This window comes from Malaya genurostris, chromosome 2, assembly GCF_030247185.1.
Source record: "Malaya genurostris strain Urasoe2022 chromosome 2, Malgen_1.1, whole genome shotgun sequence".
Classification (NCBI taxonomy): Eukaryota; Metazoa; Arthropoda; class Insecta; order Diptera; family Culicidae; genus Malaya; species Malaya genurostris.
Window position 1 is genome coordinate 309499579 of NC_080571.1, and position 288358 is coordinate 309787936.

The 288358-nt window shown below is 37.4% G+C and overlaps 10 protein-coding genes and 1 long non-coding RNA gene across 26 annotated transcripts; 5 read left to right on the forward strand and 6 right to left on the reverse strand.

Annotated features, from left to right (window-relative positions):
• Positions 1-6535: 6535 nt before the first annotated feature.
• LOC131431063 (uncharacterized) lies at positions 6536-13541 on the reverse strand. The gene is made up of 2 exons (XM_058596524.1): positions 12712-13541; positions 6536-9417 (listed from the first exon to the last, which is right to left on the reverse strand). Exon 2 carries the CDS (start codon positions 9413-9415, stop codon positions 7844-7846), a length of 1572 nt encoding a protein of 523 aa, XP_058452507.1. The 5' UTR covers positions 9416-9417; positions 12712-13541; the 3' UTR covers positions 6536-7843.
• A 5902-nt stretch (positions 13542-19443) lies between these two features.
• Positions 19444-28131, forward strand: LOC131431064 (uncharacterized). Its single transcript, XR_009229635.1, has 3 exons — positions 19444-19552; positions 19611-19781; positions 26761-28131. It is a non-coding gene; the product is annotated as an uncharacterized LOC131431064 (long non-coding RNA).
• A 7765-nt stretch (positions 28132-35896) lies between these two features.
• Positions 35897-37160, forward strand: LOC131431066 (F-box/LRR-repeat protein 15). The gene is made up of 2 exons (XM_058596527.1): positions 35897-36739; positions 36797-37160. The coding sequence occupies exons 1-2, from the start codon at positions 36063-36065 to the stop codon at positions 36972-36974; spliced, it is 855 nt and encodes a 284-aa protein (XP_058452510.1). The 5' UTR covers positions 35897-36062; the 3' UTR covers positions 36975-37160.
• On the reverse strand, positions 36982-38062 carry LOC131431067 (uncharacterized). Of its 2 annotated transcripts, none has more exons than XM_058596528.1 (2): positions 37972-38062; positions 36982-37825 (listed from the first exon to the last, which is right to left on the reverse strand). In XM_058596528.1, exon 2 carries the CDS (start codon positions 37787-37789, stop codon positions 37064-37066), a length of 726 nt encoding a protein of 241 aa, XP_058452511.1. In that variant the 5' UTR covers positions 37790-37825; positions 37972-38062; the 3' UTR covers positions 36982-37063. The 2 variants fall into 2 exon arrangements, with proteins under 2 accessions (XP_058452511.1, XP_058452512.1); XM_058596529.1 differs by having other exon boundaries at positions 37976-38000.
• Positions 38063-41977: 3915 nt separating this feature from the next.
• On the forward strand, positions 41978-43864 carry LOC131431069 (U3 small nucleolar RNA-associated protein 6 homolog). Its single transcript, XM_058596532.1, has one exon. It carries the CDS (start codon positions 42047-42049, stop codon positions 43808-43810), a length of 1764 nt encoding a protein of 587 aa, XP_058452515.1. The 5' UTR covers positions 41978-42046; the 3' UTR covers positions 43811-43864.
• On the reverse strand, positions 43848-46425 carry LOC131431068 (SWI/SNF-related matrix-associated actin-dependent regulator of chromatin subfamily A-like protein 1). The gene is made up of 5 exons (XM_058596530.1): positions 45837-46425; positions 44756-45782; positions 44533-44683; positions 44300-44431; positions 43848-44234 (listed from the first exon to the last, which is right to left on the reverse strand). Exons 1-5 carry the CDS (start codon positions 46309-46311, stop codon positions 43875-43877), a joined length of 2145 nt encoding a protein of 714 aa, XP_058452513.1. The 5' UTR covers positions 46312-46425; the 3' UTR covers positions 43848-43874.
• Positions 46426-59106: 12681 nt separating this feature from the next.
• Positions 59107-61513, forward strand: LOC131431070 (vacuolar protein sorting-associated protein 52 homolog). The gene is made up of 5 exons (XM_058596533.1): positions 59107-59598; positions 59654-60380; positions 60451-60569; positions 60627-60747; positions 60814-61513. Exons 1-5 carry the CDS (start codon positions 59213-59215, stop codon positions 61441-61443), a joined length of 1983 nt encoding a protein of 660 aa, XP_058452516.1. The 5' UTR covers positions 59107-59212; the 3' UTR covers positions 61444-61513.
• Positions 61514-61619: 106 nt separating this feature from the next.
• Positions 61620-62520, reverse strand: LOC131431071 (thioredoxin domain-containing protein 17). The gene is made up of 3 exons (XM_058596534.1): positions 62184-62520; positions 61950-62028; positions 61620-61891 (listed from the first exon to the last, which is right to left on the reverse strand). The coding sequence occupies exons 1-3, from the start codon at positions 62350-62352 to the stop codon at positions 61738-61740; spliced, it is 402 nt and encodes a 133-aa protein (XP_058452517.1). The 5' UTR covers positions 62353-62520; the 3' UTR covers positions 61620-61737.
• Positions 62521-64554: 2034 nt separating this feature from the next.
• On the forward strand, positions 64555-67680 carry LOC131431074 (elongation factor G, mitochondrial). The gene is made up of 3 exons (XM_058596550.1): positions 64555-64771; positions 64849-65264; positions 65320-67680. The coding sequence occupies exons 1-3, from the start codon at positions 64709-64711 to the stop codon at positions 67079-67081; spliced, it is 2241 nt and encodes a 746-aa protein (XP_058452533.1). The 5' UTR covers positions 64555-64708; the 3' UTR covers positions 67082-67680.
• Positions 67681-70245: 2565 nt separating this feature from the next.
• On the reverse strand, positions 70246-188877 carry LOC131431072 (electroneutral sodium bicarbonate exchanger 1). Of its 15 annotated transcripts, XM_058596537.1 has the most exons (18): positions 188324-188877; positions 171974-172547; positions 157310-157357; positions 107739-107833; positions 98477-98620; positions 98104-98157; positions 97188-97664; positions 92891-93040; positions 85560-85679; positions 82005-82245; positions 81257-81934; positions 80911-81196; positions 80349-80854; positions 79981-80293; positions 79659-79904; positions 73500-73741; positions 71661-71787; positions 70246-70759 (listed from the first exon to the last, which is right to left on the reverse strand). In XM_058596537.1, the coding sequence occupies exons 4-18, from the start codon at positions 107821-107823 to the stop codon at positions 70646-70648; spliced, it is 3783 nt and encodes a 1260-aa protein (XP_058452520.1). In that variant the 5' UTR covers positions 107824-107833; positions 157310-157357; positions 171974-172547; positions 188324-188877; the 3' UTR covers positions 70246-70645. The 15 variants fall into 15 exon arrangements, 14 of the variants coding, with proteins under 14 accessions (XP_058452520.1, XP_058452519.1, XP_058452518.1 ...); XM_058596536.1 differs by lacking the exon at positions 157310-157357 and having other exon boundaries at positions 188324-188876; XR_009229636.1 differs by lacking the exons at positions 157310-157357; positions 171974-172547; positions 188324-188877 and adding an exon at positions 143883-144787 and having other exon boundaries at positions 71476-71787.
• Positions 188878-198111: 9234 nt separating this feature from the next.
• Positions 198112-222411, reverse strand: LOC131431076 (protein Wnt-4). The gene is made up of 5 exons (XM_058596552.1): positions 221477-222411; positions 199481-199730; positions 199143-199400; positions 198872-199084; positions 198112-198796 (listed from the first exon to the last, which is right to left on the reverse strand). Exons 1-5 carry the CDS (start codon positions 221572-221574, stop codon positions 198560-198562), a joined length of 1056 nt encoding a protein of 351 aa, XP_058452535.1. The 5' UTR covers positions 221575-222411; the 3' UTR covers positions 198112-198559.
• Positions 222412-288358: the final 65947 nt, after the last annotated feature.

Below are 288358 nucleotides of genomic sequence, written 5' to 3' on the forward strand. Positions count from 1 at the left end.
ATGTGGGCGCCTTTTTCAATTCTCCTACCGTGAGACTGCGTCCTTGAATCATTTCCAAAGCGCCCTTCCAAATTATTCATACAAGATGTTATTTAGTTAGATTGAAAATAAATAATGCTGCGCCCTCTTAGAAAGATATTTTAATATAATCAAGATTACTTTCATCCTGCGCCCTGGAACAATTTATGTGGGCGCCTTTTTCAATTCTCCTAACATGAGTCTGCGCCCTGGAATCATTTCCAAGGCGCCCTTCCAAATCATCCATACAAGATGTTATTTATTTAGATTGAAAATAAATAATGATTTGCGCTCTCAAAAGGATATTTTACTTTAATCAAGATTACTTTCATCCTGCGCCCTGAGAGCAATTATGTGGGCGCCTTTTTCAATTCTCCTACCATGAGTCTGCGCCCTGGAATCATTTCCAAGGCGCCCTTCCAAATTATCTATACAAGATGTTATTTATTTAGATTGGAAATAAATAATGATTTGCGCCCTCAGAAGGATATTTTTCTTTAATCAAGATTACTTTCATCCTGCGCCCTGAGAGCAATTATGTGGGCGCCTTTTTCAATTCTCCTACCATGAGTCTGAGCCCTGGAATCATTTCCAAGGCGCCCATCCAAATTATCTATACAAGATGTTATTTATTTAGATTGGAAATAAATAATGATTTGCGCCCTCAGAAGGATATTTTACTTTAATCAAGATTACTTTCATCCTGCGCCCTGAGAGCAATTATGTGGGCGCCTTTTTTAATTCTCCTACCATGAGTCTGCGCCCTGGAATCATTTCCAAGGCGCCCTTCCAAATTATCTATACAAGATGTTATTTATTTAGATTGGAAATAAATAGTGATGCGCCGCCTTAGAAGGATATTTACTTTAATCAAGATTACTTTCATCCTGCGCCCTGAGAGAAATTATGTGGGCGCCTTTTTCAAATCTCCTACCGTGAGTCTGCGCCCTGGATTTATTTCCAAAGCGCCCATCCAAATTATCCATATAAGATGTTATTTAGTTAGATTGAAAATAAATAATGATGCGCCCCCTTAGAAAGATATTTTAATATAATCAAGATTACTTTCATCCTGCGTCCTGGAACAATTTATGTGGGCGCCTTTTTCAATTCTCCTACCATGAGTCTGCGCCCTGGAATCATTTCCAAGGCGCCCTTCCAAATTATCCATACAAGATGTTATTTATTTAGATTGAAAATAAATAATGATTTGCGCCCTCAGAAGGATATTTCATTATAATCAAGATTACTTTCACGCGGCACCTTTTTCAATTGAATTATTTTTTTTTTGCACCCTTCATGTTAATTGAATCAGTCATTATCAAAATTTCAAAAAAAAAAAAGTACAGGTGTGTAATGTCCGATACATAACTGGATGTCGTGAATACGAATAAAACTGATACTCTTTATACTTTAGAATATAAATTAATTGATCAATAGTGTGAATTGTGCAAGTTTTGCCCTTTTACACTACTAGAATTTAAAACGATACACCTAAACTACAGTAGAGGTTAGTTACATTAAACATTCTGACACACAAATATTACGAAATAACCAGTATAGTTCTTTATGATAAAATAATGGTGGTTCTGAAAAGAACCAAATTCAAATTCCGATGGATACCATCGACTTCCAATGGATAACGCCGACTTCCGTCTTCTATTTTCAGGATGACCTGTTGTCCGTGAATGATATGTGTTCTGTTGGAGTCTCCTGCTTCTTCCGCCTACGGTAACAAGCTTTGTATTTCGCTTGGAGATTCCTCGATCGCACCATAATGCTATGCATTTCATATAGCAAATCAGCAGAAAGTTTACTACAAACTACAACTGGTTGAAAAATGGGCGAATTTAGAACCGTGAAAATTGCAAAAAACAGATCAAATTATCTTAGATTTGCACTACACTGATAATTTTAATTTTCGATTTACAAAGAAGCAATCTTCATAGTTCTTTAGGTAATATTTAGAGCCATTAGAAGGGCTGATTTTGCATAATGTTCCACATTGTTGTCCATTTTCCGTTGTATTTTGCACCAATGCAAACGACCACCAACAGGATGATGTAATCGATCTTCTTCGAAGGGAAACTGGTTCTGCGACCTGACGACTGCTTCACCTGACGACCGATGTCCAAATGAAAGCATTGACGACTTCTACTCCCGACGATTGAAGTCCAAATGAAAGCACGGCCTAAGCGTTTGAGGCTTCATACCACGCAAAAGGTTTGCTTTCATTGTCAACTGCTCCACTGGACGACTGAAGTCCAAATGAGAAATGCGACCGAGCGTTTGAGGTTTTTAACCACGCAGAAGATGCACTTTACGAAGCTGCTGGTTGATTAAATCATTCCCACGACGTCCGCTTCCATCCAACGCACAAGAAGAAATGATCGATTTTCATTTTGTTTTTTTTGCATAAATATCTGTTTATTAATCTTATTTTTGTGTATTACATCAACATTTTACAGTACAAGTGTTTTGACCCTTTGGCCTTTCATCTTTGTTGTTCATACGATTCGTTATTGATATTAGGTGTTTTAGTTACTCTTGTTTTACATACTAATGTTTAATCATAATATTTATTTTAATTATTTATAAAATGTCTACCTACTTATAACTATCCTTAACCTAATACGTACAAATTTTGAATTATTTGTATTTCAGAGATTGAGCACCTCTCTTCAAATTTCGTGCAGTATTGTTCGAATTTTTGTTCTAGTATATCCAGTGAGGCCATCTCATGTACTTCACTAGTTCTTGTCCAAGGGGGTAGATTTAGAATCATCTTTAAGATCTTACTTTGAATGCGCTGAAGCCTAAGTTTGTGTGTTCGTGCACAGCCCCGCCAAACAGGGACTGCGTATTCAATTGCGGGGTAGATGATTTGTTTATAGACAGCCATCTGATTCTTCAGGCATAGTTTAGATGTTCTACAAATCAGCGGATACAGAGACCTAATGAGTATGCTGCATTTTTGAACGATTTTGTCAACATGTGACCTGAATATCAGATGTCTGTCAAAGGTGAGTCCTAGATAGATAACTTCATCGGACCATTGAATGATCTCATCACCGAATCGTATTCTGCATTCGTCGGATGGAACAAGTTTTGGAGATCTTGAATGTGGAAACAAGATGACCTGAGTTTTTGCTGCATTGATCACAATTTTCCAGCTTGTAAAATATTCCGTTAAAGCGTCCAGACCTGTCTGTAGTTTATTCTTCAGAGCATTAATGACACGACCTTTGTAAAGAATGGCAGTATCATCAGCAAATTGTGACAGAACACCACCACCTGGAAGAGGAAGGATGTCTGATGTAAAAATGTTGTATAGAATGGGACCTAGGATACTTCCCTGGGGTACACCAGCAGGAATAGTAAATCTTTCTGAAAGTGCATTATTCAGAGAAACCTGGAATGCTCTATCTGCAAGATAATTTTTGATAATTTTAATAAGATACATGGGAAAATTATACCGATGCAGTTTGAACACCAGTCCATCGTGCCACACATTATCGAATGCCTTTTCAATATCCAATATTGCCATGGCAGTCGTTTTGGATACTGATTTGTTTTGCTGGATGACGTTGTTAACCCTTGTGAGTTGGTGGATGGTGGATCTTCCTTTCCGGAACCCAAACTGTTCTTCCAGAAATATATCCTGTTCATCTGCGAAAGCAAGAATTCGCCTTTGTATTGACTTTTCAAACAGCTTGGATAGGGCAGAAAGTAAGCTGATGGGCCGATAGCTCTTGGAAAAGGAAGGATCTTTCCCCGGTTTCAAAACTGGGATAACTTTAGCTAACTTCCACATTGAAGGGAAGTAACCAAACTCCCAGCACCTGTTAAAAATTTTAGCCAAGAAGACAAATGAGCGAATACTCAAATGTTTCAGCTCAATGTTGAATGTGTTGTCGAAACCGGGGGCCTTCATATTTTTGGATTTTTTCACAAAAGCCATCAGCTCATTCGCAGTGACTCTACTTTCCTCAGGAACCAAGCTGTCTGATTGGTCAACCTCAGCTACGCTATCAGCAACGGCTCTTTCATGTGGACTAACAATGTTGAGTCCTAAATTGTGAGAACACACAAACTGCTGGCCTAGCGCATTTGCCTTCTCTACTGGTGTGATTAAAGGTATTCCTTCAGCTGCGTCCTGGGGTGATATCAGAGGAGGAATAGGCTTCGGTTTTTTCTTAAGCACCTTCGTTAAGGACCAGAAGGGCTTTGAATGTGGGAGAATTTCTCGAAGCTTTTGCTGGAAGTTCCTGTTGCGAAGCTCAGATATCCTTTCCTGGATTATCCTAGTTAAGTTGTTATAAGTAGTCTTCCTATCTAGAATGCCAGTTCGTTGATACTGCCTCCGGTAGATATTCCGAAGTCGGATGAGTTTCTTGGTGACACTGTCGATTTGAAGAGAGGAACTCGGCATATGTTGTACTGGAACCGTCCTATCACGAGCGACTGTGATTGAATGCTGGAAGGAAGATAGGGCTGCATCGATTTCCATCGGGGAATCAAGTGGCAAATCGATATTAATAAGTTGGTCGGCGATTTGTTGAAATTGGACCCAATCGGTGCGATAATAGTTCCTCCGTGGTTGAAAAGGCACTGTTTCTGGTGAAGATCCCAACGTCAATATTACTGGAAAGTGGTCGGAAGAGAGCTCGTTGAAGACAACCGGAGAGCTGTCTATTGCGATGTTGCTGATGAATATATCCAAAATGGAATGAACTCCCGATCTGGAAAGTCGCGTTGGTTGATCCGGAGCGAAGATGTTGTATTGTCCAGCTTCGTAATCTTCGGCAAGTACGAATCCGTTTCGATTCTTTCTTCTGTTTCCCCACAGCTCATGCCGTGCGTTCAGGTCCCCAGCAATGATGAATTTGTTCTGTCGTCGAGTGAGCATAGCCAGATCTCGCTTCAATGATGCACACGTACCATCTCGAAGATTGGTTTGTTTGGGGCAGTACGCTGCAATGATGAAGTCCCAACGTCGTTGTAATCTCAATTCCGATGGCTTCTATTAGTTGCAATTTAAAGGCTGACAGAAGCCTGTGCTGAATGAATCGTTTAATGACAGAGGCAACTCCTCCTCCTCTGGTAGTTGTCCTGTCGAGCCTGTGAATCCTGTAATTGGAAATAAAAATAGAAATTTCAGGTTTAAGATGAGTTTCAGTTAAAATAGCAATATCGGCATTCTTCTCTTGAAGAAAGTCGGACAATTCAGCAGTTTTGCTCCTGAGTGAGCAAGCATTCCAATTTACTATAACCAACTCATTATATTGCATATTCGATGATGAATTTGCCTAAGGCGTTGATTTGATCTAACCGCGTTCTGCAGTTTCGTAGTTTTGTTGTCATTGTTTCAAAAATGACGATCAGTTGTTCAGCAGAGAATAAATCACCAGAGTCATCGTTTGCTTGTGGTTGATTATTGCCCCATCCAGGAGGGATTCTTGAGGAAGATTCTTTTTGAGATCCAGCGGCTGAAGTCTTTGGATTGCTGCGAGGAAGTGGCGGCAAATTCGGAATATCCCTCTTCGGTGGGAGCCGTGGGAAATTAACTTCATCCTTCTGTGGAACATTCTTGCGCGTTGATTGTTTACGGGACACCTGTTGTCGAATTTTTGTGAACTCAGCACGTTTGGGACACGATTTGCTAGTAGATGGATGGTCGCCATCACAGTTCACACATTTTACAGCGATGTCATCTAGTAGGCAATCGTTGGTATTGTGTGGTTCGGCACATTTCCCGCACCGACTTTTCATGTGGCAATTCCTCGCTCCATGGCCGTAGTTCAAACAGTTCGTGCACTGTGTGACATCCCGATGTACCGGTTTATACTTTTGCCATTCGATGATTATGTGAAATAACGATTTAATCGTTTTCAGTTGACTCATGGTGATGGAGCCCTTCTCCAGATGAATCAGGTACAGTTGATCTCTGAACTTTTTGTCCGTATTATGTCGCTTCATTTTAAATACCATCAAAGGCTTTAGTCCCGCCTCCGACAGTGCCTGCTTTAGTTCGGCTTCCATCATGTCGGGTAGTCCTCGAAGTACAACCTTCATAGGTTTGTTGGCGGCAATATCGTGTGTGAAGTATTCCGCTTTTGTCTGCTTCAGATAGCATTCCACTCCTTTGTAGTGGTTCAAAGCCGGAACAGTTATTTTGTAGCCTTCAGTACATAAACGGATTGTTGCCTGTAGTCCTTTGCTGATCAGTGTGTTGAAATCCGAGCGTAGAGTTGGTGGGAAGCCCTTCAGGTAGAAAGGCGGCATTTTTTCCTTCTTCTGCAGTTCCTCTTCGACATCTACTGGCAGATCAGCATATTGGTTTTTACTCAGCAAACGGTCGTTTACCTGTACATCACTTGGCTTCAGACGCTTAGCATCCTTTGGATCCTTCTCGGATCTATGGCGGTTTTTACCCATAGCTTGGGTAGGTAGACAACTGCGAATAAAAAATAAAACAAAATCGAAATTAGTCGTAGTAGGTTATTCGTCTTGTCAGCCGTCAGAGCGACTGACTGTTCCCTGTCGCAAATTCTTTTTAATTTGCCTTAAGACTTTACGATTAAAGTTTTCGGATATCCGGGGAGAAGCAAGTAGGGCATAAGAGCGGAAGTACGCTTTTATGCTGGCTACGGTTCTCCAGCGGACTGTACCTGCGAAGGGAAAGGAAGAAATATTTGTTGAAGTAAATTATACTTATACAATTCTCTTCTTAGAGAGAATTACTTCCTGGGCGATGATGCTTCCTTCTAGGGGAGGATGACTTCTTCTGGTGGGGGCTCGTCCGGGAATTTTCTTTCTAGTGATGAATGCGAACGACCGTTTTCTCTGGTAACTGATGACTGATTTATTTTTACATTACTTAAACTATATATACATGAATCTTAACTAAAGTGTTGCACTACATGCAGTGCAACATTTATTGTTATCTCCCTTTCTCCTCAAGTGCTGACATTACTATTCGTCAGCACGGGTAAAACAAATTCCTGGTGCCTCACTACTACATAAAGATTTGATTAGATGGTTGCACTTGCATTTCGTGCTATCCCACTCTATTCCCTAACGGCTGCAAGGGCCCTCCTAGAAGGTTCAAGTTCAAGTTCAAATCTTGCTTAGCCGTCCTATCTAAACATATGCGGCACCTTATCTGTATGCTTGAAGAGCATGTTAATTATTTCACCAGATGTTTCCATGACGGTTACTAGATCGTCGATTTATTGCATCCTTCGTTAGAGATGCATTTATGACTTTATTACCACAACCCTCCGAGAGCAAGTTCTAACCGATATTTGTTATCGTTCCCTTTTGGAGTTTGTTTATGTTTTGTTCCTTCGCATTTCGTCATGGTCCTTGCTAGTTAATTTACATTGCCATCAGCACCAGCTTATCTGGTGTCTCGACCCGAACTTAGGCTTCCGCCGCTATATGAATCAGTGCAATATTAATGCATACGGGATGCGAGATTTGATGGGTAAATAACAGCTCTCATGACTGCGCTGGGAACGAACTATCGGGACAATTACTTCCCATGATAAGTGCTCCTTTAAGCACGTATTTTTTTTTTTTATATTTTCGTTTCTTTTGGTTGACAAATAAAGTCTATTAATGCCATCATCTGATTAATGCGATTGTAGCAAACACTACGCTCGACATTTCTGGCCCCGTAAATCTTCCTGAAGAATTACCTTTATTGATAATCGAGCGACTGTCGTGGAATATTGGTGTTTACTCTTAAATTTTCAAATTGTGTTCGTCCTCTCTGTTAAGTTTATTATTCCTATAAATAATTGCAAAGACCTTATTTTTTTTATAACGAGCTTTCAGCTGTATTTCGCGGAAGTGGAAACAAACACTCCGCCGGTCTTCTGGAATTTCGTGTTGTATTACATTTTTTAACTCGTAGATAAATATATACTACCACATACATAATACCTAACAATCCTACACCCACTAATACATATTCAATAATGGGTTCACCTATATCTTGTTCCTTATAATCATCCGTTGTTATAGTGAAAATTTTGTTGTCAAATGGATTCGCAGGCTTATTTAATTCTGCTAATGCCGTTTCATTCTTCTCTAAATTGAAATTAATCTGAATTCTTTCTTTAAAGAATAAGTTTGTCCGCCTTTCTTCCCTATTCACGAATCCATATATAACACTCTTATTATTTTGGATTTTACAATCGAAATCTAATTTAACTACAGCCACCTTGTATGGTGGCGCTATAATAGAATTCTTGCAGTGAATTATAATACTAGTTGTGTCGCTGGCGAAGTAAAGCACCTGGTTCTCATCCGTGAGTGAAATCATCTCGGCGTATGGTGGCGACAGGTGCGTAATATTGCAGCGGCTTTTCGAAAGTTTGTGTGCCACTAGTCCAGATACGCAGTCAAGCTCCTTATGAACCGTGCTAGGTTCCACGATAAAATGAGTTTGGTTCATCCGTACTGGTTCCGTAGTTGGGTAGAAATATTCCCCGTTATGGTCAATCAGTATGCGTGGTTTTCCTATATCAATGATGGCATGATTTTCCATATGAGGTACAGGAATAATTCGAAACATTTCGTACACTGTTTTGCTGACAACTACAGTGTACATTGCGATTACGATAGTCCCATTGATCTGCTGCGTTTCATATTTTACCAATGAGGATTGTCGAAGAACTGTTAGTCCTGCTGGCAATGTTGACGAGATGTTGTCGAACGTTGCGGTAAGTTCTTCCGTCGAAAGTGGATATGATCTCATCCTTTTGTACTTGTGAAGCACTGCGTCAATAGTCTCTCGAGAAAGCATGATTATCTCGATCAAACGACTTTCCAAGTACTCCGTTTCACCTAGGGCGTACTTTTGCTTCAGGTGGTTTGTTTCCTTCATCAGACCGTAGAATTGATCGTTTAAGGTATTTCCCATCTCAGTGGTCTTTCCATTTAATTGAACTAACGACTCAGATAACTGATGTATTTTTTCATTGTCGTGCATTCTCATTGCTTTTAGTTCAGTTTCGATGTCATTTTCACCGAATAGGAAGCTCCACAAGAATCCAAATATCCCTTTTGAGCGTCGAGATCTTGTTCGCTCATAATCAATTTCGGAAATTGCATCCGAGCATAATTTGTCGAAGACGCTCAAAATTCTATTCATATTTTCATTTTTTATGTCCTTGGTCATGCGCTTCCTTGTTGCTGACATATTACATCTTATGCCTTCGATCAATTCCCGGTCTTCATTCGGCGATATCGACGTATTTATATTCGTCCGCCATATGCCCCGTTTCATAAAAGTAGTTCCTATGTGGTCGAGAAATACCCCATCTTGCTCGACCGGTGTTACTAATAAGGAATTCGCCGTGCTGAGAACTGCTGCTGTAGTTAACATAGCTGCAAGTACAGAACGAGGAGAAAAACGAATAACTGGTCTTTTCTTTTTGCCCGATTGAGAAATATTGTTAATTTCTCGTTTCATTTCAATCCGGTGATCTTCAAACTTAGGATCAGCGGATTCAGTTTCAGATACGTGCATTATTACATGCTCTGATTCTTGTTTACTTTGCGTCGGCTCAGGAGTTAAATCCTTCCTCTCGACGTCCAATATCGCGAGTTTAGCAACTGCGCGCCTAAAAGTACCTTTTCCGGTGATAACTTCAGCTTGTCTAGCTACGCCATCATCAGAAATGATTAATTTGACAACACGTCCTTTCAACCACCGTCCAGGTGGTTCTTCATTATCTACCATTAAGACTATATCATCAGTCTTAATTGGTTTGACATCTCCAGTCCATTTCTCTCTGGTGATAAGTGTTGGAAGATACTCTTTCTTCCATTTATCCCAAAATACCTTCATGGCGTGTTGAATCCTTGCCTGCGAGTTCTTATCGTAAGGTTTTGGATCAATCTCGAAGGGTGGTGCATATTGTCCCGGCCTTCCTAAAATCGCATGGAAGGGGGTTAATAGCTCATCATTCACATCCTTTAAAGCTCTATGTATCAAAGGACGTGAATTAACGAACCACTCCGCTTGAATAAAGGCTGATCGCAGCACTTCACTCGTAGGTGTCCTTTTAGACATATCGTCTATCATGACACTAAGCGCCTTCTTTATTATTCCTATTAACCTCTCCCATACGCCTCCAAAATGTGGAGCCGCTGGAGGGTTAAACACCCATGAAATTTCTAACTTTGCTGCTTCTCCTTGTCTCATTCTTGTGTCGAGTTCTTGTAGGAGGCGTTTCAACTCTCTTTCGGCTCCAACGAAATTAGTTCCGTTGTCGCTGTAAAGCTGAGTTACTTTACCTCTGCGACACTGAAAATTCCTAAAGCATACGAAAAAGGCATCGGTACTCAAATTTTCTGCCATTTCGAAGTGTATTCCACGTGTAACTGAACAAGTGAAAATAACTCCCCTTTTTGACATTTATATCTTTTAAACATAGAAAGGTCCAAAATAATTCATTCCATTATACTAAAATGGAAACGCGTTTACAACAGTCCCTACACGTGAGAGAAGAGCTATCATGACTCTAATCTTGGTGTCAACAAAGGGATATAATTTATCCTTCTTTCTTCTAAATAATGAATGTCTTACCTTAACATGATTTTTATTTCCTTTTAAAATTATTCTATTTCAGCAATTTTGAACATTAACCTTTTTTTTTTTGTCTTTCATCGTCCAAGCAGGATCCAAGTTATGTTTGGAAGTAATAAAATTGATATTTTCCATTCAAAATATTAGTCTCTGCATACTTTTCTCCAAACAGAGAATGCCCTGACATCTATAAATTTGATGTTTGAATACTTTGTGCCGTTTTTTTTTTTTTTTGAAAATATCTTCCAATTCAGTCCAATCATTAACGAGCGAATTCTTCAATCGAACATTTTTCCACAGTCGGAGGTGGTTCGCTACCTGGTTCCTCATTCGACACACAAAGGTAGCTTGGGAACCAGTCCTTATTTCTCTTGATTCAGGAGGGGTTTGCGAATTCGAGCGCAATGAAGGAGTTGTACCTGATCGACTTACGGATGCACATACCAACGACACACATGGCGGTGAACTTGTTTCTTTGAGCAGTTTACCCAAATTGTTGCCTGGTAGTGGTTCTGGTATAGGTAAGGAGTTCAGAGAACGTCGAGGCGTTAATCCATATGATTTGGCACTTCGTATAATTTTTTCATCTGATGATCCACCCACGGAATCTTTCTTAAACGTAAAATTATCCGACGTTAACCCCCCGTGTAGTGGCATGATGATATAATTATTTGTATCTTTACTATTGCCATCCAACTTGGCATAATAAACCAATTCCCTTTTCCATTCATATTCAAAGGGTACACTGAAGGCTTCATCGAGAGCATTGACAGGAGCGGTGACTTTTCTCTTAGTCACCATCGTAGACATAGCTAATACTTTAGCGTTGTTGTCAAATGCATTCCCAGGTGCTGGTGCCATACCAACAACAGATTTCATTTTGTTCTGTTCGTCGGAAGATCCTAATGTGACACTTCTCACCGAGGCAACCACATTTTCCCCATATGCTTCCGTAGACGACCAAAGATTTGCTTCCAGTTCTTGGACTTTTTCAGAATTTGTGAAATCGGAAATCGAACTTGAGGATCTTGGAGAACTTAACATTCCGTTCTCTCTACCAGCGACGTCCTCATCGAATCCGACAAAATCATTTTCATTACTATCACACTCTAACTCTTCAGAATCGCTTGTGTTCTTTTCTGAGCCAGTGGTTATTGTAATTCCAGTTGTTCCACCAGTCGTACTTGGCTGCAGCATATCATATCGGTGCAGCTTTGGTTGCTGCTCCATTCCTCTGGCATTACCGATAATCTTAGGCAAGGTTTCATAATAACTTTTCCATTCAATCGAGTTTCCTGAATTTACTGACATTGCGTCTTCTTTCATGCTCGTATTCTGAATGGAAGTCACGAGGGATAACATGGTCCTCTCGTGTATTCTCATCAGCTCAATAATTGCCCTGCTGCTGCCATTTTTTGCTTGGAGTGCCATATTTGTCACTTCCAAGTCCTTCGTCATTGCAGCGTATTCTTTTTTACGCTGCTGGCATTTCATACAGTACCAGTCCTCTGGTCTTGGTGGCCGTTTATCAAGATTCACACAAGATAAATGGAACCACCTATCGCACTCATCGCAAGTTATCATTTCGACCATTGCACGATCTTTCTTCGTGCAAAGGCGACAATGTCCATTTGGATTAGCCACAAACTCCATTTTAGTACAGAGAATTGCTATGTTAATCTATTTAGAAGTTCCCGCAACTCAAATTATCTACTGCTAATGGCAATGATAATAATATTTTTTTTTTTTCAACAAATATTCTCCAAAATAGTTTAAAGCAACTATTCCAGAGTCTTTTGATAAAGCTTAAGCAAGTTAAAAGAATTTGCGATACGCTCCTCTCTGGAGCCACCAAAATGTCAGCCGTCAGAGCGACTGACTGTTCCCTGTCGCAAATTCTTTTTAATTTGCCTTAAGACTTTACGATTAAAGTTTTCGGATATCCGGGGAGAAGCAAGTAGGGCATAAGAGCGGAAGTACGCTTTTATGCTGGCTACGGTTCTCCAGCGGACTGTACCTGCGAAGGGAAAGGAAGAAATATTTGTTGAAGTAAATTATACTTATACAATTCTCTTCTTAGAGAGAATTACTTCCTGGGCGATGATGCTTCCTTCTAGGGGAGGATGACTTCTTCTGGTGGGGGCTCGTCCGGGAATTTTCTTTCTAGTGATGAATGCGAACGACCGTTTTCTCTGGTAACTGATGACTGATTTATTTTTACATTACTTAAACTATATATACATGAATCTTAACTAAAGTGTTGCACTACATGCAGTGCAACATTTATTGTTATCTCCCTTTCTCCTCAAGTGCTGACATTACTATTCGTCAGCACGGGTAAAACAAATTCCTGGTGCCTCACTACTACATAAAGATTTGATTAGATGGTTGCACTTGCATTTCGTGCTATCCCACTCTATTCCCTAACGGCTGCAAGGGCCCTCCTAGAAGGTTCAAGTTCAAGTTCAAATCTTGCTTAGCCGTCCTATCTAAACATATGCGGCACCTCATCTGTATGCTTGAAGAGCATGTTAATTATTTCACCAGATGTTTCCATGACGGTTACTAGATCGTCGATTTATTGCATCCTTCGTTAGAGATGCATTTATGACTTTATTACCACAACCCTCCGAGAGCAAGTTCTAACCGATATTTGTTATCGTTCCCTTTTGGAGTTTGTTTATGTTTTGTTCCTTCGCATTTCGTCATGGTCCTTGCTAGTTAATTTACATTGCCATCAGCACCAGCTTATCTGGTGTCTCGACCCGAACTTAGGCTTCCGCCGCTATATGAATCAGTGCAATATTAATGCATACGGGATGCGAGATTTGATGGGTAAATAACAGCTCTCATGACTGCGCTGGGAACGAACTATCGGGACAATTACTTCCCATGATAAGTGCTCCTTTAAGCACGTATTTTTTTTTTTATATTTTCGTTTCTTTTGGTTGACAAATAAAGTCTATTAATGCCATCATCTGATTAATGCGATTGTAGCAAACACTACGCTCGACACGTCTATCCACATCGAGTGTTAGATGACGAATTGATCGATTTTCGAACACGGTTCCCCTTTTATACGCAGTCAGTTGAAGATATGTGCCTGACTACCTCAAAATCGTCGTCCTTGTGCGAAAAACCCAAGCGAACGTAGAGTTTTCCGCGTTGTTTTCAAATTTTGAGAAAACTTAATTTTTAAGTTGTTTGTGGTTATCTCACACTGTTCAAAATATTATCCTAAATTCCTGATACAAGTCGAAATATTCACGATTGAGTTCTGCCCATTCTTTCATATGGCTAATTTTGAAAAGGCACTCCATAGTAAAGTAAGTCGTATTCACGACAAAATTTTTTCGGTTGCAGTTTCAAGAGCTGGTTAGTCACTGACTAACTGTGACTAACCGCAACTACAGCACTGCGTGCAATTAATTCTACTTGAAAAACACTTGTATAAACTGCTACGCACTGATGAGTCAAGGACGAAATGTAAAATTAGTCCAAATGGGTATGTGCACCTAGCATAAATTTGGGGGTCAATAAAAATGTTTCCTTTCCCTTCGAATTACCACAATCTGTGCGGCTAGCAAGCCGAAATTTGTTTTGTCTGAGACGTCAATGTTTTGCAAGTAGCATTAACTTTACGTCTGCCTAGCGGTTTATTTTGAGCCATCAGGTCCTGGTAGCAGCAAGAATAAACTCAAGATGAAATGGTAGGCGATTTCCTGTACCATCATAATACGACCCCTCGATGGCTTCGGTTCACTGTCAAAGCTTTATGTTGAACCAAATACAAATAATAATACCCCTAGGTCCCGTACAAACGAATCGTCAATGTTTGGTTCATCGATTGAACAAGTTGGCCTAGCCCATGCCTTTGTTTCGATGCGACAGTTTGGAAACGTGGAAGGAGATCGTTTCTGGCAACGCTTTATGCTAGTTGCTACGGTGCAAAACAAGTTTGTTTGTTTACGAGGTCTGTTCAAAAAGTTACCGGAATTTTTTAATTGCGTGCGTCTGGAGAGTCCGGTGGTCAAAATTTTTTTTTATTGTGTTGGTACATATGTCCCTAATGTATAGTGAAATTTTCAGCTGTATTCATTGTTTACATTCTGTCTTGTAGCGGCTGGTGTAGACGTTTTTTTTTGAGCTCGGCGATTTTTGTTAGTTTAAACAATGGAAGAATTGAAGAGTCAAAGAATTTGTATTAAATTTTGCGTGAAAAATGAAATAAAGTGTAACCAAGTGTGCGAAATGTTACAAAGAGCCTACGGTGAGTCTGCTATGAAAAAAAAACAAGTGTTTACGAGTGGTATAAGCGTTTCCAAGATGGCCGCGAAGACGTTGAAAACGACGAACGCTCCGGTCGACCCAGCACGTCAATAATCGATGAAAATGTGGGAAAAGTGGAAAAAATGATTATGGAAGATCGCCGAATCACTATTAGAGAAGTTGCTGATGAAGTTGGCATATCAGTTGGCTCATGCCATCATATTTTTTCAAATGTTTTGGGCATGAAACGAGTGGCAGCAAAATTCGTTCCAAAACTGCTGAACTCATTGTTGCTTATTCGTGATTTTTTGGTTAAAAACAAGACTTTAATCATGCCCCAACCTCCTTATTCACCAGATATCGCTCCGTGTGATTTTTTTCTGTTCCCAAAGTTGAAGAGACCCATGAAAGGACAGCGTTTTTCATCGATTGAAGAGATAAAGGCAGAATCGCTGAGAGTGCTACAGAGCATTACAAAAAGTGACTATCAGGGGTGTTTCGAAGACTGGAAAAAACGCTGGCATAAGTGTATTATATCTAGGGGGGATTACTTTGAAGGGGACCATGTAGACGAATAAATAAATATTTTTTTAGAAAAATGAGAATTCCGGGTACTTTTTGAACAGACCTCGTATGTTTACCATTGCTGTATTGCAACAAATTCAAATTCGAAGGCTTGTGTGACATTCCCTGCCTGCATTTTGGAATCGTGGAGTGTGCATATAACCAGTATTCCCAAAGTAACATCTGAAAATATTTCCTACTTTTTGCCACCTTTTTCGTTTAGTAGATTCGACACCGCCCAAATGAGTGTTTTCAAGGCGAAAGATATATTGACGAATATGGTTGGTCCCAGCCGTGCAAGTCATACGAAGCATGGATTGTACATGCGTTAAGTTTAACCGAACCTCTTCCTAAAGAACCGAATCCACTTGCATTGTGAATTATAAAACAGAAGAGGATTTTGATCCGAAATAGTTTCATAACGCCCAGTTTGGATAAAATCAGCACTCAAGAGTACACCCCAGCTAAGCGATTAATAAAGATGTGCGATATATTTTGCCAGTGATGGGACCTTATTTCATAAACGGGCCTTAGTGTAGAACATGGGTACGATTCGTATACAAACCACGGAAACAGCGATTGGAACTACACGATAAAATAAAAGTTAAAAGAGAATTAAATGCAACCAAGCTGTCTATGTGTTTTTCCAATAGTCAATCACATATGCGTGGCCCAGACAAATTGATTATAGCCCGAACGGTGGCAGACAAAGTTGTTATGTTCCAAGAAATTAATCGATTCTAAAAAATTTAAAACGTCAACAAATGATTTACAATATTAGAACACAGTATCAAATCTAAACTTGATAATTTTTAAAGTTTTTTGGAATTATCAACCCTTTTCATCATATGGAAACTGTTTCCATTAGGATGAATGCAAATAGGTTCCACGTGGTTGTCCAGTTCCACAAGCAAACGGATATTTGCTCTTGATTCGACCGGTGACCTCAGATCCTTCTTCGTTTTTGACCGTGACAAGTTTATCTTGATGGAGCCAGTATCGATAGTAGAGTGCTTCAAACGATGCAAATCCTGGCATTGAACTTAATCAAAAAGTATATATATATATATATATATATATATATATATATATATATATATATATATATATATATATATATATATATATATATATATATATATATATATATATATATATATATATATATATATATATATATATATATATATACATATATATACATATACCAATCATTTCATGAATAGCTTTCACTATAGCGATCGCAACCAAATGTTGAACTAGCGGCTGTTGGCAGTAAACAGTTGGATTGAGAACATTCAACATCACTTTGATGACCGATTCCGTTGGTCTGCCGGCGAGGAATGTTTTCGGGTAAATAAAGTGCTAATTTAGCAAATGTGTACGTTTGAGATTATTGTAATAGTCACTTGCAGAAAAATTAATAGGCACTGGATTCATCTAAATTGGTTTCAAAGCGGTAAATGGTAAATAAACTGTTGAACCCTGCAAGTAACAGAACGTTAATAATAGGAATGCATTTAATTAAAACTCTCACCATATCTCATACAGAACAACATAGCTCAAGTTTATTTTTCACTATAATATATAAACAGTAACTATATATGGTGAACTTGTTCTTACCCTTCAGCGTTGCTAGTTCTATATAAAATTCGTTAAAGTACATTGTCACTCTGATAGTGTGTCATGACAATGTACCGCACATTGCCAAACGAAAAAAAATGTCGAAGCATTGCGTATTATAATTTGTATTTGGTTGAACTGTAACTTGTGATTCGTTTTAAATGTTGCTAAGCAATATTAATAGTTTGTTTATCGCAAATATATCTCTAAGATTGTAGTTGACACATGTTTCATAAACAATCTATGGATTTAGTTTCAAGAATATACAATAAGGCTGAATTTTATTTTCATTATAGTCTAAAAAATCATTTCTAATTATTGGATGATAGCATTGCATTTGAGACGAAAACGATTTTTGTTTTGTATCGCACAATTATTCTATGAAATGAACACTGACAAAATACAAATAAAACAATTTGAAACAAATGAAAATTGCTTTAATTTTCAATGATCGTTGATTTTTTTGATAGTTTATTTATTTACACATCAGGTTTTTTAATAATTATGAAAATGTTGTAAAAATTCAAACTATTTGTTTATAATAATTGTAACTAAACTTGCTGCCGCTAGTTCGATTCACGTGGTTATTAAGAGTGAGTTGTGTTTCTAATTTGTTCTTTGAACTTTGAACAACCCAACAGATGCTCTTTCAAACTGCTACGCTAACAAATACCCTGTACAATGGCGTACGGTTTAGTATTATCTCCAGCTAGATTTCCGGACAGGATTTACCGCCAAACAAAACACCGTGTACTGGTCCAGTCTTTTATTTCTAATATAATCTATTTATACATAATAAACAGGCTATCCAAAGAAACCATCATTACCACTGAACCTTGAAACTGAGGGGTGAATAATCAATAGATATTTCCGAAAAGTTGACCGGTTCACGAACTGTATACAAAAATTTTCCTTATGCCCATATGATACTTAGTTGAGTTTATCTTTGGTAGCAGTTCAACCACAGACTAACAGACATGACAGTATGAGTAAATTCTAATAAAAATTATTTTTCGTGATGCACTAGTTCCACCTATATTGTACTGCGCGAACTATTGACTATCTGTACACCCCTTGTGTTATGTAAAAGTTTTTTTACTAGTTGGTTTCCCCTCGTTTGTCAACACCGATCAGCTGCTTGCAGGGATGCCTGATTTCATCAAAATATTTGAAAATGAATCGTCACAATGATTTATTGGATTACGTTGATAATATATTTAACTTTTTCTTGATGTTGGAGGGTAACCATTTATTCGACTCAAATTTGTTCATCTAGACTATTTTTTATTGTGTTGGTAGTTTTCACCCGAAATTAAGTGGCGGCAGACCAGAAGCAAGTAAATATTGTAACAAAACGGGTTCGATTTTTTATTGAGTTGGAGGATGAGAAGTAGGCGCAATTATGTATATAGTTTAGGCAATATCAAAGATAAACTCAAGATAGAGTAGTCTGCGATTTCTTTGGTATCATTTGAATAGGACCCCTCGATGAGCTCGGTTCACTGTCAATTTGAGTATTTTGAAGCAAAACAACAAGTGTCTGATCACTAGATGCGTCGTAACTATGACAATGATTGTTTATGTTTGGAAAAATATCAAGTTACAGTATGAACGATATTGAGAAATTTCGCTTTATATCAGTGATTCTTAGAATAAGAAAGTGAAAACTACTTAGAACCATTGTCTAGAATTTATTTAGTTTGTTATAGCCTCATCCCATGAAGCATCAGTTGTGGCAAGAAATCATTATATGCTGAATGTAAACATATGTGTGCTTCCTTTCTAACTTGTATTGTTTCCATGGCATTTTGTCGGAACTAGTCGACGCTTGTTAACGGAGGGTCAATAAAATTACATTATTACTGAACCAACTGGTTCACGATTACTGACCCAACATTTTTCAATGAAACGTATGGAACAGTGTAATCTTCAGTTTATCTTTGGCAATATGTATTAAATCTGTATCCTGCATGAAATTCGCATGGACGTATACAAATCAATACATTACAGGTTATTCTGTATGAATGGCAACTCTGTTGGTAAATGAAAAAAATAAAGACAGTCTAGATGACAGACATGATGTTTTTGATAGGGTAACGTGGCGCCATCATGACACATGTGAGTACTGTCCCAAATAATGGAATATTCGAAATGACCGTTAAAATGATTGAAGAATCAAATTTGAGTGTCCTGTCTGTTAGTCTGTGGTTCAACCAAAGATAAACCGACGACACGACCTGCCACTCGCCTATCAAAACTGTATCGCAAATTTAACTACCCCTCAGTAACTCGAAATGTCAAAACTAAATTGTACGAAAAATTATTCAAACTGGCAACAAAGGCAAAAATTGTTGATTTAGAATAACAGTTACCTTAGTTACCACTGTTATTTTGTTGGTAAATAAAAATAGTCTTAAAACGAATCAAAGTGTGACTGTGTTTACTAGAAAAATGACTTCGTCAGAAAAGTTTCAGGTAAGGTATTTCTAAAATATACGCATACGAGAGATTTTTCAAATCCTTTATTTTGCAGGATGCTCGTTGCAAAGCCGAGCAACAAGTATCTGCCAAGCTGAGCTGCAAGTTCCTAGTATTATTACAAGAAATTGAGCTTTGTTTACGATGTGGAACTATTAACTTATGGAGTAGTTCATGAGCGCAGTTTGGAAACAGGACCATACGACAGCTTGCGGTCAGAAAGCAGGTAATTTTCTAGTATATTGTTTCAATAATACGAGATTGATACAGAACCGAATAATTTGGTGTGTTTTGCCTAGCATTCAAAATTTATATACATGCAATTATATTTCAGGAAATATTCCTTGTAGCGATCGTATCTATCGATGGCTGAAATACTTACAGAAATCGAGAATATGATCACTATACTGCAGTGGAATTGCAGAAGTATCATCCCAAAATTAGATTCTTTCAAATTTTTGATAAATTCGCGTAACTGCGACGTATTTTCATTGTGTGAAACATGGCTTACTTCAAATATAAACTTTGACTTCCACAATTTCAACATTATACGCCTGGATCGAGGAGACTCCTATGGAGGGGTTCTTTTAGGGATCAAAAAGTGCTATTCATTTTATCGAAATAACCTCCCCTCGATCCCGGGCATTGAAGTTGTTGCTTGCCAAATCAGAATTAGAGGCAAAGATCTTTGTATAGCTTCTATCTACATACCTCCCAGAGTCTCGATAGGGCATCGACGACTGGCAGACATCATTGAGCTTCTTCCCACCCCGCGGTTAGTTTTAGGAGACTTTAACTCGCATGGTACGGGGTGGGGCTGCCTATATGATGATAACCGTTCTTCGTTAATTTATGATCTGTGCGACAACTTCAATATGACAATTTTAAATACGGGTGAAATGACACGCAATCCAAGACCGCCAGCCCGCTCTAGTGCGCTGGACTTATCCCTTTGCTCGACATCACTACAGCTAGATTGCAAGTGGAAGGTAATCCCTGATCCCCACGGTAGTGATCACTTGCCGATTTGGGTTTCAATATCCACTGGTGCACAAACACCGACATCAGTCGATATGACATATGATCTCATGAAAAACATCGACTGGAATTCCTACTCGACCGCGATATCCCAAGCTCTCGAAACGAAACAACCAGATTCGCTAGAAGAAGAATACAAATCCCTAGCTGACTTGATCCTCAACGCCGCGATTCAAGCCCAGACCAAACGAGTACCCAAAACTACAATCACTACGCGACCTTCAACCCCATGGTGGGATGAAGAGTGCTCGGAAATATATAAAACAAAATCATCCGCGTATAAAAAATTCGGGAACAGACTACGAAAAATATGCATCATAAGAAAAGACCATGAAAAATCTGATTAAAGCAAAAAAAAAGGTTATTGGCGTCGGTTCGTCAATGGCCTATCTAGGGAAACATCGATGACCACTCTGTGGAATACAGCCCGTCGTATGAGAAATGCAACCACTAATAACGAATCCGTAGAATATTCAAATCGCTGGATATTTGACTTCGCCAAGAAAGTTTGCCCGGATTTTGTTCGCGAATCGAATATCTATCGCGTCGCCTCCTCTCGATACACCGAAAACGATTCCCCCTTTACGATGACGGAGTTTTCTCTTGCCCTCTTATCGTGCAACAACAATGCCCCAGGGTGTGATAAAATTAAATTCAACTTGCTTAAAAATCTTCCCTATATCGCGAAAAAACGTCTGTTGAATTTGTTCAACAAGTTCGTCTAACAGAACTTTGTTCCTCAAGACTGGAGACAAATGAGGGTTATCGCTATTCAGAAACCGGACAAACCAGCCTCCAACCACAACTCGTATCGGCCGATTGCAATGCTTTCCTGTATTCGGAAACTGCTGGAAAAAATGATTCTGTTTCGTCTCGATGAATGGATGGAAACAACTGGCTTGCTTTCAGATACACAATTTGGCTTCCGTAAAGGCAAAGGAACGAACGATTGCCTTGCGCTGCTTTCTACAGAAATTCAAATGGCATTCGCTCACAAGAAGCAAATGGCATCAGTATTCTTGGACATAAAGGGGGCTTTTGATTCAGTTTCCATAAAAATTCTCTCGGAGAAGCTGCACAAGCATGGTCTTTCCCCACTTTTGAACAATTTTTTGTACAACTTATTATCGGAAAAGCACATGTTTTTTACACATGAAGACTTGACGACCTCACGAATTAGTTACATGGGCCTTCCCCAGGGCTCATGCCTCAGCCCCCTTCTTTATAACTTTTACGTCAATGACAACGATGAATGTCTTGAAAATTCTTGCACGTTGAGGCAACTTGCAGATGATGGCGTGGTGTCTATTATAGGATCCAAGTCTACCGACCTGCAAGGACCATTACAAACTACCTTAGACACTTTGTCTACATGGGCTCTACAGCTGGGTATCGAATTCTCCACGGAGAAAACTGAGTTGGTAGTATTTTCCAGGAAGCGTGAACCTGCACAACTACAGCTTCAACTAATGGGTCGAACCATAGCTCAGGCCTTCACATTCAAATACCTCGGATTCTGGTTCGATTCCAAAGGTACCTGGGGATGTCACATTAGGTATCTGAAACGAAAATGCCAAAAAAGTACGGGTGTGTAATGTCAGAGACATAACTGGATGCCGTGAATACGAATAAAACTGACACGATTTGTTTACACTTTCGAATTCGAATTGATAGTTGATCGATTGTGTGAATTGCGAAACTTTCCCCCTTTTCACTACTAAAATTTTCAACGAGTTTTGACGTCGATTATCTCATTTCAGATTTGCATATTTCATTGAAAGAAACTATCAAGATGCAGGATTCATTTCTGACTTTTAGAAGGACCAAATTGTGGAGTTCTCTACGATATTTACCACAGTTCGGAACATTTATCTCGAACGATTTTCGCACAGCGAAAAGTGCACGAACCGGATCAAATTATTTTGGGTTTTCACTAAACAGATGATTTCTACCTTCGAATTTAAAAGAAGTAATCTTAATAGTTCTTTAGATAACATTTAGAGCCATTAGAACGGCTGATTTTATATAATGTTGTCCACTTTTCGTTTCTTGTTTTCTTTCTCTCCAATGCAAAGCACCAGTAGCTGATGCAATCGTTCTTGCTTGAATTGAAACTAGCTTTGCGTACAAACCGACACATCCGCTCGCAGTGCCAAATGATGCGGTTTTTAACCACGCAAAAGGTCTGCTTTCATTGACGACTGCTCCACCTGACGATTGAAGTCCAAATGAGAGCACGACCTAAGCGTTTGAGGTTTAGCACCACGCAAAAGGTCTGCTCTCATTATTGACGACCGCTGCTCCCGACGATTGAAGTCCAAATGAAAGCACGACCTAAGGGTTTTAGACTCTATACCACGCAAAAGGTCTGCTTTTATTGCCGACTGCTCCACCTGACGACTGAAGTCTAAATCAGAGTTGCGACCTGAGCGTTTGAGGTTTTTAACCACGCAGAAGGCGCACTCTCCGAAGCTGCTGGTCCCACGACGTCTGCTTGCATCCAACGCACAAGAAGAAATGATCGAATTTCGACCACGGTTCCCCTTTTATACGCAGTCAGTTGAAGATATGTGCCTGACTATCTCAAAATCATCGTCCTTGCGCGAAAAAGCCAAGCAAAAGTAAAGTTTTCCGCGTTGTTTTCAAAGTTTAAGAAAACTTAATATTTGAGTTGTTTGTGGTTATCTCACACTGTTAAAAATATTATCCTAAATTCCTGATCATAGTTTTGATGAAATGGTGAAAGAATTATGTTGCTGCCTTTAATACAAGTCGAGACATTCACGATTAAGTTCTGCCCATTCTTCCATAAGGCTAATTTTGAAAAGGCACCCCATAGTAAAGTAAATCGTATTCACGACAAAAATGGGTTGTATAGAGGTACAGTAAAGTAAATTCCGCATAATTCTTTAATTAGATCCAATAACAGACTCAGAATCCAGTTTCAGTCGCTGCTGGTTCTCGCCTTGGTGGCCAGCAAGCGAATGAGAGATGCGACCTGAGCGTTTGAGGTTTTTATTAACCACGCAGAAGGTGCATTCTCTCTCGCTGCTGGTTAACTCCCGCTGCTGCTGCTGGCTGGTCCTCTCGCCTTGATGGCCAGCAAGCGAATGAGAGATGCGACCTGAGCGTTTGAGGATTTTATTAACCACGCAGAAGGTGCATTCTCTCTCGCTGCTGGTTAACTCCCGCTGCTGCTGCTGGCTGGTCCTCTCGCCTTGATGGCCAGCAAGCGAATGAGAGATGCGACCTGAGCGTTTGAGGTTTTTATTAACCACGCAGAAGGTGCATTCTCTCTCGCTGCTGGTTAACTCCCGCTGCTGCTGCTGGCTGGTCCTCTCGCCTTGATGGCCAGCAAGCGAATGAGAGATGCGACCTGAGCGTTTGAGGATTTTATTAACCACGCAGAAGGTGCATTCTCTCTCGCTGCTGGTTAACTCCCGCTGCTGCTGCTGGCTGGTCCTCTCGCCTTGATGGCCAGCAAGCGAATGAGAGATGCGACCTGAGCGTTTGAGGTTTTTATTAACCACGCAGAAGGTGCATTCTCTCTCGCTGCTGGTTAACTCCCGCTGCTGCTGCTGGCTGGTCCTCGCGCCTCGATGGCCAGCAAGCGAATGAGAGATGCGACCTGAGCGTTTGAGGTTTTTATTAACCACGCAGAAGGTGCATTCTCTCTCGCTGCTGGTTAACTCCCGCTGCTGCTGCTGGCTGGTCCTCTCGCCTTGATGGCCAGCAAGCGAATGAGAGATGCGACCTGAGCGTTTGAGGATTTTATTAACCACGCAGAAGGTGCATTCTCTCTCGCTGCTGGTTAACTCCCGCTGCTGCTGCTGGCTGGTCCTCTCGCCTTGATGGCCAGCAAGCGAATGAGAGATGCGACCTGAGCGTTTGAGGTTTTTATTAACCACGCAGAAGGTGCATTCTCTCTCGCTGCTGGTTAACTCCCGCTGCTGCTGCTGGCTGGTCCTCGCGCCTCGATGGCCAGCAAGCGAATGAGAGATGCGACTTGAGCGTTTGAGGTTTTTATTAACCACGCAGAAGGTGCATTCTCTCTCGCTGCTGGTTAACTCCCGCTGCTGCTGCTGGCTGGTCCTCGCACTTCGATGGCCAGCAAGCGAATGAGAGATGCGACCTGAGCGTTTGAGGTTTTTATTAACCACGCAGAAGGTGCATTCTCTCTCGCTGCTGGTTAACTCCCGCTGCTGCTGCTGGCTGGTCCTCGCGCCTCGATGGCCAGCAAGCGAATGAGAGATGCGACCTGAGTGTTTGAGGTTTTTATTAACCACGCAGAAGGTGCATTCTCTGTCGCTGCTGGTTGATGATTCCACTCCCACGACGTCTGCTTCCATCGAACGCACGAAAAGAAATGATCGATTTTCGACCACGGTTCCCCTTTTATACGCATTCAGTTGAAGATATGTGCCTGACTATCTCAAAATCGTCGTCCTTGCGCGAAAAACCCAAGCGAAAGTAAAAAGTTTTCCGCGTCGTTTTAAAATTTTAAGAAAACTTAATTTTTGAGTTGTTTGTGGTTATCGCACACTGTTCAAAATATTATCCTGAATTCCTGATCATATTTTTGATGAAATGGTGAAAGAATTATGTTGCTACCATTAATACAAGTCGAGATATTCGCGATTAAGTTCTGCCCATTCTTCCATATGGCTAATTTTGAAAAGGCGCCCCATAGTAAAGTAAGTCGTATTCACGACAAAAGAATCAACTTTCTCCGTACAGTGACCGGGACTTGGTGGGGAGCTCACCCAACAGATCTTATAAGGCTGTACCAAACAACGATATTGTCAGTGATGGAGTATGGATGTTTCTGTTTCCGTTCAGCCGCGAAAATACACTTTATCAAGCTGGAGAGAGTCCAGTATCGTTGCTTACGTATTGCCTTGGGTTGTATGCAGTCGACTCATACGGGGAGTCTCGAGGTACTAGCGGGAATTCTACCGTTGAAAAACCGTTTGTGGGATCTCTCATATCGACAACTCATTCGATGTAGCGTCTTAAACCCGTTGGTTATCGATAACTTTGAACGGCTAGTCGAGCTTAATTCTCAGACCCGATTTATGACATTGTACTTTGATTTTATGTCACGTAACAATTATTCTTCTTCCTACAATCCTCACAGTATTCGTTTCTATGATACTTCTAATTCTACGGAGTTTTTCGACACATCCATGAAAGAAGATATTTATGGAATCCCGGATCACGTATGCCCTCAAGTGATCCCAAATATTTTTAATGACAAATTTAGAGAAGTCGACTGTAATAAAATGTTTTACACTGACGGATCACATCTCGACGGGTCCACTGGCTTCGGTATTTTTAATGAAAATTTCACCGCCTCCTATAAACTCAGTGATCCGGCTTCAGTTTACGTCGCAGAAATAGCTGCAATTCAGTATACCCTTGAGATCATTGAAACTTTGCCCACAGACCACTACTTCATTGTATCGGACAGTCTCAGCTCTATCGAGGCTCTTCGCTCAGTGAAGCCTGGAAAGTACTCGCCGTATTTCCTGGGGAAAATACGGGAACAACTGAGTGCTTTATCTGAAAAATCATATCGGATTACCTTGGTTTGAGTCCCATCACATTGTTCCGTAAGGGGCAATGAGATGGCGGACTCACTGGCCAAGGTGGGCGCATTACAAGGTGAAACCTATGAAAGACCAATCTGCTTCAATGAATTTTTCAGTCGTTATCGTCAAGAGGCACTTGTCAGCTGGCAAACCTCCTGGAATGATGGATATCTAGGACGGTGGTTACATTCCATTATACCGCAGGTATCGACGAAAGCTTGGTTCCGAGGGTTGGATGTGAACCGGGACTTTATTCGCACAATGTCAAGACTTATGTCCAACCACTCTTTGCTCAAAGCGCATCTTCATCGTGTTGGCCTTAGTGAGAGTAATCTTTGCGTTTGCGGAGACGGTTATCATGACGTCGAGCATGTTGTTTGGGTGTGCTCCGAGTATTGCGACGTCAGACTCCAGCTAATTGATTCCCTTCGGGCCCGAGGTAGACCTCCTTATGTTCCAGTCCGTGACGTTTTGGCAACCCGAGATCTCCTTTACATGACCTACCTCTATAACTTCCTCAAAGCTATAAACGTGCAAATCTAGTGCCCTCTCTCTTTCTCTTTCTTTCTTCTACAGTGGTCCTACCCCAAACGAACTAAACACTGGTCAAGCTGAATTGCTGGAAACCATCCATAAATGACACACCGACATCAAAGTACACCTACAAAGCATCCGAGTTTAGTATAGTCTCTTCCTCGTCACAATCTGGAGAACGTCGAGAACCCGGAAATGCAAAGTGTGTTTAGAAGATGCAAGCTATTAATGAATGATTTTTAATATCAAAATATGTTCAAAATCAATACAGTATAGGTCCCACCCTTCTGACACTCCTTTACTAACTCTAGGGGAGCAGGTCGCCCCATAATACGGCTTCCACTCTTATCCACCTAACAACAAGATAATCGGCCACGTTAAGCTAACGCAAATGAGCCGAATAAAAATTTTATTATAAAAAAAGTACGGGTGTGTAATGTCAGAGACATAACTGGATGCCGTGAATACGAATAAAACTGACACGATTTGTTTACACTTTCGAATTCGAATTGATAGTTGATCGATTGTGTGAATTGCGAAACTTTCCCCCTTTTCACTACTAAAATTTTCAACGAGTTTTGACGTCGATTATCTCATTTCAGATTTGCATATTTCATTGAAAGAAACTATCAAGATGCAGGATTCATTTCTGACTTTTAGAAGGACCAAATTGTGGAGTTCTCTACGATATTTACCACAGTTCGGAACATTTATCTCGAACGATTTTCGCACAGCGAAAAGTGCACGAACCGGATCAAATTATTTTGGGTTTTCACTAAACAGATGATTTCTACCTTCGAATTTAAAAGAAGTAATCTTAATAGTTCTTTAGATAACATTTAGAGCCATTAGAACGGCTGATTTTATATAATGTTGTCCACTTTTCGTTTCTTGTTTTCTTTCTCTCCAATGCAAAGCACCAGTAGCTGATGCAATCGTTCTTGCTTGAATTGAAACTAGCTTTGCGTACAAACCGACACATCCGCTCGCAGTGCCAAATGATGCGGTTTTTAACCACGCAAAAGGTCTGCTTTCATTGACGACTGCTCCACCTGACGATTGAAGTCCAAATGAGAGCACGACCTAAGCGTTTGAGGTTTGGCACCACGCAAAAGGTCTGCTCTCATTATTGACGACCGCTGCTCCCGACGATTGAAGTCCAAATGAAAGCACGACCTAAGGGTTTTAGACTCTATACCACGCAAAAGGTCTGCTTTTATTGCCGACTGCTCCACCTGACGACTGAAGTCTAAATCAGAGTTGCGACCTGAGCGTTTGAGGTTTTTAACCACGCAGAAGGCGCACTCTCCGAAGCTGCTGGTCCCACGACGTCTGCTTGCATCCAACGCACAAGAAGAAATGATCGAATTTCGACCACGGTTCCCCTTTTATACGCAGTCAGTTGAAGATATGTGCCTGACTATCTCAAAATCATCGTCCTTGCGCGAAAAAGCCAAGCAAAAGTAAAGTTTTCCGCGTTGTTTTCAAAGTTTAAGAAAACTTAATATTTGAGTTGTTTGTGGTTATCTCACACTGTTAAAAATATTATCCTAAATTCCTGATCATAGTTTTGATGAAATGGTGAAAGAATTATGTTGCTGCCTTTAATACAAGTCGAGACATTCACGATTAAGTTCTGCCCATTCTTCCATAAGGCTAATTTTGAAAAGGCACCCCATAGTAAAGTAAATCGTATTCACGACAAAAATGGGTTGTATAGAGGTACAGTAAAGTAAATTCCGCATAATTCTTTAATTAGATCCAATAACAGACTCAGAATCCAGTTTCAGTCGCTGCTGGTTCTCGCCTTGGTGGCCAGCAAGCGAATGAGAGATGCGACCTGAGCGTTTGAGGTTTTTATTAACCACGCAGAAGGTGCATTCTCTCTCGCTGCTGGTTAACTCCCGCTGCTGCTGCTGGCTGGTCCTCTCGCCTTGATGGCCAGCAAGCGAATGAGAGATGCGACCTGAGCGTTTGAGGTTTTTATTAACCACGCAGAAGGTGCATTCTCTCTCGCTGCTGGTTAACTCCCGCTGCTGCTGCTGGCTGGTCCTCTCGCCTTGATGGCCAGCAAGCGAATGAGAGATGCGACCTGAGCGTTTGAGGATTTTATTAACCACGCAGAAGGTGCATTCTCTCTCGCTGCTGGTTAACTCCCGCTGCTGCTGCTGGCTGGTCCTCTCGCCTTGATGGCCAGCAAGCGAATGAGAGATGCGACCTGAGCGTTTGAGGTTTTTATTAACCACGCAGAAGGTGCATTCTCTCTCGCTGCTGGTTAACTCCCGCTGCTGCTGCTGGCTGGTCCTCTCGCCTTGATGGCCAGCAAGCGAATGAGAGATGCGACCTGAGCGTTTGAGGATTTTATTAACCACGCAGAAGGTGCATTCTCTCTCGCTGCTGGTTAACTCCCGCTGCTGCTGCTGGCTGGTCCTCTCGCCTTGATGGCCAGCAAGCGAATGAGAGATGCGACCTGAGCGTTTGAGGTTTTTATTAACCACGCAGAAGGTGCATTCTCTCTCGCTGCTGGTTAACTCCCGCTGCTGCTGCTGGCTGGTCCTCGCGCCTCGATGGCCAGCAAGCGAATGAGAGATGCGACTTGAGCGTTTGAGGTTTTTATTAACCACGCAGAAGGTGCATTCTCTCTCGCTGCTGGTTAACTCCCGCTGCTGCTGCTGGCTGGTCCTCGCACTTCGATGGCCAGCAAGCGAATGAGAGATGCGACCTGCAGGGTTGCCACATTTAAATCTGCATTTTTCAGAAGAAAAATCTGTAAATCTGTATCGGGAGCTCATAAACCTTATTGAAAATCTGTATGTAAAAGTTATAAGAAATCGAAGCACAACGGAATAAAAAAGTCTTTAGAACCCAAATTTAAAGAAACCAAAACTTTTCTTAGTCTGAATTTTATGATTTTTGTAGTTGAAAAAACGCTGGAAGTTGTTTTTGCGTTGGAGCCTTTCGAAATAATGATTTGACGAAAAACTTTCAAAATCCAATCTGAAAGTGAAACTTAATCTGATTGATCAATTGGTAATCTTTCTTCTTTACTACCTTACGTTATGGCCGAGGTCATCATCTTTTCATCGTATCAGAAGCAATTTTTGAAAGCATAAGCAATTACGCTACACTAGTTGTAAATAAATGTAAGCATGAACAAATCTTTATTGGCTGATAGAACATCTGTGTTTACTGTCCTTAACATACTCTTTTATATTTAGTTTTATCCTCATTTTAGAATTAACACACAATCAGGATAAAGTTTTCACTTTGAAATAATAATCAATACCATCATTTAATATATTTTAACTTGATCTTTATTCAATTTTCAATCCACGCTATCAAAAATCTGTACAAATCTGTATTTTTTGCCAAAAATCTGTAATCTGCATATACAGAATCTTGGTCACAAATTTATCTGAAAAATCTGTAAAATGCAGATTAATCTGTATATGTGGCAACCCTGGCGACCTGAGCGTTTGAGGTTTTTATTAACCACGCAGAAGGTGCATTCTCTCTCGCTGCTGGTTAACTCCCGCTGCTGCTGCTGGCTGGTCCTCGCGCCTCGATGGCCAGCAAGCGAATGAGAGATGCGACCTGAGTGTTTGAGGTTTTTATTAACCACGCAGAAGGTGCATTCTCTGTCGCTGCTGGTTGATGATTCCACTCCCACGACGTCTGCTTCCATCGAACGCACGAAAAGAAATGATCGATTTTCGACCACGGTTCCCCTTTTATACGCATTCAGTTGAAGATATGTGCCTGACTATCTCAAAATCGTCGTCCTTGCGCGAAAAACCCAAGCGAAAGTAAAAAGTTTTCCGCGTCGTTTTCAAATTTTAAGAAAACTTAATTTTTGAGTTGTTTGTGGTTATCGCACACTGTTCAAAATATTATCCTGAATTCCTGATCATATTTTTGATGAAATGGTGAAAGAATTATGTTGCTACCATTAATACAAGTCGAGATATTCGCGATTAAGTTCTGCCCATTCTTCCATATGGCTAATTTTGAAAAGGCGCCCCATAGTAAAGTAAGTCGTATTCACGACAAAAAAAAATATTTCAGGAAATAGTGATCAGGATCGCATCCAGATGGAGCAGAATTAGGACTTTTTGATAGATAGTAAAATTATGTAGATAGTAAGGTAGTAAAATGTTCCAGAAAGCGAACTGGAAATGCCAGCACCAATTCAGCAGCATTCAAGAACTGATAATGATTTTAGGCAAATGGCATCGAGTCGGATTCGGATCTCGTCGGAGCGGTAGGAAATTATTCATGTGATCAATGTTGTATAAAAAAAAGCATCCCTAATGAAATCAGTTCAACATTTTATTTCTTGTAGTAATTAAAATCCGAGTTAAAATCATTAGGTTATCATTACTTTTCAGTGCATTAGTCAAAAGATATGACGCGAACGTTGGTTTGTCAGGTGTATCGAAAATGAGTGTGATAATCCAGAGGACAGTGATAGACAAAACGTCCTTAGCATATCGATAGTAAAATGTGATTAGGGCATATCGCACGATAGGCCCTTGCGAATGTTACAAAATATAATGCTCATTGCTCGGCTCTACAACCTCGGACGTCGATAGAAGTCCAATCTAATTGTGCGCAATATGCTTGAATTTCATGTTTAAAACTTGAGTAATGAGCATTATTTTTCGTAACTTTCGAAAGGGCATATCGCATGATATGCCCTAATCCAAGGGGCAAATCACTCTTAACTCTAGACTATCTCATACTAATAAACTCATGTCATTCCAAAATAATTTTCTCTAATCTCATTTAATCCCAACTAGTCTAGATAAGTTTGGGTAATTTAAAACTAATCCAACCTAATTTTGCCTAATCTTGTTTGAAGTGTATCTGTCATTCGAACTCCCACGCAGAGATGCCATTTATACAGATTTTTACATGTGCATACAGATTTAATACAGAGTACAGATTTTATACAGATTTTTCAAATTAAATACAGATTTATACAGATACCACAAAAAGTAAGAAAGAAATAATGAAACTTTTCCATCTGAGCGTGTTTGATTGCCCATATTAAAATGAAATTTTTTTCGTGCAGCTGTTTAATGATGAACGCTGAAATACATTTATATCATAATTTGAAACCAATTTGAATGATGTTCAAGGAAGTCATGGCGTCATGAAACTTTATTGTCAGACTGAAAAGTTGTATGACCTGACTTGACGTTGCGTATTGGGCGTTTGAATTCCATTTTTGAATTCCAAGTCATCATTTTCAAACGAAAAAAGTATATGGATTTACAATTCAATTGTGGTTAATAACAAAAACAATTAAATTTCGTCGTTGAATGTTCTTATCAGTGCGGCAAGGACTTACGATATAAAGGAATGCTCCTTGCATCTGCCATTCTATAACAATAATCTAATGGAATAACATCTTTAAACATAATTTTATTTCCGAAATTTCCATTCATTAGTGAATACAGATAAATACAGATTTTTATACAAAGCAATACAGATTTTCTATGAAAATATCTGGCATCTCTGCTCCCACGTTTACAGCTTATTATGTCAAAATAATGCTTTTCCAGATCTCGGCTAAACTTCTCTAATCCCATTCTAATCCAGCGAGATCCCTGCTAAACTTTTTTACTCCTGGTAAAACTTGTTTGAGTTCAGACAAAGTTTAGAGTGATTTGCCCCTTGCCCTAATCACATGTTAGTACCGATATGTGGATTATGTATCTGATTTTCAAGATAAGTGTATTAAACCCTTGAGAAAGTCGGTCGGTTTTCCATTAAGCCATTTAGCTTACAATATCTCATCGCATCGGAATTTTCCGACTGTGTCAACTATTTGAATCCGTAATTTTTTTAGCAATGGGAAACCTGAAACCGACCTTCTACTTTGCTCCATCGAATCAGCCAACGACATAGAAATGTTTGATTAACACAACAAATCTATCAGGCGGTTATGTTTCCTTTTTCGGCGGAAATGTTCCAAGCTAGTGATGTCGTTCATGTCAGCCATCTAAGGCTGGAGGTCATATTCGACATTTTTTCTGGATGAAGTCTTTATTGACAAGATTTTCCGTGAATTTGCAGAGATTGGACACCGACTTTGCTCTGAAAGAAAATGAGCCAGGTCCGATTTTCGCTAGTATAATTCATTGAATTATTTACCTGCAGCAAACCCCCGTTATGTTCCGGTGGCAACAACTAAACAGTGTTGCTCGACAAGATAATTTTTAGCAAATACGAGGGATCGCTCAATTTTTGGTAACTGATGGTAAATCATTACCGGACATTTTTCAAGCCGATTTTTCTTCAGAGTGCCTGGTCGTGTCGTCGGATAAACTCAAGATAGAGTAGTCTGCGATTTCTTATGTATCATTTGAATAGGACCCCTCATTGAGCTCGGTTTACTTTCAGTTTCAGTCTTTTGAAGGAAAAACACAAGCGGTCAACGCATTTGATGTTCAAGTTGAATGAATGTTGCATTTTAATCTATACGCATTTTTCATTCGGTAAATTTAATAGTAATGCGCTATACGATGGTAGGAGAAATCCAGTGTATCAATACTTAAGTATTTTTTGGGCTGGATAACGGCCATTACACGAGCAAATATAATTTTTAATATAATTGTATTGTATTTTATATCTTGTAGAGGATACCACAGACTAACAGACAGGACACTCAAATTTGATTCTTCAATCATTTTAACGGTCATTTCGAATATTCCATTATTTGGGACAGTACTCACATGTGTCATGATGGCGCCACGTTACCCTATCAAAAACATCATGTCTGTCATCTAGACTGTCTTTATTTTTTTCATTTACCAACAGAGTTGCCATTCATACAGAATTACCTATAATGTATTGATTTGTATACGTCCATGCGAATTTCATGCAGGATACAGATTTAATACATATTGCCAAAGATAAACTGAAGATTACAATGTTCCATACGTTTCATTGAAAAATGTTGGGTCAGTAATCGTGAACCAGTTGGTTCAGTAATAATGTAATTTTATTGACCCTCCGTTAACAAGCGTCGACTAGTTCCGACAAAATGCCATGGAAACAATACAAGTTAGAAAGGAAGCACACATATGTTTACATTCAGCATATAATGATTTCTTGCCACAACTGATGCTTCATGGGATGAGGCTATAACAAACTAAATAAATTCTAGACAATGGTTCTAAGTAGTTTTCACTTTCTTATTCTAAGAATCACTGATATAAAGCGAAATTTCTCAATATCGTTCATACTGTAACTTGATATTTTTCCAAACATAAACAATCATTGTCATAGTTACGACGCATCTAGTGATCAGACACTTGTTGTTTTGCTTCAAAATACTCAAATTGACAGTGAACCGAGCTCATCGAGGGGTCCTATTCAAATGATACCTAAGAAATCGCAGACTACTCTATCTTGAGTTTATCTTTGATATTGCCTAAACTACAGGGTGATTTTTTAAGAGCTTGAGAACTTTTTTAAACAATAAAACGCATAAAATTTGCAAAATCTCATCGGTTCTTTATTTTAAACGTTAGATTGGTACATGACATTTACTTTTTGAAGATAATTTCATTTAAATGTTGACCGCGGCTGCGTCTTAGGTGGTCCATTCGGAAAGTCCAATTTTGGGCAACTTTTTCGAGCATTTCGGCCGGAATAGCCCGAATTTCTTCGGAAATGTTGTCTTCCAAAGCTGGAATAGTTACTGGCTTATTTCTGTAGACTTTAGACTTGACGTAGCCTCACAAAAAATAGTCTAAAGGCGTCAAATCGCATGATCTTGGTGGCCAACTTACCGGTCCATTTCTTGAGATGAATTGTTCTCCGAAGTTTTCCCTCAAAATGGCCATAGAATCGCGAGCTGTGTGGCATGTAGCGCCATCTTGTTGAAACCACATGTCAACCAAGTTCAGTTCTTCCATTTTTGGCAACAAAAAGTTTGTTAGCATCGAACGATAGCGATCGCCATTCACTGTAACGTTGCGTCCAACAGCATCTTTGAAAAAATACGGTCCAATGATTCCACCAGCGTACAAACCACACCAAACAGTGCATTTTTCGGGATGCATGGGCAGTTCTTGAACGGCTTCTGGTTGCTCTTCACTCCAAATGCGGCAATTTTGCTTATTTACGTAGCCATTCAACCAGAAATGAGCCTCATCGCTGAACAAAATTTGTCGATAAAAAAGCGGACTTTCCGAATGGACCACCTAAGACGCAGCCGCGGTCAACATTTAAATGAAATTATCTTCAAAAAGTAAATGTCATGTACCAATCTAACGTTTAAAATAAAGAACCGATGAGATTTTGCAAATTTTATGCATTTTATTGTTTAAAAAAGTTCTCAAGCTCTTAAAAAATCACCCTGTATATACATAATTGCGCCTACTTCTCATCCTCCAACTCAATAAAAAATCGAACCCGTTTTGTTACAATATTTACTTGCTTCTGGTCTGCCGCCACTTAATTTCGGGTGAAAACTACCAACACAATAAAAAATAGTATAGATGAACAAATTTGAGTCGAATAAATGGTTACCCTCCAACATCAAGAAAAAGTTAAATATATTATCAACGTAATCCAATAAATCATTGTGACGATTCATTTTCAAATATTTTGATGAAATCAGGCATCCCTGCAAGCAGCTGATCGGTGTTGACAAACGAGGGGAAACCAACTAGTAAAAAAACTTTTACATAACACAAGGGGTGTACAGATAGTAAATAGTTCGCGCAGTACAATATAGGTGGAACTAGTGCATCACGAAAAATAATTTTTATTAGAATTTACTCATACTGTCATGTCTGTGAGGATACCTCACATGATGAACGTAAATGTTATAACAATAATCAATCATGTCGATATTTTGCATTGTGTGTTGTATTGTCTATGCCATGAGCACTCTTCGCTCTGCATTATATTTTATTTTACAGTTTAAACCTGTGTTATTTCCGAAGCTCTATTTTGATATTGAAATATGAAATAAGCAATTTCAATTCGGATCGGTTCCGAATCGGCTGTTGCATCTAATTTGGAATCCTACTGGAAATCGTCTTGAATTTCGAATCAAATTCCAGACGTTTGAACTGGGTAGTCATGTTTAGAAAAGTTCGCCAGACACGTATAAGCGGGAGATTTTTTGTAAGACCCCTTGGTTGACAACACTCAACGGATCAATGAATCAAAATAAAAGTGATGAGAGCACTACAAATAATACACAAAGAAAAGTTTTTACGCACGTATATATTTTTGCTATAATGACTTAATTGGGTATATTTTTGTAATTTGGAAGTTTTTCGACAATAGTTGGACGACATACGTCGTCCAATTGCTTATCGATGAGAGCCACAGCCGAGTTAACTTTGTTTGACATCGCCTGGGAAGATGTATTGTTCGTCAATTTATTTTCATTACTTTCTCTCGAGGACTTGTTTAATCTACGCTGCTGTTCGCGATTGAGCAAGGAATTAGTGGACAGTGGATTACGACACCGTAAAGAAATCAATCTATCCGGTAATAACAGTCCTCACATATTACGTGCATTCCAGCTTTTATCGCAAAATTGTCGCAATGTGCGTTCGGTAAATCTGGCTAAATGCAATTGGCTTCACGATAGTATTTTGAGTGAGTTTCTTAATGTAAATACTAGGGTTACAAGAATCAACCTGAGTGAATGTCCAAATATTTCGTCAGCGTCGCTACAGCCTATAATAATAAAATGCAAAAATTTGCTGGCTTTAAAATTAGCAAAATGCAGTTGGCTTACAATTGGTGCAATGGAAGCATTGACACTGCATCATTCTGGAATTCAAGAATTGGACATTTCCCATTGTACCTCACTAAGCGAAAGATGTATAACAATTTTTTTACTTAACTGTCGATTGTTGAGAGCACTTTCGCTTGCCTATATTCCATGTATAACCGACAACCTGTTGTATTCGATTGCAAAAAATTCGAAAGAAATGAGGCATTTGAATATTATTGGGTGTCACTTAACAACAGATCGTGGTGTAGGGTATGGTTAAATATTAATAAAAATTACAAGTGAATGATTTATTTTTTATTTTTGTAGAGCTATTTCGTTATACTGTACTCAGCTGGAATCACTCATGGTTCGTGATTGTCCTTATATTACGGAACGAAGTTTGTCGCTGTTACGAGGACGCGTTTTTATAGATCGACCAAAGAACTATCAGCAATTCAATATTGCCCCAAACATAGGTCTACCAAGGCTGTATCTACAAGTTTGAAAACAAATTCAATTGTATTATATATATTTTCAATTGAGATATACATTTTATCTTAATATGTAAAATAATGAAACTTTCATATAATATATTTATTTGACCTTCACAAACTGTCCTGGCTTCGGTTTATTTTTTTTCTTGTTTGGATTCGTCGTTTGCGGCGTTTTCGGTTTGCCTTTCTTGGAGACATCAAGACTTTTCACTGGATTGGATGATTTCGATTTTTTCGCCGCTGGTTCTTCTTCGTTATTTTGCTTCTTTGCTTTTCGCTTATGCGATTTTTTCTTCCCCGCTGGATTACGTTTTGATTTGGCCATTTCCACATGAACCTCTTTTCCACCAAGCTTCTTATGATCTAACTTTAGAGCTTCTTTGACAGAATTTTCATCTTCAAAGCAAATAAATGCAAATCCCCGTTTAGGAATAATCCTAACATGATCTATTTTTCCGGCACTGCCGAAAAATTCTTCTAAATCTTTCTCAGTTAAGTTGAACTTGATGTGACCGACAAAAATTGTTCTTTTCAAAGATTCATCATCATCCTGCTTTTTGTCCTCCACCGCTGGTTTCTTTTTAGTGACAACTGCTTTTTTTTCTTCGGATTTTTCTTCGTCGTTAGATTCAGCTTCACCACCATCAGATGCTTCGACGCTCTGTTCTTCCTCTGCATCAGGATCAGAATCAGACTCTGCCGAATGCTCTTCGTCATTCTGTTCTTCGACATCATCGTCATCCTCTTCACTGTCTTGTGGTGCCGGTTGAGGCTTCTTCTCTGCTACTTTTGTTTTTTGAGCTGATTTTTTATTTTTGACTGCCATTTTAAGTGCGTTCTTGAGAAGTTCACTGCGACAATTCTAGAAATGCAATAATATAATCAACTATCACTTTCATCGAAACGTATGATGTTTATTAAGTGTCTGTGTTTCCAAAATTAGTATTATTTGATCAAATACAACACTAAAGTTACTTTATATATATGAAGAACAATTTACAAACATACCTACAACACGTGTTTTCCAAAAATGTGATGCTCAATTATTTTGTCAAAAATTCTGAAACTTCGAAGAGCACTTTTTCGAATGGTCTTAAGTGCCAAACCAAATATAAATACACACTGATGAAAAAACACTTGAGATTTTCACACTCTTACACGCAGAGAAATGAAGCATGTTTAAAATAACAAAACTGTTAGTAGATTTCTATATATGATATTTGTTCCGGCTGATTCCATTGTTGAAATAAACTAACTTATTATTACATGTCAACCAAAGTTGAGTTGATATTATCAGCAATGAATATGTTGATTCAACCCTGCTGTATTGGCTCAATTTATTTATGATTTTTTTCTTAAAATCGAACAAAACTGTGTGATTATAACAAACAAAAGCGACAGTTGAAATAACAAAATTTCAGTTCACTCATTTCAACTAAAAAGTTTGTAAATTTAAAGCGCTAAAAATAATTACCTTAAACTAGAGTTCGTTCATTTAAAGCCAATTTTTCAACTGGAATTTACTTTGAAATTGTTTGACAAGGAATTGACAGGATGGATTCATGGATGTTGATTAAAATTCTTTGAATCAAATGCCAGATTAATGATTATAAAATATTTTCATTGAATCAAACATTTGTATTAGTCGATTTTGTGATATTTAACACAACTTTTGCTGAGATTTCATTTTGTTACATCATTCAAACAGAAAACGTCGTTCGAGGATAGTTTTTGAAGCAGTTGACGAAACTATATGCACTATTGAAATCGTTTAAATTGTGCGATACCATAGTGAGTGCTTTCATAGGATAGGTAGGTTATGATGAATACAATGAACTTGAACATTTGTATTCATTCCAGTGGACGGTTTCACAGTAGAGCTTTCGAAAATTATTGAACGAAAGGAAACAGAGGAGTCAATACCGAAACCGTCATTAGCTGAGCGCACATAATGTATTCAATGATAAATTATAATTTAATTTACAATAATTGGTAAAAATTCTTCTAAAATAACAATTAAAATAATTAAAAAAAAACAATCTTTCATTAAATCTACACAAAATCGCACGTAAGTCTGATTGTAGAAGCAAAACTAATTTGTTTTGAATCAAATAACAATTGTATTTGATTCCAAGTGAAATGAAATTAGAGGTGGGAATGAAATATATTTGAATTCAGAGCACAATATATTTGAATTTAATGGGCATTGTATTTATTTCTGTGCGCATAGAAATAAAAATTATTTGGAAATCGAGTTTCAAAAATTACCTTGTGAATTAATTTGCAACAAATCATTCTAATCTTTAATACAAACAAAAAATGTATGATGATATCAAACAAACGCGTTAGCTGAAATAACTAAACTAAACTTCATTTATTTCAACCAAAAAGTTTGTAAATTTTCTTTTCTGCTCGTTGTCAAATTCTTAAGCAGGGTTACCAGTTATGCAGATATTAAAGAAAGCTCCCTAGAAAAAACTATTTTTTCGATGATTTTTTCAACTTTATTTCGGCAACCATGATTAAGCAAAAAAAAAGATTGTGGTTAAGAAACTGTGTCAAAAGTTCAGCGTTGAAAGAAATTTGCAATAGTTCTATCAAAATAATATTTGAGACAAACTAATCCACTGAGAAAAGTTAATGTTTTGTAGTTTCAAGCAGCAATATTTACTATATCAAACCAGATCTTCTCTTGTCACTATTTCAATGAAAAATTCGATGTGTGAAACCCAAATTTGGCTATTTTTACAATTTTTTCACCTCTTCTATAAATATAAAATATAGGTATAGAATTCGCTCAAACATTAGAAAATTTTTTCGAGGCCCGGACTTTGTTTGTGGATCTGTATGTCAACTAAGAGGTCGAAATCTCAGAGATGGCTAGACCGATTTGGATCAAACTAGTCGCAAATAAAAGGTCTTCCCGTCACCCTGAACGCTATTGAATGGTTTTGAAATCGAATGTTTACTTTTTGAATTATACGAAGTTTTATGTCAAAATGTTCAGTTTTTTACAGTATCTGGCATACTTGACCTTGAAAACAGAATGTTTCCAGACTTAGATTCCGCACGGTAATAGCTATCCAACAAGCCATAGATTGTTAAAATCCGTCCATTTTTAACAGAGATATCGAATTTTTGTGTTAGCGACTTTGCCCCCATTCCAGCAGTAGAAGTTTTGTGCATTGTATGACAAAGCAATGCTTGAGAGCAACGTGAAACACGATTTTTATACTGTTACATACGATTGTTTCTAATTACCAAAAAGACTGTGTACAGCATCCTTTTCCATAACAATTTGCCTCGGACCGATTTTAGCACGGTTCGTTTTAGGCAACATAATCGTTCGAATATGGCATATGTAAACCAGATGATGGCAGCATTTTCGAGTTGAAAGCAATTCCATAATTATATTGATTTAAACTACTTACAGCAATGAATGCTGGAAGAACATAACACTCATATACCATTCGAATTAGTTCGTCAAGATCAGCAAACAAGGTTTCTGAATTAAGTTTGGATCCGATTTCTGGTTCCGGAACTACAGGATGATATGTGGAACGAAATTGAAATTGTGTAACTCATTTTTCTCGTAGATGGCTGAACCGATCCAAGATTCAAATGAAATCTCAAAAACATCTAAGATTCAAATGATAAGTTTTAAGATTCTATAAACCATCTTGCTTTTCAGTCAGATCCAACTTCCGGTTTAGGGGATACATGGTGATTAGTAGAAAATGTCAATTTCACATAAATTAATGAGGTTTATCGGGTCTGCTGATTTGAATAGTCGACAATCAAATAAACTTATTTCAGTTTTAGCGGTATTCAATTTTCGATCCGGAAGGCACCCAAAAATTTAACTCGCACTACAATTTCTTAAATATGTCTAAACTGATTTTCAAACATTTTGAATCAAATGTGAACTATACAGCTCCTCAGGTGAATTTAACTGACTTCGGTTGAACCGACTTTCGAATTCCGATTCCAGCTCGGTTCGATTCGGTTGAATCGAATCGTTTACCAAAGCTCAATTGTTTTCTTAAAATAAGGCCAAATCGAATTTCAAAAACAAAAATTCAAATTAAAGGATTTATGATCCCATACAAAATAAATTAATTTTATCCGATTCTGGAATTACAGGATGATGAGTTTTTTAAAATTCAAACCGATATAGAACATGACAATCCCGAAAAGCTTTAAAGTTGGATTCAAAACTATTGCAATTTATTCATCATAAGGCTATACAAATTGTTTTCGTTTATGCTGGTTCCTGAATACCGGCTCTCGAAGTACTTTAAATTACTTCGACATATCATGGAATGTTTAATCGATTTGAATGCAAACATTTGTTTTGGAAGAACCGGTTAAGTTTTTGTCCGGTTTTTGCATTCAAAGTTATTTTGTCCGGTTATTGCAGAAAAGATGTTTGTAAACAATTCTTGCATTTCAAAATCTATATCCGGTTTTTGCTCTCAATGTTTTTATCTGATTTTTGCATTCAAAAATACTTAAACGGGTTTTCCAAACTAAGTTGAACTTATCCAATTTTTGCTTTCAGCTGTTCATGTATATCATTTATTTTTCTTCTATATTATATTAATTATCTTGTTTTGTAGTTTCGAGCAACAATATTGTCAATATCAAACAAGATTTTCTTTCGTCACTATTTAAACAAAATAATACGTTGCTTGAATTCTCAATGTGGTTATTTTTACAATTATTTCTTTGCGTGTTATCGGTTTGTCGCAAGAGATGCCAGGTCTGCAGATTTTTTTTTGTAAATCTGCTGATTTCGTACATAGTGTTGCAGACTTTTGAAAATCGAGATTTTCGCAGACTTTCGTTAAAATGTACAGTTTAATGTATTATACTATCTGGATAAATTGTAGCCTGCAGACATTTTTTCGGATTTACTGACTTTTACAACCCTGTCTGAAGATATTCGAAATTTTTATCTGGCATCTCTGGTTGTCGTATAAGACGTTTTCAAATTATGCTCTGGGGAATCTGAAACGCACGTGAATTGTGTTTATATATCCTGTATTATATTGATGAATTCGTTCAGAAAATTTCTTAAAAAATGAGTGAATTTATTGAAAAACGACGCGAATCGTCCATTAAGGAGTATGAGTTTATGAAACATTTGAAACTGTTCACGAATGACGAAATTCGTGACATAAAAAATAAGCGCTTCCAACATGAACATCGGATTGAACGTCGTGCTAAAGAACTAGCTAACTACATCAATTACATTGTGTACGAAAGTAATTTGTTGGAATTACTCCGAGAACGTAGGGCGAAATTACGTGTACAAGATGGTAAGCACAGTTTGGAGAGCAGTATAAAAATACGAATCAAAGTCCTGTACAAGCAAGCAATGGAGCGGTTCCCAGCGGAGTATTGTCTATGGATACATTACTTTAAGTACTGTGGTAAGAACAAGCTTACATCGGAGGTATCGAGATCGTTGGATAGGATGTTAAACTACCATGGCGATAAACCAAAAGCGTGGATTACCGCCGCCACTTGGGAGCACGAAAAGATGAAAAATTTGGACAAAGCTAAGCATTTCATGTTTCGGGGTTTGCAAAGGCACCCGGACAGCAGAGAGATGTATCTTCGCTTTCTGGAACTAATGATCAAGGAAGCAGAAAACATCATACAAAATGAGCAGGGTGTAGAAAACCAGGAACAGGATGGTTCATCATTGGATCGTACTTTGAAGTGCATCCAATTGATTTATAAGCACTATGAGAAGAAAGTTACTGATTTGGACTTTTTTGTGGAGTTACTGAATAGCTTAAAGAAAACCAATGTGACGAAAATTTTCGCGTTTGAGGTTTTGGAGGATATGAGAAAGATATTTGCCGACAGAGAATTCATGTGGCATACGTTAGCTCAGTTAGCTTTGGAAGGATCCTATCTGATGATAGAAAAGGATAGTCATGAACAAGAATCTGCTTTTAAATTGTGTCTTCAGCAGTGTATTCAAATTTATGAGTCTGCCATCGAGGCGGTTCCAACGAAGCAAATGTGGAGTTATTACGTAGACACAGTTTTAAACCTGAATGCAGATATGTCCAGCTACCCGAAATTTCGTCGCAAAGCATTAGGAGAAGCATTCAAAAAGGCATATGACACAGGTTTTCTCGAAGAAGATAAGTACGTACAATACGTTAAACTGTTAATGCATGCGGATGGTAGTCTGACTTCGTTTGTAAACGACGTATTGAGTAAAGCTCTTGAAGCCTATCCCAGTTCCAGTAAACTTTTGGAGTTACAACTAACATATTTAGTTCGCTATGGTTCAACAACTGAAGAATTTGATGATGCATTTAAACAAACTATCAAGAAATGTCCTGATAGTCTGCCACTTTGGATTGTTCGTTCACAATTTTACCACACTCAAACGGAAGCCCCAAATAAATTGGAGCAGGTCTTTAGGGAGGCCATTCGACAACCAACGACAATCTCTACTCATTTCCAACCACTCTTTCTTAATTATTTGGTGGTAACAAAAAACATCGATGCAGCTCGTAAGGAGTATCGCGAGATGCTGAGAAATTGTGTTCCTTGCTTAGAATTGCATCGCAAAATGATTGAATTAGAGTCCATCCAAATGCAACCCAATTTGAATCAGTTGCGAATGGTCCACGAAAATGCTACACAATATTTTGGACAATCGAATGCGGATGTGTGGATCGATTATATCCGGTTTGAACGAGAACACGGCTCTCCTAAAAATATGCAGATTATTTTCGAAAGAGCAAAATCACGTGTAGAGGACACTGTGGTAGCTAGTTTGATTGCCAAGTACGAAGTAGTAAAAAATCCGTCAATGTAATTTAACAACGAAAAGTTTATATTTTTTCGAAATAAATTTTTGTTATACAAACAATCACATCACACTATAATTCAATCCCTGCCAAATTATCATCTTCACCATCATCCAACATATTTAGGAACTGACCGCCATTATTTGCCAATGCATTATCTTCTCCAGAATTTGGTTTCAGCTGCTCCTTCGATCCGGTTGGAACCCGTTTATCCAAGAATGGCTCAATGTTTCCCGCAGAGCATGGAGCATTCACGTGAGTTGAGTCGGAAAAGTCTTCGTTGCACAGACCAGCTTTGGTAAGAATATCTTGCTTTTTCTGTAACATGGTCCAAATGATGTCATCGGCCGTCCCCTTGGCCAGCAGATACCGAACAACTACATTGCCCTCCTGTCCGATACGGTGAGCTCGGCTTTCGGCTTGAGCCAGTGTCTGTAAGTGACAATATTTTCATTTGATTATCTACTACTTAAAATGTGCTTTATTTATTATTTTACACTTGGATTCCAATCCAATTCGGCGAAAATGACCAGTTGCGCGGCTGTTAACGTTATACCAGCGTTGCATGCCTTCAGGGATAGAACCGCTGCTCTACAGGAGTCCTTTGTTTGGAATTTGTTTACTAGTTGCTTCGAGAAATAAAATATATAGGAAATAGAAATAAAGGTAATTACAGTTATCTCGGCAAAACGGTTTCAAGGGGAGCGTAATATACTTCAACACAGCTTACCGATCTCAAGTCCGATTTAGTTGTTCCATCAATCCGAATGTGATCCACATTCTTTTTGCTTAACTGTTTGGAAAGAGAATCCAACATTTTGATGTGATGTGCGAATATGATGAACTTTTGTTTTTCCTTCAACAGCTCCTTCAAGTATGCACTACAGTTTCAAATATGCGGGAGAAGAGAGATGTTAACGTCTCAATTAGCTGTATTTCTGATAAAATCATACCATACAGCCGGTGCTTTTGCTTCCGCAGTCGCGTTGTAGTATTTGAATAAAATTTCTTCCCGTTCACGACCTTTACTCATCGAATAGTCTGCAGCATAGGTTTGTAAATCTTCCTCCGTTTCTTCATTCTTCCACAGTAACGACGGATCCAGTATCACAGTTTCACGGCTTTTCTCTCCGAGTTGACTCATCACGTCCTGTTTCGTACGCCGTATCATGAACTTGGCAGCCAGCAGCAAATTTAATTCTGGCAAGTTTGACTGTCCGCTTGCATCCCAGCCGAAGTTTGTTTGCTTACCGGCGCAGTACCTGGTGCTGTATTCCTTGAACTGGAAAAAGTTTTTATCTAACATCTGTAGCTGGGTAAAAAGTTCTACAGGACGCGATAATGCAGGTGTTCCAGACAGCAGAATTACACGTTGGGCCTTTCGAGCAAGTTCTTGAGCAACGGCGGTACATTTAGCTTTGAAATTCTTCAATGTGTGAGACTCGTCCATTATAATGAAACCAAAACCTCGCTCCAGTAGCTTCTCGGCACACTTCTCCATTAGTGAATAGCTTGAGATCAGAATACGAGCATCACTAATGGAGTCTTGACTTCCCTGAAGAGTGATGATATTATGTACGGGAACATACCGCAGTAATTCGCGAATTTTTTTGGCCCATACGTCTCTCGTAGAAGCCGTGGTACATATCAGTACGGGCCAATTCTCTTTGTAGAAATCAGCAACGGCAATTGCTTGATAGGTTTTACCCAGACCCATCTCATCCGCTATGAGGGCTCGGCCACCTTTATCGATGGCAAAACAGACGCCTTCTTTTTGAAATTCTAACAGTTTGGAAGCTAATGTGGGATCAATGCAATCAAGACAAGCCCGACTTGGTTTGGTTTGCTTATGTCCGGTAAACAATCGAAGCACAAATGCCGGAATAGGACCGATTGAAACGTGCGGATTCAGAGCAGTGACATTCTTCTGGACCAATGCATAGTCAGTTATACTGAATGTCCAATTTTTTGAACCAGGATCTGCAGATGAAAATTTTCTAGAATTTTTTGAATTATTTTTACCAGTAAACTTACCATACTGTTTTGATGGAATAGTTTTAAAAACTTCTATCAGTTTATCATTGAATCCAGATGGTTGCACTACGAATCGAGTTTCCGAAACCAATGCACACGAGCATGTTATTGTTCGCATAAAAACTGGCGCTATTTTGTTAAGTGTTTCCTTCCTCGCCGGGTTTGTCGAATAGGGCATAGATTTAACACGGCTGTTGTTGAAAACGTGTTTGACTTTCCTTTGGTCGGAATCATTTGACTTATTGCTAGTGTGGTTTTTATTATCAATCGCACTTGATTTTCCATAAAAAGAATTGCTGCTGTGTGCCGCGACTACTTGCTGTTGTTTTGGAGGTAGTGTGAACACAGGTTTGACAGATATTTCCGTTGTTGGAATTGACTTGGAACAATTGTTGCTAACTGCATTTTTTCGGGCGTTAAGCCTTTCAATTGCAATTCTTCTTTTTTCGGCAATTTGTTCTGCGGTGCAAGACATTGATTGAGGTGGGTTCAATAAATATGACTAACAAATAACATAACTTATCTAAATTCAACCGAAAAAAATTTTTTTTGGAATGCTTCTTCAAATGGTACCAAATGAAAAAATAAAAAAATTCTCGGTTGATTTTTCATTAGGGCGTATAAGCAAAAGACAGTTTCTCTTTGTTTACTTTCTCTTCTATTAATTACCAAGCGGTTTCCACGTTTATCACTCAACTCTTTGCATAAAATGATACCCGAAATATTCGACTTTCAAACAGAGTAATGAAATCAAAGAAAATCTTTTTAATCACATCACAATAATCGAAAGAGAGAGTGATTAAAGAGAAACCACAAACGAATTTCCAGACATGACAGTCACGATCTTTTTTTGGCGCACATCTACGGTCCTCCGTGAAACTGGCACCAATGGTGATACATTGGTTGTACTCAGAGATGCCAGATATTTTCATAGAAAATCTGTATTGATTCGTATAAAATATCTGTATTTATCTGTATTCGCTAATAAAATGAAATTTCTACATTACAAACAATGTTAAATGGTGTTATTCTAATAGATTATGGTTATAGAGTGGTAGATAAAATTTCATATCTTATATTATATTCATCGACGAAATTTTATAGTTTTTTCCTATCAACAACAATTGAATTATGGTGCCATAGACCCTTATTACCCTTGTCACTACACGGTGAAAACCAAGTGAAGTGACTGTGCCCCTTATTATGGGTATCACTTCACGGTGTAAATCAAGTGAAGTGAATGTAGGTTCTTATTACGGAAGTCGTTTCAGAGATAAAAGTAAGTACTTGGATGAATTTGATGTCATTATAAACATCACGCTACCAACATTTTGTTGAAAAATTAGTTTTTTCCACCACAGTGATCACTTCACTATGCGTGATACTGGTAATAGGGAAAATCAAGTGAAGTGACATGTAAGTGAAGTGAATGTGAAAGTGGAAGTGAGAACGGTAATAAGGGCCATATACTTGTCTAATTTTAAAATGTTCACTTCATAAGTTGAGATGGATTTCCAAAACCCAATATGCAACGTCAAGTCAGGTAATACAACTGTCAGTCTGGCAATAGTGTTTCATGATGCCAAGACTTGTCTAACTTTTAAGTTCAATATAGTTACAAATTTTAATATAAATGGATTTCAGTGTTCTTCATTAAATATCTGCACAAAAAAAGGCGGGTGGGTAATGTCAGAGACATAACTGGATGTCGTGAATACGAAAACAACTGACATGTTCCTTAACACTTGCGAATATCAATTGTATGAATTATGCACGCATTCCCCTTTTTCACATTTTTCGCAAAAACAAAGAAAGCTTCACTTGATCTCGATTACTGTGAATTTCACACAGCGAAAAGTGCACAAATCTAAGGAAACTATTTGCAGTAAACTGAGGATATTTCCCTACGATTTGCAAACAACAAATCCTAATAGTTCTTTAGAAAACTTTTAGAGCCATTAGAACGGCTGATATTGTGCTATGCTTTCCACCGTTGTTTTTTTTTCCAATGCTAATGACTGGCAGCTGTGACGTAATCGCTCTTGTCGAAAGCGTGCAGACGACACAAAACACATCTGCTCGCAGTGGCGATACAATCCAAACTGATTCAAGTTTTGTTGAGAGGCTTGTTTCTACCTGATTTCGTTTGTAGCTTTTTCACTAATGGGCGGTCCTAACGGCTATAAAAATAGCCGCATACAGAATTTTAATGTCGATTATATCATTTCGGATTTGCATATTTTATTGAAAGAAACTATCAATATGCTGTAGGGATTCGTTTCCAGCATTCAGAAGAGTCAAATTGCGTAATTCTCTACGACATTAAACTCTGGAACATTTTTCGCAAAAAAAGGCTTCACTTGATCTCGATTACTGTGAATTTCACACAGCGAAAAGTGCACAAATCTAAGCAAACTGTTCTTGATTTGCAGTAAACTGAGGATATTTCCCTACGATTTGCGAACAACAAATCCTAATAGTTCTTTAGAAAACTTTTAGAGCCATTAGAACGGCTGATATTGTGCAATGCTCTCCACCGTTGTTTTTTTTCCCAATGCTAATGACTGGCAGCTGTGACGTAATCGCTCTTGTCGAAAGCGTGCAGACGACACAAAACACATCTGCTCGCAGTGGCGATACAATCCAAACTGATTGAATTTTTGTTAAGAGATTTCCTTTTATGTGATTTCGTTTGTAGCTTTTTCACTAATGGGCGGTCCTAACGGCTATAAAATTAGCCGCATACAGAATTTTATTGTCGATTATTTCATTTCGGATTTGCATAATTTATTGAAAGAAACTATCAATATGCTGTAGGGATTCGTTTCCAGCATTCAGAAGAGTCAAGTTGCGTAATTCTCTACGACATTAAACTCTAAAACATTTTTTGCAAAAAAAGGCTTCACTTGATCTTGATTACTGTGAATTTCACACAGCGAAAAGTGCACAAATCTAAGCAAACTATTCTTGATTTGCAGTAAACTGAGGATATTTCCCTACGATTTGCGAACAACAAATCCTAATAGTTCTTTCGAAAACTTTTAGAGCCATTAGAACGGCTGATATTGTGCTATGCTTTCCACCGTTGTTTTTTTTCCAATGCTAATGACTGGCAGCTGTGACGTAATCGCTCTTGTCGAAAGCGTGCAGACGACACAAAACACATCTGCTCGCAGTGGCGATACAATCCAAACTGATTGAATTTTTGTTAAGAGATTTCCTTTTATGTGATTTCGTTTGTAGCTTTTTCACTAATGGGCGGTCCTAACGGCTATAAAATTAGCCGCATACAGAATTTTATTGTCGATTATTTCATTTCGGATTTGCATAATTTATTGAAAGAAATTATTAATATGCTGTAGGGATTCGGTTCTAGCATTCACAAGGACCAAATTGAGGAACTCAATTTGGTCCGTCGCTGCTGGTTGATGATTCCACTCCCACGACGTCTGCTTCCATCGAACGCACGAAAAGAAATGATCGATTTTCGACCACGGTTCCCCTTTTATACGCATTCAGTTGAAGATATGTGCCTGACTACCTCAAAATCGTCGTCCTTGCGCGAAAAACCCAAGCAAAAGTAAGGTGTTTTCCGCGTTGTTTTCAAATTTTAAGAAAACTTAATTTTTGAGTTGTTTGTGGTTATCGCACACTGTTCAAAATATTATCCTGAATTCCTGATCATATTTTTGATGAAATGGTGAAAGAATTATGTTGCTACCATTAATACAAGTCGAGATATTCACGATTAAGTTCTGCCCATTCTTCCATATGGGTAATTTTGAAAAGGCGCCCCATAGTAAAGTAAGTCGTATTCACGACAAAATATATATTTTAAAAAGTGATTTGTACTTTGATTCCTAAACGTTTATCTCGTCATTGCAATCAAATACTAATAGATAGCTCAAACACAGACTAACAGACATGACAGTATTAGTAAATTCTTATAAAAATAATTTTTCGTGATGCACTAGTTCCACCTATATTGCACTGCGCGAAATATTTACTATCTGTACACCCCTTGTGTTATGTAAAAGTTATTTTACTAGTTGGTTTCCCCTCGTTTGTCAACACCGATCAGCTGCTTGCAGGGATGCCTGATTTCATCAAAATTGTTGAAAATGAATCGTCACAATAAATTATTGGATTACGTTGATAATATATTTAGCTTTTTCGCTATGTTGAAAGCTAACCATTTATTTGACTCAACGTTGTTCATGTAGACTATTTTTCATTGTGTTGGTAGTTTTCACCCAAAATTAAGTGGCGGCAGACCAGAAGCAAGTAAATATTGTTACAAAACGGGATCGATTTTGTTTTGCGTTGGAGGATGAGAAGTAGGCACAATTATGTATATAGTTTTGGCAATATGTATTAAATCTGTATCCTGCATAAAATTCGCATGGACGTATACAAATCAATACATTACAGGTAATTCTGTATGAATGGCAACTCTGTTGGTAAATGAAAAAAATAAACACAGTCTAGATGACAGACAGGATGTTTTTGATAGGGTAACGTGGCGCCATCATGACAGATGTGAGTACTGTCCCAAATAAAGGAATATTCGAAATGACCGTTAAAATGATTGAAGAATCTAATTTGAGTGTCCTGTCTGTTAGTCTGTGGCTCAAATACTAATAGATAGTTGATTTTTTCCTTAATACTTTTGGTGAAATCTGTATAAATCTGTACTAAATTTATGAAATCTGTAAGAAATCTGTACTCTGTATTAAATCCACAGACTAACAGACATGACAGTTTGAGTAAATTCTAATAAAAATTATTTTTCGTGATGCACTAGTTCCACCTATATTGTACTGCGCGAACTATTTACTATCTGTACACCCCTTGTGTTATGTAAAAGTTTTTTTACTAGTTGGTTTCCCCTCGTTTGTCAACACCGATCAGCTGCTTGCAGGGATGCCTGATTTCATCAAAATATTTGAAAATGAATCGTCACAATGATTTATTGGATTACGTTGATAATATATTTAACTTTTTCTTGATGTTGGAGGGTAACCATTGATTCGACTCAAATTTGTTCATCTAGACTATTTTTTATTGTGTTGGTAGTTTTCACCCGAAATTAAGTGGCGGCAGACCAGAAGCAAATAAATATTGTAACAAAACGGGTTCGATTTTTTATTGAGTTGGAGGATGAGAAGTAGGCGCAATTATGTATATAGTTTAGGCAATATCAAAGATAAACTCAAGATAGAGTAGTCTGCGATTTCTTAGGTATCATTTGAATAGGACCCCTCGATGAGCTCGGTTCACTGTCAATTTGAGTATTTTGAAGCAAAACAACAAGTGTCTGATCACTAGATGCGTCGTAACTATGACAATGATTGTTTATGTTTGGAAAAATATCAAGTTACAGTATGAACGATATTGAGAAATTTCGCTTTATATCAGTGATTCTTAGAATAAGAAAGTGAAAACTACTTAGAACCATTGTCTAGAATTTATTTAGTTTGTTATAGCCTCATCCCATGAAGCATCAGTTGTGGCAAGAAATCATTATATGCTGAATGTAAACATATGTGTGCTTCCTTTCTAACTTGTATTGTTTCCATGGCATTTTGTCGGAACTAGTCGACGCTTGTTAACGGAGGGTCAATAAAATTACATTATCACTGAACCAACTGGTTCACGATTACTGACCCAACATTTTTCAATGAAACGTATGGAACATTGTAATCTTCAGTTTATCTTTGGCAATATGTATTAAATCTGTATCCTGCATGAAATTCGCATGGACGTATACAAATCAATACATTACAGGTAATTCTGTATGAATGGCAACTCTGTTGGTAAATGAAAAAAATAAAGACAGTCTAGATGACAGACATGATGTTTTTGATAGGGTAACGTGGCGCCATCATGACACATGTGAGTACTGTCCCAAATAATGGAATATTCGAAATGACCGTTAAAATGATTGAAGAATCAAATTTGAGTGTCCTGTCTGTTAGTCTGTGTTAAATCTGTATGCGTATGTAAAAATCTGTATAATACAGATAAATCTGTATAAATGGCATCTCTGGTTGTACTGCTGAGTTCCCATCATACATTCATAATGCAACTGTCAAACCGTGAGAACCCTTTCGATTCGGTAGCTCGTTTGTATATATTGAGATTTTATGGCACACTTTGGTTGAAACGATAACAATGCAGTTAATCTCGCGCTCCACCAAGCGGTGAGTGCGGTCATTTCAAAAAATACCGGGAACGAACCACATTTTTTGAAAATATTTATAAGCACGTACATGTCTTTATTATTTATCTTTGGAGAAACTGTCACTTGTTTATACCACAGACTAACAGACAGGACACTCAAATTAGATTCTTCAATCATTTTAACGGTCATTTCGAATATTCCTTTATTTGGGACAGTACTCACATGTGCCATGATGGCGCCACGTTACCCTATCAAAAACATCCTGTCTGTCATCTAGACTGTGGTTATTTTTTTCATTTACCGACAGAGTTGCCATTCATACAGAATTACCTGTAATGTTTTGATTTGTATACGTCCATGCGAATTTCATGCGGGATACAGATTTAATACATATTGCCAAAACTATATACATAATTGTGCTTACTTCTCACCCTCGCAATACAAAATCGAACCCGTTTTGTTACAATATTTACTTGCTTCTGGTCTGCCGCCACTTAATTTCGGGTAAAAACTACCAACACAATAAAAATAGTCTAGATGAACAACGTTGAGTCAAATAAATGGTTACCTTCCAACATCGCGAAAAAGTTAAATATATTATCAACGTAATCCAATAATTTATTGTGACGATTCATTTTCAAATATTTTGATGAAATCAGGCATCACTGCAAGCAGCTGATCGGTGTTGACAAACGAGGGAAAACCAACTAGTAAAAAAACTTTTACATAACACAAGGGGTGTACAGATAGTAAATAGTTCGCGCAGTACAATATAGGTACTTACTCACTTACTCTTTCAGTCGTAGACCACGCGGGTCTCTGCTGTATGCAGGAGGCGTCTCCATTCAACTCGGTTCATTGCTGTTCGCCGCCAGCCTCGGTAGCTGCGAAGGGTCCGCAGGTCGTCCTCAATTTGATCGATCCATCTTGCCCGCTGTGCGCCTCTTCTTCTTATACCGGTCGGATCATTGTCGAGGATCATTTTAACCGGGTTGTTCTCCGACATTCTAACAACATGCCCGGCCCACCGTAACCGCCCGACCTTGGCCGTTTGGACGAGGGTTGGTCCTCCCAGCAACTGGTGCAGTTCATGGTTCATTCGCCTTCTCCACGTACCGTCTTCCATCCGCACTCCGCCGAAGATGGTTCGCAACACCTTCCGTTCAAAAACACCTAGTGCGCGTTGATCCTCCGCAAGCATTGTCCAGGACTCGTGCCCGTAGAGGATAACCGGTCTAATCAGCGTTTTGTAGATAGTTAACTTCGTACGACGGCGAATTTTGCTCGATCGAAGCGTCCTGCGCAGTCCAAAGTAAGCACGATTTCCTGACAATATGCGTCTCTGAATTTCTCTGCTGGTGTCATTATTGGCAGTCACCAGTGAGCCCAAGTACACGAACTCTTCGACCATTTCGATTTCATCACCACCAATCAGAACTCGTAATGGGTGGCTGACGTTATCTTCTCTCGAGCCCCTGCCTTTCATGTACTTTGTCTTTGACACATTGATGTCTAGTCCGATCCGCTTGGCCTCAGCTTTTAGTCCGATGTACGTATCTTCCATCTTCTCAAAGTTGCGTGCTATAATATCAATATCATCAGCGAAACCAAGTAGCTGGACGGACTTTCTGAAAATCGTGCCACGCGTGTCTATCCTCGCTCTTCTTATCACACCCTCCAAAGCAATGTTGAATAGCAGACAGGAAAGGCCATCACCTTGCCGTAGCCCTCTGCGAGTTTCGAAGGGACTCGAGTTTATTCCCGATACTCGAACAACGCACATCACTCGATCCATCGTAGCCTTGACCAATCGTATCAGTTTGTCCGGGAATCCGTAGTCGTGCATGATTTTCCATAGCTGTTCTCGATCGATTGTGTCGTAGGCTGATTCGAAATCGATGAATAAGTGATGTGTGGGCACATTGTATTCGCGGCACTTTTGCAACACCTGGCGGATGGCGAACACTTGGTCCGTGGTAGCGCGTTCGCCCATAAATCCTGCCTGATATTGTCCCATGAATTCGTTTGCAATCGGTGAAAGTCGACGGGATAAGATTTGGGAGAGTACCTTGTAGGCGGCGTTCAGCAGAGTTATCGCGCGGTAATTGCAGCAATCCAGCTTACCGCCCTTTTTGTAGATGGGACACACGATTCCTTCCATCCATTCCTCCGGTAAAATCTCGTCCTCCCAGATCTTGGTAACGACCCAGTGCAGTGCTTTCACTAGTGCATTACCACCGTGTTTTAGTAGCTCGCTTGGTAGTTGGTCAACGCCAGCGGCCTTATTATTTTTCAACCGACTTACCACCTCCTCCACTTCTTGGAGGTCTGGGGCCGGCAGTCTATCGTCCTCCGCACGCGTTCCCAAGTTCGTTACCGCGCCGCTACTTTCGTATTCCGCCACATCGCCATTGAGGTGCTCGTCGAAATACTGCCGCCACCTCTCGATCACCTCACAGTCGTTCGTGAGAAGATCCCCGTTGGTGTCCTTGCACATATCGGCCTGTGGCACATGGCCTCTGCGCGAACGGTTCACCTTCTCGTAGAACTTCCTTGTGTCATTAGCACGGAACAGCTGTTCCATCGCTTCGCGATCTCGGTCTTCCTGTTGGCGCTTTTTTCTAAGGGATACCGAGTTTAGTCTGTTCCGCGCCTGTCTGTATCGCTCCTCGTTTGCTCTCGTCCGGTGTTGCAGCTTGCTCGCCCAAGCTGCATTCTTCTCGGCCACTAACTGTTCACATTCGTCGTCGAACCAGTCGTTCCTCACGTTCGGAGCCGCCGTACCTAGCATTGCTGATGCAGTGCTACCTATGGCAGAACGGATGTCTCTCCAGCCATCTTCAAGAGTAGCTGCACCAAGCTGCTCTTCCGTTGGTAGTGCCCCTGCCAACTGCTGCGCGTAATCTTGGGCTACTCCAGTATCCCGGAGCCGCGCGATGTTAAACCGCGACGTTCGGTTTCGACGTTGGGTAGCCACCGTCGAAAGTTTTGAGCTTATTAGCAACCAAGTAGTGGTCCGAATCTATATTCGCACTGCGGTAGGTGCGAACATTGTTGATGTCCGAGAAAAATTTTCCGTCGATAAAAACGTGGTCGATTTGGTTTTTGGTCTGTTGGTCAGGTGATCTCCAGGTGGCTTTGTGGATATCCTTGCGGGGAAAAAAGGTGCTTCTGACTACCATTCCTCGGGAGGCCGCAGAGTTGACACACCGTTGGCCGTTGTTATTCGATGCGGCATGCAGGCTGTTCGGCCCGATTACCGGTCGGTACATTGCCTCCCTTCCTACCTGGGCATTCATGTCCCCGATGACAATTTTTACGTCTCTGCGTGGGCAGCCGTCATAGGCTTGTTCCAGCTGCACGTAGAACGCTTCTTTCTCGACCTCGGGTCTCCCTTCATGTGGGCAGTGCACGTTGATGATGCTGTAATTGAAAAAACGGCCTTTAATTCTCAACTTACACATCCTAGCGTTGATCGGCTGCCACCCAATCACTCGCTGACGCATCTTGCCCAGCACTATAAAGCCAGTTCCCAGCTCGTTCGTTGTGCCACAGCTTTGGTAGAAGGTAGCCGCTCGATGTCCGCTTTTCCACACCTTCTGTCCCATCCAACAAAGCTCCTGCAGCGCTACGACGTCGAAGCTGCGAGGATTTAGTTCGTCGTATATTATCCTGTCGCAGCCTGCGAAACCTAGCGACTTGCAGTTCCATGTTCCAAGTTTCCAATCGTAGTCCTTTTTTCGTTGCGTGGGTCTATGCCGATTGTTCCGGGTCGTATTCTCTCCTGTATCATTCGTAATAGGTGTTTTACGGGCGGCTTATTAGGCCTGCGCCAACCCCCTGTCTCGCCGGAGGATCATCGTGCTTGCTCTGTTTAACGTCCCAACTAGCACTAGGACGATCCCGTTGGTGGGGTTGCCACCTTGGATTTAGCTGGACGGGATACAGCATTTCATACTCAGCCGCTGGATACCAGAACAGACGCTGTTTGAAGCCGCTCCTAACATGGAGTACAGACGCTCCGACATCCTCTAAAGAGGACCCCCTTCCCTGTCAGCATACGACCAAGGTCCCACCGGGGTTGGTTACCCGATCTTTCCTATGGTTGCTCGTACCCCAGCCGGCACCGCGGGGAGGTAGGGATAGGAGTTACTGGACAAGAGGCTAAGAACCACATTGGGGCCTGAATTGCGCATTGTCCAGTCGTTAACCAACCCAATATAGGTGGAACTAGTGAATCACGAAAAATTATTTTTATAAGAATTTACTCATACTGTCATGTCTGTTAGTCTGTGTTTATACGCCCAAATGAAAAATCAACCGAGATTTAAAAACTGCCAATAAACTGACGAATGATCCAGATTTATCTGGTATTGGGTTACGACGGACACATTAACAAATCAGATCTTTTACCAGATCTTGTAGATTTCATCAGATATTCAAATTTTCTGCATATGAAATGCCAGATTTGTCAGTTCCATTTAGATAACTCGAAACAAGTAGTTAAAAATCGTCAAATAAGTAGAAAACAGCAAAAATAAATGTCTATAAAGACATGGCGCTACAGCATAATTGCAAAGTTTCGCTCAAGTAGAGTCAAACTTTACGCTTGTGTGAGGCTTCTAGTTGCTATGCACGATATCTTAATTAACTAACGAGTCGAATATGAGAAGTTTAGAAGAAAATGGAACCTTTCTTTTTGTTAACATAGATGATATCAGATTTTGCCCGACTGTTTTTTTTTTCCTCGGACGAATTTTGTTTTTGCTTATTTTGGTTTTCGGTTTATATTAAAATGTTAACTTGCACCTATGTACCAAAATGAATTCAGAGCTATATTATTGGCTAACCTAACATATCTCCCAATTATTTTAAATGGTAAATAATTACAATAATATTTATTTGCGAGTGGCAATATCAGCGACATCTGTTCACCGTGCTAGTCATTCAAATTTTTACACCTGTGTGTAAAATTTGCTCCAGGTATAGAATTCGCTAAAACTTTAGGAAAATTTTTCGAGGCCCGGAGGGCCGAATGTCATATACCAATCGATTCAGCTCGACGAACTGAGCAAATGTCCGTGTGTGTGTGTGTGTGTGTGTATGTGTGTTGTCAACTAAGAAGTCGAGATCTCAGAGATGGCTGGACCGATTTTGATCAAACTAGTCGCAAATGGAAGGTCTCCCCGTCACCCAGAACGCTATTGAATGGTTTTGAGATCGGATGTTTATTTTTTTAGTTATACGAAGTTTTATGTCAAAATTTTCAGTTTTTACAGTATCTGTCACACTTGACCTTGAAAACAGAATATGTTTCCAGATTTAGGTTCCGCAAGGTAATACCCATCCAACAAGCCGTCCACTTTTAACGGAGATATTGACATTTTTGTGTAAGCGACTTTTTCCCCTATTCCAGCAGTAGAAGTTTTGAGCGCTGTATGACAAAGCAATGCTTGGGAGCAACGTGAAACACGATTTTTTATACTGTTACATACAATTATTTCTAAGTACCAAAAAGACTGTGTATACCATGCTATTTCAAGAAATTTTGCCTCGGACCGATTTTAGCACGATTCGTTTTTGGCAACATAATTGTTCGAATATGACCTATGTAAACCAGATGATGGCAGCATTTTCGAGTTGAAAGCAATTCCATAATTATATTTATTTAAACTACTTACAGCAATAAATTCTGGAAGAACATAACACCCATATACCATTCGAATCAGTTCGTCGAGATCAGCAAATGCGTGTGTGACCAATAATTTCACTCAATTTGCTCGGAAATGACTCAACCGTTTTCTACAAACTCAGATTCATATGAATAGTCGTATGCTCCTATACAAGGTTCCTGAATTACGTTTGGATCCGACTTCTGGTTTAGGAACTACAGGATGATATGTGAAACGAAATCAAAATAGTGTAACTCATTTTTCTCGTAGATGGCTGAACCGAACTAAGATTCAAATGAAATCTAGAAACCATAAAAGATTAAAATGAAAGGTCTTAAGATCCTATAACATATCTCGCTTTTTAGTCAGATCACACTACCGGTTTATGAGATACAGGGTGATTAGTATAAAAATGTCCATTTCGCACAAATTTATTAGGTTTATCGAGTTTGTAGATTTGGATAGTCGATAACCAAATAAACTTATCTCAATTTTTTCGAATCGGAAGGTACTAAACAATTTAATTCGCACTACGATTTTCAAAAGATGTCTACACTGATTTTCAAACAGTTTGAATCAAACGTAAACTATAGTGGATAGTTGGATTTAACTGACTTCGGCTATACCAATTTTAGAATTCCGGTTTCCAGAATCGTTTCTCAAAGCTCAATCGTTTTCTCATGGTAACATTGTAAAAAAGAACATACTGATTGTCGTGATTCGACAGGATCCAGACAAATACGCGTTCGGTATCGTCTATATTCGTCTAAAAACTAAAGCGCAAATCCATGGTACAATCAGCGTTGCCAGGTTGCCAGATTTATCTGGCAAATGCCAGATTTCTCTCGCTTCTCCAGACACTCAAACTAACCAGATATTTTGCCAGAGTTTCGAAATTTTCCCAGATTTTCCAAATTTTCCTAGATTTCCCTAGATTTTTACGGGTTTGGCTTCTATACGATGGGTGGTGAGACCCTTATATTTTTTTAGCTCACAGAAAATGAAGGCCGGTAAAAATTTACTTGTATTTAGTAGACCCAGACAAATCCAGATAAATTATTGAGTTAGAGACAGATTTTTGATCAAATTGCCTGGTAACTCTGGGTACAGTGCTATCTCATTGAACGAGTAAAAAGCACATCAACAAGTGGAGATCTACTTGTCTCACATTTTGTTATGCTTAGCTCTTTCTACACCTCGTGCACTTGTATGAACACAAAGCAGGGTTGCTCAACTATGTCTATAAACTGAACTCATCAAGATGGCGTCGTGACAGTAGGCCGACTTTTCCGTACGAGTACTCGTCACAAAACCCGACCCTGATTTACACTTGATCCTTAAAAATTGTATAATACTATTGATTTCAACCCATATTTCGCTAGTTTCGGTTTAGAGTCTACAGCGTATACATGATCAAAACAAACACGAAAGTTTCTCTTACGTGTGCAACTCATTCATATTTTGCTAAAAATACAATATCAATTTTTTTTGTTTTATTTGTCTCGAAACATCGTAAAATCATGTCCGGTGGTGTTCAACTTGGTGACCAGATCGAAGACGATGAAGTGCAAGAAATTTTGAAGACGGGCACTGATTTGCGCCAGTATTCGGCACAAATCGAGAAAGAATTCAACGAAGTGGAAAATCGATCCATCGAAGACTACATCAAGGAGAGTCAAAACATAGCCTGTCTGCACAATCAAATCGGGAACACATCGACGATCTTGCAGCGAATGGAATTGATGTTGATGGATATTCAGGACGCTTTGAATAATATAAGTACAGAGATCACGACACTCCAGAGGAAATCAGTCTCAATGTCGGTCCAGTTAACTAATAGGCAGTCCATTCGAGCTCAACTGTCTCAATTTATTGAGGATATGGCCATTCCAGGAGAAATGATTTCGTAAGTATATTACTGTGGATATCAATTAGCTAGAGTACATAAACGAATTCTTCAGATCAATTATGGACACCCCGGTGACAGACAAGGATTTTCTGACTCATTTAAATGATCTAAACCATAAACTGAGTCTCATGAAAGAACTAAACTTTAAAGAATCTAAGTCGTCGCAGGACGTAAATGATGTGCTTCAAAAGCTTAAGATAAAAGCGATGAGCAAATTACGAGTCTATCTGATGGAACAAATTTATAAATTCCGTAAACCAATGACAAATTATCAAATTCCTCAGAATGCGATGTTGAAGTATAAGTTTTTCTTCGAATTTATACTTTCAAATGAACGCACAGTTGCACAGGAGATCTGTAATGAGTATATCGATACAATGAGTAAGATTTACTACAGTTATTTTAAAAGCTATTCGACACGACTGGCTGCTTTGAAATTCGAAGAAGCAGTCTCGAAAGATGATCTTATGGGACTCGAAGATACGGTGATTAGAGGAATATTTTCCAAGGCCAGTTCGTTGAAGAATAAAAGTACTGTGTTTTCCATTGGAGACCGTGGAGATGTTCTAAACCAGCAACTTGAAGCACCGATTATTGTCCCACATGCACAACAAAAAACTCGTTATCCGTACGAAGCGTTGTTTCGCTCGGAACAGTATGCCCTAGTAGACAATGCCTGTCGAGAGTATTTGTTCGTGACGGAGTTTTTCGTCGTACGAGGACATCAGGCACAAGAACTCTTCAATCAAATAATGGGAAAAACTATGGCGCTTCTAATCGTAAGTAGTGACTGTTGGTGGATCTATTAAAGCTCTCTAAGATTCATTTTACTATTTATTTTTTTCACAGAAAAATTTGGAAACCTATGTGCAAGACTGTTTTGATACTATAGCATTGTTTTTGTGTATCCAGCTTTGTCTGCGGTATCAATTGATGTGTCATAAACGATGCGTTCCTGCTCTTGATCGGTAGGAATTGATTATTTATATTACGTTTCGAAAAATATTTACTATTTTCACGTGCAGATATTGGGACAACCTACAAGGAGTTATATGGCCTCGTTTTGAGCTAGTATTCCGCATGAACATTCAAAGTATTCAGGAATGTGATCCGACAAAATTCTCTAAGGAAACGGGACCGCATCATGTAAGCTATGATTGTGAAAACTTAAGATTGTTTGTTATTTTTTTAAATTTGTTATACTTGTTTTAGATAACGCGTCGCTACGCAGAATTTTCGGCAGCCATAGTGGGTATTTCGGAAAATTTCCCAAATGAACTAGTCAGTCATTTGTTGCTGGAACTGCAGGAAGAGGTCAAGTGTTTCATGCTTCGAATGGCCGCTATTTTCACTACCCGCAAAGAGCAGCTCATCTATCTAATCAACAATTATGATTTGGTGTTAGGCGTGCTGATGGAACGAACGCGAGACAATTCAAAAGAAGCTGAAGCATTCCGTGAACTTCTCAGTACTCGTTCCGCAGAGTATGTGGAAGAAATTTTAGCTCCTCACCTTGGCGGCATAATTCAGTACGTGAAAGATTGTGAACATATGCTGGAAAAAGAGCAAACAGAGGAATTTAAGCGACAAGAGCGCCGTTCGCTGCAGCTGGTGGCAAGTTTTTCCGTAAGTTGGAAAAAATCTCTAGAAGAACTGAATCGAGAAGTATTTTTATCATTCCCGTCGTTGGTTACTGGATCGCAGCTGCTGCAGCTAGCCTTAGCACAGTTGGTGCAGTACTATCATAAATTCTACAAACTTTTGACTCCAAGCGCTCGAGCTCAATTGGTCAATATTCATGTTATTATGATAGAAATCAAAAAATATAAAAGTAACTATTAGTTTATTGTACTGTAGATGTTTACTTTTGATAAAACCCACGACTTGTACGAGGTGAATATGACGTTCAAACTCACTGTTGAAAGAAATATTCGTGTTATTTGAAACTCGTATGAACAAATCGTACATCGTCCTGCGTGCTCACTAAATTCGAACAAAATCATCACAAAAAGGAACTATTTCTGTGAAGTCTATCGTTTATTAACAGTTGTAAGTTCGGTCAAGATCTGTTACATTTTGTACATCCCAAACATATATGGTTTTGACGTTTTAGTTAAACTTTGGACTAGATCTGATTTAGTCCTCATCCGAAAGAAGCATTTCTACAAGATCCTTGTTTGAAACTCGCTCACCATCTAGTCTCTGGGGTGATTTCCAACGGAGCAACGTGGGCAGAAACACAAGATTAGTACGTGGGTCTTTACGATATGGGTTGTTCAAATCTTTCCAACTGAAAAATGATGTTCATTAAATTAGTATGATTGTACCTTTCAACACCGGATACTCACAATGGGCGATCGATTTCCACTGAAATAAAATGACTTTTCTCTGGGGCTTCCTTCAGAGCGTTCTCCACGACTGGAGCAGCTAGAGAAGTGAAAGTTCATTTGAAAAAAAATGCAAAGTCTGACCAACCCACGTGTGCTATTTCTTTGGTTTGACATGTCATAGTATTGTGTTTGCATGATTCATTGTTTTTCTTTAAAAACCAATTTTTTATAGGTGAAAATTATGAGCATTACCTTTCACGCAATAAGGGCACCAGCTGTCACCTTTCTCGTCCTTGTCACCGGAAAATAAGACGTGCACCGGCTCACCATTTCCTTCCAAACTCTCAGCCAGTTTGGTGAATTCATCCCAACTTTTGACGTGATGCTTGATTACCATTCTGGCGACACGACTCAAGGGCATATACAATAAATTTTATTGAATATGCAATCCGGTAATGCGCTTAGAATTTCAAAATCTTTGTAAACTGCCCTTAGATATCACCACCTATCTCAATTGCAAGAATAATGTCAACAGCGCGACGATGACAATGCTATTCTTTTTCGTTTTATCGCGTTATACACGCAGAGAAATTAGGCTTGCGTAATTGGTAGTAATATCAAACTACGATTTTCGATGTTTTAAACAGAATAATGATTATTGAATGAATGAAACCATTCAGCGTTGCAAAAATACAATTTGTTTTTGAAATTTCTTTTGATTTGCTTATAAATACATTTTTCTGTGTGTTTCCAAATAAGATGCAATGGTGCCAGTTGTACTGTTCATTCCGACTGTATTCATTGAAAAATGGTTTCTGAGATATCGATAGAAAACGTTTTTTTTTTACGAAGATTTTTTCAATCAGCTACATCTTTTTCGTGTTAGAAACCATACCATATTTTTTGAAGTACGAATAGTTAAGCTTCTTCAGAATTCGGATAGTTAACTCACAGACTAACAGACATGACAGTATGAGTAAATTCTTATAAAAAAAATTTTCGTTATGCACTAGCTCCACCTATATTGTACTGCGCGAACTATTTACTATTTGTACACCCCTTGTGTTATGTAAAAGTTTTTTTACTAGTTGGTTTCCCCTCGTTTGTCAACACCGATCAGCTGCTTGCAGGGATGCCTGATTTCATCAAAATATTTGAAAATGAATCGTCACAATGGATTATTGGATTACGTTGATAATATATTTAACTTTTTCGCGATGTTGGAGGTAACCATTTATTTGACTCAACGTTGTTCATCTAGACTATTTTTTATTGTGTTGGTAGTTTTCACCAGAAATTAAGTGGCGGCAGACCAGAAGCAAGTAAATATTGTAACACAACGGGTTCGATTTTGTCTTGCGTTGGAGGATGAGAAGTAGGCACAATTATGTATATAGTTTTGGCAATATGTATTAAATCTGTATCCTGCATGAAATTCGCATGGACGTATACAAATCAATACATTATAGGTAGTTCTGTATGAATGGCAACTCTGTTGGTAAATGAAAAAAATAAACACAGTCTAGATGACAGACAGGATGTTTTTGATAGGGTAACGTGGCGCCATCATGACACATGTGAGTACTGTCCCAAATAAAGGAATATTCGAAATGACCGTTAAAATGATTGAAGAATCTAATTTGAGTGTCCTGTCTGTTAGTCTGTGGTTAACTTCTTTAGAATTGTTTCGCGTACGTTTCATCAACACACCAAACTATCTATGAAGAAAAATTTCAAGCAAACGATGCCTGTTCGAGTATAGCTGTATTTACACGAGGTGATACAAGTGGTAATACCCGAGGCTGTAGTCGCAAAAAATGAGACATTTTATCTCCTCCACACTACGCTTATTCTGTAAGAAAGGCTTATAATTCACCTTGAAGAGAAATTGCAAGCGAATTATGAAATTGGACAGGGTTCAAAATGTCTACAAACACCAAAACTGTCTGCGCGCTTTAAGTGCTCTATAAATTATGATGCATGGTACCGATTTTGCTAACAAAACAATATGAATTGATAAGACAGCAAGTTCTGAGTCAGAACTTCTGACGAATGTCGCTGAAAAATCTGAATTTTGGAAGTCAGCGTCTACAGTGTCTACAGCGTATTTAGGAAATCTGGAAATTTTACAATTAAATCTGCAGATCTGGCTTCTCTGGTCACATTGCAAAGAAAAGAGAGAGAGACGTCAAAACTACTGAGGCCCTTGAAGCAAATAAAATCAATGTATCGTGTTTGGATCAGCCCGATGACAACAATAAGGCGCTCCAGCTAGTGCTATCGTAACCAACATCTCAGTCCTTCGGGGCCATCAAAGCTAGCAAATCAGTGAGAGCAAAGTAAACAAAATGAAGTAAAATACAACACTTCATTGATTGTGAAAGTCAGTATTACAATTTGGCAGCACACGTTTCATAACGATATCACATTTATAATCAAACATAAAAAAATCAACTTTCACAGCTAAATATTAGATATTTAGCAACAACGAACTTATATTCTTCTTTGTTGTTTTCGTCTTTGCGGGAAAGATGATGGTCACGAAAACATGGCGGCCTAGCAGAGACTTGGTTTGGATCCCTTGAAATTGGAAACGAGCCTTATCACGCGGTGTGTTTGACAGCAAAAGCATGTTTTCTGTTTCTTATGGTTCTAGATTCTGACGCGGCTCGTCGGGTGTTGTGAAAAATCCTTAGATAGTTTTACGTTTAGATTTTCCGTTTGTGGATTACTATCGTAATTTATCCTGTGCTAAGGTCTTAATTAGGGTATCCATCATGACTATTACTTATTTGCTACGAATTCGCCCACCATTGGGGGTAGCAAAAACAGTTATAGAGGTAAATTTTTGTCCCACATTCAGGGTTATATAATTACATACTATAGTATAAATATCATACTTTTAAAATTATTTCAGAACGTGAAACGTTCATTCGCGAGTAATGCAACTTTTGCCGAACATCATAAACTAGAGAACATTCGAAATATCGGCATATCGGCTCATATTGACAGCGGCAAAACGACGTTGACCGAACGAATTTTGTTCTACACCGGACGCATCAAAGAAATGCATGAGGTTAAAGGGAAGGATAACGTTGGAGCGACCATGGATTCGATGGAACTGGAACGGCAACGAGGTATAACGATTCAGTCAGCAGCTACATATACGACCTGGAAAGACCACAACATTAACATAATTGATACACCCGGTCATGTGGATTTCACGGTTGAGGTCGAGCGAGCGTTGAGAGTGCTGGATGGGGCTGTTCTGGTCCTGTGTAGTGTAGGAGGCGTCCAGAGTCAAACTTTGACCGTGAATCGACAAATGAAAAGGTAAGATTTATATCACAATAGTGTATTATTTAAATTATTACAATCATTATTACAGATACAACGTTCCCTGTTTGGCTTTCATAAACAAACTGGATCGAACTGGTGCTAATCCTAATCGGGTTCTTGGTCAAATGCGATCCAAGCTGAACCACAATGCTGCGTTTATTCAGCTTCCTATTGGGTTAGAAAATAATTGTCAGGGGATCGTTGATTTGGTGAAACAAAAGGCGCTTTACTTCGAAGGACAGCTTGGTCTGACGGTGAGGGAGGATGAAATTCCCCAGGATATGCGAGTGGAATGTGATGAACGACGACATGAACTTATTGAGCATCTTTCTAACGTTGACGATGCTATTGGAGAATTCTTCCTGGAGGAAAAAATGCCATCAGAGCGAGACATTATGAATGCCATACGAAGGACCGCTCTAAAGAGAACATTTACTCCGGTACTGGTTGGGACGGCACTAAAGAACAAAGGTGTACAGCCATTGCTAGACGCGGTGGTAAACTATTTGCCTCATCCTGGTGAAGTAGAAAACATTGCTCTTATTGAGAAGAAAGGTGCAGAACCGCAACAAGTTATCTTGAATCCAGCACGAGATGGAAAGGATCCGTTTGTAGGTCTGGCGTTCAAGTTAGAAGCAGGTCGATTTGGCCAGTTAACCTACCTCCGGTGCTATCAAGGTGTGTTGAGGAAAGGCGACAGCATATACAATGTCCGATCGGGAAAGAAAGTTCGGTTGGCCCGTTTGGTGCGTCTGCATTCGAACAACATGGAAGATGTGAATGAAGTGTACGCTGGTGACATATTTGCCCTGTTTGGAGTAGATTGTGCTAGTGGTGACACATTTGTAACAGATTCAAAGTTAGAACTTTCTATGGAATCCATATTCGTTCCTGATCCCGTAGTTTCAATGGCAATTCACCCAACCCATTCCAAAGACCGGGATAATTTCTCTAAAGCGATTGCACGATTTACTAAGGAGGATCCCACATTCCGATTCACATACGATGCGGATGTCAAAGAAACTCTAGTGTCCGGTATGGGCGAACTTCATCTCGAAATCTATTCACAGCGAATGGAACGTGAGTACAATTGCCCGGTGGTGCTCGGTAAACCAAAAGTAGCATTTCGAGAGACCTTAGTTGCTCCGTGTGAGTTTGACTATCTTCACAAGAAACAGTCCGGTGGTCAAGGTCAGTACGCTAGGGTCACGGGTATGTTGGAACCGCTACCTCCTCATTTGAACACAAATGTCGAATTCGTTGACGAAACTATCGGAACCAATGTTCCGAAACAGTTCATACCCGGTGTTGAAAAAGGTTTCCGACAAATGGCCGAAAAAGGTTTGCTCTCGGGTCATCGATTGTCTGGCGTCAAGTTTCGTCTGATAGATGGTGCGCACCACATCGTCGATTCCTCCGAATTGGCTTTCATGCTAGCGTCACAGGGAGCAATCAAGAGCGTATTTGAGGAGGGTAGCTGGCAGATTTTGGAACCGATCATGATGGTTGAGGTTACGGCACCGGATGAGTTCCAGGGCACCGTTATTGGACAGCTCAATAAGAGACATGGAATCATTACGGGCACGGAAGGAACGGAAGGTTGGTTCACAATTCACGCCGAAGTACCTTTGAACGATATGTTCGGTTATGCCGGTGAGTTGCGTTCGAGTACGCAGGGCAAAGGCGAGTTCAGTATGGAGTACAGTCGGTATTCGCCTTGCATGCCTGAGGTACAGGAAAAACTGGTTAGTGATTATCAGGCCTCGCAGGGAATTGTGGTGGATAAAAAGCAACAAAAGAAAAAAAATTGAGATGTTTATGGACTCATGCGGGTTGACAACGTGTATATAGTTAAAGAATATTTAGTTCATTCTATGTTCGAATGTTATGTCACTGATTGGTATGATAAGAATAATTTAATTGGAATATCTACGTTGATGTTAATTATGCCTTTCATTTATGAAATTCGAAAATTTACAACGAAAAATCATACGCAAATAAGTGCACTTTCATTTCTTTACTAACTAGACAATGTGAATTTTTCAAGTTGAAGTTTTTCTTTGTTTACCTTCTCTTCCGAATATTTTGGCACGATAAGGAAGATTTTCATTAAATTTTTCTTGCTGACTGAAAGTCTTAGATTTCCGGGGATATTTCACGTAAAAAATTGAAAGGTTCACGTGACAACAGCTGGGTAGTTGAGAGAAGAGAAGGTAAACAATGCAAAGCAAAATGTTATTTGCTGGTGCGACTTTTCGAAAAATTTATCGACTTATGTGGACTAATTGCAGTTCCCATTGGTTGTATGGATACATGCAGATTTGTAAAATTTACCATCGTTTGAACAGTAAATCTAGATAAAAGTTGAAATAAATTAAGAATGTCTGAATAAACTCAGTGATGGTAAAAATATTGTTGTTGGAGTACTCCCAATGTATTGCCCAGATATTACTAATGCCCAGATATTACTAATGTATGTGTGAATGTATGTATGTACCAGTAGCCACCATCAGAGCAAGAAATGCGTGTAGACTTTCCGTAGCCATAAAATTCGTCTAGTAGTCCACGTTATTGTTACTTAAGGGAAAACTAAAAGGGTTAAATGGATTCGTAAGCAGAATAGCTTACGCATATACCTCGGGAATGCAAGACTTTCCAACAATAACATCCAACTAAACGGTGAACTACCTTGCTATACGTTTTTGAACCCACCTGATGGTTTGCTTAAGAAGGGCGTGTCAAACTCATATCAGACCTTCCGAAGAAAACAATATCCTTCAAGTGAGTTGGGCTGGCTATCTACGTTACCACGTCCAGTCCTCAATTTGATTTATTGCTTAGAAAGTACTAATGTCCAAAACAAATTGAAAAGTAAGAAAAAACTAGAAAACTTTTTTCCAGAATGCAGCGAACCCCGGAAAATCACACACCCGAAGGCACTAGAAAACATTTTTTCGGAGAAAAAAACTTTCTTTTATTCGCTCAACTGATCAACAATTCAATGGTTTCGGACTAGGTGTATATTTAAATTGAAGTTGACAGTTTTTTTTTTCATCACATTGAAATTAATTATTAATTATAGTTTGTTATTACTAAATTTTATTTAGCCCCGATTTGAACCCAATCTCTAAGTCTATAAAATAATATTTTAAATCGAGGGTGTGGCATAATGTCTATATGATCCTAAATGTTGTTGCAACTTGTTTATAGCGTCTCGTTGAACCCTCTTAGAAAAAACGTTTAATACGTTGTATCGTTGGTCCAATCAACGTCCAATTAATCGTTCAACGGAAGCCCAGCACGAGACCTTCGTTTGCCGATTAAGAAACAGACCATTGAACCGAGCGCCATTTTTTTCGTTGAACAAATCTGGCCGTCAAAGGTCCATTGTTGAACCATTTTCAATATGCGAAGTTGGAGCACCGTTGGACTAGTTTTACTGGGAAATTTTAGAAGTTTTTATCCACTTATTTATTTCAAATGAACACTGTAGAATATCAGGTGTACAACTTTGCTTCCGCCGTTTTTCCGATAGGTGGCACACGGTCTGACAGATCAACATTTTCAATCCTTCGAAGAGTTGGAAAAATGGGTTGCTTCATGGATAGCGTCAAAAAAGGACTCCTTTTTTCGAGCCGGGATCCGAAAATTTCCGAAAAGATGGGAGAAAGTTGTCGCTAGCGACGGACAATACTTTGAATAATACATCTGTAAGCCATTTTTCGCAATATAGCTTTAAATTTTGGAAAAAACGGCGGAAGCAAAGTTGTACACCTAATAATTCTACTTCATGTAGAATAAAAACAATTGTTTTCTGTATGAGGATAACACCAAATTTCTACACTATTTTTGTAGGAGTAAAAACAACAACAAACCGCCCTCTCAGCAGCCGGTTCTATTTTGTTGGTCGTTGAGCGCTTATTGAACGACATACTGCACGAAGTTTTCGTTCAGTTTGCTGGCACGGTTTGTTGTTTTTTCTCTTGCAAAAATAGTGTGAAATCTAGGTGTTACCTTCATATAGAGAGATTTGTTGTTATTCTATGTAAAGTAGAGGTATTGTACAGGTATGTAGTGTTAGTTTAAAAAAATAAGTGGAAAAAAGTTCGGAAATTGTCCAGTAAAACTAGTCCAACGGGGCTCCAACTCCTCATATTGAAAATGGCTCAACAATGGACCTCTGCGCGCCAGATTTGCTGAACGAAAAAAAATGGCTTTCGGAATAACGGTCTGTTTCAAAATCGGCAAGGTTCCGCGTTGGCCTCTCGTTGAACGATTGATTGGACGTTCATTGAGCCAATGATCCAACGAATTGGACCAATGAAGGACCACCGTTGAACTTTTTTTTTTCTAAGCGGGCGTTCCTGCAAACTGAACGATTATTTCGTGCAGTATGCCATTCAACAAGCGCTCAACGACTAACAAAATATAATCACTTGCTGAGTGAGTTGCTATCATGAAACTCAAATTTAGGCTATTTTCTGATTTCGTGTGAGACAAACCAGCACGCCACGATCATAGCATGCGGCGACTAGCGAAATCACATACTTGTGTGCAAGATACACTTGTACACAACCTCAGGCGTACATGGCAACGGTGTTGGCTCGTGTGTTTGAATTTCATCGTTTTACGAGCAATTGTTGTTAGTAATTAGTATATCCTTTTAAGCGTTTTGCATAGAATAACTTCAGGCGTTTTTCATTGAGAAACGTTTAGTGTTTTCATTGTGAAAACACAATCGGAGTTTGATATTGCAGTTTTAACAAAAGGGCAATATTCTGACAGTGTTTTATTACCGATTCGGTTTACCAGTACTTTTATAAAATAAAAATCGGTATAAGTCAAGTGGCCAATGTGCACGAGAAGTAAGCGGTTTCCATCCATTACATCTTCAACTAAAAACATGCTTAACTGGTAATATTTGCAGATAACATGAGATTGGATGAGGAGTATCGGAAAATTACGTGACATCAAATAAACTTCATAATTGTATATTTGCGCGGATTTGTAGGTCTGTTAGCTAATAAATGTATAAGGTTCAATAATTACGGTTGATCACTCTGAGACGTTTCATTCCAACATCCTATTGCCTTTCAATAATTGAGACAAGCAGTCAGGTTCGCTTCACCCATTAGTTTATCAAATTGTAGAAAAAAGTTTTACTTCTCTAGACTGGAATTGATATAATGTTCCTAAAAAAATCTCTTTTGTATTGTAGTTTCCTCAATAGCACACTAATACATTGACCTATTTTCACTGGACAGTTTACTACTGCATTTGACAGCTTTGCTCAACAATTTCAAACGTTCGCTTATTGCATATAACAAGTCCTACTCAACACAACGACTAACTGTGACAATCCTTAAGGTTCAAGTTCAAAGCTGCGTTTCTGATGCACTACTTAGCCCAAGTGAGATACCCTCTGTACTACGGATAACGGCTGCATTTCCGGCTCGTGAGGCATTCATCCAGAATTCCCGCTTGAGTTTCTGAGGTGCCAAACGTTCGTAGATGTGTGGGAGAGAAGGAAGGTTTTGTCAGCACGATTTTATGGGATAATATTCCACTATATTATCAGCATTAACTATTAATGACGAAGCTCTAAAAATGCAACTATTACCATTAAAATTATTTTTCTAGCAGTTTTTAAAGTGTGCATTTATAAACAAACTAACTAAAACCACTTACTATCCAATTCAGAACATTGCAAGACAGCTAATACAGAACATTAATTCACAATCAACAGTCCAGTGATCCTTTTTTATTTTGCTTAGAAAAGTCCAGCATTGTTGGAGCTACACAGACATTGACTATGACATATGGTTTCATGAAACAATTATTGTTGAGATTGAACTATTTTGCATTCTAATTTAGGTGAAGTTGATGCACTTATACTATGAATGCGTTTGCCTAGTCGGGAAAAGCAAAATGAGATATGTTTCGTACAAATTTATCAACATAGACCGATTAATGATTGACCGTGATTTCCGTGCATAATGAAAGAACCGCGTGCATGACTGCAAATGAAATGAGACACCAGTGGCGTAAGTTGTGTTATGATTCTTCTATCAGTTGAATGTTGAGGCGTCGTTTTGATACAAAACGTCTAAAGGCCTGTCACAAGCTCCTACTGACAACATATCGATTGTTTATTTGGCTAACAGCTCAACAAGAACGACAGGAATGTATTGCTAAATGTTCTTACATGAAAAACGGAATAATGAACAGCTATTGAATAGTAGGAGTACTGTTCACACACAACTCGCACAGAGAAGTACACCAATAATTTATGATACTTGTTTTTTTTTATCAAGGAGGGTTTTGATTGGACTTTTACGATCAAATTTTGGAAGGGTCTCACGTTTATGCTCTGAGGTTAGACTTTTAGACCTGTGTTCGTTTTTGGAGTTTTGATTGGCGGTTGTTGGCATCCTCCGGATTGGTCTCCTCTTCTTCCCGCATTGTGGATAGCCTGTTGTCGGCGATGTTCGCCTTCTTCACCGTAGATTCGGCAAGTCTGAAACGGTATGAAGGAAAATTGTTCTATAGAGTGTTTCATTTTAAGAGTTGAGGGTGCAGTTCTAACGAGATTGCTGTCTGTGAATTACTTATTTGAGATTTTCACATCGATAGAGTATGTTATTTCTTAAAGACTGTCCCAGAAAGTATGGACGCAACCAAAAACCGCTGCCATTTCGCAATGGTTCAGAATCTGTCAATTTTTATAGCTGCGTCCTGTTGTTTACACTCTTCTCTAACCACTTGTGCAGTTGTTTATTTGTTTTCATTAGTTTGTTTCGAAATGCGTGGACTTTCAGCAGAACAACGTCGAAAAATTGTGTACAAATGGTGCACAGAACGCGGACTGTCACTGAGAAAGATAGCAAAAATGGAAGGAGTAAAAAAGGTTCTGCTAACCCTCAGTTGGATGAACGAATACTGAAGGCGTCCGAGTGAAAAAAGGAGGTTTCAGTTCGGGATGTGGCCAAAAAAGTGGGCACTTCGAAGTCAAATGTTCTTCGTGATAAAGAACGTTTGAATCTTCGAACCTATAAGAAGCAGAAACAACCAAAACGTAGTCCGAAACAAGAAGCATCGATCAGGCTGAGGATTCGAAAGCTGTACAATACGATTCTTGCTGGAAATTTGAACTACATAATCATGGACGACGAAACCTACGTGAAACTCGATTACAAATCCTTGCCGGGACCACAATATTATACGGTGCGGGAAGGGCAAGTGTTAAACCAGTCCGAGACATCGATTGAAGTCGAAAAATTTAGTAAGAAAGCTATGGTCTGGCAAGCAATTTGTAGCTGCGGTAAGATTTCGAAACCTTTCAGCATCAATGATCAGCGAAATATACATCAAGGAATGTTTACAAAAACGACTTCTACCCATGATTCGAAGCCACAAGGATCCTGTTGTCTTCTGGCCAGATCTTGCTTCTTGTCACTACTCGAAATCAACGGTAGAATGGTATACTATCAAAAATGTCACTTTCGTCCCAAAAGACATGAATCCACCAAACTGCCCACAACTTCGACCAATTGAGGAATTTTGGGCATTAACGAAGGCACAGTGTAGGAAACATGTCTCGGCAGCCGAAACCATTCAACAGTTCGAAAAGGTTGGAAAAAAGTGTCAAAACTTGTCGCCAAGAAGTCTGTACGGAATTTAATAAGGATCGTTCGCAAGAAGGTGCGCCAGCTAGTCTACAATGGCTAAGTATCAAATGTTGAGAATAATATTCTGTTGTTGTAGTCTAATATTATCAGTATATCGAATAAAATTTGAATATCTTGTGAATTATTCACAGGGAAATCAAAGTGCGTCCATACTTTCTGGGACAGTCTTTATGTCGATTTACTTAAAATGATTTATAACACAGTTTTATGAACTCATGAAATTTTACACTGTTTCAACTATGATCGACCAAATCTCAAGATTTAGTTAGCCAATTTGATATTCCTTTCCGTAATCGAAAAGGTAAACTTCTTGGAATGGCCCTTATTGAAAACAATACACGTTATACAAATCCCGTAAAATTCTGCGAAATTCGTCATTGTTTCCCACTCATCTGTTTCATTCACGGTAAGAAAAGAGAAATTGTTTTTGTGTTATGCTTTGGCTAAGACCATGGTTTGGTCCATCTCGCCAGAAACATTTTCGTAACTATTACTGTTACTGATCCGCTTACCCTTTGTCGTGGCCTATTAGGATACTTACGATTGTTGTACAGCTGGTTGATTGTTTGTGGTTGGTGTTAGTTCACTACTGATGTTGGTGAAGGTATCCGGTGGGTGGTCCTGTTGATGGGGCTTCTTCGTAAACAGTACATTACAGTTATTAACCTGCTTCCAGATGGTAGTTTTATTCACTTCCTCCGATATGTTGATTTTCACTTTCGATGTAAAATTTCCATTTTCCAACGGTAGCTGCAGATTATCAGCCGAGTGGTGACCTGATTCCTGCGGTGGAAACACAGGGAGTACAGGAAATGGCACAAAGGTGTTTTTTGATAGTTCAAAGCTAGATTGGAAAAGTTGTTTGAGTGGCAAGACGCGGTGAAAGAAGAGCTACATATGTGCTTGAAACGTGAAGAATCAATATGTTCCCAAAATAGTTAGGACGTTGTTTAGAGTCGAGCAATTATAATCACAAAGAACAGATATTCAAGCTATAATATTCCTCATGGAAAGTTGGATGGAAACGCATTGTGCAAAATTTTCTCGTGCGTAATTAATCAGTAAGAATATTTAGTTATCCGTCTTGTTGAAATATGTAGCCGGTGAAAAATTTTTCACGCGTATCGAAAGCTTAACTTGCGCATCTATTCTCTGTGTTATAATTGAGCCGTTTTCTTATAAAACTTTTTTTTAATCACAACTAATGTGCCAATAGTAGAGATGAGTTTTTTTTAGTCAAATGATTGGTTTATTTCAAATAATTTTGTGATTATATAAAATATTTCTTCTTGCTTTCAATTCGTCCTCTAACGATCAGCGTTTGAACTAAGATGTTCAATTGAATTGTTCTACAACCAATACTTTTCATTTTCCAGTTAAAACATTATCATTTTCACACCAAAGACTCTACAATTTTCTTTAGTTTTGCATCAACAATGGAACCTAAGTGCTAGTTTAGTTAATTAAAATTAATGTGTTTCAATTCATGCATTAACATTAACAAGATATACGATAAAATAACATGATTCAGTGAGTTGGTTAGTTGGTGCTTAGTGGTTGGTGACAATTATTTGCGTTTTCGGCGTGTTTAGTAGAGTGTGGTTTTCCTGTCGAATAAAAAAAAAACGGAAGAAAATAATACCAATCGAAGAATGAGCAATTAATATTCTTGTTAAGTAGATAGAGGAAGCATATACACCATTCTCGAGGGTTTCAACATTCATCTGATTAGGAGTGGGAAATGCAATAGCTGAAATGGAATGTATGGACCGACAAGCAATTACAAGCTCTTAGTTTAGGTTATGTAAAATTGTCTGAAACTGATACTACTGTCACAATTGTTGCCTGACTTAGGTTATCCATTTCAATAGCGTTTGTGCTAATCGAATGACAGGCTTCGATTCAGTACGCTAGTATACTCCTCATTTAAGATAAGGTTTGTATTATTTTCGAGAAGTTTGGTATCATTTTACTGGCTATGTTTTCACTTCAATATGGTTCAATGTTCCGGATTGATTCATTAGAGTCAAATTGTTGACGTTTTAGGTCACGATTTGCTTCTTCACTAGAAAAGGTTTGATCTAAAACGTTATATTATCAACATATTCAAAATAAATGGTGTCTCTTTCGCTCCAAACTGACAGGGTTTGGTTTTATGGAAGGGTATTGTTTTGTAAAAGCGTGAAACATTTGATACGCTCATATATCAGATACAATTTTATACAACAGAAAGATTTCGGTGTATTTGAAAGAGTTAATGGTTTATCGAAGTATCACTTGGAACTAAACCGACAGCCAAACGATAGGACGCTTCGAGCGCAAAGTGTTGGTACTGCAGCAGTACAATAGCAGACCCTGACAGCTTGGAGCGAAATCTATCTTCAGTTCAGGAACGCCATCACACGGCATCACATTTTATATATCATGTTAAGTGTGTGGGTGTGCAGTGCTGCTGTTTTCGCGAGTACGATTTTGACATTTTACTCCCCTACTTTTATGTACGAGATTCAATGCGAACTCGCTTGAGGGCACCATGCTCGCTAAAAACGATGTTGCCAATGATTTGTACGGGAAATGTGAGAGCTGGATATCTTGTTAATATGATGTCTTTGACTATAGCTAACCAACCACACACCGCTACAACGGCAAAAAGCAACCGCTAAATTTCACAAAACGTTGCAATCACGTTTTAGAAGCGACCTTTGTACAGAGGCTCGAAAGGCCGAATTTCATATAACATTCGAATTCACCGAGATCACCACAAATAAAAAAATTAAAAGATCTGTTGAGCTTTGACTATATATTTTACAATATTTGTTTTGATGTTATTTGTCATATCTATGTTAGTTTGTGATTATTTTTATTATCGTATTGTAATTATTGTTATTTAAATTTTTTTTTTCAAATGATGATGTTTTTTGCGCCCATTTGATTGGATATTCAAATGGGCTTTTTCCCATCCTCGTCCATTTAGAAATAACCGGCATTTTTCTTCTGCTCTTGGCAAAACAATTCCCCAGTATAAGAAATTTTCAGTATTGAGTCCCGTAGCATTTCGCAAATTTTCTTTTCAATTATTACATTCATCAGTTATTTTTTTTGCTAGCTACTGATGAAAAGTTCATAATGGCTATATACGTCATATCGGACCAAATTGAAACGAAAACAGCTTTACAAATAAATTCTCTTCATATCTCTAAAGATTTGACTTCATCGTACTCATGGTTTAAAGAGATCGTAAAGGTCAAAGAGATAGATTTCATTTAGAAGTTGAATCTCTTATGCTGACCAAAGAAACCATCTAATGCGAGCTCTTAAGCATTGCGAATAAAGGCGTTGAAATATACGGCGCCTAAGTTTTAAAGGATTTTTTTTAAATCTCGCATTTAGGACACTACACTGAGAGAAATCTACTACTACTTGAGTGCAAACAATTGTGTTTAGTATCTATCGAGGGTGATAAAAATGTTTATCGTTCATTAGACTCTTAATGTGATGTTTTCTGAGCTTTTCTTGATCGTATCGTTGTATCGATAAAAATTGATGTTCTACTTGGCTTTTCATACCTTATTTAATGAATTGTTAAAATTAACACTGTAGCAGTAGTTTTTTTTCATAATATATGGAAAATTGTAAAGTGCACAATACACACCACAAACGTTTTTTTTTCAAAGTCATTCGCGGTAACGGTGAATCGATTAACTTCATATTTTAAGATACTAATTGGTATAGCTAGATGTGAACGACCAAGATCAAAGAATGCTCAAACCAATGGATATTTTTTAGGAATGTTTATCTAGATTCTGTTATTTGACAGAAAATGGTCCGGGGAACTCCTCCGAATGAAAATTCAATTGATTCCGCCTTTTCAATTCTTTATCTTCTAATCTAATCTAACCTCGAACTAAATTGAGCTTGGTGAAAAATTGGACTGGCCTAGCAAAAAAAAAACAAGAAAAACAATATCCAACTAGTAAAACAGATGGGGAATATGACATTCGAATACAACTGTGCAGTGAAAACCGAGAAAAAGCTATTGCAGAGACACATGCAGGGTAGTTTAATTGACAAAACGATCTCCCCGGATAGAAGCTAGCTACGGGTTCGACTCCCGTCTCTGTGGTAGCTTTTTTGTGGTTTTCATTACATAGTTGTATTCACATGTCATGTCATTCGGATCTGTTTTCCTAGTTAGATACTGATCAAATTTAAAACTAGCTCAAGGCGGTTCTACGTATTAACAAGACTAAAACAAATCAAAGAAAAACAAGTTTCCTTAGCAAAACATTTGATCGCATAATTTAAAAAGTGGAAAAAACAATGATAATTCCTATAATCAACCCTGCTATCCGGAAATGGACGGGATAAAATATTGTCTCAAATCTTGGATCGAGGCAAACTGCTCATTATCAAATGTTCAGTTCAGCTTTGGCTTAGTAACGGAAACAGAAAAACAAATGATTTCTTTGCACTTTTTCTTATCTGCCATTCAATTGGTTAATTGCCTCTTCACGTAAAGAACAAATGACTTTCCTATTTTAAGACGACGTCCTTCGGGAAGGCTCCGCTAGCATGTATTTTGAGCGTTTTTTGCAAGAATTATGTGGAGCACCTTACCATTCTCGGAAATCAATGTCAATTGGGATGTGCGAATACTTGGGTGTTGATGAAGCAACGTGACCGTAAAGCCTCGAAAGCCTTCGAAACTTTTGACAACCATTATAATTTGTAATCAATTTTTCAGACACGGTCTTTCTACTATAAGGAAAATGTTTTTTATTTGTACATTACTACAGCTGGCTTACAAGAAGTGTGCTTTGCTATTTTTGTGCATAAAAAAACGAAAAGAAACTTCCTATCCGGTTTTTCATAACTCGTTTAATGAATTGTTCGATCTGAGAACAATTAGCTCATACAACTACTTAGCTCAAAACTGTCGCTCTACGCATAATTTTTCCATATTCTATAGGATATCCTATTTCCTATGTATACGGGACAATTATGCGTAGAACGGCAGTAAACGTGTGAAAAGTGAAAGAACCAATCGAAATTTGGTCAAACTTATTTGACTTAGTTAGGAAAGTATGCCGACACTCTGTTCCTTCGCAGAGAATGTTCTGAATGATAATTCTGTTTTTCTATCAATGGAGTTTTCAACTGTTCCTTTTTCATGTAATAACAATTATGTAGGGCCGAACCAAATCAAATTCGACTTGATAAAAAATTTGCTGGGCTTAGCAAATAGTCGCTCACTTGATATTATTCAATTTTCATACGGTAGATTTATGCAGATTGAAGAAAACTTTTTGGAAACTTTCTGAAAACTCGATCCATAAGCATACTCATCCTCCGTAACATTCCAGTTAACTACTAGCAGACCCTGTCAGTTTGGCGTGAAATCAATCTTCAGTTCTGCAACGCCATCGCACGGTATCACAATCAACATATCATGTCAATTGTATGGGTGCGCACTGCGCAGTGCTGCTATTTTGGCGTGCACGGATTTTTACATTTCTCTCCCCTATTTCTATGTACTAGATTCGATGCGGACTCGCCTGAGGGCGCCATGCTCGCAAAAAAAGATGTTAGCAATGATTTGTTTGGGAAATGTGAGAGCCGGATATCTTGTTAATATGATGTCTTCGCCACTAGCAAATTTGCAAAACATTCGCGACGTCTGATAAAAACGGAACGGCGATATCCTTCAGAATCACAAACGGCAGAAAACATAGCTAGAAAAATACAAACTTCCCCAATTTGGACTACACCGTCGTAAATAACTCAAAACACTTTACATTTCAGTAGGAAAACTACGACTAACTTTAAGAAAGAAATTAAACTGTCTTTGAATAATTGAGCATGCGTGTTCGTTGGCTTCAGTGTAATGTTTACCAGCATTAAGCGTTTCGGATCTATATCTTGTTTTGATTTTGGCTTTGAATAAAAGCAAATGACAATTTCATCACCTAGCTCAAGCGGCAAAACTACATTTGTTCTATTTTATTTAAATACATTGAATAGCTATACAAAACGGCATAGATGTTGTAAATTAAACTAAGATTCAGAAGGTAAGTTAAAAATGCTAAAACATAACTCTTTGTCTACTGTGTAAATATGAAGAATAAAATGCTAGTGTATAAATAGTGATGTTCAGTTTCGGGGTATTTTGCTAAGTTGAATATTTCGTTTATAAGGAAAGTGTAGTGTTATCATATGCATCAAAAGAAACGTAGTGTAATTACACATGAAATCATTTTTCGAAATTGTCTAGTCTACAACATATTTTGATTGGTGAAAACTTATTCGCGAAAGTGGTAAAATGCTCTACCGATTTGGTTCTAAATCAATTAATCTGAGGCCTTTAGTTACTTTTGTGCTGCAGTTAAATTGTTGCGTTATAGTATCATAAATTTCAAGCAAAATAAGGAACAGGAAATAGAATTTGACATCAGCAAGACTATGTGATGAACGAAAACAGAGGGTCGGGGTGAATTCTGCTAAAAGGTTACTAAAATAATTGATTCTAGCTGCTCGGGATATTGTTGGCGTTTTTGGAGGTACTGATAGAGGTGGTATTGGTGACTGTGTTGTTTGTGGTGATACTAGAGGTGTGATTGTTTTGCTTTGATTCTACTGTAGTAACGGAGAACGATTGTTTCTTGCCAATACAGCAGCCAATAAAACGACGGTATAGGCCCACCTCGCCATCCTCGAGCTGCCGGAGGTCGTCCGCGTTGGCTCGTTTCGTCATCTCTGGCATGACATCATCGAGGATCTTCAGTTCCCGCCGCGTGAAGAGAAAATCGAGTGATTTTCTGATTCCAATCATTACTACCAGCATCAAGGGAAACAGAATCGAGGTGCTGGAAAATGATTTGATGATCCAGAGCATGATCAAACAGGCCAGCTGGATCAGAGTGAACAGATGAACTCGACGTATCGGGACCTGTCGAAAAGGAAAATCAACACATGCAATATCACGATAAAAAAGTGTCTATCAGAATCCAGAATGAATTTATTACCTGTCTCAAAAACATATAGTCCGGTTGATATTTGATCGGCATCAACATGATCAATAGTCGATCGAAGAACTGAAGACCCTTGAGGGAAGCGGATCCCATATATAGAAACACGCCATATAATACTGGCATTGGAATGTGTGACAGGAGTGGCGTTAGCAGTACCGAACAGCCGATCGTCAGGAAGATCAGTATGTGGGTTACGCGCTGTTCGCATACTCCAAGAAATTGTGGTTTTTCACCGGGAGCAGCTGTTTCCGACTCTAGCTTGAGTGAATTGACATGGTTAATACTGAGTACGGTCGCAGCTACAAACCTGTGGCAACAAATACAAATGAGTAGTGAATATATACAATATGAAGATCTTTTACCAAGGTAGTCCCATCATTGTGCAGATTTGTATCAGCAAGGCTAGCACAAATAGATCCAAATGATAGCCACACCCTTTGTTTAGCTTATGTTCTTTCCTATTGATTATCACAGCCGTAATTTGTTGATCCATGAAGATCAGAATAGTTCCTAGTAGGGCGGGAAGAACAGCGATTGCTGATGACCAGATCGGATTTTTCTCGTGGAATGGTTGAATAACCCATCCCCGATCTGGAATGGTTGGCTTAAATTCACGTGGAACTTCGAGTTTTGGTGTTGGAACATTGGTGACAAAATCTATCGTGCTCATCGAGAAGATTGCAATAATAACTGCGAAATCACTCACAAACTGTCTAACGTTGGCCGGGAAGAATAATGCGTTTTTGAAATCTTTCAAAATAACCGAAATGATGTAGGTTCCGATGAACAGAATGATCGACATCAGGAAGACATCCGAGATGTACTCAGGCTTGGAGCAATCGAAACCGGTCAAAGTACCGTTGAGAAGCTGTTGAAAGAGGTCAAATAAACGAAAATCTAGTGCAGATGTTGGTATTAACGAACCAGGCAAGTTTTCTTATCATAAAGCGTCCATTCATGAATGGTGTCCGGTGATAATACTGTTCCATCCGGGGGCAGACATGAGCAGTCGTACTTCGACCCTGCTGTATTCATGGGATAATCTTTTCCTATGTGAAGTACATTCTCCACGGCTTTGTAGATGAAGATGAACGCAATAAGACAAGCAAAGTTTTCTTCGGTGAATCTTGTAATATAGCATACGAAAGCGCTGGCGTCGATGGCTACCAGGACGATCAGAATAATCGCCACCCACGTTCCGATCCAAAACCTATTCAAATGACAGATAGAATTAGAATAGCTATAAATCGCAAAAAGTGACAAAAACTACCTGAAAGTTAAGTAATCCCATCCGACTCGCATGCAAAAGTCATACACTATCGTTTCGAAAACCAGTACCGGCCCGGTAGATCCCAGGATAGTCAGTGGTTGCCCGGAGAAGAATCCGTAACCCATGCCGCAAACGAAACCAGCAACCAAGGACTCCATAGCAGCGATATTGTTGCCGGTCGCCGATCCTAGCAGACCGCCGAAGGTAATGATAGGTGATAGACAAGCAAAGTACAGGAAAATCCACGACGCCACACACTGCATCGATAGTCCGTCCTTGAAATCCGACCAATAAAAAGGCTTTTTTCGCTTCAAGTCGTTGATCAGGCCACCGAATAGTCGACCGGTTCGTGAAAGGCCGGCTTCTTCGCGCTGTCGTTGCTCTTCCTCCTCTTCGTCGATTTCTTCTTTCGGATTTTTCTCGGGCGGACGTTTACGCACCTCCTGCGAGGGTATTGCCGCTGGCGGTTCTATTCGTATCGACGGATCCCACTCGCCCGGTGGCAAAACGGTAACTGCATCCAAGAACTCGTCCACCCCGGCGAGTAAATGCTCTCGTTTTTTTGCCCGGTAGGCCACTTCGTGAAAAATTTCATCCGACATCAGTGTCGCCATGGCACGTCCAATTTCGTGGAAGCTTCCATGACTTCCCGGTGGACCAAGCAGGATGAAAATAAATCTGATAGAAATAAAAAATAATCATTTTATTGAGAGAAGTTTTTCGAGTGACACTTTTCCGAGTAACTTACCTAGTTGGCACTGGAACCTCCGTTAGGTCTCCCATCACGGCGGCGTTTTTCAACCTCAGGAATGCTGCAAGTGTCTTATCGAGAAAATCAACCTCACCTACAAGAATGTTGCTAGCCTCGGCGCCCGGGGGAATTTTCCTCATGAAATGCGTATTCGTCTTGTGTTCCCCGTTTTGCAACTCGCCGGAGCTGGTATTTCGTGCCATCGAAAGATTGCTGGGGCTCTGAATGAGATTTTCCCCTGCAAGCAAATGGATGGTTAATTAGAGACTTGCAGTGGGTTCCCCGTGCTTTAATTTTATCAAATAAACAAAAAAAAATCAACAGTCCTGTATTCCGAGGGAGGAACTAAGTAAATTAGTTAAGAAAGCCAAAAATACTCGGTTGTTCTAGCATGCGAATGATCTATTTTCAGTTCTAATCTGATTACGCCGAATGGTAGAAGCACATACCAAAGCTAGTTTACCAGATGATTGAATGGGTGATGAATTAACGAGTGTTGATAGTTTATTGGACTAACTAACTTATTAGCAACACGAGTTATTACTGATTCGATAATATTTGCTAAAAACTAAAACAAACATAAAATTTGAATTTCCCGCTAAATCTATACATGACATTAAAAGCTAGGATTTATCAATTTTTTTGGTTGGTTGAAGGACGTACGAGTGTTAATTTCTATTCCCTGAAATCACTCTTTCCAAAAATACAGTTTAAATGCTCAGTTACTGGAGTCTGGGTATTAAAGAACCTGAATAATTAAATATACATGTATTAAGCAAGAGAATCGTTCAGCTGGAAATGTACGCGATGAGACTATCGAATGTTGTTTCAGCTGTAGGTATTTGTGACACCACAGATTTCCCAACATATAGGATATGATGAAAGCTATATACATATGTACATGCAAATGTGGGTGGTCGCTTTGTTTTGTACTCCATTTCAAAATTTGCTGGAAAACGCCCTGTTCACTGATTCGGGAACATTATGTTGAATAATTTTGTCAAATAATTTGAATACGTTCAAATCAATTAAGCACTCATTCATGGTTAAAACAACATTAATTTCTCAGAACAATTTGATTTAATTTTTAACAATATAATCGTTCTTCTATAGAATATATCTCTTGTTTTTAAACCTTACTCCTATAGAAAGACTTTGTGAACGCCTTGAAAATCGAATCAGTTGTTTGAGACCGCAAAATGATGATGTGTATGTGTGTATGCGAAACATAATGTCCCTCATTTGGCTCGCAGGTGGCTGACACGATTTTCGCAAACTCAAATGGAAGTTTTTTTGGCCCTATATTAAAATTTCTGAATATTATTGGATTCCGGTTTTCGGAATTACAGGGTGATATGTGTTTAAAAAAGAAAAGTAATGTCACTGAAATTTCACAAAGATGACTGATCTGATTTTGAATTTTATTTGTATTCAACTTTTGGTACCGGTTTTACTGGATGACATACGTCACCAATTTAAATTTCAATCGTTTTATAAATCGCAACTATATAAATTTCAGATAATTCCTGCAGAGATTAACAAACTCGTCTGTTTTGCAGTACTTAATAGGTGAGCACTACCGCATTCTGGCTATACCGCTATATTTTTTTCATTTCTGTTAAAGCACAGGATGTAGAGATCAAAAGGCTACGGAATGGAATTTTTAACGATTTTTCAGAGATAGCTGGACCGAGTTCTACCATCTTATGGTCCCATCGACTACTTCTGAATTATACGGAATTTTATGAGTAGTATACATTTCAAAACCGTCATATTACTGGCGGCGCAAAAAGCGTTGAAATTTTTCAAAAGAGCTCTTAAAACTTTTCCAATTTGCAGGACTTGTTATTTGATGGCTAAAATGACTCTCTTCTAACTTCTATTATTAATCTCAGAAAAATAACCATTGTTGTAAAACGCAAAAGCTGTTTTCTTTGCTATCGCCAGAAAAAGAAAACTATAAGTTTATTTAGAAAAAAATGTTTGGAATAAACGGATATTTCTTTTTCGAATTCCCGCTCAACGACAGAGGAGAAAACTGCTTTTGCATCTTGCCACTATGACTGTTTTTCTAGGATTGTAAATTGCTCTTCAAGCTATGCCGGTCCTTGATTTAAGTACGATTTAGACGGTCCGTCTCTATTCGTCATCGTCACCGGAAAGTCAGACGCCGTTAAACTTATGTTAATACTTTCATACGTGCCGGACGTTCCCTGACGGTGACGTTGTGTGTGAATGTTTCCATAAGAATGCATTCAACTCATTTTGACGGTGACGGTGATGGAAAATTAACAGTGACGGAAGGTGATGTACCATCTGAATACTGCTTTACAGTTCCGGAAACAAAGCAAGTAGTGGGGAAAAGAGTTCAAAATGAATAGTATATCAGTCACTCAAAAATTATAGTGCGAAAGGCATCTTTACACTAGATCGATTAAGGCAGTTACGTTTGTGGTAACAGTGTTTATTAGTTACCTGGGGTGCAATTCAACGAATTGCAGGTTATTAAGAACACTTTCTCGTGAATTATAATAAATTATTTATAAATACCGCTACCGATAATAAATGAAATAAAATAATTCTAAGGCAGTTTTTAACTGCCGATAAGACTGCACCAATAAATTGCTGAGACTTACAATGAAACAAGTTGCCATACGTTCGTATTAACGTTACAACTGAATTCTCGGTTGATTTTTCATTAGGGCGTATAAGCAAGTGACAGTTTCTCTTTGTTTACTTTCTTTTCTATTAATTACCAAGCGGTCTCCACGTTTATCACTCAACTATTTGCATAAAATGATACCAGAAACTTTCGACTTTCAAACAGAGTAGTGAAGTCAAAGAAAATCTTTTTTATCACATCACAACAATCGAAAGAGAGAGTGGTTAAAGAGAAACTGTCACTTGCTTATACGCCCTAATGAAAAATCAACCGAGAATTGTAAAATAAATGAAATTTATTGTGACAATAAAAAACTAATGGCGGCGAGTAAATGTCCAACAACGAACTTATGACGACAGAGTGCATTCAATTAAAAATATTCTTCAGGGAATTTTCAGATTCTAGCCAATGATCAATTTGTTCAGTGTTGTCAAATGGCAAGTGTTGACAGATTCAAGACATGGAATACGAATCGGGACGCAATAAAAGTTCGAGCATGCATGAATGGGAAAAGTCGGTGATTGCTGCGGCAGTGATGATCATCTATGATTTTTTCTGTCATGAATGCATTTGTCCAACCAATCGGTCAATGTTTTGGTTGCGTCACCATGCTGACGCTTGATTAACAATACGGGGGCAGTAAACAGTGGATACGTGCCTATCACCGGTACTCGTGCTTGGTAATACATTAAAACTTCGGCTATTAAATTAAACAATGACAACAAACTTGCCAACCGTAATTGATCAACTTTCGTGCAAACAAATAGTTTTTATTTATTCATACTGCTGGTGTCGTATGAGTAGTGAATTTAAGGACACTTTGAAGTAAACATTTGGGAACATTTGGATTTACAGTGAAAATTAAAAATTGGTTGCGTGTCAAATGTTACCGGAAGTAATTCCAGGAACTGTCAACTGATTTCCGTGGTTAGCGTTATACGGTTTAGCCTGGGCGTTAATGTTGCTACTGTTGATGGTTTGTTGCTGTGGGTTGTGTTGTTGTTCTTCAACTGGAAAAACAGACGGTGAATGTTTGGAGTTGTTAGAAGCGGGTGAAAAAAGGGAGGACACTATAGATTTTGCTATTTCGTTTGATTGTTCCAATTTTTAGTGATCGTTTATTGGTATTGCTTTAGTTGAATTAATTTGAACGATGAAAGAGATGCTTTCTACTTGAATGCAGTAGGTGTGAATGAATTTATAGGAAAAATTTATTTATTTTGTCATTTATAAAACAGTTACATCGAGATATTAAGAGAATCATTGACATAAACTGTTAGAATATTTTCCGGTCGATCTGGTTGCTGAAATATAGAAAAGGCAGGAAGCAAACTTTTGAATCGTGGGTTAAATCGTTGCTTTCAAGCGAGCCTAATTTGAATTAAATTACTTTCTGAAAGATCAGTTATAAGTCCCCTCTGATGGTACGAGCATTTTTTCAAATGCAAAAAAACGCGTGTTTGCGATGAGATGATTTTCAATGAATCGTGAGAGAAGAATTTGTGTTGATATGAAATGACGTGCATACATGTAGGCTACAGGCAGGCAAAGCAGTGATCAAATCACACAATAAGAAGATTGTATTTAAAGGAAATGTAGAAGAAAATTACGTTAAATGTGAAGTGGAATTGTAGAGTAACTCTTTTTTATGCATGTGAACTGAGCCATCGTTGCGAAACGGAGAGAGGTAAAATCTATGTGATTTATTGTAGTTTCCTGTCGAATTCAATAAGAATATGATATTTTGTTGCATTATGAGGAGTTATGATGAAGTTGAGTAGTTGAGAACTTCACCTTTACCCAGCAGTCAGAGAAATTGAGAATTGACGTCCATCTCTTGAATGCTTATTATTTCCCCAGAAAATCTGTACAAAGCATACAGGAGAAATTAGGTTCTAACGACCGTTGCATGCGATTTTGGGACGATCGAAGCGCCTACATAGGCTAATTGTTGATAAGTGATTTTTTTAAAAGGTCAGTTACATTTCTTAAATACAATGAAATATGCTGCTTCTGTTGTCGAAGGTTCAATATACTTCTAGTAATCTCTCGGAAGATGCAGCATACTGTTTTAAAGTTTTAAAGAAGGACGAAATTTACATTGACAGCAGAGAAACTTCGATAAATGTGTTAGATTAAGGCCATCGTCCAAGTACCATGCGCGCGGGTGGTTTTAGGAAATTTTCGATGGAAATTTTGAAAAAATTGCCGAAACCAAAAACATACAGACCTTTGAAATACTTTTATCTATCTACCGGGGAAAATGGCTGGAAAATTCGGATGATTTTCCGAGTCTTATCAAAAATAGCACTGAAAAAATGAGCTTTTTTTGTAATCTTTCACAATTATTTGAAAAAATAATTCGATGGAATGAAATTTTTTTTCAAAAAAACCTTATGCTGGCAACAAGGATCACATTCGGACACATTTTTGGAAAGCCTTTTCACGCTTTTCATGGAAAATCAACGAATTTCATATAACCGATTTCATGGAAATTTTTTAAATTCGTGGATTTTCTATGAAAAGCGTGAAAAGGTTTTCCAAAAATGTGTCCGAATGTAATCTTTGTATCCATCATAAGGTTTATTTGAAAAAAAAATATGTCATCGCATTATTTTTCCAGATAATTGTGAAAGATCTCAAAAACACTCATTTTTCTGAGCTAGTTATGATAAGACTCGGAAAATCCTCCGAATTTTCCAGCCATTTTCACCCGGTAGATAGATAAAAGTATTTCAAAGGTCTGTATGTTTTTGGTTTTGGCAATTTTTTCAAAATTTCCATCGAAAATTTCCTAAAACCACCCGCGCGCATGGTACTTGGACGATGGCCTTAAGGTTCTACTTACAATCTTATGCAAACAACCTTTGTCGAAAACTGTAAAAGCAGTCTCCTCAAAAAAGCAAAGTCTACATTCCTTTCGTGAAATTTTGCACTTCTGTTTCAACAGACTTCGCAGCCGATTCGTAGCGTACAGAAACATTGCATAGCTAGTAGTACTACAATCCTACTGACATTAAGAATCCTTTCAGATCGGGGCTCGAACATACGACAACTGGCTTGTAAGACCAGCGTCCTATTAATTGAACCGCCAACCCGGGCATAAAACAGTGTCCTCCGCTATCACTAGATAAATCGTAAAAAAGTCAACAACAACGGAGAAAATTGCTTTTGCGTTTTGCAACAATGACTGTTTTCCTGGAATTGCTAATTGCGCCTTAAGTCTGAGGACAAAGGACCACGTGGCTCGCTCAATTCTCTTTGCGCATCGTATTTCTCTTGTACTCTCTCTTATATGAGCAAACTGTACCGGGTTGCCAGCATACATTTAATTATTTTGATGAGAAGTTTTATCACATAAATCTATCGTATGGGTTGGACATTACATGGATTCCAATGAACAATGAACAAATATTCAACTTTCACAAAAATTGAATGTCTGTGTGTTTGGCAGCCTTGTCAAGCCAATTTTATTTCTCTCGCCTTTTTCAAAATGCTATCAAAGCGAAAAAAATGGTGGATGCATCGAAACTGACTTTGTTTCACAGAAAAATACAAGACTTTATTGTTAACGCGATAACATATATGTTTTTATTTACTAATCGCATCTAATTTAAATTATCTAGACTTTGTCACGGTAGATTTATGATACAAGCCTTCAAAGCCGAGATATTCGATGAACAAGTAGAGGTATGCATTTCCGAGCGTTCCAATTTTCAGCAGTTCTTCAGTCAGAAAAAAATACAACACGACCGCTAAACTCAATGAAACATTCTGAAAATTTCACAGAATATTCTCAACTAAATTTCGAAGACATTGTCAGGTGGGTTTTTCTATATTCTGCACCGTTTCCAAGAAAACTTAATTTGAAACGGGAAAATAGCAAAAAACCTACCACTTTACGGTACTGTCCTCAGCCCTTAAGTAACCGAGCGAGTTTGGCCTCTAGTCGGTTTGTTTGCTCCCTTCGCTTGTGAGGAATTCTGGTATCCGACTGAACCTGGTTAGCTTCTGGCAGTTATCAAAGTGGCATTGGGCGATTGAGTCACTCTTTTTTTCGTCATGTCTGATAATTGACAAATTCGACTTTCTCACCATCTCTTCTATTTTGATCCACCCGAGAGTTTTTACTGGAATTTTTCCAGGATGCCGGCTGAAATTTCTCTCAAACACTTTCGGTTGTCTAAATAAGTATTTGCTTGTCCCTGTATTATTATTGTTTAGTTTGAGCAACATCCAAAATGGACGATCTACCGTTGTGTTTCACTACTAGATGCGTTCGTGTGCGAAGATGAAGGTTGCATTTATATATGTGTCAAAATACAAGGGAAACCGAATTTCAACTGAAATAATGATTCATTAATCAATAACACTACCATGTTTTTAAGCAAAAAGATTACATTCGTGTTAGAGAATTCATTTTCTATCTCTATCTGTTCTGTTAGCATCAATGAATATTTTCAGTAACGGTTTCACAATGAGCGATAGTGTTATCGTTGATCATTTCAAAATGATTTTTTTTAGTGCTGTAGGGGCAAAAACGGTCACTCGTAATAATTCGAACTCCAAATGTCACATCCCATCGGCTAAGCCCTCTATACGTGGGCCCGAGCATTAACTACAATTGGTTTATGTTCATTTGACATACCGTCCACTCAGCTGAGCCTCAGTAGTCGGTGAGTAACGGTGAGTTTTTCGTCAAACGTAAAATTTTCTAGTTTCGGAATTTTTGGTTTGAAGAATATATTTTCAGTTTCAAATCATATTTGGTGAGTGTCTTTAGCTAATTAAGATGCGCTTAATCGAATGGTATTAAAGATTTTTATGATAGAATAATTTTTGTTGGTGTTAAGACTTTGCAAAATCGAAACGAAGTGCTGGGGCAAAAATAGCCTATAGACTTGGTCTGAGTTGTTGAATTATTATTGGTTTTTACAAAAAACTAGGTGATTTTGTTGAGCTCAAAACAATTTTCGAGTACGTAACAACAAAATAGTCAAAATATCCTCAAATCTCTGGCAGTTTGAATTGAATGCTCCCACAGAGCTTACCCTGATTGTGCACTCAAGCAACAGCGTTTTTACATGCGTGAATGGCTCCCTGAGCCAGACAGTGAATCGGATTATGAGTGGAACGTTTCTTTTTTTATTCATTGAAATTTTGGTCTTAAAAACAATTGTATTGCATTTTTTTTCATATTTTTTATACAAAATCAGAAATTTTATGATAAAATGACATGTTTTATGTACGGAACAGTGGCAAGATATGAATAAGGCAATATTTCAGGAGGGGCTGTCAGATTTCGATTCGGGAGGGGCCCTCAGATAAAAAAGGCGGGTGGGTAATGTCAGAGACATTACTGGATGTCGTGAATACGAAAACAACTGACATGTTCCTTAACACTTCCGAATATCAATTGTATGAATTATGCAAGCATTCCCCTTTTTCACATTTTTCGCAAAAACAAAGAGAGCTTCACTTGATCTCGATTACTGTGAATTTCACACAGCGAAAAGTGCACAAATCTAAGCAAACTGTTCTTGATTTGCACTAAACTGAGGATAATTACTTTCGATTTGCGAACAACAAATCCTAATAGTTCTTTAGAAAACTTTTAGAGCCATTAGAACGGCTGATATTGTGTAATGCTCTCCACCGTTGTGTTTTTCCCAATGCTAATGACTGGCAGCTGTGACGTAATCGCTCTTGTCGAAAGCGAAACTAGCTGTGTAGAGGACACAAAACACATCTGCTCGCAGTGGCGATAGAATCCAAACTGATTAAATTTTTGTTAAGAGATTTCCTTTTATGTGATTTCGTTTGTAGCTTTTTCACTAATGAGCGGTCCTAACGGCAATAAAAATAGCAGCATACAGAATTTTAATGTCGATTATTTCATTTCGGATTTGCATAATTTATTGAAAGAAACTATCAATATGCTGTAGGGATTCGTTTCTAGCATTCAGAAGAACTATTTTTTACCTGGAGCTGTTAGTGGAATGTATTCAACAGTTTCACTTTTTCTGTACCATTTAATTCCACTATTTCACTGTCACGTTATTACACTTTAACAGAGTCACTATACTTTAATGAAGCATAACAAACGTTACAATACAGATACGCGTATTTCGGAATGTTACTTACATCCTTCTTCAGTGTAAAAACCGATACACTGAAGAAGGATGTAAGTAATATTCCGAAATACGGGTATCTGTATTGTAACGTTTGTTATGCTTCATTAAAGTATAGTGACTCTGTGAAAGTGTAATAACGTGACAGTGAAATAGTGGAATTAAATGGTACAGAAAAAGTGAAACTGTTGATTCAGAAGAACCAAATTGAGGAATTCACTGCGATATTCACCACTTTTCGGAACATTTTTATCGGACGATTTGTTGTACAGCAGCAGATATTTTGTTTTCTTCCTCAGAACGCGTTCTGATTGGCTGGTGTTGACATGGGTCAAATGAGACAGGTTTTTCAATAGTGTACTATTGAAATACTTCAATGCTTTTGTTATACACGATTAAATTGAAAAATTTCGATTCTATTGGTAGTTAGATTATATAAATCCTTCCACAGATCACTGAGCTATGTGCTTTCAAAATACGAGAAAGGCAAACATTTCAGAAAAGTTTAATTTTGAATTATTTGAGACTGTGTCACGAAACTGAAAATTTTATCATAAAATTGTGATCATATTTCCGATGGCATGTCGCAAGAATTATGTTGATTCATTAGATACAACAATAGATATTCACGATCAAAAACTTATCACTCTCTCAGAGGGTAAATTTTGAAAAGGCACCCCATAGTAAAGTAAGTCGTATTCACGACAAAAGTGTATTCGGGAAGACTATTAATTCTTCGTGCGCCTTTCATCCGTGTTTTTAACAGACACTTTAAACTTTCCCACTGTAGATATCTTTATTGAGTATTTAAATAAAATTTATGACTGTGCCCGAGTGAAGGTATTACATCAATTAACATTTACTGTTATGCCATTTCGGTCACAGATGTCTAAGACCTTCTAAATGTCCATTTCTAGAGCACAACAATCCACAAGACTCGTTGTGACGCGATAGATTTTGAAAAGTGATCCGAGCTAGCTCCGTTACTCCGATCCGTAAGGCAAGGTCATGGCATTACATTCCTTTTGTGGAATTTTTCGATTTTGAGGTTGTTGCATCTCCTTTTGGAGATTTTCGATTTCGAGGTTGGTGCACTGCGAGTCAGATTGCGCCCGTATAAGTGGGAATATGTACCTCAAACCAAATGCGTTTTGTAACTGAAGGTTGTAGCTTTCGAATTGTATATAACATTCTGAGACAAATATTATTTTTCGCACTATTTTGGCGCAAGACCAAAAGTGGTCATTTTTGGCCACGATCTCCCCTACTTTGAAAAAAGTCACTTACGAAACCGTACCGATTTGCAAATGTAACCAAATATGTGATATTAAGTTGATTAATAGCTTCTAACAACCGATTTATTATTTCTTCTAGAAATTGAAAAAAACTAATTCCGGATCTCAATGTTAGCCACTACGGCTTGTTCAAAATCAAAAACGTATATATGGAATAGAAGAGAACAGATTATCACACATTTTTGAACTTATATAATATAAAATTATATAAGCTCTCCATAGTAACCAGTAGAATAACGTAATCGTCATCAATCTCCTGGTTCAAATAATAAAACTTAGATGGCACTAAAACTAGCATTGCGTTGGATTCCCAATTGCGGCAGATACATTTTCACAGCCTTAAGGCTTTAGATTTCAAACCTAAACCGATTGGGATGCGGTTTATACAAATTGATTTTTTGGGAAAATCCTTGCAATTCATTAGATTTTATGTTCAATTTCTTTTCTATCGGTTCTAAGATTCTAAGATTTAAAAACTTCAAACCTTAAAATTATCCAAGAAAACAGGATCGGCACCTTTTTAAATTCATCGCTTTGATGCTAATCACAGATTATTTGAGAGTTGTTGATAAAACTTTATCGTAGAATGTATTTGATTAAGCTCTGAATAAATATATGTTCCAAAACTCCATTCAATAGATCAGTTCTCAAATCTGTTTAGTGAATTTTTTGTGTGGTGTTACACTTATCGGACATATTGTGAATCAGTAATAGAAAAGCAAAGAGAGGTTGATCGAGATCGAGAAAATTCTACACCAAGATGATTATTTATTAATGCTTGCGTGTGATGATAACCTTTTGATGACAATGGTACAGCCGTATTTGGTGATGCTGCTATCTGGGCATTGGTGGCACCAGCATGGAACCATGTGGTTATGCCCACACCTGATCCGCTAGCGGTTGCCGAGGAGAAAGCACTGTGTGACTGTACTGTCGACATATCACCTATAGAAGATGGGAAACGGTTAAACAAGGCAGAGATGGAAATATATACACGGGGAAAAGTTACAAATTGTCCTGCTCACAAAGGTAGTAGGACTGACTGATGAACGGAGTAAATATGTACAACAAAAAAGGTAAGAAAATAACTTCAAACGGGTGCGTCAAACGGTGAACTGAAATATGCATTGATTTGATGTGACATCTCGTTTATTTTCTGCCCACATCTTCAGTAAATTGTGTTGATTCACTTTTTGTTGGATATTGGATATATGAAAAGCAATAACAAAAACCGTTCTCTGCGGGACTCAAATATACTGGCATGTTCAATCGGAAATGGTTATGTGAAGCCGAATTCTTACTACGGCTTCCCGTCAAAGCAAACACGTCAATCCGTATAAAGAATTGAGAGAGAATTTTGTTTTGCATTCGTTTTATCGATGAAAATCATTGCACTTTTCAAGAAATACGAGTAACGACGGACCAGATGTTGATCTTGGGAAAGAGTTACTATTTTATTCATCGTATGCGATTTCGTATAATAGCGATTTTCAATATTTTGGTATAACTGGTGTGAGGGGCTCGTGATTTCATCAAGGTAAAACGTAAAATAGATATTGCCAGCAGAGATGTCAGTTCTACGGAAATCTTCGTAAATCTACGGATTCGAAGATTTTCTACGGATAAACGAATCCGTTGATAAAATCTACGGAAATTTGAGTATTTCTTCGGATATCTACGGAAATTGGTAGATTTATACGGAAAACTACGAAAACTGTTTACCTGACGACCAGAAAAAATGTCGTTTTGCACCGCAAGGCAGATATAAAGTCAGACCAGTTCGCTTTCACATCTCATCCAAGTCAGTCGATAAAACAAAACCGCTTACGTTCGGTACGGAAGAAACCAAGTACGGTATTGTGTAGTGAACAATAGAACGACCTCGAAAATGAGTGAATCAAATGAACAAAAGCTACCGCCAACACGAAAGAATACAATTATTGTTGACTTCAAGCAGTGCAAAATTCGACCTTCGATACGGGAACTTGAAGGTTTGCTTAAGAAGCAAATGCATCATGACATTAAACTTGTGCATTTACTTCAATGCAATAAGACAAATAATGTTGTTTACATACAGTTTTATAAGGAGTTGGATGCAATTCAATTCGCAAAAGACAATAACAATGTGCACTATGTGGAGCACGAAAACATTAAGTACAACATTCCTGTATATATGGAAGATAGTGCTATAGAAGTGCGTGTGCATGATCTTCCCTCAAGCATCACCGATCCTTATATTCGTAAAACTATATCCCAATACGGAGAGATTCTCTCTATCGAAAAAGAAAAGTGGAAGAACTTTTCCCCAGTATTCTAAATGGCGTACGTTTGTTACGCATGCACTTGAAGAGGCCTATACCTTCTTATGTAACTTTCGGTCAGGATACAAGAATCCCGTGCAAATCACTTGTTACCTATGACAATCAGATGGTCACATGTCAATATTGCCAAAAAGCTGTTCACTACGGAAAGCCATGTAATAAACTGGTCAAGGAGACAACTAAACCAAAGAATAACGGTACTTCCTTCACACCAACCCCAAGCAACCCCAGTACACCTGTGACAGCCATCAACAACAGTGAAGCATCCCCTTCAACGAAACCATCCAACGTATCCCCTATAGAACAAAGTACACCAGCTGCAGTTAACAACTTTTCATCCAACCAACCAGCAACTGAAAACAATGTACAACAAGGCGCATCTACAGCAACTAGCAACGAAATTAACAACAATACCATCGATGAGGCAATGGATGACGAGACGAACCACGAACAACCTCCCCCCAATCCTCACAGAAGGGAAATGGAAGCTCCTCTCTCCCTAGAAAAAGGGTGACAACGAGATCCAATACAAAAAAAAAATTATCTAAAAACTCAGCTCAATCGGCCACGTAAAGCTAGTACGCAAATAGGCCTGAATAAAAAAAAATCTTTTAAATAATAAAGTCAGACACGTCAATCTACGGAAATGGCACGACTGGCTATCGATCGTGATGACGGTTTAATGGCAGAGTTGTACCGGATGCTATTAGTCGGAACGGTGTGAAAACGAGATTGCCAGGTTGCTGGAATCTCAGAAGAGTTGAACAAGCTCTCTGGCGTCTATACCGTGGAAGCGAAAGCACCGTTTGAATCAGAAAGCAATTCTGTTCTTTAATGATTGAAGGTTTTCTAGACCCATTCCGTCGGCTGCCGTTGGTTGCCGGTTGGTTTGAGCTTGGGGTTTTGATCGATTCCCACTCATGGTTTCGAAGATCACCCTCGAAAGGCTAAGAGAGCCGTACTAGACCATCTCTAACAACCTTGAAAAACCATTGAAATTGAAATTGACCATCAACAAAACGCTCATTACACTGGTTGTTTTCTATAGACACGAGACCTGGACTATAATGGAGTGTCGGCGTATGAACCACGAATTGCAACAGATGTTTGCTTGGAGAAAATATTGTACGTACAGCAAAAGTAGGACGACTGAGATGGGCTGGGCATGTCAGGGTGCCGAACGGAAATGAAAATGGTTCTTGAATCTGATCTGGTAGGCACAAAATAGGAGCACAGTGACCAAGGTGGATCGATCAAGTTGAGGGAGATTCATGAAGTATCGGTGTCTTGAGTGGCTGACGAAGTGTGATATGTAAGGTAAGATAAAGTAAGGTAAGTTAAGGTAAGGTAAGGTAAGGTAAGGCAAGGTAAGATAAGGTAAGGTAAGATAAGGTAAGGTAAGATAAGGTAAGGTAAGGTAAGGTAAGGTAAGGTAAGGTAAGGTAAGGTAAGGTAAGGTAAGGTAAGGTAAGGTAAGGTAAGGTAAGGTAAGGTAAGGTAAGGTAAGGTAAGGTAAGGTAAGGTAAGGTAAGGTAAGGTAAGGTAAGGTAAGGTAAGGTAAGGTAAGGTAAGGTAAGGTAAGGTAAGGTAAGGTAAGGTAAGGTAAGATAAGGTAAGATAAGGTAAGGTAAGGTATGGTAAGGTAAGGTAAAATGAGGTAAGATAAGGTAAGGTAAGGTAAGGTAAGCTAAGGTAAGGTAAGGTGCGATGCTTGATTGATTGTTCGAAGTAGGGTGATGAACCCTAAAACGAAGAACGCCTCTGAGGACTGGTTAAACTCGCAGGTGTGAGCTTTTATTTGCCTAGGTCGAACAACGGTCAGCCAATGGGGCTTGAGATAGGTAAAACGCACACATGAAATAGCCGTACTGAAACAAGATAATGTACTGTCGTTATTATTTTTATTACCGCCCTGAAGGTATTTTTTTACACTAGTTCAATAACAAGTGTTTAAAAAATATATTTTTTCAGTATTGATGAAAATAAAAAATGTAGACCACGACGAAATTAGGGTAGCTTTCTTTGCTTACACACACAAAATAAAGTTTTCGTATACGTAATGTGCTTTTTGAAAACCTGAATTAGAAATTGAACCGAATCTTTTGATTTGTTGTGATGATTCTCGAAGATGTGAAGCGTATTTGTGATAAGTTAGTTACCAACACCATTAGCTTAAATTACCACACGTGTTATGGCGAAAATTCTAACTAGGTATAGGACTTCCAATTGCCAATCTGTATCTACATGTTTGCATGTTTATAAACTAGTGCTGAACCTTCACCGATGTGCATTGAAACAAGCCTCAAGTGGATTAGCTAGCTTACATTTGCTAGTCGACTTTTGTGAGAATCGGAAACAGAACTATGGTGGAAGATCCGAAACGGTTTGTTTCGCTAGAAGCAACGGAGCGTGTGAACCCCATCATAGATACCTGTTGGCAGTGCTAGATAGTGACCTCGCTGATCTTTGGCAGATCCACCGAGCAGTGCAGTTTGTGGTGACAGTGTCGTTTCACCGACGTCGTCGTGCATTCCCGGAGACGATGAGACGACGTGCATTGGATATGAGTTGGCAGAGGTGGCGGTGGATGAGCGTCGCATATCTAACGAATCGTGGAGTGTTTTTATTCTTGAACGGTGAATTTATTTGGTATTGATTGATTCATCAATCGCACTTTCTTAGAGTAAATTCATTTTTTGTTTCGGACTAATAAAAGCTAACGTAGGTGCTATCTCAGAGTGTGAAGCTAAATTTGATGCCGGGATACTTACTCTTTGAGCTCGAGTAATTCTTGCCAATGTCGGCAAGAGATCGAATCAGGGGTAGGCGGTTCTTCTTACTGGCGAATTCGTGCTGATGTTTGTGACGCTTCAGCAGGGCGTCGACAACTTTCTCCCGCGATTCGATGGGCAACGTGCCAGCATTGACCATATTTTCGCACACCAGCTCGGCGATCGTCTCTAGACTGACAGCCTCCATGTCTAGCATTACGGTACCATTCAGCAGGAGACTTCGCAGTTCGAACAACGAGTGCAGCGATAGGGTGGCAACGTGCGGCTTCGACCACCGGTTGCCACCCTCTTCGACGTCCTCTTCGAATTTGACCCACCGGGCGGTTTCTTTCCAGGCAATGTCATCGCCCTCCTTGACCAGTTCTTCCATCTCTGAAAACAGCGGATGTGACTCATGGTTGACATCGTCTACCTCGCCTCCCAAAATGAAATGAACTCTTTGTGCGGGCGGTGTAACTGTCGGGATGGAAAACAAAGCGAGAAATAATATAAGTTCCAGAGTAGACATTTTTCCGTCTCGGAAATAAAGAGCCAATATAAATGACAGGCTTCATGGAAACGAGTGTGAAATGTTCTTTCTATGCCAAAGGCAAGCACGTGCTAGTGAATGTGCTCAGCTAATTTGCTATAAATGTCAATTAGGTAAATAAATAGATGCGAGTCAATTATTTTATCTTTTGATGAAGTGGAATTCTTAGCAATATAGGATTATCGGTGGCAAAGCATGCGTTTCATTAGGAAAATTATCATCCTCAAAAGAATAGCGGAAATGATCAATATATATTTTAAAAATTTAGGACTTCTTCTAATACTTCTAAACAATGGATCGTGGCAAATAAAAAGTAGCTCAGAAAGAAAACCAAACGATAGGGGTGACATATTTTTCACAACTCGCCTTCTTCAGCAATGCTGATTCTTCGTTGAGTGACAACATGAGGCTTTGAGATCACTGTTTCGAAATAGTTTCATAACAAATAGAATGGAAAATAGTGACATACGAAAGAGAGAAGGGTGAAAAGTTAACCATTAGTATTGTGCACCATTTAGTGCAGATGAATACAATGCAGTAGGATGCATGATGACATGAAACAAAACTGGTAGTTTTTTTTTCATGCATTGTGCAACAATAACTGTGTGTGAAAATGGATCCATGAAAATATTTATCTAGTTCGTATTCCCATTTGCTGTACAGTGGGGTTTCATTCAATTGAATATTCCCTCCGGTCCTGAATATTATATATGGGAAGGAAAGGCGATAAACATGTTACCTGGTCGTTCAGTTTCTGCATTTGCTGAGCCTTTGTCACCATTTTCACGACTTTGCTGGTGGTGCCTGTGGCGACGTCGCTGTGAGTGCCGCCTTGATGAGCCTGGGATGTGGACGCCAACATAAACAGTGTGTGTTCGGTGACCTGGAAATATTGAAATATTTAATATTCATACATAGTTGACCTGATTGGGAATGCAATCAGTTGCTTGAGTGAACATTGAAGGATTAATTTGATCTGTTAGAAGAATCGTTCATTATTCAAAAGCTCAATCGCATATTTCTTTTTTTTTATTCCTAAAGGACTTTCATTGCAGTATATGACCTGAATATTTTTAAAATTAATGAAAAGATATCGAAATCTCGACGCTTATCGTAAGCAAATATTTGTGTAATTGTATTCAACTTCTCGTTCGCTAGTCTGACATGTAGATACATCTAATGCCCACTTGGTATCTATTTAGCTCATGTTTCGCAAAATCGTTTATCTAATTCAAACTCAAAGATAATTCACCTGTTGCTGTAATGATGTCTCTCTTATAGATGTGTTATATTGCAATGGTATTCTTCGTTAGATTTACTTGTTCATAAAATTTAATATCAAATATTTCTTCATAAGAATAAATTAAAGATTTTTAAAACCTCAGACTGGGTTGAAAATGTCTGTACCCTCGTGAAAAAGTCAGCGGACCTCAAACTCTATATATAGCTCAGCTTGGCGAGCATTACAAAAAAAGAAAAACCGCGGTGATTTTAGAAGTCTGCTAATTTTGACGAATGTATGTTAACAAAATGATTTTCAAAAATCTGCAGATCGGGCAGCTATGTAATATACCGGAAAAGCAAAGCAAAGTCTTGACATTAGGGGTAGATGGGGTAAAATTATCCCCTAAGGAAATGTAGCTATATTAACTATAGAGAATAACACGGAAGAGTTTCATGCATGACTATCTTCCGTAATCACTATTTCTCAAAATCACGTACAAATACCCGCTGAATACATTGAAAATTGCATGAAATATTTTATTTTCTAAAACCCTTAAAAATTGTCTATTGAAATATATGCGGGGCATGACGCCCGATCGTGGAAAACATGAAAAATATACATTCTAAATTACGCGAAGTGACGATTATCTGAACATAGAGGCAGGATTATCTTAAACAACGGGTAAACATCCATCAAAACAACGGATTAAAGCTCATGTCAACCACGGGGCAATATGCACCCTCATAAAGCTTCTTCCTCTTCTTTAAAGAAAGCTTGGGACCCGAACATACGACAACTGACTTGTAAGACCAGTGCTTATGCGTTGAACCGCCAACTGTCTCTAAATAAAAATTTCAATATTTATATTTACAACAGAACTGATACAGTGATACAGTTTGCAAATACAGGTTGAAAATCGAACAGTGACCAAATAGTAGAGGCTTTTAAATATAGTGGAATTAAATGGAAATATCTTTTTTATCAAGATTTATTCTATCTTTAGAGTTTTGTTCAATACATAACACTTTGCATAAATATGGAATTTGGAAAAGGTATTAGCATGAAGTTCGCTTTCATTTCTCGTTTTATACAGTCATTGAACACTTCCAATCGGTAGAATATTATTAAAGAACAGTTTAACTTTATCAGTACCTATCGGAAAACAGACTGAAAAAGACTGATGAATGGAATAGCACAATGAAAATTTGATTTTTTTCGAGGTGGAAATCCTGACAAATCGTTCTATCAATTCAACTACAGTTGTGCCGTTAAATGTTGCACAAAGTTAGTCTAAGTTCAACATTTCAAAGAACAGAATAAATAAATCAGTTTTTGCAATGACTGAGCGGAAACATATATTGGAGAAGCAAAATGAATGAAAAACTAACAGAAAAGATGAATTTTTGGAAAAGATACGCTCAGAGACAGGACTCGAACCTGCGTTCTTATGCATTCCGTGCATACGCGCTACCATTTCGCTACTCTGAATCTTGTTTTAGTCACTCTAAAACGCCAGACAGACACAATAGCGCGTACATCGAACATGGTCTACATCCTGGCCGTCACCCGATGTAGACCATGTTCGATGTACGCGCTACTGTGTCTGTCTGGCGTTTCAGAATGTCAGAATGACAAGATTCAGAGTGGTGAAATGGTAGCGCGTATGCACGGAATGCATAAGAACGCAGGTTCGAGTCCTGCCTCTGAGCGTATCTTTTTCCAAAAATTCATCTTTTCTGTTAGTTTTTCATTCATTTGGCTTCTCCAATATATGTTTCCGCTCAGTCATTGCAAAAACTGAACTTAGTTATGGCGGCTTTACGTCAAACTAAAATTAATAAATCGATAAATAAATCGTTAAAAGTTGTGTGCGCTAATTAAAAAAGACTGTCATTCATTTGCCATGCTGGGTCAAGACAAACTCATGTCTTGAAAATGACTGATAATGTACGAAGGTCTTCCGCCAGTCATGTTAGTAAGCTGCTCAGTGCGGTAACTTTTGCGAGAAAATCAATAAATATCTGCAGTCAAAGTCATTGGAAGCTGTTCCAAATCGCGGTCTCAAGCAGCACTATTACTCCTGAGCCAACAATCGGTGTTAAAATCAAACACTTTCCTAATCACACCTTCAAGTGATACTAAACAAAAGAATTGAAAAATTTTTCAGTTGCTGTCGTCAGAAAACTCTAACCAGTTGGCAATATACATGGAATAGTGGAACTCTGGGACGATTGATGCACTCAATAATTCCATAGGTATCGACGAAACCTTGGTTCTGGGGGTTAAACATGAGCCGAGACACAAACGAATGATGTATTTTAATTTAAAATAAATATTTTGTAAATCCCACCCTCATCACATTCCTTTACTAACTCTAGGGGAGTATGATGCCCCTTAATACGGCAACCCTTCTTCTCCTATAACAACAAGACAATCGGCCACGTTTAGCTAAAGCAAATGAGCCAAATAAAATTTAATTATAAAAAAATAGAACTGAGATACTTGTTCGTTGCCCTCTCTGAGACTCGAAATCCCTTCGAACATTTCAGATATTCAAAATAAGAACATCACTCGAACCGTTAAACTATTTTCCGGCAATTGTAATCCTAAAATATGACATTTATGCTATTTTCGTAGGATCGTGCGATCGAATGAAGTACAATGATTTTAGAAATTTGTTTGCAAAGTGCAGAAGCTCAATTTCATTCCTATAGTGCAGAGTTATCCAAATCGAGTTCCATTGAATGTGTTGAACAGGACTGCCGGACCACCCTTTTGAAGTTCGAGACTCCGCGAATATTCAGTTTCAAATAAATAGTTCTGGATGATATTATTCAGTCCGAAACATTTTCATGTACTCTCATGTCGAAATTCATTATTATTTTGTTTAAAAAATGCTGCTCAATCCTATCGAATTTTTGCCTAAGTTTACGGGGAACATGTTCTACGTTGGTCTAAACGTTTTACAAACGAGGACTTCAGAGTGAAAGACAAAAAATGCGCAAGTCAACACAAAAAACTTGAAGATATCGAATTGCAAGGATTGTTGAACGAAGACAATGGTTAAACTCAAACACAAACAGCACAGTCTGTGCTGCACAGAGGTTAAACTTTAGTCTCCATGCCATTTCTGATCGTTAACACATTATGGGATTCAGAAGGTAAAAAAAATAGGTTCTCATGAGCTGAATAAGAGACAGTAGGAAAACCGGAGAGTTTAAATTTTGCTTTCTCGGCATAAAACGATTTTGCACATTTAGTGAAATCAAAAAGGTGTTTTGTACTACAAGCTTCTCAAACCAGGAGAAAGTATAAATACCAATTCGACCGACAGCCAATGATGGAATTAAATCAAGCATTGTTCGGAAAACGACCAAAAAGCTCCACAAGGCATGAGAAAGTAATTTTGCAGCACAACAACGCCCTTGCACATAAAGCTTGCTTCAGATAGAATTGGAACAAAGACAATTGCCTGTATTTCAGTTATTTATTATTGAATTCAAGATCTTTTTTACACAACTGTAGCGTTTTCTTCACACTTCTAAGAAAAAATACGGATAAAATTATTCGTCATGGTTTCGAAGGAATTCTCGAATTTTTCCTGTAACACGGCTCATTAGTCGGCGCACACCTTCTTCGTCCATCGTTTTAGCTATCTTATTCCACCAGGTCGTCATCTGATTGATGTCTTTGACGACCTTTCCCTTTGCCTTGAGTCTCCTCTTCATGATTACCCAGTATTTCTCAATAGGGCGGAACTGGGAACAGTTGGGTGGGTTAAGGTTTTTCGGAACAAACTGGACCCCTTTCTCTGCATACCATTCTTGAACGACTTTGGTGTAATGACAGCTTGCCAAATCTAGTTAAAACATTACGGGATGGTCGTGGGATCGAATGATCGGCAAAATTCGTTTTTGGAGACACTCTTTTTGGTATAGTTCCGATGTCATTGTCTTATTTGTAACGAAAACTTTCGTTTTTTTTGCCACAGCTGCCACAAATGCCCTGCCAAATCATAAATTTTCTTGCAAATTTGTCGGCAAAAACAAATTTAAATTTGGCTGGAACATATCCCGAGCCGTTGCCAAGTAAAATGTTTGACCTGGGATTTGCCCGAAGTCAGCCTTGACATAGGTTTCATCGTCCATCAGAAGACCCCCGTCGAACTTGGTCAGCACCTGGTCATATAGTTTCCGAGCACGAATTTTGACCACACTATTCTGTTTTATGGTCCGATTTGGCTGTTTGCTAGCTCGATACGACTTGATTCCTTCCCGGACTCGAGTTATACTCACGGGCAGCACCGAATTTTCTGGCCAAATCACGGTCCGACAGATTAGGATTCCTCTTATTCGTCTTCAAAATCTTACCACGCAGTTTTCGGTCGACAGTTCCATTCCGACGATTGGCTTGAGGCTTCCGAATCGTCGTCAATGTTTCCTTATACCGTTTGATAACGCGCCATACGGTATTTCAGAACAATTTCAGCTGTTTAGCTAGCCTAGATGCACACCACAATGGATTTTCCAAATAATTGTGCACAATTTTTTCCCTTCTTTCGGCTTCCATGTTGATTGTTTACAAAGTACAGTTGATTTGCGGAATGTCAAAAATCATACGTAAAGCTGACAAAATTCCCGACACGTGGGCGCCAAGAGCTTCCAAATCCGTCCTCCAGGAGCGCCACAATATGAGCAAAAGTTTGTTCCAATTCTAAATGAAGCAAGCTTTATAGCGGAAGCAGTCAAAAACAACATTTATGAACATAGATGGGTACTTTTGCCCTATCCGTCATACTCCACATACGTTTGTTTTCATCGATGTCTTACGCAGTAGTTATTAAGTTCGGCAACTCAACAGAAAATCAAAATTTTTGGTTGGTTTCATCGGTAAAAAGAAAGCTTATTTAAGTCTCTTTAAGTTAAAACATGAAAACAATAATTAGTTTTGTCTAATCTATTGAGTTCCGATAAAAAATTCTACCTTGCCCCACTTATCCCTACTTCTTTTAAAACCGTACCGTCTATTTTCAAGTGATGATTATTCCTCTCTCTTGCAACGGAACACAATAAATCAACTTTATGAATTCTTAATAGCAATATACGGTCACATGTTCGACTACTACCTCTAGTGTATACATGATATTCTTTTTGCAATTTCCAATCATATATCTTTTCAGTCTGTCGTGAAGTACTAAACTGTTAGCTAGTACTTTTTTATGGATGTTTGTCCAAGCCAAAATGAATGTGAGCATTTGTTTTTTAGTTTCGAAAATAACTTTGAATGCTTTCCCTAAAGACTGTCCCAGAAAGTATGGACGCACTTTGATTTCGCTGTAAATAATTCACAAGTGTTAGATATTCAATACTAATCATCAAATCAAAGTGCGTCCATACTTTCTGGGACAGTCTTTAGGGAAAGCATTCAAAGTTATTTTCGAAACTAAAAAACAAATGCTCACATTCATTTTGGCTTGGACAAACATCCATAAAAAAATACTAGCTAACAGTTTAGTACTTCACGACAGACTGAAAAGATATATGATTGGAAATTGCAAAAAGAATATCATGTATACACTAGAGGTAGTGGTCGAACATGTGACCGTATATTGCTATTAAGAATTCATAAAGTTGATTTATTGTGTTCCGTTGCAAGAGAGAGGAATAATCATCACTTGAAAATAGACGGTACGGTTTTAAAAGAAGTATACTGATAATATTAGACTACAACAACAAAATATTATTCTCAACATTTGCTACATTGTAGACTAGCTGGTGTACCTTCTTGCGAACGTTCCTCATTAAATTCCGTACAGACTTCTTGGCGACAAGTTTTGACACTTTTTCCCAATCATTTTCGAACTGTTGAACGGTTTTGGCTGCCGAGACATGTTTCCAAAGATGTGCTTTCGTTAATGCCCAAAATTCATCAATTGGTCAAAGTTGTAGGCAATTTGGTGGATTCATGTCTTTTGGTACGAAAGTGACATTTTTGGTAGTATACCATTCTACCGTTGATTTCGAGTAGTGGCAAGAAGCAAGATCTGGCCAGAAGAGAACAGGATCCTTGTGGCTTCGAATCATGGCTAGAAGTCGTTTTTGTAAACGTTCCTTGATGTATATTTCGCTGTTCATTGAAGCAGTGGTGATGAAGGGTTTCGAAATCTTACCGCAGCTACAAATTGCTTGCCAGACAATAGCTTTCTTACCAAATTTTTCGACTTCAATCGATGTCTCGGACTGGTTTAACACTTGCCCTTCTCGCACCGTGTAATATTGTGGTCGCGGCAAGGATTTGTAATCGAGTTTTACGTAGGTTTCGTCGTCCATGATTATGCAGTTCAAATTTCCAGCAAGAATCGTATTATACAGCCTTCGAACCCTCGGCCTGATCGATGCTTCTTAATTCGGACTACGTTTTGGTTGTTTCTGTTTCTTATAGGTTCGAAGATTCAAACGTTCTTCAGCACGAAGAACATTTGACTTCGAAGTGTCCACGTTTTTGGCCACATCCCGAACTGAAACCTCCTTCTTTTGCTCGAACGCCTTCAGTATACGTTTATCCAACTGAGGGTTAGCAGGACCTTTTTTTCCGACCCGTTTTCGGTTTATCCTCTAAGGTGTTATCCTCGCCGAACTTCCTGATTGCATTTCGCACGTCTTTTTCACTTACTCCTTCCATTTTTTCTATCTTTCTCAGTGACAGTCTGCGTTCTGTGCACCATTTGTACACAATTTTTCGACGTTGTTCTGCCAAAAGTCCACGCATTTCGAAACAAACTAATGAAAACGGATGAACAACTGCACAAGTGGTTAGAGAAAAGTGTAAACAACAGGACGCAGCCATAAAAATTGACAGATTCTGAACCATTGCGAATTGGCAGCGGTTTTTGGTTGCGTCCATACTGGGACAGTCTTTAGTAGATAACCGTGGAATTTTATAAAAATCTCCCCTTCCGTTCAGTGAGTCTTCGAGGCTTATGGATGTTCCCTTAGATTATAAATAAGAATTCGTTCAATTTTGTTCGATATTAGTCCTATGGTGTGTGATCTATCGGGAGTTAGACCGCGTAAATCCATCGTTGGACCTTAGGAGTCCTTCCCCAGACAACCATCTTATTGGTATTCATAACGCAAATTTTGATCGCACTATTTTCCTAATAAGTAAAAAATGACGAAAACTTCTACTCATCGTGGCTCAAAATCTAGAACTTGTCGATTGTTTACCAACATTATCTAATTTAATCCATGTGCTATCCATGTCGGTAAACGCGATTTTCAATGGATATATTCTTCTCGGCTTCAGTCAGATTTTGCTGTTTGGGTTGTCCGAATTATGAAACTCCGAACGAACGGCTTTTTCTAGAAGCGGTTGTTTGAAAAAGTAACTTGGTTGCATAATGCCTCACTTCTTACTATGATCTGAAATCACAAAACGTTGTGTGTGCATTAGAGTAATAGAATAAATGTAATCGTGATCACACTAACTATGCTGTTCTAACACGCGACTACCGATTTGGGAAACGATTTTTTTAAAGCTTATAATTAGGCTAATCAAATTAGTAGTAAGCTCTAAGAATTCAGCTCTGATACTAGATCTGCTGAAAAATTGCGTGTCGACACAACGACCGCCATTAATTTAATAAGGCTCGTGGATGAATATGAGGACACGTGCAGATAATAACTATTATATACGGACCGATTTACCATAGTGATGAAAAGGCAGGTTATTATCATTCAATTTTATTAGGATATTCTTAAATTTGATGTTATATTTATAGTTAAAAATAAATTGAAAAAAAATACTATCATATCATTAGTTTATTCAGCATTCCAGTGAACACAAAGATGAAAACTATCACAAACAATCGGAGCAACATACGATAATAAAAGTTCAACACCACAGAAGATACAGGTTTAATCAAGCACATAATAAAAAATCGCAATATTGAATAATCTTCAAATGATCTATTTATGGAATACGCTGCTCGCTTCCCCGATTTCCAGGAGGATGCAGGCAAGTGGCGCACATACAAAATAAACACTGTCGGTGCGAGAATGGATAGCACCAGTAGGCGTATCATAAATCAATTGATTAAATTGCCACCTTCACTTACTGTTTATGACACGACAACGATGTGCCATTCACTGCGCTTGATTGCTGTAAATCTATGGCCGAGCAGTACTCAGATTAGTGCTGGACAGATTAAATGACCCAGTGATTTTTGTTTTTATGCTGCTGTTGAAGATTTTAAAGAGAAGCTCCATTTGCTTATAAGACTAACTGTTGTCATCATTTGATGTCAGAATTAACTTTTGAGTAATGTCAACAATAGTTCCGATGGATCAATAGTACTTTCAATGTGTTTACAAAGTTGATTGTTTATCAATGTTATAATCCCATTCAATTAATGGTATTACATGATAGCGTTTGACGGTAGACTAGCCTTAAACATCCGGTAGATATAGTTTCATATAACGGATTCGAATCGTTATCAGCAATTCAATAGGTTTGTTCAAATAATGTCGGCTACTGGACTTACAATATTATTTTTGCAGTGCACTATGCATTTGTCATAGACACCGAGCGTCGATGCCAATAGACAAACAGAATACCAGAATGGATTGGAGTGATGTTTAATTTTATTGCAACGTAAGTTCTATTTTCTTTGTTTTTATTTTGATTTAGCGATGAAAATTCTAGAATCTTTAAACAGAGCAATCCAGAGGCTCTTAAAATTTGAAAAAATCAAATGGGTTAATTTATATGAACTTACCTTCTAGGTCCTGATCCACTGGATAGTTGCTACTGTTTAACCTCGGATCAATTGGAGCTTCATCATCGCCTCCACCGTGATCCATTTTCCACGGTCTGAAATGCGAATAAATGAAAAGAAAGCATAGCTTTAGAAATAAGGCGAAGAATGAAAGTATTTAAAAGAATATGTGCACGTATGTCAATATAAATATAAACTTTACCAAAAATCTATTACTCTTTCAAAGTCGACGACTGTAGGACGAATGAGTTGGTTTCAGCTGATTGTTATTCGTAGACCGTTGAAAACATTTATGTGGGAAGAACAATTATCATGAAGTTGATTGCTAGTCAGTGCCGGAAAAATGCTATAAATTGCATTCCTTAGATAAAAACAAGGGCATACAAGAGACTTTGTGTGTTTATTGGTGAACTTGCCCTTTTAGATGCATGATTACTGACGGCGAAGTCGATATGATTGCTACCGGTTAAGCCGGAGGTTACTAAAATGTTTTTCTTCTAGCTAAGAGTTGATATTCAATTCTAGATCCATCAGTAAATAGAATAATGAATATAATCAAAATGACGTCTTTAGCCTAAGGACTTTTCACACGAGGGATTGAAAGATTTCCCATAGCGTTGATTCCGTGTAAAGATAAACGAGTCGCAAAATGTCCGTATCAATGTTATCAATAGAACAAATCACCAAAGTCTGATTACATGCAAATGAGGTCTGAGGAATATTAGCATCGGTTTTCAATTTCAATCTTGTGTAAGTGGCATAAATTGTAAGTAATCGCTAAAATGTGATACCAACTGTAAAGTGACTAGAATAATAGCAACAATTAAGATAAAATGATAGCGACATCATGTGGACCAATTGCACCGACAACGGTTTACTCAACAGATGCGTAGATTTCGTTTGGGGGTCATGTGCAAGATTTCTCCGCTAGTTATTTATCTAATTTATTTTTGTTCTTGAATGGTAGAGAATTTATATGTCGTTACGTTTAATGTCAGATCGTTGATTCGATCGACGTAGAGTACTTCGACTATTTCGTTGAAACTGCCAAAAAGGTAAAAGCACTGGCTAGAGTGCTGCACTGAATGGAAGGAGTGGAATGCTCCATCAACAAAAAGGGTGATAAGTTTGATTGTTGCAACTACCGAGAAATCATGTTGCTGAACGCCGCCTACAAAATACTCTCCCAAATCCTTTGCCGTCGTCTATCACCAATAGTGATGTGCTACATGCGAGTAGCTGGGACACTCTCGAGTCCTTTCGAATCTCGGAGAGGGTGTAATTCGAAGAGCGAGGATCGACACAAGTGGTACAATCTTCCGAAAGTCCGTACAGCTTTTTGGCATCGCTGACGAAGATGATATTGTGACTCGTAACTTTGAGAAGATTGTGGAAACACACATCGGACTGAAAACCGGCTTCGATGGGCCGTGCATGTCGTTAGGATGCCGGACCGAACCGAGTGAAAATAGTTCTTGAATCTGATCCGGCAGGAAAAAGAAAAAGGGGAGCACAACGGGCAAGGTTGATCGGTCATGTGGAGAAGGACATGCGAAATATCCGGGCCTTGAGTGGATGGCGAGGAGCGGCCACGTATCGAGCTACATGGAGACATTCGCTAGGTACACAGGGTTGTCACGAAAAATTTGAAAATCAAAACGCGCGAAATCCGCGCGAAGTAAAAAAAAATGCGCTAAATCCGCGCGAAATTGAAAACTGAAACGCGCGATGCTCGAGTGAAGCGTTAGACAACCATATTTATGCAGGTGATAATTTCCGCAGAACTTGATAATTCACTTAAATATAATTTAAAAATCTGCATAAATTTGACATATGCACGCAATAAACAACACCACACTGCGAGAAATCCCATGAAAATGATTGCAAGTTCACTTTTGTGGAACACTACAATACCATAATCAATAAAGCAAATAGCATGCTGGGCTTTATTAAACGCTTCAGTCATAACTTTCAGGACCCATACACAATAAAATTATTATACACTACATGTGTCAGACCTATTTTGGAATATTGCAGCCTAGTATGGAATCCATATAATATTATTCACGAAGAACGCATCGAATCTATTCAAAAACAATTTCTTTTATATGCACTTCGTAAATTAAACTGGACAGCATTTCCTCTACCATCATATGAAGCACGCTGCATGCTCATCAATATACAAACACTTAAAGAACGCCGCGACCTTGCAATGCTTTATTTTATCAGCGACATTATTTCTCAACGCATTCAATCACCTTCTTTATTATCGCAACTAAATTTTTATACACCTAGCCGTCAATTACGAACCAGGAAATTATTTTTAGAAAGAAACACTAGAACAAATTATGCAAAATACAGTCCAGTCAATCGAATAATGCGCCATTACAATCAATACTGCGAACATCTTGACCTTACTATGTCAAAAAATGAAATCAAATCTAAGCTTTGTCGTAGAAATAATGCGTAGTATGTAAGTGAACATTGTAAACAATTTATATGTAGTCCACATTTGCTTGACGAAATAAATAAATAAATAAATTCTACAGCTTTTTCGATGCTTAGTTAATTAATAAAAAATAAAAATGCTTACAATTGTGATATTGAAAGAAGTTGAACAGATTTCAGCGAAGACATTTTTTTTGCTTCAACATCTTGCTCGGCAAGCATTTCCTTCTTGGTAAGAAGAATTTTAAGGTAGACCACATCAGGATGATCTGATTTACTCTTTTTACTTTCAGTTTCAATTATAATAGAGCTTTCTCCTGTTGTCAGATATTACTCTGAATGTCTATCTTTTTCTCCTCATCTTTTGATCTTTTATTTGGATCAGGGAAAAGCCCACTGGAATTAGTATCTGTCAAACTTGTTCTCCAGCAGGCATAAAACCTCCTCATCTATTGCATTAATAGATTGAAATCATCCAAATGATACATTTCCTTAAATCTAGTGCTTCTATAGTAACTAAATCTAATGAGACAGTAACACAAGAAACGATTTCTTGATAACATTACGTGATAAATGAATGTCGAAAGAATTGAAACATTTTTAAAATGCGGCACATGCTAGCAATGTGCTCGTTATATCCATAATTAGTTCCAACATAGGGAATCCGAAGAAAAAAATAGGATCGAAGAGAAATTGTAATATTGACCAGATAACCGCAGCATATTCCAGTTGAGTGAACTAAAGCGCAATACGGGGCTTACAAGCAATGTACATCAGAATTTTTTTAGTCACCCGAAAAATGAATCCTAATAGCTTAGATGTTTAGAACATAGTAAGCTCTATGTGCTCTTTAAAATTTGACTTTGATTCCAGAAGAACACCCAGGTCCTTAACAAACGATGCGCGTTCGAGAACAGTTTGTGAAATATTATAGTCGGACTTGAATATAGACTTTTTGTTACTAAAAGAGATGACGGAGCATTTAGCAGCATTTAAAACTATTTTGAAATATGAAATATGAAAGTCATCGGTAAACGATAGTTTCATACACTTGATCGAAAAATTTAGATCGTTGGGATACAATAAAATTAATAACTGTCCAAGGTGACTTCCTTGAGGACAGAGGTAACAGCAAATGGTGAGGTTGTACAGGCTCCTATTTTCAATATCATTCCATGACCAGTTAGATATTATCGAATTCAAAAATAATCCGTTTAATTCCAGTCTACTTAACTTGGAGATCGTTTGTGATGATTGATTTTGTCGAATGAAACAGCGAAATCGGTGTATATAGAATATACTTGTTGTCATGCTTGTAAAGATCGTATGATGAAGGAAGTGTAGGTAACTAAATTTGGGGAAGTTGAAGGCTTTGGCATGGATCCATGCTGAGTCTCAGATATGTAGTCAGAGCAACTATGTGTTATAAAATCCAGAACTATAATTTCAAACAGCTTCGATACAGCGCACAAAAGCATCAATTCCACGGTAGTTGGATACTATGTCCTTGTTCACATAGGATTTCTTCCAAAAATTCCAGAACGCAAAGAACAATTGAAAATGTTGGATAGTGGAATCAACAAACTGTTAGAACAACTTCTTATCACCACGGATGGAATCCCAGAACTTCTTCTTTTTTTTTCTTGTCAGACTTCGCTTCGTAAACCTGTCGTGCAAATTTTGCTTTAAAAATGCGATTTTTATCATTATTACGTTCATTATTGAATGTGTTTATTTATTACGTTCATTATTGAATGTGTTTTCACTGAGACGATATCTTCCATCAGACATCAATATCCTTGAGTGGGAAAATCTTTCGATTTCTGCATTGGAATAGGAAAACGCAATCACATATATCGACAAGTTTTTGTAATTCCTGATATCAGCTCTGTTGAAATAGCAATTTGTCTCACTTGAGATCGAAGAGCATAAAATCTAAATTTTGTCCACTGAACATTTTCTAGAAGCGCCTTCTAGTAAATTTTGGTTTTATCAAGGTGAAAATTCACCAATTCGGCCAGCTCGACCAATTGCTGAAACGTTCGCCTATCTTTAATTTTTTAGGGTTTCATAAAACTCACAAGCTTCAAAAATTTGCAAAGAACTTTTTTTATTCGAACAAATGATTCACAAATGTTTTTTGAAATTCGCGCGAAATCCGCGCCATAGTATCAAAATCTTAGCAGAAATCGCGCTAAATCCGCGTGACCCTAACAACCCTGGATACAGCAAAGAATACCACAGGATTAGACTGATATGTAGGCTGAGTGAGCCAAAAAGTCAATCAATATTACTGGGTTTGGAGAAAATTACCTTATTTGACCGCTAAAATGCGCTGCAATAGTAAAACAAAAAAAAACAAAAGAATGGGGGTGCCTCATAGCAAAGCAAAGTCCAGATTCCAGATTCCGATACGGAACTTGACCTTCTGTTACAACAGACTTCGCCGCCGACTCGTAAGTGTACAGGACTATTACGTCGCCAGTGTTACATTCTGTTACATTAGAGCGTGGTCACGATTACTCGCTATCGGTAAAGTGGAATGGTGTGACTTTTTTTTAACACAGAGGACACTAGTGTCTTTCATGCAATGCGAGAATAAATCAGCTGACTATTGTTTACAATTTGATCTCAGAATTTTCCCAAAATGAGTACAGCCTGAAGCGTGGCTTCGAAGCAGTTTTTTGATGCTCGCACTCGATGGTGTCGTGACCTTGGATTGGCCCTCTCAGTCGCCCGTTGCCAATCCAATTGAGAACGTTTGGGCTCAAATGAAGATGAAGCTTGGAAGGAACCGACCACACAATTTGGAGCAGCTTGTTCACTGAATTCACAAAATTTGGAGGTCGTTTTCAGAAGATGCGTGCAAAATCTCGCTCAAAGTATGCCTCGAAGGTGTCAAGCCATTATTAACGCTGATGGGGATTGGATTTGATATTAATGAATGTGCATGTAAGTTTTTGAGTCTTATTCATTTTCTCACAACAGTGACCACGCTCTTATGTAACAGACTGTACGATCCTCCGGATTCTAAGAATCCTTCCAAGATAGGACTCGGACATACGATATCTGTCTTGTTAAACCAGCGCCATATATTTCAAAATGCCGACCCGACCTCATAATTCATTTATGCGTGAGATTCTGAAGATGAAAAAAATATTTGGTTGTTTGGTATCACGTCGGTTCACCCCGAATCAAAAAACAGAAACACGAGCGCACTTCAGAAGCGTGTTTGACCATTCTGATGCGCGATATCAATAGATAACTCTTGATAAACCTCGGATCTACTATTAAACGTCAGAGACGACCTGATTCCAGTGGTATATGACAGTTATTAAAGTGTTTTTTGGAAGATGTTCAAAAACCATTTTTTTGCTTTTCAAGCAGGTTATTTTTTGCCTTACCTAATGATCCAATCGTTTAAACGGCATTCGGCATAACGATCCGCTTCGCTCCACTTTATGATGAGATTTTTATTTCTATTTTTATTATGTCTGCCGACACAGTAAATCTGCGATAAGCTGTTAGACTATCAGGCTGGTGAATATCTAATAAAATACAGTTTCGAACTGGCTTGAAATAGCTTTACGACCAATTGGCGGACAGAATTGAAGTTGCGCAATTTGTCTGGTTTCAATTGAAGGAATATTTTGTTGTTGTCGAACATGAAAGTGCTATTTGTTTTGGAGCTTCAGCACATTCATTAACATACAAGAACAATTAAAACACCTAGCCAACATGATCATACCGAGTGGTTAACTGGTTCATGCATAATAATAATAATAATACTAATCATTGGCTTGTTTCTAATAGGCAGTCTTTGTGCGTTACCGATCCCCGTAGGGTATGCGTCTGTGGTAGCAGCCCAGCGAGAGGTTATTTCATTATGACACCGACGGGTTGATGTGATAATCAAATAGAGCAAAGTGTCATAAAATGCCGTAATTACAGACTACACCGAGCTTTGATCCAGTCTTGACCAGACAGAGGTCGATTCAAGTTGACTGTTTAGTGTTGTAACCGTTGTAAATTCTTTAATGCCCTATTTCCGATGTGCACTTCCTTTCAGCTGTCACTAGCGGTTCGTCGTCGGTAAGTTAGTATACTACTCTAACGCCGGTATTTCATGGATTGAACAGTGGCATGTGAGTTGTCGTTAATCGTTTTGTGATTGTAAACCACTGATAATGCAGATGTTGTTTTCTGTTGGCAGGGGACGATTTTATCTGGAATGCAGTGCCGTGTACTTCAAAGTTGGCATTGTTATCAAATGCTTGAATAGTGAGAAGTTAGCAATTAAGTTCTAGTGAGTGTGTGAAATCGGATTAGGGCAACTATTATCCTATTATAACTTTTTTCATGGATAGTACTGGTAACTGTTCACGAAGTAATAATAACCGAAATCTACGAAGGAAATGGATGAAATGAGTAAACTTTTTCCAGTATATGCATTTGTTTTGCAAATGTTTCACCATGTCACATGATGAGTGGTTGTCTCCACAGGCCTTTAATTTCATAAATCAAGAGCCATGGCAGTATACTTTATGAGACACATGATGTGTGCTTGACCCGGTTGATTACACTCAAGTACCATTTTTTGCTAACACTGAATTATAGCTGATAACGAGTATACCAGTCACAATATCAATAATCACATAAATTTCCTTCAGACTTTCCTTTTGAAGCTTCTCGCGAACATTCATCCAGCAAAGTACTTTTGTTTGCGCGTTTGTTTGAATATAGGAATAGATTGATGACAGTAGCGTAGTATAAGCTTATAGTGCAATGAAAAAAATGAATTGATATCTAGGATAACTGGGTAGGATGGACAGCTGCATGTATTGAAAAATCGGAATAATTTTACCTTTGATTAGATGTTATGGTATTTTCAAATCAAATGAAATCAAAATGATACACAACGCACTACAAAATAAGAGTTCAAAGTGATAAAAACTAAAAATGTGTTCATGTTTGAAAAGATACAAAAAAAAAAGATTAAGTCATTAGGTTTCTCCGGGTTGGCAGTTCAATGCATAGGGCACTGATCTTGCAATCAAGTTGTCGTGTGCTCAATTCTCGAGCTGGCAAGATTCTAAGTATCAGTAGGATCATAGCACTAGCCATGCAATGGTTCTGTACGCAAAGGCTACAAAATCTGTTGAAACACAGAAGGTCGGTGGTGGGTGGGTGCAAATAAATCAACAAATTTCTCGTAAATGCACAGTTATTATTAACAAGAAATTTGTTTCATCACATTCGAGCGAAGTAGCTGCTACGAGAAGCGCCAAACACACTGTAGATAACATGAATACGACAGTTCGTGCTCGCATCTCAGCCAACACAGTCGAAAATCGTTTGCGGTTGAAGCAAAAGAAACAAAGACATTACAGTGCAGTGAACAATAGAGTGTACGGAATGGTCAAATACGATTTAACAAAGCTTGAAACTTGGCCAACAAGACAAAATTCAATTTGTATAGTACGCGTGCATGACCTTCCCCCGCAGTCCAGCGATCAGTGCGTTCGGGAAATCATGTCGCAGTACGGTGAAGTTCTTTCCATCGAAAGAGAAGTATGGCGGAATTTTTCCCCGGCATACGGAATGGCGTGCTAGTGGTACGCATGCAACTACGTAAGGCAATTCCATCATACATCATTTGTGGTCAAGGTGGGACACATCCGTGTAAAACGCTGATTACCTATGAAAATCAGCTGTTTACATATCAGTTTTGTGAACAACCTGCACACTACGGTAAACCTTGCACTGAAACTGCGAAAAGAACATCTTCAACCAAAGACAAGGTCAACCGTTCAACAACGAAAACTAGTGAGCGTAGTACTCCTGTTTCACCATCAAACCAACCAACAACTGCAATCAATGTACAACAAGGCGCTCCTACAGCAACTAACAACGAGCTCAAGACTGCGAACAACAAGGAAAATGAAAAGAAGACGGAAATCAACAACAAAACCACCGATGCGGCAATGGAGGACGAGACGAACCACGAACAAAGTGCCCCTCAACCCTCGCAGGAGGGAAATGGAAGCTCTTCTCTTCCTAGAAAAAGAGTGACAACGAGATTCACTTCAAAAAATTCTTTATTTAAAAAATCGGCTGATTCGGCCACGTTAACCTTGTACGCAAATAGGCCTGAATAAAAATATCTTTTAAGTAAAAAAAACATGAATACGACTTCTAGTCTAGAAGAAAATTTTTAAAGATGAGAAATTGAGGTTTTGTATCATAACTGTATTTGAATCTCTGTGCTAACTATTCAGCCAATTGAATTAAAAACTCACGCCCTAGCAAGAACGTTTTCGAATATCTGAAATTTTTCATCATGGCAACGCTTGGCCAGTTGTTGTGACTCCGTTTTGAAACGGGAAATTCAGACAAGGTGTCATCGAACTATTACCTTTCAGATCAATTTCGAACGTTTCCTACGGGATTAAGATTGACATCTTTGAAATCAAAAATTGACTGGATTCATTCGTATTTAGACTCAAAAGAAGAAACATTTTGTTTGAAATGAGAATTCATAAATTGCCATAAGGCACAAATCTCCAAATATCAAGGGGAACGTGCCATTTGAGCCAATTTGTTCTGACAGTATGTATAACAAGAGTAACTAAAACACCTATTATTAATAACGAATCGTATAAACAACAAAGATGAAAGGCCAAAGGGTCAAAACACTTGATATTTATGCAAAAAAATATGCCAAGAATAAGGGGAAAACGTTTTAGTTTCCAGTGGAAAATGCTATTTCCACACAATAACGCTTCAAGCTTAAAACAGAACACAGGAATCTTACTGCTTGGTCAGAAACATAGCAGTTTAGTTCGACGACAGTAGCGAGAATATGTTATAACTAGGGGCTGGAGTCCACTAGGAGATTGATAGTACCTATTAGCTCTCTCCGGACTGTACCAGCCTAGATGCCGTGTGGAATCCGGCGGAAAAAATTAACCAAGAATAGATCCACTGGGTTCCTGCTTCCATGTCGTAAAAGGCGACAATTGCAGGAGTTTCTTTTTCCTTTCAGTTATCAGATATTTTCAATGTTTTACTTACTCTATTTTACTAAATCATCTCTCTATTCAACCTATCAATTTCCGTCTAGCTTCGTAGAAAAATTTTATTAGGAATGATTTCTTCTTCCATGTTATTGATTGTCTTTCAGGATTATAAAATGAATGATAAAAATCAACCATTGCGCAAATCCGTTTATATTACAAAGTTAATAACAGAGATAACATGTATCGGTATATTGAATACATAGTAAAAAACACTTGATATTAATATTTCAAACAGTAAATTAATATTTTTCTCGGTAGCCGGCTGCCCAGATCAACTAATATAACCAATTAATAATTAAAATAAATAATAAATAATTAAAATAATAAAGCGGAAATAATAAAGAATCAAGACGCGTGTGAAATCTGTTGACCTTTGTTTGGTGATTTAAAATGATTTTATAATAACTGTTTAGAATATTTCAATGCAATGAATCAACTTTTTTGTCTAAATCCTATTCGCTTGTTTATTTTGTATCACGTAGTTTCATTTATAGAAACGTGCTTAATCCACCTAGCAGTGAGATGATACCTTTTTTTATCAATCCGAGTGTGTGGTTTTGCATGACTAAAAAAAACGCGAAAGGTAGCCCAAGTAGCAATCCGCGACTAGTTCCGATACGACAAAGTCCAAACTACGTTGCAACAAGAGCACGAATATGTGTTTTATGTTATACTGGTTAAAACATGGTGACAGCAATGTTTCATCATAACATAACTAGTTACGAAATAGTTATTTAGATTTCCAATCATAACATCTTTGTGTCATATTGAATTAAATATATTTTATAAGCTATCTTTACTTAATCCAAACATATTTTTAATCACAACAATGCTTCTAGCCACTAGTTAAAAATAAGTTTATTTGACTTCAATAGTAGCAACCCGTAACTAGTTTTGATACCACCTAACCCAACTGTGTTGCAACAAGAGCACGAACATGTTTTTTATGTTATACTGGTTAAAAAAAGTGACAGCAGTGTTTCTTTATAACGTAAACATTAAACTGACTATCATTTGTAAGTTATCGTTACTTGATTCTAACATATCTTTAATCACAACTATGTTTTTAGTTACTAGTTGAAAAAAAGTTTATTTTCCGTTGCGAAACCATTATAAATACGGTTACGTATATGTGAATCGTTACTGTGAATTGATATAGCAATAACTTAGATATTATAAGATTATAACATATAATTTCTTCATTACTTCAGATAGTTATCGGTAAGTTTTCCCAACGTTATGATAACTAAAATGCAAACAAAACAACCTTTGTTGGCTTGAATATGGCGAACACAATATGGAGTCTCAAGAAGTGTATGAAACGTAAATAAAACCAGGATATTACTTTTTTCGAAACTACTTTTTGCCGAAAATAGTGAAAGGCAGAAAAGTCATTTTTGTTCTATGCATTGTGATAATATTATAGTTCTCATGATATATGAATTTAAAATGATGAGAAATCACTCTACTTGGAATAATTTTGAGCATTCTGAACATAGGGTTATTTTGTTGTTTAATTTTTATATCTTTATAAACAGATTTGGATTGAAGGCGCATAAAAAACAGTGAAGTAAAATTGAATTCCGCTCGACAGTTTTTGGATCGTTGTGAAATTTGTACCTTGTATCAAGTTTGTGACTTAAAGTACTCTTCTGCTTTTTTATTGATGATAGAAAAGTATTCTGGATTCTTTCAATGTTTATAATGTCGATGGTGACTAAGTTTCAACTAGTTTACTTGGAAACAAGTTATTTTCAAGTTATGAAAAGATAAGTTATTTCAGTATGGCATTATAACGTAACGACAACATATTTTTGGCCGATTTAACAACTAGTAGAAACTGCGCTTTTTGAGTCATGCAAGTGGTTAGATGTTAGTAACAATCACTCAAATATCTGGTTGCAAACTAGTCACAAACAAGCTAGCGTAACAAAAATTGTTACTTGGGAGATGCATAAACGAGTGACTGCATAGTCGACAGCCGGCTGTCCGGAGTTTTGTCAATTTCGGAGATTGACTGTTTCGTGCATTATATTGCCAGCACAAAGTAACACATAAAACGATAATACTTTAAAACATTCTTGGTAGCCGGCTACCCAGAGCAATAAACACATGATAACATTATTAAAACATTTACTAACAAAGTATCCTCTCCTGTGATGCATGTGGGAATGCAGAGGATTCCTCGGTTCTTAGTAGCAACATGCATCGAACTAACAATCCTTTCCCTCCCAAGTAGATCTGCATTCGGACGTGGCCGGCGTCGGTATTGATCAGCATGCATGGTTCAATACAGTTTGCACAGTGTGAAACAATGTGTTATTCCCAAACATGTTACTTCAAAAAATCATTTTGCAATCTCAATTGGTCCAGATCAATAACGGAGTAGCAACACACGGGCGGTCTCTAATGCTAATGCTAATGCTAAGTAGCGAGAATATGTTATAACTATAATGACAAATGAATTATTCCAATCAAATTCACTTTTCGCTCTATCATTTTTGAAAATGATCGCTGAGGCGTATCTTTTTATTCGGATCAACCTCAAAAACATTCATGAATATATACCTGTGACAGAAGCAAAATTCGTATATAATTGCACAATTATTTCTGTGAAGCCGATGTTAATTCGCAATAATTTTCTATTGTGCGTCTGATTTTTGTACTAGTTTCCGGTGACGGTGAATCACTCTCAATACGGATGATTTTTATGGTATCTATCATGCTGGTGAACTAAAAAATGTTGATTTGTTTTATAATAAGGGATTTCAATTTAGTATACTTCGACCAGTGGCGCACCGAAAAAATTTGGCACCCGGGGCAAAATAAGAGATTAGCCGCCCTTATCGTTGGTGTAGTGAGCAAAAAAAAAATGCAAAGCTGAACTCCATCTCCGGAAAGCTGACTTGGACGAGTAAAAAAAAAAAAGGATCTAAGGATAACTTTATCGCCCCCCCCCCCCCTAAAATTGTTGCTCCCGGGGCGAATGCCCCTTCGCCCTTCGTTTTTGTATAATGGAGAAAATTTATATACGTATACAAAACAATCCCACATGCTGCTGAATATTATGAAATGTACATTACGGAATTGTTTGGTTTCATAGAATCTAGCTGAGATCGTGGGTATGCAAGAATTCTCTGGAAAAAAGAAATCATTATATGAACGGGTTACTGATGACTTTTGCATGAATTTTGAGTGCGGTACCTATGTGCTCCTAGTGCTATATTCAGCAAATTGACATACTGTGATAATGTCTGTGAAAGATCTTGTCCATCCAAAACCTCCTTGGAATATAAATCTTGAGGTCTTCCAATGTAATCGATGACATTGGTGAGTTTCTTTTATGTGGTCCATACTCGTGGTATCACATTCAAATAATTGGATCATTGTGATGAGTTATGAGGAAGTGCCTGTTCATCCAATAACTACTTCGAGTAAAGGCCTTAAGATCTACTAGCATAACCAAGTGTACTATCAAGCTCTCTGTACACGGTCCATGCTCGTGATATCACTTGCAATTAAAGGGTTTATTGTAGATGCGCTGAGTCACCCGAAAACTACCTGGAGCTCAGGCTTTAAGGTCTGAGGACAGAGGGTCGCGTGTTGAGTTTTTAATCGACTACGTGGCTCGCTCAATTCCCTTTGCACATCGTATTTCTCTTGTACTCTCTCGTATATCTCGGTTAATTTTTCAAATGGGCGTATAAGCAAGTGACAGTTTCTCTTCTATTAATTACCAAGCGGTTTCCACGTTTATCACTCAACTGTTTGCATGAAATGATACCCGAAACTTTCGACTTTCAAACAGAATAGTGATATCAAGAAAATCTTTTTAATCACATTACAATAATCGAAAGAGAGAGAGTGATTAAAGGGAAACTGTCACTTGCTTATACGCCTTGATGAAAAATCAACCGAGATATGAGCAAACTGTACTGGGTTGCCAGCATATATTTTATTATTTTGATGAGAAGTTTTATCACATTAATCTATTGTATAGGTTGGAGATTACATGGATTCCAATGAACAATAAAAAAATATTCAACTTTCACAAAGTTTGAATGTCTGTGTGTTTGGCAGCCTTGTCGAGCCATTTTATTTCTCTCGCCTTTTTCAGAATGCTATCAGGATACCAAAGCGAAAAAATGGCGGATGAATTGAAACTGACTTTGTTTCACAGAAAAATACAAGACTTTATTTTTATCGCTATAACATATATGTTTTTATGTACTAATCGAATCTAAACTAAATTATCTAGACTTTGTCACGGTAGATTTATGATACAAGCCTTAAAAGCCGAGATATTCGATGAACAAGTAGAGGTATGCATTTCCGAGCGTTCCAATTTTCAGCAGTTCTTCAGTAAGAAAAAAATACAACACACCGCTAAACTCAATGAATCATTCTGAAAATTTCACAGAATATTCTCAACTAAATTTCGAAGACATTGTCAGGTGGGTTTTTCTATATTCTGCACCATTTCCAAGAAAATTTAATTTGAAACAGGAAAATAGCAAAAAACCTACCACTTTACTGTACTGTCCTCAGCCCTTAAGATCTACCAGCAAAAGAAACTGCATTAATGAACGTTTTACTCTCAGCCCATACTCATGCATTTAATAGGCCTATAGTGAATGATCTACTTCATCCAAAAACTATCTACAGTTTAGGCGGTAAGATCAACCAGAATAACAAAGTGCATTAAAAATATTAATCTTCACGTTCCATACTTGTAATTCACGGATGTCTTCAGATGATTGAAAATAAAATTGGACTACTGATAACATACCTGGAACAGCTATAAATAGAAAAGTAATGTGAGGCTCTAAAAATATGAACAGCAAAATAGACATTAGCTATTGTAGTTTTTGCTGTGGCACAGTGTAGTCTCTAAGAACAATATTCGAAGTAGTTCTTGGATCTTGGAATATCTCTTACAAATTTCCGTAGTTTCATAACATATTCAGATGGTCCTAGATACTTGCGTATGAACGTAGTTTGATTTTTTATGTTACTTACACTAAAATCGAATGAAATTGACAAAAACCTTTTTGCCTTTCTCATATAGAAATGCTATACAATCACTGCAAAAACCGACTTTTGAACCGAGGCATGGAGGGCCGAATGTCATATACCATTCGACTCAGCTCGACGAACTGAGCAAATGTCTGTGTGTGTGTGACAATTCACTTTTCTCGGAGATAGCTCAACCGATTTTCACAAACGATTTTCCGGTTCCGGAACTACAGGGTGATATGAACCAAAATTGTGAAAATAATGTCACTCACTTTTCTCGGAGATGACAGAACAGATTTTCATAAACCTAAATTCAAATTAAAGGTCTTATGATTCCATACAAAGTTTCACAATTCCATTTGGATCCAACTTCCGGAATTACAGAGTGATATGCACCAAAAATGTGGAAATAATGCATTAAAAATGTAGAAAAAATGTCACTCACTTTATTTGGCAGATGGCTAATCCGATTTTCACAAACTTAGATTCCAATGAAAGTTCTTAATGTACCATAAGAATATTCCAATTTTTATTCGGCTTAAGCCGCTGCTTCCAGAGGTAGGGTGTCAGTTTCAAGTATTATTTTTTGCATGAGCCATCTCTTTATATTTGCTAGTTAATTTCACTAGTTTGCCGACCATGATAGTCCGTAACCAATCTGCTGAATTTTATTCAAGTTCGACTACTAGTACATTTTTTTCCAAAATTTGAATCTTCATATTAAATAAATTGGTAGGTCATATTAGTGTATGGTTGAATGAACCGAATGTCATTATGTCGATAGCCAGCTTTTGGTTGCGGAAGTACCAACAATAGTGATTGAAGGTAATAAAATGTAGCTCACTTCACTTTTTCACACATGATTGAATAGATTTTCATTAACTTCAATTCAAATGCAGTACATCAATGTAGCAGTATTATGCAACAGAAATCATCAAAACTATTTTCTAAAATTTTTTAAATTGTAGTATTTCGAAGGATTTCTGCTATAATATACAGGAGAAAATGGAAATGAGAAAGGCATCTTTACACCACTAGGTGAATTAAAACAAGTTTTTTGGGGAATAAATTGAAATAACGCGATGGTTTATTTAACTTACGAATCCCCGACTTTGCGCGTAAATTGAGGGTCCAGTGCGATATTAGTTCTAAACTGGTCTGCGCAAACAATGCTACTCGGGATTATATACTACCGAAAGGCTGGTTCCGATCGACACAGGTTTTGCCATTCGTGTAACTGCTTCAGTTTTCCAGGACACGAGGAGAAACCACTCAAACTTAAGAAGCACAGTGGTCTTTCGGCAAGGTTTTTTTAACTCTTGTCTTCAGAGACCTGATGTCGCAGATGACATTCACAATTATAGAAAGTGTTTTTATTTTGTCTATTCTTATTTGGTCTTTTATATGATGTATTTTTTATTTTGTCTTTTCACAACTTGAGCAAGCCGATTTCGACTTGCATTAAGTGATATTAAAATTTTGCTAGAGGAATGTATGCTTCTTGGTGTGAGTAAAGTGCAAGACATCCAACTGAACAAAGTTATCAAGTAAGTACCAAATGAACAATAAAAAAGTGCACTCGATTTTCTCAGATACTGCTTCCAATCCAATTTTCACAAGCTCAGGTTCAAATGAATGGACTTACAACCCCACATGGCCCTACCGAATTTCATCCAAATACACCTCCCGGTTCCGGAATTACAGGCTGATATGTATGAAAATTCCTTTTTAGGAACGCTATTTTAGCTCCTGGGAACTTCTGTAAAAATCCGATCTTGATGCGATTGGTGTCAAAAACACCGGATATTTTTTATCTTATTCTGTGTTTATCGGTGTTGATATGGTCCAAAAATACCGGAGTTATTCCAGATCGCGTTGGGGTAAATCGGTTTTGCCATTTCGGGTATTCGATCAAAAAAACTATAAATATATATCGGAGCAAAGCACAGTCTTAGCATTACATTCCTTTTGTGGAATTTGGCCTTTCTATTACAACAGACTTCGCAGCCGATTCTTAGATTACAGAATCATTGCATGGCTAGTACTACGATCCTACTGACACTATGTATCCTTCCTTGTATATATGGGAACAGTTATGAAATAATCTGAAATGTGCAAAATTTACTAAATCGCTTCAATATGAATAAAACAATCATTTGGCCAACCTTCTTCGAGGGTACTGGAACCGGTCACAAAACTCCCAAAAAAACATTGTTGAAAAGATATAAAAATGTGTTCAGGAATAGAAAACTATATGTAAGCTATATGGGAACAGTTATGAAATAATCTGAAATGTGCAAAATTTACTAAATCGCTTCAATATGAATAAAACAATCATTTGGCCAACCTTCTTCGAGGGTACTGGAACCGGTCACAAAACTCCCAAAAAAACATTGTTGAAAAGATATAAAAATGTGTTCAGGAATAGAAAACTATATGTAAGAATAAACAAAATACAATATAAAACTGTTTTTAAACCGTAGAACCACCTACAATTGCTTACCGGTGAAACTAATCTTGAATTGTGACAAGGCATGCGACATGTCAAAAAAACCTACTGGGCTCCACAAGCTGATTGAAGATATTCAAATACTAAAAAAATAGATTTCGGAAATTTAAAGTCTCTAAAAATTTCAAAATTTTTTTCGAGTTATCATCAGATCTCGACATTTCATAAATTTTAAATACATCTGAAAACAATTTATTTTCTAATATGGACCAGTAGGTCTGAGCCATTAAAGAGAGAGAGAGAAAAAAAAAAATTTCCTTGCTTTTGGCTTCTTTTGCGATTTTTTTATGTTATGCTGTTTTTAAGGGGATATTTTAATGTTTTTCATGCAAATTGGCGTAGTTTTTCATGTGATTTTTTATACTGTACATTTTTATGCGAGGGAAAAATGCCCTGAGTGTATAATACAATTATCAATACAAATCAATCAAAATGATTCGTAAAGAAAATTTGTAAAATTTGGAAATACTAGTAGTACACAGAAATGCATTCGATTCGAGTTTTCATGTTGCTATGACAACAGTATTGCACAATTATCGAACTGTTATTTTTTTCTGCGGTATTGCTTCTTTGAGTCGAAGTAAGGATAATGTTCTAATTTTTTGGTAATTCGTTGATTGAAAATCGAATAACTTAGTGACTCTACTAATGAGATGACAATTGGTACAATAACACTATAGTACTATTTTGATAAACAGAATTGATAATAATTTTGATTTAATAATTTTGGATAGCTCTGCCGATTAATTAATTTGATAATTTTGGATAGCTCTGCCGATTTTTATGAAACTAAAGAAGATGTACTCAATGAGCAATTTCAGCAATCGTTTTTTGATGCACTGTTTATTCGAGTCTTGAATTGAACAAATTATCACTAAGTGATTTTTTTTCAAGATGAATTGCGTATTAAAATGCTAGTTCGACTATCGGGTTCTTTTTTTTACTGGTGATAGTTTTAGCCTTTTACTGATGCCAAATCACATTATAACTACAAAAAAAAACTTCCAACTAACGATCAAAAATATGTCGATATCTGCATCTTGGAAAAAATATTCAGTTTACGAAATGTAAGTGTAAAGACATTACACAAATTAAGGTTTAGCGAATTCATCAGTTTCCGCTTCGCGCACTCTTGAACTTGTTATCTTCTTTGCTTTGATTTATCGTTAAGCATAACATATTGTACAATAGAACAGTGTGCATTATTTTCGATTAGTTGAAATGAACGAATCGAGAAAAACTTACAAGTAAGAAGCACTAATAAATATGTTGCAGTTTTCGTCTTATTTATCGTGTAAACTAGAACTTGCACCGGAAAGCAACTAATTTTACGACAGTAATTCAAAACAAATTATCACCCACACCAGATGCAATGCACCATACTGGACCGGCCCACGTACGCGACCCAACTGATTCGACAGACGGCATCAACCTGCGTAACGCCAGTTGTTATGCTGATAATAGTTTCGTTTAATTGTGACGTTTGCATGTGATCGCCATAAGCTGACTTTGAATTGTAATCTACTTGCGTGAAGGTCTGCTTAGGGTGCTCGTCTGTGGGTTACCTGATGGAAATTCGCATGACGGAAATTGTTGAAATATGACTAATGTCAGCGTGGAGTACGACTAATTTTTCCCGGTATTGTTGCATGCAAGGTGAAGTTCACAGCTGCCGGCATTTTAGTCTGTCTCATGCAAACAGCAAGGCGTGATCTTCCTGTTATTCAATTACATCAATCACTTACGCGCTTATGCAAATAACTGACTGCCGGTTTGATAACCCGTCATTTTTTGCGGAATGCTTCTAAAATGATAGTTTATCATACGATCATGCATGATCGATAGTGTTCATAGGAAGCGATACAGCAAATTAATTTAATGTTTCCAGTTGATGCAGCGTAAAGGTATCGCGCCGGATGTTTAAATAACAAATATAGTATTTCCGAATAGCTATTACTCTTTTATACATTTGCTATAGGGGGTGGTGATGTCTGGGCCGATAGATTTTCCAGTACATCTTCTAATCTAAAACCTCGTATTACAAAGAGTAAGCTTTTCTGATGATAAAGATGAATGACCATCCAAGTGGCAAACTTTTTAAATCAAAACAAAAACACTTTACCTATATAACTGTCCGGACTACCTATCGCTTAAAACTTTTATTCCAAGACACCGGGAGAATCAGAACGTGTTTTAATCAATATTCTATGCAGGACAAGTCTATATACAAAGATCGAACGATGCGAATGACGTTGGCGTTGGCGTTGGGGTGGAACGTGACACGAGCAATATCTGACCGGCTCAAATGCGTGAGTATTTCCCTACGTTTTCCATAATTTAATAGTCTTGGATCAGTTGGTAGAATGAGTCGACAAGAAAAAAACAGGCAAACTGAATTCGTCAATCAAAATACACATTCAAAATTTATAGCTTCGAAAACGCTTAGGACCCCATCAGATGGCTGCCTCGTTTCGATTAAATTACACTTGTTACTGAATGGAGGCGCTTAGACGTCTAGCTCGACGTGGCTGGAGCTATTTTTATTCGAATGTGTGGTAATTGTGCCTCTTTTCATCCGAGCTAGCCATACAACTTTTTGATGATGCGAAGTACTGTTTTCTGAGTGACATGAATGGTTGATTGAAAAAACTCCCTGTTTTATGCTTTGAACAATGCTATGATTCTTATGCATAAATAGTCTTCAAATGAGTGGGATGCATTATGGAACTAGGATAAACATAGGAACGATGGCTATATTTTCCAACATTGCTCACTTCTTCCCATCGTAACGACTTTTCTGTTTTGGTAGCATGTATCTGTGGTTCATCAACAGCAAACAGGAATCGGTTCGCCAACAGGGTAATTTTCAATCCGGCAGTGGTTGAATAAATCCTGTTATGACTGGATTTTTTCATGCAAAGGCTGTTGAATTGAAAACATGTCTGATTGGTATGTTTCGTACAGCTTCATGTGAGGCCAAACAATTCATTCGTAAATAATGTGTGATCATTTGCTAGTCTTATTTCTTGATATCGTGCGTACGCAGCACGTTGTTGTACAGTAATTTATGTTTCACTGAATTTAATACTACAGTGTCGAGAATGTCGTTTAATGACTTTAATATGATGAGTTGAGTTTTTAATGGTTGCTTCTACTTACATCTCATTTTATTTCATTGATCCTTCCACTGGAATCTGAAAATGTGTATGTACAACGCAAAGAGAAATCAGAGAAGCAACCATCAGAGGGAAAAAGGTCCTGTATGTTCGTTTTAAGAAATCGAAAAGGAATAGTCATATTCGCAATTCGATTTTCTTAGTGTGAAAATGTAATTAAAATTTGGGTAAATACGCAATCTTCGTACCGGATCTGAATTTAATTTTTTTTCTGGTTTTCTGTTACAAATGAAATAGATACAATGCTTGGTACCAAGAATGGTATAAAATTCATTAAAATTATCATTACAAGATAACAATGTTTTTCCCGTAAAAATTATTTCTGGTTCGTGTTCAGTTTCTTGGGATAGCTAGTCTGTCTGTTTGTCGGTCACTGCTCATCTGTCTCCCTCTTTTTTTGTACTATGTTGTCTGCTATACTTTTATTTCGATACTCGAAAAGGCGCCGGTGTGTTTTGTATGCGTTTAAAGAAGGTGGTTCCATCTTATATGCTCTTCGGTTAGAAGTATCCATGTGAATAGCTGATCATCTACGAATATCAGCAGACTATACGTCAAATTTTAAGTAACCTGTATCAAGTATAAAAGCCTTGCGAAATATCTGAAAAAAAAAACTAGAGAAAATATATCTGCACCGGCTTCAAAAAGTTCTATTACATTCTGTACAGAAATCGAAACCAATAATTCTAATTCTAACAATAAAATACTCTCATAGAATAAACCGTTCAAACTCGTCGGTCAATAAGTCTCCGGTCATCGTTCAACAACGGAAATTAGTGAGCGCAGTACTCCTGTATCACCATCAAACCAACCAACCAACTGCAATCAATGTACAACAAGGCGCATCTACAGCAACTAGCAACGAGCTCAAGGTTGCGAATTACGAGGAAAACGAATAGAAAACATAAACCAACAACAATACCACCGAAGCGGCAATGTATGACGAGACGAGTCACGAACAAAGTGTCCTTCAATTCACAGGATGGAGATGGAATCTCCTCCCCCCTAGAAAAAGGGTAACAACGAGATTCAATAATAAAAAAAATATTTTTTGTAATAAAAACATGGCTCAATCGACCACGTAAAGTTTTTATGCGAATTAACCTGAATAAATTTTTTTATAAAGAAAAAAAAATGTCTCCGGTCTACAGATAGACTATTTATAATTCTTCTAGTGTTCAATGAAGACATCGTTCAGATGTCATTTACGAAAATTTTATTACATTCAGCTGATTAGTGGGTTAGTTAATGAAGTTTAAGTCACACGATTTTTGAAACATTAGGTGAATCCACCTAGTGGTGTGATAATGCCTTTCTTTTTCTTCAAAACAGTAATATTTTTTATCTTTCTATCAACACTGACACTAATTTGTGCTCATTTTTGACACCAATTGATTTAGATTGAATTGAGTAGTTAACAAAAGCATGCATCCGTGTTTATGGCATATGGTCGGCATCATTTTTCCAACTAAGCGTTTGGCATGTTTCATGTAAGACTTTTGGCATCAAAAAATATTCAATTTCGGAAATCTCATGTACAGTTTTCAAGATCGAAAATTTTCAAACCTCAACAGCCGGGTAGCACCCCTTACCCATATCCGATTTAGCTTAAATTTTGCATGGGGACCTTTTTTAGGTGCTTAAACTTTTGAGCTCTACCGCTTTACGAAATTAGAGGTGATCCCAAAATATTGGCACCCTTAAAGACTGTATGGACGTGCGAAATGCAATCAGGAAATTCGGTGAGGATAACACCTTTGAGGATAAACCGGAAACAGGTCGAAAAAAAGGTCCTGCTAACCCTCAGTTGGATAAAAGTATACTGAAGGCGTGCGAGCAAAAGAAGGAGGTTTCAGTTCGGCGTGTGGCCAAAAAAGTGGGCACTTCGAAGTCAAATGTTCTTCGTGCTAAAGAACGTTTGAATCTTCGAAGTTATAAGAAGCAGATACAACCAAAATGTGGTCCGAAACAAGAAGCATCGATCAGGCCGAGTGTTCTGCTACAATATGACTCTTGCTGGAAATTTGAACTGCATAGTCATGGACGACGCTTTCAAACATACGTAAAACTCGATTACAAATCCTTGCCGGGACCACAATATTATACGGTGCGAGAAGGGCAAGTGTTAAACCAGTCCGAGACATCGATTGAATTCGAAAAAATTAGTGAAGCAATGGTCTGGCAAGTAATTTGTAGCTGCGGTAAGATTTCGAAATTCTTCATCACCACTGCTTCAATGAACAGTGAAATATACATCAAGGAATGTTTACAAAAACGACTTCTACCCATGATTAGAAGCCACAAGGATCCTGTTGTCTTCTGGCTAGATCTTTCTTCTTGCCACTACTCGAAATCAACGGTAGAATGGTATAATACCAAAAATGTCACTTTCGTCCCAAAAGACATTAATCCACCAAATTACCCACAACCACAACAATTGAGGAATTTTGGGCATAAACGAAGGCACATCGTAGGAAACATGTCTCGGCAAACCATTCAACAGTTCGAAAAAGATTGGAAACAAGTGTCAAAACTTGTCGCCAAGAAGTCTGTACGGAATTTAATGAGGAACGTTCGCAAGAAGGTGCGCCAGCTAGTCTACAATGGCTAAGTAGTAAATGTTGAAAATAATATTCTGTTGTTGTAGTCTAATATTATCAGTATATCGAATACAATTTGAATATCTAACACTTGTGAATTATTCACAGCGAAATCAAAGTGCGTCCATACTTTTTGGGACAGTCTTTATATACTTTAGAGAAGTAAAAACAACGTGTTTTGTCGGTTACGTCACTTATACCATCTTATCTCTGGAACTAAATTTCACAGTCATTTGATCTTTGAACTTGATCAATGGCCTAATAATAGCTTTCAAACAAGTTTAAGCTTGTAGAAATCGGTTTAGATATCTCTGAGAAAATTGCGCTTTGAAAAAATTCGTTAAAAGGTGCATAGACATGCATAGATGTTTGAACTTGATCAATGGCCTAATAATAGCTTTCAAGCGAGTCTAGGCTTGTTAAAATCGGTTCAGCCATATCTGAGAAACTTGCGCGGTAAAAAAAAAACAACGCGTTTTTTCGGTTACGTCAATTATACTATCATATCTCCCGAACCAGAAGTCGCAGTCATTTAATCTTCGAACAATGGCCTATTACAAGCTTTCAAACGAGTCTAAGCTTGTTGAAATCGGTTAAGCCATTTCTGAGAAAATTTCGCGTTAAAAAAATTCGTTAAAAGGTGCATACACAGACACATACAAGCACACAAAGACATTTTCCGATCTCGTCGAGCTGAGTCGATTGGTATATAACACTATGGGTCTCCGAGGCTCCGTTCGATAGTCGGTTATTCCAGCAATTCTAATACCTTTCTATAGAGAAAGGTAAAAATAATTGCTCTGGTCAAAATGAGGCTGTTGTTACACAAATCGTCCCAACAGTTCATTCAGTCGTAATGTACAATCGAAAAGTAAAGTTGCTTAAGATAGCTACAGAAAAGGATGTACACTAAGGTCTTTTTTTATGCGGTCTTTTTTTATGCGGTTTTTTAATGCGACTTTTTTATGCGAATTTTCAGAGTTATGCGGTTTTGTTTTATGCGAATTTTCAGAGTTATGCAGTTTTTTGTATGCGTTTTTATGCGGTACGTAAACTCGCATAAAAAAGACTTCAGTGTATATTAACTATTTTGTATGATTATTTGAATATGAAGAAAATGTTTGCAAAGTTTTCTTACAGTCTACGATGGCTTAATTTCATGAATTTCCATGATTCGCATGATTCAATCCCCAGTGACTATTTTTTGTTCTTAGATTTCAAAAAGAACTTACTGAAAAAATCTTTGCAAAGTGTACCGTCTTTTCTCACAGTCTACGATGGTTAAATTTCATGAATGGAATTTCGATTTGTTACCGCATCCATCATATTCGCCTGATTCAGTCCCCAGCGACTATTTTCTGTTTATAGATTTGAAAAAAAGAACTTGCTGGAAAAAGATTAGCATCAAATGATAAGGTTGTTGTGGTATAAAAGTGTTGTAGAAATGTTACAACAATTTTCTTACTTTTCAAGAGGAATGTACCAACAATTCATATAACAAATATGAAAAGAAAACAAATAATGCACGACCACACTTTTCACGGAATCAACAAGAACGGTAACAAATACCCCCGCCATCTTAGAGCTAAGGCAGTGTGCTTTGTTAAATATATCGTTGAATAAAAAAAGGACCGGTAACAATAACGAGGAATTATTGGACGGAAGCGCGATTAGTGTACCAATTGTGTTACAAAAAACCTGTTTTAATCCACCTAGTGGTGTAATGATGCCTTTCTCATATCAATCATACCATCATGTAAAATACTATGGTATTCTTCAAAATAATTTTCTTCGATTCCTAAAAAGAATAACCGAAATCGGTTTGTTTGACCATCTACTGATAAAAACTATTATTTCGAGAAGATTTGAGGTCGATTTAGAAAACTTTTTACGGTTTTTCGCCCTTTTCAGTGATGGTATACAATTTTTAACACATTTTACCTTATATTTCCGGATCCGGAAATCGGATCCAGATGAAATTCAGGAATTACGTATGGGACCACAGGACCTTTCATTTGAACCTAAGTTTATGAAAATCGGTCGCGCCATCTATTAGAAAAGCTAAAAAACATATTTTCATTATTTTGCACATTTTACCCCATAACTCCGGAACCGGAAGTCGGATCCGAACAACATTCAGGAATTTTGTATGGGACCTCAAGGCCTTTTATTTGAACCCAAGTTTGTGAAAATCGGTTCAGCCATCTCGGAGAAAAGTGCACTTATTTTCACATTTTTTTGCACATTTTACCCCATAATTCCGGAACCGGAAGTCGGATTCAAATAATATTCAGGAATTTTGTATGGGACCACAAGACCTTTCATTTGAATCTAATTTTGTGAAAATCGGTTCAGCCATCTACGAGAAAAGTTAGTGCAAAAAACGTTACATACACACACATACACACACAGCAATTTGCGTACTTGACGAACTGAGTCGAATGGTATATGACACTCGGCCCTCCGGGCCTCGGTTCAAAATTCAAAATTCGGTTTTCACAGTGATTGCGTAACCTTTCTATATGAGAAAGGTTAAAAATCGAATAGAAATAATTTTGTTATATGAAATCTGGTTTAGATTAGTTTCCAGGTTATTTCCAAGTGTTAAATAAATAAATGGAACCGAAAGTTTCTGCCGTTGGAACAAATGTATTGAGTTTTCAAATAAAGTAGAAAGTTGTGACAGATTAGTTTGAGAGTACTATTGTGCAAGGAATCGTTGAATCCACTTCTTGAAAGACTCGAGACTCTAAAAAAAATCTGTAGAATAAAATCTTCATCAGATTTCATGCTAGCTCATTTCACTAATAAGATGTACTATTGAGAGCTCAGTTAGTCTAAACACGAATGAACCTATTGCTTATTCCTGCAGTTAATTCGGCTTGTACGAATGATGATGAACTATTTAGACTTCCGCTTTATAACTTGAAGGAAATATTTGGTTCTCGTGTAAATTTTATTAATCGAATATTCTCTGTTTTGAAAAAGCATGAAACTGTTTGAAATCTGTTTATCTGGAGGAACATTTGTTTTTTTTCCCATCTGTGTGTGATACTCATGAAAACAGTCTCTATAAAACTATCAAACAAAAAGAAGCAAATAGGTCATTCATTCTATCAAAAATATACCGTTTTAATTGCTTTGTGCCCAATTACGCTCTCACTAGGTTAGAATGCTTCAACCGGAAGCTTTCAATTAACATAACATGCCACCAGAAAAAAAACGGAACATCGGAATATTTATTGTTAGTAGTAGTAGTGTGATTCGAAAGCAGTAAAAAAGTATACAACATTTTCACAGTCTCAACAGCATGGGCCTTGAATATGCGAAAATATTCATGGTTGTTCTTGAACTCGGATGAAGCAGGGGATCCACCAGGCGACAGCATCTCCGACTCTGGCCGACGTCAAAGACCACAAAAGAAGTTTCTGCTGTGACGATTGCTTTTAATTTCGGAACTATCTTGGTCATGTGACTTACGTTGGTGTTGGCACACGGGAATGACAATGCCGGGAGGGTTGTTGAAAAAAAAGAAAAACATCACCGCCAGTTGACGGCTGGCAATTGCGCTATTTGCTGTCGGCGAACGGGTTTCGCGCCACGATATCTCCTCCATAAAGCATGTAGCGGCGCCAAGATGCAAACGAATTGAAGCCAGTTGGTGAAGGTTACTGACCTACGATGCATCGTATTTCATTCCTTCAGTCAGTTCGAATTGGTTTTGCATTGCTCGAGTATTTTCGCTTTCCGAAGAGTCGTATTATACAACATATGTCGTATTGTCCATGGTCAACATGCCGGGAGATGACCTTCACTGCGATTAAGGCTGTGTCAGTGATTACGATTACAGAACGAGTGCGTTCGAAAACGACGAATCATTCAGTCGGCCGTCATTCATTAGTCTACGGCTATCGTATGACAACTTTCACTTCTGTGTAATTTGTTTGCTGTCATGTTTCAAACTCATATTGATTTATGTGTTGGAGTTTGTTTTGGAACAGCAAATAATTGTTTTTGAGATAACTTTTCAGCTTAACCTACCCAGCAGTTATAAGTTTCAGCTGGTTTCATGAATTGCAGAGCACTGTGACCGTGCGGGTGAACGAAGAAAAAGTGTTTGTATTTCCGATTAATAACATTTCCCTAGCGTTGTTTGTTCTCCTTCGTGATGGCGATTCGAACACTTCTGACGCCTATGTTGTTTGCACGATAAGTTTTGTTTTCGTAATCATCAAATGATTATTGTAATTATTGCAGCCGCAATTTTTAAAGAGCGCAAAAAGAAATCAATTACAAATGGGAATAAAATGTCTTCAGGTATTGTCAGAGAAATAAAGCGTAGTTAAAATGCACGACATGGGAGTGATATGGTACTTTAGATCATGTTTCCTTAGGTATACCACATGGTACTCTACATTTGGTTACGCTAAGGTTTAAGTGATAGCTTAGAATGGTATTTACTTGTACCATACAATAGGATTGATTTCCCCGAGCAAATGATGCCTTGAGTCACGAAAACAGTGGAATGAAAGTAAGCAAAATTTCGAATCGTATTCTTTAATTTGAGGGTACTTTAAGGATCAAGAGAGAGAGAGAGAGATATAGAGATAGAGAGAGGGAGAGAGAGATTAATTTCTTGGGAAGCTTACTTTCTTTGTTTCTATTTTGTTCCTATGATGAAATCCTCCGAAATAAACTTCTTAATCTATCATTGAATGATGATCAGGACTAGTATATATATTTTTCATTTTCTCATTTCTTTAAAAATCCGCAGGATTCTGACGTCGGTTAGCGGTTCAATGGATAGGCGCTTGTCTTACAAACCAGTTGTCGTATGTTTGAACCACGGACTGGAGGGATTCTTAGTGTCAGTAGGAACGTTGCATCAGTCGTGCAATGGTTCTGTAAGCTTATGAATTGGTTGCAAAGTCTTTTGAAACAGAAGGATAAACTCCACAATAGGATTCGATAGAGCAAATGACTTACTATAAGTGTCATAAGCGAAGAATAAGAAAATGTGGGTTTTAGGAGCACCTCCTTGTAGGGATAATTTTACAAACTTTTTTAATGTTTTTGTGTGCGAAACAGGTAATCGTTTGCCAAATAATCATTTTTAGCGAACTCATTGGCAAATAACAATTCAGATATATGTATTAGTGACGTTTCCTCAAGCCATGATAACATAAATCCTTCGTCTGCTACCCTATGAGTACCTAGTGAGTAATTAGTAATCCTCAATTATAGTACTAGCAAAGATTCTGTACGTTAACCATTGGATGCGAAATCTGTTGAATCAGAATGGTCAAATTTCACAAAAGAAATGTTGTTCCAAAATTTTTGTATTTCACGGAAATGTCGTCATCTCTAAATTGGCTCTAATTGTTCTCAATACCTTCCAATGCAGCTCCTTCTGAACAATAGTTTTCGCAATTTTGGATCATGACAGTACTGAATTTTAAACGAGGGTTTTCAAAATTCATTTCCGTTTTTGGCTTCCATCTGTCTCAAACGAGAGCTTCACAAACAATATATTGTCAAAACACCCACAGAAACACCGGCTTTGGTAACAATAACATTGTTTTTATGAACGTTGTCCACTTCCAGATATTCTCAACAGTTGTTTTATTTAATAATATATTTAACACTGCCTTAACTTTAAGATGCCGAGGGCTTTTCTTGACTGTACTCAAGACTAGGATAATTTCTTGAATTATAACATTGTTGTCAGTGTTGGTGATTGCCGATAATTTGACAGAAGCTGCTCGATATTTATCTATATTGTATACAACATTTTCAATCCGGTAGAAGATGCTACAAGAACTCGTGTCTCTCAATGCATGAACCGTGAGAGAATTTTTCTACACTTCTTCGCTCCACTTCATACTCTGAGTATTTCACGGCCCTTAAAAAAATTACAGTCTGATAATGATTGGTGCTGTGTGGAATTTACCAAGAGAGAATCGCAAGTTGACAATTATCGCAGAATTGAATTGATTCGACTTGATGATTCTCATACTAGGTTGCAAAATTTCAAAACCCTTGTGTGGAGCATTCACATACATTTTCATAGACACAACTTATACGAAGGTTATATGCACATAGTCAGAATAAGCGGCAATAGTAAAAAGATTCTATCACAATTATCCACTGCCCATACAGAATTGGATCGCGAAACGAGAATAAGCGACCGTTTGTTGCTTCAGAGAGAATCCCCACAGCAGCGAGCTTACCTTTGATTCACTGACAGGTCATCGAGAGAAATTCGCTCTCGCACTGGTGTCTATTCTATGCTAAATGAACAATGCCGGTTTTTTGTTGCTGCGATGATATCCGTCTCTCTTTGATGGGACTAATTGAACCGTGTGAAGAGTTGCTAGTGAGCGTTCTTTGATACGATAAAAGCCATCCTTGGTGGTAGTATTTGGTTAATGTATCGTAAAGTGATCACCACAACTCTGGTCGATATTCTCAACAGTTGGTACACTAAAACCTCAATTTACGCGAACTTAATTTACGCGAATTTAATTCACGCGACTTATTTCACGCGTTGCATTTGAAATAACGCGATATAATTTACGCGATGATCGCGTAAAAACCGTCTTTTTGAAAAATGAAGGAAATCTCAATTTATATACATACACAAAACAATCTAACATGCTTCAGGTAATTGAGTATTGTTCAATGTACATCAATGAATTGTTCAGTTTCAAAGAATCTAATTAAGGTCGGGGGCATCCAAGAATTATTTGGAAAGCAAATATTGTATATAATCACTTTTATATGACTATTGAGTGCGGTATGTACTCGTAGTACTAATCACAGAAAATTGACATACTATGATAAGATCTGTAGAAGAACTTGCTCATCCAAAACCTCCTCGAAGAAGGCCTTAAGGTCTACGAACGTAACCGATGATCCATCGAAAAACTACCTGTAGTTCAGGTCTTAAGATCTACCAGTGTAACAAAGTGCATTAACGACCTTACCCGATCAGATGCACATAACAAAATCATTACACGAGTGATATACTTGATATATAGTTGATATGTATAACAATTTGTGTTATTTTGAGATAATTAACAAATGAAAACAGTTGAAAGTTAAAACTTATGATATCAATATAATAACAAAATCAGTTATAATGTTTTATTTTCATTTATTCAAAATATTTCAAAATTAGTTACAAAATATTTTTTAAATAAATTACTCCAGTTGTTATAATTCAGTTATTACCATTTGATCGGGTATCGTTCTCGGTCCATATTCGTGAGGCCACATGGAATCAATAGGACAATTTTGATTGCTCTAGGCCATCCCAAAACTACATGGAGTTATAGCTCTACGACTATGAGCAGCATTGAAAAACAATACATAGACTGCTGAATGCTCGAGTATATCTTAAGATTTGTTTTCACCGAATACTCGATCTTAAGATTTGTTTCTTGGACGACTGGGAACCTACCTGGAGCAGCTATAAATAGACAAGTAAGCAATGTGTAGCTCTAAATGTATGAAACACAAACAAAATAGGCGTTAGCCGTTGTAGTTCTTGCTGTGACACAGTGTAGTATCTAAGGACAATAGTAGTTCTTGGATCTTGGGACATCTCTTAAGCATTTCCATAGTCTCAGAATGTACTCAGAGAGTCCTCAGGCGCTAAAGCAGAGGACGTACAAGGATTTTTTATGTTATGTACACTAAACTCAAATGAAATTTGAACAATCTTTTTTTACGAAAAAAAAAATCGAAATAACGCGATATTTTAACCTAATTTACGCACCCCGGCTCGGTGCGTAAATTGGGGTTCCAGTGTAGTTTGATCAAACTTGACAAACTTAGGCAGATCCCAAATAGATGCACTGAAAAACTTTAGTTCCATGCTACCGAGGTTTGGTGAAAGGTACATAAATAAATTTTTCCCGTTTGACAAAGACTTATCTTTCGTAATGTAGTTCTTCATATCGTTCGTGTTTTCATTTGGTAGCGACAAAATCGTAAATACTTTTTTGATAAAATATTCCAAATTATGGTAAATTTGCATCGGTTTTTGGGAACTTTTGGCATACTTGTTTCATAAAAAAACAGTTGCTCAAGCGCATCGATTGCTTGTTCAAAAGTAGGGTATCCTGCTTCAAGTGAGAGGTGTTTTCTTGAATTCTTCCAATAGTTTAAAAAGTTTGGACTTTGTGTGGAAGTCAATAGAACGTAGTGTATGTTTCATTTGTAATCGTAAGATGATATTCAATTTAATTTTTCGATTCAATTTTTCTATAATATTGTGAAGTCTCTCATTCGTGACTTATTCCAATAACATAAGCCGTGCCAAAAATCACCACAATTAGCACTAATAAAATAGATTTATAAACTTTGTTACCCAAAATGGATGACTGGCCGGTTTATAAAAGAAGTAATTATGTAAGAAACCGCATTAAATTACGAAACTGATTCAAGGTGAATTATTGATTGACTGGCCGCATTCCAGTTTTTATATTGGTGAGTATCGCCAAATTTCAGTATTCAGTGCTAGTAATAGAAAATATTTAGACCGGATTTTCAAATTTGTTCCACGAAATGACTGTTAACTTATGAATCTCGACGTTTCATTTCCACCTAGTTCATGATTATTTTTGCGAATGAGGCCGCGTGGCGAAGAGCTAAAAAAATAAACATAATTATGACAACATGTTCAGCAATAACAACAAGCCCAACCGGCCTGGCAAATCCTCTGTCTGTATCGATCACTCACTAGCTACGGTAGTTTGCATATGAGAAAACCTTTACCTGGACGGGTCGTAAACCGCGGCCGTTCGATTTCCTTTACACGCGCGAGATCAGTCGTTGAAACGAAAACTGATGCAAAACTGCATTCCAGTTGATTATTATTCACTAACCACGCGTAGACAGACGGACAGGCACACATACACACGCTACCAGTCACGCATCCATAGTAAACACGCAGTGCGGTGCGGTTTGTAAGAATATGAAATTTCAAAAATAAACTATGGCGCGGGAGGAGTATCATCATATTTCATATGTACGTTTGTTTATAACGAGGAACATATTAGAATAGAAATGCACGATGTTAGCGAGACATTCACGGTGCAGCCGGACAAATACGTGTGTATTTCGGGATGAGCTTGTTTACGATTTTCCGTGGCATTCGCGGTGACCATGGTACCTATTCGGTTCATTGAAGTTTATTCCGGAAGATGGTTTATTAGGTGATATGTTTTCATATCCACTTGACTGTATCTTCTTGGACGGGAAAGCTGTTTCAAGAAGTATATCTGGTCATGTTTCTGATTGATTGTATTCTCAGATGCCAGTTCATTAATTTTTTGCTGTGTAGACATATGACATTTGTTAAACACAATTAAACTTTTAATAACACAATAATCTTGATTCTGATATATTCTGATATATATCTGATTCTGATGCATTCTGATATATATGTTTAGAGAAAACTGGTTCATTTGACATGCAAATCAGTTGTGCTTTAATTGATGGAATTGGATTTAAATGACGTTGGATTTGCATATTACTTATATGCTACTTAGCTCTTCAATTTTGAACCGAAAGTCTAAACTTAAAAACAATCATGTGAAATTAAAAAAAAATCATGTGAAATTTATAAAAATATTTTGAGCATATTAAAAAATCAAGTAAATTTGCGTCTTCTGAGATCGAAATATTCGAACGTAAAAATGACACATTTTTACAGTTGATTTAATACAATATTAACAAATTTTGAATTTTTTACGTGTTCAAACATGTAATTTTCAATTCCTGCGATATATGATGGGTATGTTCGATACAGATTTCAGTCATTCTAGGTATATTCCGCAATTTAACGAACTACGTTTGATGATTACGTCACTTGTACATTTCACAATTTTTGGCTGTGTAGACTAGTTTCAATTCAGTTTAGGAAACGTACATTTGATCTCATATAGTAACAATGCAGTAATGCAACAGATAGCATTCTGAAGAAATCTTTACGATACAAAAATGTTGGCTACGCGACAGTATTGAAATGTGCAATATACAATGAAAGAAATTCGTAATTTGATCGGAAAAGTAGATTAAATTAATAGATTAAATTAGTAGATTAAAATGATAACCCTAATTCGGTTTATTATGATTCATTACTTTGTTTTTTATTAAAATTGTATGGCAGCTAAATTTCTGCTATGACTGGGCATAAAAACAGGTTAGCAATTTAAATAAATGAGAACTCACAGAAACTATGATTATTTTGGAATGAAAATACACCCAGTGGCAGAGTTAGTACCTGCATTTCGTGCAACATTTGAATATGAGAGGAAAAAGAGCTTCAAATATGAAAAAAATAAATAAAACATTGTATATTTATAGTGGGTCGGTATAATACTACCTTGATCAAAAAGTTCCTGCAATGAACAATCAAATGTTGCGTAAAAAACTATTTAAATGGTGCGACGACATTGCAAATGTTAGAAGACTGTTCGGCAACGATTTATCAGTTTATTTTTTAACTTTAACAGTGGAACGAACGTTTCAGAAGTGGTGAAGTCCACGTCGTTTTTAGTCGAAAAAGAAGGCGATACACACAGTTTTCATTGATTACAAGGGTGTTGTGTATCATGAATTCCTTCCGCAAGGCCAGACCGTTAAACAGGAGTATTATTTGGACATTATGAGCCGTTTGTGTGAAGCTATTCGCCGAAAAGACCAAATTTGTGGGTAAACAACACGTGAATCTTGCTCCACGATAACGCACCGTCACACAATACCATCGTTATCCGTGAAAATTTGGCTAAAAACTAAACGAATACCATTCAGCAACCATCGAATTCACCTGATTTGGCTCACTGCCACTTTTTACTATTCGGTTAACTCAAGAAACCGCTCCGTGGAACGCGCTTCAGCACCCGAGATGATATTATGGAAAAATCTCAGATGGCTCTGTTGACCATACCGAAAAATGAATATATAAAATGTTTCGAGGATTGGATCAAACTATGGCATAACTGTGTTGCAGTCGATAGGGAGTACTTGAAAGTTCTACTGTTTTAACAATGATCATTTTAAATTGAGAAATCAAATAATATAAATTTCGGCAGAGCGAAAAATGCGATTCTGTATCAGTTCCAGCAATGCAAAAATGCATGGTATATACTAATATTTTATATTGAAAAGTGGTTTAAACTTAAATAACTTATAAACCTGTAGTTAATTCGATTCATGGATTGACTTTGTTTATGTGCTTAGAGATGACTTGGGTAAAGCCCAGTTTCAATAGATGTTTTTTAAAATGTTTAAAAAGTGTCCGATTTAGCCCTAGTCTCCCCTATATTATAAAAATCACCCCAGGAAGTATCTTTTAAATGTATTCGCATTTGTGAACAGTAATCGGATAACAACAGATTGTGTTTCCTAAACTCACGTTGTTCAATTTGAAACTGAAATTGAGTTATAGTTATGAGATGGATATAATAAAGAAAATTTTTATTAAATTTTATTAGCTATGCAGGCCGTGTGCAGCGTTCTCAAACATTTTGGTGACCAGCATACTATCGATCTGCAGGATCACAGCAAGCGTCGTAGTGGAATGAAGTATCGGAAGCTTCATTTGAGTGTGTTGAGAAGGATTCAGGCAAACTGTACAATGAGGTTCCTATAAAATACAAAGGATACATCCTCATGGACGACGACGTTGGGGATGCATATTCATTAGGGTGGGACAAAATATTGATTTCAGCTCCACTAAACTTCTCGTGTTTGTTTTGGGTCCCAGAAGCACCATGCAAAATTTTAGCTCGATCGGAGAAAATATAGGTTTAAAGTTTGTATGGGATTTAGTATGGAGAAATTCATTTTTTACAAAAAAATCGGCTAGAGATCAAGCTATGAACTCTAAAAATCAGTGCGTATGTCGTTTTTGTAAGAAATTTAACTAGGAAAAACAATCCGAGATTTGTAAAAAAAAATATTAAAGGAAAACCGACCCAAGGTCCCAACGATGGCTCATTCCTTAATGTATCTAGCACCACTGCTGCTAATGGTGGCAATATGATTTTGCTTTCTTTTATTATGCTATAACGGTTGATCTGAGTTGTTTGATGTCTTGACGATAGTTACTCAGCTTAGAATGAAGCGTCTTTTTAAGTGATAAACCATGCTCCAAACCATACTGTAAAGACACAAATATTTGAGTAAATTATGTTTTTGTTTACCTAAAATAGTATCGTCTGTATCTTCTAAACTATAAGAGATAGAGAGTTTGTATATTCGGCAAAGTTATTGGATTTGAGTTTTCCTAACGTATTGTAGAAGACTCCAGTTATTGTTGTCAAACGTACTGTTTTGGGTGGTTTCCGTTTTCTTTTCGTTTTCATTGTTGTGCACAGTCTCGGCTATCATTGCTATAGTTCCAACTTTGTGCGTTGTTGTACATTGATGGCAGTTGCTAGTTGGTTCGATGATGAAAGCATTTTTGAAAAAGGAGTACAGTGTTCACTAGTTACCTTTGCTGTTAGGATTTCCTTGTTTTTGGTTGAAGTTGTCTTGGCGGAAAATTTCCGCCACATTTCCCTTTTGATGGAAATAATTTCTCCCTACAGCGACATTTTCTCGTACGCAGGGATTTTGTATTTCATTCTCAAACGTACACACAAGTCAACACTGTGCACCTCGTTGTTAACTGAAGCGAATGAAGCTATATCTCGTTCAGGTCTAAACAAAATATACACTGAGTTACAAGCCTTGTTGTATTGTATTTCTTGAACATCTTTTACGTCTAGATGCTTCCGTTCTTCTAATAAGATTTCAATTTCGTTTGCTGTTGGTCTAACTTTGCAGGGCTTGAAATCAATTACAAATTGAATTTGGTTGCGAAGGTCAAGTTTCAGACTTCTGAATTTGGTCAAGTTCCAGAATTACGTATTTGCTCATATTGAATACATTACTGTTCGCTACAATCTATTGTCTTCGTTCTTGTCGTCTCGACCGTAAGCGATTTTCGACTGTGTAGGATGAAGTGTGAATATCAACTGCAGATGAATTCTTGGCCAACGGATTTCAGCTTCTGGATTCTATCGTACCATCAAGGGACAGCAGTCGAAAACAAATATGGTGCAAATATAACGTGGCGCAGTGCTATACTGAATGAATTATTGGACATGGTTGTAGTCATATTTAGTTGCAAATTACGGTAGCTTACTCCGAATTGAGGGTCAAATAGTTTTAGTTACTTACACACACATACACACAAACGCACACACATTTTCACAAATTAGTCTTAATCGTGTTACAGAAATTCACCGAAATCAACTCACCTAGCTATGAAAAACCGCTTGCTATCCTTCATCATGAATTAGATACAACCGATGAAGTACCACACTGTGTAAAGGATCCAGGTTTCGGCACACTCCCAGTATGAATATTTTCAATATATCGTTTGCTGTGACATGATTACTATTACTAGGTGAAATCTTGAGTGATATCTTTCCTGTTCACAGTGGATTGAATTGCCAGCGTAAATGCTCTGCTTCAAGGCTATCCAATTTTCTTCATTCAACTCGAATCCTTTGAGGTTAACGATATCCTCTTCATCTGTCATCCGGAACAATATTTTTCTTCTGGTTGTATCCTTTGATGGTTCTACTTTTAGCACCTGGGATATTTTTCATTGTGGAAAATGTATTGATATTCGAATGCTCGAATGAACTATGCACTTCTACTGGAAAAAACAGCTGCCTCCAAACATGGCACATTGTGCCATGGTCGGCATGTTGGGAAGAAATTTCTCCTACGATGTTTACAATTGTCGTTCCGCAGAAGCACTATGAAATGTGATGCTATTCACACTGCGTTTGAATTCACTGTAGTCTGCACAGTTCTGACCTAATTATGTAAAATCATTTTCTCTATTTCACTTCACATCACATCCACTTTTTCCCGAGATTAGAAAGGCACGATATTCCAGCTTTACCGGTTTTCCGGAGGGCGAAAATCACCCGGAAGTCTTCTTCTTGCGTTGATTGGAAAGAAAGAAAATTCTCCCTAACTCAATTATAATGAAAACGGAAAAATTGTTGGGCCAAGAGTAGAGGGTAATGCTCGTGTGCGAACCGTTCCAGAGGACGAAAATAGGGGAATAATTTAAATCTGATTTGTACACTGGGAGCAACCGCACGTCTGTTCGCCTCAAGCGTCGCGTGCTTAACTGACTTGCGAGCGAGCCGCGGTTTATTCGCCGTCGGAATCGTTGTTTGGGTAGCTGCCGCTGCGGCCGCCGTCGCCGTCGCCGCCATTGACGGCGCTGTTGTCATGTGTGTTTGTTAGTAAATTTTATTCCTCTACTTGGGTTTCGATGATCTTTATTCAGGCATATCACATGGAACGGGGAAAAGTTCCGTTTCTTCGGACGCGCCAGAAACTAGACGGGTTGGTTTGATCGACCTCCACACTCACAGAAAGTAGACGAACGACGTGAGAGAATCACTCCTTGTTTTGTTGTCTGGAGCGTCTCGACGCTGCTGGTTGATCGATGGTTAAGGGTGGAGGGGGAAGCCTTTTGGTGGCAGATAACGAGGAACTGAGCTTTGCACTGTTTTTAGAGATGGAAAGGAATCGCATTGACATTGGGAGGAGCAAAATTGGGATTTCTTTATTCAATGATTGTGGGTATTAAATTTGAAGAACAAGGATTATATTGTATTAACAATGAAACTTGTGGATGTGACCAACTTTTTGCCTTTGTCAATATTTGGCTCGCGTTCACTCTTTGTTTTCCATATAGTACATTACTAAAGCATCAGAATGCATTTACCCGATGTCATGTCTTCGTTTGTTTCTATTACTTCCTGGCATTTGCACAGACTAAATTCCTTTCTTCACTTTGGATGAGAGATTAGTCGAGAAGCACTCTTTAGGGTATGATTCAACTTGAATCGTTGAGAATTGATTTCCTAAAAAGTAGGTATCAATATTTTACTGTTGTTCCTAAATAACTTGTATTGCTAGTCACTTTTAAGTCAACTCAGGATGATTTCATTTTTAATATTTACACTTTTTAATTGATATTTACTTAAATTTCATATTTTGCGATAGTAACATTTCAAACAAATGTTTCTACTCACTAAATTCCGTGTATGAGAATGGGAATTATTTGCAATGAAAAAGTGCCAACAAATCATTGCACTTTTGCAATTACACGGCTGCTAGTCGACATGTGGCAGTCAAAAGATTGACGGGAAAGCGTGAGTAACACAGTATTCAAGTGATGTGATGTGATTTCCAATCGCCATTCTTTGTGTGACAGAGAATTGATGCGTTATATTTTAATGTTAGCGATAAATGCATCGCCTTTGTCACAACTAACCGATTATGTAATCATAATAAAACTGTACCATTTAGCCGAGTATCATGTCATGAGTCATATAGTATTCGATATATGTACACTCAGAGGCATTTTCCTACATTGATATGCTTTGTTTTATCATCTCTTCATCCGTTGTCCTGATCGTTTCGGGAGGGCCTTCAAATAAAAAATGTAACACACCGTAACGCCTACGATTCACAAAAAAGTAACGCTTCGTAACGTTCCGTAACACCTATAACTGACTAAAAAGTAACGCATGTAATGCTTCGTAACGTCAACTTGCAAAAAAGTAACGCTTCGTATCGCTTCGTAACGCTTTTAACTTACAAAAGAGTAACATTTAGTAACGCTTCGTAATGCCTATAACTTACAAAAAGTAACGCATGTAACCCGAATTTTCCCGATTTCAGCCTCCATTTTATGTGGTTTTGACTCTGTTCTACTTCGAAGGGCCGAAGGGCCTGCGTGCTTTATCGGCAGTGGAGTTTTGACCATCATGTAACTCTCAAAACCTCTATCTCACGGTGTAATCTACAGGATCAACATAATATTTTTCAAGCTTATTTTTCGTTTCTGTTTTCAGAAGAGACCAGGGCTCCTCGGGCTTCTCCTCTGGGTACGTGACTGGCCGCACATGTTAGTTGTCATAAAGTTATGTCCATTTAGAATCCGGAATAATAAAATCTTCTTTATCTCGCTAACGAATTGACGTACAAATAAGGTTAATACATCCAAACGAAGGTAATTCACTGCACTTTAAGTAAAAAATAACAATACAAATCGTTTCTCTTCATTTCTAATGGAAATTCACCTTTTTTTTCTTCATTCGCGCCATCAAATGCTGCACTCCTCTGGAGTCAACTTCCTTGGCACATTTGTTCCACATTTTGGTCATCTGAGTCGCATCCCGAGCCGTTTTTTCCATTTTTCTTAAGCTTTCGTTTTATTATTGCTCAAAATCTTCCGATGGGCCGGAACTGCGGGTAGTTGGGTGGATTTATGGATGACTTCCCGGCTGTAATGGTAACTCGCCAAATCTTCTTAATGAAAGGTAGTGAGCGGTTTTTGAGGTACTATTACTTGTACAGTTTCGAGTCCATCGTCTTATTCGTCACGAAACACTTTGGTTTTGGCTCCGTAGCTGCATATCCCTTGCCAAATCATCAGTTTTTTTTGGCAAACTTGTCCATAAATGCAAACTTAAATTTCGCTGGAACATCTCCTCGTGTCGTCGCCATGTAGAATTTTTGACCAGGAAGCTGTTCGAAATCTATTTTGACGTAGGTTTCCTCGTCGAAGAGCAGGTATCCTTGGTACTTCGTCAAAACCTGGTACCACTTCCAAGCTCAAGTTTTGGTGACGAAATTTTGCTTCCACGTTCTGTTTGGTTGCTTGCTAGCTCGTTAAGAACGATATTCTGCTCGAAAACGAATTATTTCAACGGTACTGCGGGCAGCAGCGTATTTGTTTGCAAATTCATTATCTGATAGTCCAGAGTTTGCTATGACGGTTCTCAACACCTTCTGGTTCAGCTTCTCGCGTTCACTTTCCGTGCCGCTGCAACACAATAAGTAATTCCGGATTCTAACTGGACAGCACTTTATGTTCGAGCCACAACCTGGAATGATTTGTAGTGTTAAAAGGATCATAGCCCTAGCTACGTCATAGCTCTGTAGACTAAGAATCGGCTGCAAAGTCTGTTGAAACATAATGGTTAAATTTCATCTATATGCTTGATTCTTGGCATTTATTTGTAATACTGTATAGAAAACAACGATTTGTTGCAGATGATGATTTCGTTGATGCCTGGGTTTGGCCGTTGTTAGGCTCTGTCTCAGAAGTATTGGAGTTGTTTGAAGACGCTGTAGGGGAGTCCTTGAGTCTTCTTTTGCTGCTAAACACAGGGCTTACCTTAGTAGATCGCGTATTGACATTATTGACAAATGGACACATGATTGCTGCTGGCAACAAGTGATTTACACGGAGGCTTTGTGTCCTAACCGGAAATTACACAAGAAGGTATAGCCTTCTTCAAGCGTATGCGTAACAAACGTATATTATTCAGAACTGGGGAAAATTTTTTCCACACTTTCTTTTCGACAGAAAGAATCTTTACGTACTACACACTTAAAAAATCCTTGTGATAATGACGCATAAACCGTACGAAATCATCAAACTGGTCTCTGAACTAGCAAACAATTTTTTTTGTTTATAATACAGATTTATGGGAAAGGCATAAATTGACAAATAATCTCGAAGAGGACGGGTATTGCGTTATAGGTAAGTCGATTCCCAACTCTGAACATAGTTTTTCGGCTCTAAAGAGGCGAAAAACTCTATAATCGAAACAAAAAAATTTCGTGGTTATCAAAAGTTCACTTATCAATTAGCTGTCTACTATTTCTTGGTAAAGCCCTGAAATGACTGTAGTCAATGTATTAAAATATAGTATTGGATTTCAAATGTTCGTTTAAAATCAACAGATGATTTCAAAATAATTAAATCGTTTCCAATACATCAATTTAAAGTGTTTGTGTTACTAGACTTATAACGTTTACTTAGAAACCCTTTCAACACCTATACAAGAACACCAAATTCGATTAACATCACTCCATTCGAGTACAATTCTATTTTCTGTAATGTTTCGAATATTATTCATGTAGAATACGTCGAATAGATTAGCAGTAAAACAGCCTCTCGATCCAAACCTTTGATTCACCACATCCAGGAAAAAGAAAGAGTGACAAAATTGTTATCGAAAATCGACAAAACAGAACATGACGTTCCTGTGGTATACACTCTAAGTAGACTTTCCTTATAAGTTAAATTGACAAGTTGAATGATGTTGAGTATATCCTTTTTTTTATCAACCTAAACTCGGACCTGTGAAACCCCGGGGATATGAATGATTAATGAGCGCAGCTTTAGTTATCGAATTAGCTAACGGATGCCATGAGGTGGAGATGTATTGGCGAACATTTATAGCATATAGTCGTGAAATATACATAGTAAGCTGAAAATGTGCATAACCGGACAATACATTGAACCTTCGATAGAGCGAATCATATTGAGATGATTGAAATAGGTGGGGTTCAAGTGCGGGTGCGGAAAGAACAAATATTTGTTACGTATCCAATCGCAATATAAATAAATTCTCAATTTTTTCTCTTCTATGTTTTCACAGTATGCCTTCATTCTTCTTTCTTTTGTGTAGCATTCACGAAAAATGAGTTATTTTTGGTAAGTGAAACAAAGCTTGGCACTACATTCCGTTGCGTCACCATGCCTGTGATATGCGATTCATAGGGCGCATAAATATTAGTTTTCTACGTATGATCGAAAGAAAATGTTCCAAGCGTTACCCAAGAGCTTTAGTTGAAGAGCCGTACCGATGGGTGTCAGGTTAACCATTGTTGATCTAAAGAGGATAACGGAAGAACCACTACAATCAACTTCAGAAACCAAACCGTTGAAATTGACACACGTTGGACTGACTGATTAATTATGAATTGGTACACCCATTGTGCGCCGCTGCCACGCCTTTAGTGTTTGGAATCGAACATCTTTGACAGTGGTTTTTTTACACTTCTATAGAAAATAACGGGTAATTCAAGTTTGATCAAAATAGTCGATCGCGCTCAGATATAGTGCAAATTTGAACTCGAATAAAAAAAAAAATTGTGCTCAAACACCTGGAAAATCCGGTGTGGTCAGGTTTTAAGCTGGTTAAGGATCATTTGTGTTGGTAATTTTATTTGGTAATTTTGTTTGGCACGTATGTCATAGATCTTTGTATTTATATATGCAGTGCAAGCATTTTATCAAAGTTCAAGTGAACGATAGAGTTTCGCACAATCTTTTTAGCAATAATTTATTCCCAAACAAATGTTAACTCTAACTTTTTGGATGATATATCAGTTTTGATCAATTTTTCACCAATGTTTGATGGAAAATTGCTTACATTTTATGAATGTAGATTTTAATTCCCTAATAAAAAAGTTAGCAACAATGCTTCAATGCATTTGTATTAGATTGCGCTACACAAAATAAAAAAAAATTATTCTTACAGAAGCAGTTTTACGGAAAAATAAATAGTTTTACGACAACCTTCCATATCCAAAGCCTCTCGTGTGTTAAATTAAAGGTTCTTATTTTGTGGTATTACTAATATACACAGAAAGAAATTATTAATTTTACAGGTGACATAATTCTTCAAACGATACAATTTATAACTACTTAACTTCTCAAATGATACAATATTCCATTCGTACAGAAATTTACTGGCTCCGAATGTAATTTGCACTCGGCTAGCAAGTGAGACTGTATGAATTTATATGCACGATTTACCAGCCAAGCAGATATGTGCTTCTGTGGCTCAGTCGACTAACTGGTGTGCTTTGTGATCTAATGTTTTTCGGTTCAAGTCGCGTTGTTGATGTCGATCTTTTGATTTTTACTTTCGTTTTCAAGGCATGTAATTTTCAAATCACACAATTTTTCATGATCTTGAATATAAAATTGTGTGAAATATGATGCTCCATTGATGTGCATCTGATAAAATGTAAAATCACAAGAATTTTTCGAACTGTACCTTCTATATTTATTCCGCAATAATTTCTGCAAGAGGTAATCCATACAAGAATGTGTTTGTTGCTAATCAAATGTGTTAGTGGAAGTAGTAAGCTGAAACTAAAATAATTTCTCTCGAGCAGTTTTCAGAAAAACGGAAGAGTGTTAGACTAAGACTTTCTCTTTTCTTGAATTGAAATTCTATGCAGAATGAACTGATTTGTTAATTTTTCAAACCATATGGAAGATTTATTGGTTAAAATCAAGAAAAAGCGCCGGAATTTGTTTTACGCACGCATTGTTGGCATTACTCATACGCTTGCAAAGTGTCTTGCTCCTTAAAGTGGTGAAGATGCCGAAAGCAACAGTTTGACGAGTGCTTAGGACCTACAAGGAAACCACACACCAAAAAAATCTGAATAATGCAGGTGACATAATTCCTTATACGATGTAATTCATAAAGACCCAATTCGTCAAATAACGGAACATTTCATTTGTATTGACTTATGTCGTTTTCGTTTTTAAATTGCACTACACCGGTGTAGCGAAAGCTGCACTGAAACCGTTCGTTTTTACCAATTGAACTACACCAGTGCTACACTTTTTCTGCTCCGATACCACTGGTGTAGCACTCTTCAAAAGTTTGGTGTAGCTCTGTGCAATGGAATCGTTTATTGTAGTCAATGGTTACTGTTTATGTTTTCGTCATTTTTGTTCGTTTATTCATGCCTCAGTGTAGCACTGCTCCGGTGTAGTGCAAATTAAAAACGAAAACGCCATTAGATTAGCTTGAATTTTACTGGGTTCGACTGTAACTTGCATTATGCTAGCAGGTGTGACTGTATGAATTTAAATGCACCTTTTACCAACCAAGCAGATGTATGCTTCCGTGGCTCAGTCGTTTAACAGACGTACATGCGATCCAATGATTCTCGGTTCAAGTCGCGGCGGTTGCTATCAGTATTTTTTTTATTTCAACGAATTTCATGTCATGGAGTTTTAGACACAATATTAAATGTGCTTCCACGTGAATTTGCGTGAACTGCGACGCTCCATTTGTGTGCATCTGATAAGATGTAAAATCACAGAGATTTTACACGTGTGGGAAAAGGTATCAGTGGACCTATGAAAAACTGGGATCGTCGCTGCGCAGTCAGGTGTTGAGGTGCGCTAACTTCAAACGGTACGGAACATCTTTGCCAGGATACATGTCGTACACAGTCAGTAAGCATCCGAACCGGCACATGAAGTTGAATTCCCTCCGGCTCTTGTACGACCGTGTGATGATGTGTCGGGAAAATATAAGTTCTTGTTTGCCGACAAGCTTACGAAGAAGTTCATGATTTGGTAAACGATTTGCAGTTGCGAACTGAAAACGGAAGCATTCCTCGTACTCTCGATGATAACATACCAAGTCTATTTCGAGGAGCATGTAATGTCATTCATCCGCAAGAATAGAAGCAAAGTTATCTTTTGGCATTATTTTACCAGCTACCACTGATTCAAAGAGGTTATGAAGTGGCATGCTGTCAACAAGATCGATTTTGTCCCCAAGCTAAAGAATCCTCCGAATTTCCAGGAAACTGGAATAATACTAGGCCATTTCAAAACAGCAACTTCGACGAACTGGTGGGGTAGTCGAGGACATCTAGTAAATGCAGGTAAGAAGGGAAAAAGGTGCTGATTCCGTGTTCGTTTCCATCGTGCAGAAGCTGATAGGTTGTAGAAATTTAGGTTCCAATAAAATTACTTTAAAGCAACCATTAAGAGACTTTTTAAACTGGTTGAATCATTAACTACAGGTCTTCTTATGCGTACCAAATTATATTTTTTCCAAGCGAATTTTCGAAGCTTTGAGATATTCTTATTTTGTCTTAGAAATGCACGAAGTGTCGAGATCTGGTGTTATCCTGAATTTTTTTCTGTCACCTCTCTGTCACTGGAAATTTTCGATTTATTCTAAATAAGGCATTTGGTATAAATTCTAAGGCATTTGGTATAAAAGAAATCGATTATGGAAATCTTAAAATTCCAGAGTGGGCTTTGTTAAATCTAATTTTTGTCGAAATAAAATCAGATATCGATATGAGATAAATAAATGTTTTCTGCTATTCTTTATCCATATATTTATTATTTACGCTCCATTTAATTAAATTATTTTCATTCAATCAATGTCGCCTTGAGAAATAACAGCCAGTAATATACATTTCAATTATAAAATCGCTAAATATTTTTTTGAGTAATGCCGGATATTTCTACTAGTAATAATTGGCGAAGCTCTTCAGGCGCAATGTTCTGGTGTCAAATATATGACTATTTGAAGTGATAAAAATAGCCCTTGTACAAGTATATTCGTACATGCCATTCTACATGACACCGTAAAGGAACTCACCACCAATGTCTATGTCATTCTGTTTCAAACATTTCAATGACACCAATCTGTGCGAACCGGATATCGTTACTATCGTTGCGTGTGTTGGTCGCATAATCTCTTCCATGAGATTCATTTTTTCATATAAGATAGAAATTGTGCATCCTTTCCCTTATCGTTCGAACTAACTGGAATTTAATAAATGAATATCGATCAATATTGTTGACTGGGTATCACTATTTTGCACCATGCAGTGATGTCATATTGATGCTGCTATGTCGATTCTGCGTAGCGATAGGCTTCGGGATAACAGAAATCATCGAAACCATCTATGGACTTAGCAAATTTATTCTTTTTATTTATTCATCGTAATAAAACATTCAAAGTGAATACATCTCTGTACAAATTTTTACATTTCTTTTACATTACATATTGTTGTGAGTAAGCAAGTAGTAAGTAGTGTAGTAAGTAAAGCTAGCTATTCCGAATCGATAATGTGGTTATGTCAAAACTTTTGGAATGTTTAGGATATCAAGGCTTCATCTCGATAAAAGTACTAAATTGTTATAAAACCGTTATCGTCAGCCGAAAAAGAATCAGTTGTGTAAAAAATTTCAATTCAGTTAGTGGGTTTAATATACAAACGGCTTAAACAAACTTTTTAACGAATTTTTGTTCTTCAGTTTACAGAGAGCTTTGAAACGCAAAACCTAGCTTTGTTAGGGAACAAAAATTCATCAGGGTTTTTGATTATCACAGAAATTGAATTTTGTTTGCAAATATACGCTTTTCATCAACCTTGTCTGCTACATCTATTGTATCCTTCATGCTTGAAAAGTATCAGGTGTTGACTTTATTTGAAAAAAATATGAGCTTGCAGGTATATTAAATTACGATCAGCTGCTGGCCTGTGAGTAATTGAGTGTAATAAATTGCCGTCCGTCCATTAAACCTCTTAGTATGAGTTGCACCACGTCAACGGGTTATTGGCTGGAATAAAACGTTAACAGATTTTGCGTCACGCCATGATTTGGAAGGTATGACACAGTGAAATTGTCTTTGTGCTTTCTTAGTAAAAGATGTACCGACGTTGTGTTTGTGTTATTAAAAACTGTTTCTGATGTCACAGACAGTTACGTTTCTGATTAAAGTGTTCTATATCATTGGTCCTTTTGCAGTATTTAAACAAGCCCAAGTATGTCGACATTCGTTGAACCATCTTCGGGAAAATTGTGCGGATACAAGAAATGTTCGATTTACAGTTCGTCCTTTATTCGGTTATCTAGTAGGAATCTCGTTTGGAAGCCACGATGTAACCATGCAATCTGTAACATTGTAGTTTGAACCCAAGTTTACTAAAATCTGTTCAATTATCTCTGAAAAAAATGTGTGGTTAGAGAAACCAAGATAGTCGAAATCGGTTTAATAATCTCCTAGAAAATTGTAAATATAAAATAGTGTTTTTGTATTTGTAAATATAAAATAGTGTTTTTTGGATTTGTGACTTATGCGGTTATAACGGAACCGAAACCGGAAATGTTCGGCTTGAGTGTTCCGAACTTTGTCAAAAACCCGATAGTAGCTTTCAAACGAGTATCAGATTGTCTAAATTGGCTTAGTCGTCACCGAGAAAATAGAGCGAATAGATGGATGTGCGCCATGAGCCATCCTAACTTGATCAGTGACATGAAAATTAAGATCGAACTAAATCGAAGATTGTTCAAACCGGTTTTGTCATATCTGAGAAAATTAAGCGTATAGGAGAATGTGCTGTTTTTCGGCTGCATCGCTTATACCATTAAATCTCCGGAACTGGAAAAGTCTGCCATTTGTTTTTCAAACTTTTGTTTTGGATGGTACTAGGTAATTAACGAAAACATGAGTTCTTTGAATTGCATGTCTAAATAATTCGTGAACGGTTACTTCTAGGTCTTCGCGTGCAAATTTATTGCTGTTTATTGGTGAAATCATATTGTAAGGCTTGTTCGCGAAAAAATCTGGAAACCGCTAAATACATATATCTCAACTTTTGGTAATACTACAATGTTTCAGATCGAAGATGGCTTTGAAATAAGAACAAGTGCGGAAAGCAATTGTACGCGGTCGAAATGAAAATCTTGCAGAATGAACCAGATCTTTCGCTACGTACTGTGTATAGAAAATAAAAATGTCTCCAACTTTCGTGCATACTTCCCAGCACCGGTACGCTATGAAGTCGTTCAAAGTGAAAACTATAACGAATCGTGATGATAAACAGAATGTGACGGCTAAAACCCGGACTCGCAAGTTGTATCGTGAATATTTGATATGCTGAGAGACTTTAAGCAACTTCCCAGAATGTCTGCTATGCAATGGATCGGCGTAGAGAAGCATTTAAGGACGAAGAAAAATACCAATTTCCCAAACAAAAAACTTTTTGATTTGGCAGACCATAGAAAGCTAAAGCTTCATGACTACCGGATTGATAAACAAGTAAATATGCCTGAAGAATCAACGCTCCCTCACTATTCTGGTCTGCTTTGGCACTTTTGGAACTTTTCCACTACGCCAAAGATGTTTTAGAATGGAGTCCATGTTGTATCGGAAAAGTCGATCCACCTAACTACTCGAAGCTGCGACCTTTGGAGCGGCATTAAGATCTCGTGAAGGAAAATCCTGGAGCCGAATCAATCTCTCTATCCTTCGTCTAGATGAAATATAAATACTTGAGTAGCACCCATTTCTCGACAAAACAGCAATGATTCTGTACTAAGAATCCTTCCAGGTCGGGGCTCGAACATACGACAACTGGCTTGTAAGACCAGCATCCTATGCATTGAACCGCCAACCCAGGATTACGATAGCCTTCGCGTAGACGTATTCTTCGATGCTTAGAACAATTGTTTTAAATCTAATTTCATCCTCTGTCTTTTTCGTTTGAGAAAACTGAAACACTGACCCAGAGTAGTTTCATCAAACAAACACTTTTCACAAAACTGTGTTGGCTTCGCACTTAGCAACGGGGGTTTGAGCAAACCTGATATAAAAACCAGGTTCTAAATTGACTCGATTTTCAGTTCAACAACGTAGAAACTAGGTTCGAAACTAGCTTCAAACAAATGAGTTGACAGCAGTTAGTGTGAAAACTGGGTTAGGTTTGGCATTAGGCGAAAACGACATTACTTATTTGCTTTGTTTCACATATTACTTTCCAGTTAGTTGGCATCTCATCTGACATCTCTTTGAAGTAGTTGATTTCGCATAACCATCAAACTCCTGCCGAAAATAAAAGAAATAAAAAACAATCTGAAAAGGTTAACAGATTTTCTGTCTTAGATTCGATTTGAAGGATTTTTCATTGATACGTGCCACATCTTACAATGTCAAAAATCAGCAGGATGAATGACACCTTTTGGTGTTCGAAAAAATGGCTGCTGTTGGTTTGTTTTTATTTTGCCTGTATGCAAGTTATTTGCGGAGGATTTCGGATTATTATGTTATTGTGATAAATTACAAGCTGCCAGAAGAAAGAAGTGGTAAGTGTTCACTAAGTTGAACCGATCAATCGTGCCAGCCCATTCTGACACACGTATATAGAATCAATGTCGTAAGAGAATCGGCTTCAAGTGGTGATTTATAAGAAGCGAAACTGAGCCTGGATGGCTATTCAGATAACGATGAGCTCCTGAGAAGTTGTTCTATATTCGTGTGTCAGCGAATTGAGAAATTATAGAAAGTCTAATCCAAAATTATTAATGGAATTTGTATACATAATATGATATGCTATAAACTTCCTATTATGTTAAATGACAGTTATAAAAATGAGCTTCAGAAATGCAGAAATTTTCAGCACTACTCTATATAAAACCAAAACTATGATCCACCCTACGCCGAAGGAAGCATGATTGCACTTCTTAAATGGGTTGAAAGCGAGATTCACTCTGAGAAAATTGCATGATAAATGTATATTTTTTCTCTCCGTTGCTCTTCAATGAAAAACTTTTCCCATCGTGCGGCTCTATTAGGATCCACTTTGTACTTGTAATGGGGGTCAAGTTGGATGAATATATCCAGCTTTTCAGTTCTGTATCTACTACCGTTGGATAGTGTCTTTTGTATATGTGCATATATGGAACCGGCCTTAGGATGAGTATGAAAGACGACACAACGATGCTATTCATTCAAAAAAGTCACTGTAGTAATGTCGAAACTTGATCGGTTAGTCAACGATTCGCAGTATGTCGGTGTATGTTCGTACTGCTTTATGTAATTTAACTATTCAAACAGAAAACTTTAGAACGTTGAAGTTGATTTTATCAATTTGTTTGGAATGTAGATCATGTTAGTAAATTGAATTGCGTTGTTTCGACGGCGTTGGAGAATTTTACAGTGCTTTTATTGTGTTTCCTGATGATTAGCTAAGGCAATGATAAATTAAAATTAATAAAATTTCAACTTACACGAACCGCCTTCATCTTCACCATATACAGTGAAGAAGAATAAAGTATCTGAAAAAGAAAATACGTTTATATATCTCCAACTGAACGGATGGACGACGCCTCATCAGGCAAAGATGTAATAGAGCTTTTCATCTGGACAGTCATGAAAACTATAGAGTTACTTGGAGAAGAACATAAAGGCAATAGTAGTTGCATGGTAGCCGGGTGGGCCGAGAGGCCAAAATTGTTTTATGATTAAAAGAAATATTCACTTTTTTTAGTCTTGTGCGTTTTAGCACAAACCGGAACACATGAAATACTAAAACCCCTGAATGACTACAATCTGTTGGTGGACAGTATGCCGTCAGTTTAGTTTCGGCCCGTCAGGATGGACATTGCACTTCGGTGCAAATAAGTGATTTGCAAATAGCAAAAACTGTACGTCTGCTTAGCGCATTATGTTGATTCGAAACGTAAAAAAACGGAATTGGTCATGTGCGCTTTAGCACCTGAATAACTGGATTGTTTTTATTTCTACATGGTAAAAAACATTTAAAATAAAATTTCATATGGCATGTGAAGTATATTGTAAAGTAATTGTATTTAAAAAGCTTTTAATTCGATGATGAAAAAAAACTTCGAAGGTTTAAGGAGATAGGAATTTCGCGGGCTTTTACAAGAGGTTGGTAGTCATTTTGAGACAGAAACTGTTACTACATGCAATCACATCATTACATTCTTTTCATTCTCATGATAATACTGCAGTACCCAAGATCTCGAATATTCTCTCGACGGCCCTGTTAGAAAGTGTATAATCAAATTAAGCAAATAGAAGAAAAGCCTAAAGTTCATGTTTATTTCTGTAATTTATAAATCTAAAATTTCAAGTGAAGTTGATTCATTAATTAATATGTTCAAATTCAACCTTTAACAATTCCTGTTATATACTATTTTCAAGCTTCAATTGTGATTTTCTCAGGAACTGTGACGAATATTGAAAAGCCCAACTGACAATCTCTTAGAAAATTAGTTTAGATTATGCTTTGAAAATTTCAGAATGATTCATTGATATTAGCGGTCGGGAAAGTCTTTTTTTCTGAAAGAGGAATTGCATAGCTGAAAACGGCAACTTTCAACTTGTGCATTGAATATCTCGTCTTCAAAGGTATGCATCAAAAATCTATCCTGACAATGTCTAGATAATTTAGTTTAGATGCGATTAGTGTATAAAAACATAGGTGTTGTCGCGATAAAAATGAAGTGAATGTTATTTTTGTGAAGGTAAGTCGATTTTTATGCAAGCGCCATTTTTTCTACTCCAGTTTCCTGGTAACGTAAAGAAAAATGAGAGAGAAATAAAATCGGCTCAGAAAGGTTGCCAAACAAGCGGTAGCTTTATTGGATTTTTTGTGGTGTAGTCAAACTTGTAATCGAAAATATCAAAACTTTCTTGTCCACTTGGCCCATCGAGAGTCAGTTTGCACATATGCGAGAGAGCATGGAGCAATATAATACGCAATGCGAGACACGTGGTCGATTCATGCTTACACGCGAGCTACTGGCCTCAGCCCTTAATATCGATTATTTTACCTCGACTTCAACCTACACAGAAAACATAATGAAATTTATAGGTGACGTAAATCCACATATGTCTCAGTTCATAAAAACGTAATTCGTCAAATGTCTGGATGGCAAACATGCTCAACCTTTCATGCAGGTACGTAAAGTAACACGCATGTCAGGGAGTATTAGTAAGCAACTTCTTCGTGGTTTTATCACATAAATCATTTTAATCTTTTCTGTGTATAAGTCTCGATGATTCTCTTTTTCTTGAGTAAGAGTAACTTTCTTACTATCTAGCGAGGATTGAGAGGTTTTTGGTTCACCGATCGCGTTTTCGTCAATTGAATCGTGTACGCAGTTGTTGCTTTTATTCTTGCTGCGGGAATCGTCTAGTTTTTCATACTTGGTCATCTTTGAAGGGTGTAATGTGGTGGATCCGAGCTCTCCGGCACCCACTATTTTCTCTGCTTCGTCTATGGCTGAGCTGTACATACACACATAGTCAGTGGCATATCTAGAAAGGGGTTAGATACGCCGAGCGCAACGTTTGTTGGGCCTTTTTTGGTCATTAAAATTTCTCACTTACTTGCATGTACGAGTGTCGATGCGGACACCACGGGGGCGCTATGCTACCAAAAAGATTTGTTCGGAAAATGGGAGAGGTGAATATCTTGGTTATATGATGTCTCTGATATTAACGAATAAAATCAACTCCGTTGAAATGATTAAACCTTTTTTTTGTAAATGATGAAAATTCTGCTTTTCTGGTATGACTGACCAAATATCTTATCGTAGAACTTTTTGAATAAAGACAATTATTTCAATCAAACCCCTTTTCGTCTCTACTGGACATAGTAAATCAAATTTTGGTTTGCTGGGTGCAAGCATCTTCCTTATCTCTACGGCCTTATTGTCCCTTATAACTCCATTTATTTCTCGCTTGATTCCGGAAGCCTGTGAAATAACATTTATTAAACATCAATACACTTTGAATGAAAACTCAGATCAAAGTAGAAGTAAAACTTTTCTTTCCCGTCTACTGGGGCGTATCACATTGTACCAGCCTCGCATCGAAGAGTACCGATTTGTCTTGAATTCTTGTAGCAAGTTGACAGGTGTTTTTTTTCAACGGAAAATCATTTAGTACCACGCGATAGAAAATTTTTGTGCAATGTTCTTGATAATTACATTATACATTTTTGCTTTGAAAGAACACGCGCACTTTTCGCTTCATAGCTTTGTAGCAATAGATGAGGCAGATATATACTATTTGGTGGAATGTTTAAGAGAAAGAGTCGATAGGTGGTGGTACCTTTTTATCTTCGATTTTGGACAGATTTGGAAAGATTGTTGATGGAAAGTTAAAGGTTTACATCAGGGCTAGCGGCAAAAAGGCGAAAATCGATTGTGATCAAGTATCGCATTGAAAAAGGAGTTTCACCTAAAAAATTTGCTAAACTAGAAGAAAGTACCGTTCCAAGGTAAAAAGTGGTGAATCAGGGAATTCACAAGAGAGTATGACAGTTCAATTGGAATGCTTCAATGTGCTAAGAAGCGTAATTCCCGGAAGACCTATAAAAAAGCAAATATGTTCAAAACGCAGCCAAATTATGACTTCCTTTTCCTTGGAAACTCGGGCACGGAAACTGTATGACAACTTTTTGAGCAAAATGGGATGTTCCACATAATGTATCATAACTCATACATCAAATTGTACTACAAGACACTCCCAGGAGGACATTTTTTTCACTACTATTATTATATTCGGAGAAGTAGATCTTTTGGTAAAAATTTGAGAAAAAGGTGGTGATTTGGCAAGCGGCTTCGATTCGTTGATTGGAACACCGAAAAGTATAGAATTAATTTTTTTTAATTTATGTTTCTCATGCACAAATAGAACATTGAATGTAAAATTACTTCACAGATCTTTAATTTAATTTAGCAAAATTAAGAGTTCATTTGAATTTGCTGTCTCGTCTCAATGGAATCAAACTTAGTTTTGCATCAATAAAGGGTTTCAATCAATTCCTGCAAATTTCGTGACACTTTTTTTCTGTTCAATCGCCATCGTTATAACTTTCATCACAAGCGCAATAGCCATTCACTACTAGCACAATACGATGAAGATGCGCTTCTAACGCGTTATGATTGGACATGGGTCTGGATAATGTACGGATGAAATTCCAACTCACACCCAACCCCCTAATCCATACGTTTGAGAAAAACTACCGACCCTGATCATCCTTATCTTAAGAGGTTTGCCATTTGACAAGTGTCCTTTGATGAGACGAGCTGTAAAATTCGTTGAAAGTAATGGGTAAGTATTTGATAAATCGAACTCTCGAGAGCGATACACTTCGTCAAATCTTCCGCATTCTTATTGGCTGAAATGGAACAGTTAGCTGGGATGTAAAGTATTGTGATTTGATAGTAGAATCTCATATCGTACCACTTACTCGGTGCCACTGTTTTGCACTGAAATTTATTCAATGAAACGGATTTGTAAAGTTTGAACTGTTATTTGTTAATTTCTGTTTGTATTAGTTTGCACGCTTTCTGCTCGAAAGGAAGAACGGGTGCAAAATAGTTGCCTGCGAGTTTCCCCGAAAGAGCATTTTTTGTGTTCGGTGCAAATCAATGAATCACAGTGCTGCTGTTTTGAATACTCGACTGTGTGAAAAGTCTCCAAATCGACCAAAACACTCCCCGAGTGGATTCAATGAAAAACATTAAGAGTCAAAAACTGTTGCTAATTCTGCTTTTTAAAGCTTGAAGCTTGAAGAACCCGAAAAATCATTACTGAACATAACAAAACCAGTAGCACGTTCATGACCCGTCATTGTAGAACAGGTTCTCAGAGTCAACATGTCGGAATCAACTTAATAATAGTTTGGGAATTTCCACCAAGCGTAAGCGATCCGGGACATGTTTCTGCTTTTCTGGCTAAAACTTTAGATAAACATAGATACGCGCAACCGCTGCAAGCAACCAATTCCTAGTTCGTAATTTTTATTTAGTAATGTTTGATTACCTGTACGGATTGCAACCCATATTTCATTTTAGTTATCCGCTTTAGTTGGGGTGGCTAGATGTGTTCGAAATATAATTTGTCCGTTCAATAAACATGAATTATAGTTAACGTTCGTATATTTTTTTTTAAAGGAAAACAGTACATTTTGCATAGAAATAAAAAAATACAGAACATCGACTATAAAAAAAACATTTTGCAGTACACATTTTATTTAACAATAGTGAATATAAAACAAAAGCAAATAATAATCAGATGACTTATTTTCATAATCTCAAAAGTTTTTTTCTTTTCATTTTCCTTTTCTAAGGTATTTTTTAGTTCAATGCATCAAACTTTTTTTGCAGTAAAATCCAATTTTTTTTTTCGAGAAACGAATAATTTTGACGATGATTTTTGTTTAGTGTATTTTTTCAATTTTGCGGAGACAATTTTCTTTTGTTTGAAATAAACAAAATTCAGCAAAATTGTTGTGACGCGCTGTGGTCAAAAATAAATAATGAAGAAAAACGTGGTGGAACTTTTTAAGAGATAAATTTATTTACTGTGTTAATGTATTCATATTCACTACGTGTTGTCACAGTTCTTTCTAACGTTTTGTATTGCGGCAAATCGAGACTCGATGCGTTAAAGATTTAAAATTCTGTTTTAATTTTTTCATGTAAAAAGTACAGTTTACTTTATTGGGAAAATACAATACAAATTTAAATACAGTATATTAAAGCGTAAAAAACCTGTTTTAATCCACTTAGTGGTGTAATGATGCCTTTCTCATATCTCACATATTCTCATATATGAATGTATTTGAATTTTCTTTGAATCTTGGAAATCAAAACTAGTATAGCCTATAGAGTGAAACAGTAATCAGGTCGGTTAGATCATCTCTGAGGAAACGAAAAGAGGTACTTCCGAAACCGGAATCTGGGAACCAGTATAATCGAAGTTGGTTCGATAAAAGTGACTGAGATTTTGAGTCTATAGCTACAATCTTCGGTCGTTCCTCAAAAATTTAAAAACAAGGAAAGCCAAATTAATGTTTGGCCGTCTACTGACAATGACTCCCGATTGGAATAGTTTTTAGACAAGTTTAGAAATAATTTTACTTTTTATTATTTTATTTTTTTTTATCAGAAAACGAGTACCAGGATAACCGATTGTCTATTAATAATAACTACCGATTGGAATAGTTTCGAGGCATGTTTACAAATTTTGTTACGTGTTTTGTTTCGCCGCTTCAAGGTACGGTATCCAATTTTTAACACACTTTACCATATAATTCCAGAACCGGAAGTCGGATCCGGATGAAATTAGTAAGTTTCGTATGGTACTATGATATTTTTCATTTGAATCTAAGTTTGTAAGAATCGGTTAAGCCCTCTCTGCGAAAAGTAAGTGCACTTATTTTCATTGTTTTTGAACATATTACCCTGTAATTCCGGAACCGGAAGTCGGATTCAAATAAAGTTCTGGAACTTTGTATGGGATTACAAGACATTTCATTTAAATCTAAGTTCATGAAAATCGGTTTAGCCATCTTCGAGAAAAGTGAGTGCAAAAAAATGTTACATACATACATACACACACATACACACATATAGACACTTTCCGTACTCGACGAACTAAGTAGAATAGTATATGATATATACTATATATATATGGCCTCGGTTCGAAAGTCGCTTGTCACAGTGATTGCATAATCTTTCTATATGAGAAAGGCAAAATTACATCATCAACGATTATTTTTGACGATGATTTTGGTTTAGTGTATTCTTTCTATTTGATAGAGACAATTTTCTTTTTAATTGACACTTCTAAGACCTAGTTCTGATTTCAACTGCCTCCATTAGTTCAACCAATAGCTAAATTTGAATATAAATGATGTAATGTTTAAAAAAACACGAAATAATTTATTAAATTTATCAACAAAATGTATAGAAATAACAGCTCATTTAATAATTTATATCAGGTAATCGTTTGGTTCAAATGATATTCTTGAGTAGATTTAATAATAAATGATAATAAAAATATAATATTTAAAAAATAAGAGGAATTTGTTTTATTAAATTTAAATCGTTGTAACTATATTAGAATTATATTAGGATAAGAATTCTATGTAAAAGTGATGCCACGACAAACAAAAGATTATGTAAACTTCTTTAAGAAATAAACAGATCTATGAAAAAAAAAATTGTTTGAGTTTTAAAATAAATTGTGGTGACGCGCTGTGAACAAAAATAAATAATGAATAAACATGATGAGTAGAAGTGAAATAGACAAATATATTTACAGTGTGCATATTCGCAGTTCTTTCGACGTGTTGTAACTAAAACTAACTAACTAACATATGAAAAACGTTTTTTTCCAAATAACGTAAACTTTTTTACGTCATTATTCTATGTACTAACCCCCGATTATAACGTTAATGGAGGTTTGGGTGTAATAGGTAAATTTATGTTGACGAACAAATAAATTTGCTTCTTTCTAACCGGTCCCGGGTTCCGAAAATTGTAAAAATAGTACTAATTGCACTATAATAATGCAATAAAATGACAAATCGAACGGTACACATAAATTTATCACTAAAATATGTTGTTTTTATATTAAAGATAGGTGAACATTTTTTAAGTGAGTGCGTTTGTTAAATGTAAGAATTATTCACGATTATTCTTTAATTCGATAATTCAAACTTAAATCTTAGGAACCAATGGCGGAGTGTTGCTCTTCTCGAAATTTATATAATTGGCATAAGTGTAGAGTAACTAATTGTAATTTTGTGGAATCAGCTGTTTCCTAACATAACCACAGTATTCAGCAATTTGCATCAATATTTTGAATAATTTTGTCGTATTTAAGACAAAAGCGATATATTTGTTAACCTCAAGTTGCGTTTCATCCCATCTTTCCATGTAAGATGTCAAGACGATAAACTATAATAAATATTTGACCTTAATAGTATACGTTGAAAGTAATTGTAACAGACTGTGTTATAATATTGATATTGTGCGTTATTATAAACCGACAAATATACTGTACAGATAATTGAAAATATCACATTTTGATAAAAATACCGACTGTTATAATAATTTTGTTATAATTTCGTTATGTGCATTTGATCGGGTAGGGGGGCGACCCGTTTGGCATAAGGTCATTTGGCATAACGCTATTTGGCATAATGTTTTTTGGCATAACGGTTATTTGACATAATAGTCTTTTGGCATAATGGTCATTTGGTATAATGCCATTTGTCATAACAATAATTGGATTTGTAAATTTTCGTTTGCGTTCCGATCGAGTTATGTTGTGCCAGGAAAACTCGAACGAAATATGTGAATTTTATATTCGATCCAAATATTTCGATAATATTAGGTGAAATAGCATTATTACATATTTTTTATATTTAAAATACTGTAGTGAATAGCACACTATCATTTTATACAAGCAACTCACTTAGTGCTAGCACAATATTCTGTTCGTCATAAATGATTCAGGTCGAGACGGCGCGAGTGTGCCGGCCACTGCGGGGGGGCAACACCCCCGCAGAAATCACCTCTGTCTAGTTGCGGGCGTTTGCCCGGATTACCCAAAGCTAGGAGCTATCCCTTAGTTAAGTCCGAACGAGCGGAGCGAGGTCGGACAGCAGGTCATTAAAAACGATGAGGCGTAGCCGCATTAGACCTTTCAAAATTGCAGTAAATTAGAACAATTTCTATTAAGCAGAATCTTCATCTGTTATGCCAAATGACTGTTATGCCAAATGAACATTATGCCAAATAATCATTATGCCAAATAACAATTATGCCAAATAACCATTATGTCAAATAACAATTATGCCAAATAACCATTATGCCAAACGGCTTTATGCCAAACGTGGTAGCCCCCTTTCTGACGTTTTGTATTGTGGTAAATTGAAATTCGTTGCGCAAAGATTTAAAATTCTGTTTTAATTTTTTTATGTGAAATATACGGTTATTTTTAATCGGAAATTACATTACAAATTAAAATACAGTATATTTGAGAGTAAAAAACAGTACACAGTATTTGAGTCTAAAATACAGCACGGATACGAGCGTTACTCATGGTGTATGTGAATGTGAAAACCAACTCAGGAATTCTGGCGAACGACCGCAACTAGGTTAAAGCCGGGTATAAATAAACGATATAAAATATAAAAATAACCAACTCAAGAAACAACCTAATTGATCCAAGCCTTTTTACATGTTCAACATTTTTCAGTCGCTACATAGTTTAATTCTCTATCTCTGCCCTGTGGCTTAATTTCGTAAGAGAATACACGATATTCAATTGCCAATCTAATTTACCTCAGCTAGACACTGATATATGAGATTTTGTGTGTGTCTTTTCCTGTTGCTATGAACATATTTTTACAGATTTCTTTCTAACAGTTTTATTCACTATGCCGACTTTTTTGAGATTTCAAATGTCAATAACATAAACCATATTCTTAAAAACTCATTTCGGTTCCTATTAATATAATAAACAAGTATCATTAAAGTACAAATGGGTATTGTGAAGTGATCAACATATTTCTCACAGAAATAGTAAATTATGAATGTATTATCTTCGGTAAATCACTCTCCCTGTCACAATGTTATTAGTCCGAGTATAGAAGACTGATGTTTTTCTGACATGGCATAGTTGATAGAGCAGTGGTTTCCAACTTTTTTTTTTAAATCGCGGACCTCTTTGGAATGATAATGGTTTTTCGTGGATCCCGCCGTTTAAGATTAATTTTTGTTCGCTATCAATATATATTTGCACACTACGGAAAAGTATACACAAGTTTAAAATAATGGCAACATGATTATTAAATTAACAAAAACCATTATTATGTTGACTTTAAGGCAACACAACAACACGTACTGCATTGCAATTGCTGACATAAATAGAGTTTTTCATGAAATTGATTCGCAGTCCCTGGAGCACCACAGGCTGCGAATAGCTGTGATAGACGATATATACATTAGTAGATTCGATGGTCTACTTTATCCGGTACTACGCTGAAGCACCTATGCTTTTATCTGTCAGCAAATGAGCTTCGCTTAGAATTTCGTTGCCGAAAGATATGCAACATGAGGCCATTATAAAGGTATTCGATGGAAAAGCTAGCTAATTAACGTTAAATAATACTATCAGCGGTTTCGGGATTCATTAGTAGTTTCGCTAGTGAACCAGTACTTCTGACATCGGAACATAATAAATGGGCTGGGAGAATACACCCGCATCAGTTCCATAAATCTCTTCGCTTACCGACGTGGGTTTTAGATTTATGTAACTTATTATTTCATACGTTTCCCGTATTTTATTTCCGTAACTAACGTGGAAATGCAGAAGCATACGCGATCTCCTGGTTTGTTTTTTCAATATAACACGTTTTTTTGCTGCTTAAATCTTTAACATAAGTTTGATGTGAAATAATGTGACATCAAATCGAGATTAACCTAAAATTGAGCAAACATTTCATCCATACCGTTTGTGGTTTTAAGAAGACCTTTTTGCTGAAGTAAAACACAGCTATCGAGAACATTTGATTCAGTGGTTGAAACAATATATCCAATATATAAATATATCAGCCCTCGTCCACTGATTGATAATATCAATCACATTGAATCACGTAGCCTGTTGTTTTTTTAATAGCACTCGTGAGAAATCGACAGCCTGCAGAACTCAAGCGGTTCATAAACAATTCGAACAGTAGCTCTAATCAACGTTATTTTCCACGATTCCAATTTTTCGTTGAATATGCCCTGAAGTCAGGTTCTATTTAATGGTTCATACTTTAACTGATTTCGTTTCAACAAAAGCCCTTGTTCAGCAACAGACTTCTCGAACTACGTTCAAAGATGCAGACATAAATTGTTTACATTTATTCTGATGTTAAAAGTGTGCCACCACCAAGTGCTGCAGTTCGACAGCATCAGAAAGAGAAACGAAACATATTTTTCAACATCGGTAGCATTAGTAAAATGCAAGCGTACAACCCACTCATTCAAACTGCGTTGCATATAAATCGAAACCAGAACCAGACAGCTAACAGACTGGCCCCAGCCATAGCGTGGTGGGCTGGGACCTGTTCGATTACCGCTTATTTATCCCACTCGAAACGTGTGGGCGTACATTAGGTATAGGTTGGTGGCATTAGTTGGACCCAAGGATAGAATGGCAGAGAAAGAGTCTTGTCAATAAGCCACAGTCAATTAAACGTTTGGCCACATAATTACAGTTTGAACTGCGAGCGTAGGCAGCAGTCGTAGGGTAATTAAGTAGTTGTATAGATCAACGAACAACAACAAGAGTATTTTCTACAAGTAGATTTATTGAAGGAACAGAAATTGGACCTGTTAACTGTATATTAACTCTAATTTAACGAGTATACTTGTACTTGTATAAAAAATAGTTCCTAGCTTAACATTTAAGGGTATAAGCATATTGATGAACGGTATGATCAAGGTGTCAAATTTGTCTATTATCTATAATTTTATTAACTTTAGTTCAGTTATAGTCGGGTATTGTCTATAAGATAAAAAAATATAATTTGTTTTTTATTACTCTGAATGAAAGAAATATTTTTCCCAAATCCGAAAATTACGTTTAACTCATGAAAGTTAAACATTTAGGCGAAGTTCACAAAGTAATCGGTTTGTGCGAAAAGCACTTATTTATTTTCATTTTCTTCGCGTTTTGCCTTCGCCTAATCTGTGCTTAAAATAGTTCAAATTGAACTGCCATTGCCATCGATTTAAACCATTTGGTTCAGGATATTGCATCTCGGTGCAATATAAAGGGTGATTTTTTTGCTGGTATCTTTTTGGCAACACTGTTTTTGACAGATCACGAATCGTGTCTCGTGTTATTGTCAAACTTGTTCAGTATGATCTATAATTTAATCATGAATCGTTGTTTGGTCTATTATTTATTCATGAATGGGCGCTGGCAAGAGGAAGTTCCATTTTGCGGATCTGGAGTGAAGACCAGCCAGAAGCATTTCAAGAGCTACCAATGTATCCCAAAAAAAGTCACTGTTTGGTGTGGATTATGAGCCGGTGGCGTTATTCGTGAAATACCGGCCGATATGTTGAAGAGAGTGTGCCAAAATTGGACCTTGAGCAAGGGCCATCTAAAGCGGAGTTGCGGCCAACATTTGCATGAAACCATCTTCAAACATCAAATTATATTGATTGTTCTATCGATTCCAATAAAGGTTTCATCAATTTTCTCATATTTTTGGTGTTTTTTTAAAATCAAATCATATACCTCTTAAAAATCATCCTTTACTTAAAGTGTTATATAAATAGTGTAGTGTAGTGATAGCAGCGAACTCAAGATCGCAGACGGGTACTCCGCCCTTGAATAGTATTAGTATTCAGAGATGTCAATCTCCTATGTGTGACGAAGAGCAAGCAAAATTTCTCCCCTCGCACTGACAACTTCAACGAGAGCTCTTCTCTTTTACGTACATACACCACTGTTGTATAAAGTGTGCACGCATCATGAGTGCGTTTGTTTATTTCCTTTTACCTCTTCCACTAAATCGCACCAAAGTGTTGGAGCATTAGCTAATAAATTCTCTGAGGTGGATGCAGATACTTTCACAGAGGTGTACACGCCGGTGAGCAATCTGAGGTATGGTTTGCGTAGAAGAAGCGTGGGGCACGCAAAATCAGCAAAATAAAACAATTCATCGTAAAATTTTCAGTTTTCATCGCAAATTTTTCATAGCAAGGCCAGATCTACTCTCTATTAACTGAAGTTCACAGAAGAGTTCGTTAAACATCACGCGCCAGTGATCACTTGAATGTATTTAGGCGAGAGCACGTGAGAGTGATTCGTGCGAAGAGAATGTTATTCTCTCGCACCAGCTTCTTTCAACACAGCACGCACTCAAAGTCTGTCTGTCTGGACACTGAGAAGAAGTGCGCTTTCCTCTTTGTGTGGAGCGGAGCAAATGTATCCGCAGTGTATAATTGAAACCTACGCCCTGGTGTATCACTCTAGTGAAATGCCATCTCTGTTACTATTGACACTTATAAGCCGTCCTGCAAGATGGGTTTGAGATTTCTCTTGAATATGTCAACTTTTGTTGTCCTGTCGCTCGTGTCGAGTTTCGTTTGTAGTAGTCATCGACTTTTTGGTACTTATTTGAATTTTGCGGTGAAAAATGTTGATAAATTGAGTGTCGTGCGCTGCTCAGTTGGTTCAAAACTTGTGTTCTAGATGGCCAGCATTTTACATGGTTCTGTGGCATATGGTTTCGTGCCAGATGCACAATAAGTTTAGTGCACCATGGTTGGATACACGGAAAAGCCATTACACTGCGTCTAGAATCATTGGGATTCACCTAAAAGACTTACAGTTGGGTGCCGCATTAGTCGAAATCAAGGAATATCGAAGGGCGGTAGGTACGAAATGTTTTGGGTGGTCGTTTTTGTATTGTCCGGCACGAGCTCGTAATTTTTCATCATGATAAAGCTCGGCCACAGTTCACGCCCTCTCAGCAAGCGGTTCTATTTGGTTGGACGTTGAGCGCTTGTTGAACGACATACTGCACGAAATATTCGTTCAGTTATCTGTGTCGGTTTGTTGTTTTTTTTTTCTCTTTCTAAGATAGTGTCAATATTAGGTGTTACCTTCATATAGAAAGAAAATTTATTGTTATTCTACGTGAAGTAGAAAAATTGTACAGGTATGTAGTGTTAGTTTAAAAAAAACTAAGTGGAAAAAAGTTTAGAAATTTTCCAGAAAAAACTAGTCCAATGGGGCTCCTACTCCTCATATTAAAAATGGCTCAACAATGGACCTCTGTCTGCCGGGTTTGTTGAACGAAAAAATGGGATTCGGTTTAACGGTCTGTTTCAAAATCGGCAAACAAAGGTCCCGTGTTGGCCTCCCGTTGAACGATTGATTGGACGTTAATTGGACCAATGATCCAAAGTGTTGGAGCAACCGTTGAACGTTCTTTCTAAGAGGGCGGTTTCAGCAAGAAACTATTTAGAATGGAAAATGATACTTTTCTGGCCTCATAGTCTTTACTCGACGACATTTTTGATGGACAATTGAGCAAATTATATAACAAGGTTTAAACAATAAAATTTAAAATTATAGGTAAAAATGCTCTACTTTCAAATCCAGACGTAAATTAAACTTTATAGGGTAATTATCGCTTATACCTGACACCGGAACGGACAGAACGTTTATTATGTTAGTTGGAGACGGATGCATCGGCTTCACGGGGAAAGCAGAATTGATCAGGTTGGAAAGAAATCCGAATTTCATCTCGATGGCGTTGATTTTAATCAAATTGTTAGCTTTTTTGTGGCGGGATGATAAAAATTAATACGTTAAAATATGTCCCGAGTTAAAAAATAAACACTTTTTTTGAAAACTGATAAAGATAGTGTTTACTGGTGTACTTTATGAAAGCCTTGGTTTCTTTAGATTCTCTTATTTTTTTCTTGGCCATGCGGTACTCCACAAACTATTTATTTCGCATTATTGATCGACTTTTCGAAAGAATTCACCTTGAAGATGGAAACGCCTTATAACTTTGCGTTCAAAAAATTAATAATTTTATTGCGGTATTCAACAGCAACTTTTAAATTTCGTTATATTCCTTCCTAACTTTGATAGCCAATATTGCACATTTTACCTTTAGGGTGATTTGGAAAGCGAGAGAAATTGTAAGTACAATACAAGCAAATAAAAGTTTCTTGGGGTTTTATCGCAATACCATTTTTGTCTCATTCGCAGATGATTGTAAAAAGTTAAATGTTCACGGATGTTCAAAGCGACCGTCACTACGGATCTGAGAGGAAGTTTGAGCTACTGAATAATATACTTTTATTTACTTTGTTCGGAAGGCTGTTATTGATTTCCTAAATTAAATCTGGATCCAGCAGTCATAGTGTGATTAATGTTCGAAGAAGTTGATATCTAACGAGTTTTTCAAAGGATGACGGTAATCATAACTCATTTTATTACTTTTGTTTCGGGTATTATAAAACAAATAACTAATATAATCAACGGCAATATTCATTTTCGGCTATCCTATTTCGTTTACGTGAAGAAATGAGACTTACCTCGTGGAAAATTATAGCCGCAATAAAAATTCAGCACCAGTTGCTCTGCAAGTATTTCGTGGTTCGTTCCTCCTTTGTGGGTTCCGTTAGGCGTTGGTTCAGCGGACGACGACCATCTGGCACACGGTAAAAAACGACTTTTTATTCCAACACTAGACAGCAATCAAAACATAGGATATCAACAAATGCACAGAAATTCACTCAGCTTGCTCAGGGTGATGTAATGCTGCTGCTGCTGTTGTTGTTGGCATTGACACTGACACGTAAAAGTAAACTTTCATTCACACTTGTAGTGTATTACTACTCTATTTTGTTTTGCCTCGCTCAAAATGGCCCCACGGTTAGTTCAGGCGCTATGCACTTGGAAATGTTTATTTCGGGATGAAATATTTGTGGTTGTTTTCACTGATTTACTTTTTTTCTCTTTTGGATAAGCAACTGATGGGTTTCTTTCATCGTATGAGCAGTTGAGTATGAAAATCTAAATCTATCAGATGGTATTAATTGGCTGATTGGCTTAAATTTCACGTTTGCTTCTCCGTTTTCCGTTTGACGTGGCCGTGCTCTGCGCGTTCTGCGAAGAACAAAGAGAAAAACCATTTATTTTCATCGATCATATTGAATGGGAAAGAAAACACACGAGCGTACGGGAAAACCTCTGCTTGTTTTCTATTATGCGTGAAGCGTTCTCAAATATGGAAAAAGGTACGATCCTATTCGAACACCGATAGTCATTCCACTGCTGATGCGTATTCAGATGTAGGCACATTAATCATTTGATTGTTTGTTATGAGTGTACTCCAACAGAGCGTCATAGGTTGAAAATGGAGACGCACGGTGAGTCAATTTTCAATTTGGTAGGATTTAATGTTGAAACGCTTATATGAATTAAGTTTTGATATCAATGTCATGTATATTTGCAATTCACCATAGAGCAAAATCATAAGAGTTTCTAGTTGCCGTTGTTAATGTGACATACGTTCAAAGGAGTTGAATGGTACTTTCTTAATGTGATAAGGAAATTTATGAGACAGAATTGAAATTCATACAACCCCTTAACATAGAAGAAGTGACATATGTTCTTACTTTAGGAGTTCTCTTGTTTTGAAGCAGAATTTCAATTCTATTCTGTCGCGTGTAATTTGTAGTCTGGCAAGGTACGTCTTTTTCAATTTTTGTTTCAATTTATAGAAAATATTCAAACGAAATATTTTATGTTCACGCTTCCTTATCATATAATTCATGCTTAGATTCGAAGGAATTTGAAGAAGCTTATATTCTTTTGGAATCTGTTCCTAATCATGCGATCTACCATCGTTTCATCGTTTTTTCTCTCAAGAGCAACTGTTGAAAGGGTACAATCATATGAGTCTAAACATTTCTAAAAATAAATCTCCCGTTCCGTCGTAATGATTGAGCTCTAGAAAAATCAATCAATTAGAAAACCAATAATTTACATAAACATCTGGTAACTGAAATCAGCTTAATATGCAGTTGAGTGTTCGTTTATTATCTAATATTACCTGGTTTGCCAATTTTATGAACATAATTCGATTAAAATCTTTGCTTTAGACGTAGATAATAAGGACATACGCTTAAGTGTCGAAAAATATTGGGAAAGTTGCTGTTGTGTCTATGTTACTGTCGTGTATATTTTTCGTATATATGGGAAGGTTCAGTTGTGTATTGCAAAGAGTAAACATAGTAAGAAATCAGTGATTTTCTTTGTGTTGTGTAATAACAACAGGGATTTTCTTGAGTAGCGACTTTTGACAGTAGACGTGAAACTAATGGAAGTAGAGCTCGAACAAGAGGAGCTAGTGTAGAGTTAGAGCTACTAGAGCAACAGTCAATAGAGGTATGGCTAATTAAGAGAGAGAGAGAAAAACCAAGAGTTAGAAAAGATGATGCCAGTAGAGCTAAAGATAGTAGAGCTAAAGTTAGTAGAGCTAAAGTTAGTAGAGCTAAAGTTAGTAGAACTAAAGCTAGTATTGCTAAAGTTAATAGAACTAAAGTTAGTATTGCTACAGCTAGTAGAACTACGGTTAGTAGAGCTACAGCAAGTAGAGCAACAGCTAGCAGAGCTACAGCTGGTATAACTAGAGCTAGAAGAGCTACAGCTAGTAGAGCTACAGCTAGTCGAGCTACAGCTAGTAGAGCTACAGCTAGTAGAGCTAAAGCCAGTAGAGCTAAAGCTAGTAGAGCTATGGTTAGTAGAGCTACAGCAAGTAGAGCTACAGCTACAAGAGATAGAGTTAGTAGAGCTACAGCAAGTAGAGCTAAAGCTAGCAGAGCTAAAACTAGTAGAGCTAAAGCTAGTTGAACTGAAGCTAGTAGAGCTACAGCTAGTAGAGATAGAGTTAGTAGAGCTACAGCTAGTTGAGCTACAGCTAGTAGGAATCAGATCTAATTGGCTCAAGTGAGCTAGTAGAGCAACTGCTAGTAGAGCCAAAGCTAGTAGAGCTAAAGTTAGTAAAGCTAAAGCTAGTAGAGCTAGTGCTAGTAAAGCTAAAGCTAGTAGAGCTAAAGCTAGTAGAGCTAAAGCTATAAGAGCTACAGTTGGTAGAGCAACAGGTAGCAGAGCTACAGCTAGTAGAACTAGAGCTAGAAGAGCTACAGCTAGTAGAGCTACATCTAGTAGAGCTACAGCTAGTAGAGCTACAGCTAGTAGAGCTAAAGCCAGTAGAGCTAAAGCCAGTAGAGCTACAGCAAGTAGAGCTACAGCTACAAGAGATAGAGTTAGTAGAGCTACAGTAAGTAGAGCTACAGCTAGCAGAGCTAAAGCTAGTAGAGCTACAGTTAGTTGAGCTAACGCTAGTAGAGCTCCAGCTAGCAGAGCTAAAGCTGGTAGAGCTAAAGCTAGTAGAGCTAGTGCTAGTAAAGCTAAAGCTAGTAGAGCTAAAGCTAGTAGAGCTAAAGCTATAAGAGCTACAGTTGGTAGAGCAACAGTTAGCAGAGCTACAGCTAGTAGAACTAGAGCTAGAAGAGCTACAGCTACTAGAGCTACATCTAGTAGAGCTACAGCTAGTAGAGCTACAGCTAGCAGAGCTACAGCTAGTAGAACTAGAGCTAGAAGAGCTACAGCTACTAGAGCTACATCTAGTAGAGCTACAGCTAGTAGAGCTACAGCTAGTAGAGCTACAGCTAGTAGAGCTAAAGCCAGTAGAGCTAAAGCCAGTAGAGCTACAGCAAGTAGAGCTACAGCTACAAGAGATAGAGTTAGTAGAGCTACAGCAAGTAGAGCTACAGCTAGCAGAGCTAAAGCTAGTAGAGCTACAGCAAGTAGAGCTACAGCTAGCAGAGCTAAAGCTAGTAGAGTTAAAGCTAGTAGAGCTATAGCTGGTAGAGCTAAAGCTAGTAGAGCCAAAGTTAGTAGAGCTACAATTAATATAGCTACAGCTAGTAGAGCTTCAGCAAGTAGAGCCTTTGCTAGAAGAGATAAAGTTAGTAGAGCTACAGCTAGTTGAGCTACAACTAGTAGGAATCAGATCTAATTGGCTCAAGTGAGCTAGTAGAGCTACAGATAGTAGAGCTACAGCAAGCAGAGCTAAAGCTAGTAGAGCTAAAGCTAGTAGAGCTAAAGCTCGTAGAGTTAAAGCTAGTAGAGCTTAAGCTAGTAGAGCTAAAGCTAGTAGAGCTAAAGCTGGTAGAGTTAAAGCTAGTAGAGCTATAGCTGGTAGAGCTAAAGTTAGTAGAGCTACAATTAATACAGCTACAGCTAGTAGAGCTTCAGCAAGTAGAGCCACAGCTAGAAGAGATAGAGTTAGTAGAGCTACAGCTAGTTGAGCTACAACTAGTAGGAATCAGATCTAATTGGCTCAAGTGAGCTAGTAGAGCTACAGATAGTAGAGCTACAGCAAGCAGAGCTACAGCAAGTAGAGCTAAAGCTAGTAGAGCTAAAGCGAGTAGAGCTAAAGCTAGTAGAGCTAAAGCTAGTAGAACTAAAACTAGTATGGCTAAAACTAATAGAGCTAAAATTATTAGAGCGAAAGTTAGTAGTGCTACAGCTAGTAGAGCTACAGCTAGTAGAGCTACAACTAGTAGAGTAGCCATTGAATTGCTAGTTGAGCTACAGCTAGTAGAGTAGCCATTGAATTGCTAGTAGAGCTACAGCTAGTAGAGTAGCCACTTTGAATTTTTCAAATAGATGCAGAGTTATTTGTATTGCAGAATTTGATCACGAGATAGTTGCAAAATAAAACATCGCATTCGTTGTAATGTAAAGCCAAGACTTGGATTGGCGTGTTTGCTCCAATCTTCGAGGGAAGCAGTCGTTTATCGAAATGAGTTTTAAGTAAGAAAGGGCCGTAATTTTCGCATTGCTTTATTAAAAAATCGAGTAGGTTCATTGAAAAGTGGGTGAAAAAGTACAGAGCTAGGGGACGGGTATAGCGTGATGGGTAAGTCGATGCCTTTCACGCAGCCTGCCCGGGTTCGATTCCCAACCCCGCACATAGGGTCAGAAAGTTTTTCTGTCCCGAAGAATGACATTAATGTTAAAGCCTCTATAATAGAAACAAAAAAAAGTACAGAGCTAAATAATTTTCCTCGTCGAAAATTTTAGTTTTTGATAGTAGGATTCGGTCAAGCGTGCCTGGTTGAGAAACAATACCGAGTTCGATCAGTGCACGTGACAAACATCCAAGAGAACTTTCGCCTTTTCATTTATATATTACTTTCTCTTGATTTATTCCTAATTGGCTGGTGAAAAAATCGGAAATAACTGAGGTCATGATGACCCAAACATAAAACATGTGCTACAATCATGAGCAAACAAGTAGAACTTTCAAATTGATTTGATTTTATGTTGAACTTCCCAGTGAGCCTCAGTTACAATCGATGTTTACATATAGTAAACAATTAAACGAAGACAATACTATTTGTACATAAAAATACACTTCATTGTTTTCGAATAATTAAATTTTTACGATGTAGAATACGTCGAATAATTTTTTTTCCAGTCGGTTGCTTGTACTCTATTTCAGTTCACCTTCAGTCATCCTGTCGTAGAAAAATCATCATGCGATAACCCATCAGTCTGTGGGGTAATAAAAATAGATTTGAACTCTCATTTTTAGCCTTTCAGCTTATCTCACTGGATACGATTTCGTCCGAGCAGGTATTTTAATGCGCAAAACGCTTTTGGTTTTTTTTCTGTATTTGCGAAATAACAATACAGTCAAGTCACTCATAGTGCCGAGAGGCCGGTCAGATTGGTGATTGTGTCATGATTTGAATAATATACAAATATGCTTGAGGTTTGATGTCTGACAGTAACGACATCATACCCAGGCACTGATAAAAGAACAAAATGAATGAGATGATAATTCAACTACGCAATGTTTGGTGATGAGCAGTGGTCTGCCACTTTGATTATGCTTAGACACTCGCATCCAATCGTTGACTTCTGTTATTGTATAAGATTAGGATGCTTGCGTTGCGTTGATTGGATTTGCGCCTCGTAGCAGTTGTTTGCGTGCTGTTAAACAAATCTATTTGGCAATTGAAGCAATGAAAGTTGCATCAGTTAGGAAGATTTGGAGAGTCTAAATTGGTGACGTGTGTCTTTGCAGCTTCAAGTATTATCAAAGTGGGAGGTACTGAGTAACCGTTGAATATCAACGAAAGTATGAATAATTTTAAATCATCGCCTTCGTTCCGGTTTGAAAGATGTAGCTGAAATTAAGCAACATGGACAAATGGAAAATATCTGATACTGTAATATTAATTTTCTTAAACAATCATCATGTTCCACTAAATCATTCTTGTGACATTATGATTCATTTGCCCTCAACCGTACCTGTCGCAATTCACTCAACTGCACCATTGCAATTGCAGTAGCAGGCAATCTCATAATTACGATTTACGACATCCACTCAACGCCAGACACTACTAGAATACAAACTCTTATCAACACTAGGTTAGCCGGTCAGACAGTGAGAAGATGGATTTATTATTGTCACTGGAATAATCGTTTGCTCATTTTGCGTTTAGTGATGCCAGCGATTGTTTGGAAGCGCGTTTTAAAATAGCCTCTAATACAATACTCTGGAAAAATTCAACGTGATCATAGTTGTGTCCCGTCTATATTAATATAAGTGTTGTAATTTGACTGCCCTATTTTAGAATGATCCTTCGTCGACAATTCAAGGGTAGAGATGAGTGCTACATTAGAACCTTTTATTAGTTGTGAGGAAAGGAAGAAGTGTTTTAGCTAGTGAACTGCTGTTAAGACTAATTATTTGGTACGACACTATGATATTATTTCTCTCATTCATACGACTGTCTGATTTGCCGTAGCTAATTAAAAAAATGCGCTCAATCTGAAATTCATATGTACTGTTTTAACACAATATTGTTGAGTAATGTTTCTTAGTGTATGATTTTTTTATGATAAATGGAATCCCAAGCTCGATAAGTTTACACTGAGGTCTTTTTTACGCGTTTTTATGTGAATTTTTAAAGCTATGTGGTTTTCTTATTTTGTCTTAGAAATGCATGATGCGTCGAGATCTGGTGATATCCTCTTTGATAATTTTTTTTAGTTTATACTAGATCTTAACGTTTCATGCACATCTAAGACATTCGGCATTGTTGAAAATCGATTTAGGAAATCTCAAAGTCGAATTTTCAAACATTTTTGTTGATACAACACCAGATCTCGATGATTTAAGAATTTTATAAGACATTTGGCAACGAAAAAATGTCCATAATTTTGCGAATTTTCACGCGGATCTTCGAAGTTATGCGTTTATTCTACGCTGATTTTCGAAGTTACGCGGTTTTGTTTGGTGAGGTACGCATTCCCCGCGTAAAAAGGACTGGCTGTAGTGCATTTAATAATTTGGAAATTAAGCACTGTTTGTGCACAGCGCATTAAGTCTAATTTCAATTTTCTTCACGGTTCGTCTTCAATTCGTCACTACACGGCAGTGCAAATTGAGCTACTGGAGCAGCTTAGCAGTTTAACTTGAATTGTGACTGTCGATTTTATTCATTCCAATAGTTTTAAAAAAAGGAATAATAAATAATACTAAAATATTTTACATTATTATTACACCTATGCATGGATAAGGCACTTTCCATTAAATTCTAGGTAGTATTGACAAAGTAATCATTAATTTTTGAATTTTCAAATAAAAGAAAGCTATGCAACCTTTGTAAAAGCTGACTTTTGAATGGAGGCCTAGAGGATCAATTGTCATAATATTGAAAAATGTATGTGTGCATGTGACAAATATATGTCCTTGCATCTATCCGAAAATGCTAAACTAATTTTAACAAACAAAGATTCATATGAAAAGCCTAATGGCTCCAAAGAAAATTTCGAATTTTATCCTGTTTCAACTTCTGGTTCCAGAATTATACGAGGATGAGTGAAAAATTTTTCAAAAGCACTCTTTTATAACTAATATTAGAAGCTAAGATAATCACCTAAATATAGTCAGAAAATTATTCTAGTTCTCCGGTATTATTAGTAAATGACCACACAAACTCACTTTGGCTATTTTAGACCCGCGGAGATAGTGGTCATAAACAAAATAGAACTTTGTTTTATTTTCTAAGGAATGACTTGGCCGATTTTCATAAGCGTAAATTCACAGGAAAGATCTAATGGTCTCGTATGTTGCTATTTATTTTTTTATCCGGATCTGACTTCCGGATTTACAGGGTGAACTATGTCAAAATTTTCTGGCGGTCGTTTACAGTGACGATTCAAAACACGTTAATTTTTTTTCCAAATTTGGTCCATAACCACTTCAATTTTAAGATTATTTTAATTGATGGCCAAATGAACAGACTTCGGGTAAACTGGTTCCCAGTTTCCGATTTCGGAAGCACTAAAATTAGTGGCAAATGAACACTAAATTGGAACTCACTTTGTTTTCTCATAGATGGATGGATCGATTCACATTGCAATGAATGTATGAAATTATAAGTAATTTGAGTAATGATGCCCCTCACTAGATGAATGAAAAACGGTTTTATTTCTGATGAAATTTCCAAGTATGCTTTGTTAACTTCCATGTTGTAGGTAAATGGCTAGTCAGGATATAAATTATTCTCATGCCTATCATTTTCTAATTGAGTCAATAAGTAAGTTATTAGCACTTGTTTTCGACATTTGAGGCATCATTGTAAAAAAACTGACACTTACATATTAGCAGCGGGAATTCCATTTTCTCATCTCACTGGAAGGATAATGATTTCTGGATCCAAATAAAATTCTGTTCTTCTGAGTTCCCAAAATCTAAGAAGAACCTTTTAATTTTCATAACCGGAATTTCCGTTTTCTGAAGTAAGCGATAAATTTTAGCCTATCTTTTCTTTGTATTAAAGAACTAAAGCCGCATAATGTAAATCTGAGCGAAACATGTGATTGCCCTAATTTAGTAAAATATGGCTTACGCCGTATCACCGAATGACAATAACAATTAACAAATTGTAATGACGCAAGAGAATTGTCTCATTCGGCACATTGTCATAATTTTTACGGGGCGTAGAACGTCACGGTAATTGTCGCATACTATTCAAGTGCAGTTAATAATCTATGCAGCGAAATAAACTCTCAATTAACAACCAACGAAGGGTCTTTATCGGGTCAAGTATGATGGCGTTCTATTCATGAATGCCAAGATTGTCTCACTGTCACTGTTTCAAAGACGATGATGTGGAATGGGTATAGCTAAGCTTACCAATGGTCACAGTTTTGTGCATAAGTTCTACACAGACTGATCGACTGAGTGTAATGAATGATTATGTTTTTTTTTTCCTGAAGCGGGGTATGATGCCAAATTGATAGAGTTGAAATACTTCGTCATGACACCATAGCTTAGCTTGCCTATGAAGTGCGCCGTTGCGGTTGGTTATGATTGGACTTGTTTGTTAGTGCGAAACGGTAACAGTCAATGGTGTACAATTCTACTTGTTTCCAGTATCAAAATGATGGACGATTCTGGGTAGTTTATTTTTGTTTCAATTATACAGGTTTTAACCGCCTCTTCGGTCCAGAAAAAAATTCCTACCATATGTGCGGGGTTGGGTATCGAACCCAGGCAGGCTGCGTGAAAGGCATCGACTTACCCATCACACTATACCCGCCCCCAAGGGTAAAGTTAGTTACGTCTAGAACATATGGCAACAGCAGAATTGTTTTGATTTCATTCTTGCTAAGAATAAGGACCAAATAAAAGAGAAAATTAAAATTTCGTTGGGAAGTGTTGTTTAAGGTTTATTTAATGGACTGCGATGGGATTAAAACATGTATTGCACGGGCTATTGAATCTTTAGTCTCCGGATCGTTTTACTCATAAATTCTGCCGATATTTGTAAAAAAAATTTGTACGCGGTGAATACCGCATTATTTGACAAATGATAAAATAGGCTCTTGTCGACTAGCTAACGGAAATGTTGAGAAAAGTCATCATACAGTCTGCGAAACGAAACAGCAGTGAAGCAGCTCTTTCATATATTTTTAGATCGAGTTCGAGATTTCCACCGAAAATGGAAGTTTCGCAGTCGTTCGGAATGTTTAATTTATGTTAGTTTTAAAATTTAAATCTAGAAATTATAACAAAATAAACTGGCAGCCCCAGCAGCATATTATCTGTGTTTCAAATATAGAAAAAATAGAACGGCAGCGTATACCAGGTTTAAATTTGACAGTAGAACCCTTCGAATAAATAAAACTAAAACGTTTGTTTCAGTTTCAGTTATATTATAGACCACCCATATGAATCTTGCAGCTGCTAAATTTGCTTTTACAATATGGATATTTTCGGAATAGATTTGATGATTACATGTCGAAAAACGATGTTTTAGGTGGTTCTAAAATCTAAGATGGCGACTTTCGGTTTATTAATATTCTTTTAAAACCCTTACAAAATGGGTATTTTCGGAACAAGTTTGGTGAGTAGACGCCAGAAAGCGAAATTCAAGGTGGTAACATCGGTTTGATAATATTTCGTTGAAATCTTTACAATGTGGATATGTACGGAACGGATTTAATTAATAGATACAAGAATACGATATTTTGGGTCGTTGCGAAATCCAGGATGACTGTATCCGATTCAATTTCTTGAAAGAATATTGCAATATTTTCGTATTTTCGGAACAGGGTTGAGAAGTAGTTGTAGGGAATTACAATGAATCAGAAGTCATCATCATGAAATTCGAGACCACCTCAAATCTTCATTCCCGGCATTTACTTATAAAATTCGATCCGTAAATACTAACATTGTAGAGTTTTCAAGAAATAAACCGGGAGTCGCATCGGCATCTACTCATCAGTCTCGTTTCGACATTTGTCCACATTTTAAGGATTGTTAAGGTATTTCGATAAACCGAAAGTCGCCATCTTTGATTTCAGAACCACTTCAAACATCGTTTTTCGGGACCTGCTCATCAATTTCGTTTCGAAAATGTCCATATTGTAAGGGTTTTTCAAGGAATTTAAATAAATCGGGAGTTGCCATCTTGGATTTCAGAATCATTTCAAGCATCGTTTTCCGGTAGCTACTCATCGAACCCGTTCCGGAAATATCTGTTTTAGCAGGGTTTTTAAGGAATTTCAACGAACTGGAAGTCGTCATATTGGATTTCAAACGACCCCAAATATTTTCAAAATCTACTTTTTTTTCAAAAGACTAAATTCTTTGTCTATTATTATTCTACCTTGATCTACATTGTTGTAAACTTCATGAGTTCGAAACTCATTGAAATTTCATTGTCTTTTATATAAATGAAATTCTAGCTTTGTGTTCTTTGTATAACCGTTAATTTGACTTTCCTTGGAATTAGAAATGAAAATTGGCATATTATAGTTTGATTTTATTCTCATGAACAAAGCTTAAACATAATGAAATCGAACAAAAGAACTTAAAAATTCGGCTTCAACCCAATTGTATGCAGCCACCAGTTAGGCTTAACTAGTTGAGCATAATGAGCAGACGAAACTTGCATCCGGCCGAAACACGAGACATAACCAGGCGAGCCAAAATGGATGATTTTCGTCCACTATAGAATACGATGCCAAGGTCGAATCTGTGATTCCGATAGGAGAATGACTTCACATGCATTGCGACGACCAGTCTCAGGAGTTACGTCGCAATCTAATTGGTCTAGTCTCCGGATGCGGACAACCTGACAGCTAACTTCTGCGGCAACAGACGTAGTCTTCAAAATATGCACTTTGTTTTTCAGAGATGAACCGATTTGTTCAAAATTGGCTTCAATTGAAATACCTTATGGTTTTTCAAGCAGCATGTGAATTTTAGTTGGACTCTATGTTCCAAAAAGATTGACTCTATCAGGGCCGTTTTTACATAGGGACAGTGAGGCCAAGTGCTCCGGGCCCACGGTTTTAGGCAGGCCCGTATCCAGGATCTCATTTCGGGAGGGGCCCAAAGATTCAAAAATAATGTACGTAATTCTCTGGATACGTGACTGGTTTTAGGGAGCCCCGGACAGGACCAAGCGAGCAAGAAAAAAATAGACATTCAATTAGCATTAGGGGCACACAAAAAAATTTGTTCCCAGGCCTATCAATACGTAAAAGCGGCGCTGGAATGTTTTTTTTATAGATGTGGATTTGAAACGAAATGATTTCGTCACATCTCCACATAAAATAATTTGTTTCGGGCTTTCTTGTAAATTCTTGAACTAGTGGTTACGCATTACACCCCAGTACACTTGAGTCTCTGTTATGTGATTTCATGTGCGAATTTGCAAAGTTATGCGATTTATTTAGCAAGTTTTCGGAGCTGTGCGTCTAGTCTTGTCGAGGAAATGCACTAAACGTCGAGATCTGGTGTCGTCTTGAAAAAAAGGCGTTTGGGTAATGTCAGAGACATAACTGGATGTCGTGAATACGAAAAAACTGGCACGCTCCCATCACTTTTTCGAATATCAGTTAGTTGATTGATTGTATGAATTTTGCAAGCTTTCCCCTTTTTCACTACTAGAGTATGAAGCAATGCACCTACATTGAAGTACAGATTAGTTATATTAAACAGCTACTATTCTACAACTATATATTCCAAACTTGAAACAATATCTTTTTAATTTGCTAATCTTGGCTAGGTATTTGTAGTTTATTTTTATTGAAGCTATGAAGTTCGGAGATAACTAATTCTTCTCGAAATTTCAGTACGAGACAATTGCAATGGCCTGGTCGGAAATGTATCGACGATCTTCGGTATGCAAGAATAATTTTAATAATAATAATAATAATAATAATAATAATAATAATAATAATAATAATAATAATAATAATAATAATAATAATAATAATAATAATAATAATAATAATAATAATAATAATAATAATAATAATAATTATAATAATAATAATAATAATAAGAATAATAATAATAATAATAATAACAATTATAATAATAAAGATTAATCTATTAATATGGCAACCCTGTTTCGCATGGCATATTTTCACACGATCCCATACTAGTATAAAGATGTGTTCAACATCATCACTTCCACTTTCGCATTGCAGTTCGTAATTGAATGTGTTAGTGACGGTGCAAATTATTTTAACTTCGATCTTGATGAATCTGTTGGTAGGAAATATTGAAAGTTGAATTAACTTTTAATGATTATCTGTGACACTAAGAAGTGCCTTGAATTGTCACAAACAACAGGATCTGAGATGGTTCTCGTGTGTGTCTTGTTTCGGCAACAGTTGCTCAGAAAACGGTAGGAAAAAGACGAAATTCAACTAGTTCTTTATGGTTATCTTTAGCAGTGAAAAGTGCTTTGCATGGGCCTTGCTGGACTTTTGGACTGCCTTTCTAGCGGTTTTCGGTGCCATCGTGCTGACGGTGTCTCGTACGTTCAGAGTAGCTGCTTTAACTTTAATGATGCTATTTCTCACATCATATTTGATTTTATACCTGCTACTGGCAGCGGTGTACGGACAGCCCCTTTGCCAAAATTCCTTTTCCTGTTCGCAGAACTGGAAACAGTGAGACGACAGGTCCTCGATGTTGCACTCGTGTGTGTCTTGTTTCGGGAACAGTTGCTCACCAAATGGTATGAAAACTTAACCACTGAACTTTTATATGGATGCTCTTCTATAGATGCAGACATCTCGCGTTCTGATTGGCTGGTGCTGTCATGGGTTAAATCAAACAGGTTTTTCAATAGTGTACTATTGAAAAACTTCAAGGTTGTTGCAATACACGTTCAAGTTGAAAATGTTCGATTCTATTGGTAGTTAGATTATATAAATACTTCTACAGATCACTGAGCTATGAGCTTTCAAAATACGAGAAAGGCAAATGCGCCTTATGAATTATCCTCTTCGATACTCGTTTATACCAAACATTTCAGAAAAGTTTAATTTTGAACTATTTGAGATTATGTCACACAACTGAAAATTTTCTCATAAAATTGTGATCATATTCCCGATGGCATGTAGCAAGAATTATGTTGATTCATTAGATACAACAGGAGATATTCACGAACAAAAACTTATCACTCTCTCAGAGGGTAAATTTTGAAAAGGCGCCCCATAGAAGTGAAAAAAAAATTTCCCCTTCAAATCTTGATGGGTCAAGCATTTCTGAAATATTTGCCATAAAAAAAATTGTGTTCAAGGAAATGTCAGAATTTGTTAGTCCTAGAGCCGTTGTTATGCGGTATTCTTATGGAAATTTTCGAAGCTTTACGGGTTTTTTATTCGGTACGCATAGAAATAAAATTGAGTGGTTTGAATACATCAAGTATAAACTATGATACTATCATTTACGAGCTTCAACGGGCCACATGCTACTACCGTCAAAAACCTATCCACTTCGGTGAACCTTGCGAGAAATTGGACAAAAGAACATCTACTTCCAAGTACGCCTTAAGCTTTTCTCAACCAGTTCCAAACAACGCCAGCACCTCTGAGATAACAATATAAATAAGTGCTACGACTAATAACGACACCAAGAATCTACAATATGAAGACGAAACGTTCATAAAACAAATTCATTAAGATGCTTCCAACATCAACGAAAGCAGCAACAGCAATTACAAATCAATGGACGAAGACGCGATTAGCGAACTAATACCCGTCCAAGCCTAGTTGGTAGGTAATGAGACTAACTCTTCGCCATAAAAAACGAGTATCGAAGACATCCAGTTCAAAAACCGTGGCAGTGACTTCATTTACACATAAAAAAGGAAATGAAATGTGTCCAACATTAAGATTAAGCCCGGGGGTTGAAGAAAATTTTATAATAATAATAATAATAATAATAATAATAATAATAATAATAATAATAATAATCATAAAAATAATAATAATAATAATAATAATAATAATAATAATAATAATAATAATAATAATAATAATAATAATAATAATAATAATAATAATAATAATAATAATAATAATAATAATAATAATAATAATAATAATAATAATAATAATAATAATAATAATAATAATAATAATAATAATAATAATAATAATAATAATAATAATAATAATAATAATAATAACAATAATAACAATAAACAATCACACACTACTAGTCATTGAAATTGTGGATTTCTTATATCTCATGTTAACGACCTAGCTAGAGCTTATATTTTAAAAGGGTAGGCGATTTTATTGTTAAATTGGAAACTTAGAAACTTGTAAACCTCTCCACTACCAACAAACTTTTAGTCTGTACTGTTCATAAATTTGCGTACGTGCTAAAAATGTGATATTGATCCTTTCTTTCAATAGGCCGTTCGCACAGTCTTTAATCTATTATACAGAGCATCATTCCAGCGGTATTTTCATAGGGCAACTGTTCCCTTATTGATCCCATGTCCACCATTCTTCTCATATAGGAAACCATTAGTTAGAGAGATATGCCCTCTCTGTTTTAGTAGACTGACTCAAAAGATAAGTGCAAACGATTCGATTGTAGGCCAAGTAATAAGCAAAAAAATATGTTGACTCGACTAATAAGATGACTATTGGCACAATTCCCCTACGTAGTAAGCCATTGAATGGTGTGTGGTATAATCCTATTCTATAAATTGCCCTGGGAAAACCGTTCCCATGTCAAATCAAGGTACTAGCCAGATTGAGAGCTGCACTCGACACTCTTTGCGCGGTTATCATGTTACAATCCTTTCTCACAACCTGCAAGTAGGTTTAGATTTCTACTGTTGCTGGCCAATTTTTCCTCTATTGAACACACGCACACAATCTCAGGACTGGTATCGTTTTTCCTTCCAAATGAGCAGCAATCATGATCGTAGTGTTCTTCAATCGCAGTTAACAAAAACCTGTTACATTATTCCAACGGGTCAAAAGGTTTGGGTGAACCGGGTTTTTCAACTTGCTGAGATAAATATAATGTGTCACCTTAATTCTGATTGTAAAGTATGAAGTGTTTGAAATTTTTTTTAAGTTGTAATTCTATCTTATCGTCACTAAAATACGTGACAACACAAGCTTATTGAAAGAATGTGTCACGCAAGTGTAATCTCGCATACCCACAGAGTGAAAGTGACAAAGAGTATGTTAATTAGGCTCGTTTTTTTATTTTCAATTACAATACTCGGTGTGTTAGCCGTAGCGTGCTAATACCTAATGAAGTTACGGCATTCAATGGTGGTGGTGCTTTAGTTGCCGGCTTGGATTGAATAGTTTGTAGTACATGGCATATGAATTTTAAAATTCGAAACTACTGATTTCCGAATGGTGAAACCGTTTCGAACTTCTAGCAGCACTTTCAGCTTCATATGTAATAAACAGTACCGAAAACTAATGGATATGAGCAACATACAAAAACGCTTTTTGTCGGAACTGATTAGGAAACGTATGAAAATATTTATGTTTTCAACCATGTCAACTTTCACTAAGAACGATATCCAGCAGCAGGACTACTCCGCAGCCCTCGAGAATATATATATATATATATATATATATATATATATATATATATATATTTCCTGGTAAATCGATATTGCCACGAAAATTACTCAAGCACAAATCTGTTCTTATGCGCTGATAGATACACTGAATTCATCCTTCATTTGACCGTAATTTTCGTCAGTTTGACGCCACGGCTTTTGCTTTTTCGATTTCTGCTACTGGATTTAATCTCCCCAAGGATTGTAAAAATAATCAATTTCATTTTCAGAGGATCAATTCGATCGATAGTGGATGGAGAATGTATATTTGGACCAATTATTAACTGTGATTCTTCCAACGGTGGAACCCGGCGGAACAAAATCTGGATAGTTTATTTCCGCAAATTACTACCAAAGACTGAAAGAGAACCCAAGAGATGTTCGCGCTCGTGTGTTTGATGGGCACCTTACACTAATTAAATTACGGACTCCTACCAGTGATGAAAAATGAGCACAATTTATATACTGCACTTCGTTTACTCGGTGTTACTAACGCTGCTAGAGTCCGGTCAGCTTTACTGGATCGTCATTAATTTTCATTAATTTTGGTTAATGTTTTTTCGCCTGCACAAACTCACACTGGGTTTTACTGGTAACAATTTGCTAATTAAAAACAAGTGCACACATTTGGCAACGAACATCCAACAGGCCACTTCTCGGTGAGCATGAAAACAACAATAATGCAGCAACAAAATCACTTTCGGGATTTACAACTTCTTAAAATTACACTTTTTTCCTATAGTATATCGAGCAGAAACGGAAAAACCGTAGCACCTGATAGCGAATGAAAAAACACAATAAGGCAGCATGAAGGAAAACTGCTTCTTAGAACCTGAGTGGTACCGATTCTACACAGGGACAGTGAAAAACAGCGATAGTCTCCCACTCTCTGCCTTCGTGCTCGCGAAAACGTGCAGAGTGTATGCGTTCGTAGCTAGACTGTGTGGGTGAGCTGGAGCACTTGCATGCTATTATGTTACGTTACTGTTGCTATGAGCGGCTTGGACATTACTGGCTGAGAAGCTGTCGGTGCTGAGACTGACCTGGCTAGTGAAGCATAATCCGTCACCCGGTCGACAAATCAGTGGCGGATAATGGGTGGGAGGCCCAGACGCATGCACCATAAAGTGAAATATGAATAAAGCGTGATATGATAGTACATCGTTCACAAATCAGGGTAGATAACGAATCTACATAATAAACTCAATTCGTGTAGAAAACCGCATATAAAAATTGCGATTAAAGTGTAAACAGTTTTGGACATCATGAATTGTCAGATTCGCTATTTTTTTTAGAACAAATGGTCACTCTGTATTTAACCAGAATCGAAGCCTTGATTCGCCCATTGTCCACTAAATATTGATTGCTGTGGGAAAGCAGTGACGTTCTGTTCAATGAACAAAACGTACTTCACGAGTTGCTTATGTTCTGTCACATGGTTTCGAATACCAGTACTCACGATTATCGCTAGTGTATGTATTAGTGAGCATGTATGTATTAACAGAAGTGAGTATTTTGGATTTGTTCGATGAACGCTTCAACACGGGAGATCCAAGTGGCTCTCTACCAACCCGCTAGCTTTCGCCATCTATGGCACCATGCTTACCTTTTCGGTAAGATAAGTATGTTGTTTTTCATATCCGAGGTGAAACATCTGATAATCAACAGATAACCTCTAAATCATAACTATCAAACGGACAGAGCTGATAAATGTTTGATCTACTTTCAAATTGACAGCAGAATAATTGAAAAAACGTATTTCTCAATTTGCCCAACCCTCTACCATATTCGTGTAACAAACCGTTTTCAAATAATTACAAGTCAGCTCGACGCATAAATTACATACAACACGGGACATTTTCAGAGCAGCCCAATCGCCGGGTGACAATATTTGCCCTCTGGCTCAAGCTTGCTGTACCATGTTTAGAAATGCTGCTGCATTTGGCCGCTCCGCAACAAAAAAGGTGCTTTGTGGTGTCTCCATTCACTTTTGCCGCACTGACTGTCAAAGTGCTCGTTCTCCTAGCGAGGCCTAAAAAGGGAAAAAGGTTGCTCAGTCCGTTTCAATCAATCCATGCCATTCATGCCGAAGCGGTGTGGCCTCTGAAGGAGAAAAAAAACCACGTTATAAGCGGGTCACTTTTGATACCATCAGCAAAAAGCCATAGACCGAACGTATGATGGCACGTGCACACCAACTCTGCTCATTGCTGTTGATGGGAAAAAGCTTCTAGGATTAACTGAACGATTCGAACCAACATGTATACGGGAGCAAAAGGAACGCACACACACCAATCGAGTTTGTTTTGATGATAACAGGAAGCCTTGCCGATACTGACACACATTTTCCACTGTTTTGCTAGAGATGCTGAGGTAAAGAAAGAGAGAGAGAGAGAAAGAGAGAGAAGACATATCAAGAGCGGAACAATGTTGCTATCGAAATTCTCTCTCCAAAAAGGTATGAACATCGGAATATCCCAAGTGGGAGGTATTTTCCGCCCAAAACAAATGAAGCTTTGCACTGATGGTGTTAAGCATAATCGTTCCTGAAACGATCGATACTGCTTTTATTGCTTTTTCATTTATGTTACGATGTAGACACTGTAATACGTTCGGTAACACATCTGAGGTTAATCATTTTGTCTCCGTTCTATTCCAAATTTTCGAAGGTGTGGTAGGGAAGGCGTTCGTCATTCATTAGAGATAAATAGTTATTGAACATCAAAAGCTCGAGTCAATTGTGATTTAGAATGAACTGCTCACATTTGATACAGGATGTCTTGAAATATTCATACACTTTATGTAGTATTCAGCATTTGTATCTTCAGAACGAACCGGTGATAAATAAATGACTACTTACAATTAAAGATTGTTTCAGTTGTCATGTATATTCTGATACATTCTCGCTACAGTGTATATAAATATTAGCATCACCACAACTTATCATCAATCAAGGTAGAGTTAACGTGGACAATATTATAACAAGTTTAAAATAGACTGATTCAAGATAGGGGTTTTACGGTTAAATTCATCATTTAGAAGGAAATAAATTATTAATTGATTATTTTATTTGATCAGATTAAATTGATTCGCTAGCATTGTTGATCGCATTCGATGGATCGACAGGAAAACAATGAAAATAATTGCCTTGATGAGTCTAAGACGAAACGTAAACAAAATTCAAAACGGTTACGTGCCCTGAGCACAAAATTAGGCTCACCCCTGAATGAATTGCCTTGTGTCTGGCGTGTACGGACACAGATCGTATTGACGAAGAAGTCTTCGTACTGGAGTGAAAGCGTCCATCAGATTTTCAATCCAAAATACGGTCTCCAATCTTTATAATTTTTCAAATTTGTTCAATACTAACACTGGTAGCATAAAAGGCGTTTGGTCACATTATTTTCATATTTATTATATTATATACTAGCTGAATGACCCGGCGTTGCTCGGAAATGTTTCGGGAAGTAAAGGCCGAACCAAATTCCCGAAGATGTCCTACTTAGTGTAATGCTCTGAACAGTTTTATGTTGTTATTCCTTCAATTTTACCTTACACTTCCCATGTTTGGGGCACTTACTGCACTTCCTCTCCCTTAAAATAACTTTTTAATCTACATTGACATAGAAGTAGTATCTGTATTTGTCAAGATGCACCGTTTCTCGTAGAATAAATTTTATATTGAACTCCCCTTTTAATTAGTGAACTTACAACAACTCTCCTCCATGATAACCCTTACGACCACCTCTTAGTAGTGTACAAAGTATCTGTGCTCTTCAAAAAGTATCGATTCATTCATTCAAATTAACAATATCAGTACTACTTAATTGCAATTAACGATTGCACGATCTTGACATTTTTGCCCCTTTCTAATTTTATAAAAAATTCAAGATGAAAATTGATTTTCAAGACCCTTTCTGTATTCTCCTAGACTGAATCCGTCCCCCTATCTTGTTTGACGACGAATAAGAAAATGCTACAATAAACCTTTGTCATGAATATCTAAGCTTGTCGTGACCACCTCTGAATAGTAAAAAGTACCTGTGCCAAGTTTGGTGATAATTTACCGAGTTATTATGGAACTTTGCCCCCCCACTCCCCACCTTAAAATATCCAACCTAGTTAGGTGTGGTGAGTTTGAGTTGTTTTGAAGTTACGTTCGATTATATTAACAATTTGAACTTTGCTCTCCCCTTGGATGAGACCCTTACTTTATCCACCCCCTCCCACTCCCTTCTTAAAAATGCTCTTAGGATCATAGCAAAGCAAAGTCCTGGCATTACATTCCTTTTTGTGGAATTTGGCCTTTCTGTTTCAACAGACTTCGCAGCCGATTCTTAGTGTACAGAATCATTGCATGGCTAGTACTATGGATCCTACTGACACTAAGAATCCTTCCAGGTCGGGGCTCGAACATACGACAACTGGCTTGTAAGACCAGCGCCCTATGCATTGAACCGCTAATCCGGGCTCTTAGGATCATCTGAAGCGCAAATAATATCTGTACTCAGCAAGAAGTATCGTTTTATGGAAAATTCTATAAACTTCACATTAAACTTCCTTTTTAGAGACACTCATTATATCCATCCCTCACGAATATCCTTAAAACCATATTTGAGTTTTTCAAAATGTATGTATGGTTTTAAAAAGTATCGATTCTCTTTAAATTAGATAAATTTCGACATGGCCTCCTCAAATTAAGAACGTTTGCTACACACTCTCTCCCCTGAGAATGTCTTAATGATCATTTCTGAAGAGCAAGAAGTACCTGTACCAAGTTTGATAGCAATACGGTCAGTAGTTTTGGAGTTATACCGTTAAAAACATTACACCCTCCCTCCCACGTCCAACCCCCATATAATCATACCTACGGAATGCAAAATGTTTGTATGGTTTTCAAAAAGTATCGATTCTGATTCCCTCTTCTGTTAAAGACCCTTGCTACGCTCCCCCGGTGAATGACTGATAGGTTAAAACCGGGCTAAAATAAATAACTAATTAACTAAGCCTTGCTACGCTCCCTCTCTCATTAAAATACACATATGAACATTTCTACAGAGCAATAAGCACCTGTACTCAGTTTGGTGGCAATCCGCTCAGTATTTTAGTAGTTATGCCATTACAAACATTACACCCCCCTTTAAAGGTACTTGCTACATCCACTCCGCATATAGTCACATTTAAGGTATTCAAAATGTGTCTATGGTCTTCAAAAAGTATCGATTCTCATCAAATTAGACACATTTTTTCATGATCCCCCTGTTAAGACACTTACTACGCTCCCTCCCCCACAAAAATACCCTTATGACCATCTCTTAAGAGCAATAAGTATCTGTACCAAGTTTGATACCAATCCGTTAAGTAGTTCCGGAGTTATGCCATTACAAACATTACACCCCCCTTTTATGGCACTTGCTACATCCACTCCTCGTATAGTCATATCTAAGTTATGCAAAATGTTTCTCTAATCTTCAAAACGTATCGATTCGTGTCAAGTTATATGAATTTTGTCACGACCCCCCGTTGTTTATGACACTTGATACGCTCTCTCCCCTATACAAATATTCCTTAAACCATCTCTGAAATGCAAGAAGTACTTGTGCCAAGTTTGGTGGCAATCCGATCAGTAGTTTCGAAGTTATGGCGTTACAAACATACAAACTTACATCCATTTTTATATACCTTATGATAAAAAACCGGAATTTTCATTTTAAAATTCCCGCGCTTGTCCAATCGGTAAACTTTTATTCTCTCAACGTTGGCAACACTTTTATACACATTCTCTCAAATTTTGACGCATATCGTACGATTAGTTTTTGTTTGGCGTCTATACAAAGAAGTTGAAAAATTTTCGTGTGGCGATTTTTATAATTGATGAAAATTTAGAACAACCGCTCGCCTTCGAAGTGCCATTCGGTCGATTGTTGTGCGGTTTCGACGTCATATTCATAGATCCACACCTCATCACCAGTTATGATGCATTCGATGAATGTGGGGTCACTATCTGCGTTGGAAATCATCAACACGACGCTGTTTTTGAATGAAATTCAGCTTTTTTGGCACCAGCCGAGAAGCGACGCGTTTCAAACCCAAAACATCAGTTAAAATGTGTTCGGCTGATTCATAAGAGATGCCCAACAGCACAGCAATTTCTCTAATCGGTACAAAACGATTTTGCAACACGATTTTCTTCGCCGATCCAATGTTTTCTTCAGTAACAGATGTTGTTGGGCGGCCAGGGATCTCATCATGATCCAAGCTTGTACGACCACCTCTGAAGCGTTTATACCACTCGTATGTCTGTTTTTTCTAGACACGATTCACCAAAGGCCTTTTCTAACATTTTCAACGTTTCGGAACACTTAAATCCATTTGCAACACAAAATTTGATGCACGCACGTTGTTCTAAATTTTCATCCATTATAAAAATCGCCACACGAAAATTTTTCAACTTCTTTGTATAAACGCCAAACAAAAACTAATCGTACGATATGCGTCAAAATTTGACAAAATGTGTATAAAAGTGTTGCCAACGTTGAGAGAATAAAAGTTTACCGATTGGACAAGTGCGGGAATGTTAAAATGAAAATTCCGGTTCATTTTTGATCATAAGGTATATCATTCAAATGGGTATAAATACTGAACTGCTCGATATGATGAAGAGTTGAAGAGATTAGTAAATCCGACTAGTTCTTCAACGCTACGAAATTCTCGATATCAATGATGATGCTGACATCATACACCACAATTGAGCGGAAGAGACGTTGTCTTGTAATTTATGACAGGGATTCAAAATCTGAAGACTGATTAATCATTTTATGACAATCAATACTGCCGTGAATTGTTGAATGAATGATTTTAGTTAACTTTCAAACTTTAAATTAGCTCTCATAATCGTTTTCTTACAGACAACCTGTTCCTTTTTTTTAATTTTTCTCAAAAAACTAAAAAAAAACAAAACTCTCATCAGAAACCGTGTTAATTGCGAAAACCGCGTAAATAAAAACCGTGTTGATTTCGGAATCCGTGTAAAAAAAACCGTGTATAAAAAAATTGTGTAAAAAGAGTCCTTAGTGTACATTCCTTTTGTGGAATTTGGCCTTTCTGTTTCAACAGACTTCGCAGACGACTCTTAGTGTACAGGATCATTGCACCGTTCCAGGGCGGGACTCGAACATATGACAAATGGCTTGTAAGACCAGCGCATTGAACCGCCAACCCGGGATAATTGGATTACCGTACGGCATTTTAAATACATGCCAAGTCCAGAAAGCAGTCGTAGATATAGTATTAAATCAAAACTAGCCTGATTTGTTTAGAAGTTTCCCATCAGATCGAGTTCTCGTGTAATAACCGGCAGTGAGTTACTAAAAATTGTTAATTTGAATTAAATTAGAGTGGAATTCAAACAATTCAGTATGTAATAACATTTGGTATAAATTTCAAAAGTTTAATGAATGAAATTCTAGTTTGTAGATATTACCTAGCCTAACAAATATCTTGGTGGAGACCAGTGTTGGTCAAACAATATGCCAGCCCTGCATTGCAAATCGTATCGACGCTGTTATGTGCAGGAATTAAGACTGACATTTTCAGTATTTTATTTTATTTAAAAGACATTTTTATTCAGGCCTATTAGCTTTACGTGGCCGATTGAGCCAATTTTTTAAATAAAAAAATTTTGGTATTGGATCTCGTTGTCACCCTGTTTCTAGTGGGAGAGGAGCTTCCATTTCCCTCCTGCGAGGATTGAGGGGCACTTTGTTCGTGGCTCGTCGCGTCATCCATTGACGCATCGGTTATATGGTTGATTTCCGTTTTCTTTTCGTTTTCCTTGTTATTCGCAGTCTTGCTCTCGTTGCTATTTACTGTAGAAGCGCCTTGTACATTGGTTGCAGTTGCTGGTTGGTTAGATGGCGAAGGTGTTTTTGAAACAGGAGCACTGCATTCACTAGTTTCCGTTGTTGAGCGGTTGTCCTTGTTTTTGTTTGTTTTGTTTGTTTTCGCAGTTTCAGTGCAAGGTTTGCCGTAGTGTGCAGGTTGTTCACAAAACTGACATGTAACCAGTTGTTTTTCATACGTAATCAGCGTTTTACACGGATGTATTCCATCTTGACCACAAACGATGTAAGATGGAATTGCTTTACGTAGTTGCATACGTACCACTCGCACGCCATTCCAGATACCGGGGAATAATTCCGCCATACTTCCCTTTCGATGGAAGGAACTTCACCGTACTGCGACATGCTTTCCCGAACAAACTGATCGCTGGTCTGCGGGGGAAGGTCATGCACGCGTACTTCTATGGCATTGTCCACCAAGTACAGAGGGATTTTATGTTTACATTATCATGATCAACACTGTGCTCCCCGTTGGTAACCGAAGCGAATGCAATTGCATCTCTTTCACGTTTGAACATAATGTACACACAGTTAGACGCCTTGTTGAATTGAATTTCATTTACATTATTAGCGTCTAGATGAATTCGTTCTTTAGGTGAGATATCAATTTCATTTGTTGCTGGTCTAACTTTGCAGCGCTTAGAATCAATACAAATTGAATTTGGTCTTGTAGGCCAAGTTTCAGGCTTTGTTAAATCGTATTTGCCCATTTCGTAAACTCTATTGTTCACTACACTGGATTGTCTTTGTTTCTGTTGTCTCGGCCGTAAACGATTTGCGACTGTGTCGGATGAGATGCGAGCACGAACTGTTGAAATGCAGCATCCGATGAAGAAAACAGTCGAACAGTCAATTTACTATTGTAAATATTGACTTAATGCAGGTTGTAAATACCGACTTAATGCCGATTTTTCATGGGTTTATCTTCACCCGCACTGACGAAACTACCCGTGCAGCATCAATCATAGTAACCTATGAGTCAGCAGACAAAATTTGACAGCTCTGCCAGTTCAGAAGTTCGTGGGTTCAAAGAACGGCACCCCACCGCTTCGAAAACGGACATCGTGTGAAACTTTTCGGACGCTTTATACGCCCGTTTGGGCATCTACAATATCTTGGCACTACTAGACAACAATCAAAGCACCGAGACCGGGGAAAAATGGTTTCATCGTTGCGCGCTCTTGGCCGGGAGGTCGGTGTAACCGGTCAAACAGTGAAAAAGTACCTGGTGAACATGAACATACATGTCAGGAAGCGGAAGTCGCGTCCACTGGTTTCGGAATTGCAGGCAATAACGAAGCGGCAGCGGCTGATGGTCAAACCGATTTTTCCGGCGAATCGCGACGTGCGATGGTGATGGACGATGAGACCTATTTCACTCTGGATGGCACCGAATGGCAGGGCATCTCTTGTTTTACTATTCCTACGTAAGAAGTAAGCTCCGAGGTGAAGTTCATTTCACACACCAAGTTTCCCAAGAAGTTGCTGCTGTAGCTGACAATCAGCAAAAAGGGGATGTCAAAGCTTTGAAAGCTAGAAAATTGGTTTCCGATACATAGCTCATTGGTGAAGCAATCTTTTGTTGTATCAGGAACGGATTTTTCTTTTCCATTTTCTCGATTTCAACAAATCTCGTTATACTCATGCAGTTTTCGTCTTCAAAGTAAAAATCTCTGCTCTTGTCGGTTTGATGCCACGACAAATCGATCCACCAACATGTTTTGCTTAGTTGCCGGCAAAAAAGGTTCGACCTTAGCTGCAGTAAACTAGCTTTGAGGCTCTATATATTTCAGCTTTACTTATTTGATCGGTGATATATAAATTCCGCGTTCATAGATGAACTGAACAACGCAAACTTATTTCCACCCTCTTCATTCCGGTAGCCAATAGATGACGTTCAAAAGGCAAGCAATAGAAATTTGTCAGCACTTCGTTCCAATGATAGAACTAAAATGATTAGAATTATTTAGACGATAAATTCTGGTAAAATGTTGGAAGGGGTGCTGAAAACAAAATAATATCGTTGCAAGAAAACTTTTCTTATTAAACTATAGACGACTGATAGAATGCTTCTAGTGAACTTTTGTTATGGGCTAGTTTGATTAAAACTATGAAATGAGGTTCATCGACCATAGACAGTGACAATAACACGCTTCACTCAGTTCTATATTTCTTGTTGTGCGTCATTAAACTAATCTCGCTTGTCAGGTAGCTTCGATACCAGCTCAGCATTGCGTTGTAAACCGCGTATCTTTACATGAGATCTTTTTTGCTGTGGAGTCATTAACTTTTGATCGAATATTACGGACAAGAAATCGAAACTACTCACATACACATCAATTTATTTACTAGATCAGATTTGGACAAGTGATAAAAGCTACTGGACATGCGTGGTTTTGCATATTTAATGTATAGGGCTTATAAGAACAGCGTATTCTACTTACTACAGTATCTAGGTACAAGGTAAAAGTTTTCAACAAACATGATTATATGAATTTGAAACTGACCGAATGGACAATTCGAGATAGTTTATCTCGTTAGCTAGTTCTAATCGCCTAATTGAATCACACTATTTAAAACCATGTTTCTTTTTTGAGGGTTCACAACATAAAGACAATAGTGTGGAATTGTTCTTCGCAATCATTACTGGACATGAAACGAATTTCAGCGACTATGAAATCTCCGTCACAATAGTACTTAAGCTGAAGGATAATAAATAACTATATATTAGTATCGTAGTTTGAAGTATTGTGTCGCTTTCAACAGCCGCTCATTTACAGTAATATCGATCGTCATATTTTTCGCAGTAATCGCAAACAATCTGACAGCAGCGCCCATTGGTGAACCGGCAGCGACACTTCTCGATTGTTTTGATTACTTTTGTAGTGTAGCCACGCCCGCAGCACAGTGTTGCACAATTATCCGGATGCAGGCACCGTCTGCCGCGAGTGACCGAGCAAAATGTGGGCGATGTTTCGAAGTAGAAGAGCTGGTCGTACGACGAGTCCTGTGATAAAGGCTCTATTAGTTAAGGGTTATTCTGTTTGAGTAAACCAATGACGGAAAGTTAGTTCCGTTTTACCTTTTCTCTCGGCTCCTTGGAAGCATCCCTTCTTGAGGCTTTGTTATTGACGGGAATTTTCCTGATAGCATGGTGGTATTTAGTTCGTAACATCGCTGCTGTAGCGTTGAAGTCACCCAGTTTTCTCCAACAGGTTTTCAACGAACACGAGCCTGAAACTCCGTGACACTTGCAGCGATCGTTCAGGTTCGACATCACTGTCTGGATACCAACCTGAAAATTGGAACGAACAAATTATCGTCAATCGAAAATTCCTTCGTTTAATTCATACCTCACTGTCGTGCCGTAACATCTCTGCCACCGGATCGCCATCGGCTGGTTGCAGCTCCAAAAAGTTTCTGGTAACCCGTTTACCATGCTTCACATTGTCGCTACATCCGCCCCATTTCCATGCCAACCGTGTCGCTTCGGGACGTTTTTCTGATGCACACTGGCATTTGGACATTTTCCCTTCGGCACAGGCACGTGCCACCGAATGAGTGATTGCTGCTGCCGTCAAAGCATGTACGAATGCAGTCTCGCGATAAACCTGTAAAGTAGGTATGTGCTTTCATAAATGAAATTCATATACATATCTAACTTTCGAAATTGCGAACACCTCAAACTAACCTTTTTAAAAATGTTTCGTTTTCCCCGCGTTTCAATCGAACAATTCCAGCGATCATATCGAAACTGTTCTTCGCAATGGGTGACGGCTAATCGGCGCGCTTCCTTGATTGCCTCCGGAAGGCCGGTATCTCTGCGACACTGGTGGTTCTGCTTTCGAGTTCCGGATAAATAACGACACGGTCCCGGAGATTTTGTCATAGGACTGAATACCGCCATAACGGTGTTTTTCGCTGGCAGCGATGTTTCTTTGCTGTGGTGAATTAGAAAAAACATAGAATAAGCTCAGAGGGGAATGAAAGCTTTCGGTTTGGTTCAATAAGCTTGTAGTTTTAGCTTCGAGAAAAGCTTTGCTAATGATTTCATACAAGATAAAACATCGAATTAGGTTGCGTACTGACGTGTATTTTTTTTTATTCAATAATATAATTATTTTTAAGGCACACTGCTTTAGCTCTAAGGTGCCAAGGACTTTTTCTAATTTTATTAACGACTAACTTAAAACTAGGATAGTATGATTGGATAATGTTGTATTGGGGTGGCAGTGGTCGACTTTGGCAGATCTAACCTTCAGCTGGCGATCGGCACCGGCCGGTGGATGGAATATATCATGAGTCTTCCAGATGACGTTGGCCGCATCCCTCGGTCCGTGTGGGTCCGCGGGAAACACCCCCAGGCTACGAATACCCGGCGGGTGGCCCGCATGACTAGAGCGACCTTCCGTGGGCGATGATGGTGATGTAAATATAACGAAAAAATATAGAGAAGTAAATATTGCGGAAAACGAAGTAAAATGGGGATATGGGAACGAAATGACTAAGAACGACAGAGATCTAATTAGTTGACATCGTGATGGAGAAGAGACGGGGAGGGGGGAAGCGAAAAGGTTAGTGACAGCAAAAAGATCTTGTTAGTTCCGATGAAGATGGTGGACAGATGAGGAATCGGGATAATCGGCGGAAGTTAGTGTCGAACCTGCAGGTGAAAATAATTCTTAGCCACAGTTGAAATAACGTCGATAAATAGGAGGAACTTTCTAAGCAAGATGTAACAGATTACACTTGTATATTAATGTGTTTGAGGAACTGGTATATCAGAAGCATATATGAACTATCCCGACTCGCCAACACATCCCGAACCGGAACCTCAGTCGGTCTACCTCGGGCCCTGAGGGATTCCAATAGCTCCGATCTGGCGTCGCGATACTCTACGCACGACCACACGACATGCTCGATGTCCTGATAACCGTCGCCACAGGTGCAGAGCCCGCTCTCCACGATCCCGATACGCCGGAGATGTGCGTTGAATGTATAGTGATTTGACATGAGTCGTGACATAACGCGAATGAAATCACGACTCACGTTCATCCCCTTGAACCAAGGTTTCGTCGATACCTTAGGAATAATGGAGTGTAGCCATCGTCCCAGTTCGTCATTCGTCCATGAAGTTTGCCAACTTTCGAGAGTTTTCTGACGAGAAATACTGAAAAATTCATTGAAGCAGATTGGTCTTTCATAAATGTCCCCTTGTAATGCGCCCACCTTAGCCAATGAGTCTGCCTTTTCATTTCCCGGAATGGAACAATGCGAAGGGACCCAGACTAACGATATTGAATAAGACCGTTCAGATAAAGTTCTCAAGTGCTCCCGTATTTTCCCCAGAAAATAAGGGGGATACTTTCCTGGCTTCATTGCCCGGAGAGCTTCTATTGAGCTTAGACTGTCCGTGACAATGAAGTAATGGTCTTTGGGCAAGGTTTCAATGATCTCGAGGGTGTACTGAATAGCAGCTAATTCTGCGACGTAAACTGAAGCCGGATCACTGAGTTTGTAAGAAGCAGTGATGTTTTGATTGAAGATGCCGAAGCCTGTGGACCTGTCGATGTTTGATCCATCAGTGTAAAACACCTTTTCACAGTTGACTGTTCTAAATTTATTATAAAATATATTAGGGGCCACTCGAGGGCGTACGTGTTCCGGAATTCCACGAATCTCTTCTCTCATGGATGTGTCGAAAAACACAGTAGAATCAGAAGTATCCAAGAAATGAGCACGGTTGGAAGCAAACGAAGAAGGATTAATATTCTGAGCCATGTAATCAAAATACAAGGACATAAAACGGGTTTGAGAATTAAGCTCAACTAACCTTTCGAAGTTTTCAATCACCAGAGGATTCAAGATGTCGCATCGAATGAGCAAACGATATGAGAGATCCCAGAACCGGTTTTTCAACGGTAAGACGCCCGCCAACACTTCAAGACTCATCGTATGAGTTGATTGCATGCAACCCAAGGCAATACGCAAACAACGATACTGAATTCTTTCCAGCTTAATGAAATGGGTGTTCGCGGCGGATCGGAAGCAGAAGCATCCATATTCCATAACGGACAATATCGTTGTTTGGTACAACCTGATCAGGTCTCCTGGGTGGGCACCCCACCAAGTTCCGGTTATTGTACGAAGAAAATTGATTCTCTGCTGGCATTTTTGTTTCAGATACCTAATGTGACATCCCCAGGTGCCTTTGGAGTCGAACCAGACCCCGAGATATTTGAATGTGAAGACCTGAGCTATGTTTTCACCCCCTAGTTGAAGCTGTAGTTGTGCTGGTTCTCGCTTCCTTGAAAATACAACCAGCTCAGTTTTCTCCGTAGAGAACTCGATACCCATTTGAAGAGCCCATGTGGATAAGTTGGCAAGAGTATCTTGTAACGGCCCTTGCAGATCGCCAGCTTTGGGTCCTATAATGGACACAACGCTGTCGTCGGCAAGTTGTCTCAGCGTGCAAGATGTGTTGATACATTTATCGATGTCGTTTACGTAAAAATTGTATAAAAGGGGGCTTAAGCATGAGCCCTGAGGAAGACCCATGTAACTGAATCGTATTGTCGACAAATCACCATGCGCGAAATACATGTATTTCTCGGACAATAGATTGTACAAAAAGTTATTCAAAATTGGTGAAAGACCATGCTGATGCAGCTTCTCAGATAGGATATTTATAGAAACTGAGTCAAAAGCCCCCTTGATGTCTAGGAAAACTGACGCCATTTGTTCCTTACGAGCAAATGCCATTTGAATTTCGGTTGAGAGCAACGCAAGACAATCGTTCGTTCCTTTGCCCCTGCGGAAACCAAATTGTGTATCTGAAAGTAAGCCATTAGTCTCGACCCAATTGTCTAGACGAAACAGAATCATTTTTTCGAACAATTTCCGGATACAGGAAAGCATAGCAATCGGCCGATACGAATTGTGATCGGAGGCTGGTTTTCCTGGTTTTTGAATGGATATCACTTTCACTTGTCTCCAGTCATGTGGAACAATGTTGTCCTCAAGGAACTTATTGAATAAACTCAGCAAGCGCCTTTTGGCGGGGTCAGGCAGATTTTTCAACAAGTTGAATTTTATTCTGTCTAATCCCGGGGCTTTATTGTTACATGACAAGAGCGCAAGTGAGAGCTCTACCATCGAAAACGGTGTTTCGTTTGTATTTGGTGTCGCGGCGCGGGTGATCTTCTGTTCCGGAACAGAGTCTGGGCATACTTTTTTAGCGAAATCGAATATCCAGCGGTTAGAATATTCCTCGCTTTCATTCGTTGTGTTATGATTGCGCATTCGTCGGGCTGTGTTCCAAAGAGTGCTCATAGATGTTTCTTTTGTTAGGCCGTCTACGAACCGACGCCAATAACCGCGTTTCTTAGCTCTAATCAAGTTCTTAATTTTAACGTCTAACGCCGCGTAATTCCGGTAATTATCAGGTGTTCCATTTTTTCTGAATATTTTATACGCGGAGGCTCTCTCCGCGTTTAAATTTGTGCACTCTTTGTCCCACCACGGGTTGGGAGGACGGATGTTAGTTTTTGCGCCGGGTACACGTTTCGTCTGAGCTTGAATCGCAGTATCGAGAATCAAGCCAGCCAAAAACGTGTACTCTTCCTCTGGAGGAAGTTGTTGAGTTCTTTCAAGTTTCTCAGATATCGAGGTCGCATAGCTATTCCAATCAATATTTCGTGTGAGGTCATACGAAACATTGATTGTCTTCGATGGTTTTGAGCCGCTGGTGATTGATATTACGATCGGTAGATGATCGCTACCGTGGGGATCAGGAATTACCACCCACGTGCAATCCAACCGTAGCGATGTCGAGCAAAGTGATAAATCCAGCGCACTTGGTCTTGCTGGTGGTGCAGGAATCCGTGTCATTTCTCCCGTATTCAAGATTGTCATATTGAAGTTGTCGCAGATATCATGGATCATAGCTGATCTGTTATCGTCGTGAAGACAGCCCCATCCCGTACCGTGTGAGTTAAAGTCCCCTAAAACCAACGTCGGTGCGGGAAGGAGCTCAATGATATCACTGAGCCACCGATGCCCAACCGAGGCTCTTGGGGGAATATAGATTGAAGCAATGCAAAGATCCTTGCCTTTGATTGTAACATGACATGCGACAGTTTCAATACCTGATATCGAGGGGAGGTTAATTCGATAAAAAGAATAGCACTTTTTGATCCCCAAAAGTACTCCTCCGTAGGGATCATCTCGATCCAGGCGAATAATGTTAAAATCGTGGAAGTTTAAGGATATTTCAGAAGTTAGCCAAGTTTCGCACAATGCAAATGCGTCACATTTCAGATTATTTACTAAAAATTTAAAAGAATCTATTTTTGGAATGATACTTCTGCAATTCCACTGTAAAACAGTGATTAGATCCGTGACCTCGATGTATGATTTAGCCATCGAAGGATACAATCGCTGAGAGAAGGGGCCAATTTGCAGTCAACTGCTTTAAATATGTTTTTACTGTTGGTATGAAAGCAATTAAAATGCTTTTAAGAGGGTCAGAAATATTAAAAGTTGTAAAAATCCAGTCCACAACATCAGAGAACTTGATAAGTCCAGCACCTAGTTGGTTCTCTGATAGATTTTCAGGGACGTTTGTGGATTTTGTTGTCCAGGGAAGTGGTGGGAATTCCATCTCGGAACTGAGTTTTCCGAGACCAGGAGCCTTTTGCTTCGGTGGTTTGTCCCGATTCCCGTTAGCTGTAACTTTTCGAAGCCCTTCGGAAGACACCTTCGAACCCTTACTAGGTAGCTTATGAGAGGATTTATTCATTCTTTTCCTACAGCTATGAGGGACCGCCGATGATGGACCTTCCAAAGGGTCGTCAGAATCGCTCTCGTCAGTTGACAAGCAGGCATATGGGTTCGTTGTCAGTTTAGGAGGGGTGGCACTCTTAAGCATCTCGACAAAGGAACGCTTGGAGTGTTCCTTCAGGGAACGCTGAAGGTTATTATTGAACGGTCGAATGAAGAAAAAAAAAATATACAAAATAATAGTACTTAACTTTTAATCCAACGGGGGCCACCAAGGCCAAGCCCTCGTCGATCGGCGTATCGCCGCTTCGAGGGTGTGCAAAAAACCTCCGAGAGGAAAAAGCACACTCACTTATAATCCGCACAGTATAATCACAATGGCCACTAAAATCTGGCCTTGATCGATCAAACAATCACCGGCTAACGGTACTGTTTAGATCGTCCGCTCACAACAATGCACTGCTTCAGTGTATAATGTACAAAAAACCTCTCACAGAAAAAAGCACTATTGTCTATTACACAATAGCGATATAATCTAGTTTTGATCGTCCGGTCACGTTATCACACACGGCACTGGTTTTTTTCGCAGTAAACACAAAGCACGTCCGTTCGCTCGGAAGGTTGAAACGGCAATGCTTACTGACGTGTAGTATGATTTTGTCGGTTAGCACGCTGCTTCGTGTTCAGTCGATAGTCTGTTATTTGAAGTTTTGAACGTGGTCTAGTAAATTCATATTAGTAGGAATCATCAACTGCAAGTCAGTTAAGTCTTCTGAGCAATTCGAAGGCAAATTTATTTTTTGTATATTTTGATTTGACTAAAATTTTTCATAAGTCTAACTGTTGAAAAGGGTCAGGCTAAAACTACCTGAAAATTTTCAATAGCATAAGCCTCAAAAACGATTGGTTCGATTGATTCGGTGTCTTCGGCAATGTTTCATGTAACTTTTGAGATTATATGGAGGAAGTATTTTTTTGTCTAGATAATAAGCCTTACCAACATTTTCTCCCAAACAGTTGCGTACCCAAGGTATTTATTTTTATGCGTTAAAATTATGGAGCACAAATGAAGTGAACTTGGAATGTTAGTGATTCTAGAACTTGAAATGTATTTAGAGAAACACATTTAAAAAAAGAGTGTCGATTTTTAGCAGTGTACTGCTTTACTTTCGCTATTCGACTACATTAAACTACGGTCGATAACCGGAACTGTTACTTGTTCACTAAATAAAAAAAATTAACAGTCAATCAGAGAGAGAGAGCACGACGACTGAAGACTATGAACAAACTGTGAATTCATTTACTAAGGGATTTTCGTGTTGCGGGCTTGGGTGGAACCCCGGCCGAATCTCTGAAAATTTGAAGAACTGGTTGTCCGAAACGTCGCGTGGTCGGAATCTGTGGAGAAGGGAAATGTCTTTGGATTTATTGGATGGTCTCGTATGCTCGGTCTAATTGGACCACAGGTTAAATTGTAATAACTATCAGGGTATAACGTTAATCAATACTACGTACGAGCAGAGATGCCAGGTGAAATTTTAAAAGTCGGCCTATTCAAAAGAAAAAGAAAGTAAAAATCCGCTGGCTTTGAACTCTGCTGAAATTGGTTTGCTGAGTAAACAAAAAAAAAAAAGAAAGATAACGACAATTTGACAAGTCTGTACATCTTGACGACTAAAATGTATTGCCACTAGTGCTGCAGATTATTTTCGTGGTCGGCAGATACCAATGCAAGTGTCAAGAAGTTCACCTTGCGATAAATTCTTGGAATACAACTCTCATTATCTGTTCGTAGGATTTAGAGCAACGTACGAATAGTAGAATTCTTCAAATTGAACTAGATTACTATAGAATTTGGTTTAATGACAAAGCTGACTAGAAATCAAGTGTTATGATCAGTGTTGGTGATTACCGAAAATTTGACAGAAGCTGCTATATTGCTATCTATATTGTATACAACATTTTCAATCCGGTAGAAGATGCTACAAGAACTCGAGTCTTTCAATGCATGAACCGTGAGAGAATTTTACTAAATTTCTTCGCTCCACTTCATACTCTGAGTATTTCACGCCCTCAAAAAAATTTACAGTCAGATAATGATCGTTGCAGTGTAAAATTTCCCAAGAGAGAATCGCAAGTTGACAATTATCGCAGAAAATCGAATCGATGACTCGACTTGATGATTCTCGTACTAGGTTGCAATATTTCTAAACCCTTGTGTGGAGCATTCACAGACATTTTCATAGACACAACTTATACAAAGTTTATATGCACATAGTTAGAATAAGCGGCAAAAGTAAAATGACTCTATCGCAATTATCAACTGCCTGTATAGAATCGGATCGCGAAACGAGAATAAGCGACCGTTTGTTGCTTCAAAGAGGATCCCCACAGCAGCGTGCTAACCTTTGATTCTCAGAAATGTCATCGAGAGCAATTCGCTCTCGCACTGGTGTCGACTCTATGTTAAATGAGCCATGCCGGGTTTTTGTTGTTGCGATGATATCCGTCTCTCTTTGATGCCACTGATTCAATCGTTGAAGAGTTGCAGTGAGCGTTCTTTGATACGACAAAAACCATCCTTGGTTATGATAGTTGGTGTGAATTCCGTGCGACATTGGTAACGTAAGATGGATTGATGTAGGGCGTTGCACCCTCAAATTTGTTGTTAATCATAATGCTTGTGGTTGTGTGAGGTCCCAGGTCTAAAGTATACTTAGTAAAAATCGTGGAAAAGGCTGTCAATAGCCGGGTAGTCTTCGTACTCCCTCGTTATGGGTAAATGAGTAGAATGCGCATATGTAGTGGGAGTGCATAGCGACTGGAAAGTTACTTAATGTGTGCTTTTATTATGTAGAAAAAATGTTCAATAGTAACATTTTATTATGATTAGTTTTGTTCATTAATTTTATCATGAATCGCCATAAAATAATCACTAGATATGCAATTGTTCTCTCTACTCTCAGAATCGATTCTTAAGTCTACTGAAACTGCAGGTCATGTTCCCCATCAGAATGTAGTACCTTTGCTGCTTCACTTGTCGGTTAGCTTGGTAACTTAACGATGATTTAATTAGCTAGCCGAAGCTAATGTTTCTGGATAAGTAATAAATGTGCACCTTGCCGTCTGGTTCAAGTGTTGATGTTTTTAGTCTCATCCCGCTAAATGCATACCTAGTCGTTCACTCATTCATTCATAAATCATGGTACGATACCGTGAGTAAATGTGCATTTACGACCACTCTTGAGAATCATGGGTGGGTTATTTCTCAGTGAATTATACGTTTGTCGATGGATGGCATAAGGAATTAATCGTTTCAAGCTGGATTTTATGCAGAGCCTGCCAAGTGCGGTACCGTCGGTCAGTAATAGGAATGCTGTTTGCGCCCTGCTAGATGCATACATCCCAGACTATCTCCACTCAATTGTGAAAACCTATGCAAATGTTTTCTCATCTCCCTCTTCATGCTAATTCGTCATTACACATTGTTCGCACTCGAAAAGGCTAATTTAACATGTAACTTATCATCGAGAAGATTCGACGACACGGTTTTCACCAAGCCCGCCTTGATGGAGGAAGTTGCGATTGTGATGCAGCAGGTGAATCAGAGCGTACTTCACGAGGGAAATATTTGCTATTTGCGGGATCCCATTTTCAACCACAATAGATACTAATGGGGTTGTGGTTCCCATTTCACGTTTATTTCAGTTAGAACGACTGGAATACGTATTCCGAATCTGTTGTCTTTAAATATTTTCACTTGAGCTGAGTTTTGTTATCCTTTTCCCGTGCACCGTTCAGTCCGTAAACGGCAGCAAACAGAAATAAAAGCGACCTTCCCCAGCTACGATAGCATCGTATCTCGTATGGAGCATATTAATGCAAATGGGGCTTGTGATTCCTGAGATTTCTGCTTGGCTCTGGCAATTGCCATCTAGGTTAAATGAAACAAAAACAAAAAATATTTCGATTGGAGTCACTTGTTGAATAGAAATCTTTCCCCCATGTGAAAAGCGTTCAATTTAGGTTTGGGGGAGATGTTATACAGTAGACTTTTGTTATTCTCAAAGCAGACAGAAACCATAACATAAAATGTGATAATTTTTGGTTTCAACGTGGAGATAACAGAATGTCAACCTTCGAAAGTGTATATCATTCAATAACTAACTTGTTTTCCATTTTAGAATATTTGTACTTGTCTCCCTCTTTTTCTCTTTGACACTCACACCCATAAACACACATACATATCAGTATTCTTTTGGAAACAGATAATTAAAAGCATTCCTGATAGGGACCACCGATAAAAACGGATTACCATTTGTCGATCAGAGCAAAAATCAATTTAAATTCCACCAAATCGTTGCCATTACTTTTATTAAATATTCATAATTTAATTAAAATATTTGCTATAAAAGTCACCCACAATTCGAATCATGGAATGGCTACAGTTTCCGCTGTGTCTCTGTGCTGATGATGTTTTGGGGCAGTGATGTTTATCTGGCTGCCTGAAAATGATCTGGCTGGTGAAGCAATCGGCAGCTGCCTAATTGGTTTCGGAACAATTTTCAATGGGGGTGACAGCATTCCTTAATAATCATGAAATGTGAAAGTTCAAGTTCGTGGGCAGAAACTGAGTCGATTTTTTAACACATGTAGACATTTATGGTACTAAAATTTGACTCAAGAGTGAAAGTAGAACGAGTACTTCGTCATAATGCGAATTTCTTTGTACTGCTATAATAGTTTTGTACAGTCATATTAGTCCATTTTTTTCCACGACGATCTATGTGACGAATTCCGTGATTAAATAAGCACTGCTATTTCTACACTGAATCTTGTCACATGGACTGTAGAAACTTTATTGGGCGGAACAGAAGGTACACAGAAAACTCCCAGATTAGAAAAGTGCAATATTGCAATTGTTACTATATTTACTATGTTTTTTTATCAAGTAATGTAAAGAAACTAATTTTACTGATACATCTGCTGGTTTTGTCATGACCAGCTAGGAAAACGAAACTGTTGCATTGAAAGGCTGTCCGTTGGCTGGGAATAGACAGCAAAACGAAAAATTACAAGGGACAGCCCAATGGGATTGTATGAACTGTTGACGTAGGACTCAAGAACTAATGTCAAAATCAGGCCTAACATTTGTTTTGAGTATTTAGGCAGCAGTTTTTTTTGTTTTCCATAGAAACTAACTTGTGTCCACACTAAAAATTTTCTTTGTGAAATTTTGATGCCCTGGAAAGGATCGTTTAGTTGTTTGATGCTGATCGCATTCGTTCAGCATTTCATGATCATGTCTCATGTGCAAAACGAACAGCCAAACGGTTCAGTTTCTAATGTGCATAGCTACCTTCTCAACGGCATTAACAAACCACACAAAGTGCAAATTGATTGATCCTTGTTTTGTGAAGGGGCACTATGTAATTGCTAACAAAATCGTTGTCTATTAAGCAAAACGAACGGCGTGTGAAATAAACAACCCATACACAAATACAGAAAAGAAAAAAGAAATGAGCCTGTTTCATATGTGTTCCACTGAATTCAAGACGGCGCTAGTGTACCTAAACAATACGGGTTCAAAGAATTACGAAACAAAAAAATCACAAGAGAAAAAAGCACTTCATTACGTTATTTACGGTTACTGTGTATGCGTCCGGCAATATATTTAAAAGGAGCGTAATTTTCATATTGTGACTCACGCAAGAACTTCTGAATGAAATGAAAATATTGCGAATTTTTCTCACAGCGCTGCATAGCAACAAACTTATCAATAACACACGTCATAAATCTCCAAACATGCGTATTTTGTAATCTTTCTATCTTTCAATTCACTCTGCCCAACGTCTTCTCTTTGATCTAAAAAGATAACTATTAATAGTAATTGATAGAATTAGAAATGATCTGTTTTTTTAAATGTGATGTGTGACTAAAGAGTACCTAACGTATTTAGTCGTATTAATGAAAACGTAAGGAATTAGTAACTATTTGTAGGAGTATTTGTTATCATTGTATGATCTTATAACGACTCGGATGAAGAAATGGGAACCATAGATTTAAGCTTGGTTTGCAAATTAGTAGTATTGTTCTTCAAGATTCAGTAGAATACATTACTTCACGTTCATTGTTCATTGAAATTTGATGAACTACTTTTAAACCTTCTATTGACGAAAAGAGAAAAATTATACTTATACTAAACCATAGTAACTTGTCATCATAATTATTTTATTAGTGTCAAGGAGGGGACGGGTATAGCGTAATGGGTAAGTCGATGCCTTTCACGCAGCCCACCTGGGTTCGATTCCCAACCCCGCACATAGGGTCAGAAAGTTTTTCTGGCCCAAAGAGGCGAATGACCTTAAGGTTAAAACCTCTATAATCGAAACAACATTAGTGTCAAGAAATGCTAGCAAAATTTATTTTACTTATTTAAATATAAAAATTAAAACCGCAGATTGTCGAAAAACAGATACGTTATTTCCAAATGTTATTCTATTTGCGAAGCCATTGTGGAACCAGAGAACCAAAACTTTTACTTATATTCTCGATGTATGGGAGCTGTCAAGTTGTCCACGGGTTGGAAATAAACCCGCAGAATGTGCTCTACGGCTTTATTGAACTGAACAGAGTGCAAGCCGATTCTTGTTTTATGGGGCCGCCGAGATACAATTCGGACCCGGTAGGACTACAATAATACCCTAAACATGAAAATTAAATCTTGTTTTAATCCACCTAGTGGTGTAATGATGCCTTTCTCATATATAATATTGTGGTATTCTATTCAAAATTTTTCTCTTCGATTTTTGAAAGAGATTGTTTGTGCATTAACTAGTATAACATACAGAATGAAACAATGCTTTGCTCGCGTAGGTCATCCTTAAGAAAACGAAGTGGATTCACTATTATATGCACTTCCGGCACCGGATCCCGAAAACCGGTATAATCGTTGGCTCCAATGCTCCTAGCTTTTAGCCTAGCAGAGAAGGTTCAATAAATCAACAATTCGGAAGTTTTGCTAATATGTGTTTAATTATTCCCTGAGAGTTTAAAAAATATCCGACTGAAAATGATGTCTTGTTGAACACTTTCTTCACTTCTACCAGAATCATTGAAAATTATGTTCCTCTGCCGTATTGCAATGAAATACCTGCATTCTAGACATTAGAAATAGCTCAATATTTTCCTAAGGCATATTATGACACATTGCCCTACATGATTTACAAAGTAAAGCTGTCGAGTTTTTTTTCTTTTTTTTCTAAATTTTATATTTTAGAATAACGAATTAGCCGATCTTCATCGTAAAAACTCGCGGGCTTTTGAAAGTTAAAATTGTCTTGAATTGTTGAAACATTTAGCACTAACAAATATGTATAGTTTATTCAATTATTAATTGCTTCTCAAATGGAAATTATATTACATTGTTACCTATTTTGAAGTATACTCTCTTTTTATGCGGTTTATCTTATGCAGTTTCTTGTTTTGCGAATTTGACGCGGTTTTTATGCGAATTTTCGGTTAAGTGGAATTTTTATGCATAATTTCAAAATTAAGGGGGTTTTCATGCAAATTTTCGAAGTTATGCGGTTTTTTATTCACAATTTTCAAAGATTGCGTTTTTTTTATGCGGTACGTATCTCCTACATAAAAATAGACTTGAGTTTATGTTATAATAATTCGAAGAGAAACGAAAAATAAAAATTGCAATAGTCATTTTATATTATATGCACTTCCGGCACCGGAACCTGAAAACCAGTATAAAGACTGTGCCAGAAAATATGGACGCAACCAAAAACCGCTGCCATTTCGCAATGGTTCAGAGTCTGTCAATTTTTATGGCTGCGTCCTGTTGTTTATACTCTTCTCTAACCACTTGTGCAGTTGTTTATTCGTTTCCACTTGTTTGTTTCGAAATTCGTAGACTTTCAGCAGAACAACGTCGAAAAATTGTGTACAAATGGTGCACAGAACGCGGACTGTCACTGAGAAAGATAGCAAAAATGGAAGGAGTAAGTGAAAAAGCCGTGCGAAATGCAACCAGGAAGTTCGGTGAGGATAATACCTTTGAGGATAAACCGAAAACGGGTCGAAAAAAAAAGGTCCTGCTAATCCTCAGTTGGATAAACGTATATTGAAGGCGTTCGAGCAAAAGAAGGAGGTTCGGGATGTGGCCAAAAAGTGGGCATTTCGAAGTCAAATGTTCTTCGTGCTAAGAACGTTTGAATCTTCGAACCTATAAGAAGCAGAAACAACCAAAACGTAGTCCGAAACAAGAAGCATCGATCAGGCCGAGGATTCTGCTACAATATGACTCTTGCTGGAAATTTGAACTGCATATTCATGGACGACGAAACCTACGTGAAACTCGATTACAAATCATTGCCGGGACCACAATATTATACGGTGCGAGAAGGGCAAGTGTTAAACCAGTCCGAGACATCGATTGAAGTCGAAAAATTTGGTAAGAAAACTATGGTCTGGCAAGCAATTTGTAGTTGCGGTAAGATTTCGAAACCCTTCATCACCACTGCTTCAATGAACAGCGAAATATACATCAAGGAACGTTTACAAAAACGACTTCTACCTATGATTCGAAGCCACAAGGATCCTGTTGTCTATTGGCCAGATCTTGCTTCTTGCCACTACTCGAAATCAACGGTAGAATGGTATACTACCAAAAATGTCACTTTCGGCCCAAAAGACATGAATCCACCAAATTGCCCACAACCTCGACCAATTGAGGAATTTTGGGCATTAACGAAAGCACATCTTAGGAAACATGTCTCGGCAGCCGATACCATTCAACAGTTCGAAAAAGATTGGAAAAAAAGTGTCAAAACTTGTCGCCAAGAAATCTGTACGGAATTTAATGAGGAACGTTCGCAAGAAGGTGCGCCAGCTAGTCTACAATGGCTAAATAGCAAATGTTGAGAATATTTATTTATATTTATTAATTTATTTGAATACCTAACACTTGTGAATTATTTACAGCGAAATCAAAGTGCGTTCATACTTTCTGGGACAGTCTTTAATGACTTACAAACTCTACTAGTTTTTATTCAAATTTTGAAGATTTTCTACATTTTGCCATCGTACTCTAAACGACGATTTAAATTTTTGTTGTATCCGAAAATATGCAGTAATTTTTGGTGGGACCCTAAGACCTTTCATTGGACCCTAAGATTGGGAATAACGGTTTTGAGTCCAGTTTACAACATGTTTTACGGTTTTTGTTTCGCCAGTTTAAGTGACGGTGTACAATATTTAACACTTTACCCTATAACTCCGAAACCGGAAAGTCGGATCTGGATGAAATTCAGGAATTCCGTATGGCACTATAAGAGCTTTCATTTGAATCTAAGTTTGTGGAAATCGGTCAAACCATCGCTGAGAAAAGTGAGTGAGATGAGGTGCTTCCGGAACCGGAGACCGGGAACAAGGATAGCCGAAATCGTTTTGTTTAGTTGCCTACTGATAATGGCTATCGATTTGTGTAGTTTTGAGACTAGTTCAGAATTTCTTTTTACGTTTTTTGTTTCGTCGGTTCAAGTGAATGTGTGCAATATTTAACACACTTTACCCTATAACTCCGGAACCGAAAGTCGGATCCGGATGAAATACAGGAATTCTGTATGGGACCGTGAGACCTTTCATTCGAATCTAAGTTTGTCAAAATCGGTTCAGCCATCTCTGAGAAAACCTAGTGAGATTATTTGACACACACACACATAGACATTGCTCAGCTCGATGAACTGAGTCGAATGGTATATGACACTTTTTGCTAGTCGGGTTTTCAAGTGATTGCATAACCTTTCTATATGAGAAAGGCAAAAAAATTGTATGCTTGGGAGTATCATCGAATCAAAAGATTTTCAAATACATTATTTTAACAAAATAATTCGCGATTAAAATTGGCTGAAATTGTCTTGAATTGTTGAAATATTTATAACAAACAAATATGCGTAGTTTCTTTTACTATTAATTACCTCTTAAATGGAAATTATATTCAATTATATTACATTGTGACATATTTTGAAGTATTCTCTCTTTTTATGCGATTTATTTTATGCAGTTTCTTGTTCTGCGTATTTTTTAAGCGAATTTGACGCGGTTTTTATGCGAAGTTTCGGTTAAGATCATTTTTTATGCAAATTTTCGAAGCTATGCGATTTTTTAATGCAAAGTTTCAAAGTTTGCGTTTTATTTATGCGGTACGTATCTCACGCATAAATATAGACTTGAGTTTATTTTATGATAATTCGAAGAGAAATGAAAAAAAATGTAACAGGCACTTTAGTTCTATCGACTGAACAATAAAAATTCTTTTCATTTCCAATCCATGCAAACTTCTAGCAATTACGTTAACCACGTGTGTTAATGCTCAGTTGTAGTAATGACACCTCATTTTCCTTTGCGACATTGCTAAGCTGCCAGCATGACAAAACAACAATGACAGTTGTACCAAACTTTAACTTATCAAATTCAGGAAAATAACTAATAGTTTAGTTGTTTTGCGATGGATAATCCAGCACGTGACTGAGTTTCAGTCAATCAGTGATTAGAATTGCAAATCAAATATTTTCCACTGGTAGTAAGTCGGAAAAATGACAACAAAAATTGATAGGTAGGTACATGGCTAAAATAAGTCGTGAGCTGGAGTGGTACTTCAGATGAAGTCTAACCACATACAAGATTGATAATACCAATCGAAACTGGGTTTGTGGGTAACCTTAAATTGATTGTGATTAAACTTGAGTCACAGGAAACAGTTATACAGGGTCCCAAATGAACTGTGTATAAAAAAATGCTTGCATACACATCACGCTAATTATTTGTTTCGAATTCAGATATGATTTGAACGACATCGGAACAAACCGCGTGTTTTTACTTGTGAAAATCGTGTGACAAGTGTGCTAATCGTTGTAATGGTTTTTTAAAGGAGGTTTTTTTTTCAACAGGGATTACTCTATTGTCTGAAAGACGTTTTAACAGTGTAAAGTGATTTCTAAACTAAGTATTGTTTTGCAAATCATCATGAATAGGTTAACTCCAGAACAGGGCTTCCAAATCGTGGAAATCTATTTTCAAAATCAGTGTTCAATTAAAATTGTAAACTGTACTGTTTGATGCGGTATATGGGCTGGTGGTGGAATCATTGGTCCTTTTTTCTTCCAAAACGAGGGAGGAAGACGCGCTATCGTGAATGCAAGTTGATACAGAACCATGATCATCGAATTTTTGTTGCCAAATCTTCAAGATATGGATGTGGACGAAATGTGATTCCAACAGGATGATGCCATTTGTCATACTGCGGCCGAAACAATCGATTTATTGAAAGAACATTTCAATGACAACATTATTTCGAGAAATGGACCAATGAATTGGCCTCCGCGTTCGTTCGATTTGGCTCCACTCAATTATTTTTGTTGGAATGTATGAAATCATTGATTTATGTGGATAAACCAGCAACGATTGATGCTTCGGAAACCAATACTCAACGTTTCATTGCTGAAGTATGCTCTCAAATGCTGGAAAATGTGGTCGAAAATTGGACCTCCAGAATGACCTTTATGAAAAATGATAAATAATTATCTACAAATGAAAAAATGGCCTCTTAATAATTTGGTACGTGTTTTATTTAAATTTCAAATCAGCAACCTCTTGAACTAGATTTTCGGTGGAAAATTTACGTAACAGGCAAGAGAATTTTGCTATCGAAGTTTTCAAAAAAAAATTTTGTTCAAGCATATATTTGTTACCTGTGTTTAAATCATCATTTTAAATCATTTCACATAAATTTCAATCACGTGATTAGACAGTTGAAAAGGAATCAAAAATTTTTAATTGGTAAACATGAATGACAGCTTTCGAATATTTCGCAGTTTCTTAAAGTGTCAAATGATTTGCATACCGACGAGTTTGAATGAGTGCGTGGGTGAGCTAAACCGTTTTGGGAGGAAGCCTTAATCCGGTGGGAGCTGTATGCTATGGGAAACCAATCGGTCACAACGTCGTACGGGGTGGGATGTTAATTAGTATAATTGATATCAAACATAGCGTTTGCACGGCGGGTCAAAAAGGCGGTTTCGCTTTGAGGTCTGCTTGGGCAAGCAACATAGGAATGATTTTCTTTCAGTGTAAACCAGCCCGCGGTGGTTTCCTGAGATAGTTAAATATTAAACCAAAGAAGCGGTGCTGATTGTGGTAATGTTTAGATTGATTCGTAAGCTCTGTGATCTCTTTGATTTGTTGTGCGATTGTTTGTTCTGATACGTGAATGTGCATTAGTTAATTTCATCATCTGAACTCATTTATTATGATAAGTACGTAATTGTAGTGTATATGATATATCTCTGATTCAATTCAATGGTTTTCAAAAGACGAAATAAATGATTTCCGGGAATCATGTGATTGTATTAAATACATGGTACAACATTTAAAGCTTGCTTCAAATAGAATTGGAACAAAGACAATTGCCTGTATTTCAGTTATTTATTATTGTATTCAAGATCTTTTTTTATACAAATGTAGCGTTTTCTTCATACTTTTAAGAAAAAATACGGATAAAATTATTCGTCACGGTTTTGAAGGAATTCTCGAATTCTTCCTGTAACAAGGCTCAGTAGGCGGCGCACACCTTCTTCGTCCATCGTTTTAGCTATCTTATTCCACCAGGTCGTCATCTGATTGAAGTCTTTGACAACGTTTCCCTTTGCTTTGAGTCTCCTCTTCATGATTGCCCAGTATTTCTCAATAGGGCGGAACTGGGGGCAGTTGAGTGGGTTAAGGTTTTTCGGAACAAACTGGACCACTTTCTCTGCATACCATTCTTAAACGGCTTTGCTGTAATGACAGCTTGCCAAATCTGGCCAAAACATTACAGGATGGTCGTGGGATCGAATGAACGGCAAAATTCGTTTTTGGAGACACTCTTTTTGGTATAGTTCCGATGTCATTGTCTTATTTGTAACGAAAACTTTAGTTTTTTTGCCGCAGCTGCAAATGCCCGGCCAAATCATAAATTTTCTTGCAAATTTGTCGGCAAAAACAAATTTAAATTTGGCTGGAACATCCCCCGAGCAGTTGCCAAGTAAAATTTTTGACCTGGGATTTGACCGAAGTCAGCCTTGACACAGGTTTCATCGTCCATCAGAAGACACCCTTTGAACTTGGTCAGCACCTGGTCATATAGTTTCCGAGCACGAATTTTGACCACACTATTCTGTTTCATGGTCCGATTTGGCTGTTTGCTAGCTCGATCCGACTTGATTCCTTCCCGGAGTCGAGTTCTCCTCACGGTACTATGGGCAGCACCGAATTTTCTGGCCAAATCACGGTCCGACAGATTAGGATTCCTCTTAATCGTCTTCAAAATCTTACCACGCAATCTCCGGTCGTCAGTTCGACTCCGACGATCGGCTTGAGGCTTCCGAATCGTCGTCAATGTTTTCTTATACCGTTTGATAACGCGCCATATGGTATTTCTGGGCAATTTCAGCTGTTTAGCTAGCCTAGATGCAGACCACAATGGATTTTCCAAATAACTGTGCACATTTTTTTTTCCTTCTTTCGGCTTCCATGTTGATTGTTTACAAAGTACAGTCGATTTTCGGAATGTCAAAAATCATACGTGAAGCTGACAAAATTCCCGACACGTGGGCGCCAAGAGCTTCCAAATCCGTCCACCAGGAGCGCCACAATATGAGCAAAAGTTTGTTCCAATTCTAAATGAAGCAAGCTTTATCACGTGCCGTCCGTTTTGGCGGATTAAACGATATGAGATAGTATGAAGTATAAGCTCTCTAATCTAACATTAGAAAAAATGTAGACGATTTAATTTACTGTTATATTTTTCAATTCATCTATTAGAAAATATTAAAACATGAACTTAGTATAAGAATGCTATATTGCTAAGCGGTATAAGAAATAATTTCAAATATCACATCTCGAGTGATGACCTCGGAAATAAGTCGATTAATTATTGTAGTTGCGAATGTTTCTTGCGATACGATGTTACATGACAAACATAATATAAAAAGTATTTCACTGAAAATACACAGTCTCTGTCCAACTCCCGTTAGTAAATGGCATCATTGCTTTATTCAATTCAATTGAAACCGAATGTGGAACACAATGACGTTCACTCTACTGCAGTAAACTTCACACTCTAACACCCAACCTTCGCTGACGTGCCGAACGGGCAGCATTAAGTTCTTCATTCGTTTCTCTTTCAATCGAAGCTCAGCTTAACAATAACAAGTGTGAGTGTAAGAGCGGCTTTTAAATGAGGTTCATGTAAACATTCGATTTTTTTCAAGATAATAGATAAAAGGCAAACCAGTCATTATAGCTGAAATATCAATTACAAAATAAACATAAATCAATTGTTTCCTCCTTTAGTTTTCATTTTTAATACTTTAGAGCACATCTCATTACATTTCAAACAGTTGAAAATTAACATTTTAAACTTACTGGTGATAATCCTAAACTCAAATGTGAATCGCCACCCTCTATTTATAATTTTATCCGGAGAGAATTTTTGATTTCGAGTTGATGTCCATACCTATTCACACTATTGCTCACTACCAACAGCGAAGACAATGAAGCAGTTAGAGTACTTGGCACTTGAAACTGAGCAAGCAAAACTTCAAATGACTAAGTACGTTTATTCAATTGACGGTGAATTCTGGGAGCTTCACTTGAGTATGGCAACAAAATTCAAATGAATGAGAATGGATGTGCTGACAGTCAGAGGCCACCGTCACATGTGCTGCGACGACATTTGCAGCGCGCGATCGATTTCAACCGTGACACTGATCAACCCACAATAAATAAGATGAGTCTCGCCAACTCGGGATAATCGAAATCAATGTAAATCTTGCAGAAAACAGAAAATAAAACAATGGTTTCAATAATTATTAGTTGACTTTGACTGATAACTCATCCGAAATGTATCCAATTTATCAAACTAGAAGCATAATGACGTTTTTTAGGATTTGCTGAATTTATTTCAGTTTTAAAAATTATAAAAATATATACAATTCCTGCATTTTGAAAAATTGTTGGGAACATCGAATCACTTCGCAAATTGAGACATTTTGAACAAATATTCATGTAAAATGTTCGTTTTTGTTTTGTTACGTAACGTGGCATATTGACGATAAATTACCAAACAAAACATTTAAAAGATCTTGGAACTAACCATCTAATAACTATTTGGCGAGAATTTTTCCGTTATTCGATGATTGAATCATTCAAAAGCATAAAAAATACATTTAGGAGCATAAAAAAACGTAGTGGTTCGAAATTCCCTTCAAACAATGTATCAGGAATCAGAACAAATTGGCTCAAATGGCACGTTCCGCTTGATATTTGGAGATTTGTACCTTGATCAAATGCCATGCAAAAAAATTTTTCAGGATATAAATAGTTTTCGCACATAATGATTTTAAAGATATCAACCTTATTGGTATTTAGTTAAAGTGTTGAAAATCTAATGTAGTCTAAGGGAGGGAGAAACCGAACAAAAAACGGAAATTAGAAGAATGAAGGCTTATTTTCCTCTAGTAGCTTTCCAGCATGGAGCACTGGAGTGTCGCTCACCGCGTTTTTTTTCATAACTTGAAGGTTTTTGAAGAATAAAGTTAAAACTATTCGTGAGTTTAAAAACGTTTTAATTTAACCTTCGCGTAATACTGTGAAGCTGTGGGCGAAAATTTTTGTAAAAACAGGTTCTGTTACCAACATAAATCTCCGGGCCACGTCTGAACTGTCCGGACACCAGACAATATCCGTTCCGCTCTTGTGAAGAGTCCCGCGCGTTCGGGTAAGAAACATGCGGCTGCTCTTCATGGTTTCTCGTCGTTCTTTTCATCGAATTTTCGCGGAAATTTGTTGTTTCATTTATATAAGATAGTCAGTGGTGGCAGTGGTGAGATTTCTGGTGGTGGTGTTCTTTGGCTGCCGCGATCGCCTGACTTATCGAACGGTGACTTCAATTTATGGAACTATACTATTATATATTCAGATCCGACAGTGGCTGCCTTCTATTTCCATCGAATCTGATAAATGACTCAATAGTAGTTTTTGAACAAGCCTAAAATTGTTGAAATCGTTTCATACGTCTTCGAGACAATTGAGAGAAAAGAAAAAAGTGCGTTTTTCGGTTACGTCATTTATACCATTATATCTCCGCAGACGGAAGCGACAGCCATTTGAATTTCAAAGCTAACTCTTTGTAGCTTTCCAATGAAGCTAAATTTTTTGAAATCTGCTCAGTCATTTTCGAGAACTTTGAGCGTATGAAGAAATTTTTGGAATCACATATGCATACAGACATTTTCCGAGCTCGTCGAGCTGAGTTGAATGGTATATAACACTAGGGGATTCCTCAATTCGGTCCGATTTGATTCCGATCAAATACTAACTCACATAAATAGTATCATTGTTGCACACCGGACGAGTTACTTCAATACTTGTCTAAACACTTAATCTCTCGATTTTGTCTGGTGAAATTCTGCCAAATTTCAATGTTTGAATATTTCTTTTATTATAAACAAAACAAACTAAATAAAATAAACGAAAGTACGAAAAAAGTCCTAATTTTCACTGTAGAACCATTTTGCGGATTGGCTTAATTTTGCACTAAGGATTATTCTAATTTGTCGATCGTGCTTTTAAAATATTTTGACTTTCAACTAATCTATTTTGAATAGATTGAAAAACATTCTTCGAAATCACTTGTAAATTGAGATTCACAAGGACGAATTCAAGTATTTCAGATCAACGTGTAGTTCGTTCCGACGGGCACCCGATTAGGATTAATGTATCGAATTTTTTTGATCGGTTTGGATTGATTAAACGAACTTCGCGGAGTTAAAGTTCATAGAATTTATGTACTTACCTACTAGAATTAATGATATCATTGCACTCACTTAAACACAAAATTATACTAAATAAAAGCACACAATAAACAATCATCTTTTTCCGCAGTATATCCATAGGCTGAACTTCTATTTCTCACAGTACGTTTGATTTGTAGAGTATTGTAACGTGCCACCGTAAATTTGGCTTTCAAGGATACGTGCACTTATCGATAGTCCCTTGTGTTGAACGAACGCAGAAAACAACTGTCTATTCCCAACCGTATGCTAGCGGCGAATAACCTTCTCGGAGCGGGTTTGTCATGCTGCCGATGATCGTGTAATAGCATGATTATTGCCGTTGGAATCATATCCATGTGCGCTCGCATGTAGCATCTGCCGCGGGCACCATCGCCGTGCTCAGGATGTTACGGAAAAATTCACCTTTAGCTGAGTTCTGCATCCTGTGCGACGCTGGAGTTTATGTTATTTCGACCATATTGGTTGTAAGCAATCTAAGCCTCACACGGTGTTTTATTATGATCGCTTATTCACGACTTTCATCGAACGATAACAGGAATCGCAACCGAACGTCAGTAGCTTCCGAATGCACGATTCGAGTTAAATGTAATCTAACGAGTGGAATTCGTTTCTAATTCAGACGAATAAAGAAAAACGATGTTCAGAGTGATCGTTTCTGACTGCCTAATGCAGAAATGAACCGGAAAGTTCGCAGGATTATTTGTGTTTTTCTTCGATAACCGGTTGCAGCGTTCAAAGTTCACATAAACATCACATTTCTTCTTTTCACTATCGACACCCAGCGCAAACAAAGTCCAATGAACCACTCGCGAGCCACCTGAAGGCGGTAGCACATCCTACCACAGTGAACAACGGAAATCTCTAGGATTGCTACCCTCTGCTGTCGGGCGACCTGTTCTCGCTTGTACCGTTGCTTGTTACCGTCTGATGTCCACGTCAGTGAGCATGTGAGTAGTGCATCCCCGCAACACACGCGGCGCAATTTTCGAAAAAAGGCAGCGGAAAACATCGCCCCCACATTCACAGCATTTTACGAGCGGAGCTGGTGGTGCGCGCGATGTTCTCCATGCTCACAGGTTGCTATGAAAGCACGGCACGCGACTCTAGGCGGGAGAAGTCACATGCGTGATAGACAATGGCGCGGCGGGATGGTGATGCTTTTGTGTCATTTTGTGCAATTCGATGAAAAGTTTTATTAACTAAACCATAAACAAGATATTATTTTGATTTATTTTATTTATTGTGTGTCCAAATAGCATAGGGTAACTGTATATTTAGTCATCTAAGTTTCACCATTTTCACATATATCAAACCCGTTAGATAAAGCAAGATTCGTTTTCTTTGGCTTTGGTTTCAATATTTTGGCTCAAAATGCACTTTCCGTTTGAGTTTCGAAGAATGCGGAATACCTCCAAGAATTTCATAAGACTCCAACGAAATATGTTATATTGAAAGACTTCGATAAAATTTGAAATAGGGGAGAGTGGGGTAGGGTTTTGTAGATGCAATTTTTTTTACAGATTTTCAATATGGTGCGGACATATTAGTGAAAAACATGTGTAATTTAAATCAATTAAAAACAAACTGAGATATATTATCTTTTTCAACCTTCATATAAGTTATATCACAATATTCTCTTTCCTGAATGGGCACTTTATCATTAAACATTTTCCGATTTTAGGGACAATTTTTCATAATATAATATTTAATTAAAGTGATACTTTATAAAAAGTTTGTAATGAAATTAAAAAACAATTTCAGAAAACTTCAACAGAGCTTTCAACTTTTGCAGAATATTGCTGGGGACATGATATTGAAAATCGAATCAGATCAATAATTTTTCAGACGACAGAAATTATCAAGAGACATGAAAGCGACAGTATAATTGCGGACGATACTACAAAATTATGAGTATGATTTGCCATCTAGCAGTTCAATTTAAACCGCTAAGCAGACACAAAATTTACATAATTTATGTAAAACACACGTTCGAGACATCAGAAAGAATAAATTTGAATCTGCTTAGCAATTTAAATTGAACTTTTAGATGGCAATGCAAGCTCAACCTGAACTGCTTATAGCACTGATGAGCCGAAGGCGAAAAGTGAAGAAAATGAAAAGAAATATGTGCCTTTTGCGCAAACCGATAATCTTGTAACTAAAACCCTAAATTTTATTAGTATGAGTTTCTTATGCTTCAGTTCAGAATGTTGCAACAATTTAGTTTTATTTTTTCGAGATAGCTTTTGTCGATTCCAAAAAACTCTGGAGTTTTGTAAAAAAAAGTTGTAAAAAGAAATTCAATGCACTATGGAATGAAAGTATAACCAAGTATAACCTTCCTGAAACGGAATATAGCGACTGGTCCAGACGAAGTCGATTAATTTGGTCATCAAATGAAGGATTTATAAATTTCCAGATATCTGACCCGGATGAAATTTTGGAATTTGTATGAGACCATAACACGTTTCATTTAAATCTAGGTGTGTGAAAAATTGTTTAGAAATATCCGGGAAAACGTGGAGAATACCATTTTAGAAATTATACCACAATGGAACTTCCGGAACTGGAATTCATAAGCTTTATGTCAAAATATCTGGACAAGAGTTACTACTACGGTACCGGTAGAATAATATCCTAGTGTTTGAATAGCTATTTTACATAAAGAATTTGCAAATTTGCAAATGCCTATATATTGTTTTAAATTTAAAAAAGGCATCTGAAATGGACTCCAAATGCTGCTTTCATAATCCAAAATCCGAAAAAAATGCAAAATGATTTAAAATGTCATTTTCCTAATTTATTTTTTTCGGTTAGTTTTCAAATTCTTGAAAAACGGAGGACGAGTTTAGCGTGATAGGTAAGTTGATATCTTTCAAGCAGCTCATCTGGGTTCGATTACTAAACACGCGTTTTTCTGGTCCGAACAGAAGAATGACAATAAGGTTACAACTCCTATTACAACAGAACAGAGCAGAAAAAATCATGAAAAATTGTTAAACGGTATTTCAGTGTATATTATTTTAAAGGTTGACCTAATTTTGACTTATTTCTAATACACCTTTTTTGTACAAATAATAAATACAGAAATACAGTATATTATATTAAGTATCCTTATATCTCGAGAACGGTTTCGTTTACGAGAAAAGTCATATTTATTGTTTTCAATCTCTAGTATATTTTTATGTTTCGTTTTCGACACATCAGTAAATTAGCAGTTTTGTATCGTTTTAAAAGAAAATAAATTCCATTCAATCACATTATGTTAAAAAATCTTTACTGTTTTGCCACTAATGTCACTATATAGTAACAGACACATATACTAGTATCTCGGTGTGCTATTTGCAACTTTCGTCAATGTATCAGTTCTAAGTCTGTTAATCTTGTAGTAAACAAATTAAATAGTGGGTACTTTTCGGTATGTATTTGTACTAATAATCATTCTCTTGTGTGTACAATTTTAAAGATCGCGAATGAATGCAATGATTATTAAATTCCTAAAATCTGCGACCGTTCCAAAATACGCAGTTACTGTGTACACTCTCTCAAAGAATTCGATTACTTCTATTTCTATTGAGCTTGAGCTTGAGCTTGAGCTTGAGCGACCACCCCTGGTTGCTACTCCGTTACTGATCGGGATTAGCTGAAATTGTACAGGGAGTTTCTAGATGATCCGACCTGGGACTGGTAAATTATCCATCAATGTATGTATGTTCCGGTTTCAAGATGCTAGGATGCGCCATTAAACTCACTGACTTCTCGAGTGAACGTTTCAACAATATCCTATTTTGAAGTCCCGGAAAGTCTTGATTCACAGCTTGATTACATTTTGGCGAAATTTAGTTAATCTGAACACTGAAATTGTAAGATTAATTTATGATGAATTTCCAATATTAATAAAATATTATTTCAGCTTTGAAGCTTACCGTAAAGGTCTGCTGTGAAAAAAGTATTTGATTTTAGACATAAGAGAATTTCGTTACAAATTCATCAAAGAATTTCTCCTATTAGTGAATAATGAAAGAGTCATTTGGATTTGACTGCATTTTCTGCGATCGCGAAAATGCCTCGGAAAATATGGTACAATGTGACAGGTGCCAGTTATGGTGCCACTATAGCTGTACCGATTGAAACTACCCGGGGTTTTCTCAAATTTACTCGAGGAAACTGAAGAAAAATTTTCAATACTATCGCGTAATGAATAAAAACTTCCCTATTTTTTTTATAAATGAAATTACGTGATACAAAATAAACGAGTGTATAGGATTTAGACAAAATTGTTGATTCATAGTATTGGCATATTCTAAACAGTTGTTAAAAAATCATTTTAAATCACTAAATAAAGGTCAACAGATTTCACGCGCGTCTTGATTCTGTATTATTTCCGCTTTATTATTTTAATTATTTATTAAAATTATTAATTGGTTATGTTGGTTGATCTGGGCAGCCGGCTACCGAGAAAAATATAAATTTATCGTTTGAAATATTAATATCAAGTCAAAAACATGGAAGAAGAAAACATTCCAAATGAAACTTTTCTCAGAGGCTAGACGGAAATTGATAGGTTGAATGAAGTGATAATTTAGTAAAATAGAGTAATCAGAAGTAAAACATTGAAAATATCTGATAACTGAAAGGAAAAAGAAACTCCTGCAATTGTCGCCTTTTACGACATGGAAGCAGGAACCCAGTGGATCTATTCTTGATTCATTTTTTCCGCCGGATTCCACACGGCATCTAGGCTGGTACTGTCCGGAGAGAGCTAATAGGTACTATCAATCTCCTAGTGGACCCCAGCCCCTATCAAAGAATTTGATTACTTCTATTTCTATTGAGAAGAAAAAGAACTATCATTCTTCAATAAAAAAAAACTCTTGATCACTCATTATTTTAGAAGAACTAGTTCTTTTGAACCGTTTGTGAGCGAATTGCCCATCTCTAATATAGAGCGGCGACGATGGACGGTGAATGCACTTTGGCCTTATAGTTTTACCGACGACGTTTTACAGTCTGCTGTTAAATTTCATCTGGAACCGACTCTCGGTTCCAGAGTTTCAAGATAAAATGTGCAAAATAAATTAAAAAAGTGCGCTCAATTTTCTCAGAGACCGTTCATCCAACTTTCACAAGATTAGGTCACAGTCTTACAATTCCATATAATCGTGATTCCGTATGATCGTGTACTCCAAGCCGTAAATCACTTCATTTTCTCAGAAACGACTGGACCGATTTTCACGAACATAGATACAGATGAAAGGTGTTATGTTCTCCTAAGTAAGTGTAGATTTTTGTCCGGATCCGACTTCCGGTCCCGGAATTAAAGGGTTAAGTGTGTATGAAATTGCAACCCGTCATTTAGAGCGATAATGCAAAAAGAAAGAAAAAAAATCTTCAAAATTTGGCATAATATTATTTAAAATTGTAGGTTGTGTTAGTTGCTAGTCAAACGAATCGATTTTAGCTCTGCCGGTTTCTAGTTCCTGGTTACGGAAATAGTGGTCAAAAGCTCAAAAATGGAACTATCTTTATTTTCTCAGAGTAGATTTTCACAAATTCAGACTAAATTTCATAGACTGACAACGATTTTTGTTCGGGCGCGACCTCTGGTTGGAACAAACGGAGGAATTGTGTTGCAACGAAAATGCAAAAGAAAACGAAGAATTCATTTAAATTTGACTCAAAACTTTCTTTAACTTGGAAATATTAAACTAGTGTAACAAACAAACTTTTTTGTTTTTATTCAAGATTCAAATGAAAGGGATTTGTAGTAATATTTGTAAAAACATGAGTTATATGAGAAAGTTATCATTACACCACTAGGTGGATCAAAACAAGGTTAATTTCTGGAATTGCTCCATTGCACAGTGGTTCAATAGCCCAACGTCGCGCTCTTAATTGTTAACACGTTAAAAACGTGGTTTTCGAGGTGTAGTATCTTCAGCGAAGTTACTCAGAATGATAGACTAGAGACGGTAACTTCGACAAAGTTGTGCAGAAAGTCATTTCAAACAAATTTAAAGAAGGCACTATTCTCGTAGCTTGAGTGTAATTCATGATAAAATGTATTTCCTGGAAAGGGTGTCCTAAAACTAGTCTTTGTTAGAGAACTTGTATATTTTAAATTTCTATGAGTTTTTCATGTTATGCAAAGTTTTTCATCATTAAAAACTACACAACTTTCTAAAATATACTATACCGCTATCATTTCAGTGTAATGAAATAGAGCCATTTTTCCTGTTTTACATAATTCCAACTTGTTTGTCTTAAAAAGGCGCAGAAAGGGGGAGATGAGACCACTTACATATGAAACTACTTCAAAGAGCTTTCATACTTTGGTTGAATTACTCATCTGCGATCTTTTGCAGGCGATATATGTTCTAGTTAAATATCCTTGTCCTTGGTTTTGGGACATCATATCTTGAATTACACTCAAGTTACGAGAATAGTATCTTCTGCAAATTTGTTTCAAATGATGTTCTGCACAACTTTGTCGAAGTTATTTAGTCCCTATGTTGGCCCTGAGCTAAAAAATATTATTATCTAACCTTTAGGGAGATTAATCACATAGATGACGCCTATAATTCTAAGCAACTTTGCTGAAGATACTGTACCTCGAAAACCACGTTTTTGACGTGTTAACAATTACGAGCGTAAAATTGCACTTTTGAACCACTGTGCATTGTGCTTCTATAATATATTTGCATTTATCATGCATTTGAATTATTTCATTTATTGTTCTGTTGGCTGAAGAAATAAAATGATATCGGTTAGGTGTGTCCAAACATATAGATATTAATGGTTTATTTTAAATTTGTTTTCACTTTTATTTCTCCTTACATCTTATGCAAGCACTCTTGTTTTTAGTTCCATCTTTCTCCTTTTTTGTCTTGTTTTTTCCTTCTTTCTTACTTCTGTTTTTTTCCTTACTCTTTTTTTCTTCCTTTTCCTTTAGTATGGATGTTTTGCCAGGTTCTGGGAAATATTTAAATAAACTTTACTAAGTTATTAGAAGCATATAACGAACTATCGTATTAGTATTTTATTTTAGTGATTTCGTAACATAACACTTCTTTCTATGTCATATTTACTACTCGCGACAAACTTTAACAATTTCATTTCCATATGTTTGTATTTCCATTTGCATTCTGCATTACTTTATGAAAAGACTTCCATTTTAGTGTTAATGAACCCAAATCCATTTGACATAATTTTAGTATGACGGGTTTTCATAAACAGAAAGTGCCCATTATTTCCAATACAACTTCCTTTCCCACATAATTGCTGGAATTCGTGTCATTCATTGGCTTGAACTGTCTAGCGAGACTCTTCAAAGTGGTCATTCTTCACAGTAATAATTCCTCGTGATTTTGCTTTGGAATACCGCTGGATCATCCGTTGCTTGTCGCTAGCAGGGTTAAAAAACAACAAAACAAAACATTTAATTGACCACACACTCGGCTCGAGAATCCAATCCGTTCCGAGAGCCATCTCCGGCAGTGGGAGTTCGGCCTACCCCGCAGTGTTGTAGCGTTTCATGCAGTTTCACATGCACTGTGTGGTGGGAGTCCAACCACGACGGTATGCCACGCGAGCAGGAATTGTTGTCCCTCACGGTGCAGACTGTCAATCTCGTCAATATGTCAACATAGCTGAACCGCTGGGCCCTTGGATTGGACCAGGTGAGGCGGAGGTCGGGTACGGTCCCATTTATCAACAAGTACATATTGACACGTTCCAAGCCCATATGGGGCGGTCTTTTTTCGCGGCCGCCGCAAGCTTAATATCCGAGAAATTGTGAACGGTTTTCTGGGGGCCTCTCGTGTGTGGTATTGCTCGGTATTTTCTGGAAAGGCACATAAATGTTGTAAAAAGTCAAACAAAAACTTTTATACGACTGAAATGATATGTTTGCATAACGGGTTGGAATGCAAGCGGTTTAATTAAATTTTTTTATGCGCTTTTCATTATCGACTTGTCATATTTTTCTTTATCGTTCGAGGGTATGGCTTTGACAAATAAATTCAAAAGCTTTGGGCGGTTTGTGGTTACGCAAGAAACTATCTAAAGTGTACCCGAGAGTGCCTTACAGTTAGCGGCATATTTGGACCTAAAATTGCTATACCAACTACCGTGTCGACTATTAGGGGACGTTTTGGTGGACGAAACAAAGAGCTATAAATGTCCATTGCACCCTACCGTGGGAGCTCCGGTAGCCAGGGAGTCCGAAGCCAATTAAAATTTAATGTCCCACATGATTCGGGAACGCCGTGGCAGGGATGTGTTAGTCGTTAAAAAGAGCAATTTCGCGCGAGCGGGAGATGATGTTTCTGAATTGCGCGTGGACACAACATCCGCTCGACGTTTCCTTGTGAAACGGGGTTCCGTTGATGGTTGGTGACGTTGAACTGCAAACGTCATCGCTCCGTTTGCTTTTAATTTGATATGATTTTGATTCCCATGTCGGGCTAAGAACGAAATATAAAAAGGGGAAAATCGTTCGCCAACACACCAACCGAGACGGTCGAATGAAATTGACCGCTGGTAAATTTTATGAGTTATCCTTGAATGGTTCGAAATGAGCAAATTGGTATCAAGTAGGCTTCAACGGTATATTTCGGTTTTTGTTGGATTGCGATTTTTCTATTCAAAAGATTTACTCATAAAACGGTAGAATCAATGCAATGGTCCAGGGGGTTTCTAATACTCTAGATCGCTAGAAGATGATATCGAGTTAATCTTCAAACCGGCGTATAGATAACAAATCCCTACAGAGAAATGTTCTTATTTTGTTCAGACTTATGATTTGGGACGAAATGCATTACCAAGCAACTAAATGTAAAGTAAATTTTATAACAATTTGAAAATTATTTGATTTTTCAAAAACCAAGAGTTTTTTATGCATGATATCGAAATAATTTTGATTGGGCATTAATCACTAAGAATACTTGTCCACAAAAGTTGAGTCAACTAACCGATCATTGTTAATAAAGAACTGTTCCTTTTAAAACTAATGTCGTTTTCGCTTGAGAAAACTGAAAGTGACCCAGGGTAGTTTCATCAAACAAACACTTTTCACGAAACTGTGTTGATTTCGCACTTAGCAACGGGGGTTTGAGTAAAACTGATTTAAAAACCAGGTTGGAAACTGACTCGATTTTCAGTTCAACAACGTTGAAACTAGGTTCGAAACTGACTTCAAACAAACGGTTTGACAGCAGTTAGGGTGGAAACTGGGTTAGGTTTGGCATCAAGCGAAAACAACATAAATAACTTTATAGTTGTTCCCCCGGGCTAATTAGTTGATGTTTATATTGGTTCATCTAACTACGATTCAGCAAAATCAACGAAATTTTTTTGACTGAAAATAAAGTATTCATAATTTCGAAGAAATTGAAATGAAATATCCTTCTGTGTAGGCATTGTGGGATATAATTTTAACACCCACAATTGCTTGATAAACACAAACAGAAAGTGTATATTTGAATCTCATTTACCTTTCTTCGAATCGATGATAGTAAATTATTGTAAATGTGTTATGATTCAATTTACCAACAAATTCAAATATTGATAGAAAAGATCCACGAACGACCGGAGAAAGAGTGCAGTAGAAAACGCATTTGGAAGGGGGAAGGGTTTGTTTATCGAAAACACTTAAGAAATTAAATATGGACGTTCTATCGCTGACTTTTATCTTCATAAATAAGATTTTTATGAACTTTATTCACTTTTCTTTACTCACTTTGCTGCGTGCTCTGTCAGTGGCGGTAGCGCCGCACAGTGTTGCAGAGCGGCGGATGCGCGGTCACGATGGAACATTTTCGAATAGAAATTTATGTCCGGTAGGTCGTTTTGTTGCGTCGGATTGTGCATAACAGATACTACTAATAGTTACTAATCAATCTATATCAAACTATGTTGAAATTATATTCAAATTGCTGCTTGTTTAATGTTTCTATCGATAAGGCTTATACATTCAAATATACACATGTTTTATTTTTATAACATTTGTTATTGTTTTAGTTTTTCAGCCTGGATTGGCAATTCAATGCGTATGGTGCTGCCCTTACAAGCCAGTTGTCATATGTTCGAGTCCCGACCTGGAAAGATTCATAGTGTAAGTAAGATCATAGTAATAGCCATGCATTGATTATGTACGCTAAGAATCGGATGCGAAGTCTGTTGTAACAAAAGGCCAAATTCCACAAAAGCAATGTAAGACATGGCTTTTTATTATTTTATATTCTAATGTTACTGATTATTAATAATAGTAGTTAATGGGAATTATAATCATTTCATTTTAATTATTCTAAAGATTAAAGCGAATGAAAAAAATTATGATGCAACAATTTTCAGAGAATTTATTGCAATGATATTTAAATTATTATAATATATTATAATATTGAAATTTTAGCCACCATCTATACGTACCAGCGTCATGTGCACGGTTAAAATAAATAAATTATGAGTATCACATGTACCTGTTTTCAACTTCAATTCGAGCTATCAAAAGTAGGGTACATTTTGGCATATGAAACTTTCCACCCAGTTTCAGATGCCAAAATTTACCCTACTTTCGACAGCTCGACTTTACCAGCAATAGGTCAACTAAATAAAAGGGTCAAATAAAACGCATAAGTGGTTGAAAAACTCTCAAGTGTTTTTGGAAGCGAGAGAACGGTTTTTTTTTAAATTTTCAAAACTAGTGCATAGCTTTCCTATTTGTCCTGTTTGAGCAAGTTCGCACATTATTTTTATTTTGGTTTCGTTTTGTATTATTTGCTTCTTGTTTCAGAGGTTCACAACTTTTTTTCAATAATTTAATCACATTTAGCTTCTACTTATAATATCACTGAAGGTTTAATAAAAGTAAATATTTAAAAAAATATGAAAAATGCATAAATTCCAATAACTTTGCTATTCTCAAGCAATCAGAAAATACACCATGCTTGATTTCGGAATCATTTTCAAAATGGGAAATTTCCTCCACATTCTCTGTTCGTTCCTTAATATAAAACTGGGTAATAAACCACCCAATTTTTAACATATATTTGCTTTACCCAGGTTAGCGAAAATGGGTCAAATAATTCACATTAATGGGTACTTTATTTTAACCGTGTGGATGATAATGAAATTCAACCTACTAGTCTCTGTCATCCTCTAGCAGGAAGCTGGATTCCCCAAAATGATCATCATGATTGAAATGTCTACGACTATGTAACACACAATGAAGTTATCCTAGTTTTGAAAATTTTTAAAAAAATGGTCTCGGCATCGTAGAAATAACGCAATGTGCCCTAACATATTATTTCTTAATAAATAAAACATATTATGATTTTGATTTTAATTGAACAATTCTAAATAAAAAAGTAATATTAGGAAAACAGATATAAACTGTTTACTCCTTAAGAGTGATTATGAAATTATTGTAACATCGTTAACTCACTATAAAATCGCCTGTATTTTTGCGTTGCGATAATGGTTTAGGCAGATTGCACGCTGATATCATCATATTTTGTTGTCGATTGTTTGACCCGAATCAGTTCTTTGTAATGAATTGTTACAAATCTCAATTTCAAATTAAAGTTTGAAGCAAAAGTGAAAAATATTTAAACTTGCGTTTTTGGCTCAGACTCTACATACACAAATTCACGAAAAAAAAAACAAATAACACAATTCAAAAAAGTAGTATTGAGCGTTGCTATAGATGAATGTTAGCCTATCAGAGCTAGTTGAACTTGTTAGTGTATGCTTCCTTCTACCTAAGGAGTGTATCGAAAATAAGCTATCCACAAATTTTTCTTTCAGATTATGATAAAAAACGATATTTTGTTCAAACTAAAAATTGATCCTTTATTTTACGAGGTTAATCTTGAGCTTAAAGAAAACTGGATGAAATTCAAGTTATTCCTTCACGAGTTTTCGAACTTTTGATCGAACGCTCTTCAACAAATACCGGACAAGTGTTGCGTCGCATTTTTTGGACGCTTGAGTCCAATTTTTTTTGAACTCCTGCATGTTCCCAGCTGCCTTACCAGTCTTCTTGAAGACCCTCTTCACGATTGCCCAGTAACGTCCGATGGGTCGAAGCTGAGGCCAATTTGGTGGATTGATATTTTTCTCAACGAAATTCATACCCTTTTCCGCAAGCCAATTGAGAGTGATTTGGCATAGTGAGCCGATGCCAAATCCAGCCAAAACAGTGGAGGTGTACTATGCTTCTTATATAAAGGCAGCAATCTCTTCTGGAAACACTCAGATCGATAGATTTCTGCATTTATTTCCGGTAGTGTAAAAAATCGTTGACTTCAAACCACAGGAACATATTGCTTGCCATACCAGTACCTTTCAACCGAGTTTCTCCACTTGAATCAACATGTCCGCATCGCTCACATCCTCCCCAACGACGACAGTAAAGTATTGTGGACCTGGAAGGGTTTTTGAGTCCTCTTTCACATAAGTCTCATAGTGCATCAAAACGCATGCATCCGGACCCTGCAAAATACGTGAATACAATTTCCGGGCCCTTGTTGCTGCTCGCTTCTTCTGTTCTATACTTTGTTTCGACATTTTCTGCTTCTTGTAGGTCTTTAGGTGATTTCGCCTCTTAATACGCTGGATCATTCCGGCACTCGTTCCTGCTGTTTTGGCAAAATCACGTATTGACATTGATTTGCTCTTCATGATTAGAGATACAATTTTCTGGTCCAGTTTCGGGTTAGAAGAACCGGGTTTTCTGACTCTTCCTGGTAGCTCATCCTAAGAATAATGTTCCCCAAACTTATTAATTATGTTTTTAACACTGGCATGATGAATTCCAAACCGCTTCACCAATTTTCGCATAGTAATACCCTTCTCACTTAGCCATATGTCCAGAACTTTAATTTTCACTTCATTTTCAATACGCGACATTTTGAAAACGCAGAATTTCAACCAGACAAACAAGTAAAGAATCGAAAGCTGACAGCCAAACGCACAGCATGCTGCGATCTGAGCATAAAAAACCATCACAAATACATGCGTACAGCACAAATGTATGTTTATAGCTTATTTTCGATACACTCCTTAAATGAGAGCTCGTTTAGCGGCGAATTCATACACATATGCATTTTTAATGTGATACATTTGTCGGGGAGAGTGTTCGGTTACCGGAACCTTTTTATTTTAAGCTTATAACTTCTGACTAAGTGCACTAAGTGCACATATACGGAAAGCTAAAATTCCTAGCTAACAACTGATTAAGAAACTCAGTTGATTCATTATTTCAACTTTATTATCAATTTAGTAAAGTGATGCATTTTGGCCATTTCAAAAAAGTTGTTCGGTTACCGGCACTCCAAGAAATTTCGCTTAAAAAGGAAAAATTTCAAGTAAAGACTAAAATTATTCGAAGAAAAAACGGATTTTTTTCTTTTTCGGAATCGTTTTGGGCAAAAGTTTGGACATTGTCTTCCACCGGCTTCGCGGCATTGAATACGTTACTGCAGTTTGACTTATTGGTTTCTTATCCACTAAGCAACGTTTAATGGTATCAATCAGTGCACTAAAGTTCATTTTTGACATTGACGATTTGTTTGGAGTCGCCATGGCTAACAGAACCAGAGGACTAATACTATGTTACGTTCACACTACGAGTTAAAACGAGTTTTACCTCTGATTTCATGTTTTAAGCGAAATAACATGTTTTTCTTCCGCGTTATTCCATATTCAGAAACATCAAATTAGAGCATGTTTCCCAAAATAACATGATATAAAGATCAGTCTAGCACAACCCTGCTAGCGTTTTCCGTCATTTTTCGACTATGTTAATTGACAAGCTTTTGCCGAAACAGTTTTCCATCAGAGTAGCAATGTAATCATGACAAACCAGAACAGGAAACTGGTGCAACCATGCTTGTTTTTTGTTTGTTTAAAGACATGACTTTTTTGGTCATTTATTGCTAAAAATATTTATTTCACGTAAATGACGTGATATACACATTTAAAACCAACAAATGACCAAAAATGGACTTTTTAATACGTAGAAGAAAACTTTCTGAATGAAGAAGTGGAAAAATTTAAGCGATTGACCCAATATTTTTACCAATTTTTCCAAGGCATTATGAAAAACCATGCTTCTTAAAACCGGGAATGTAATCTTCAATTTTTTCTCTGTAGATTTTCCTATTACGAAGTACTATAAACTATTCTATGAGAATTCCGGAACCCAGTGAAGAGCAACCCCTTTATTTGCTTTATTTTATTATTGTTAAAACGTGTTATTTTCTGCAGGTATAAAGTTCTTACCTATATGACGGATGTATTGAAGCTGTCAATTTGTCCACGTGTTGCATATTAGCTTATAAGTTTAGTTAGCAAAAACTAAAAGATCGTGCCAATTATTAAAAGTCTGTAAATTCTGACGAATGTCGGCAAACAATCTAAATTCCAAAAGTCTGTAGAATGTCTTCAGACGCTATCTGCTTTCTGTCAAAAGTGCCGGGGGGTGCCGGTAGCCGAACACTTACACTATATTTTGCGATTTTTTGGTCTAAACATTAAACGTTCATATCATCCAGCATAACTCTGGAGCACAGATTTCCACCACAGCTTGTACTTTGGAAACGTTTATAAGGGTATTTTTAGCTCGTTTCAATGGCATGGTTCAAATCGATACAAAAGAACGTTTTGGCTTGAATTTTGAAGGATGGATGTGGATTAATTAGAATTATTTACTTAACGTTTCGTCTTCGACTTGTCAGTGCGCAACAACTTATGTTGAATTAACTTTTATTGAAATAAATAATTAAGATTGCTTAGCAAGTTTTTCTCAGCACTGATATAAACCACCAGAGAAAAAATTGGGTTTTCTTCAAGCGCTAAAAAAAAAATCCTAAAATAGTCTTGAGAAACGGTCGTCACATTAACTGATCTCCTAAATTGTTTCGAAGTAAGACAATTTGGTGCGAAACTTTGCATTTGGTCAAACAACGTAAATATTACAGAACACTCTGCAAGGCGAACGCGTAATATTATTGATATCACGTTTACTGCAACGGTATTTTGTAAAATAACGCTATTCTGAGATAATTTCGTTCATTACATATGTGCTGCTCATTGCTTTCCTTTTTTTTAAAAACCTTAATAATTTGAACTTTAGTATGTCGATTTTAGTAAAATCCAATTGACCCGGTTATGTATTGCTGTAGATTTCTTCAATAAACTAACGAACGTCGTTTTGACAAAAATAATCTACACTTGTACCACTGTTCGAGACTGCATTTGCTGTTGTACACTAGCATTGAAGCGACGCATATTTTCGTAAATGGCTACGAGGCTAGGTCGAAGATGTAAACAATCTCCGATGCGGTAAGGGCGTTAGCAAGATCTGACGGTTGTGAGTTTTTCTCCTTCTTTAGTCAAATGAAGATCGAACAGTCTTGCATGAAGTACTTTCAATGTTCATGACAGCCGTCGAAGTTTGGGTAATGTTTTCGCGATAACAAGCTGATTGAAAAAAAATGTAAGTCGTCTGGTTTTATTCCGTTTCATAGGTTCTCTAAATACTGTTATCTAAAGAAATTATTTACTCATTATTCATTTTCTGGCAACACGTCTCAACCGATGGCTTGATCGTTGTCCGTCGATCCTATTTGACAAACCTCATATCAACTTTCACATACGAATCGTTCGCTCAGTTCAGATATCAATAGCAGACTGGCGCTGACACATCCTAATAAAGTAGAGTATCGAATGGATAGTCAAGGGATAGATAACACTTGCCCTCGAATGTGATAGAAAATGGGATAGAAAATTTTCGGTGATATTGGTAGCAGTCCAGGTTCTATTTTTGGTTCTCTTTGACGGCAGGTGCTTTTGCAGGCCACGCGCGATCTTCAGCAGCAGCACTTTTTCCAGCTGGAGTCGGTTTAATGAGTCTTTGAATGACTTTTCGTCGGGTAGACAGGAAGCGTGGGATAATTAGGTTAGCGCCACCACATTTGGATGGAGATTTGTCTGGGCTGATTGCTATAAACCGTGAACTAATTAAGGAACGCCCTGCACGGTGGTCAAGTGGAAATTTCGGTAGCTTTGGAAATTGTCTCATAAGTCAGAGATTTTATTAAGATAAGAATGATGGGCCGACCGACAGGCGCTTAGCAGTTCAGATTGTTTAGTCTCGAAAGAATTTATTTATGAAACAACAGTTCCCACCATCCGTTTTCCCATACACCACAACTGCATGTGGTCGATTCTGATAAGACAAGTGTTTTTTAAACAAACGTTGCCCGCATAATTTTTTTTTCATTCATTCACTTCTAGGACCGTTTCTCACCTCAAACAGGTTTCCGAACTCTCGCAGTGCGTGTCTTACAAATTAGTCGAAAATGTCAATAATTAAACATTCCCATGGAAAGAGCGCGTCATGTGTTGATGTGACACACCGTCCGTTGAGTCGATGCATTTATGGTTTACAAACAATGAATGAGGCCGGTTGGCATGGCTAATGACAATGATCTCATTTCCCTTCCGCTGGTGGTTATAGCTCAATTCGAGGACTATACCTTTGCTTGCTAGCATTGGGAAACAGGAAATACACACCTCATTTTGGATGGAATTTGTTGACATTCTACAAAATTCTTAGTAATTTTTAGATAGATATTGTTGAATGACTGGCATTTGAATTTAATTCTACGTCAATTGTTGTTATGGACGCTGAGTTGAGTTGAGATCCCTTCACAATATTTTAATGTTAATTGAAGTTATGTGTACAAGCACAAGCTAATTACCAAATCACGGTGTAATAGTAAATATCGTGTGACGTAGAAAAATACTGGGAAAAATCCTACGGTACATCTCAATTCGTTATTTCGTCAAACATGAAATGCAATCTATATTGTTTACAAGCCAAACATATCATTTGGCAGCGAATTGATTTTTGGCTGCTATACATCGTGGGCTGTAAGGGTGTTAATAATTTAAATACCCTGTCCGGAGAGCTGCTTTGAGTGAATCATAAAAATTACTATACCAACTGTTTACCCACAGCTTGACGGGTGCTTTTAATGGCAGATAAATCATTCAGTCGGTGCATCAAGCGTGAATCCAAATAGCCATTCGATAATTGGTGGGATTGCATAAAACATCGAACGAGAAGCTATTAACCACGAACCCGACGAGAAGTCATAGAATCGTAAGCATCAATCATGGTTGGCTCTTTGGCAGTGACGGACCGGTCCAGCAGCACAGATTTCTGGTAGAGAGCGATGAAATTGCGGAATAGGATGAATGAGAAAAGTGACCCCAGAGAAAGCTTACTGTGTTCGGAAGCTTTTGACTAGATGTCGCAGTGTTTGTTATCCAATGCGGAACAAAGGTAGGGGATGAGATGATGATGATGATGATGATGATGACGATGATGAAGCGAATGCTTCTGTCGATAGCGTAAGGGTTGCAACAAAGCTGCATTATTTACTCCTAACGAATGTTGAGTACTTGGTAGTTTTGTTCATTCGAGTATTATACACACAATAAAAAAAATCAAGATGTACCAAATTTTCCAATTGAGAATATTTACTATTGTAAATATTGTTACTAGAAACTACAAAACAATATATTTGATTTTTTGTCGTGAATACGACATACTTTACTATGGGGCGCCTTTTCAAAATTTACCCTCTGAGAGAGTGATAAGTTTTTGATCGTAAATATCTCTTGTTGTATCTAACGAATCAACATAATTTTTGTTACATGCCATCGGAAATGTGATCACAATTTTATGATAACATTTTCAGTTGGGTGACATAATCTCAAATAATTCAAAATTAAACTTTTCTGAAATGTTTAGTATAAACGAGTATCAAAGAGGATTCATATGGCGCGTTTGCCTTTCTCGTATTTTGAAATCTCATAGCTCAGTGATCTGTGAAAGGATTTATATAATCTAACTACTGATAGAATCGAAATTTTTCAACTCAAGCGTGTATAGCAACACCATCGAAGTATTTCAATAGTACACTATTGAAAAACCTGTCTCATTTGACCCATGTCAACACCAGCCAATCAGAACGCGTTCTGAGGAAGAGAACAAAATATCTGCTGCTGTACAACAAATCGCTCGAGAAAAATGTTTCGAACAGTGCTTTATATAGTAGTGAGTTCCACAATTTGGTCCTTTTGAAAGGCTGGAATAAATCCCGTACAGCATCCTGATAGTTTCTTTCAATAAAGTGCAAATCCAAAATGAAATAATCGACATTAAAATTCTGTATGCGGCTATTTTTATAGCCGTTAGGACCGCCCATTAGTGAAAAAGCTACAAACGAAATCACGTAAAAAGAAAGCTCCTAACAAAAATTGGATCAGTTTTAATTCTATCGCCACTGCGAGCAGATGTATTGTGTGTCGTTTGCAAAGCTAGTTTCGCTTCCGACAAAAGCGATTACGTCACAGCTGCCAGTCGTTTGCATTGGTGAAAAAACAACGAAAAGAGGACAACGGTGGAGAGCATCACACAAAATCAGCCGTTCTAATGGCTCTAAAAGTTCTAAAGAACTATTAGGATTTCTTGCTCGCAAATCGAAGGTAACTATCCTCAGTTTAATGCAAATCTAGAACAGTTTGATTAGATTTGTGCACTTTGTGTGAAAAAGGGAAATGCTTGCATAATTCATACATTTGGTCAATTAATTGATATTCGGAAGTGTTAAGGAACATGTCAGTTGTTTTCGTATTCACGATATCCAGTTATGTCTCTGACATTACCCACCCGCCTTTTTGATGAGAAAATTTGATTCTATTAATATTTCGATGAAAAAAAAATGGTTTAGTTGTGCGTTCCCGTCAATTTCCTAACAAACTCAATCCTCAACGAACTGAGGATGAAATCAAGATTTACAGTGCTTTGAATTTGAATTGGTTGAAATAAGAGATAAGATTTGTTTTTGAAAAAAATAAATAACACATCACTCAATAAGGTAGGCGTAGGTTTCGTCGTCGATCAGGATGTATCCGTCTTTATTCTGTATAATCCGGTTATACAGTTTTCGCGCTCTTGTATTGGCCTGAACTTGCTGTACCAGGGACTTTTTCGGCACCTTCTGTTTCTTGTACGTTTTCAGGGAGTTCCGAACTTTGATCCGTTGAATCATCCCGATGCTGGTGTTGAACTGCTTGGCCAAATCCCGCGTCGACGCCGATGGGTTTTCTCTGATGTACTCAACCACTTTTAAGTCCCGGCCGGGCTGGCTGGGACCCGTTTTCCTACCGGATCGGGGCAAATCCTTCATGGAAAGGGTCTTACCGAACTTCTTGATAATATTTTTGACACTGGTGTGTTGCACTTTCACCCGTTTTGCAATTTCGTTGTACGTGACACCACTTTCTGAGCACCAAGTGTGCAGAATTTTCTTTCGCGTTTTCGGATCAATCAATTGAAACGATAAACCGTACCGAAACCAATCGATTGTGCAGCTGTTATTGACATGTAAACAAACATGTCACCGCAAAACACGCTGCAAAAAATTAAGCCATTTCAGAGTAGTAACTGTTTGAATGTTGCTAACTACTTATCGATACACTCCTTATATTTGAATTTAATAGTGGTCGTACAAACACCGATGATGGTAAACGTTCTGGTTGTCAAATTTAGGTGGAAACATAAAATAAAGTCCACAAATTGGTTATGTCTAATCGAAAATTCAAATTGCGTAAGACCGCTAATGCTGATTTTGGGATGCACATAGTATAATTCACATGGACTATCTTGAAAAAGGAGAAACAATCAATAGAGAATCCTACATAGCGTTGTTAGATCGTTTGAATGCAAAAATCATGCAAAAAAAACAACCTCATTTGTCGTCAAGACAATGAACCAATTCACAAGTCGATGGTAACGATCAGTAAATTGTACGAATTACACTTCGAATTGCTTCCTCATCCATCGCATAGTCCAGCTGTAGCTCCAAGTGACTACTGGCCATTTATTGATAGCTCAAATAAAATCACTTCACGCTAGATTTTTTTCTTTATTCTGTATAATCCGGTTATACAGTTTTCGCGCTCTTGTATTGGCCTGAACTTGCTGTACCAGGGACTTTTTCGGCACCTTCTGTTTCTTGTACGTTTTCAGGGAGTTCCGAACTTTGATCCGTTGAATCATCCCGATGCTGGTGTTGAACTGCTTGGCCAAATCCCGCGTCGACGCCGATGGGTTTTCTCTGATGTACTCAACCACTTTTAAGTCCCGGCCGGGCTGGCTGGGACCCGTTTTCCTACCGGATCGGGGCAAATCCTTCATGGAAAGGGTCTTACCGAACTTCTTGATAATATTTTTGACACTGGTGTGTTGCACTTTCACCCGTTTTGCAATTTCGTTGTACGTGACACCACTTTCTGAGCACCAAGTGTGCAGAATTTTCTTTCGCGTTTTCGGATCAATCAATTGAAACGATAAACCGTACCGAAACCAATCGATTGTGCAGCTGTTATTGACATGTAAACAAACATGTCACCGCAAAACACGCTGCAAAAAATTAAGCCATTTCAGAGTAGTAACTGTTTGAATGTTGCTAACTACTTATCGATACACTCCTTATATTTGAATTTAATAGTGGTCGTACAAACACCGATGATGGTAAACGTTCTGGTTGTCAAATTTAGGTGGAAACATAAAATAAAGTCCACAAATTGGTTATGTCTAATCGAAAATTCAAATTGCGTAAGACCGCTAATGCTGATTTTGGGATGCACATAGTATAATTCACATGGACTATCTTGAAAAAGGAGAAACAATCAATAGAGAATCCTACATAGCGTTGTTAGATCGTTTGAATGCAAAAATCATGCAAAAAAAACAACCTCATTTGTCGTCAAGACAATGAACCAATTCACAAGTCGATGGTAACGATCAGTAAATTGTACGAATTACACTTCGAATTGCTTCCTCATCCATCGCATAGTCCAGCTGTAGCTCCAAGTGACTACTGGCCATTTATTGATAGCTCAAATAAATTTTCGACGGTGAGAAATTCAACTCAAATGAAGAAGCGATTACTGAATGTGAAGTTTATTTTGAGGATAAAGACTAATCCTTCTACAACTGGACATCGAGAAGTTAGAAAATCGCTGGAATTATTGTATTGCTCTTGAAGGAGATTACATTGATGAATAAAATCGTTTTTTTGTGGTAAAAAAATGTGTTTTCACATGGTTTATTGAGAGACGTTTTAGATATTCAAACTTACGCTCTGGTTGATCGAAATAATTCTGTTTTGTTATTTTCAAGAATAAAATGCCGGATGGGTAATGTCGGAGACATAACTGGATGACGTGAATACGAATACGTTTCCTTCTGTTTGACTTAAATACGAATGCCTTTCCTTCACACTTCTGAATGTTGAAAATAGCCAGTTTCATTTTTTTGCATCCAGAATTGTAACGGTGCACCTATACTAAAGTGCCAACATAATAATTTCTGACACTAGAACTTCATTAGAAAAAAACAATCTTTATTTGGGGTCGATTTGTTCTTTTTAGGTCCAAATAGTTGTGTTTCTTTTATATTGAACAAGTGCGAGGACATTTTCCTCGAATGCAATGCTTCAACAGCTGAATATTGCCGAAAATAATTGCCATTTTTGTCGTCAATGCTTTACTATGGGGCTTCTTTCAAATATTTTCCCTCTGAGAGAGGGATAAGTTTTTGATCGTGAATATCTGTTGCTGTATCTAACATATCAACATAATTTTTGCTACATGCCATTGGGAATATAACCATCAATTTCTGTTAACATTTTCAGTTGTATGACATAATCACAAATAAATCAAAATTGAAGTTTTCTGAAATGTTTGGTATCAACGAGTATCAAAGAAGAAAATTCATGATGTCTTTCTCGTACTTGTGTAGGTATAAAAGGTTAACACTTGATATATTTGCAGTTGCAGCTTGCAGTTGACTGAGCAGGAAGTAAAGCAAGTGCATCATTCCGGTTCGTTCAGGTCCAAAGCTCAGTCCAGCGGTCCAGTATCATGAAATCAGTTCACTATTGAATCAATTGCGGGACGTTCGCAGAGCCAGTTTCACTTCAAACACAGATAACAGATATACAGGCTCACATATGAATAGTGTGTTAAATTTGCTCAATCAGCGTGGCGAACACTTGCAGATGTTACCACGATTTGGGTGCCACTTTCACATGAGCCATAATTTTGGGGGCAAAAATCACTTCACGCTAGATTTTTGTTTTGCTGTTGGTTAAAATGGCAAGTTTGTTTCCGGTTTAATCCGATCGAATTCTCGTGTGATTTATGCGACATGGACATAAAGTTGTCTTTAACACTTAGGGAAATCGTGTGATAAGTGTTAAAACTGTTGAATACGTGATGATCAGTGACTAAATTGCGTGTTTCGGAACGAATAAAGCGGGTGAGCTTTTTTGATGGAATACCTTTTTAATACTAACTCGATTTCAATTTCCCATTCCCTTTTATAACAGTTCATTATAGGAAAATATAATGGCTACTGAAATGAAACATTCGAATTCAACTTGATAATAAGATAGCCCGATGATTTATGATGGTATTGGAAGTTCTCGCGTTCGTTGGAGGGCTGTCCTTGAATTCTGCCACAACAACTGTTGTACTTGGAATATTTATATAACAGGCAGGAGGATTTTGTTAACGTTCCGGAACGTAGTGGAACATTTTGAAAGATCGCGGCGAAGAGTCGAGTAGGTGGTAGTAGTGTCTCCAACGTATAGCAAGTTTGAAATTTACACAGGTTTTTGAAAAAAATTGCTCGAATCTGTATATCTGTTATCTGTGCTTCAAAGATGATCGGTTGCGTCATCCTGCTGCTGGTCGTTTGCATTGGAGTAAAATACAACGTAAAGTGGACAACGATGGGGAAGATTATGCAAAATCAGCTCTTCTGATGGCTTCAAATATTATCTGAAGAACTAGAACGATAGCTTCTCGCAAATCGGAGATAAAAATCATCAAAATTTCTTCCACTGCAATATTCAAATCCGAAATGAAATAATCGACATCAAAATTCTATATGTTGCTATTTTTTTTACTCTCATTTGTTCCGTGTTATTTAGTTATGTATTACTTAATTGTGTGTTATTTATTTGTGTGTTGTTTAGTTGTCGCCAATAAGTCAATCTTTTGTAAAATGCATAACTACGAAGCGAAGCAAAAAAAGTTGCGAGTTCCATACAATTAACTAAAACACTCCAAAAAAATTGAATTCCACAGGTGACTTAATCCTTCATACGATGTAATTCATAAAGACCTTATTTGTCAAATGACGGAAAATTTTGATTGTAATGACTTAATGTTAGATGAGCTTGAATTTGACTGGTTTCGACTGTAACTTGCGTTCTACTAGCAGGTGCGACTGTATGAATTTAAATGCACCTTTTAACGGCCTAGCAGATGCATGCTTCTGTGGCTCAGTCGATTAACAGACGAACTTGCGATCCAATGATTCTCGGTTCAAGTCGCGGTGGTTGCTACAGAATTCTTTTTTTTTATTTCAATGAATTTCATGTCATGGAGTTTTAGGCACAATATTAAATGTTCTTCCACGTAAATTTGCATGAACTGCGACGCTCCATTTATGTGCATCTAATAAGATGTAAAAATTTTTAAGTGTGTACGAAATGATTATCATTTTTAATCGTATTCACGTCCTTCTGGTATGCCTGCGGCATTACTCACCCATCTTTTTTTGGTTCGAATGGTGTTCCAAGTAGATCTTCGGCGGCGTTTAGTTACGCAATGATAACGAAGGTCAGGACCAATGTGAATATCAATGCTATTATTCCTGCAAGCGCCATAGTATTCCGGAAAAAAGCAATTGATTATTTATAACCTTAGAGAGTTAAAGGAATTAGAGTTCGATAAACTCTAGGTTCACTTTTCATCAATTTCCTTACCATTCTTTCGCTCAAATGTATTGAAAAATTTGGCGCCCCACTAGTTCATTTCAATCAAATGTCCAATTTCCTTAAAATTTGTAAAAAAAGCTGATTGCAGGTATGGAATTAAACTGTTAAAAGTTACATGGATATTGCTGCGAAAAATTATTTAAATTCTATTTAGAAAAATCCAGAATTTTTCTTGAGCAAAATTATATCAACAAATAATTTACCGATAACTTTAACTAAATTTATAAACGTTTCAATAATTTCAGCACAGAAATCAATTGAAACAAATTGAATCACTTGTGAAGTCAATGACATGATTCATTTTTACATGCTTTGGGCTTTGTACCTACGTAAGGTAGAGTACGAATATATACATATATAGATACTATTTCTTCATTTAAAACCAATAGTTAATAGTTTTCTTTTCAATATATTAGCTTTAAGGACAGGACGAAAATTGGTGCATTCTTTTCATATATTTACGTTTCTAAAAGACGTGTATTTCGCACTATATATCAATTTGGTAATTTGGTATTCGGTATCAGAGAGAAGAATAAATCTGTGTCGAACAATATTAATAGACTAGAAACATTTTCTAAACACCAATTATAGATCTTCTTATTTTTTTTTAATTTTATTTATTGATGGAGCAAGGGAAAAGCCCGATGGAGATGAAATTTGGTAATCTCTCTCTCCAGAAGGCATAAAACCTTCTCATTAAACGTATCAACAGATTATAATGATCCAACAGATACATTTGGATTTATTACTAGCAATTGAAACTAACAATTAAAACTAAATCTATAACCCTATAACTAATTGATGACGCCAAGCCTTACATGGCAGTAATAGTACTCTTGCTTAAAAAGTGAGTGAGAAGAAAAGAGTGGAAATAGTATACAAGGGTTGGTGGAGAAGGTGGTAGACGAGCGTGAGCTAGCAACTGTGTTAGAATCGGCATGAAGATCTAATTAGTGGCCAAAAAGATGATGGAAGGCAGAGAAAACGACGGGTTTAGAATCAGCATGTAGATCTAATTAGTGATCGAAGAATGCATGGTGGAAGACAGAGAGACAGAAGAAAAGACGACCGGGTTAATTTCGGCGAGCGAATCTAGTTAGTTTCCAATGGAGAATGGTGGAGAGGAGTGGGGATTGAACTAAAATACAATAATGTATGTATGCATGTATGTGGAGTACGGAAAAGCCCACTGAAGTTGAGAATTTTTAAACCTCTGTCTCCAGTAGGCATAAAACCTCCTCATCTTTGTATCAATCTTTGATTCTAAAACTAACATGATAAGTGACTAAGAAACAATCGTTTGATTACATTTCGAGATACATGAAAATCGAAGACATTATATAAGTTAACGAATAAACGACACATACTAGTAAATGATTCATTGAATCCATAGTTTGTTCTGGCGGAAGGTAATCTTAAAAAGGGGTGATAACGCAGACTACGACGATGAATGTCGAAATTAATTAATTGTAAGAGTTCGAGACAATCGATACGTGATTGTAACAAATCGGCTATGAAAACTGCTTTTGAGACATTCCTACGAACAGATAATAGATCCAAGCCTATAAGTTTACAGCGATCTTGGTAACTAGGTAGATTTGCAGGGTCGTTCCATGGTAGATTGTGTAGAGCAAACCGAACAAATTTTCGCTGGATTGCTTCGACGCGCTCATCGTCGATTTGATAGTAAGGTGACCAAATAATAGCGCCATATTCAAGCGTTGAACGGACTAGTGCACAATATAATGCCTTAAGGCAGTGTACATTAACAAAGTTTTTGGTTACGCGAAAAATAAATCCTAGAAGCTTTGAAGCCTTGAACATTATATAATCAATGTGGTTTTTGAAGTTTAACTTGGTATCAAGCATAATTCCTAAGTACTTTACAAATGATTCTCGTTTCAGCACTTTTCCCGTAATGTTGTATTCGTATCTTATAAACTAGTGTTTGCGAGAGAAGGAAATAACAGAGCATTTTGAGGCGTTTAATGCCATTCCGTTTATTTGACACCAATTGGCGAATGAATCAAGCTGTGATTGTAGAAATATTGTGTCTTCTTGAGATTTCACCTGGTGATATAGCTTGAAATCGTTAGCAAAGGACAGCTTACAGCATTTCAGCAAAAAATTGAGATCATTAAGGTATAGTAAAAATATAAATGGTCCCAAATGACTACCCTGGGGTACTCCAGAGCTAACGGCGAAATGGAAAGAAATATTGGATTGAATCTCGGAAGACGTGGAAAATTTTCGTTCCCGTCAAAATTTTTCGAAAATTAACTTTTTCCCATTTCAATAGAAAATGTCATTGCAGTTGGATTCTTTACTAAATAAAAGTAAATTTTAGTTAATTTTTCGAGTGAATTGGTGATTGTATGGAATTAGCGGATCGGACTTCCAATTTGAAAGGAATGGTGTGAACGGCAAAGTTACTCTAATTTTGATTCATGTTTTTGCGCTTTGTTATGAAAATCAACTATTTATTATTGTTTCCAACTTATACCATTGTTGTATCGCTTAGAGCTTAGAGAAAATCTTAGACCTCATATCTACCCAAATCTCCAACTGCGCGATACCTATGGAAGAGAATGATGAGTCGTCGTCCTTCCGGAATGTAGGTAAAATATTTCCTTTCCTCCTTATCTATTACCCTTCTCTGCAATCAATAGAGGCTGGATCGACCGGCAATGATGGCAACCATGCTGTTGAGATGTTCAACACTATTTTCTAAGCAGCTCTTATTAGCCAATCAGCCGAAAACATGGTGATAACAGAGTAATCCGCCAAGATCAAAGTCATAACGAAACGCAACAAATGGTTGAATTGAATCTCGTTTCAGTGTAAGTATTTATTTGGGTAACAATAATTTATTCGACGGATTTAAACAAACAAAGTATCTACGCAAAAAAATAGATACTTTGCGATACACTTACTTCAAGGTAGATCGTGTATTACCTGCTAGTAATAAGTATTGTAATCCAGGCTATAAGCCGACTAGAAATTAGCGCTTAATTCCCACGACATACTTAACAGATAAAACTTTCCCATGAAGCAGGTGAATCATGTGCACGAAATAAGCTGTTTCATTGCACTATCCGTTGACGATGCGGAGGATCACGCTCATCCAGCCAGAACATTGATGCCCCTCTCTCTATAGTGTGGACGAAAAGGGCTTTCCAACGGAAAACGACAAGCAAACGCAGCCTTCACCGGAGCTAACTAACGAACTAACTAACTAACCAACTCATTTTTATCGGCCTAGATAACAACAACGTTCGGACTGGATTTTATAGAGGACTCCCCGCATGCTCACCAAGTCATCCCGAATGGATGGTAATTTGAGCAAAGAAGAAGTAATGGCCTGCAATAACACAACATTTCCGTCTTATCAAATGAAGTCCATTAGGTTTGACCACTGGATGACAGTTTTATACGATATTTCATGGTGGATTAAAAATTACGCTGCTTGTTCAGGGAAGAAGCCATAGATATGCATGGCTTTAGAAGAACCAGATCATCTGGAATGTGCCAGGGGAATCTGGTCCGTTTTACTAAGTAATAACCATTTTAGGTACCCGAAGAGGAGAGCGTCCTCCTACTTATTCTTTCAATCGAGTGGTAAAGCGCCTTAGGTGAAATTTTGATCGTACTGGTCTCCCCTTATTGAATCTTGCCAAGACAGCTTTGGTAATAATTTCTGTATTTATTAAAAATTACAAATTAATGATAATGTATAGCTGTGGAATTAAGTGATAACAGAGCCCGCGACGTAGTGGCCAAAGCCCGTCTCTTCGGAGTTCCACTATCGTAAAATTGAAATTTAAATAGACCGGATTTGTGATAGCTTGCGTTTGTGACCGGTTCAGTCGTTACGTTGCCAAGGGACGCCAAGCCAATGCTGTGTGGTCTCGGCGAACAGGTTCCTGTACAGCATCTTCATCAGCACTTGATTCCCGTGTACCGTTTAAGCCTTCGCTGATGATCGCCACCAGCAGAAGAAGCAGCATTAGCAGCAGCAGCAATCCGTCGAATCGGGGCCATTGCTGCTGGCCCGTGAAAGAAGGTGTTGGCGAAACAGGGGAATCAATTAATGGTTGAAAAGAAGCTGCGGTCTGGCGAGAGAAATCGTGTGTGGGCGTTTGATGAAGTGGTTTGGCCACCTCACGGTTGGTCGCTGCCATGGTCTGGTGGCTTATGGCTTTGCTGCAGGGGTTTTTTTTCCTCCATCTGTGGTCTGCTCATGGACTACACGAGAAACGATGCTAATGTAGCAGACATGATAACAATGCTCACAATGTGATTGGCTTTGCGAGTTTGGGCAAAATGGCGGTTCTGAATAACCTTGTAGCAATTCGTTCGTGAGCTGACTAGTGTTCACATAAACATTTAATCCCGAGGAAATTTTTTCCGTGGTAGATTTGATGCTGTTTTTCGTTCCGATCCTGATTAATACAAACTTGTTGACCAACGAACGTTTGTGATGTTATATCAATCCATCGAGACTGATTACAACTCTTCAAAGTCCTACATCGCCCACTAAATCGCTCAAAAGCAAACCCATAATTTGATTCGAATTGAATCTTGGAAAATATTGAATCTTAATCACCTTAAATAACCGCCATTAGAATCAATAAAATGAAATTAACTATAATCTTTTCTCTTCTCTTCAGTCGCCAATCGACGCCGTTGGTGGGGTGTCCATTGCTGAAAAGTTTCCTGGCCCAAGCTTGAAATCTATTTGCTGCTGAGTGAGTGCATTAGCCGACCCAGGAAAGCCTGTTGGGCCAAGTGCCAAAGAGTTGCAGCTTCGCGACTTGGAAGAGAGAACAAGATTAATAACCATTTATGCTGCACGGTTTGCGTTCAGCCCTTTCGCGGTCGATTTGTGTCAGGCTGTGCCTTCGTCTTAGCGCTGTTTATCGTGATTGCACCAAAATGATGATGAATTTTCCATCGAAAAGCTGGGTCTGAATGGAGAAAAGAGAACGAAACCTTTTAATATTTTTTTATAGGTTCACTTGTTTCTCACGCTCTCATTCAAGGGTGGTGGGTGAACTATGAAAGCCCTTCAACTAGTTATAAAATTTAATGTTTTCTTTCGCTGTACTTCCTCCCGGAATTCATCTGCGGGTCATTCAATAGTAGGTGGATGCAAAAATTACCGTACTTCCACTCTATTTTATCTACTGGCTGAATTGCTTGGCCTCATCTAAAAAGGGGGAGGGAAAAATTATGGGCTGTATTCAGCTGCACATTCCGGGCGATTCGATGTTGGAGGTAAACTGTTTCCAACAATACCCGTAGGTACTATTCTCGGGGCCTACGCGCATGCACCCGCTCTGTCCCAGTGTGCCTGGCAAACCCATGATGTCTCGGGTCAGCTTTTGTTCCAAGTTGAAAAATATTTTCAGTGAAAAGATAATGATTTGGTTATTTTCATTATAATGATCCCACACACTCGGTTCTGAACCCAGAGACAGAGAGGAGGGAGCCCAACAGGCTGCAAGAATCCGAGGGATTCTGGTCGTTATCGTTCCAGCTCTTTAAGAGTGATAATCGGTGATAAGCATGACAAAATGGTCCTCGGAAATGTTGCCCGGTGGACCTGAGATCTTAATTTTTCTTAAGAACCCCGCAAACTTAGCAGGAGCAGCAGCAAAAAAGGGTCACCGGAACGAATCATGTTTTATGACAGCTCTGGGCTTCTTTTGGTATGTACAAGCTGCTGCTTTTCGTTTAATGACTTCTTATGCACGCTTTTTGTTTTATTTTTTATTTTTTGCACCAGTTGGCAGGAGTTTCTACCTACAGACCTACAGTGCGTTGGTTGCGCACCAGTAGGTCTGCTGTTGGTAAAAAAAAAATTAACGAAAACCCTCGTGTTGCGCCGAGCAAGGTGACTCAATTCGTGGCTTACAGATTAGTGCGAATTTGCCTGGACACTGTAATTTTCGATTTAGAGGCACTTCGGATGCCTTTGCGATTCGGTTGATTAGTTTGTACGGTTGTCCATCATCGAGCAAGACCGTTTGTCGTTATGATTCAATATTGGCATATTAGGTGCGGCCAGTTAACTGCGAATGGTTGATTCATTTGATTTCACGGTGCTGAGAAGTGTTACGTTGGGAGATATATTTAATGTTATATAATGGCAAAATACTTTTTCCAGGAGATTTTGGCTATTTGTAGCCATTTGGTACATCGATTTGGAAAAAATCTAACGCAAATAATCGAAACGATATTTATTGGGACTTAAAAAAATGCAGGTTTTTATCATTCATTGAACCGACTTAGTTACGTTTGCTCTAGTTAGGATACAGAGAAAAACACAAGAGTGTGTGTTTGGATTTTAGGTGCAATAAAACAAATGCATCTCTACTTTCGAAGCGGGATTTCACGCAATAATTTCATAGAAGTTCAATTAAATATATTAAAATTAAGTATGTCTTATTTACAAATGTCCGTTGAATTTTTTTATGTTAATTAGACACAGCCGCAAATACATTAGCATGCTCGTTTTGTCTCAATCTTTATGATTTTACATTAAAACTCAAAAGAAAACTAATTGTGTATACCCAAAAGGTATTCTTAGCACGTGACTAGCTTCAATGAATCGATTGCTGTTAATCTGAACGACCACAAGAAGTCCTGGTTTACCCCAAATCATCACATAAATTTTTCTGAATTTCTACAAATAGGTTTTTAGTCTGTTTGCGGCACACCGAATTTTGGTTTATTTTGTAGGAAATGCCCCTAATAAGTTTACAGAAAGCTTCAAACATCGCGCGAAACTAGCTCTATCGACCGTATTAGTGACTAATTCTATCGCCCCATATCAATGATGCTAATAATTAAACAAAGCCCTTTCACGTAACCTACATTAAAACCAAAAACATACAGACCTTTGAAATACTTTCATCTATCTACAGGGTGAAAATGGCTGAAAAATTTGGAGAATTTTCCGAGTCTTATCAAAAATAGCTCTGAAAAATGAGTGTTTTTGTGATCTTTCACAACTATCTGAACAAATAATGCGATGACATAATTTTTTTTTCAGATAAACCTTATGTTGGATACACAAATTACATTCGGACACATTTTTGGAAAACCTTTTCACGCATTTCATAGAAAATCCACGAATTTCAAAAATTTTCACGAAATCGGTTATATGAAATTCGTTGATTTTCCATGAAAAGCGTGAAAAGGTTTTCCAAAAATGTGTCCGAATGTGATCCTTGTTACCAGCATAAGGTTTTTTTGAAAAAAAAATCCTTCCTTCGAATTATTTTTTCAAATAATTGTGAAAGATTACAAAAAAAGCTCATTTTTTCAGTGCTATTTTTGATAAGACTCGGAAAATCCTCCGAATTTTCCAGTCATTTTCACCCTGTAGATAGATAAAAGTATTTCAAAGGTCTGTATGTTTTTGGTTTTGTCAATTTTTTCAAAAATTCCATCGAAAATTTCCTAAAACCACCCGCGCGCATGGTACTTGGACGATGGCCTTAATAGTGCAGTTATTTGCATAATGTGCGATTCGTAAGGGCTAGGTTGAAATCGTTCTGTCAATTGCAAAACGGAAGGATTTGTGTTGACAAGCCGATAAAAACAGCATTTCCCGATTTGTATTGAGATTCGAATGCCCCACATGAGATTTAATTATTAACATTGATATTCTGCTGATCCTTCGTTTCCAAAGAGATGCCATCAATATTATTTAAATAATCGTCTTTTTAGAGTCAATGAATGGATTCCAATGATATGATTTGAACATTTTCTTCCATTGTAAAAAAATTATCTGGAGTAAAATAATACCTGTATAATATCTGACTATACTCAAAAAGCCGAGTGGATTATGTCAGAGGCACAGCCGGAAGAGTTTTGAAACCGAATGTTAGAACTGAATTTAGGATATCAATAATTGCACTGCTCCAGGTAAAAATAGTGAATTTAGGATTCTGAATTCTAGAACCCAGCTCTTGATTTGGATAGTCGAACTGGTGTTCTGTAACTGAAATTTGAAACTGAATTCGAGACCAGGAATCTGTTTCGGCATAGAATTCTGAGCCTGAATCGTAGCACTGAGCTCTAAATTCTGATCTTCAGCTAAATTTTAGTTACACAATTCCGATCCAGGATTCCGTGTTCATATTTGGATGATGAATTCAACCCCGAAATTTGCAATCCAGATCCGGAATTTTGCTTCAAAGTTTTCAGAATTTGGTATCTAAATTCAGTTACATTTCTAGAATTGTGGTACTGCATTTTGTGTCCAAATTCTAGACCTGCATTCTGGAATTGAATTCTGAATCTGCATTCAGGAATGCGTTTTAGAACTGAATTCGGAAAATACAACTGGATTTTTGAACTGAATTCTTGTCCTGGATTTCGGTCAGAACTTCAGGCTCAGGACTCAATTTGAGAATTCCTAAGCTGATTTCGAAATCTGAATTCCAGACAGGAATTTTAGACCTGAAGTCTGAACCTCAATTTCAGTTTCAGAACTCAGTTCCAAAATTCTGATTCAAGTCTAGCATTTATTTCTGAAATTTAGTTCTAGAGTCCAGTTCTAGAATTAAGATCCTGATCTCAGTCCCAGATTTCGGTTCCAAAATCCAGGCTTAGAAAAAAGTTCTGAAATCCAAACTCATTTCCAGAATTCTGGAACTCGATTCTGGTCTTGGATTCAGGACGAGGAACTAAACGAAAAATATGGTCTAGGATTCTTAAACTAATTTTAGAATTGAATTCTTGAATTGGATTATAACTACGCAGGCTAGAATGAATGAAGCATCAAAATTGTCACTTCTGTTCTGTATTTCGATCGAATCGGATTATTTCGATCGAATGCGAAAATTCGCATTCTGTATCTCGGTCGATTCTTCCATACAAAAGTAGCACTCGATCAAACTGCAGAATGGAAATTTTCGCATTCGATCGAAATAATTCGATCCGATTTGATCGAAATACATGATAGGAATGTTTAGCTTCTTTGCTTATCAAACATTTAAAAAAAAATTAATTTCGAGTTTGAACTAAGCAATTTGTGGTTATCTCATATTACTAAAAATTGTGTTGATCATATATCCGATGCCGTGAAGTAAAAAATATATTGATACGTTAAACAAAACAAGATATATTTACGATCAAAAACATAAATTGTGAAGTGAGTGGGAAAACAGCACTAAACATAAAGAAACAAATCGTTTTGCTTCGCCGAAAGGATGGTGAATGATCTGCAGGTGAAAAAATTCACAGTTAGTAAAACCTCCAACCCTCGAGAATATTTGGAGATTTTACAAAAGCGATACCATTCTGCATTCCCGGAAGAATGCAGAACGATGCGTAGTATGTATGAGCAGAAGTAAATTCGGCACACTACAAGGGATGCCAAACAACATGCTAAGACCCAGAAAGGATTCACTCACTCCAGGAAGAACGATGAACCTCTCTGACTATAGCTCCTTACCACATTGGATGATAAACGAAAGAATATCCTTAGATTTTAGCTCCGCATACACAGACTCAATCATGTATGGAGAACCAAAAACCCGGATTCGTAGTTGCATCAATTTGGGATAGTTACATATCAGATGATATGAAGTACCGTAATCGTAGCACGCTGAATAGTAACCATGTGATAATTGAGTTTGCAATGTCCAGTCAGAGCTCTGACCAGAATGCAGTAGACATTTCGACATTTTAAGATTCAAATCTGGTAGAAATGCTTTTGTGTAAGCGCAAGTTTGTAAGCTGCGCCAGTAGCTGGCATGTTTGAATGCAGACCAAGAACGAATCCAACTCATCAGCTCATTCATTTCCAGTAATACCAGAATGGCCGGGTACCCATAAGAAGTAAACAGCATTTGAAATGCTGAGGTCTTCAATTTGAGTTCGACATGCGATCACTAGATTTGACCGTGAATTATTTGAACTCATGTGAGTGCCTGATTGTCGGAACAAAAATAAATTCGTTTACAACAGACTTTCTGCTGAATTGCCGATCGCATTCAATAGAGAATCGCGTAGGTTTCTGCTTGGAACACAGTACAGTATCTACCAAGTGAATGAGACTGCTCTAGCCTCCTTTCACTACAGTAGACACCAGCACTAACACGACCATCCAACAGAGAACCGTCCTTATAACATATTATGTGTTCATCAAGTTGTCGTTCCAAATAACCAGACAACCATTCCTCACGAAGTTTTTCGACACAAATTATTCAATGGCAAATTTGTCGACCTTCTTCTACGGAACATCCAGGCGGGTCTTCTTCAACGATTTTATCACATAAGATACGGTCGAATGGTCGATTTTCAGCTTTATCTTTCATTGTGTGATGGTGGGTATGAGTCATGCTTTAATCAAGGGGTGCCATTTGAAATTTCGGAAACGAAAAGGCTCAATTCATACGACCATTTTTGAGATATTTTGGAGAAAGTTCTGGTAAATCCTCTATCGATTGCAGTGCAGATGTTGACGTTTCATTCTTGAATATTAGTAAAAACGTTTGATGGATTATTGAAATTAGTAACTACATTTCCATACATTAGCTATTCAAGACGATGCAATTCGTTTCAGCTCCGATAGTCCCATTAGAAATTGCATTAGGTAATAATGTATTATTCTTACTTTTCGTACACAATATTGAAAATTTTCGAGAAATCACTTTTTGACATTTTTCGTATCTTTGAGATATGACTAATGATGTCATTAAGCAGTTTTATGAAGATGCAGATTAAAAATTAGTCTACAATATAAAGTTCTGTAGTGTTAAAACGCGTTTCATTAGAAACCAATATTTTTAAATGTTCGGACAGAATTCCTTGACAGATCTACTTACAATTATTACTGACTCATTAATAGAGAAAACTAAAGGTTCCCACGCAGCAGTTTTTCGATTTTTTAATTTTAAGGTTTGATTATCATGAAACATGCTGCCATTTTATCAGTTTTGATATTTGCAGGTCTGCACTTCGACAACATACACAGAAATAAGTTTCTGTGTTTTAAATAACTGATTTTTAGCGGAATCTTGCCCACAAAAAATTATTCTAATTTTCGAATTAGTTCTAACAAAAAGTTAATAAAATAGTAAAAATTCGAAGACTAAATACAGGTGATGGTCGCATCGCTAGCTTAGGGCGAATTTCCAAACTTCGCGACACCTATGGAAGAGTCTGATGACTCGTTGTCTTGCCGTAAAGTAGATTATTAGTTAATCATCAGCAAACATCAGTGTGCGATCCGCCAAGACCATCGTCATAGCGCAATGAAGCAGATCAATTCATATTCACAGCTTCGGACGATCGATTCTCGAAATAGAAGACGCATTGATTCTGTACATTCGGTTGTGCCAATTTATATATTCTCAAGTAAAAGTTGACGCAGCGCTTATGATCATATTGTTTCAATTTTAGGCTTGTAAGTTTCTAGTTCAAAAAATTGTTAGGATTTTATTTGGTTATGTATGCTTTGACTTTTGAATTCCAAACTTTAGTCGGAAGAATGATCAATTGTACTTGTTGCCCGGGTTGGCGGTTCAATGCATTCGGTGCTGGTCTTACAAGACAGCTGTCATATGTTCGAGCCCCGACCTGGAAGGATCATAGTGTAAGTAGGATCGTCGTACTAACCATGCAATGATTCTGTACGCTAAGAATTGCCTGCGAAGTCTGTTGAAACAGAAAGGGCAAACTTCATAAAAGGAATGTAATGCCAAGACTTTGCTTACTTGTTGCGAAATGATAGTCAGAGTGGTATAATTCGATTACACAATTATGTGTTCTCAAATAAAACCACTAAAACACGATGAAAGTTTTTCTGGAAATTATAGGGTAACAGAGGTATGTTGCATCAAATTTAAGCTAATCACATTAAATTACCTATTGCGGAACGATTTTTCCAAGATATTACAACTTTTGGTGGATATGTTTACAAATCGAGCCAAAATAAAATCAATCCTAAAATGGGCCAAAATACCAGTGTTACTCTAATAGCTCTATCATTTGAAGTTAATGTCATGCATATTTTTTTGAAGTAGGAATATTCTGAATTTCCGGACGTAGCTAGAATATACCCTGTAGACAAACATCATGAGGCTAAATGACACTCGATCAATGTTATTAAGAAAAACCAACAAAAAACTAGTGTGATAAGCTTGAACATCATGTTTGTCTTTAAATTTGTAATGAAGTACTATAAGACTCCAATTAGATTTATGTTTACGCAAAAATTTATGAATAAAAAATTCAAAGCCACTGGAATTACTAGTTCACTTCAACAAAATTTGCTCTGAAACCGATAACCTAAGTGGCATGCAGTAAAAATATTTTTTAGCTTGACATAGCAAAGTAATAAATCGTGCACTAATCCGAAAGAGGCTATTAATTATTGCGTCGTATGCCGCGTGGATCGTAAATGCACATCAGATAATTTGGATGCACAATCCCGGTGCGATACGAATATTACACAACTTAAGGTTACCGACTGAAAGCTGAATGAATGAAAGCGCCTACTCATGCCGACGACTCACATTTATTTCGGTTGCTTCCTTGGATCCTGGGAATACCAAAGTAGTTTTCAATTTCCTATCTTGTTATCTTAAAGGAAGTAATCGCCGACCATAATTGAATTAAAGCCTCGCTTGCTCCCAAAGGCAAAATTAATATGAAACCGTAGATAGTGAAAAGAGAGAATGTTTGTGTTCGGAAAGAAAGTGCAGGGAAACAGACATCTACTTTGAAATCCTGGTCAATTCTTAGTAATTAATAGCGATGTGTGAGCACAAACAACAATGAAATATCTTGCTACCCTTTAATTATTTTGCTTATCTTTCCATCCTTGAAGATACCGAAAAAAATGATAGGATGACGAACGAAGGAACTGTTGCAAGTGCGGTGGTTTGATGCCAGCCAGCGGAACAATTTTGCAGGTTTCACATATCATTACAAAAATGTATATTTCATGGATCTGAAATCATTAACTAACTGTTATTGATTGAATGCCAGAACATTGAATAATCAAGTGAATTGATAATTCTTTTAAAATTTTCAATCACCAAATTCAATTTTGTGAAATACCTTAGCGCATGTGCCCTCTTCGGTTCGTCGGATTGCCGGCCATTGAAGATCGCTTTGCCCTAAGCCGTTCGCCCATTCCGGCCACCCGGAGTGCTAATCCCAGTGTACGATATGATGATGCTCATTACTTCTCATTATTCGTTAAAATATTTGCACTCCTGGCCGGCCAAAAGCGTAATTACAAAAGTAAACAATCCTCTTAGCGGCTCATTTTGCGCTCGTACCTCTTCCTGCGAATGATTTGGAATGCCAAAAAAGATGCTGCACAGCAGCAGTTGATAGCGGCACGTAGCCAACAGGCAGGAAAAAGGAGTGCTTGATGTTCAGGAAATTAGCTTACACTCTGCTACTAATCAAGGCCAGATAATGAACCTTTCTCTACCTGGACAATCTATTGAAAAAATAAGATCAATCGGTTGTGTTTTACATGCGTTCGTGTTTCAGCACATTGTTCTCGAAGCGATATTTTTTGCATACGATATCGTGCTGTCCAATCCGGATTAACAGCTCAGGACACAAATGTGCACCCGTGCATCCTTTTTTGGGTTGTTTATTTAAAATTATTGAACGAAATAGGACAATGCATTTTTGGCTTTGAGTCCGTACGATGAAATGGATCCCCGAATGTCTACCAGCACCGTGTAAACCAATGACAAAGAGTGAAGGATGAGAGGATCAAGAGCTTGTTAGGTAGCGGGCCAGTATGTGAGTCCTTGAGAGAAGTCCGTCGTGATGGATGGACTCACAATCTAGAATCCATTTGACATGGAATGTGTTTATCTTTGCATGCGAACCAAAACTAACACTTTGGATCTTTGTTTCAGAATTTTGTTGTTTATCTTCGTCGTTTAGGAAATACTTGTGAATGTTCAACACACTTTTCGTTGGAATTCGTGAGGTTATAAAAAACTGTTTGATTTAAAATTTCAAATTCAAAAACTTTAAAAGCATAATCGATTGCTTGAAGCTTGTCATGAGTGTCATGTGGATGTGGATGTCATGTGGTTTCTTGGTCACCGTTGTAGTTGACAACTAATGGTACACCGTGCTAAGAAAACATGTGAAATTCTATTGAACCAACTGGAGCCAAAGGTATCCCTCATGTATAACCAAGTTTTACTTGCAATTTGGAAATTACATGGCTTGAAGTTCTATAAATTGAAAAGCATAAAAATGGTCGTGACTGAGTGAGCACCATTTGATCGCAAACTCCCGGCGAATGACCAATTATGCTTAAAACCGGGGTGAAACAGAATAACATTAATAATAATAATTAGATCACAAAAAACGTTCGTTTATCTACTTAGTTGCAGAGGCTCATATTACAACTAAACCGATAAATGGTACATTTTTAGTTTTGTTTCTACGTTTCGTTTTCGACTCATCAATGCGATAGCAGTTTATATTGAACTGCTAACTAGACTCAGTGGTTCAATGTAAACCGCTAAACAGACGTAAAGTCAATGCTATGTGCAAAACACTTATTGCTATTGCACCAAAATGCAATGCTAAAACTGATGTCTCGAACGATACAAGTTTCAGCCTGCTGGTCGCACAGATTGTGGTAATTTGAGAGGTTGAGACTAACCCCTAAATTTATGCGAAATGTTCATAACCATTATGATTTGTTTTCCCATTTCGGTGTTCTTCTGAGTGCACTATATGGTCAAGTAGAAATTAGAGGGCAAACAAATATTCAAATATTAAAAAAACCATTTTTGAAAAACACAGAAGCAGTTTTTTCCGCTACAGCTTGATAAATCATGAAAACTACAGTTTAGTTAGGAAAATGAGCCAAACTTAATGATAGTTCTCTTTTAAATATCCACTAAAGGATCAAGAGTAAATCAAGTTGACTTGTGTTGGTAATTTGTGTATTACGTACATTTTATTTGGTATGTATGCCATAGATCTGTGTATTCATATATACAGTGCACCGAGTTTATCATAGTGAATTGCATGATTGAGTTTCAAACAATCTTTTATTTTATTTTTTCATAATAATTTTTTCTCGAATGAATATTAAGTTTGACATTTTGGATGAAATATCAGTTTTGATCAATTTTTCACCAACGTTTGATGGAAAATTGCGTACATCTTATGAATGTAGATTCTAACTTCCTAATAAAAAAGTTAGCAACACTGCTTCAATGCATTTGTATTAGATTGTGCTACACAAAATAAACAAAACTAAATATTTTCGGTTACAAAAGCAGTTTTTCGGAAAAATAAATAGTTTTTCGACAACATTCCATATCCATTGCCTTTCGCGTGTAAAATTAAAGATTTCTTTTTTGCGGGTTTACTTATAGAAGGTATGTAAATCTTTATATTGCAATAATTTCTGCAAGAGGAAATCCATATAGGAATGTGTTTGTTGCTAATCAAATGTGTCAGTGGAAGTAAGCTGAAACTGGAATAATTTTTCTCGAGCAGTTTTAAGGAAAACGGAAGAGTTTTAGACTAAGATTTTCGCTTTTCTTGAATTGCAATTTTAAGCAGTATGCACCGATTGGTTTATTAGCTCCGGAATTTGTTTTTACGCACACATTGTTGGCGTTACACATACGCTTGCAAAGAGTCTTGCTCCTTAACGACAGTGAAGAAAACTACTTTGGCGCTTTGCAACAATGTCATAGATAGCAAACTCAACCAGTCATAACGTAAAATGCAATTATCAGGAAGAAAATTACGTTTTATTACAATTAAAGTTAATACTTCCATTTAGAGTTCAAAATGGAAAATCAATTGCAGACAAATATAGTATTAAAAAAGGAAGTCTAATGAAGATTCCGGTTTTCGTTATTACAAATACAATGAAATTTTCGCTAAAATTCTTTTCAAAACAAATCTTTGAAAAAGATTAGTTAACGTTTCTGTTAAAAGATCTAACGAGAACTCTTTCGATAGTGAAAATAAAGTAATTTTATTTTATATTCAACGTGAGAAGTATTTATCAACAATAACCAAAAACTATAGCTTGGTAGTAACGACTGATAATCTATGTCTGATATGGGTAGAAACTGGGAGAAACGCAGAAAAGGGCTTAAGACTTCAAGTTAAAAAAATTTGAGGGGGCAGAAATTTTGTTTTCGTTTAAGATATCAAAAAAATAAATTGTTGCAGTACTTCTAAATTGCACTAGCAGATCAATGCAAACGCACTGATTGATCGAAAAAGAAACGCAAAGTACACAGACAAGTGCTAAACTTATTCAAGCTTTATTAACGTTTTACAAATACTCGTTCAAAGACTAAAATTCAAGTGTGAACCTGGGAAGTCATTCTGGTGAGGCCGATCTCAGTGATCATCTTAGAGTTATTAAGTGTAAGTTTTTGATGATAATTAGTTTCAGAGAAGTGTTCGAGATTTAAATGCCATAATATTGAGAAGACTGCTAAAATAATTTATACGTCGTTAAACTGTGAGTATTCACATCGAAATTTCGAACGTGCATTGAATGTGTCATATATTTACGATAATGTTTCATTTTACGACACCATTACAAACAATGAACAATGATTTGACACTATACACACTATTCATTGAAACTCCCTTCAAGTAGTGGACTTTTCAACGAGCCTCCACGTTAAGTATTGTGACGGTAGTGCTATGAAATCATTCAAGAGTTGTATTAAGTGTTTCTACGACTGGGTTCCGTTGTACATGATTTCTGATACAGAAATCATTTACACCGGAATCCAGTCGTAGAAACACTTAATACAACTCTTGAATGACTACTGATTTAAAAACCCGCTCCTTAGACATAGCACTACCTGTCATATACGCTTTCTTTCATACACACTTTCATCACAGATACGCAGGCTCGAATAATTTTTTTCAAAATCCTGTGTAAATTTCAAATTTGCTGTACGTTGGAGACACTACTTCCACCTACTGGACTATTCGCCGCGATCTTTCATAGCGTTCCACTACGTTCCGGAACGATAGCAAAATCCTCCTGCCTTTTATATAAATATTCCAACTACAACAATTTTAACTGTTATCACACGATTTGCCTAAGTGTTATAGACCACTTTATTTCCATGTCGCACAAATCACAAATTTTTCTTATCCATTACGGATACTTTTTGCAAATATCGGGCAACCAGCATTCTGTGAAATCTCCTCTCAAATTGAGATTCATTGAATTTTTGGATGATAATGACCTGCAGTTTAGTTTAGTTTTCGATAAAAATACACTGTAATTTTTTTTTATTAAAATGAAACATTTTGTTTTGTATATTTAAATTTATTCAGTTTTTGCAATGACTGAGCGGAAACATATATTGGAGAATCCAAATGAATGAAAAACTAACAGAAAAGATGAATTTTTGGAAAAAGATACGCTCACAGACAGGACTCGAACCTGCGTTCTTATGCATTCCGTGCATACGCGCTACCATTTCGCCACTCTGAATCTTGTTTTAGTCACTCTAAAACGCCAGTCAGATACGGTAGCACGTACATCGAACATGGTCTACATCCTGGCCGTCACCCGACCGATACCTTTTATCCAAACATCCTCTCTGTCCATCAAACACTAGTTTTCTCGCTTTATACCTATTTCTCCGATCAAGCATTGCGTAGAAGAGTGTATTTATAATCGCTTGTCACCTTCTTTAATGGTGCCAGTCGCTGGCTGGACATCTTTTGTCCACCAACACCGAACATCGTTTGTCTTGATTTGTATTTGTTTCATAGCCGATAAAATTACACCAAATGTATGCGACTATATCTTTCTACATACTTGCGATTTTAAGTTTTTCTTCGCCAAATGTTCAAGTTTTATATGCAAGCAGTTATTTCTATAGCGTTAAGGAGCAAGACTCTTTGCAAGCGTATGAGTAATGTCAACAATGTGTGCGTAAAAATAAATTCTGGCGCTTCTTTTTCTTATTTTAATCAATAAATCTTCCATATGGTTGAAAAATAAACCAATCGAATCATTCTGCTTAAAATTACAATTCAAGAAAACCGAAAATCTTAGTCTAAAACTCTTCCGCTCTGCTTAAAACTGCTCGAGAAAAAATATTTCAGTTTCAGTTTACATCCACTAACACATTCCTATATGAATTTCCTCTTGCAGCAATTATTGCGATATAAAGATTTACGTACCTTCTATAAGTAAACCCGATAAAAAGGAACCTTTAATTTAACACGCGAAAGGCAATGGATATGAAATGTTGTAAAACTATTTATTTTTCCGGAAAACTGGTTTTGTAACAGAAAATATTTAGTTTTTTTTTTATTTTGTGTAGCGCAATCTAATACAAATTGATTGAAGCAGTGTTGCTAACTTTTTTATTAGGGAATTGAAATCTACATTCATAAAAGGTAAGCAATTTTCCATCAAACGTTGGTAAAAAAATAATCAAACTGATATTTCAACCAAAAAGTCAGGTTTAACGTTCGTTTGAGAATAAATTATTGCTGAAAAGATTGTTTGAAACTCAATCGTGCAAGCCACTTTAATAAACTGGTTGCACTGCATATATGAATACATAGATCTATGACATACGTACCATTTAAAATGTACGTAATACACAAATTACCAACACAAGTTAACTTGGTTTACTCTTGATCCTTATGTTTCTCTACTGTTCTGAGATTTCGGTTGAAGCGATAAACTTTTTCTCATTATCAATCGAGTTCATCTTATATAAATTAGAAATTAGTCTTAAGCACTCAAAATCTATCCTGGGGTAGTTGTCAATTTCTCAGGCGAAACGACATAACATGGAATTTCATCCTAGCTTGTCTGACACAAGATCAGAGCATAGCAATTAAAGCTTTAAATCGTTTTATGGTACTTTTCGTCTTGCTGTCTAGCAACAATCTACCTCTAGCATGCTACGCGTAGGACTGAAACGTTAGCTATAATTTCGCTTCTATTTATGGATTCGCGTGCTTCCAACAACTTCGCTTTTGCATCGATTGACCAATCAGAGCGATGCTTTCCCTTTGATATATCGCTTACTCCTTCAAAACCGTCGTCAGGGAAATCCGGAATGCCGGAGATTTTTAGCTAACAAAATAGGACACTGCTCGCTACTAAACAAAATTTCAATCATTTATAATTGAAAATACGTAGCTTGATACATTCAAATCGAAACTTAGAAATATTTCCAATCAAATGATGAAATAATATTAATAATTGATACAAAATAGACTGAGCTGAAAGTGTTTGAAACCTGACCACAATTCTACGTGTATTTTTCCTTGAGTTTCTGATTTGCACCCCTATACAGAAAATAATCAAAAGTTTAGCCCTTTTTAAAAGACAGTCTAGATCGACGATTTTTTTAACTTGATTTTCCCAGCTCTGATTATGTAAAAAGTAAATCTGAATGAAAATGAAAACTAAAGTTGTATTATGTACATATAGAATATTAATACCACTGCTAACAAGTCGAACCTGTCAATTTTCTTCGGCTAGTTCCTTCTTCTGGTATTGATCTCCCTTTTCCCGTGGCATTCCAAGCACCTTCTCCCAACGAGCTGTTGTCAGCAGTCACACAGCGCAATCACTGAACAACTGAAAGGAAGCATTTAGCACATCCAAAGAAAACACCAATTTACGACCCCAATCCCGAGCGTCAGTAAAACAAAGGAATCCCACAGAAAGGATAGGTAGCCCTCCGGAGGTCGATGTAGCTACGCACTTCTTTTGTGATTCCTGTTACGACCGGGGGTGGCCATAAAACAGTGTACCTTTTTCGGATAGAGCCACGGTGTCCCGACGCAATCGAGTCCCACGGAAGGAAAGAACAACAAATCGTGTACGTTTACCTGGAATCCACAGCTTCGACTGGTGGCCATCGAATCGGATTTTTCTCAACTGCACTGACTGAATGAATTAGCACTTCGATATTAATTTTATTGTGTTTGCTTATTAATAAATACTGTATGGTTCGTTTGCAGCCAGAAGTCCACATTGCTTCATTTAAATTTTTGTTTGTTCATCTGATTTCCCCACCATTTCGCTGCTGCAGCAGATTTCGTTGTCTTCCACGACGGTGGCGGTGGTAGAATATGTTCTTGAACTGGACTTGTATTGTGCTAATCACGGAAAATACTGGATAAGGAATAAATTTTGGCCCTCCTACATGTCTACTTAAGTGTTATTAAAAATCTTTTTATTTTTATTTTGTGTTTCTCCGTTTTATTGCACCCTTTCTGCCTAATATTCGGAACTGTCAAATTTAAAGGCTTTACCTGATCCGACCGTCTGCTTGAAGTAGCATGTTCAAGATCAGGTCCTTGGTATTCTTTTGCGTGTCCGGCAAGATTTTTTTTCTGAATGGGGTTTAAAAATGAACAACAGGTCTTGCAATGAATGAGCATGATGAGGACGGGAACAACTAATAAACTAGGTAAGACCTCTGTGGTAACGATCATTATTCAAGCCAATAAAATCATCAACTTGGTTCGGTAAAAAAGTTGGCAGACATCCGTAAGAGATCTCTCAGTCACGCAAAAACTGTGTTGAATTCATTGCGTCGTTTCGGAATACGTCGGGACATAATTAAGACATTCATCATCTGTTTTTTTTGTCATCTCAGACTCATGGTCGTAAAAATCGCTGCAATTGAGCATCGAAAAGTTTATGAGTGCATAGTTCTACATCTAATGTGACGTCAGGCAAAATGACGCAATTCTACTCTGCTGCAACTTCAAACCCACGTGCCTGCCCAAGCAGAAACAACTGGTATCAACTTACTGTCAACCGGCTTGTATTCACTTCCGAAAATGCTACCGCTAAAAAGCGCGCCTCTGACCCCTACGAAGGGAACGCACGGTCGATACGGAGGGACGAATGTTCGACACGCATTAAAAGGCCAAAAACATTTCCCTATATTGCCGGCCTGTTTACCATGCACATTTAGATAGAAAACCACTTTACAATTGAAGTGCATGCGGCAGATGCACCCGAGCTGAGTATCAGGAAGCAAGTCTGCGCCAAACCAGGCCATCACATAATTCAAGGGCGATGTTCGGTGAGTAAGCGAACTGTCTCTCTCTCTCTCTCCCTTTCTCTTTCACCCGAACGGTTGAATCGGGCTAGGGTGATGGAATCGAGGATAATAACATCTAAATTAGGAACTTGAAATGTGTAGCAAAGCCATGACGTAAAGTGTAAATCAAAAATTGTTCACGGTCACCAAAAGCCAGCTGAACCGGTGCTGTTCCGCTGGTATTCTGTCCCGGTGAGATGAAGGTCAGCTTCGCCCCGTCTGTCGGGCTTGTATATACGTGATCCGAACTGGACTATCGGTGAGAATGTTTGTCAATTTCTACTGGTTTAAAATAATTGTATTCGACCAACTAAGTGTAATTGGGAAACTTTATGCAATCAGATGAAGAAAAGGTGAATTTAGAATAACATTTTCCACAATTCGTGTTTTTTATGTGAATTATTCATACAATGTCTTGAACAATGATCATAAAATAAAATTTATTATCTTTAGTGAAATTAGATAGTAGTTTCATTTCAACGGAATACTTTACATGAATTGAGCTTCATGTTCTCCGACTGTAAAGCAAAGTTAAGAATGTCTGACAATCTGGGAAATTCTCTATCGACTTTACAATTGATTCGTATGGGTACAGGACAACTGCATGACTATACAGCTACGAACTACTAGACTAGGAACTTACGGGTCGTGAACATTCGAGTAAAGTAATGTTTAGTCCTTTCAAGAGTGCCTGATTTAGCACTGCTACACAATAATAATGGTGAATGATGTTGACTGTGTCAGCAGAAAATATATTCTCTAAACTTTTATCTACCTTTATGCACATATTTGGAGCATGAAATGAAATGTAGTACTCGCACAAATCTATCATACTATTTTACCTGCATATCCACTTGTTGTTTCAAACTTTGAACATTGAATTTGGTTGCAAAAATAAGGTCTCTCACTCCAATATTCTTCTCGTAGCGATTTTTTAAAATTCTCGAATCACATTACTTTAACAGTTCCCGATCTGACAAAAAAAAACATTTTTTCCCAAATTTTGACTATATTTATTTATGGTCTAAACGATGAAAAAAATCATCATTTTTGTGATTTTTTTCCAGAACTATCGTTCATGTTTGCATAATAACATATAAAAAACCAGATCCCAACGTTTTCCTTTTTGTTGTTTGTTACTTTGGGGAGGTTTTACTGCTACGAAATGGCGGTTTTTTTCGTGAAAAATCGTAGTTTTCACTTTGAACAACCACCAAAAATTTTAAAAATAAAAAAAAAAATCAATCAGAAACGTTGGGGTCTAGAAAAACTTCTACTCTAACTTTGCAGCTTTGATTTGTTCACTTTTAATTAGTCTGCGCTGAGATACAGTGGACACCGCAAATCATGATACCTCTTTACCGACTCGCAATTTTTTTCCACGAAAAAAATACAAAATGTTGTTCAAATGATGCAGTTTGCAACATTTTGTATATTCGAGTGCTCATGTAAAATTGTTAACACATTGTTTGTCTGTATTTGCAACGAAAAGAAGATAGTTGAATTGATTTCTACAAACTTAGATTAAAAACCTGTTTTTATCCACCTAGTGGTGTAATGATGCCTTTCTCATATTACTCATAACATTATGAATATTACTGTGGAATTCGCAAAAACAACTGTTCATTGAATAGAAATAAGAAAGTTTGTTCGGACTTAGTCTAAAAAACTCTAAAAATTCTGTTTACCCTAGTAGTTCCGGAACCGGAAGAAGTACCCATAACAAATTAAGGAATTTCGTATGAAACTGTAAGACTTTTCCTTTGAACCTATAAGTTTGTGAAAATCAATTTGGCCATCTTGAAGAAAAGTGAGGGGGTTCCTTTTTAAGGAATAAATATAAGTTTATTATTTAGGGAATAAATTTAAGTTTATTTAATTTAAGTAGTAAGGAGTTTTCAATCACCATTTCATACTCTTCCGAAACCGTATTCAGATGACCGGAACTTCAATTCATTGACACTCTTTTATATTTTTATATAATTTATTTTACCACGGCGTTAAATTCTTTTATTCTTTCGGTCACACTTATCATAAAATAGCCTAAATTTTTATCAACCGCAGCACCGTCTTTCACCGATATCACACACTAGTAGCAGACATCCGTAACCGATTCGTTTTCTTCCACCGTACCACCGCGTATCGGTGTTGTACATATTGTCATTCTATATGGCGATTTGAAAACTTTGACACTCAACGCCCTGTAACTGGGGAACCGGAAGTCGGATCCGGATTAAATTTCACAGTAGCTTTAAAGATAATATGAGCTTTAATTCAATTCAAAATTTGTGAAAATCGGTTCAAGCATCGCAGAGAAATCGAAGTCTATTTTGGAGTTTTTCTTCACCACTTTCGGTGCTTCCAGAACAAGGAAAGGGGGGGTTCAATAGTGCCGAATTATGTTTTTATGCCCACAAACTAACAAGCTCTGCAAGCTAGAAGAATTTATCCGACAGTTTTTTGGGATTTGTACCTGTTTTTGACCATCGTTCGTGGAAAAATACTGGTGGAATTGGTAATTTTCCACTTATCATGCTTTAGTTCCGGTACCAGAAGTCGGATCTGGACAAAATGTTCCAAGAAATTCAAGGAAACTATGAGACCTTTCATTTGAATTTTAGTTTGTAAAAACCGGTTGTGCCGTTTCAGAGAAAATCGAGTGCACATTTTTTCTCTAATTTTCACATATTACTATGTAGCTCTGGAACCGGAAGTCGAATCCAAATGAAATTCAATAGCAGGCTATGAGACCATAAGATCATTGTGAAAACCGGTTAAGCCATCTCTGAAAAAAGTGAGTGAGTTATTTTTTTGGTACATATCATTCTATATCGCCTTAGCCGGAAGCCGGATCGGTATGAAATTCAATAGCAGGCTATGGGACCTTTCATTTGAATCTTAGTTTGTGAAAATCGGTTCAGCCATCTCTGAGAAAAGTGAGTGCATATTTTTACACACACACACACACACACACACACACACACAGACATTTGCTCAGTTCGTCGAGCGGAGTCGAATGGTGACACTCGACCCTCCAGGCCTCGGTTAAAAAGTCGGTTTTCACAGTGAGCTTTTCTATATGAGAAAGGCAAAAACGGTTTTACTTTCGCATAGTATGCTTTTGAATTTGATCTGACACGACTTTCGGTTTAGTGATAAGTAAAAAGAGAGAGTATGTGTTTATACATGGCGACGTAAAGACGAATAGTCCTTTAACTAGTTATATAATTCTTTATTGTGCGTGTCTTGTTAGTTCATACCCAAAAAATTGATTTCCGATAATCGCAGTTCTCAGCTCCCAGTTTCATATTCCGAAAGCACCGGGAACAGTGAACAAAAACTTCAAAAACGGGGCTCACTTCATTTCCAGTACTTTTTATAGGACCATAAGACCTTTTATTTGAACCTAAGATTGGGTTCTGCCATCGCTAAGATAAGTGATTGAGATACATTTTGGAATATATGAACACTTAAGGGATTACAGAATCGGAAAGCGGGTGCCAGGAAAGCTGGAATCGGCTTGTTTGGCTGTCTCCTAAAAATAACTACCTGTTGAAGGTATTTTTAGGCCAGTTTAGATTTTTTTTATGTCTTTTGTTTCGCCGTTGTTTTTTGCCTTTCTCATATAGAAAAGCTATACAATCACTGCAAAAACCAACTTTTGAACCGAGGCCCGGAGGGCCGAATGTCATATACCATTTGACTCAGCTCGACGAACTGAGCAAATGTCTGTGTGTGTGACAAAAATTGTCACTCACTTTTCTCGGAGATGGCTTAACCGATTTTCACAAACTTAGATTCAAATGAAAGGTCTCATAGCCCCATAAAAAGTTCCTGAATTTCATTTTGATCCGACTTCCGGTTCCGGAATTACCGGGTGATATGCACCAAAAAGGGGGATATAATACATTAAAAATGTGAAAAAAATGTCACTCACTTTTCTCGGAGATGGCTTAACCGATTTTCTCAAACTTAGACTCTAATGAAAGGATTCATGGTCACGGTTCCATACAAAGTTCCTAAATTCATTTGGATCCGCCTTCCGGTGCCGGAATTACCGGGTGATATGCACCAAAAATTGGAAAATAATGCATTAAAAATGTGAAAATAACGTCACTCACTTTTCTCGAAGATGGCTAAACCGATTTTCTCAAACTCAGATTTAAATGAAAGGTCTCACGGTCCTATACGAAGTTCCTGAATATCATTTAGATCCAAATTCTGATTCCGGAAATACAGAGTGATATGCATAAAAATGTGAAAGTAATATATCATAAATGTGATAATAATGTCACTCACATTACTCTGGGATGGTTAAACCGATCTTAACAAACTTAGATTCAAATGAAAGGTCTTATGTTCCCATACAAAGTTCCGAAATATCATGCGGATCCGACTTCCGGTTCAGTAATTACAGGGTGATATATACCAGAAATGTGAAAATAATGTCACTCGTTTTTTAGATTAACATCACTTTTCTCATACGAAAAGGCAACGCAAATGTAAGCACTAGTTTGGAAAAATGATGCTGACTGTGTGACATAAACACTGAAGCATGCTTTTGTGAACTATTCTAATCAATCTGAATCAATTGGTGTCAAAATTAGTATCCGAAATTATTTATTAATAGTATGAAATATATTTTCATGAGACTGTTATGAAAGAAGAGAAAGGCATTATCACACCACTAGGTGGATTAAGAAGAGTTTTTCATCACACTTTAGCCTTTAATTCCAGGATCCGGATGACGTTTAGGAATCCTGATTGGGACCCAGCGCTTCATTTACGTATTTATGGTCCCAGGGACAAGATTTGTTTGTGTGCCTCTACCTAACTGAATGATCTTCTTTCTTGCTCGTACCGATTGTCAATAGCCCTTTAAGACCGTGGGCCCGGGGGCACGTGCCCCCAATGCCCTTCTGTAGAAGCGGCCCTGTTGGGACAACAGGACCTTTTTTTATATCATTTATTTTACCCCGGCTTTAACCATTTTGGTCGTTCACCGGGGAACAGAACCTTCCTTTTGAATCTAAGATTGTCGAAATCGATTCTGCTATCTCCGAGATAACCTAGTGAGTATATTTCACACAAACACACATCCATACATACATACACACACATATTGACACTGCTCAGCTGGTCTATGCCAATTTTTACTAGTCGGTTTTTCCAAAAATAAAGCAAAGCTAAGAAAAATCTGTTAAATTTGGCTCAAAACTATTTCAAATTGCAGTTCGTGTTAATTACTGGCCAAACGAATCGATTTTGGCTGTACCGGTTTGCAATTCCCGGTTCTTGGAGTAGTAACCAAAAACTTCACAAACGGAGCTCGCGTCATTTTCTCAGAGACGCCTGAAACGATTTTCAAAAACTTAGGTTCTAATGAAAGGTTTTATGGCTTAATAAGATGCTATTGAATTTCATTGGGATCCGACTTTTGGCCGGTTCCGAAGGTAAGGGTGCGAAGTGCGTTTCAAAATTCAAGCAGTCAGCTAAAGCGACGATATTAAAATCGGTAAATTCGTTTTAAATTTTGGTTTTGTCTAGAATACCGTAAAAATATTCATGGAAATAGAGGTAATATGAAAAGGCATTATTACATGAGAAGGTGAATTAAAACAGGTTTTTTTTCTCGAATATGTGTGTATGTGTGTGAACGAGAACAAACGAGAACGTGGGCGCAATATTACAATACTAAACATAGAAAAGCATTTATAGATTATTATCTTGATTAATATTATCTTGATTATTTATCTCAAATACTAACTTTGTTAATAGTGTCTCTTTTGTAAGACCTCAACACATGCGCTTGTCACTCCTGTCAGTTCTATCTATTCAGCTTGTGGTTTTAGTCCGTGGAAGCTACATGAATGTCATCTATTCCATCTACCGTTTCATAAGAAACGACCTTACCACTCACACATCAACATTGTATCCATTTGGCTTTTATGTACTGAGCATTGCTGCCACACCTTACCATTTTCCGCCAATCATATAAAATCTTATCGACCACTTAAAAATCAACTCTAAACCATCAACATATGTATGAAACTCTTAACGTGCACCTTATCAGTAGGTTTGTAATTAATCCCACGTGCAATTTAAGGTGGCAAACCACGTCGCATGATGTGATCAATCAATCCGACTGTTACGGCTAAGTAAATTCAATTATATGCTTACTTTTTCAATACTTATCCGTTCATCCGTTCGACTGTTTCAAGTGTAATCCGTCGACAGATAGTCATTAATGCAGGCAAGCATTGCCATACATAAGTGTAGTATGTATTGTTCTTCCGCTCCCGCGAAGGTATCCTTTCACATATGGTCTGGCCCAGAGGTTACAGGGTGACGAATGTTAGGTAAAACTGTGAACAAACGAGGACATAGTACCGCTGATGGTGGTAATTTAGCAGTGTACGAAGATGCCGTAGAGCACGGAGGACAGGTTCGACCTGGTGAATTAGCTATTGATGATGATTGCGTTTAACCACCTGATTGCTTGCTCATACCGGTAGGATGATGGTCTTGACGAGTCACTGTATAATTAGGCGTTGTATGATCGCGCACTTTACTTAATGGGAAGTGCAAATAAGGTATGATTAGTAATGCGCGATCTTAAAATCATATGTATTCATAGAATGAAAACAGTGATTAAATTGCATTGATGGTTTCTGAATGGTGCGATAGCATTAAGTGATGTGATGGGTTTTAAAGTCAATTATTAATGTTGATCAGGGAATTAATTCGCATATTTAAATTGTTGGTTTCATTCCAGCATAATAAATGTGAATGTCAAGCATTTGTCCCGCGGGCTTATATACCTTCCGACACGAGAAGGAAGCCCATATCTTTCGATTAAACTAGGGTAAGCGAAAATGATTTGAATGAATCAAAAAGTATCGAACTTTGTTGTGTTTGTGAATGTTTTTTATACGTTGTTTGTGAAAATTTGAGAGTTTATGGCTCATATTTGATCTCCTTTACCATTTGAGTACTCACCAACTTCGTATGAAAGCTATTTCTCATAAAATGGTGTGAACAATGTTATCTCTAGTAATAAAACATGTTTTAATTCACCTAGTGGTGTAATGATGCCTTTCTCATATTACTTATAACATCATAAATATTGCTGAGGAATTCGCAAAAACAACTGTTCATTGAATAGAAATAGAAAAGTTTGTTCGGACTTAATCTTACAAAATCTGCAAATCCTTTTTACCCTGTAATTCTTGACCGGAAATTAAGGAAATTTAGGAATTCCGTATGAAACTCTAAAATTTTTACTTTGAGCTTACAAGTTTGTCAAATCCAAATCACTGGTCATCTGGAAGAAAAGTGAGTTTTGCAGATTTTGATAACCTTTGCCTATACTTCCGAAACCGGAATCAGATGACCGGAATAGCCGAAGTTGTTTCGTTTGTCAGCAACAAATATGACCAACAAATGGAAAGAGTTTTGAATCTAGTTAAACCTAAACTTACGAAGCGAATCTGCGTTTCTGTTACTTTTGCATAGGTAAGTCAAGCTAAACAGCTTGATTTGGTAGTATAGAATATGTAGTAGGATTATTATTATTATTATTATTGTTATAATTGACATCTCTACAACACCGGCAAGGTTTTACTGCACTACCGGCTGTGAAAATTGCATTTACCTCGCGAAGTTTGAAATTCATATCTATGTGTATTTTTTTTCAAATATATTTCAATTCATTGACATTTTTCTATTCTTTCGGTCACACTTATCATAAAATAGCTAAAATTTCTATCAACCGCAGCACCGTCGTTCACCAATATCACACACCAGTAGAAGACATCTGTAACTGTTTCGTTTTCTTAATAGCGTGTACGAAATAGAACAAAGCACGCATCGTTCGTGTTGTGTTTTCTTCTTTCACGTTGCACGTACCGGTCTTGTACATTTTGTTATTCTATATGACGGTATAAAAGCTCTAACACTCAACGCTCTGTAACTGCGGAGCTGGAAGTCTAACTATCAACCCAGGTAGCAAATGTAACTCAATGAACTTTGAAGATGTTTTACAATTGATTTAGAAATGTTATTTATGTTCGATATGTTTAGAAATATAAATTAAAATTGGTTGTGCAACGTATCACTGTTAAGTTTCACAATACTACCGAAAAAAATCACTCTAGAACAACTTTAAGTACATCTAAAACAATTGTGCAGTAAATCACCAACTTGTTAATGTTTCACTAGAAGCTCTACAGAAAATTTCACATCGTCATGTAAAACGGAAGTAACTATAACAATTGTGCAACTTATCAAAAACTTTCCAAACGGCTTTCATAATTGTACCGGGCACAATACACGTCGAAATTGCTATAAATCTCTTGTGGAAGAAATATTAGTGAAATGATTGATGCTCTCCGCAAGGCAAAAAATGCTAAGCCGAATTGATAACCTTGCTGTGAAAAATATTTTTCTGCAGAGTCCGCATTGTTTTTGCTGCCTCATGAATTTTTAGATCAGTGTGCGCAGTTTCCTTTAGTTTTAGAAAAAAAAAATGATATAAAATTCAAAACTTGCAAAAAAGTTGTGCAAGATGTTTGAATTGAACGCAAAACTTGCAGACATAAGATTATTATCATAAATGTTGCAGGAATACAGCGTTATATACGCAATGAAAACAAAAATCAATCAGATAATTTGTATTCGGTTTTCATCGCGCGAAAAAAAAAGCAGACCTGACATCACTTTTCAAAGATATTAAACGAAAAGTTAATTTCATCATAATTACTCTCATAGTTATATATTACCGCTTGTGCAACTTGTTTTTGCAACTCCAGCACACGGACTTGCCAAAATAATACCTACAGTGCGTATCACAAAAGTCGGGCCCTGTAAGATAAATGACTACACTGTATTGTTGTTTAATTCAACTAGAAGATTAAAACTGATAGAAAACAAAACGTAGAGAATTTCTTTCCGAAATATTAATGTTTCCTGTTATTTAGATAATATATGTCATTACGTTGGGTGAACCATTTTCTATTTAACTCACTGTTACAATCGATGCCATTTTGGAAAATATTCAAGAAAAAATCATTTCGAGATTTTTCAGGTTTAATTACACATTAGTTTGATCAAAATCGTCTGGGAATTTTAAAGAATGTTTGAATACACGTATTTTAAACACCATTCCGATGATTCTTCGCTTTTTCCATAACACAACAGTTACTAGAATAGTGATATAAACTAATTTGATAAATTGCACAATTAGTAGAAATATACAGAACAGCAACTTAACATGCTACTTGGGAAGTTTGTGAAAATCGGTTAAACCACTTCCGAGAAACATTTTTTCTCTAATTTCATTACCCTGTAACCCTGGCACCGGAAATCGGATCCAAATGAAATTCAATAACAGGCTATGGGACCATGAGACCTTTCATTTGAGTCTAAGTTTGTGAAAATCGCTCAGCCATCTCCGAAAAAATTGAGTGCATATTTTTGTTACATACGTACACACACACACACACACACACACACCGACGGACGGACATACACAGACATTTGCTCAGTTTGTCGAGCTGAGTTGAATGGTATATGAAATTCGACCCTCCGGGCCTCGGTTAAAAAGTCGGTTTTCACAGTGATTGCATAGCCATTTTAAATGAGACAGGCATAAATATATAGTTATCCGAAAATACTAAGTTTTCAATTTAATAAACCGGTTTAAATCATAACATGAAAATATGTTGCTTAGTACTTTTATTGTAGTATTGTTTTGGACAATTTCCAGCTATTTTTTTATGAAAAAAATTCCTCAGTATATTTTTGGGACAAAGTAATCAAAACTATCTGTCTCCTTGACTTGTATCGTACAACATTACCGAACAGTGGCAAAATCATAAGTCAAACCAAAATTCACTTGAAGATTACGGTAGCTGAAGCAGTACCTGCTGTTTGTCTTTATCACGATTTCTTTTTCCACAAGGATGAGCATCAAATGGGTGAAAATATTTCTTCTTGGTATGGTGAAAACAACGAGCTGTGGGAGATTTACTTTTTTGCAAGCAGCAGAAAAACAAAACAATGCAGCATAGGCCACCCAGCTTGCTTGCATGGGTAGTATAACTAATCAGCACCTTGGCTTCACACTTTGCCGATTGTTGATTTCACAAGAAAGCAATATCCGGGACGTTTCAAAATTACACATCACTTTGGGATCAGTTTTGTCTCATTACAGGCAATTCAAACCACTCAACGGTACTAATCCCATCAAAATATGTCAGGTGTCAGATGATCATGAAAGCTCTGACGATCATTTCGAAAGCAGTTGGACAATACTCGCTCCCCATGCTATAATTCAGGATTTTCGAGTCCGTTCTTTGGTGGTCCATCGGAGATTTTCCCATTCGGTTCCTCCCTCACATTCGTTTCTATATAAATGTTGCTCTCCATTCCACGCCAGGTTGTTCTTTTGATCTTGTTTTTCCTTTGTATTCTTCGATGTTTAACATCCTTGTACCGGTGTGGTATGCGGCACCTTTATGTTTTTTTTAATGTTTCAATTTGCTGCATACAAGGATGCTGCCGGTGATGGTGATGATGACGTTGATGATCTAGATAACTCCGAACTGTTCCGTTCCGATGATCGGCTGCTGTTTGATATTGCTGTGTACCGATTTAAAAAACTTCAACACCAGTTCAGCAGGAGTTCCCGTCACAGTGATTTATGATTCGCACACGAAATATCGCTCTTTCGGGTTCGATGGGAAAAGTTGCATCTTACTGTCGGCATTCGGGCCTCAGTTTTGTCTTCTGGCTCGCCGATGGGCTGCAAAAGCGGTTATGAGGTCAAACCGGTGCTGCCGGTGTTAACCAACAAAATTAACGGCTTTTGAATTAGATCTATTTTTTCCGTGTTGTCTGTCTGCAACCCGACAGAAACCCTCCAGTTTTTATTGTTTTCAGCGAGAACCATGCCGGCCGAGACCACCTCAGACGCAGACATAGACAAATGGCGCTTTTAAGTTTGCGGGGGTCTAATCGGAGCGAATTTGCATTCTTATCGTTTGATTTGGGATTATTGTTCTTCTTTCGTGGGTTTTGGAGGTAGCCATTCGGAACGAACGGGTGCGAGTGCCTGAAAATGTCTTCATTTTATTGAAGATGTTTTCGAGCAACGGTTTCGGGGTTTTGAGCTTTGGGGTTTAACTTTATGGTAAGTAATTAACGAGATAAAATTCAAATTGAAATGTCAGTTAAACTACAAATTGAAGATTCAGACTTGGGTAGAATGATACGAATTCACTGGAAGATATGCCGTTTTCTCAATAGAACATCAGCATAATGTTATTCAAGTATGGGATAACTTTGTTTGTTGAATCATTCAGTGCGATTTTTCAAACCTTTGTACATAATGTGCAAAGAAATATTGAACCTGTTAGATCATTTTAATTGCATTAATATGTTGATATCTTGAGCAGTTTAATCGGCGTCCAATTAAACGGAATTTTTCATAAGGAGCAACTCATTCAGTTCATATGCGAGAAATAGTCGTGTTCAGCGTAAAACTTTTCAGTGAGTAACAACAACAACAACAACAGTTCGTGCTCGCATCTCACACGACGCAGTCGAAAATCATTTACGGTCGCAAATCATTTACGGTCGAAACAACAGAAACAAAGACAATACAGTACAGTGAACAATAGAGTGTACGGAATGGTCAGATACGATCTAACAAAGCCGGAATCTTGGCCTACAAGACCAAATTCAATTTGTATAGATTTCAAGCGTTGCAAAGTTAGACCAGCAGCAAATGAAATTGAAATCTTACTTAAAGAACGAATGCATCTAGACGCTAATAAAGTAACTGAGATTCAATTCAACAAGGCGTCTAACTGTGTGTACATTGTGTTTAAACGTGAAAGCGATGCAATTGCATTCGCTTCGGTTAACAACGAGGTGCACAGTGTTGAGTGTGATAACATTGAATACAAAATCCCTGTGTACATGGTGGACAATGCCATAGAAGTACGCGTGCATGAACTCCCCCCCGCGGTCACCGATCGGGAGAATATGTCGCGGTACGGTGAAATCCTTTCCATCGAAAGGGAAGTATGGCGGATTTTTTTCCCCGGTATCCGGAATGGCGTGCGAGTGGAACATATGCATCTACGTAAGGCAATTCCATTTTACATCATTTGTGGTCAATGTGGGACACATCCGTGTAAAACGTTGATTACCTATGAAAATCAGCTGGTTACATGCCAGTTTTGTGAACAACCTGCACACTACGGTAAACCTTGCCCCGAAACTGCGAAAAGGACATCTTCAACCAGAGACAAGGTTCAACAATAGAAACTAGTGAGCGCAGTACTCCTGTTTCACCATCAAACCAACCAGCAACTGCAACCAATGTACAACAAGGCGCATCTACAGCAACTAGAAACGAGCTCAAGACTGCGAACATCAAGGAAAACAAAAAGAAGACGGAAATCAACAACAAAACCACCGATGCGGCAATGGATGACGAGACGAGTCACGAACAAAGTGCCCCTCAACCCTCGCAGGAGTGAAATGGAAGCTCCTCTCCTCCTAGAGAAAGAGTGACAACGAGATCCACTTCAAAAAACACATTATTTAAAAAAATCGGCTAATTCGGCCACGTAAAGTTTGTACGCAAATAGGCCTGAATAAAAATACCTTTTGAATAAAAAAAAACAACAACAACAACAACAACAACAACAACAACAACAACAACAACAACAACAACAACAACAACAACAACAATATTTATGATAATTGTAATAATATTAATAATAATAATAATAATAATAATAATAATAATAATAATAACAATAATAATAATAATAATAAGAATAATAATAATAATAATAATAATAATAATAATAATAATAATAATAATAATAACAATAATAATAATAATAATAATAATAAGAATAATAATAATAATAATAATAATAATTATAATAATAATCATAATAATAATCGACATTTTCGTTCAAATAAGTTTCCAGGAGTAAACGATATACATTAGTTGCACTTTCCCCACATAATAGAACAAAACTTCATACAAATGAAGTTAGCCACTTGATAGACGTTTAATCTGTCGTGTGAGATCTGAAACTTCGTCCCTAAATTGACCGATATTTAAAACTCAGAAAACTAGAATGAGAGCTTAAGCAGTGTGCCTTAATAAATTATATAATTGAAAAAAAAAAACTCAGAAATGAATTGTAAGCACTTTTTTTCGCGTTTCGTCTTCGAGTCATCAGTGGATTAGTAGTTCATGTGCTAGTGCTATTTAGCAGTTAAGCAGTAGCCACTAAGTTTAAATTCACTAGACTATTAATGCTTGATTTAGTAATATAAGGTCAGTTTTTGTTGGGAAATGTTTAAAAACATCGCAGCCAATTTTTTCATCTCTACTACATAACTTTAAAATCAGTGATTGTACTTTTGTTTAATATGGTATGAATAAATAAATAAATAAAAAGAATTGACACAAAGGTTCAACTTCCGATTATAACTTTATGGTCGCTTTTATCAACATCATTATCGAAAAATAAAATAACGATTTGCTGCTACTGGAAATAGTTAATGTGGAGAAAGTAAAAGTATTTTTTCCACAAATTGATAATCTCGAAGCTTAAGAAATTTTATTTAAAAATCAATTTTGTCGATTTTTACGGAAACATCGCACATTTGTTATGCAGGTAATATTTCCAATCATTTGAGTTCATTTCATTAATTAAACAGTAGAATATATTATTTGTAGTCTACCGTTGATTATCATGAAGTCTCTAAATTAATATTTAAAATCATATTCGAATAGAGGGAAGCTTTGTAAATAAAGGAGCATTGAGCTCTGAAACATTGCAAAAAATAATGGTTTAACCTATATCTACACAGCAGTATTCCGTATAAACGGAAATGATTCAAAGCATCGGGGTTTGATTTCCCTATGCTGGATTAATCGATTACCGAATCGAATTCAACCTGAGAACAGAACGAAATTTCGGACGGGTGGGATGAGTGGTTTCTTTTGTATAATCCCTTGAAGAATCGCATAAAATCCTAATTATACATCAACCATTTCCAAAGAGGCGTCAAAATTCCTTTCCCGAAATTAAAAATAAAACACTCTTCCGAGGCCTAGCTTCATATATGGGAGCCAATGTGAGTAGGACGAGGACGATGGGAACTATTAAGAAAAGAAAACTTCGCAGCGCACATGTTTTGGAAGATGGAAGCAGAAAGCTTTTAACTCCCGGTACAATGGAGAAGATTTCCAATGCCGAAGGCAGTAAGGCTTGAACAAGGGAACTGTTCTCGCTTCCCGAGAGTTAATTGCAAACAGCGCCATTATGTGTGGAAGACCGTGTCATGTTGGCTCCAGAAGTCCCAAAAGATCAGACACCTCGGTCGAACGAAGGTGCGATCGGTTCACGCGAGATTTTAGACTTTCCGGGCTAATGATGTTTCGACCGAGGCATCTCTCTTTCCTTTCGGTATTGGACCACACACACGAGATCCAAAAAAAAAAGGTTCCGATCCCACTGAGCAGCGCGTTCGACTGCTTGGCTGCTAATAACTTTATTAAGTAATTAATCTTATTCGGAGTCTTTCGCAACCTCCTTGGGGTTCCTTGCAGTCAGCGGGAAGTGGTTGTAATGGGTGTGAACGGTAATTAGTAGGTGGTCTAATTTGCTTTTGAAGTTAACAAATTGCTATCACCCCAAACAACAACTGTGCCTTACAATACGGGGTTTCGAATCAGGTATGATTAGTACCGATGGCGGATCCAAAGAGTCAGTGAATCATATGTTTGCACTGAATGCGAAGGCAATAATTACGGACAAACATTTCTCGCTAGCCGTATTGGCTTTTTGGGTGGCATCTTCCGTTGGTAGATTAGACCGACTGTCTGATTCACCCTAAATTTATAATTTATTTGATCAAATTCAATGTTTCATCATGACTGTCTGAAAGAAGTTTTTTTTCTCGCTCTGCTGGAATGGAATGAATGAATCTACTAGTGAGCTCTTCTGTTTGACTCGAATCGAAGAATAAAACTCAGAACAGAAAAGGAAAACGCTCCCCGGCATATTTGTTAATGAACGATCAAAACTCATCCGATGCTGAACAAAAACCTCCCAAAACGCGCAACAAAAGATGAGAACCGTCTGACCAACATTATAACAGGTTATTAAACGGGGCGATTCTCCCCTTCGTCGAAAGTCATGCGGCTTATTTATCGGGTTTTGGCTGGGACATGGCAGACGAGAAAAATATTTAATAACATCTAAATATCGCCACGGAAGCGTGACAAATTCAAATAAATTTGGAAACGTTGTTTTTAGCGATGGAATTCGGGTGAAGAATTGGGATCTGGAAGAAGCGGTCGTAGCTAGACGATCAAACTGGTGGCAAACGCTGTTCGATTGAATGTTTATCAAATGGCGCCAGTAAAATAATTTTTTTGCCATTTTTATTTGCTGAAGAAGCTGACGATAAATTTGTTGAAAGGTTATTGGTATGATTTAAAATCTTTTTCATTGGAGCCCGCAGGTCATTTCACCCAAGGTACATACTTAATCATATGCTAATAATTTAAAAGTTTCAGTAATTTTTATTTGACTTATGAAACAAGATGGAATTAAAATATTTTTTTATATACATAGTATATCGACAAGATTATTTTATTATAATACATTAAGGAACATCCATGCATTAGTAGCTTAACTTCAACAACTTTGACTACCAAATCCAGCTAAGCTCAACTGTACTGTGTACCTTTAAAAAAATTCAACAATCTTAGGCTTGTTCGAAAGCTATTGTTGGGTCGTTGATAAAGTTGGAAAATTAATTGATCGACACTTTCTTTTCCCAAGATGTAACGCTCTGAGTGGCATAACAATCAATCTTTATAAACTACAGTAAGGTCCCCCGCACTGTTACTCGAACATGTGGAAAACGTTCTGAGCTACTTAAGGTGCAGTTGAACACTTTTCAAAAATCAACCCGGTTGAAGAGAGTTCGCTAGATGCTCCTACTTTGCACGGTCGGTGTAGAACAATTTTCAGTAGTGTCACAGTTTTTTTTTAAATCATCAATTTTCCAGACTCGTTTTCGTTGGAAAAAAACAAAACAAAAAATAAAAAAGAAAAAAAATTTGTCTATATTTTAATATTTGGAGTTTGTGTGTATAATTTTTTATATGGGATTAGTAGAACTTTTCAATGATTCATTTCTATTTGATTCTGCGACTTCACTAAAAATCCAAATATTTTGGACGAGTTACTCTATTCGGTTACTTTGCTTCAATTATTAGAGAGTCGTTTGTTCTGATTTAGTTTTTCACTGTTTAGTTTGGATATAGAAAATTAGGTTGGTTATCATCATAACAATACATTGAGGGTACATTGAACATGATACCAATTTAAGTTATTCAAATTCACTTTTTAACTGAACTGCAATGACTTAAAAATAGGTTGCTTAGAATACTATTTAGGATTTTTGTAAGCTGTTCAAGCCAAATTTTTTTCTTTTTTTCCAAGATTTGGGCTGTTTGGGATTCCTAATGTGAAACACTACTCGGAAAACAATTTAACTGAACAGAACCTTCACACATGTTTAAACTCTGCAATCTGTGTAGTTCATTTCTCAGTCTCGTGCATGTGGCATCGTCCCACAAGAGAACGTTTCACTCACAACCACCAATCTAATTTATCATCGGTCCTGATATGTGAGGCTTTTATTGAGTCTTTTTCGGATTAGAAACATTTGGACTTATTCAATTAATTCTATAACGTTTTGAATTTGTGTCTCTTTTTGTGTGTATGTAAAATCTAGATTAGTTCTTTAATAATTTTACTTCATAAAATTAAACCTCATGAATTAAATGAAATTACTAATAATCTGCTCTGGTTGGTTGGTTGGACGAACCTAAGTCCGGAATTATTTGTCATCCCCAATAGTGAATTCTAACCAATCTGTAGAAGTTCAAATCGTCAATGTAGTAGTAACCAGATCAGGTGTGATTATAATTGTATCGAATTTTAAGATTATAAATAACACAAAACCTATCCGAATTTGATATAAGTTTACTTAGCATAGTTGTTAAAATATCAAAATTTTGTATCGAACATTTGTCTCAGTTGTATCTGATTATATTTAGGACGATTTTAATGCAAAATACAATTATTATATCTTATTTGGCTGGCAAATGTGTATCGTAAACTGTAGTTCATTTACCGTAATTTTCAAAATTTTTTCAAGGGGCGCTGCGTGCCCCCAATGAATTCCACTATTTAATTATCTATGGACTGGAAACCTGTACATCTTAATTGTATGTCTTTTTTGGTATAAATATCAAGACGAGATATAATTTTAATATAACGCTGATATGGTTTTCTGGTCGGGAATTATGACCAACCATGACCCATAAGCATCAGATAAAGTCATCTGCACATACTCCGATTTGGATGAAACTTTGCCAACGTTTTCAGTATGATAAACTAACGAATGGTTCAATGGAGAGACCAATCTACTCAAGACTTTTTTGCATGCACTTACTTCAAATCGTTATTACTCGTAAACTGTAAATTGTACACTCTTTGAAAAAATGGAGGTTACACTTGACGTAGATTCAAACATGCAAGAATTTCTCGAGCGATGGTAGAGTATTGCATCTTTTAACAAGTAAAAATAAGTATTGTGTCTGTTTCGATTAACTCTAAAGTTAATCATATGATTCATTTTCACTTGCTTTAAGATGTAAATTTAAGTGGATTGCGACGCTCATTTCATGTGAATGTATAGAGCCGTACATTTTTTACAACGTGGACAAAGTTTCATCCACACACTTAAAAAAACCCTGTGATTTTACATCTTATTAGATGCACATAAATGGAGCGTCGCAGTTCACGCAAATTTACGTGGGGGATCATTTGATATTGTGTCTGAAACTCCATGACATGAAATTCATGGAAATAAAAAGAAGAATACTGATAGCAACGCCGCGACTTGAACTGAGAATCATTGGATCGCAAATATGTCCGTTAATCGACTGAGCCACAGAAGCATGCATCTGCTTCGCTGGTAAAAGGTACACTCTAAAAAATTTTTAATTTTACATGTGACTTAACTCGTCATACGATGTAATTCATAAAGACCTAATTTGTCAAATGACGGAAAATTTTATTTATAATGACTTAATGTTGGAATAGCTCGAATTTCACTGGTTTCGACAGTCACTTGCATTCTGCAAGCAGGTGCGACTGTATGAATTTAAATGTACCTTTTACCAACGAAGCAGATGTATGCTTCTGTGGATCAGTCGATTAACAGACGTACTTGCGATCCAATGATTCTCGGTTCAAGTCGCGGCGGTGTTGCTATATCAGTATTCTTTTTTTATTTCAACGAATTTCATGCATGGAGTTTTAGACACAATATTAAATGTTCTTCGACGTAAATTTGCGTGAACTGCGACGCTCCATTTATGTGCATCTAATAAGATGTAAAATCACAGAGTTTTTTTTTTAAGTGTGTACATTTAAATCCATACAGTCGCACCTGCTAGCAGAATGCAAGTTACAGTCGAAACCAGTAGAATTCAAGCTCATCCAACATTAAGTCATTACAAATAAAATTTTCCGTCCTTTGACAAATTAGGTCTTCATGAATTACATCGTATGAGGGATTAAGTCACCTGTAAAATTCATTTTTTTGGGGTGCAAATCGGAGCTTTTTGATCTTGATTTTTCCACCTTTTCAGTTGTTAATTTATGCAATTGTTATTTTATGTTGTTATTGCTTGGGCATACATTAAAAGTAGTTAATAGGGAAGTGTAAAACGTACCCCCGAGGCAAAACGCACCCCTTACTTTTCTAAGAAGTTACCATTTTTTCCGCGGATTTTTTTATGAACCTGGATGACATTTTAGTGACATTTTCATGATATTTTAGTGACGATGGTTCAATCATATCTGAAAATGTAACCAAAATACAATTAGGGCTTTACTATGTGTAATTTGTGAGTGTTCGTTCCATAGTGCTTTTTTGGAGTGATGAACGATTTTTATTATGTAACCAGTGAACTTATTCGCCACTCCATCGTTTTTTCTAAAATCTGTTCTAACACAGATGATGTACTTGCAACTAGATGGAAAATTCGTCAAAGTTGACCCGAATTATGTGGGGCAAAATGCTTAAGGTCTGAGGACAGAGGGTCACGTGTTGAGTTTTAAATTGACCACGTGGCTCGCTCAATCCCCTTTGCGCATCGTATTTCTCTTCTACTCTCTCGTATATGAGCAAACTGTACCGAGTTGCCAGCATACATTTTATTATTTTGATGAGAAGTTTTATCACATAAATCTATCGCATGGGTTGGACATTACATGGATTCCAATGAACAGTGAAATAATATTCGACTTTCACAAAGATTGAATGCGAAACAAAAAATGTGTTTATATACAATGAAACGTCTGTGTGTTTGGCAGCCTTGTCGAGCCAATTTTATTTCTCTTTCCTTTTTCAGAATGCTATCAGGAAACCAAAGCGAAAAAAATGGCTGATGTATTGAAACTGACTTTGTTTCACAGAAAAATACAAGACTTCATTTTTATCGCGATAACATATATGTTTTTATGTACTAATCGCATCTAAACTAAATTATCTAGACTTCGTCACGGTAGATTTATGATACAAGCCTTCAAAGCTGAGATATTCGATGAACAAGTAGAGGTATGCATTTCCGAGCGTTTCAATTTTCAGCAGTTCTTCAGTCAGAAAAAATACAACACGAACGCTAAACTCAATGAATCATTCTGAAAATTTCACGGAATATTCTCAACTAAATTTCGAAGACATTGTCAGGTGGGTTTTTCTATATTCTGCACCGTTTCCAAGAAAATTTAATTTGAAACGGGAAAATAACAAAAAACCTATCACTTTATGGTACTGTTCTCAGCCCTTAAGAACTCACTTACAAAAATTATATATAAATTTTCAATTTAATGAGTTCTATGAGGTTGCTTTCTTCCCCGTTGTTGTCATGTGTTTTGCTACAATGTTTTGATGAATGTTAACCTTGCCTCTATGTTTAGATACTCGAGACTTTGCGTAATTTAAAGTGAATATTTTTCACGTTTTCCCTGATCGGGCATTATGCACCGTATATATTTCAATGTAAAATTTTTGAGGGTTTGAAAAAATGAAATATTCCATATATTTTTCATTGCATACAGCGAGTATTTATTCGTGATTGTGAGAAATAATGGTGACGGAAGGTAGTCATGCATGAAACTTTCACATTATTTTTTCTTTGGTTAAGATATAGCAACATTTTCTTGGATGGTGCGTTTTACCCCATTTCCTTACTTGTTTTAACAATCATAAAGATGACAATTGTTACGGAAACTGCTTTTTTTTTATTAACTAGTTATTTGCGAGTTTTTATTTTATTCACGAGTTCCCTAAAGAAATCAGTTACCTTGCAACCTGTTAGCAGAATAATAAAACGATAAGTTACGCTACAAGTTAGCAGGCCTTTGTAAACGGGATTGCTATGATTGATAGTATTTAAACACATAGGTGCACGAAAAACTAATGGCGTTTTCGTTTTTAATTTGCACTACACCGGTGCAGTGCTACACTGAGGCATGAATAAACGAACAAAAATGACGAAAACATAAACAGTAACCATTGACTACAATGAACGATTCCATTGCACAGAGCTACACCAAACTTTTGATGAGTGCTACACCAGTGGTATCGGTGCAGAAAAAGTGTAGCACTGGTGTAGTGCAATTGGTAAAAACGAACGGTTTAGGTGCAGCTTTCGCTACACCGGTGTAGTGCAATTTAAAAACGAAAACGACATAAGTTTGGGTGAAAAGTGGTTAAGAGCTTTTTTCGGTTATGGTGAGCTCAATTCGTCTGCATCCCTTATCGTCATTTTTTTCAAATTCGTAAGCAAAGCTATCATTTTTCATAAGTACATTAGTATCCTATTGTAAAGTCAAATTGTGTTATAACCTCTTTTTCAATTGTATATTTTTGTCTTAGGAATGTGAATTTGATAGTAATTTAAGGGAACACGTATCCAATGGGTGAAGCTAATCGAGCTCACGCATTTTCTTGCTACAGGGTCCGGCACTCGAAGTGTAACCAACTTCAGACCTTCGAGCCTGGCGTCAAGATAAATGCGACATATTATCGGGAAAGTATTCTGGAGGTTGCTTTGAAGCCGTGACAAAGCTTCAAAGCTGAGATATTCGATGAACAAGTAGAGGTATGCATTTCCGAGCGTTCCAATTTTCAGCAGTTCTTCAGTCAGAAAAAATACAACACGAACGCTAAACTCAATGAATCATTCTGAAAATTTCACGGAATATTCTCAACTAAATTTCGAAGACATTGTCAGGTGGGTTTTTCTATATTCTGCACCGTTTCCAAGAAAATTTAATTTGAAACGGGAAAATAACAAAAAACCTATCACTTTATGGTACTGTTCTCAGCCCTTAAGAACTCACTTACAAAAATTATATATAAATTTTCAATTTAATGAGTTCTATGAGGTTGCTTTCTTCCCCGTTGTTGTCATGTGTTTTGCTACAATGTTTTGATGAATGTTAACCTTGCCTCTATGTTTAGATACTCGAGACTTTGCGTAATTTAAAGTGAATATTTTTCACGTTTTCCCTGATCGGGCATTATGCACCGTATATATTTCAATGTAAAATTTTTGAGGGTTTGAAAAAATGAAATATTCCATATATTTTTCATTGCATACAGCGAGTATTTATTCGTGATTGTGAGAAATAATGGTGACGGAAGGTAGTCATGC

Excerpts from the sequence above, each read along its gene's own strand:
- LOC131431076 (XM_058596552.1), bottom strand. The coding sequence starts at position 221,574 with ATGGATATACTGCGGAAAAAGATGATTGTTTATTGTGTGCTTTTATTT. Across the intron at positions 199,401-199,480 it reads AACGAAACATTTTTAAAAAG|GTTTATCGCGAGACTGCATT; the intron begins GTTAGTTTGAGG and ends CCTACTTTACAG. Across the intron at positions 198,797-198,871 it reads CCAAGGAGCCGAGAGAAAAG|GACTCGTCGTACGACCAGCT; the intron begins GTAAAACGGAAC and ends CCTTTATCACAG.
- LOC131431066 (XM_058596527.1), top strand. The coding sequence starts at position 36,063 with ATGAGAGCCACAGCCGAGTTAACTTTGTTTGACATCGCCTGGGAAGAT. Across the intron at positions 36,740-36,796 it reads ACAACAGATCGTGGTGTAGG|AGCTATTTCGTTATACTGTA; the intron begins GTATGGTTAAAT and ends TTATTTTTGTAG.
- LOC131431063 (XM_058596524.1), bottom strand. The coding sequence starts at position 9,415 with ATGTTAACTACAGCAGCAGTTCTCAGCACGGCGAATTCCTTATTAGTA.
- LOC131431074 (XM_058596550.1), top strand. The coding sequence starts at position 64,709 with ATGACTATTACTTATTTGCTACGAATTCGCCCACCATTGGGGGTAGCA. Across the intron at positions 64,772-64,848 it reads TAGCAAAAACAGTTATAGAG|AACGTGAAACGTTCATTCGC; the intron begins GTAAATTTTTGT and ends AAATTATTTCAG. Across the intron at positions 65,265-65,319 it reads GTGAATCGACAAATGAAAAG|ATACAACGTTCCCTGTTTGG; the intron begins GTAAGATTTATA and ends TCATTATTACAG.
- LOC131431068 (XM_058596530.1), bottom strand. The coding sequence starts at position 46,311 with ATGTCTTGCACCGCAGAACAAATTGCCGAAAAAAGAAGAATTGCAATT. Across the intron at positions 45,783-45,836 it reads TATTCCATCAAAACAGTATG|ATCCTGGTTCAAAAAATTGG; the intron begins GTAAGTTTACTG and ends TTTCATCTGCAG. Across the intron at positions 44,684-44,755 it reads GCAAAAGCACCGGCTGTATG|TGCATACTTGAAGGAGCTGT; the intron begins GTATGATTTTAT and ends TTGAAACTGTAG.
- LOC131431072 (XM_058596535.1), bottom strand. The coding sequence starts at position 143,917 with ATGATGAAGGATAGCAAGCGGTTTTTCATAGCTAG. Across the intron at positions 107,834-143,882 it reads AAGCGGTTTTTCATAGCTAG|ACCGTGGAAAATGGATCACG; the intron begins GTGAGTTGATTT and ends TTCGCATTTCAG. Across the intron at positions 80,294-80,348 it reads ACAATGATGGGACTACCTTG|GTTTGTAGCTGCGACCGTAC; the intron begins GTAAAAGATCTT and ends TTGTTGCCACAG.
- LOC131431067 (XM_058596528.1), bottom strand. The coding sequence starts at position 37,789 with ATGGCAGTCAAAAATAAAAAATCAGCTCAAAAAACAAAAGTAGCAGAG.
- LOC131431070 (XM_058596533.1), top strand. The coding sequence starts at position 59,213 with ATGTCCGGTGGTGTTCAACTTGGTGACCAGATCGAAGACGATGAAGTG. Across the intron at positions 59,599-59,653 it reads ATTCCAGGAGAAATGATTTC|ATCAATTATGGACACCCCGG; the intron begins GTAAGTATATTA and ends CGAATTCTTCAG. Across the intron at positions 60,748-60,813 it reads AGGAAACGGGACCGCATCAT|ATAACGCGTCGCTACGCAGA; the intron begins GTAAGCTATGAT and ends TACTTGTTTTAG.
- LOC131431071 (XM_058596534.1), bottom strand. The coding sequence starts at position 62,352 with ATGCCCTTGAGTCGTGTCGCCAGAATGGTAATCAAGCATCACGTCAAA. Across the intron at positions 62,029-62,183 it reads GTGCCCTTATTGCGTGAAAG|CTGCTCCAGTCGTGGAGAAC; the intron begins GTAATGCTCATA and ends TCACTTCTCTAG. Across the intron at positions 61,892-61,949 it reads GTGGAAATCGATCGCCCATT|TTGGAAAGATTTGAACAACC; the intron begins GTGAGTATCCGG and ends ATCATTTTTCAG.
- LOC131431069 (XM_058596532.1), top strand. The coding sequence starts at position 42,047 with ATGAGTGAATTTATTGAAAAACGACGCGAATCGTCCATTAAGGAGTAT.